This window comes from Choloepus didactylus, chromosome 19 (assembly GCF_015220235.1).
Source record: "Choloepus didactylus isolate mChoDid1 chromosome 19, mChoDid1.pri, whole genome shotgun sequence".
NCBI classification, from domain to species: Eukaryota; Metazoa; Chordata; class Mammalia; order Pilosa; family Megalonychidae; genus Choloepus; species Choloepus didactylus.
The window spans coordinates 31,088,623-31,376,980 of NC_051325.1; the positions used below are offsets into that span (position 1 = coordinate 31,088,623).

The window sequence follows — 288,358 nt, forward strand, 5'->3', positions numbered from 1 at the left end:
ATTTAACTCTGGATATTATACATAAAACAAACATAAGAAGACTCTGAAAGTGAAGAGGAGAAGGCAGACTAGTGAGGGACTTCTAGAGCCAAAGAACAACGGTGAGTTCTCTGGGTTTTCTTTTCACCTTAAACATCCCAGTCAAGTTGCTAGAGAAGACAGCAACTCAGAAAGGCCAGTGAGTACAGACAGATGAACAGATACACACACACACACACACACACACACACACACACACACACAGCCTCAAGGAAAGCCTGCTCTCTCTGGCCAAAGGACCAAGATAAGGGTCCTTCATCGCTGGCAGGAACACAAAATGGTACAGCCACTTTGGTAGACAGTTCGGCAGTATCTTACAAAGTTAAAGTTAGGTTTACCATATGATCCAGAAAGTATTTACCCAAAGGAGCTGAAAACGGATATCCACACAAGAACCTGCACACAAATGTTGATGGCAGCTTTTTTCCTAATTTCCAAAAGCTGGAAGCAACCAAGATGCCCTTCAATAGATGAATGGATAAATGGTGGCAAATCCAGACAATGGAATATTATTTGACAACAAAAAGAAAGGAGCTATCAAAACATGAGATGATATGGAGGAACCTTAAATGCATATTGCTAAGTGAAAGACGCCAAGTCTGAAAAGGCTACAGACTATATGATTCCAACTATATGACATTCTGGAAAAGGCAAAACTACAGAGATAGTAAAAAAGATAAGTGGTTTCCAGGGGTTCAGTGGGGGAGGAAAGAGGGATGAACAGGTGGAGCACATAGCGTTGTTAAGGCAGTGAAACTATTCTCTGTGATACCACAGCAGCGGATGGGTGACATTGTGCCTTTGTCAAAACCATAGAGTTCAACACAGAGTGAACCCTAATGTAAGCTATAGACTTTAGTTGCTAATAATGTATCAGTATAGGCTCACCACTTGTAACAAATGTATCACATGGATGCAAGGTGATAATAATAGGGGAATCCATGTGTGTGGAGGGGTATAGGAGCACTCTGTGCAATTTTTTTGTAAACCTATAACTGCGCTAACAACAAAGTTTATTACTTTAAATAATGCAAAAGAGAGTTTACATTACGTTAAAAAAAAAAAGTCTATATGTGGAAGCTCACAGTGGTCAGAGCCCTGGTTAGCTGGGGTTGGGTTTGGGTTTCTGGAATGGGGAAGCAGCAAGCACATTTTATTGGTGGCAGCTAGTGTTGGGGGAGGAGAATCAGGACAGATGTGGGTTTCCGCTGTGGCTTGCACTCCCTTCTTTCTTCTTGGTGGCAGGAAGTGGCAGGCAGGCTGCAAGGACATGGTGGCCAAAGGCTCCGAGGAAGGGCAGAGCTGGTGGTCCTGCTTTCACTGCAGTTCCTGGACCCTAGAGTGGTCCCCCGACCCATGACAGGGCTCTTCTCTATCAGAATGCAGCCAATCCCGCAGGACAGTGACACCCCAGAAACTGATCTGTGTTGGTCCTTGGCACATCTCTAGACCAACTTCTCCTTTGATCAATGGGTGGCTAAGGCTCAGAGACGGGCAGCAACCCCTCTCTGGATTTGATACTGTCCTGTATTGTATAAGATGGATTATTGCATCAGGTATATGAATATCTTGTCTTCTGAGTGCAGGTTGCAGGGGTGGGAATGAGGTGTGGGGAGCATAGTAAGAGAGGATTCAGGGAGACCAGTTAGGGCAGCTGAAATAGTCAAGGTGAGAGACAAGAGCTTTGTGGAGAAATCAAGTGGACTCAGGACTTGGAGATGGATTGTGGGGGGGCATGAAGGTAAGGGAGGCATCCAGACAGACCTCAGCCTTCTGGCTCGTGCAGTAGTTGGACGGGGGCACCGTTTTACCACAATGGAGGATACTGGAGAGAACCAGTTTTCAGAGGAGGCCCATGAGTCCCAGACAGGTTGTGCTCACCTTGAGGTCCCTGGAATATATCCAATGAGAGCTGTTTAAGAGACACCGGGCTACTTGGGTCTGGAACTCCAGGAAGAGGTCTGTCCTGCTCATTGGAATAACCATAGGACCAGGCTAGTGCAGGAAAACAATGCCAGATCCCATCAGGCTTTAACAGAATAGCTGGATCCAAGTGGTAAAGGAACATGAAAGAAGGGATGGTTTACAAAATTCCAAAGCAGGCGATTAAGTTGGAAAGTAGTCAAATAATTGAGTGGGTGGGGTGGGGTGGGGTTGGTGGTTAGCGACATCAGCGCCCACTGTTGCGTTTACGGATTGGAGATAGTCCAAGGCATCCCCTAATAAATGAACAATAGATTAAAATATATATATATATATATGTGGCTTCCAAGACAGTTCAGTGACCCTCCACAGATTCCCAGCCAGATTGCACTCCCCACCCCAGCCTCTTTATAGAAATTCTGGAGCTATAGCACATCTTCCTCATATCCAGCAGTGAGCCATGATTCAGGGCTGGGCAAACTGGCCTGAAAACCCTTCAGTTTATCCAAGTCCTGCCTCTGGGTCCCAAGTCTGCTTTTGCAGATCTATTTGCATGCTAATTTGCATGCTAATTTGCCCTGCTCTGCAAACGGCAGGCTTACCCTTTAAAGGGGCAGTGCCTCTCCTTCCCATACCCCTAAGAAACATGAGATTTGGTGACAAAAAGAGAGGGTTCTCTGTTCATGGGGTCCGTAAGTTTCTCTGTTTATTCAAAATCCACTTACTGAGGGTCTTCCAGGCTCTGTGCCTGGAAGCATGGGCTGCCTTCAAGGACGTCGAGGCTGTGCTTTGCTTTCCCGCCTCCATCCCCTAGCACAGCCCACCGAGATGGGGAGAGAGGGCACAGTCCCACCTGCCCATGGCTCCCAGACTGGAAGCTGAGCTGGTGGGGCAGGGGGAGAAGGACCAGAGTCTGAGGCTCCCCATGCTTAGTCCAGGACCCGGCTCCCTAAGAGGAGCCAAGCAATCAAAACTCCCCATGGGCCCAGTTGGGGTGAACTGTTTATGAAGCACATGGCCAGATAATCTACATCCTTAACAGGTGGATGGTGAGTTCTGCCCCTTGACCTTGAAGGCAGGAGAGGCCTCATGGGACTACGATTTGGGGACTGACACTGCCCAGGCCTCACGGCACAGAGGGTCCTCTTCATGCACTCTCTGCTCAGCCAGGGAGACTCCAGGATGAAGGGAAGGACAAGTTCTCAGGTCTGGAGATACCTCCTTGTCAAAAGGCTTCTACTTCCACTCTTCACTTGAACTTTGACACACCCAGCTGAGAAGCTGCCTTGAGGTCCTGGGCCCTTGTTTCAGGCGATGTAAAATGGAGACCACATGACCCATTTGGGAACTTCACCATTGAGGGAGGTCCCTGCCATCACAGGGAGCCTAGGTCTAATTAACTTCATACTTCAAACCAGGCCCGGCACCTGGGGCAACGCCATGTTCACCCAGGAGTGGGGGCACTCTTCCAGCCAGGCCCACTGCTGCTCGCTTGCTGGGCACAGAAGTCCTCTGCTGCATCCCTTGCATTTCCACTGGAACCGAAGCCCCCACACAGATGTTCTCAGGGGTTTGCAGGGCTCCACGCCCTAGAACCTCAAGCTTCCAAAGGTGTGTATTGTTCTGTGCATAGCACAGGAGGCATGGCTGCGTTTGTCTCTATGGTCCCCAGTCTCCAAGATGATCCCCCTCCCACCTGGCATTCACTGCCTCATGTAGTCCCCTCCCAACTGAATAGGGCTGGCCTGTGCAACCAACAGGATATTGTGGAAATGTCCATGCTTGACTTCCCAGGCTAGGTCATAAAAAGGCATTGCAGCCTTTGCCTTGCTCTCTTGCTTTGGGAGAAGGTCCATCCTTTACGGGTGGAGGGTGAGTTCTGTTTCCTGCCTTGAAGGCAGAAGAGCTTCCATGTCATAAGGTCACTCAAGCAGCCCTTTGGGGAGGTCCATGTGGAGAACTGGCGCCTCCCGTCAGCAGTCAGCACTAACTTGCCAGGTGTGTGGTGCACCATCTTGGAAGCAGACCTTCCCGATCCATCAGGTCTTCAGACAATATATCGACTGCAGCTCTATGAGAGACCTCTAGCCAGAACCACCCAATTACGCCATCCCTTGATTCCTGACCCACAGAAACTGTGAGGATAATAAATGTTTATTGTTTTAAGCAACTAAGTTTGGAGTGATTTGTTATACAGCATTAGATAGCTATGACAATATGCTTTTGTTTCTCTTGGGTAAACACCTAGGAGTAGAATTGCTGGGTCATGCGCTATCTGTATGTTTAACTTAATAAGAAACTGCCAAACTGTTTTCCAAAGTGGTTGTACCATGTTACATTCCCTTCTGCATGTGCATTCCAGCTGCTTTTAGGTAAAGCTCATCTCACTCAAGACAAATAGCATAGCCTTTGATTACAGGACATAGCAATATGCAGGACTCCGGCCATCCCCTCCTGCCTGACTCCCCTTCTTTATGAAACAGCCAAGAGGCCATGACCACAATTAGGGGTGAGTCTGTGGTCCTTCTCAACTGATCACCTACTTGGCCTTAATGGTCTCCCTATACTTGAGAGTTGACAAAGCCCTTTCCCAAATGGAAAGTGCCCAGCATTCCCCCAGGCCTCACCAGCACCATGGACACGAATGAAGTTGCATTCACAGGAATAACACACATTTCCTGGGCTTTGCACCCATCTGCAGACCACGGGTCCAGTGCCCTTTGACTTGTCCCAGTTACTTCTGACAAGCATGCGGTGGTCTTTCATGAGGTTGGCACCAATCCCTCCTAGAAATCCGAGTCCAGAGGAGCTACCTGGGGGCAGCACCTCACCACTGCCCCTGCAGAACAGCACTGGGGTCCCTCCTAGATTCCATCCACTCACCCCCCATGTCGTCACCCCCACACCACCGTGAGTCTGTGAATCACCCAGGAATGGGTGAAGGGCCCTTGTAGCAGATGTTGGTGGGGCCCTGTTCAGATCCCCTTTCCTGGCCCAGTGCACCCATCCACCAGCTACTATGAATGCCACCCCCTTCTCCCAAGTGCTGCCCTTGGTTGATGGGTGACTCCTGGAAAGTTATACTCCCCACACTCCTCCCAACAACTGATGGACACAGAGGTGCAAACCCCTTGCTCGCCTGCCTCAAGAGGGGAAAACTCTGGGGTCCATTCACACCCCACAGCTCCCCATGGGACTACGCTGAGGCTAGACTCCATCCGAGACCACATCTTCACCTAACTTCTTCCTCACTCTGTCCGGTTTCATTCACTCCCACTCGGTTTTTCCTGGGAACTCTCCTTTAAAATTAATCACGTGCACAAGAATCCTCATCCCAGGCTCTTACTCCAGGGAAGAGAGCACGCTCTCTTCCTAACTTTGTGTCCAGACACTGTCGCAGCCTTGCTTGGGCTCCAGAACCTCACCAAAACCCTCAGGAAATCAGCTCTTGCTCTGTCTATAACCCCTCTCTGCAAGCCTCAGGGGCAGTCCATGGGCCCGGGTCAGGATACAGATACCACACCACTCTCCACTTCACTCCTCCCATCCCACCCCATCTTCCCCAGGAATCCACCCACCAACCACCACGTGAGCCCTTTCTGCCGTGCACATCACCCTGCAAGGCGGCCTTCCTGCTAGGGCCCACTCACCATGACCACCATCATGTACCGTGTATTTCATTTGACCTTTAAAAAAGTCCTTTTGTTTGGTACTATTAACCCCTATTTTACTAGTGAGCAAGCAAGAGTCACATCTACCATGAAGCTAATGAAGTTTAAGTTCACTTGCATGGGTCCCTTCCAAGACCCTGCAATTTTGTAATAACAGGTTTTGGCATTCTTCTGCTTAAGCAGGGCTCCCAAATTGTGTCAGCTTCAGGCTCTGCAAAACCTAGGTCTGTCCTTGGAGGAAATTGAGACTCCAAATGGTGAGGGGACCTGCCTGGGACTCAGAGCTGGTGAGTGACAGAAGCGGGACACAACTCCAGGTCTGTTGATTCCCAATTTCTGTCCCTTTCCTCCAACCTATGAAGCAGCCCTGAAACCCCCAGGCACACAGAGGCAGGTCTCCAGGACCCAGTCCTTGACTTCCCCTCAACCCCCCAGCATGCAGCCTTCCTGGTTGACAGCCCTCAGCCCCTCCCCCTGGCTCTGCGGAGGGGGACTGCCAAGCCAGAGAGTGGTTTTGGGGCAGAGCTATAATTTAAATATCTAGATGGATGAGTTTCGGTCTACACGAGGGCCTTCCATGGATACTGACACCCACAGAGTCTTTATTACCACGTGAAATAGCCCCTCTGTTTGCCTGTGTCCATCAGCTAAGGTGGCAGGCTGATAGGGCACCTGTCCTGGGGACACTGCAGGGATTGGACTGTGTATCAGTTAGCTTTTGCTGTGTAACAAACCACTCCAAAAATTGGTAGCGTAAAACAGCTGTTTATTTAGCTCACAGTTCTGCAGGTCAGCAGTTTGGGTTAGGCTCTGCTGGGCAATTCTGATCTCAGCTGTGCTCCCTCCTGCACACACGGTCAGCTGCCAGGCTGGCCGGGAGCTGGCCTCAGCTGGCATGGCTCAGCTCTGTTCCACATGGCCTCTCACCCTCCAGTGCTAGCCCCAGATTGTTCACGTGGCAGCTGTGCAGGATTCCAAGACAGCAAGTGGAACGGAGCAAGGCATCTCAAGGCCTAGGTCAGGACCCACACACTATAATCACTTCCACCAGATTCCATGGCCCAAAGCAAGTCACAGTCCAGCCCAGGTTCAAGGGGTGGGGAAGACTCCGAATCCTGATGGCAGAAGCTGCAAAGACACACTGCAAAGGATGAGGGTCCAGGGATAAGAAGAACACAGCCGTCTTTGCAAACACTCTATGATTGGCTGGATTTGGGAATGGGGTGGGAGTGGGCAGGGGGTTGGATCCTGTGGCCCTTGATATCTATCCTCAAGTACTGAGCTTCTGCTGGGCTGGCTGCCCCCATTCCCTGTCAGATTTCAAAGACTTCGGGCACAAAAACTGTCTCCATGCCTCCCTGGATAGGGGAAGACTCCACAACTAGATTTGGGAATGTATCTCCCCCCTCAGACTGGGAGCCCTGACTCCCCAACCCATTCCCAGGCTGGGCCTCTAAGTCTGAGTCTGTGTTTCCCCTTCAGTCCTGGCTCCCTGAGGGCAGGCACCATGCCTCCTCCTTCAGACCTTACAGGATCCACTGGATTCTGATTCCCCCAGGTGTTCCCCAAGGTACTTGGCACAATGGCTGCTACATACTGGTCCCCATAAATAATCCCTGGATGGACAAACAACTGAGCAATTGATCGATGCTCAATTCTGAATACACACAGCCTTCGGTGCTGAGGTCTGGGACACCTCACAGCTATGCAAAGGACCCCAGGTCCTAGGTAACTGGGATGAGGGGGGGCTCAGGCCTGCCCTGCCTACCTTGCAGTCCTCTTGAGCACCCTTGGTGCTGACTGTCCCATCCTGTCTCTAACCCTGCCCTGCACACCCCTCCCCAGCATTGCCTGACCAGTTATCCACCTCCCAGCTCTGAGCCCTGCCCTGTTTGCTGCTGACTGCCTCTTCCCCAGGCTCTGTGAGCCCCAATAGCCTCTTGATGAGGAAGCCAGACCTTGCAACATGTGCATGCCCTTGCAGTCTTCCCTTTCTCCAGACTGGCCCTGGGTTCTAGGTAGACCTGGGGAGCAGGGATAGCCAGAGGACAGAACACAGCAAGTGGGCAGATGAGACACTGAGGCCAGGGCCTCTCATGAAAATTAGTGGGAGTCACTGGACCCAAAAGCTTGGAGCTCCAGCCTCCCTTTGTCCCATAATTGCTGTGGGATTTGAGGCTATCATTTTGCTTCTCATGTCCCCCATCTGTTGAGTGGGTCTTTAGCAGGTTCTAAGGGTGCCCAGACATCTCCTCTGGGCCTTACCACTTCAGGGAGCTCTGGCCACCTTCCAATTGTACGGAGCTGCACGAGTGCACCTGAGAACTTTCTCTCCCGAACGGCAGAAGGCCAGGGAGCAGGCTGGAAATGCCAGGAAACTGTGACACCCCTTGGGAGGAGCCCTCCTTCTGTTACTGACAGGAGTTGGTGGGTCAGTACCCCAGCTCCCTCGCCCCTCGGAAAGGATAACCCACTCTGTATTGGCTGTCTTCCCTTCCCTCTCTCACTTCCACACCTCCTACCACTGCAATGAATTACTTACACTCAAATCCTTGTCCTGGCTTTGCTTCTGGGGGAGCCCAGACTGAAACACCATCCCAGCCCTGTCTGTCACACAATTAACCCACAAGATATCAGAGGCCACCAGCAACAGAGCAGATGTCTGAGCCAGGACTGGGCAAGTTGCTTTCCAGCCCTCATCTCTCCTCTGGATCCAAACCCCACATGGTAGTGTTATAGGATGTTGGCGAGGCTTTTCCTGTTGTCCTAGAAATGGTAGCCAAGACCTGAAACTGAGGACAGGAGATGCTTGGACCTAATATTCTAGAATGAACCACCAGTGAGTCACTAAGAGCTGGGCCAGCCCCCCACTCCTCCCTTAATAAATGACAGCACGACTCACTCCTCCACCCCCCACCCCGCCTGCCGGGGAGGTTTGTGGCATGCAGGGAGAGGGTTCCCCTTTGCTCTTTGAAGCAAGGCTAGCCAGAGTTGCCTGTTAATCAGGGGATTTTTCACTGCGTCAGTTTACAAATCCTCCGAGGCCTGGCCCGGACCTTCTGTTCAGGTCAGCCGCTGAGTTCTGTCTGTTCTGCATCTCTAACCCTTCCCCTCCTCCCCACCATGGCCATCTCCTGCCTGGCTCCGTTCTGCCCTGCCTTTTCTTGCAGCCCCCTGCCGACTCCAAACCATCCTTCTAAAATGGATCTTTCTAAAACAAGTGGGCAAACTACAGCCCATGGGCCAAATGCTGCCCGTGGCCTATTTTGGTTCAGCCTGTGAGCTAAAAATGGTCTTTACATTGTTAAAGGCTGTAAAACAAAACAAAGAAGACTATACGACACAGATATGTGGACCACAGAGCCTAAAATATTTACTATCTGCCCCTTTAAAGAAAAGTTAGCCAACGCGTGTTCTCAAGCATGAATCTCGGCCTGCTTAAAATCTGCCGGTGGCCTCCCTGCCGGCCTCATCCCACACCACTCACTCCTACACAGCCTGTCCTGTTCTCTCTTCCTGGAATGCTCACCCTTCCTCCCTCATGCTCCTGGTCAACCTCTTACTCTTCAGGTCTCACTCCAAATACCCCTTTGGCTGGTCCTAGGCCCACTGGCCTTCGATCATGCCTCAACTTCCCCGGCTCTGTTCTCCATGACAAGGCTGGCCCCTGCAGACTGCGTCTCCCAGGCTCCCCTGTAGGCTGGATCACGGCCGGGATTTGGCCAATGGATGGGCGATGGCAGGGGCAAGAGAAAGGGAGAGTCCGGGGTGTCTGGCCACAGCTGGGTCTCCTTTGTGGCTGCATCTCCCAGAAGCAATGCCCACCAGGCCTCCAGTTTCCCCTGGCTGTCCTGAGCTCCAGCAATGCTACCTTCTCCTTCCTCCTTCCCAAGGGTGGTAACAACTTCCTGCCATTGCTAATATCTGGGTTGCCCTAGTAGACATCTCGGTTCTTCTATTACCCATGTAGCCAGTTCTCTGCTTTCAATCACCTCTGTTTAAATTCTGGTTTCGATTTTCCTGGTAGTACCCTGACTAATACAGCATTCCTCCAGGCATCCGCTGACCCCGAGATTCCGTCAGGCCCTCAGCTCTTCAACAAGTAGTTACTGGATGCCTATGGAGTTCTAGGCCAGGAGTCAGCAAACCATGGCTTGCAAACCAAATCCAGCCCACAGCCTATCTTGCAAATAAAGCTGTGGTGGAACACAGCCATGCCCATCCATTTACACATTGTCTTTGGCTGCTTTGCATGGCCAAGTGGAAAAAGTGTGACAGAGATCCTGTGGCCCACAAAGTCTAAAATATTTAGCATTGGCCTTTTACAGAAAACATTTGCAGACCGCTGTTCTGGACTCCTGCAACTCAGAATATAGCCCCGGGACCAGCAGCACCAGAGTCACCCCAGACCTATTGAGTCAGAATCTGCATTTTAGCAAAAGCTCCAGGGGATTATAGCACACAGTTACAGTTACAGTTACAGACACCGCATTCCAGGAACTGGGGAGCTCACTCTTAGCAGCATCACCTGGTTTTCATGGTCTGCTAATAAAACAGCTGCCTCATCCCCCCTAACTGGGGCTCCCTCCCGGTGAGACATCAGGGCCCAGGCTGTTTCCATTAAGGGGGAGGTTTTCGACAGCTCCTCCCAGGCCCTGCCTGGCTCTGAGCCCAGTGCCCTGGCCGGTCCCCAGCCAAGAAGACAGCTCACTTCCTCCTCCTGGAGCAGCTGGGACCATGCTGAACGGAAACATTCGAGTGCTGCACTCCCCCAGATGTAAGCTCTTTCCAACACGAATAAAGATGCAACTGTCTGGCCCAAGTTTATTCATAACTGGTATTCATTTATCCATCTCCCGGGGCCTCTGGAACCTCAGGTACCCCGATTCCATGGTGGAGGGGAAGGCAGGAAGGGTGGTATTGGGCAGGTCCCATTGGAGAAGGTGGAGGAGAAAAAGCCAGGAGCTTGGCTGCTGTGTCTGCATCCTCGATCCGCCTGGAAGGGCTCCCAGCCACATCTGGAGGCCACATCTCGGAGCAGTCCCAGAGCCTCTGGACTTTGCAGAGCAGCAGGGAGGGTGGGGGAGGGGGGGAGGGAGGCTGTGCAGACGTTGGTCCAGACCACCCAGGAATTTGTAGTCAGAAGACAAAGCTGGGAGACTAACTTCTCCCACTACACTCCCCCACCGACCCCCAACTCTCTGACCTCAACATCAGAGCCAGCACAGAGCCAGCCAACAGTGAATGTCCACCCCACCCCAAGCTGGAGGGACTCTGTAGGGGCCTAGCCCTCTCTCTCTCTTTCTAGATCCTTCTACTCCTCCCACCTCCTAACTACAGCCCCTGCCCCAGATAGAACCCTGAGTCCTCCTCTTCTCCCTTCACTTCTCTTCCAGGTCCCACATCTGTGTGGCTGATGTCTCTTAAATTAAAAACAAAACAAAACTACAAAACCACAACTAAGTGTACAGTCAGGAAGAATTTACAAAATATTCTATATTCTGTGACTTCTTTTGTTCTCTAACTGCCCTGCAAGGTCAGGATTTCTATCTTGCTCCACAGAGGGAAACGCCAACCCCAAGCCTCGGAAACATTAATGGGCTTGACAAGATCTCCCGATTTGTTAGTTGCTGATGCCTCAGGGCTCAAACACACAGCTGAGCCTCTCCATCTTCCAAGGCCTCAGGCCCTCCCGGGGCAGGGCTCCAAATCAGGGCGCCCTTCTGCCCCCAAAAGCCACCTGCTGACAACCCTAGCTCAGTGAATAGTTGTGTCCCTCACCTGGCTCCACCAGGCCCAAATTTGGAGGGTTCTTTCCTTACCATCTTCTCTATTGCCTACCCCCCCCCCACCCCATGCCCACCCAAGTGTACCCCACCTGAGCCCCTGAGTAAACAGCCTCTGTCTCTTTCTTCCCAGTCACTGTGACTACCGTGACTGGGTTCAGGCAAGTGGAGTCCCAGTCCCATCCTCCTGTCTCTAGGTCTCTTCCCCTGGTATCTCATGTTCATCAACGGCCCTCTGTGGTAGATTCGTTGCAAAAAATGGCCACAGTTATTCCCCTGCCTGTATTCCAAGCCATTTGCAACATGACTTTTCAGCTCCTTCCGTCAAGAGGTAGAGTCTAATTTCTCCACCCCTTGAATCTTGGCTGGCCTCATGCATTGCTTTGGCCAACAGAATGTGGTAGAAGTGATGACATGACAGTTCTGAGCCTTGATCCCAAGAGGTCACACGCATTCCCATGTATTTTGGAGTTCTGTCCAGTCACCATGTGACCAAGCCCAGGCAGGCCCTGTAAGCCATATGGGCCCAACCAGTAGCCACTCAAGTGCCAGCTGCATGATGAGGCCAACCTAGATCGATCAGACCCCAGCCCACCTATCCACTGACCACTGATGCAGGAGGGATCCACCAGGATCAAGCTAAGCCATTCCAGGCCACAAGAACCACCCAGCTGACCCAACCCAAAAATTAGCAAGAAATATTAACTGATTGTGGTTTAAGTCACTAAATTTTGGGGTGGTTTGTTACACAGCAAAAGCTAACTGATACACCTTTGTCTTCACTGACTCTCAGGAACTTCCCAAGCCAAACTCTTCAACCCAAGGATTCAAAGCCTTCCTAATGAGGTTGGGATCTCAGCTATACTTGCCACAACTTCTACAAAGCCTGGTCTCCCCAGTGTCCCCATTTCTTGATCTTTCCAACCTCAAACTCTTGGCATACACAGTCTTCCCTCCCACCCTTGCACCTGACCCTCACTCTGAATACCATTTCACTCTCCTCTCTCCATCTCTCAAAATTATAGCCTTCCTTCAATTCAAAACTCTAGGCCCACCTCACTCTAAACTCTTCCATGATAGTGTTTCTTGTTGTTCCAATTCCCCGGGCACTTTTAGTCCCAAACTTTGTTCTGATTTGCTGTGCTTGGCAAAACAACTCTTAATCATATTTTTACCCTGCCTTGCTATGTTCTACATTGGTTCATATATTTTATTACAGAGCAGGAAGGACAAATAAACTTGACCATAAATGTCTACACAGATCAATCAGTAGAAGAGGTCTGGAGAGCATCTGGGAGCTGCTGGAAAGACTGCCATGATTGATTAGTTCATGACTGATTAGCCCATTGGTTCAGGCAAGTGGAGTCCCAGCATATGGGCCAATATTGGCATTCCTGGTTTAGACCAGGATTCTTGAGCTTTTTGTCTGGTGAACCCTATAAAGTCCTTCTCGGAATATTTTTAAATGCACAAAATAAAATACATAGGACTACCAAGGAAACCAATAATACAGAAATACTTCTATAAAAAATATTTTAAAATGTGTAATATAGCACTATATGTGCTTCTTTGTTGATACACTATATATAACAAGATCTAGCTGGGGATGGTCTAATAATGACTATAATTTTGAAGTACAAACAACATTTAAAAATATCTATAACAACTACAATGTGATAGGAAAATATCTGTGGCCTCTGTTGAGGACAAAGACACAGCTGTGTGTTCTGTTGCCTCTATCCATAATTGAAGGTAGTGCTTGACTCAATTTAGATCCAAAAATATAATTTTCATGGACCCTCTAAATTGTATCCACAGGACCACAAATTAAGAACTGCTGGTCTAGTGTGTGATATACTTAAAAGGCAGGGGCTTCTTGCAGATTATTTCATGTTCCTGATGGGGACAGAGGCTGGGCCCACAGTGGGTGATCAGTTCTGACGTAAAGTAACACAGTTGTTGTGCAGGGCCTGTGGGGTGCCTGACACCTTGCTGTGCACAGTGAATGCAGGATTTTGCCTGTTTATTTGTTAGAGCAATTGTGGCCTTACAGACACATCATGCAGGAAGTGCAGCATTTCCGTATACTCCCCTCTCACACACACACAGTTTTCCCTATTATTAAAATTTTGCATTAGTGAGGTACCTATGTTACAATTCATGAAACAATATTATTATAATTATGCTATTAACTTTAGTGCATTGTTTACATTAGGGTTCACTCATTGTGTTGTACAGTTCTTGGGGTTTATGTGTGGTCATTTATACACAACCTAAAATTTCCCTTTTATTCCCTTTACAAATGTACAATTCAGTGGTGTTACATACACAAAGTTGTGCCTCCATCCCCATCATCCATTGCCAAACAGAAAGTCCACACCAATGAAACATTAACTCTCCGTTCCCCTCCGCTACCCAGTCCCTGGAAACCTTTTTTCTAGTCTCTGACTTTATGAAAGTGAATCACGTAAGTGAGATCATACAGTATTTGTCCTTTTAAGCTTGGCTTTATTTCACCAACATGATGGCTTCAAGGTTCATCCATGTTGAAACATGCAGCAGAAGTTCATTCGTTTTTACAGCCGATTAATATTCCACTGTATGGATATAACACATTTTGTTTATCCATTTCTCTTTGATAGACACTCGGTTTGCTTCTACCTTTTGGCCACTGTGAATAATGACACTACGAACATCAGTGTGCAAATGTCTGTTTCAGTCTCTGCTTTCAATTCTTTTGAGTTTGTACCTACAAGTGGGATTTCTGGGTCATATGATAATTCTATAGTTAACTTTTTGAGGAACCACTATACTCACCCTTTTACATTCCCACAAATAATGTATGAGTGTTCCTATTTCTCCACATCCTCTCTAATACGTGTTATTTTCCATTGTTTTAAGCAGTAACCATTCTAGTAGGTGTGAGATGCTATGTTATTATAGTTTTGATTTGCATTTCCTGATAGCTAATGATGCTGAGCATCTTTTCATGTGCTTATTGGCCATTTGTCTATCTTCTTTGGAGAAATGTCTATTTAAGTCTTTATCTCATTTTTAAATTGGGTCATGTGTCTTTTTGTTGTTGAGTTGTAGAAGTTCTTTATATATTCTGGATATTAGCCCCTTATTAGATACCTGTTACAGTGGTTTGAAGCTGTACGTACTCCTGAAGAACATGATCTTAACTCTAATCCATTCCTGTGGGTGTGAACCTACTCTAAGTAGGACTTCTTATGAGGTTACTTCAGCTAAGGTGTGGCCCAGCCCAATCAGGATGGGTCTTAATCCTATTACTGGAGTCTTTTTATAAGCAGGGTGAAATTCCAACAGAGAGAAAGAAAGCCAGAGGGATCAGCCAAAAGCTGAACATCAGTGGAACCCAGAATAGAAGGAAAAGGCCAGGAGAGGCCTCCATGTGCCTTGCCATGTGACAGAAGAGCCAAGACAAGGGTCACTGGCAACCAGACATAGACTACCAGTCCTCAGGAAGAAAGCATCACCTTGATGATGCCTTGACTTGAACTTTCTTTTAGCCTCAAAACTGTGAGCAAATAAATTTCTCATTGTTTAACTCAATTCATTTCATACTATTTGCTTGAGCTGCCTAGGAAATTAAAACATATGGTTTCCAAATATTTTTTCCCATTCTGTAGGTTGTCTTTTTACAAAGCTACAATAATCAAAACAGTGTGGTACTTGTGTAAGGATAGACATAGTCCAATGGAATAGAATTAAGAGTCCAGAAATAAATCCACACACCTACGGCCAAACAATTTTTGACTAGTGTGCCCACTCTAGTCAATGGGGGAAAGAATAGCCTGTTCAACAAATGGTGATAGGACAACTGAATATCCACATGCAAAAGAATGAAGTTGGACTCTTACCTCATAGCATATACAAAAATTAACTTAAAATAGATGAACAACCTAAATATAAGAGGTATAATCATAAAACTCTTAGAAGAAAATGTAAGGGAAAAACTTCAGGACCAGGCAATGGATTCTTAGATTTTACACCAAAAGCACAAGATAAAAAAAATAGATAAATTGGACTTGATGAATTTAAAAACTTGTGTGCATCAAAGGACATTTCCAAGCAAGTGAAAAGACAACCTACAGAATGAGAGAAAATAGTTGCAAATCATATATCTGATAAGTGCTTAATATCCAGACTGTATAAAGAACACCTACAACTCAGCAACAAAAAGACAAGCAACCCAATTAAAAAGTGTGCAAAGGACTTCAAAAGACATTTCTCCAGAGAAGATATTCAAATAGTCAATAGCTCATGAAAAGATGATCCAGGTCATTAGCCACTAAGAAAATGCAAATCAAAACCACCATAGATACCACTTCATACCCAGCATGATGGCTGTTATTTAAAAAAAAAAAATGTTGGTGAAAATGTAGAGAAACAGGAATGCTTGCACATTTTTGTTGGGAATGTAAAATGGTGCAGTCACTGTGGAAAACAGTTTGGTGGTTCCTCAAAAAGTTAAACATAGAATTACCATATGAAATGTCAATTCCATTCTAGGCATATAACCCCAAAGAATTGTACACCAATGTCCATAGCAATATTATTCACAATAGCCAAAAAGTGGAAACAACCCACATGTCTAACAACAGATGAATGGATAAACAAAATGCATACAATGTAATATTATTCAGCCATAAAAAGGAATGAAGTTCTGATGCATGCTACAATATAGATGAACCTTGAAAACATTATGCTAAATTTAATAAGTCAGGCACAAAAGGACAAATACTGTTTGATTCCACTTATATGAAATATCTAGAATATTCCTGTGGATTAGAAGTTGCCAGGGGCTGGAGTGAGGGGAGAATAGGGAGTTATTGTTTAATGGGTGGAGAGTTTCTGTTTGGGGTGACTGGAAAAGTTCTGGTAATGGATTAGGGGATAATAGCACAACATTGTAAAAGTAATTAATGGTAAAAATGGTTAAAACGGCAAATTTTAGGTTGTATGTATATTACCAAAATAACAATTTAAAAAAATTGAAAAGAAAACAATTGTTGGTGCTTGGCTCTATTTGGAGCAACCAGCTCTTTCTGACAGATCCAAAAAGAATGTAGTTGGGGGGTGGGGGCTGCCCAGCATCTAAAACCCCTTCCTATGTTTGGAGAAACCCAACATCGTGGCCTTGCTTTCTCCAGTGACAAGGGGGCAGCACCTAGCTCAGCCTCTCAACGTGCCTTCCAGAGCTCTGAGTCTGGAGCAAGGAACACAGAAAAAGTAGAGACCGTCGAAGATACAGCCCCGGCAGCGACTTGGTGCCTATAGCAGCCACGCCCGGCCGGGTTCCTCCTGAGGTCAGCCCTTCTGACCAATCCCACAAAACACCCTGTAATTTTCTAATAAATCTTCCTCTGCTTAGTCCACTTAGAGTCAGTGTCTGTGGTTTGTGACCAGATGCCCTGGCTGGGAAGAGGGTGTGGGGAGAGTCCAGGGCTGAGAGCCAGAGAGATCTGAGTGGTGTCCCAAGTCACTGGTCAGCAGATGAAGTCCTGCCACACGGCGATCGGACAGCCCGAGGGCTTTTCATCCCATGACCAGCCCAGTTCTCGAGGAAGAGCCACTGGTCACAGAGGACCCCTGGAAGGGTGGGTCAGGCAGCTCTGGAGCAAGTTGGTTGAGCCAGGGATATTTGTTTTTGCTCTGCATGTGGGGACTACGGCTCACCAGTCTTGCTGGACTTAGGGGCAGGGCCAGGAAGTTTATGGGACTAAATGGAACCCACAGGGCTGGATCCTCTCAACCTAGGCTGAGCATTAGGCACAAACAGCTTTCAAGAAGTGAGGAGTCCAGGTCCCTGCCTAGGGGATCCCTCCTGAGATAAAGCACAGCCTGGACTCTCAGCAAGAGGAGGAGGCTGAGCCCAAGATGTGAACTGCACCTTAGAGCACATGAATGCAACACACATGCACACACATCACGCAGATTAGCCTCCTTAAAAAGTAAAGCAGGTCTGTGTGACATCAAAGCCCCACACTGTATAATTTCATCGTAAAGGTCTTTAAACAAAGAGAGCAGCCCACCATTCCGCTTTCGTTGAGAGAAGCAGCCTTCTGCTGTCTGGGGTGCTCCCCACCTTTTGCTGTCTTCTCCCAGCCAGATGGAGCAGAAGGCTCTTTGGGGGACAGCCGGGGAACCCTGCCCCACCCCTCAACCACCCCCCAGCAATTCCCCTGCCCAGCCTTGGCCCCACCCTCTCTGGCTCAGACCCTATCATCCCCGCCTGGGACTGTTTGTTATCACTTATTTGCTGTCCTTGAGCGGCTGTTTCTTAGAGAGGGCTGGGAGTGAAATTCTAACTGGACCAGGCGTGACTGGGGCACTTCCAAACCTCCAAGTTATGGAAAAACCCAGCAGAGGCCTTCCCAGGGCTGTGACTCAGCATTCCCGCAGACAGGGGGCTGCTCACCGCCCGGACCACAGCCTCGGCCTGGAGCCTGCTGGGGTTTGGCTCCCACTCTGTCCCGAAAGAGCAGCTCAGGGCTTCTAGAATGAGTCCCAGGGCTGCACATCAGGATTCCTGATCCTGAAAGTGACAACTTCATGCTCTGAGAGGGGTGGGGATGGGGCTCGTAGACCTGTGGAGAGCAGCCCCCACTTCCCCACTCCCTGTCCCTGTGGAAGCTCCCAGCGGGGAGCCAGCTGCTGGTATTGTTTTGGGGGATGAGATGGAAGGAAAGGGTGAGCCAGCGAAGGAGGAGGGGAACGCATGGTGGCCCCACTCTCTCCTTCTCCTCAGGCAATGGTGGCCTCCCCCAAGGATGCGGATGTGTTCACTGATGCCAGCTTACTGCCCCCCGGCTGTGGACAACACAGGGTTCGGTGGGGCAACTTTGAAGGCAGTTAGATGTGGTTTGAAGCCCTCACTAACAGTGTCCCTGTCCCATTCCCTCGAAGCAGAGCCTGAGACGGGGAGCCGTGTGCCCGTGATTTACTGGGGAAAAGATCTCGGGAGAAAAGGAGGGAGGGAAGCAGACAGGGCAGGGGAAGATTCTAGACATTGTTTGGTCTAAGCTGGAGTCCAGCCTTGGCCTGATCCCATGGTGGGTAGGGGGCTCTGGGATGCAGGCAGGCGGGCCAGGCTTTTGTATCCCCGTGTCAGTCAGTCTTTGGCCACCTCTGAGGTAGTGGGGCTGGGAATGGAAGTTTACAGGAGGCTCCAGACAAGGCAGCTCCCACTGTAAAGAGAAAGTCTCAGACGTGAGCTTTCAGCCACTGCACTGGCAGCGGCCGGGGGAGGGGTGCACTGCCCGGCAAAAGGGATCCAGGTGGCGCAACAACGTCCTCTTTCACCCTGAGCTAGGTTTGTGTGACTCCTCTGCAATGAGCCTATGACTCACCACACAGGTGTGTGGGGAGCTTAAACTGTACGAGGCGGTGGCAGCACTAAGCACGGTGCCCCCAATGCAAGGCAGGTCCTTGGGCACTGGGAGCCACCGCTTCTATTGCTGGGTGAAGTTTTAGTTATGGAAGACAGAGAGGGAAAGGGGAGCAGGACTCAGGGGTGTTGGCCAACTGCATGTCCCTCTGCCCCTTCCAACCATGCTTGCAGGAAGTTCCTGACACCCCAAATCCTCACTTGTTCTGATCCCACCCTACTGACATCCACTGAGCCAGAACCCCAAGCAGCCCTTAGGAGGGCACTTCCTCCAAGCCCTGCCAGTTCTGTCCCCAGCTTCTCCACACCCTGCCCCTCCCTAGCCTAAGGTGGTAGGGACACGGTTGAAGGGGTGAGTACCTGGGGCAGGGTGGGGGTGGCTCCAACAGGGCATGCAGCTGCCAGAGGTCACTGCTCCCACTCACTCCTGCTGATCTCCCCAGGATGCTGAGGCCCCAGGGACATCTTGATAGCACAGGAGGGGCTGTGACGAACCCCAGATATTTCCTCAGTTAGCTCAGGTTCCATAAGTTTCCCTTTCTTCCTGCAACGGGGCTCCGAACTCTTCAATCTGCCCTCAGGACTGACAAATCCATTGATGTACCCCATCCTGGCCCCCAAGGAAAAATTATCATCATAGACAGGGGGCAATGGTGACCTGAAGAAGGACACACTTAGGATGGGACTCCGGGCAATAGTCAGCTTGTGGAGAATATATTCTTGGGCTGTGAGCTACCCCCAAAGTAGTTCTCAAATAGCTTTTCAGATACAAGTTGTTATGTATGTGACCTGAGAAACAAGTGAGAAGGTTCTCAGGAGTGTTTTGTCAACTCTTAGTGCTACCAGCAGAAGGCTGGGCATACAGAAAGTATAAAAATAAAAACTTGCCTGAGTCAGTTGTTGCAACCACAGACCCTGTGAGAGGAAGGGGTGACAGCATTTATTGAGGAGTTACCATGCATGGGGTTCTAAACTAATGAGCCCCATTTCAGAGATGAGGAAACTAGAGCATGGAGGAGGGGCAGGCAGTCATTTCCACAAGCACACAGATCCTGGAGTGAAGCTAGAACCTGCTTGCTAATGCAGAAAGGAGCATAATCGATCTGCAGCACCTCAGAAGAGGGTGTCCTGAGGACCTCACTGTACAGTTTGTCTTCAACTCTATCTAGGTGATGCAGGCACTGGGCCCTGGTTCATTAGAGTCCTGGTTAGGACTCATACAGACAGCCTTCCAGTTCATGCATCAAGCTCCTGTGACTTTGGCGAATGGGAGTCAAGCCCTGGAAGTCACTGACCTCTGAGCAAGCCAAAGACTGAATTTCTTTGTATTTAATTTTTTTAAATTGAGGAGTGATTTACATATCTTTTTTTCTTTATTAGAGAAATTATGCATTTACAGAACAATCATGCATAAAATACAGGATTCCCATATACCGTTCTGCTATTCACCCCTTGCCGTGGTATGGAACATTTGTTACAATTGATGATAGAACATTTTTATAACTGGACTATTAACTATAGTCCATGGTTTAACTTAGGGTTCACTGTGTAGTGTAGTTCCATGGATTTTTTTATTTTATTTTATTCTGTTACCATATATACAGTCTGACATTTCCCCTCTTAATTACATTCAGATAGATATTTCAGTGCTGTTGATTATGTTCACAATGTTGTGTTGCCATCACCACCATCCATTACCAAAACATTTCCATCATTGTGAGTGTACAGCTCCATCTCAATGTATTGTCACTTATGTATATACAGTTTGAATCCAAACCCTTTTTAATATACAGAGCATTCCCACCCCACGCCCACCCCCAGAAGGTTCCTCCTGCCCCTTCGCAGTTTGTATTTGTGTCATGTTCAGTTTGGGGCTATTAAAAATAAAGTTGCCAGGAATATTCCAGTAACAAAAACTTGTCTTTTCCATTGGTTATTTTCCTAGGAGTCGAATTATCAAGTCATCAGGGAAGTGGGGTTAGCGCTTTCTGTCCAACAGTTTTCCAAAGCGCTAACCACTAATTCCTGAGAGAAAATCTAAAGATTAGATTACAGAAGTTGATGGCCACACTCACATACTACCCCGGTCAGGGATCTGTCCCAGCAGACGGCTGCGCTTCTGCAGGCCAATCCTCTGCCTCTAAACCACCCCCATTGCCCTAAATGTAAATGGAGGCTCAGAGAGGGTTAGTAACTTACTCAAGGGCACACAGCTGACAAGTGGTGGGGCCAGGACTTGACCTCGGGCAGCCTGACTCTAAAGCCCAGGTTTTTTGTGACACTTGGGCCCCAAGAGTATCCTCACTTGACACCACACAGGCTGATTGCTGCCTGGCTCCTCCTCAGGAGCTCGGTGCCTGCTGGCTCACCTAACAATTTTCCTGCTGTGAGTCAGAGCAGCTGGAAAGTTTATGAGCCTTCTAATGGGGTAACTACCTGATATCCCAAGCATACAAAAAGCCACATGTGAAACTCCCGCCCTCATAACCACGTAATTTATAAGGAAATGAGTCCTGCCTTCTCCTGGGCCTTGGCTACCTGCCCTTCCTGGAGGCTCAGTGGAGCTTTGAAAGCCAAAGCAGGGAAGCAACAAAAAGGGGCTCAATCCCTCTTCCCTCTGGCTCCAGAGGGCCTCGTCTGCTCCGGGGCTCCTTCCTGTTTTGGCCTCTTCACAGTCCTCCATGCAGGAGGGGCTTAGGGAGGACAGGATGGTTGGAGAAGTTCTTGAAAGGGGGCATCAGGGGCAGGCAAAGGGAGAGGGGAGAGAGCACTAGTGGTGGAAGAAAGAGATGGATGGTCAGAAGGGGGCTGGGCCTTTCTGCTCTGCCCACTCCGGAGCTGGAGGCTGAGACAAAACCCACCAAATAAAATAGGAGGTCTGTCCTCTCTGTCCCAGAACACTGGAGCTGGACAATAGCCACTGCTGACGGGCCCACGAGGCAGCTGTCCACCCCACTGCCCCACCCCCACCCCACCCCATATTAATGCTCTTCTCCGCTGGTTTTCTGGGGATCTGGGGAGGACTCAATTTTTCTCTGATTATCTCTGACCTCGTCACTGCTTCTTTCTTCCTTCCTTCCTCCCCGTGCCCTGCTGGAGCATTTCTCAGGCACCAGCTGGGGGAGACACAGAAATGAGAGTGACAACGCAGTCCCTGTCTCACGGAGCCTACAGTCGAGTTTTTTATCTTCTTCTTCCTGCTGTCACCTAATGCTGGTGCTCCCCGAGTCCAGTCTGCAATAATTCTGTACACTCCCAGGACTTGAGGCTTCCGTCCCCTAGGAAGGCCTTTCCTCCCAGCTCCCGTCGTCCACTCTCTCTCTCTCCGGGACTAGCCAATTCCCACCCATCTCAAGAGCCATCTCCTGGAAACAAATATTTTGCCCTTTTTCTTTTTGTTTATGATCTTTAAAAAAAGAAGGAAAAACTATAGAGTTGAATCCCCCACCTTCCTCCCAGAGTTCATCCTTTTCCTGAGTAATAATGGAGGGGCTACTATGTGCCAGGCACTCCTCTAAGCCCTTCGCATGCAATAACTCATTTAATCCTCCAAACAACCCCAGGAGTAGGCACTGTGCTGCTATTACTTGCTCACAGCTCTTGCTTCTCTTATTTTTCTTACTTCTCTTCCTGCCCTGGTTCACTGTAGGTGGAGTAATCTTCCCCCACCCCACAGATTTCAGCCTTGGCCCTTGTGACTTGCCTTGGCCACGGAATGAAGGTGGAAGCAGCGTGCCAGTTCTGAGTCAAAGACTTGAGAGGCGTCATGTGTTTCTGCTTGCTACTCTTGGGCTTGTGAACCGTGCTATGAAAAGATCACACCCTGAGTTGTTGCTTTTGGAAACACACAAGGCAGACCTGAACCCATCCCACAGCCTGGAACCCAGCCCAGCCCAGCCCAGCCCAGCTCAGCAGAGCCACAGCCAACCCACAGATCTGTGAGTGGAAAATAAATGTTTGTGGCTGTAAGTCACTGAGCTTAGGGCTTATTTGTTACACAGCATTATTATAGCAATTGCTTTAATACAATTGTCATTGCCCATTTTACACATAAAAAACTGAGGCCTGTAGACATTGAGTACCTTTTCCAAGATTACACAATTAGAAAGAGATGGAGATAGGATGCAAATCCAAGCAATCAGGCTGCAAGTCCCACTCCTCTATATTGACTCTCATATTGAGTATTAACATTCCCATGCATGCTCTTACACACACTTTCTCTCTCTCTCTCTCTCTCTGTATATACACACACACACACACACAAACACTGCCTTGTATTGGTTTGCATTTTAAAAATGTTATATAAATGACATGTGTGTCATTCTGTAGCATGCTTTTTTTACACTCAACATTATGTTTTTAGAATTATCTCCGATGATACACACAACTCTTATTTATTTTACCTGCTGCATTCCATTATATGAATATATCTAACTTCTTATTCGATAGACATTTCATTCATTTCCCGTTTTTACTATTGCAAACTATGCTGCAATTAACATTCATGTACTCCTCGTGCACATGCATGTTTCTCTAGACTATATGATTAGAAGTGGAATTGCTGGCTCATGGGGCATGTGTGTCTTCTACTCTGTAGATATTACCAAATTGCTTTCCAAAGTTTTGTATTAATCTGTATTCCCTCCAAGGGGTGTGAGTGGAAGCAGCTGCACATCCTTGCTATAGCAGATACTGTTGGTGCCTCATACAGGTCCCCTATACCAGCTGGTGTACTCCAGGACCCAGAGGCCACCTTCACTGGAGAATTGTCCTTGGCCGTGGGAATCTCTCATCTTGTATGCATTGCATGATTCCAAGCTCAAAGTTGGCTTTCATTCATCTTTGTTGTTTTGAATTGGATCCAAAGGGTAAGAACAGAAGAGAGAAATAGGAGAAGGAAGCCACAGTCACTGTCTCCTCTAGTCTCGGTCCTCCCAAGCTCCAGGGAGAAGGAAGATGTAGGGAGAGGGTTTACCTTCAAGGAGAGGGGAGAGGAAGAGGAGGAAGGAAGAGAAGAGCAGAGAGTTTCAAAGAGGAGAGTGGGGGATATATGCTTCAAAGCCTCTCCCCAGGGCATGTGGGGTAGAAGGCAGGAGCTGGGCTAGCCTTCCTTGGCAGGTGAAAAGGAAACTGAAAACCCCACGCCATCCCCTGCCAAGAACAGAGCATTCTGTCTCCATCATCCATTCACCCACTCCCTGCATACTCTTGTCTTTCTCTTTCTATGATACCTGACTCTCTGGTTCCATTCACTCACCACATTTGTTCACCGTTTGTGAACCAGTTGCAGAGAGTTATCCAATGCCTATTTGTTGAATGTTTGTTGAATGAATTAATGGATGTATCTCATTCAATACACACAGAGGACTTTTAATAGGGGACAAGAGGCTTTATAGATGCTGCGATTGTCTCATTCTTTCCCAGCTTGTTACCAAACCCAACACTTAACACTCACACACAGGCACTTCCAAATATGAAATCATAGCCCCATTTCCTGTAAACAAACTTAGTTTCTCTTTCTTTTTCTCTTTCTCTTTCTGCTCTCAGAGCCCTGCCTTCTGCTACCTCACTGTAATCTTTGATGGCATGGGACAGCATCTGCCCACCCACTTGTCTGGCTGGAGCTCCAGGCCACACCCCTTCCTCTGTTTCCTCGTTATGTGCACATTCTGGCAACCCTCTCATCTTTATGGCTCGCCCTGTAAAGCCCACGGGCTCCACCCTCACCTTGCCTCTCTGCAGCCTCAGTCTCAGCCTCGGGCGTGGAAGTAGACTCACCCCACCTGGCTTCTCCCTGTTGTTCCCTGTTCCTCATTGCTGTTACCCTCATCTCTCTCTTCCCCCAACCCACCCCTCCTGTCACGTACACACGACATAACCACTGACATCTGTCATCTCTGTGTATTCCTCCGTTTTATATCATAGGCTCCTTTACCATCTTCCCCCTCCCTCACAGCGCTGGCCTCCTCTGGACAGGTGTTGCTAACTCAGAGCCCCTTTCATTCAGGACCCTTGACTGAAGAATCTGCGGTAGGCAGAATAATGGCCCCAAAGATGTCCACGTCCTCATCACCAGAACCTGTGACTATGTTACCTTACATGGCAAAGGGGACTTGGCAGATGCGGTTGAGTTAAGGATCTTGAGATGGGAAGAGGATCCTGGATTACCCAGGTGGGCCCAATGTAAGCACAAGGGTCCTTATAAGGGAAAGAGGGAGGCAGGAGGGTTAGAGAAGGAGATGTGAAGACAGAAGCAAACATGAGAGAGAGAGAGAGAGAGGGAGGGAGGGAGGGAAGGAGGGAGAGAGAGAGATGTTAAGCTACTGGATTTGAAGATGGATGAAGGGGCCACGAGCAGGCAGCCTCTAGAAGATGGGAAAGGCAAGGAAACAGAGCCTCCCCTAGGGCCTCCAGGAGCAACACAGACCTGCAGGCCCCATGATTTTAGCCCAGTGGAACCCATTTTGGACTTGCGACCTCCAGAACTGTAGGATAATAAATTTGTGTTGTTTTAAGCCACCAAGTTTGTACTAATTTGTTACAGCAAAAAATAGAGAATACAGACACCAATTTGTATATCTCCAGTAGTTGTGCAGTGCATAGCCTGAGCAGCTGTTCACGGCATCTCTGTTTGCTGACCATGCAGAGATGCCTTCACTGGTTGCAATCTCTCTGTGACTGAAGAAAATGGTGCCCTTCGGCAGTTATTTTAGCTTGAGCTCCCTCAGAAGTAGATTCTGTGGCAGGAATTGGATATAAGGAGTTGAATTGGGAGGTGATGCCAGGAAACACTGGTAAGAGAGTGGGAAAGTGAAACAGGGAAGAGAAGGCAGTCAATAAAAGGTGCATTATGAATCAAGTTACCAGTGAGGGCAACTACCCACAACTCAGTCCCACTGGGAGACTCTGGTAGCCAGTGTCATCCTACCAGAACACAAGGGCACTGGGGTATTTAGACACCTGCTTCCCTCAGTGATTGGTTGAGGGCTGCCTAGGGTGGTGGTGGGATTTTCAGTTCTCTGGCTAGCACAGACAGAACCACCTTCGTGCCTTGGAGAACAGGCAAAGGGATATGAATTCCAGCCATGGAGTCCACTGAAGTAGTGGGGGTGGCATGTCCAGTGGACAGTGCAGTCACATCCCCACCCCCACCCCCTGCAGAAGGCACTCACCATGTCCTTGGCCTCCATATCTCCTGACTAGAGTGGGAAGAATATGGGCTCTGGGTTCTAATCCTAGCACTTGCATTTAAAAACTGTGCGAGTTTAGGCCTATTATTTTGTGTTTTTTAACTTTTTATTTTGAAAACATTCTAGATTTACAGAAAAGTTGCACAATAATACAGAGTCCTCATATTCCCTTCAGCCAGCTTCCCCTAAAGTTATCATCTTGAATTCTTTCTTGGAATTTGTTTTGGGGAGAACCCAAACCAAAATCATTGGTAACTGCTGGTTAATATGCCAAGTGCATTGTGAGTTCTATGAAGGAGCCAGACCCAAGGCTTCATACTGTATGATTCCACTTACATGACATTCTGGAAAGGTTGAAACTACAGAGATGGAGGTTAGATTAGTGGTTGCCAAGGATTAAGAGTGGGGGAGAGGTTCACTACAAGAAGCAACGTGAGAGGACTTTTGAGGATGATGGAACTGTTCTGTAGCGTGGTTGTGGAGGTAGTTACACAACTCTATGCATTTGTGAAAACCCACAGAACTGTACACCATGAAGAATGAATTGTACAGAGACACAGATGGCTTTAAAGACACATGGAATTTGCCTCATTTATACCTGACATTTACAGAGGTTGATCCTGAAGTCCATGGAGGAAAAATGACATGCCCAGATCCCACAGCTATTTCCAGAGAGTGACAGGACTGGAGGCCAAGCCTCACCAGCACTAGGATAGTGCTCTTCCCAGAAATAAGTGGGGTCTCTATCTTTTAGCCAATTCACTCTAGAAACACAGGTTATAAAGATGGCACATGACAGTGGTTATCTTGGTGATGACAATCCTTATCATACTGTCTTGAGTCTCTCTGTTCCAATTCTAGGTTCACCCTCCATCGACCTCAGGGGGATCCCCCATAGCTCTCCCTTCTTCATGAATTCTGCCTTTCTCTTTGGTTTACTGCCTTGTTTTGGTAGAGCGCATTCTTAACTTACATCGTAGAATGGAAGCATGAGATTGGGCATATTTGGAGTTGTCTTAATTCTACTTCTTGATTGGCAGTTTGTCTAGTATAGAATTATAGATTGGAATTCTAGTTTGGAAGCAATTTTTCCTCAGAGTTTTGAAGACGTTACTCCATATTAGTCTATATCCCAGTGTTGCTAGAACAGTTCTAGTGAGGAGAAGTCTAAGCCATACTGGTTCTTGAAATTTCTATAACTTTCTTCTCTTTATTCAAGCTTGTGGAATCTTCTCTTTGTCCCCAGGGTTCTGAAATTTCACAATTATGTATCTTAGTTTGGCCTAATTTTAATCCATTGAGCTCGTCATTTGGTGGGCCCTTATTACCTGGAAGTTTACGTTTTATCAGTTTGGGAATTTTTTTCTTGAATTATCTCTTTTTTATTTTCTTCAAGTTATCAAATTTTTAATCACTTTTTTTAAATTATTCAAGTAATTCACATTCATTGTAGAGAAAAATATGGTAAATAGGAAAAGTCACCCTGTGTTACCCTTTAGAGACAATCACTAAGTTCTTCAGATCTTATAAAATATTGAATAATCTCTTAATGATTCTCCCCTTCCTTTCTGCAATGACTGTCACTCTGGACTATCCCTTCTACACTTTTCATTTCTTCTCTCCAATTTTTCATTGTTTTGTCTTTCGACTCTATTTTTTGGAAGATACCCCAGACTTTAGTTCCCAAACCATCTGAGTTTTTTCATTTCTGCTATCATGTGTTTTTTAATTAATACGGTTAATAGCATTATATTCTCATTTCATGGGTGTAATATGATCTCTTATCTTTAAGGATAAGTCTTGGTTTCTCCCAAGTTGCTTTCTTCTGTTTGTTTTGTTTTAATTATTGTTTGTTCTCTATCTTCCACGTCAGCAGCTTTCCTCAGACATCTGGTAACCTGGTCATCTGTAGTGCATGCTGTTGATGTTCTACCCACAGTTTACCAGCCAGAGCATTTATTTGCCTTTGGCTGGGAACTACCTTGCCTGGGAGGTTATGGCCCTCTCCCTGGCAGCCCACAGCCAATGGCTGATCAACCTGGAGTACAAAACACCAGCCCTGTTGCTTCAAGGTGGTGCAATTCATGCTCCAGAGCTCATGGGGGGTGGGTTGGGGGGTGGGATCATGGGGGAGGGGAATGGGAGGGGGTTCAGGCTAGAGCCCAAGTGAGACTGTATTTTCACTCTGCTCCTTCTCCTGCTTCTCTCACTTCCCTTCTTCTGAGATCCCACCCTCAATAAATCACATGCACTTGAACCCCCATCTCAGCCTCTTTGTGTGGGGAACCTAAGACATAATTGTTGGCTGTTTGCTCTTGGTTAAGAGTAAAGGCCCAGCTCTTTCATTTCAACCACCAACATGCCTTCCAGATTGAGAAAGACCCGGAAACTCCGGGGCCACATAAGCCACGGCCGCAGCCGTATCAGTAAACACTGGAAGCATCTGGGAGGCTGGGGTAATGCTGGTGGCATGCATCACCACAGGATCAACTTCGACAAATATCACCCGGATTACTTTGGGAAGATTGGTATGAGACATTATCACCTGAAGAGGAACCAGAGCTTCTGTCCAATTGTCAACCTTGATATATTAATTGTGGACCTCAGTCAATGAGCAGACACAGGTAAATGCTGCTAAAAACAAGACTAGAGTTGCTCCCATCATTGATGTGGTACAATTGGGCTACTACAAAGTTTTGGGGAAGGGAAAGCTCCCAAAGCAGCCTGTCGTCGTGAAAGCCAAATTCTTCAGCAGAAGAGCTGAGGAGAAGATCAAGGGTGTAGGGGGAGCCTGTGTCCTCATGGCTTGAAGCCATGTGGAGGGAGGTTCATTAAATGCTAACAAATGCTTTTCCCTTGTGGTCTGAGTGTAGACTCTTTGATTTGGATCTGAGTGTAGACTGAGCATAGTCAGCATCAGGAACCCACCTTAACAAGGTTCTAAGAAGAAATGTGGAGGTCTTAGCTAATTAGTAAACTTGAACCTTTCATTTATAAAATGAGAATGACACCTGTTGATAAAATTTTAGTTGAAAAAAAAAAGAGTAAAGGCCCAGAAAGCTTATTGAAAACCTTGAGTGCAAGAGTGACGCTTGTCGACTTAGAGATTCACTATAGAGAGACATGGATGGTCATTTATCGCAAACCCCAAAGCAAGTATCCTTAATTCTTTCCTTTTTGGCTGGTCAGCGTTCCCAGAGAGAGCAGTGGAGTGTGGCTGCCAGTGATTTGGGAAGCGTGCAGAGAAGAAAGCAGAGAATCTCAGCATGCAATGAATAAATATTTACTAATACCCCTGTTCTCCACTTGGTACCATGGTCCTCAGCTATGTCTGGTGCTCCAGTCCAGAGACCCTGTCCACAGATGAAGTCTCAGCCCTCTGCCTGTGGGGGAGCGGCCCTGCTGCACGAAGGGGTGGGAGAGGGGAACTAGGTCTTTAACTGCTTCCCTATCACCTTTCACCCAATTCTGGTTTTGGCTGGTTGCTTGGGTACCTAAGACTGCCAATTCCTTCTATTTATTTTTAGGATTTTGCCATCAAAGTAGGACTGTCCTTGGCTTTCCCTGGGTTTCAGCTTTCTTGGGGCCTGCTAAGTCAATTACCACTCATCCGTTTGTTTTCCCACCTCAAAAACAATTTTTGTTCTTGTCTCTTCTTCTGTTCTGTCTGTTCTCATGAACTTACGTCTTTATAAAAATCCCTTCAGAGTAATTTTAGTGGATTCGGGAGGGATCAAAAGTAGATGTGTGGGTTCACTTCACCATGTTAACTTGGAAACTGGTATTAGGAAGACGTTTCCTTCCAGCATTTCCCTCCTTGTGAGCCCCTTTGGATGACAGACAGGCAAGTATGCAAGCAAAGTTCTAGGGGTGAAGCTGTGTCCCCCAGTGCAGAATATCGCTTTGCTAGAGAGGTCAAGCTCCTTCCATCACAGCCCACGCCAGCCTCCAAGGGCATAAGAGGCTGAGTCAGATTATGAGCATGTAGGTAGGAAGGGTGTTGTGTAGTCAGGATAAACTAGGGAAGGCTACCAGGATGAAGCAACAGCGAGAGAAGCAAAGGATGCTGAGTCTTCTTATCTGTACAGTGTCCTTGTCTTTCTAATGAATGAATCCACCTCTTCTAGCTCTGCCTCTATGTCTCTGTAGTGCTACAAAAGTCATTCCAGGAAGCCTGCCTGCTTTCTTGCCCTGGGTCTCTTTTTCCTGTCCCTTACTTTGGGGTAACATGGTAGTGGTTGGGAGCTGTTTGCATAGATTGGATAAATTGAAAGTGGAGGAAGAAAAAAAACCACTATAGTTCCTTTTTCCTAAAATGAGTTGTGGGCAAAGAAAAGATGTCAACTCACTTTTCTTCTTCCTCCTTTAATTTCAGACCTATGAACCCTGCCAAGAGAAACGACAGTGATGCAATTGGGAAAGAGAAATCAGGAGAAGAAATTGTGGTGTTGGTGGTGTTAGAATACTGGTGGGGATATGTGAAAAAAATCAATGAGAAGGTCCTAGGGGCAGATATTATTATTATTATCATGTATTATATTTTCATGATAGCAACCCATCATTTTCTCCTTAATGTTTCTTGCCATTCCTACCTTTCCCTCAATGTGGACAGTTAGACACGTAGAATCCATTGACTCAGGGATCGGTGACAAAGTAGAAAGAGGAACTCACTATTTAACTTTGGGGTTTCAAAAGCCAAACCCTGGTTTTAGGGAGGTGGGAAGTTGGGAGAACACACAGAATACACTCTGAACATAAAAACACTCAATAAGGAAGGATACATGATGATAGGTTAACAAGGCTTTCCTAACCTGCCACCTTCCTAATCCTGCCAATTTCCAGGCTTTGACCAACCTTCAGGGAAAGCAGCAAGACCTCTGAGACGCTCTGTGCCCAGCAAGATGTGGGTGTAGAAGGAATGTCTGCACGTGGCAGTTGGGTGAATGGGCCCTTGAGCACCCCCACCTCACAGGGAATGTTTCCTCTGAGTATTGGGTGGCAAGAACATGGCACAAAATGCCAGCAGGCATGAAGGGCCTTGCAGCTGGGACAAAAAGGATATAACAGGGTCTGGTGTTGGCCTCATCAGGAGAGGTGGCAACAAGGACACCTTGGAGGATCCAGAGTGGCTGGACAATGACATTCTTGGTTGCAAGTGACAGAAACAAACTATGGCTATTTTAATAAAAAGTCTAATTTTTTAGAAGGTTATTGAGAACTTGCCAAATCAACAGAGGCTAACTACTAGACTTGGAAAACAGTGCAGTAGAAACAGCTCATTGTCTAGCCCGTGCACATTGTCCATTCTTTCTTGACAGTGCATCATAATCTGTTGGAGGCAGCAATGTGCCCAGAAAAAAAAAATTCCCAGCCTCTCCTCTTCCTTCTTCTACTCAAAGGTTGGTCTCTCTAAGCCATTCTTACAGTTATCTCACCACTCATGGAATTATATAAGTAGTAACTCCTTATGCTGGTCACTGATTTATGACTTCAATCCATCTTTATGGACTCAACTCCTTCCTATTGTCCAATCTCAAGAACCCCCTTTGTTCCTTCCTGAATCAGTGGAATCACAATCAACTGAGAGGAAGAGGGAGACCTTTCAACACTAACATAAACACAGATGATTCATTTTTCTCTCAAGTGTGTGAAACCCAGAAATAACCAGGCTAGGGCTAGCATAGAAGCTCCACAAAGTTATTATAGTCCAGACTCCTTTTATCTTTCTGCTCTGCCTTCTTATCACATGACTTCTATCTTTCAGTTCACCTCATGGGCACAGTATAGATGCTGGAGCTTCAACCATCACACTAACATTCTAGGCAGGAAGAAAGAGGAAGTTGGGAAGGACAGAAAAATCCAAGACAGCTGAGTTGGACTCCTTTTAAGAAGCTTCCCTGGAAGCTCCATCCAACAGCTTCTCATCCATCTTATGGGCCAGAGCATAGCCACATGTGTGACTTATATCAGCATAAGAGGCTCTCTTTTTCTCTCAGTTAAATAAGATTCCACTGATTCAGGCAGAAACCAAGGGATGTATCAAGATTGGATCACAGGAAGGAGGTGAGTCTAAAAAGACAGACCGAAGCCATAAATTGGTGGCCAGCATGAAGAGTTCACACTTGCTTACTTCCATGGGTGGTGAGATGACCAGAGGAGTGGCTTAGAGACGCCAACCTATGAGTAGAGTGGAAGGAGGAAGAAGAGCCTAGAGAGGCAGTTAAAGACAGTATTTCAGGGAGATGATCGTGAAGACCCTGAAAGGGCAGAGGAGGAGAGTTCCTGACCTTGTTCCTGGGCAAGCAGCTCAGAGGAAAGTACTCATCCTCTGCTGCGAACCCACACCTGAGTTTTCTGTGGGTGAGCTGCAGCTGCACGTGTGTGTAGGAGGACCAAGGCAACCATTCCTTTAAGACTTTTCCACCTTCTGGAAGAGAAATGACATCTAATTTTAAATCAACTGTCTGTGACTATTTTTGGAACAACTTCCTGGATGGTAACTGTGGTGGGAGCAGGGGCTGGTCTTAATCATCTTAGGATCTGCCATTCAATACAGGTTTGTTGAATGACTGCCTGCCTAGGTCCAGGCAAAATCAGTCTTGCAAACAGAAGTTAGAGATCTTTGGTTGTCCACAGCCCAACCCCTTTGCCAATCCTTCCTGCCTGGTGAGGCCTGTCCATCCATTGGGTGGTGGGCACTGTCCAGATAAATGTCCCTCCTGTTGTTCAATCACTTGACTGGCTAATTGTCCAGGCCCATGAATGACCGTTCAAAGGCCGCCCATGCAATGTTTTGACCCCTCGGACTGGGTCAGCAGGGGAGTCCCACTATTTCCATGAGAGCCTGAGATGTGCTACAGTGTTCCTGAGCCCCTTCATCCAGGAATTCTATCCAAGGACACCCCTCCTCCTTAGAACCCTCTGGAAGGTTCTCCCCTCCTCACCGCCCAGGTTGACCTCCAGCTGACCCCAGGATGACCCTGCCCATGGAGGGATGGAGGGAATTGCTTCTCAAGGCAGGATGTGCATGCACGACTGTGAAACAGTGAGAATGGGGGAGGAAGTGTAGACTCCCATCTACACAGGACCCCTGGATAGGGCTTAGTGTCCACTCTTAGGCCAGAGATGGAGGCAGGAGCCAGGAATTCTTTCCCTAGCCACGAACAAGCCATGTTGCCTTTCTAGCACACTGAGACCCAGTCACTCAAATGGAACTCAGAACTCCTGAAAATATCTATGTGCTCAGGATCCCATGAGGAGAAGTCCTAGCTGGGACCAGCCACCAACAGAGGACGGCATAGGCAACCACACATCAGCTCCGGAAGTTCTGCCTGGAGACGAGTCATGGCACTCTCACTTGCATTTTGTTGGCTAGAGCGTCATATAGCCAAGCATGATGTCGCTGGGGCAAGGAGGTATAAGCAACCATTTAGATTTCACCATTTTTTCCATTAATGTCTTTTTTCTATTCCAGGGTACAATCCAGGATCCCACATTGCAGTTTGTTGTCACGTCTCCTTGATCTCCTCCAATCTGTGACAGTTCTTTCCTTGTCTTCCTGACCTTGACACTTTTGAAGAATACTCGTTGGTTATTTTGTAGGCTGTTCCTCAATTTGAGTTTATCTGATGTTTTCTCACGATTAAATTGAAAGTGTGCATTTTTGGCAAGAGCACTCCAAAAGTGAAGCTGTGCCCTTCTCAGCACATCAAAACAAAGGGTACATGATGTCGATATGTCTGGTGATCATAATTTAGATCACTGGGCTATGTTTCTAACTCAGTAAGTCCAAGATTGTTGTTTCATAAAGATAAAAATGGAAATCGTGTATTAGGCAATCATGAGAGACTAGAGCATTCTATCTCTGAATGAAAATTAGCATTGTCCTGGTTTGCTAACGCTGCCGGAATGCAAAATACCAGAAATGGATCAGCTTTTATAAAAGGGGTTTATTTGGTTACAAAGTTACAGTCTTAAGGCCGTAAGTCTTAAGTCTTAAGTGTCCAAGGTAAGGCTTCAACAATAGGGTACCTTCATCGAAGGAAGGCCAGTGGTGTCTAGGAAAACCTCTATAAGCTGGGAAGGCACGTGGCAGGCATCTGCTGATCCCAGGTTGTGTTCTAGCTCCTCTCTCAGTTCCTATGGGTTCTTCAAAATGTTGCTCTTGGGGCATTTGTCCTCTCTTAGCTTCTCTGGAGCAAAAGTCCACTTTCAACAGCCGTCTTCAAAATGTCTCTAAGTCGAAGCAAGCTCCTTCTGTCTGAGCTCTTATATAGTGCTCTAATAAACTAATCAAGGCCCATGCTGAATGGATGGGGCCATGCCTCCATGGAAATTATCTAATCAGAGTTATCACCTACAGTTGGGTGGGTCACATCTCCATGGAAACAACCTAATCCAAAGGTTCCAACTTAATCAACACTAATGAGTCTGTCCACACAAGATTGTATCAAAGAACACGGAGTTTTGGGGGACAGAATACATCCAAACTGGCACAAGCACTTACATTGATGAGGCATATTTGTCCTTAAGTCATTCAGAAGGAACCTGTCTGCAGCCATTGCTGGTAGAGAGACCTACCTGGGACCACAGCTCTCTCACCTCGGAGCAGAGCTCTCCCCTCCCTTCTTCATTGCCTGGGCAGAGGAAAAACCCATAAGCCACCCAGATAACAGGCACAATATCAGGGTTTGCAAGACATGAGCAAAAAACATGGGCCTGCATGTCTTACCAGGTGGATAGGGACAATTTTCTGAGACATGGGTTGGGGATGAGGGAAATACTTAAAAGGAGATATAATATAGGAAGAAGATGGGAAAGGACTGGGGTAGAGGGGATAGAGAGGTAGATACCTTCTGAAGTCCTAAACAGTCCCCCTTTTGTGAAAAATAAAGCATGTTAGCTAAGAAAGTCACTAGTTCAAATCCTGGATGTCTGTTGCATTGGGGATACTCACCTAAACCCTATAGAGAAAGAACTGCCCACACCTCCCTTGCCATCCCTCACCCCCATGTGTATTGCGCCTGGAGAAGGTGGGTGGGTGAAAGGTGGAGGAGGAGGCAGAAACTTGTATATCACTAGGCAGACAGGATCATGGACTAGCCAGTGACTCTCCAGCTAGAGATACCACGAGGCCCCAAACTCTGATTTCCCCCACAAGGGGCAAGAGGGGCAGCCAGCCCCTGGGGGTAGAATAACAGGACCCTGCCAATATGTGTGGTGGAGACAGGGAGGCCAGGTTCTGCCATCCAGCCTAAGGGGGGGAGGTTTTTCTTGTACCCAAAGCTGGGCCAACGAACGCTTCCACAAAATTTTAATGAGGGGTCTCCCTGAAAATAGCAACTGAACATTCTCTCTCACCTCATTTTCACAAGGACAAAGGACATGAAGCTGGAGCCATTCCACCCTCTACAGTCCACTTGGACTGGCAAATTACTTCTCCCATTCTTCCCAAATGTAACAAACAACAAAAAACAGACTTCCCAGCATGGACAAGGGGAGGAAGATTCAAGAAGGGAGGAGAAAGCAAAGGGAGCCCAGTCTTTCTCTCCCATGTGAAGCTTTCCTGGCCCCCCAGGGAACATCACACCTCCAATAACAACATGTGACATGTGCATGGCAGTATGCGAGGACCTGAGGAGACGCTGCCCGTCGTAGAAGGGCTCACATTCTGACCATTCTGATGGGGGAGGAATGAATGTAAATGAGGAGGGACCCCAAAGCGTGCCTGGTGCTGGCAGGGAAGCCTGTGCAGGACACGGGTGAGGATTCCCAAGGAAAGTCTGCCAGCAAGGTGGGGTGGGAAGGAAGACTTCACAAATAAGTTTGGCTAGATATGTGTTGCTTTTGCAATAGAGGGAACGGCAGGAATGTAAACATGGGCACAGAGGGATGAAACACTGATACTTGACAAAAGCTGTGGATTCTCTGCCCAATGCACTCAAATGACCAATTCATGAGACGCCAGGGTTTCAAAGAGAGAAAGAGTTTATTATATTACTTGGTGCGAAACAGGAGAACAGATGGCCTATTGGCCTAAAATTCTGTCTCCCCAAGACTAGGGAGTTCAAGGTTTTTATGGATTTTAACAAGGGGAGAGGAAGTCATTACAATTTCAATAGTAAGTATAAGCAGAGTTATTAAGATAACTCTCTCTCCCTTTCTCCCAACTGCTATTGAGTTATCTCAATAGCAGATAATTCCCAGAGTTATCTCAATAGCAAGTATTAGAAGAGACAATTTACAAATGTAAAAGAGTGAAACTGTTCCGAAACCAGTTCATTGTTGGTTCTGAGCTGATTCAAGTTACCCCTCCACAGGGGAGTTGCCCTTTTGATTACAAGTTTCTAAAGTAAAAAACAAAAACAAAAACAAAACAACCGGATAAAGGGAGTACCAGCTTTTACAATCACAAAGGCACAAGATAAAGGCTTTTACAATCATTATCAGAGATCAGGGCAGCTGGATACTATGTTCAGAGATTTCAGGTATTTCCCTTTCTCTACTCCAATATATCAGAAAGAAAAAAGGAATATTTATATAATGGTTCAGTAGTCATAATCATATGTTAAATCCTAACTTCTCGGGTACAACACCATGAGCTGTTCTCGAAATGGCTGGGAATAAGGCTCAAGACGCCAGGTGGGGCAAGGAAAGAAGAAAAGACAGTAACGTGGACAGATTTGCTTATCATGACAGTGGATTAACATGAGAATGGATTGATACTTCTGCATTAGCCCAGGAGACAGCTGAGGAGCCCTAACGAATCAGCAAAGTGGAGTTGGGAAGGCCCAGCAATTTTAGGATTGAGAGCAGAGAGAAGGACCTGACACTAGGTCCCTGGCTTGGGTGGCAGGGAGGAGCGGGTGCCACAGCACTAGGACAAGCAGCTGTAGAGGAAGAATGGTTTTTTGCACCACCCCCTCTTTGCTACCCTCTACCTAGCACGTGCTTCCCAGCTCTCATTCACCTTGGGGAATTGTGACTGTTGGGTGTCAGGATACTTCTTAAGAGATTCGTTGATGCTTCTCTCTTTATTTCCCTCCCGCCTTTCAGGTTTTTGGTTTGCCAAAGCAAAGGGAACTTGCCTGCGGGCACTTTCCATACTGGCTTTTGCTTCCTAAAGTTAGCTACTGAGCTTTTATGGTTTATGTGAGGGGGCCTGGAGAGTAGGAGAGGGGAGAACCTCAGGCGACATGCAGACTGAGGAAAAGCAGCCAATCGTTTCTACAAGCCCTGAGCTGCAGGGCCCAAACACTCTGTTGCAGAGCCTCAGCAGGGGTGGCTGTGAGGGCTGCCACCAACTCCCAGGCTGGTCAAAGATTTCTGTGCTCAGGCAGGACAGAACAAAAGGGCTGAGAACAGAAGTGGGTGTCTGCACGTATTACAGTCCCTGTTAAGACTAGAGAGGACTCCCTAGTCCTTGGAGTTGCATGAGGCCCTAGGTCTTAGTATGACAGTTAAGGCAGAGCACGACACCCCAACCCCAAACCACGGTCGTCAATTTCCTGCCGGCCTTGTGGAATGGGAGTCGGGGGGGTAGTGTTGAAGGCACTAGATTGATGTAAATAAGTAAACGGACGTGTGGTTTGTTGCACACATTTCTCTCTACTCTCTGGGCAGAGTCTGGGTCTCATCCATCACCACGGGGCTGAGAGGACCTGCTGCAGTTGGAATAGATGGAGGATGAGGGGGGTGCACTGTCTCTCCCACCAAATTAATGGGCGCCCGGTGTCCATGTCTATGATCCCTGGAAAGTGGCAGGCTGGTTCCTATGAAGAAGGTGGCATTCTAAGCATTCACTTTTAAAATGCTTTTAGGACATGGGAAAATGCAGGTATACCTCGCAGTTATTGCTGGTTCGGTTCCAGATTACAGCAATAAAGCGAGTAACACAATAAAGGGAGTCACTCAAATTTTTTGCTTTCCCAATGCATATAAGTTATGTTTACAACATACTGTAACCTATTAAGTGTGCAATAGTATTGTCTAAAAAAACAATGTACACACCTTAATTAAAATGTGACAGACACGAAGTGAGCACATGCTGCTCGATAGATGGTGCTGACAGACTTGCCTGACGAAGCACTGCCACAAACCTTTAATTTGTGAAAATGCAGTATCTGCAAAGCACAATAAAACAAAGCGCAATAAATCAATGCAGGGTTGCCAGAAACCTTTAATTTGTGAAAACGCAGTATCTGCAAAGCGCAATACAACGAGGTACGCCCCTACTAAAGAAAGGAGGGAGCGGGCCTTTCCACAGCAGCACCGCCTGCAGTCAGGTACCCACCTACTTGGCTGGTCAAGTCGGTGGGACCCCGCCAGGCAGTCCTGCGGGGAAAGCCAAGCCAGGCCAAGGAGATCGCGCTTGCGCACTGCAGACTGTGAAGCCGATGGGCCCTCAGCAAAGTGGGCGGGGGCTGCCCGGGCATCCGGGTCCCTCACCCCGCCCCCGCCTCATGAATGAGAGGCGCGGTGTCTGCCCCTCCCCCGCCGGGCCCGCCCCTTGCCGGGGGCAGCCGCGCACAGTCGGCGGTTGCTCCCTCAGCCCCGCTCTGTCCCCACTGACGCTCACCGCCAGCTGCCCGCCGCTCGCGACTGACTGTCCTTCACGTCTGCCGCCGCCGCCTGCGCACCTGAGTAAGTGAGCGAGCGAGCGCGGGGGGCGCCGAGGGCCGCCGCCCCGGGCTGGGGTTTAGGGGAGGAGGTGGGTCCAGATCCGTGATGCTGAGGAGACCGCGGGCCCGCGCCAGGCTCCCCCATCCTCTTGGGCGCCTCGGCGGGCCAGCGGGAGCCGGAGGAAGAGTGGGGACATTGGCCCCGGGCTCGGAGGTAGGCGGAGGATGGTCCGGCGCGGCCCAGGGGCGGGAGGGCGATCCGTCACAAAGGGCGGCGCGGGGCTGTCACCGGGAGGTTATAGGGGGAGGTCCGCGACCCCCCGCGCGGGCTGGGGTCGCGAGGGGCGCATCCGGCGAGCGGCCGCGCCCTGCTAATCCGTTCCCCGGCGTCGGGTTCCCGGGCGTGGGAGGCGTCTGGGATGGGTAGGGAGACTACCAGGATGGCGAGGACAGCTGCCTCCGGGTCGGCGATGGGAACGCGCCTTGGGAACGCGCGGCGTGGCAGTGTTTTCCTGGTGCCTCTCTATTCCTCCCCTTTCTTTGTGGCGCTTGTCGTGTCCGTTTGTTACAGTCTGCGTGGCTATGGTCGGGGTTGAGACCTGCTTGCCTTGGCTCACTCATTAATGAAAGTCAGGTGGTGGCCTCATTATCTGAGGGTGGGGGGCGTTCGTGTGGTGCCACAGACCGGAGATTTAAGGACCCTCCTTTGTTTCCGGAGACCTAATGGGATGTGTGTGCGAGTGTGTGTGTGTTGGAGGCAAACTATGAAATGAGAATCGGAGATCGTCAAAGAGGGTATAAGGAAAAAGACATATTACTTCATCAGACCTTTACCAAGTGTATTTCTGATGTTATTTCAAACAGCACTGTTTTGCTCCTTACTGGTAAAACCAATGAGTTTTATTGATTGAAAATATGTCTGTATTATATATCTGCCCATCTAGAACACCGGCTTTGGGGGCTTACTTAATGGTAATACCCTCATAAAATATGTACATAGGAAGACTCCAGTACATAAAGGACACTGCTTTCTAGGTTTGGTTAATGATAATGTGTCTGTATGTTCACGTGTAAATAGGAATATTCCCATATATCTGGAACACTTTTCTCAGCTGAGAATACAGGCTGATTTTGTTTCTTCCTCCTGCCTGCCTGTGTTAATAAAAAGGTGGTCCAGCAGGTTCTCTGCACCCTCTTGGCTTTTTTTGTTTGTTTGTTTTGTTTTGTTTTGTTTTGTTTTCCCTTCTTAATGCTTTGACAAAAGGTTTTGTTGCATATTACCTTGGCATGCATCCTGGATGTGATCTGAATTTTCCTGAATTCTGTTGTCTGATTGTGCAGCCTAGCTCAGTGGCTCCGCTTACAGGACTACAGTAAAACAGAACACCTTTTTTTCATTGTCCTCATTTCTAGAGAGAGAAGGAACTTCTGCAGGTGCCTACAGACTTTGGCTCAGCTGGACTGACTGCCTGACTTTGCTATTTGTCTTTGTAAAGGTTTGAGGTGTTAGCTGATGTAGACCAATTAAAAAGAAGTGATTGTAATAAACCCGAGCTAGCTATTCCTTGTAATTTCTTTTGGACCTTTATTTTTTTTTTTAAACCAGATTGTATGTTTTAGAAGTTGTTACTTTTGGTTTCATAATGATTTTCAGTTTCTTTTTTACCCTTAAAATTTTGCAGAGAGATGGAAAATTAACTAAACCCTGTTACAAGAGACACACCTCCAAAATATTAGGATCTTTTGGTTAAAATAGTGGTGGTAAAGAAATTAAGAGGAGCTTATATTGGATGTTGAGATGTTTTCTTTAAGATTCTCTTTAAGATTATTTTTTAGTTCACATGTATTTTAATTTCTGGTAGTTCTGAGTGCAAAAATGAAATGTAAACTAAACAGTTTTTCACAGCGTCTGTTTATGTGTATTCCCTCCGTTTCAAACATTTGCTTTTAATTTGAAAGGGAAATTTTCCATTGGTTGGATCAGGATCCATTATTCTTGGCAAAACTCTTACCTTATGTTACCATGGTTAAATTCTTTTTTTGTTAAAGTTGGTAAAAATTGATTTCTTCAGTTCGAGAAGTTTTGGTTTTATGATGTAGGATTTAAATACATTTTTAATTTCAATGAATTTAACTCGGATTAGTTCATTTAAAAACTGAGAGCTTCATTAACTAGTTTCTCCAATATTGAAGCATTCCCAATACATTTATAAACTGCATGTCCTGACTGCCTAAGACATTTTTTAGGAATCCCTTGAAACAAACCATAAGGGGAACTCTTAGATAAACAAGAGCATAACTGGAATTATTGCTGAAATAGGCTTGCATAGTACTGTGCAATATTGTGGAACTTTAATTTTGCAAGAGTGACTTAGCTAATTTTTGTATCAACAAAAGGACCTAAATACAGCTTAGCCTTGTTATTCAGCCTTCTGTTAATCAAAATCTTTACCAACTTCCTGTAGTAGGATGAAGAAATATTCTGACATAATTTCTGTGTCATCAAAATAGATTAAATTATCTTAAATGCTCTTTTATCATTAAATATATTAATTATATTCATTGGAAACACTAATGTATATGTGTTAGTGATTGTAATAGCATATATGGTAACACCTTGTTAACCCAAACAAGATCTGATAACTAAAAGTAGAATTTTTTTCCATTGAACAGTCATATCAATGATTGTTTTCTGTATTAAATGGCAGCTCAATCTAAAATCAGTAGTATGGTATTGTTATAGTATATTAGTTTGAACCATTTGAAATTGCCATTTTTTAGATTAAGAAATGATCAAATACTAGCTGTTTCACGTGGTTTAACCTGATAGTAGTATGTTTAGAGGACAATTACACTGAGATTCTATGGTGCTAAGTGCTTTTTTTGTTTGTTGTTTTGTTTCCTTTTTATCTTTTGTAAATAAGAATAGAGGTATATTCTTTATTTACCAGATAGACAGAGAATGTGACTTATTTAAGGACATACTGCTTCAAATACTGATTCAAATTCTGCAGATTGAAATATTTGAAACAATATATAAAGTTGTTTTCTGTTTAAACAAAGATAAACATGTGCATAGAAGAAAAAGAACATTCTCTTGCCCCATCCCTCCCCATTCCTTTTTTCCATTCCCCTTGAAACTCTTAGCTGTTCCTTCTGGTATTTGCCTTCATATTTATTTTGTTTTTAATGCTTATACTGCTTTTTCTTGATTTTTCAACTTTAGATATTATCTGTGGTATTCTACTTTGGAAGTTGAGAGAACTTAGCTCTCCCGCACAACCATGCCTTCATGCCCCATTCATACCTACACTTTATAGTTTGCAATTAAGGCAGTATTCAGTATATATATGACTATTACCATATACTTATTCTTCACAAATGAACCATGTAGAGTACTATTATTACATTTTCTTTTACATTACTTTTGTTTCTTGTAAATTAAATAATTGCCTCTCTTGTTGGTTTTACATTTGCTTAGTTTTCTTTGTACCAGTCATTAATTCATCCTCAAACTCTATGACAGAAATGATAATCTTTCAATATATTCAAGTAATATCTCAGTTTCATTTCTTTTTCCTTGGAGATGGTCCTCCTAGAGCCTTGCCTCTCCTATTCTAATCTGGATTAGTTTGCTCTCTGGGCTGCTACACAGTTGTCATCCTGGGACTTCCCCTTGACATCATCTTGGGATTTTTTTTTTTTTTTTTTTTTTGCCTTCCTCCTTTGTTGGCTCCCCTATTTCCTGGATTCCATATCTTGTATATTCTTTAATAGCTTTCTGAGAAAGGGCAAACACAGAGTCTGAAATTCCATCCAGATTTCAGATGTTTCATGTCTGGGAATGTTTTCATTTTAGCCTCACACTTGATTGTGGTTCAGCTGGGTATTGAATTCTGGATTGAAAATTAGTTTCCCTCTTTTGAGGGCATTATTCCATTAGCTTCAGGCGTTGCTGTTGAGAAGTCTGATGTCATTCTAATCCCCATTCCCTTGCATATGAACATTTCCCCCTACTCTGGATCTTCTGTTTATCCCTGGTATTCTGACATTTCATGATTTGCCTTTGATATAGGTTCTTTTCTTTCATTTTACTAGTGTGGCAGATTTTATTTTCCCAAAATGGCCATCTGTTATTTTCATACAATACACTACCCCTTATCCCACCCAAATGCTCTTCTTTGTGGTGGTGACATGCCCCCATTGAGACGTGGAGTCTTTATTTCCTCCCCTTGCATACAGGTAGACCCACTCAGATAAGTTGGTCTCATCCTTCATCAAGGGTTTAGAAGTTCTCAGACAGAGACCCCCCATCTTCCCCTCACATCTAGAAATCCATCTTCCTTAGGATCCATGTGTTTCCTGTCTTCCTTTTCTTTACAATATAGAAGTGCATCTGCTCTTAATCACATGCCAGTTCCTCACTCCACCCCGTGTCCCTGCCTACTTTCTGAAGGACTCGGCTCCTGCATTAGTGCCCTCACACTTATACAAGCAGCACCCTTCCAAGGCACCATCCCTGTCAGCATACATACAAGCTTTGGTATTGCTCATTTAAAAAAAAGTAATAATGAAGAATTACAACAAATGACTTTCCCTGACCTCCCATCCACCCCCTTCTGTTTACCTTCCTGGTTAAATGTCTCCAAAGGGATGTCTACATTTCCTCCTTGCCTCTTCTGTAGTACCCTTCACTCTCTGAAATTTTGTTGTTGACTGATTTTTGTTTCTTGTTGCATCTGTCCTGTTCACCACTGTGTCCCTTGGGACAGCAGCTAGCATAAGTACCTACTCAATATACAAGCAAAAAAGGCACTACTGACATTTTTTAACCTGATAAAATAGCTCTTGCTTTAAAAAATTTCTAACAAGAAAATTCCTTTCCATTAATTTTTTTTGTCACCACTTTTTGCTACAAAGTTGAAAAAATTACAAAGGCTATGTTAAATGAATTTTTCTGTATGTTACATTATATTTCATTCTTTTGTAGATAGAATTTAATATTGGTGGTCCAGCATTTGAAATTTGGAGTCAAACTGCTTGGGCTTGAATTCTGTTTCCTTCCCTTTAGGTCATGTGACTTGGGCGTTTTCCTAACCTCTCTGTTTCCTCATCTATATCATGGAAATAATAATAATATTATTATGACCTCATGTGTTTGTTGGGTGGGTCAAATGATATATAAAATGCTAAACTCAGGTTTGGCTTGGGGGTAAACTCAGTAAAAAATAAGTATAGTTATTTGTGTAGACTTCTTTGTAATATTTGACTCTGGCTTAGTCACTGTAGTATTTTTGTTCAGACTGCTGATGTTTCGTAGGGTATATTGGCAATGAATGGGACACAGCTGTTTTTGGTTTTGTGGTTTTTTTTTCTGATTTTTTGTCTCTCTATTCCCCAGATCACCGAGGGATAGATTGATGAAATGATCTGCAGTTGACAGATGAGGACCCTATAGCACTTCCTAGCAATTTGGTCATTTGATATATCATTTTTATTACTTGATAAAATATTTTATATCAGGCCAAGTCCTGTTCTTTATTTATTGGCTTGCCTGGAGGTGAAGTGCCTTCTTCATGTATTCCAGATAAAGTTCTCTTATTTCTAGAAATGGAACTTTTAAAATACCCAATACATTATCATTAGATTTTTTTTTTCTTTAAGTGTCTGTAAGACCCTGTTCTCTTCACTTGCTAGCCATCTGGGAAGGTAAATCTGTGTAGGGGAAAAATAGCAATACAAAGTCCACTTTGAGGGCCACAGAGGGAGAAAGACAGTAGGCTCTGTAGAAGTTCAAAGGAGGCAGAGTCATGTCCTGCCAGGCTTAAGGGATTCTACAACTTTTCTGTATGTTAAATTGTTTATTTCAGCTTCTTCCCTTATTGTCTTTATAATCATAGGAATAATTTAGATTTTAAAATAAATATTAAAATTGAGAGCAATTTTTAATTTAAAAATTGTTTCTTGAAGTAAATGACTTAGGAATTACTTTGCCCCCCCCCCCCTTTCCTGTTTAAATAGATAGTGGGGGCTCCTCTAATTATCTGAGCATTTCAGATATCAGTGTGTAAGGATGGGTAAATTTAGGGTTCCAAAAGAATTCCAGATGGTTTGATAGGAATTCTGAGCACCCTAGCTAGTGCAGTCCATTAAAAGCCAGCTGGCTGTGCCTCATCTGCTCTGGAGGTAAGAACCAGAGACTCTGTTCCATGCCAGCTGGCCCAGGAGTCGCTGGCCAGTGGCCTTACTTTTAATTGGCCACTCTTGGATAAGCCAGCCTGGGCCCTCCATCTACGCTGAGGACAGTCTGTCACTGGAGAGTTGCACTGGGCCTCCGTGGTACTCCAAGGAGTTGGAGCAAGCCTGGAGCAAGGAATGGCAAGGGAAAGGAGGCCACTTTTTAAGTGGACATCACATTGAATTGTGACTTTGCTCTGGAAAAGTTTCACGCAACTTCAGTTTTTATGGATTCAGTGCTTACTACTAAAGAAACTAAGTGAATGTTTTTATATTATAAATAACTTCTAGTTTACCTGCTTTCAAAGTTCCTGTTTTTATAAACTTTTTTTAAAGGAGGCTCACCTGTTCTTTTCATCTTCTTCTCGAGTTTGGTCATTTGGATCAGTAGAATTTTTCATCTGATCACAGAGCTTGTTCCTATTTAGACTGTAGAAGGTTAATCATATATGTTGTCTTAAAATCTATCATGTTGTCTGTAATTTGTTTTCCTGGCTAATTAGATACAGTTCTTTACTTCCTTTGACAAACTTAATTTGAGAATAAAAGAAGTGCAGATATAGGACTACAGGTATAATGAGCATTCATTTAATTTGATTACAATATTTCTTGAATTCTAAAAATAAATAACTTCACCACAGTCTATCAATATGCTTTATGTTGCCTGTTTAAAAAAGAAAGTATTCAAATTTGAAGATTGAATGGTGCTGCATTTCCTCGGTGTTGTATTGAATTCATTTAGGCAAACCAAAAAATTATTAACTACCTATGTCTCTTTAATGTTCTCTCCCAATTTGAGCATATGAAATTAGGCTTAGTGTTATCAACTTGAAATGGAATCTAGGTATTATATCCAAATATTCTCTTCATCTTGGATTGAAAGAAAAAGCCTAACAGATAATAAAACACCAAAGTATGGGCTCATGTAGTTTATAGGAAATGGGTGGGAAGGGAAATCAAAGGTGTAGGTTTTCCATTCTTTTTCTTTAGTGCAAAAGAAATTGTGAAACCTCTTCAGAAATATGTTGGAAATCTCATGGTTGACCATAGTTGAGTTTTTACTCAAACTTGTTGATTATCTCTAAAAACAGGTCAGAAGGAATTTTTGCGGTAGTGAGGAATTTTTTTTTTTTTAATCATATAACAGTATATCAATAGCCATGGGCAATATTGCTCCCAGAAAATCATCTGTTCATATTAGCTAACCTAACTAAAAACTTCTTATGCCAGTAGCTTTACATGCATTGCTTATTTACTCCCTACAACCACCCGCAAAAGTTTTTTTATGGATGATAAAACTAAATACCAAAGAAGTAGTCTGTCCGGGTCTCCAAGATCAGGGGTCTAGGTTTAGAACCTAGGCCTTCAACTTCCATTTCCCACCACCTGTCCAAGTTGATGTCAACTTTCCCAAGAATACAGTCTCTTTGCGGTACAGATGCCATCCTGTGCTGGTACTTCTGGAATGCTGTTGATAAAGGAAGTTCAGAGACCTTTGCAGAGAAGAGCTGGAGAATCAGGAGACATGTAAGGGGAGCATTTTTTTAACTCTTCTGATGCTGTTGAAGTAACTAACCATTACAGAACTACTGCAGTAAATGAAAATTACTTGTTAGAATTAGAATGGGGCAAAGGGATTGTATAGGGCTACCATAACAAATTACCATAAACTTAGTGGCTTAAAGCAACAGAAATGTATTCTTTCACAGTTCTAGAGGCCAGAATTATGAAATCAAGGTGTCAGCAATGCCCCACTTCCTTTGAAGGCTCTAGGGGAGATCTTTTCTTGCCTCTTCCAGCTTCTGGTGACTCCAGGCATTCCTTGGTTTGTGTCTATGTAACTCCAATCTCTGCCTCATGCCCTTCTCTTTCTTGTATAAACTTACTTGTTGTTGGATTTAGGACCCACCCAGATAATCCAGTTTGATCTTATTTCAAGATCCTTAACTTAATTACATCTGCAAAGACCTTTTTTCCAAATAAGGTCACATTCACAGGTTATGACTTTTTGGGGACCACCGTTCATCCCACTATGGGAGATAGGAATTTTCAGTTTTACACATGGAATACTAGGTTAGACAAGTATTACTAGACCATGGTATAAAATGGGGAAGGTAGGCCCTATATTGGTATTCAAGGACAGATGGAAGACGAGTTCAGAGGAAGGTTTGGGGGCATCAAGGAAGGTTTCATAAAGGTGATATTGCTTGAGACAGTTCATAAAGGATGAATAGAATTTCATTCAATTTTTGGGGATAACCTGGGGTTTGCAGATAATGGAAGCTGCAAGAACCAAGATAGGGCGGCATCTTCAGGGAACCATAACTAATACATTTGTCTAAAGTATAGTATTTAGAGAAATAGTGGAGGTTGAAAAGTCCAGGCAAATTCATATGAGGCCTTTAGTGTTGAGCTGATGAATTTGTACTTGGTTTGGAGTTGTTTATCCATAATAATGATATATTACAAGGATTTCTAACCAGGGTCTTCAGAGCTACAATAAAACCCTTTGAAAATTTTTTTTTCCTGTGGAAATATTTCTAGAGGGGTCCATAACCCCCCCAAAAAAGGTTAAGAACTATTTTTCTTTTACAAATAAAATGTTTTATGCTTTGATGAGGTTTCTCAAAGACTATCGATTTTGTTTGGTTTACTCTGAACTACTTCGAAGATAATTTGAAAATTGATCTCCAAAGAACCTTAGTCAGCATCATCTGTGGAATACATTGTGAGTGCTACATAATAAAAATATGCTATTTCGGGAAAGATATGAAAGAGGCCCTGGATTCTTAGAAAGGATTAAAGTGATTGCACAAAAAGAAAATCTCATAGCATTCAGTTCAGAATGTAGCTATAACTTCTTGTTTTCTGTGTCACAGTTTTCTCTATTTCAATTCACTACCACCATCCATTTAGAACTCCAGAATTATATAAAAGCATGACACAGTTCTGAGGGGAGGAAGTGGACAGCTGCATTCCTAAAAGTTTGTTTTTTTAAGTGTGTTCTATATAACTTTCCGTACTGTGGAGTTTCAGTGAAATACTCTACTCTGGGAATAAAACAATACACATTATATAGCTGTCTGACCATATGCTGCAAAAAGAAAATATTTTCTATATAACTCATTCAACTTCTAAATAATCATCTGCCGTGTAATTTTTTTCATTTATTCCTTTATTTTCTATCCAAAATTAATATTACATAGTGGATTTATCTGCACTGTTTTAGGCTTCCCCACTGGTGAGCTTCTTTGAAATTTTTGATTGTGAATAGTTGTAAACAATTCAAAAGTAGAGAGATAATACATCATACTCTCATATATCTGTCACTCGGATTCAGCTGTTATCAAGATTTTGCCACATTTGTTTCATTTATCCTTTTTTTCTTCTACCTTTCTTTGCTGAAGTATTTTAAAGCAAATCCCAGACAGTTAACCCGTATGTACTTCTATATGCACCTCTAAAAAATAAGGACATTTTCTTATAGAACCACAATGCCATTCTCACACTAACAGAATTAACAGTTTCCACTTGGTATCATCTAATAGCTAGACCCTGTTCAGGTTTGCCCAGATGCTTCATGAATATCTGTTTTCGAGATGGTTTGTTCACATCGAGATTGAAGGTCCAAGATCACATTTGGTCATTTTGTGCCTTATGTCTGTTTTGATCTAGGGCAGTTCTTCTGCCTGCTCCCCACACCTTGTGTGTGTGTGTGTGTGTGTGTGTGTGTGTGTGATGGACTAGTTGCAGGAACTGGGTCACTTGTCTATTCTTTCTCACATTTGGGATTTGTCTGTTTGCTTCATCGTGTTGTCTGTTTGTTGCTCTGTTCTTTGTATTTCCTATAAATGAGAGTTAGTTCTAGAGACCTGATTAAAGTCAGACTTCAGGTTTTTGGCAAGACTGCTTTCTAGGTGCTTAATACTGTATCATATCCAGAGGCCCACTATGTCTGGCTACCCCACTTCTAGTGATGCTAAGAGATCCCACTGACACAGATGGTCATGTCAGTATCAGTTATTTCATTCCTGGTAGCAACATGGTGATTTTCTTGTTCTGTCATCTCTTCCATATTTATTGGCAGGAATTCTACAAAGAAGACTTTTTCCTTATCAACCAGGGCTTTTGGATTTACCCTGAAAGACAGCTTTATGAGAGGCCGCCAAGTAGTTTTGTACTATTCTGTTCTTGATAAAGATCATAAATTTGAATCAGAATAAAAGGAATTGAGTTAATCTTTTGTTGTAATAAGTGTTACAGTGAAGTTCTGAGTTCTGTAGCAAAACATGGAAGATTGCTTTTCTTTTACAGTTGAGATTGGTATTCCAGTTTCTCTGAAATTTGAAAGTGAAGATATATGAAAGCCTTTTATAGACTAGAGTCAAGCAATGGAAAAGAAAGAGTACTAGATTAGGGTAAAACGTCAGGGGATTTTCAGGGCCAATTTGGCCCAGCTCCTATTCCTTAAATGCAACTGAATGTCTAGTCCATTCATTCTTCATAGACTAGAGTCTCCGGCAGGATAGTACCACTAAATTCCTACAGAGGTCCTGAGTCTGAAATCAAAGACAAATAATAAAGAAATGCTGCAGAAAGACTCACTTTTTTTTTTTTTTTTTTTTTTTAGTTTATTTCCTTAGTAAGATGAAAATGAAAATAGTGATGATCCATATTGGAATATTCTTTGTTAGGCAAAATACTGTTTTGAGCAAGCTAATCCTTTGATCTGAAGTCTGTTTGGATTACAAACAGAACTCCCCTTCCACCCCATCCCTGCTCCCACCCTCTGGGGATAGTTGAAATTAGGAAAATGTGTCCTTTTACAGTCCTCAGGAAACTTACCTGCTCAACTTTTATGATTTCTCAGAAAAATTACCTAGTGATTACCAAATTGTTAATTATTCCAGGACTCATACTTTTGAGGTCTACTAATGTAAATACAATCTAATCTTTTAATTTCTCTTTAGTTGTTTCTTTCTCCATTTTAATTTGGCTTTAAATCCTTCCAGCAGAAGAGGCTTAAGTCTAGACAGATCTGTGGGGTATATATAGTCTGTAAAGACGGAAATGAAGACCACAGGACAAGCTCTGCTTTTTAAGTGTTTTCTTTTATACTAGTTCTTTCTCTCTGGCAGTTACTGGGCTTTTCTTCCATGTGTTTGTGCCCTAAAATATGGTCAGTGTTATGAAATTGTACTGTAGACTAAGGAAATGAAGGTTGTGTATTTTAAAAGTTAATGTTTAAATATTTTTAAAGCAGGGAGAATTCCTGCTGTATCTTTATTTTATTTTAATTGTACTTTAAGGGAGAGAGTCCCTTGATCACCATTTTTCATAATACCTCTTGTTTAACTTTACATTTCTTCACTTTCTAGGAGAGGATAGAAAGGAGAGCATATAAGCTTTGTGGCCTCCAAAGAGCAAAGCTTCAATCCCCTAATCACCATTTTCTAACCTTAAAAACATGTAAATTAACAGATAAAGAAGCAGGATAAAGACTGGATGGTGGGGCCAGTAGGTGTGTGGGCTTCTAGCCTTTCTATCTTCTGCCAGAAATCAGGGTGTTTTTGTTTTTGTTTTTGTTTTTTCCTTTCAAGAACATTTCCATTATTCCATCCAGGATGCTGCTTGTATTTACCATCTTGCCTCAATAAATATTTATTATTAGGTGTCAGGTATTGTTCAGACTGAATTTACAAAAACTGCCATTTTGTGATAAATACTCGATGTATAACAACTACATTTAAATAAGGTATAGTTTCACGTCTGAATTTATTAGATCTGAGGCTGTCATTTTATTATTTTTCTGACATTTTAAATGTCTGACTTACAGATTCCTATAAAGCTGAAGAAAACTGCCTCCTCCTGAGGAATTTCAATAGTACTTTCTTCTGGCTAACTTCCACAAATGGAATGAAATCAGTGGAGCCTACATTTAGATTTTTTTAAGACTAACTTCCAACTTTAAAAACCTAAGCATGTGTCTTTGCATAGTAAATTGCAAGTTTATTTTCATAAAGGCACAAAAGAAATAGGGTGATGTAGTGAAAAGCATGCAGAGTTTGAGTAAATAGTGGCCCTGCCATTTGTTGATTGTGACCATGGGTGAATCATTAACCTCTCTTAGCCTCAAATGGGGGTAATTATAATTGAATACCTCAGAATTATTATAATTTATCTCCTTTAATAAAGTGCTCGCCTAATGATTGTTTTTGTTAGGCAAGGGATGGGACAATGGAAAGCGTGAACACAAGAACAGTCTATGCTACATTTCAGTTCTTTCCTTTTCACAAATACGAGATCAGTCATGCTGCCAGCTTAACCTGACTGCCAAGCTGTACTGTTGAGGTTCCATTCTAGTGGTCTTCAGATGATCTGAAAAATTGCTACTTAAATGCACTATATACTTTCAAAACTTTTTAGGAGATTCTGAATCTCTCATTTCTGATGACTGTCTTAAGTCAGTTCTCTTGCCCTCTTATCAGCTTTATTGAGACATAATTTACATACCACACAGTCAGTTCATTTAAAGTATAATCCAGTGGCATTTAGTATATTCACAGAGTTATGCATCAGTTACCACATTCAATTTTTTAACATTTTCATTATCATTATCCCCCAAAGAAACTCCCCGCCCCTTAGCTGTCACTCTCCAATCCTCCCATTCCCTGCCCCACACCCCTACTCCCAGCCCCTGGCAAACACTTATCAATCTACTTTCTGTCTCTTGATTTGCCTCTTTTCTGGACATTTCATGTAAATGGAATCGTACAAGGTAGGGTCATTTGTGACTAGCTTCTTTTACTTAGCTTAATGTTTTCAAAGTCTATCCATGTTCTCTTTTTTTTTATATTAAGGTTCCTAGCAGCAAATCAACCTATCCTGTAGGAAGAAGAGATGAAGTGACTTTTTAAATAAAGTTGACTAGTGTCGCATGACTCACTGTCACTCACAAATGATGAGAAAAGTTCTGTAGTTATTGTAGCTGGAATTCAAAGAATGGTATTCCAGTATAAAATGTGGAAAAGATTCATGTCCTGCCTCTGTTTTCAGCTGCATTTCTGTACATGAATAAATGTTATGGTTGTTGGTACTTCTTTCAATAAGGATGATAATTAAAATTGTTGTACCACTGTTATTTTTATTTGCTGTTTTCTTCTTTTAAATAATTTTCCTGCTGGACTTTTCATTTACTCAGACATTATTGTATAATGTCTATGGCTACGTGCTACTTTTTTTTTTTTTTTTTTTTCCTGTATGTGAGCTTGATGAGCTAAATGCTAAGTATTTTATTTTGGGATGACCATTTATTGTATAATAGAGTAAATGAGTTGTTGGAAACAGGGTACATAAAAGTGCAACCCTCAGATCACATTTGTGGATGTAGTTTAAAAAAAAAAAAAAGGCCAGCCTCCTGACGTTGAACATACCAGCCACTCTGTGCCTTAGTTTCTTCCTCCATAAAGTGGGGAAGTTGGACCATGATAACTTAATTAGTGCTGGGTTTTGTGAAGATAATTGGTCAAAGTATTGCTGATGATCCCAGACTATTTCCTACATCACATCAAGATTAAATTGTAATGTCGGATTTCCTTTGTTCTAATTATTTATCTAATGTGGTATTATGACAGAAGGATGATGGTATTCATAGTCTTAGCAAAATCCATGTTTTTCTGAATTAGAATTAGAACCCATGGTCTGATATACTAAATGGTCTCACAATACAAAATAATTTAAAATAGTTTAAAATAGTACTTGTCCCGGTGTGCTAATGCTGCCATTTTGCTAAACACCAGAAATGGATTGGCTTTTATAAAGGGGGTTTATTTGGTTATAAAGCTACAGTCTTAAGGCAATAAAGTGTCCAAGGTAAGGCATCAACAATAGGGTACCTTCACTGGAGAAAGGCCATTGGCATTTGGGAAATCTCTGTTAGCTGGGAAGGCATGTGGCTAGCATCTGCTTGCTCCTAGGTTGCATTTCAAAATAGTGTTCTCCAAAGTGTCAGTTTCAGCCTTCAACAGCCGTCTTCAAAATGTCTCTTTAAGCTGCAGCACGCTCCTTCTGTCTGAGCTCTTATATAGGGCTCTAGTAAACTAATCAAGGCCCATGCTGAATGGGCGGGGCCGCACGTCCATGGAAATTATCTAATCAGAGTTATCACCCACAGTTGGGTGGTCACATCTCCATGGAAACGACTTAATCCAATGATTCCAACTTAATCAACACTAATACATCTGCCCCCACAAGATTGCATTAAAGAATATAGCTTTTTCTGCAGGACATAATATATACAAACTGGCACACTAACTGACCTAGAATATCAGTATATTTGTTTGCTGGTTTGGATATATTATGCCCCTCAGAAAAGCCATGTTCTTTAATGCAATCTTGTAGGGGCAGATTTATTAGTCTTTTGATTCTGGTGGAACCTTTTGATTGAGTGTTTCCATGGATATGTGACTCACCCAACTGTGGGTAATACTTTTGATTAAATTATTTCCATGGATGTGTGACTCTACCCATTTAGTGTGGGTCCTGATTAGTTCACTGGAGTATTTAACAGAGAAAAGAGCCAACACAGACCTAGATGCTTGGTGATGCTTGGAGATACAGACAGAAGTACGTTTGGAGATGCTAAGCTAAGAGATGAAGCCCCGAGTTTGCCCCGGATTAGCTAAGAGAGGACCCCCAGATGCTTAGAGAAAAATGCCTTGGGAGAAAGAAACAAGGATGCACAGGATCTGAGAGAGAGGAGCGAAGGCAAGAAGCCCAGAGACATTTTGGAGAAAGCCATTTTGAAACACAACCCAGGAGCAAAGGACCAGCAGACGCCAGCCATGTGCCTTGCCAGCTAACAGAGGTGTTCCAGGTGCTATTGGCCTTTCTCCAGTGAAGGTATCCTCTGTTGATGCCTTAGTTTAGACACTCTTACGGCTTTAGGACTGGAAATTTGTAACCAAATAAACCCCCTTTATAACCAGTCCATTTCTGGTGTTTTGCGTAATGACAGCTTTAGCAAGTTGGAACAATTAGATACAATTGGGTTCTGCTGTGAGTGACAGAAAACCCAAAACGGCTTTAAAAAGATTAAAGTTTATTTCTTACTCATGTAAAAGTTCACAAACTTCTGGTATGGAGTTGTGGCATCAGGGTCTTTTACCACTTACCAGCTTTTCTCTTTCACCACTCCACCCTCCTTTGATGTCAATAACATTTTTATGGACCAAGACGGTGGCACAACATTACAGGGAGCAAGATGGAGAAAGGGATGAAGTAGAGGTAGAAGGCATCTGTCAGTGCTCTGTTGAGCATGATTCTTGGACATTTGCATGTGCATCCATCATGTTGGCCACAAATGAGACACATGGCCCTACATAGCTACAAGGAAGGCTAGGAAGTGTAGCCATGTGCCTAGCTAAAAATTCTAATTATGGTAGAAGAAAGGGAGAACAGAATTGAGGGGTGGACTGCCACAAAAAGGAAGACCAAGGAGCACTTGCCATTGTATCTCTTCCACTAAGGAAGGAGGGTTTTTTGTTTCTGGTAGCTGATACTGGTTCTCCAAATGGAAATGTCCTTTTACAGGAAAAGTACTGACAGCTTGATAGGAACATCTCTTAAGAATATGTTTTCTCTTTTCTGTAACTGGGTCAGTGCAGGGGACCTTCCAAAAAAGACTTTCTGGATACATTTCTTGTTTTGAATTCATGAGTTGATTATTGTGGTTTATGAACCAACTGCTTGTAAGTTAAGTTATGTGAATTTTCCCCATAGCCCAGTAGCCTCTGGGAAGACTGATGAAGCAGACAATGGTCCAAACCCTGTATATGCAGTGACCTTACTGGGAACATAGATCCTATAAGGCTTCATCTGAGTTGAGCTTCCCATCTTTCATTCCTGATCTTGAAGGAAGGAAAAATGACTTTTTATTTTATTTTTTTGAGTTTTTAAGTATTCACCTATAAAATCAAAATAATGGTGCTTTGCATGATGATGATTAATAGTGGTCTTGTAAAATGTTTTTACAAAGGAAAGGGCTACCACGACTAATGATTTTGCAAGTTTTGACTCTTTAAAATCCATTTAGTGAGTAATTATTCACTGTTCTGGAATGACTGTGACTTTTTCAAAATATTTGAAAGTATGAAATCAGAAATCAGACTCACCCCCAGAATATTGAAATAATATGTTTCATCTGCCCCATTGTCTCACCTGTTTCATTGTTTGCTGAAATCCTTCTTGAATATAAAGCCTTCCTATATCTTTCTGCAAAAAAACAAGATGACCCCAGTAGACAAAGGAGAAACTTTGAGGCAGTATTTGTAGCAATAATATCTAGAAACTTAAGCTAATTATCACCAGTGCCGAACTACCAGGTAGCCTGTATACCTTGCGGGATTCCTGTTTGAGGATTGCTGAGTTAGTCATAAATGTGACTTTTCCTTCTATAAAATTAAGATCCCAAAACTGATAGTCTTTTAAATTTTCCGCAGATTGGCTACCTGGAAATTGTTGTTGAAGAAGATGTAGCTAAACTAATACCTGTTTCCCAAAATTCCATATGTTGTCTTTTGCTTTGCTAAGGCTGCCAAAATGCAATATACTAAAAATGGATTGGCTTTTACAATGGAGGTTTATTAGTTCACAAATTTATAGTTCTAAGGCCATGAAAATGTCCCAGTTAAGGCATCAACAGGACGATACCTTCTCTGAAGAAAGGCCGATGGCATCTGGGGTTCTTCTGTCACATGGGAAGGCCAGAGTCTGCTGGTCCTCTTCCGGATTTTGGTTCTGGTTTCCCTGGCTTTCTCCAAATGTCTTTGTTCTTCTGTCTTAACTTTTCTCTTAGCTTCTCCCAGGTGCAAGCTCTGGATTAAATATCTTGGCTTCTCTCTTAGCTTCTCCAGCAGCAAACTCTGGGCTTCATCTCATAGTTTAGCATCTCCAAACATCTTTTCTGTCTGCATCTCCAAGCATCTGAGTCTATGTCAGCTCTGAGCTCTCTTCCTTGAGCTGTATTTTTTTTTTTTTTTTGCCCCCATTTTTCTACTCATCCATCCATACACTGGACAAAGGGGAGTGTGGTCCACATGGCTTTCCCAATCACATTGTCACCCCTCATAAGTTACATTTTTATACAATCATATTCAAGATTCAGGGGTTCTGGGTTGTAGTTTGATAGTTTCAGATATTTACTGCTAGCTATTACAATGCATTAGAACCTAAAAAGGGTTGTCTATATTGTGCGTAAGAGTGCCCACTAGAGTGATCTCTCAGCACCTTTTGGAATCTCTCTGCCACTGAAGCTTATTTCATTTCCTTTCACATCCCCCTTTTGGTCAAGAAGATGTTCTCCATCCCACAATGTTGGGTCTAGATTCCTCCCCAGGAGTCATATTCCACATTGCCGGGGAGATTTACTCCCCTGGGTGTCAGATCCCACGTCGGGGGGGAGGGCAGTGATTTCACCTGCCAAGTTGGCTTAGCTAGAGAGAGAGGGCCACATCGAGCAACAAAGAGACACTCCTCCCAGGCACAATTATAGGCAGGCTCAGCCTCTGCTTTGCAGCAACAGTCTTACCAAGGGCAAGTCCCATGGTAGAGGGCTCAGCCCATCAAACCACCAGACCCCCATGTCTGTGAGCACACCAGCAACCATCGAGGTGGGGAAGCCCAACACCCCTGCATTCCCCACCAGCCTGAGCTGTCTTAAGGACTCCAGTAAACTAATTAAGACCCACCTTGAATTGGTGGGGTCACTTCTCCACGGAAATAATCTAATCAAAAGGTTCCACCCACAATAGGTCTGCCTCCACAAGATTGGATTAAAAGAAAATGCCCTTTTATGGGGTACATAACAGATCCAAACCAGCACACTGTCCCAGTCACTTCAGAGAGTAGTTCACTTGTGGCCCAGGCTCGAAGATGTGGGTCTGAACCAGAGTGACCCATGGAGATGTGGCCCAGGGCCAAATTATCCCTGACTCAGGACAATTCAGACCAAATCAAGGTAGGCCTCACACCAGAGAACCAAAAGAGACCTTGATGATGGTGGGTTCTCACTATGTGGCAGGCAAAACCGGTGGAGGCAGATTTTGTAACTCCTGCCTGCAGTCCTAGTGGGAGAGAATGACTGAACTTGCGTCTGCCACTGGTGGTGCCTCTACTATGGCATTTTCTGTGAAGTAAATTACAATGGTGATTTACTCTCATTTCTAAACCATCTGAGACTTTTTCTCTCATTTTTAAGGCTGTAAGGGGCAGAATCTTCAGCTTTTCATTGGTTAGTTTGTTCTTGTTTTACCACTCTAAAAGTGTGTATGCTTTGCTAAACTTCCTTGTTTCAGTATTAGTACATACAGTTTATGCCTTCTAATTTTTCCTCAGAGATCCTAAGCTCCTGTAGGAAGTCTGAAAAACTATTATCTTTTCTGGTAATTGGGGAGTTCACCAGTGAAGTCCTGGAATTAATGTACTCAACCTAGAACCCTTACAAATAGGAAGATCCCTCTCTACGTTTATAGAGAACCCTCTTTCCACTTCTCCCAGAGTAACTTCAGCAGGGAGTAGTCTGTGCATCTTCCCACGATTCAGGATTTGAGTTAGGGTCACCCACAGCTCAGCAACTTTTTTTTAAAATTCAGTTTTATTGAGCTATATTCACATATCATACAATCATCCGTGGTGTACAATCAGCTGTTCATAGTACCATCATATAGTTGTGCATTCATCACCCCAGTCTATTTTTTGAACATTTTCCTTATACCAGAAAAAGTAAAAATAAGAATAAAAAATAAAAGTAAAAAAGAACACCCAAATCATCCCCCCCCCATCCTATTTTTCATTTAGTTTTTGTCCCCATTTTTCTACTCATCCATCCATACAATGGCTGAAGGGAGTGTGATCCACAAGGCTTTCACAATCACACTGTCACCCTTTGTAAGGTACATTGTTATACAATCATCTTCAAGAATCAAGGCTACTGGGTTGCAGTTTGATAGTTTCAGGTATTTACTTCTAGGTAATCCAGTACATTAAAACCTAAAAAGGGTTATCTATATAGTGCATAAAATGTCCACCAGAGTAACCTCTCAACTTCATTTGAAATCTCTCAGCCACCAAAGCTTCACTTCATTTCATCTCGCATCCACCTTTTGGTCAAGAAGATGTTTTCAATCCCATCATGTCGGGTCCATATTCATTCTCAGTAGTCATATCATGCGCTGCCAGGGAGATTTGTATCCCTGGGAGTCAGATCCCACATGGGGGGAGGGCAGTGAGTTCACCTGCCGAGATGGCTTAGGTAGAAAGAGGCCACAGCTAAGCAACAAAGAGGTACTCAGGGGGAGATTCTTAGGCACAGTTATAAGGAGGTTTGGCCTCTCCTTTGAATAAGGAGCATCATTGGGGCAAGCCCCAAGATAGGGCTGGCATGCCAAACCACCAGTCCTCATTGTTTCTGAGAACATCAGCAACAATCTAGGTGAGGAAGTCCAACACTTCTGCATTTTCCTGCAGCTCCTCAGGGGTGCCCTGTATATATATTTTTATTTTTCATTCTCTGCCCAAATTACTTTGGGATGTGTTGTTATTTCACACCAACCTATACAAACTGACCAGGTCTCACTTCCTATTCAAAATTCTATGTAATTATGGTATTTGAACAAACTGTATGAGTTAAATTGTTTAGGAAATATAGATCCTGCATCAAAATAAACATCTCTTCTCTTGGTCTCACATGGAAGCTGAAGTTTTAAAACACAGTCAGTATTGTCCTTTACCCTTTGGCCCGATTTGCCCTAGTCCTAACCAGATCTGCTTCATTCATATCTCTAATTGAAGTCTGGGCTCTTTTTCAACTTTTTTCAACAGTTGCTATATGCACTAATACTGACATTCATATCTGCCAAGCTGTAGCTCTGAGTTTAAGGTGTCACACGGATACCCAAAGTTCCAGGGATCGATCAGGTTATACACAAAGGGATCAGCATCTCAGAATTTGGAGATAGCCATAACAATTCAGGAATAGATGTGGCTACTGTAAGAGCTTACAATCTAGGGACCATTACAGTAAGCGTTCCCTTGATAAGCTGCGCTCTAAGATTCAATTCTGAGTTTACACATTGTAGTTAGTCCATATTCGTGAGGCATTGTAGTGTTTGCCTTTGTTTCTGGTGTAGTTCACTCAAAATGCTGTCTACAAGATCCATTGACCTCTTTGCTCATCTCACAGCCTCACTCCTCACAGTTGCTCAATATTGCATTGTATGTTCACACCACAGTTCACCATTCTGTTCCTCAGTCAATGTACCCTTAGGCCACCTCCACCCATTGCAAATCATGCATACTCTCTCCAGTGTGCAAATGTCCGTTCGTGTCCCTGCTCTCAGATCTTCCAAGTATGTGCCCCCTAATGAGGTTGCGGGACCTTATGGCATCTACATACTTAGCTTCTTGTGGAACCACCAAACTGTCCTCCAGAAAGGCTACACCATTCTGCCTCCTAACCAACAGTAAATATGTACATCCCTTTCTCCATGTTTTCTCCAGCACTTTTATCCCTGTTTTTATTTTTTCCTACAATTTCACATACCATACAATTATCCACAGTGTACAATCAGTTGTTCATGGTATCATCATATTCTGCACTTGTCACCACCGTCAGCACTTGGACATATTGATTACTACGAAAGTTTTTTTTTAACGAATAATAAAAAAATAATAAAAAGAAAAATATCCTACAGTATAATATAATAGTAGGGTCAGACAACAACACTGCTACCAGGAATCCCATATCCCTCCCTTATGTCCCTCTCTCATACACATTTAGCTTTGGTATATTGCCTTTGTTACATTTAATGGAAGCATATTACAGTGTTACTGTTGACCATAGACTCCAGTTTGCTTTGATTATATTTTTTTCCCCAATACCATCCCCTTTTCAGCACTCTGCATGGTTGACATTCATTTGTTCTCCCACCTGCAAGAACATTTTTATATTTGTACATTTAGTCACAATCGTTGACCACTCCAGTTTTTGCTAAGTTAAACAGTCCCAGTCTTTATCTTCTATCTTTACCTCAGGTGTCATACATGCCCCTAGCCCACCTCTTTCAGCATTACTCAACAGACATCTTTGTTCAGTGTAGTTACAATATTGTGCTACCGTCACACAGTATTATAGTTTTCTCAATCTATATAGTCAATCCTGCTAAATATTCTGTAGTCCTTCAGCATCAAATGCCCGATATCTACCCTCTTTCTATCTCCTGATAGCCTGTGTTATCAGCTTTTAACTCTTAAAGTTTGCTCATTGATGTTAGTTCATATTAGTGAGACCGTACGGTATTTGTCTTTTTGTTTCTGGGTAACTTCATTCAACATAATGTCCTCAAGGTTCATCCACGTTATTATCTATTCTGTGTCTTTGTTCTGTCTTACAGCTGCATAATATTCCATCATGTGTATGTACCAGTTTGTTTATCCACTTGTCCGTTGATGGACATTTGGGCCGTTTCCATCTCTTGGCTATCGTGAATAATGCCCCAATAAACATCTGTTTACAAATGTCCATTCATGTCTTAACTTTCAGTTCCTCTGAGTATATACCTAGTAATGGAATAGCTGGGTCATATGGCAAATCCATACTTAGCTTCCTGAGGAACCGCCACACTGTCTTCCAGAGTGGTTGCACCATTCTATATTCCCATCAACAGTGAATAAGTGTGCCTCTTTCTCCACATCCTTGCCAGCACTTGTAATTTTCTGTTTTTTGGATAATGGCCGTTCTGGTAGGTGTCAGATGTTCTCTCATTATGGTTTTGATTTGCATTTCCCTAATACCCGGTGAAGTTGAGCATTTTTTCATGTTTTTGAGCCATTTGTATTTCATCTTCAGTAAGGTATCTGTCTATGTCTTTTGCTCATTTCTTAACTGGGTTGTTTGTCTTTCTGTTGTTGAGTTGTAGGATCACTTTATATATTCGGGATATTAAACCCTTATCTGATACGTGGTTTCCAAATGTTGTCTCCCATTACATTGGCTGCCCTTTTACCTTTCTGACAAAGTCCTTTGATATACAAAAGTGTTTAATTTTGAGGAAATCCCATTATTTGTTCTTTGGTTGCTCGCTCTTTAAGATACTGCCCTACAGTTTCTTCTAAGAGTCTTGTGGTCTTAGTGCTAATGTTTGGGTCTTTGATCCATTTCAAATTAATTTTTGTATAAGTTGTGAGAGAGAAGTCCTCTTTCATTCTTTTGGAAATGGATGTCCAGTTTGCCAAACACCATTTATTGAAGAGGCTGCTCTGTCCCAGTTGCTTCAGCTTGACCACCTTAGCAAAGATCAGTTGTCCATAGGGTCTTTTTCTGAACACTCAATTTGATTCCATTGGTCGATATATCTATCCTTATGCCAGTATAATGCTGTTTTTTTTAAATTCAGTTTTATTGAGATATATTCACATACCATACAATCCATGGTGTACAATCAACTGTTTACCATCATATAGTTAGTTTTGCATTCATCACTCCAATCTATTTTTGAACATTTTCCTTATACCAGAAAGAATCAGAATAAGAATAAAAAATAAAAGTGAAAAAGAACACCCAAACCATCTCCCCCATCCCACCCTATTTTTCATTTAGGTTTTGTCCCCAGTTTTCTACTCATCATTCCATACACTGGATAAAGGGAGTATGATCCACAATCACACTGTCACCCCTTGTAATCTGCATTGTTATACAGTCATCTTCAAGAGTCAAGGCTATTGGGTTGGAGTTTGATACTTTCAGGTATTTACTTCTAGCTATCTTAATACATTAAAACCTAAAAAGGGTTAATAGTGTGTAAGAATGTCCACTAGAGTGACCACTTGACTCCAATTGAAATCTCTCAGCTACTGAAGCTTTATTTCGTTTCATCTTGCATCCCCCCTTTTGGTCAAGAAGATGTTCTCAGTCCCACAATGCTGGCTCCAGATTCATCCCCAGGAGTCATATCCTGCATTGCCAGGGAGACTTACACCCCTGGGAGTCAGGTTCACGTAGGGGGAGTTCAGTGAGATCACCTGCCAAGGTGGCTTAGTTAGTTAGAGAGAGGGCCACATCTGAGCAACAAAGAGGCACTCGGGAGACTCTTAGACCCAATTATAAGTAGGTTTAGCCTCTTCTTTGCAGTAACATGCTTCATAGGGGCAAGCCCCAAGACCGAGGGCTTTTATTCTCTGCCCAGATTACTTTAGGATGAGTTGCTATTTCACTCTAACCTATACAGACATACCATATCTCATTTCCTATTCAAAGTTCCATTTAATTGTGGTGTTTGAACAAACTGACTGTAAAAGTTATATCATTTAGAAAATGTAGGTCCCACACCAAATAAACATCTCTTCCCTTGGTCTCGCATGGATGTTGAAAGTACCATGTTTTGAGCACTGTAGCTTTGTAATATGCTTCAATGTCAGGTAGTGTAAGAGTTCCCACTTCATTCCTCTTTCTCAAGACATTTTTGGCTATTTGGGGCACCTTGCCCTTCCAAATAAATTTGGTTATTGATTTTTCTATTTCTGCAAAGTAAATTATTGGGATTTTAATTGGCATTGCATTGAATCTATAAATCAGTATGGGTAGAATTGACATCTTAATTATATTTAGTCTTCCAATCCATGAACATGGTATGTTCTTCCATTTTTTTAGTTCCTGTTCGATTTATTTTATCATTTTCTTGTAGCTTTCTCTATATAGGTCTTTTGTGGCATTCGTTAAGTTTAATCCTAAATACATGATTGTTTTGGTTACTATTGTAAATGGAATTTTTTTCTTTATTTCTTACTCTCGTTGCACATTACTTGTGTATAAGAACACTACAGATTTTTGCGTGTTGATCTTGTAGCCTGCCACTTTGATGTATTCATTGATTAGTTCTAGTAGCTTTGCTGTGGATTTTTCTGGATTTTCTACATATAGAATCATATCATCTGCAAAGAGTGAAAGTTTTACTTCTTCCTCTCCAATTTGGATGCCTTTTATTTCTTTTTCTTGCCTGATTTCTCTAGCTAGAATTTCCAGTACAATGTTGAATAACAGTGGTGACAGTGAGCATCCCTGTCTTTTTCATAATGTTAGAGGGAAAGCTTTCAGTCTTTCCCCATTGAGTATGATGTTAGCTATGGGTTTTTCATATATTGCCTTTATCATATTGAGAAAGTTCCCTTCTATTCCTATCCTTTGAAGTGTTTTCATCAGGAAAGGATGTTGAATTTTGTCAGATGCCTTTTCTGCATTGATCAAGATGATCATGTGGTTCTTCTGCTTTGATTTATTGATGTGGTGTATTACATTAATTGATTTTCTTGTGTTGAACCAGCCTTGCATACTTGGAATAAACCCCCCCTGGTCGTGGTGTATAATTCTTTTAATGTGCTGCTGGATTCAATTTGCGAGTATTTTATTGAGGATTTTTGCATCTATATTCATTAAAGGGATTGGTGTATAGTTTTCTTTTTTTATAGTATCTTTGTCTGATTTTGGTATTAGGGTGATCTTGGCTTCGTAGAATGAGTTGGGTAGCTTTTCCTCCTCTTCAGTTTTTTTGAAGAGTTTGAGCGGGATTGGTACTAATTCTTTCTTGAATGCTTGGTTGAACTAATGTGTGAAGCAATCTGGTACTGGACTTTTCTTTTTTGGGAGCTTTTTGATGACTAATTCAATCTCTGTACTTGTGTTTCGTTTGTTGAGGTCATCTGTTTCTTTTCAAGTCAGTGTTGGTTGCTTATGCTTTCCTAGGAAGTTGTCCATTTTGTCTAAGTTGTCTAGTTTTTTAGCATATAGTTGCTCGTAGTATCTTCTCATTATCTCCTTTATTTCTGCAGTGTCAGTAGTTATGTCTCCTTTCCATTTTCTGGTTGCATTTATTTGCATCTGCTGTCTCTCTCTCTCTCTCTCTCTCTCTCTTTTTTTTTTTTTTTGTTAGCCTAGCTAGGGGTCCATCAATTTTGTTGATATTCTCAAATAACCAACTTTAGGTTTTGTTGATTCTCTGTATTGTTTTCCTGTTCTTGATTTCATTTATTTCTGCTCTAATCTTTGTTATTTCTTTCCTTCTGTTTGCTTTGGGGTTAGTTTGCTATTCTTACTCTAGTTTCTCCAGGTGAACAGTTAATTCCTCAATTTTTGCTCTCTCTTCTCTTTTTTTATCAGTGTTTAGGGCAATAAATTTCCCTCTCAGCACCGCCTTTGCTGCATCCCATGAGTTTTCATATGTTGTGTTTTCATTGTCATTTGCCTTGAGGTATTTACTAATTCTCTTGTAATTTCTTCCTTTACCCACTGGTTTTCTAAGAGTGTGTTGTTTAGCCTCAATATATTTGTGAATTTTATGACCTTCTGCCTGGTGTTTATTTCCAACTTCATTCCATTATGATCCAAGAAAATGTTTTTTATAATATCAATATTTTTAAATTTGTTGAGACTTGCTTTTTGACCCAACATGTAATCTATCCTAGAGAATGTTCCATGAGCAGTTGAGAAAAATGTGTATCCTGCTGTTGTAAGGTGTAGTGTTCTATAAGTGTCTGTCGAGTCTAGTTCATTTATTGTACAATTCAACATCTCCGTTTCCTTATTGTTCCTCTGTCTAGATGTTCTATCCAGTGATGAGAGTGGTGTATTGAAGTCTCCAGCTGTTATTGTAGGGGTATCTACTTCTCCTTTCGGTGTTCTCAGTGTTTGCCTCATGAATTTTGGGGCATTCTGGCTTAGTGCATAAATATTTATGATTGTTATGTTTTCTTGATGAATTGACCCTTTTATTAATATATAGTGTCCTTCTTTGTCTCTTTTAATTGTTTTACTTTTGAAGTCTACTTTGTCTGATAGTAATATAGCTACTCCTGCTTTTTACTGGTTGTTGTTTGCATGAAATATCTTTTTCCAAACTTCACTTTCAGCTTATTTTTGTCCTGGTGTCTAAAGTGAGTTTCTTTTAGACAGCATATAGATGGATCCTGTTTTTTAACCCATCCTGCCAGTCTGTGTCTTTTTATTCAGGGGTTTATTCCATTAACATTTAGTGTTATTACTGTAAGGGGAGTACTTTCTTCTACCATAATGTCTTGTCTTATTTTTTCTTCTCTCTCCTTTTACCTTTCCTGATAATCTTCATTTCTACACTCTTCTCCAAACCTCTCTCTCCTGTCTTTTCCTATCAACCTGTAGCACTCCCTTTAGTACTTCTTGTAGCACTGTTCTCTTACTCACAAACTCTCTCATTGTCTGTTTGTCTGAATATGTTTTAATTTCCTCCTCTTTTTTGAAGGACAGTTTTGCAGGATGTAGAATTCTTGGTTGGCAGTTTTTCTCTTGCAGTATCTTAAATGTATCATACCGCTGTCTTCTCACCTCCATGGTTTCTGCGGAGAAATCTATGCATAGTCTTTACCGAGCTTCCCTTGTATGAGATGGATTGATTTTCTCTTGCTGCTTTCAGAATTCTCTTTGTCTTTGACATTGGACACTCTGCTCAGTAAATGTCTTGGAGTAGGTCTTTTGGGATGTATTCTTTTGGGGTATACTGTACTTCTTTTTTTTTTATTTTAAGTCTTCATTTTATTGAGATATATTCACAAACCATGCAGTCATACAAAACAAATCGTACATTCGATTGTTCACAGTATCATTACATAGTTGTACATTCATCACCTAAACCAATCCCTGACACCTTCATTAGCACACACACAAAAATAACAAGAATAATAATTAAAGTGAAAAAGAGCAATTAAAGTAAAAAAGAACACTGGGTGCCTTTGTCTGTTTGTTTCCTTCCCCTATTCTACTCGTCCATCCATAAACTAGACAAAGGGGAGTGTGGTCCTTATGGCTTTCCCAATCCCATTGTCACCCCTCATAAGCTACATTTTTATACAATTGTCTTCAAGATTCATGGGTTCTGGGTTGTAGTTTGATAGTTTCAGGTATCTACCACCAGCTACCCCAATTCATTAGAACCTAAAAAGGGTTGTCTGTATTGTGCGTAAGAGCGCCCAACAGAGTGACCTCTCGGCTCCTTTTGGAATCTCTCTGCCACTGAAGCTTATTTCATTTCCTTTCACATCTCCCTTTTGGTCAAGATGTTCTCCATCCCACGATGCTGGGTCTACATTCCTCCCCAGGAGTCATATTCCACGTTGCCAGGGAGATTCACTCCCCTGGGTGCCAGATCCCATGTAGGGAGGCAGGCAGTGATTTCACCTTTCAAGTTGGCTTAGCTAGAGAGAGAGGGCCACATCTGAGCAACAAAGAGGCATTCGGGAGAAGGCTCTTAGGCACAATTATAGGGAGGCCTAGCCTCTCCTTTGCAGCAACAGTCTTCCCAAGGGTAAGTCCTGTGGTAGAGAGCTCAACCTATCAAACCACCAGTCCCCTATATCTGTGGTCATGTTAGCAACCATCGAGGTGGGGTAGGCCAATACCCCTGCATTCTTCACAGGCTCCTCAAGGGGGCTCTACATATTTTTTTCCTTGTTTTTTTTTTTTTAACTTTTTTTTTTAAATCAACTGTATGAAAAATAAAAAATTAAAAAAATAATTAAAAAAAAACATACAATAAAAGAACATTTCAAAGAGACCAAAACAAGGGAGTAAGAAAAAGACAACTAACCTAAGATAACTACTTTACTTCCAACATATTCCTACTATACCCATCAGAAATGAACAGACCATAGTCATTCCTGGGCATTCCCAGAACGTTAAATTTACCCACGATAGCTTATCTGTTCTTCCTGGATTATTGTTCCCCCTTCCTTAATTGCTCTCTATTGCTAGTTCCCCTACATTCTACATTATAAACCATTTGTTTTACATTTTTCAAAGTTCACATTAGTGGTAGCATATATTTCTCTTTTTGTGCCTGGCTTATTTCGCCCAGCATTATGTCTTCAAGGTTCATCCATGTTGTCATATGTTTCACGACATCGTTCTTTCTTACTGCCGTGTAGTATTCCATCGTGTGTATATACCACATTTTATTTATCCACTCATCTGTTGAAGGACATTTGGGTTGTTTCCATCTCTTGGGAATTGTGAATAATGCTGCCATGAACATTGGCGTGCAGATATCTGTTCGTGTCACTGTTTTCCGATCTTCCGGATATATACCGAGAAGTGCAATCGCTGGATCGAACGGTAACTCTATATCTAGTTTTCTAAGAAACTGCCAGACTGAGTTCCAGAGTGGCTGAACCATTATACAGTCCCACCAACAATGAATAAGCGTTCCAATTTCTCCACATCCCCTCCAGCATTTGTAGTTTCCTGTTTGTTTAATGGCAGCCATTCTAATTGGTGTGAGACGGTATCTCATTGTGGTCTTAATTTGCATCTCTCTAATAGCTAGTGAAGCTGAACATTTTTTCATGTGTTTCTTGGCCATTTGTATTTCCTCTTCAGAGAACTGTCTTTTCATATCTTTTGCCCATTTTATAATTGGGCTGTCTGTACTGTTGTCATTGAGTTGTAGGATTTCTTTATATATGCAAGATATCAGTCTTTTGTCAGATACATGGTTTCCAAAATTTTTTTCCCATTGAGTTGGCTGCCTCTTTACCTTTTTGACAAATTCCTTTGAGGTATAGAAACTTCTAAGTTTGAGGAGTTCCCATTTATCTATTTTCTCTTTTGTTGCTTGTGCTTTGGGTGTAAAGTCTAGGAAGTGGCCGCCTAATACAAGGTCTTGAAGATGTTTTCCTACATTATCTTCTAGGAGTTTTATGGTACTTTCTTTTATATTGAGATCTTTGGTCCATTTTGAGTTAATTTTTGTGTAGGGGGTGAGGTAGGGGTCCTCTTTCATTCTTTTGGATAAGGATATCCAACTCTCCCAGCCCCATTTGTTGAAAAGACCATTATGACCCAGTTCAGTGACTTTGGGGGCCTTATCAAAGATCAGTCGGCCATAGATCTGAGGGTCTATCTCCGAATTCTCAATTTGATTCCATTGATCTATATGTCTATCTTTGTGCCAGTACCATGCTGTTTTGACAACTGTGGCTTTATAATAAGCTTCAAAGTCAGGGAGTGTAAGTCCTCCCACTTCGTTTTTCTTTTTTAGAGTGTCTTTAGCAATTCGAGGCATCTTCCCTTTCCAAATAAATTTGACAACTAGCTTTTCCAAGTCGCAAAGTAGGTTGTTGGAATTTTGATTGGGATTGCATTGAATCTGTAGATGAGTTTGGGTAGAATTGACATCTTAATGACATTTAGCCTTCCTATCCATGAACATGGAATATTTTTCCATCTTTTAAGGTCCACTTCTGTTTCTTTTAGTAGAGTTCTGTAGTTTTCTTTGCATAGGTCTTTTACGTCTTTGGTTAAGTTTATTCCTAGGTACTTGATTTTTTTAGTTGCTATTGAAAATGGTATCTTTTTCCTGAGTGTCTCTTCAGTTTGTTCATTTCTAGCATATAGAAACATTACTGACTTATGTGCATTAATCTTGTATCCTGCTACTTTGCTAAATTTGTTTATTAGCTCTAGTAGCTGTATCATTGATTTCTCAGGGTTTTCCAGATATAAGATCATATCATCTGCAAACAATGACAGTTTTACTTCTTCTTTTCCAATTTAGATGCCTTTTATTTCTTTGTCTTGCTGGATTGCCTTGGCCAGTACTTCCAGCCCAATGTTGAATAACAGTGGTGATAGCGGGCATCCTTGTCTTGTTCCTGATCTTAAAGGGAAAGCTTTCAGTGTCTCACCATTGAGTACTATGCTGGCTGTGGGTTTTTCATATATGCTCTTTATCATATTGAGGAAGTTTCCTTCAATTCCTACCTTTTGAAGTGTTTTTATCAAAAACGGATGTTGTATTTTGTCAAATGCTTTTTCAGCATCTATTGAGATGATCATTTGATTTTTCCCTTTCGAATTGTTAATGTATTGTAATACATTGATTGATTTTCTTATGTTGAACCATCCTTGCATGCCTGGAATGAACCCCACTTGGTCATGGTGTATGATTTTTTTAATGTGTCTTTGGATTCGATTTGCAAGTATTTTGTTGAGGATTTTTGCATCTATATTCATTAAGGAGATTGGCCGGTAGTTTTCCTTTCTTGTAGCATCTTTGCCTGGTTTTGGTATTAGATTGATGTTAGCTTCATAAAATGAGTTAGGTAGTGTTCCATTTTCTCCGATGTTTTGAAAGAGTTTAAGTAAGATTGGTATCAGTTCTTTTTGGAAAGTTTGGTAGAATTCTCCTGTGAGGCCATCTGGCCCTGGGCATTTATTTGTGGGAAGATTTTTGATGACTGATTGGATCTCTTTGCTTGTGATGGGTTGGTTGAGGTCTTCTATTTCTTCTCTGGTCAGTCTAGGTTGTTCATATGTTTCCAGGAAATTGTCCATTTCCTCTACATTATCCAGTTTGTTGCCATACAGTTGTTCATAGTATCGTCTTATAATTTTTTAAATTTCTTCGGGATCTGCAGTTATGTCACCTTTTTCATTCATTATTTTGTTTATATGGGTCTTCTCTCTTTTTGATTTTGTCAGTCTAGCTAGGGGCTTGTCAATCTTGTTGATCTTCTCAAAGAACCAACTTTTGGTGATATTTATCCTCTCTATTGTTTTTTTGTTCTCTGTGTCATTTATTTCTGCTTTAATCCTTGTTATTTCTTTTCTTCTACTTGGTATAGGATTGGTTTACTGTTCATTTTCTAGCTTCTACAGTTGATCCATTAGTTCTTTGATTTTGGCTCTTTCTTCCTTTTTAATATATGTGTTTAGTGCTATAAATTTCCCCCTCAGTACTGCTTTTGCTGTATCCTATAGGTTTTGGTATGTTGTGTTCTCATTTTCATTCGTCTCTATATATTTAGCAATTTCTCTTGCTATTTCTTCTTTAACCCACTGATCGTTTAGGAATGTGGTTGTTTAACCTCCAGGTATTTGTGAATTGTCTAAGTCTCTGATGGTTATTGACTTCTAATTGTATTCCATTGTGGTCAGAGAATGTGCTTTGAATAATTTCAATCTTTTTAAATTTATTGAGCCTTGTTTTATGTCCCAGCATATGATCTATTCTGGAGAAAGTTCTGTGAGCACTAGAGAAGTATGTGTATCCTGGTGATTTGGGATGTAATGTTCTATATATGTCTGTTAAATCTAATTCATTTATCAGATTGTTTAGGTTTTCAATTTCTTTATTGGTCTTCTGTCTGGTTGATCTATCTATAGGAGAGAGTGATGTGTTGAAGTCTCCCACAATTATTGTGGAAACATCCATTGCTTCCTTTAGTTTTGCCAGTGTTTCTCTCATGTATTTTGTGGCACCTTGATTGGGTGCATAAACATTTATGATTGTTGTTTCTTCTTGTTGAATTGCCCCTGTTATTAGTATGTAGTGGCCTTCTTTGTCTCTCAAAACATCCCTGCATTTAAAGTCTATTTGATCTGAGATTAATATTGCTACACCTGCTTTCTTTTGGCTGTAGCTTGCATGAAATATTTTTTTCCATCCTTTCACTTTCAGTTTCTTTGTGTCCCTGTGTCTAAGATGAGTCTCTTGTGTGCAACATATTGATGGTTCTTTTTTTTTAATCCATTCTGCAAATCTATATCTTTTAATTGGGGAGTTTAATCCATTTATATTCAGCGTTATAACCGTGAAGGCATTTCTTGAATCAGCCATCTTATCCTTGGTTTATGTTTGTTATATATATTTTTCCCCCTCTCTATTAATATTCTTTAATGTACCCATACCGAATCTCCTTAGTACTGAACCTTTCTCCAAGTCTCTCTCTCCTTTCTTTGTTTCTCTGTCTGTAGGGCTCCCTTTAGTATCTCCAGTAGGGCAGGTCTCTTGTTAGCAAATTCTCTCAGCATTTGTTTGTCTGTGAAAAATTTAAGCTCTCCCTCAAATTTGAAGGAAAGCTTTGCTGGATAAAGAATTCTTAGTTGGAAATTTTTCTCACTCAGAATTTTAAATGTATCGTGCCACTGCCTTCTTGCCTCCATGGTGGCTGCTGAGTAGTCACTACTTAGTCTTATGCTGTTTCCTTTGTATGTGGTCAATTGCTTTTCTCTTGCTGCTTTCAGAACTTGCTCCTTCTCTTCTGTGTTTGACAGTGTGATCAGAATATGTCTTGGAGTGGGTTTATTTGGATTTATTCTATTTGGAGTTCGCTGGGCATTTATGATTTGTGTATTTATGGTGTTTAGAAGATTTGGGAAGTTTTCCCCAACAATTTCTTTGAATACTCTTCCTAGACCTTTACCCTTTTCTTCCCCTTCTGGAACACCAATGACTCTTATATTCGGATGCTTTATATTATCTATCATATCCCTGAGGTCCATTTCGATTTTTTCGATTTTTTTCCCCATTTTTTCTTTTGTTCTTTCATTTTCCATTCTGTCTTCTTCCAGGTCAGTGATTCGTTGTTCAACTTCCTCTAGTATTGTACTATGAGTATCCAGAATCTTTTTAATTTGGTCAACAGTTTCTTTAATTTCCATAAGATCTTTTTTTTTTAATTTAGTCTTACAATGTCTTCTTTATGCTCTTCTAGAGTCTTCTTGATATCCTTTGTATCCCGTACTGTGGTCTCATTGTTCATCTTTAGTTCTTTGAGTAGCTGCTCTAGGGACTGTGTCTCTTCTGAACTTTTGATTTGGGTGCTTGGGCTTAGGTTATCCATATCGTCTGTTTTTTTCATATGCTTTAGAATTTTCTGTTGTTTTTGGCCTCTTGGCATTTGCTTAACTTGATAAGGTTCTTTTAGGATTTGTAGACCAATTGAAGTCCTTATCTCTAATTTATGAGATCTACAGCTTCGTGGCGTACGCTTTCTCTAACCAGCAGGTGGCATCCATGAGCCATCTGTTCTCCACAAGTCAGTTCTCCCCTGCTTTGCCTTTGTGGTGAGTGGGGGAGTGAGTCTTGTGGGGTCCAATTGGTGTACCAAGCTTGTGTGTGTAGTTGGTGTTGCCCACCCTGTATATGGGGCGTGTGTCTGGGTGGTCAGGGAGGGGGTGTGGCTCTAACAATCAAATCTCCCTGGTGTTCCTGGAGTTTTAAGGCTGCTGCAATAGTCTAATTCTTCAGTTCAGTCCTGCTGCAGTTTGTCTCTGCCACTGACCCACAAGTCCTTGGTATTGGCGTATGGCCCCTGAGACTTGCGAGTGGGTCCCTATTCCAGGCTTTGCACCCCCTGGTCCTCTGTTGAGGGGTGAATGTGCTATGTCACAGGTGAGCGATGTTCCCCCAGGGCGGTTCTGGGCTGCTGGGCTGTGTAGGGAGGCTCCCAGTCTGCTGAAATGATAGCTGGATGGGTCTTTGTTAATTCACACTGCTCCACCTTCCCAACTCTGGGACAACCAGCTGAGGGTGCAGGGAAGGCTAATGTCCACGCCCAGTTTTGTGGTGTGTGCATGTTATTTGAAGCACTTCCGTCACACTGGGTTGTCTGGGGCAGCTCTGGGCTATGGGGCTGGCGATGGGTAGAAGTGTTTCCTGTCCACCAGGATGATGGCTGTGAGCGGACACCCCCCTTTTCTTGGGAAGTTGTGGTGTTTAGTGAATTTTCTCAGCTACTGGATTATTGCCTTTTGTCTCAGAGCTCTCTTAGTTCTGCTCTTGTCTTGACCTGCCCAAATGGCAAGTCTTTGAGGCTTTCTGTATTGGGCTTCTTAGAGTAATTGTTTTAGAAACAGAAAAAAAAAGATTAAAAAAAAAAAAAAAGCCCTCCTCACAGATCTAATGGGTTATTAAAATGCTAAGAGACAAAGGAATTAGGGCCATTAAGGAAGGATCTGAGGGCAGAGAGATCAGTTTCTCTTTGGGATTTGCATATGAGCCTCAGGGCCTGAGCTCTGCCCTTCCTCTTTCTATGTTCACCAGAACTCCAAAAAGCCTCTGCTTTTATTTTGGAGTTTTTCTTGCTGTTTTTTGCTATGCCTATCTCCTCTCTGCTGGGCTGGCTGCTCTCAGATTCTCTGGTGTCTGGTCTCAGTCTATCTGTGGTTGGAGTTTGGATCAGTAGAATGAGTTTCCGATAAGAGCTGCCACTGCAGTTCTCCCTTCTCCTTCCCAGCACTGACGGCCCCTCCTCCCACGGGACTTAGCCTGGGAGGGAGGGGTGCGGGTCCCCTGGCCACAAAAACTTACAGATTTTGCTGATCTCAGCAGTTCGACATGTTCATGAGTGTTGTATGAAGTACGCCAAAAGATTGCTCTGTGGTGTCCAGTCCACGCAGTTCCTGGCTTTCTACCTACTTTCCTGGAGGAGTAACTAAAACATACAGCTCACCAATCCGCCATCTTGCCCCGCCTCTCAAGTTGTCTACTGTACTTCTTGAATCTATAATTTTCTGTCTTTCATAAGAGTTGGGAAATTTTCAGTGAATATTTCTTGTATTATTCTTTCTGCCCCCTTTTCCTTCTCTTCTCCTTCTGGGACAACCATAAAACGTACATCTGTGTGCTTCATGTTGTCACTCAGCTCCCAAGACTCTACTCGTATTTTTCCATTCTTTTCTGCATCTGTTCTTTTGTGTATCTGAATTCAAATGTCTTGTCTTCCAATTCACTGATCCTTTCTTCTGCCTGTTCAAATCTACTGTTGTATCCCCCATTGTCTTTTTCATCTCCTTCATTATGCCCTTCATTCCCATAAATTCTGCCATTTGTTTTTTCAAGTTTACGAATTCTTCTTTATTGTCATCCATTGTTTCCCTGTATCATGCTCACCCCCAACTCCAGAAACCTGTTTTTGTTGTTGTTGTTTTTTGTTTTTTGTTTTTTGCTGTTTTTGCTAGCCCTGTCTCCTCTCTGTCAGGCTGACTGCTCCCAGATTCTCCAGTGTCTGGCCTCAGTTTGTCTGTAGTTGGAGTTTTTGTTCAGCAGTTTGTGTTTGTTCATCAGTTCTGCAACTGGGGCTGGGTTGAGCCTCCCTCCTGGTTCCCAGCACTGACGGCTCTCTCATCCCTTGGGATACCAGACACAAAACGGTCTGCCATGCCTGTCGGGGAGTGTTGCAGGTCCCTTTGCTGCGGGAACTTACAGGTTTCACTGATCTCAGCTGCTCCACGTGTTCCAAACTGTTGTATGATGCTTGACTGATCACAGATTTCCCTGAGGTGTCTGTTCCACACAGTTTCTGGCTATCTACCCACTGTTCCAGAGGAGTAACTAAAACCCACACCTCACCATTCTGCCATCTTGCCCTGCCTCCTCCTCAGCAGCTTTTATACTACAGTTAGAAAGGGAGTCCATATGTAGGGAAAATTTAGTATCTTCTAATAACCTTTGTTTTGTTTAATTTGCTTATAAGTTACTGTTCCAGTTTGCTAATGCTGCCATTATGCAAAATACCAGAAATGGATTGCTTTTATAAAGGGGTTTTATTTGGTTACAAATTTACAATCTGAGGGTCATGAAAATGTCCAGATTAAGGCATCAGCACAAGTATACCTTCACTGAAGGACGGCCGATGGTGTTTGGAAAACCTCTGTTAGTTGGGAAGGCTTGTGGCTGGCATCTGCTGATCCCGGGTTGTGTTCCAGCTCCTTTTCAGCTCCTGTGCTTTCTTCAAATGTTTCTCTTAGCTGCTCTCCAAAATGGCACTCTTAGCTGCACTGAGTTCCTTCTGTTTGTCAGGTTTTGTATGGTTCCAGTGATTTAATTAAGACCCATCCTGAATACATGGGGTAACACTTCCATGGAAATTTTCCAATTAAAGGTCTTGTCCACAGTTGATTGAGTCACTTCTCCATGGAAACTCAGTAGGTTCCAACCTAATCACCACTAATACATTTCCTCCTACAAGATTGCATTAAAGAATACGGCTATTTCTGGGGGACATAATATATACAAACCAGCATAGTAACCCTCTCTGTAGGCTGAACAAACTCAAGTCCTTTAATTTAAAAGTAAATTAAATGAGTCTTTCATGACAGCCCCATTAAACAGTTGCATTGATTTCTCTCAGGTACCCCAGTGCTTTCCCAGGGAATTACAACTGATTGATTCATTTTCTTATGGACAGGTGTCTTAAATACAATTGAGATTATCAGGAGCAATCCTTCCCTTTATTTAGAGACTGGACCTATTTTCTGATTTTAAGCCACTCTGGCTCTTTATTTCAGAATGTTTTCTTAGTTATTGCATAGACCCGGCTATTTCCAAGGCAGGCTTTCAATATTCAGTGCTGTTTTCAGAAATGCTACAGCAATTTCAGAATACAATGAATCTTGATTAAATTGAAGTACATACTTTAAGAGAGACTAAAGAGACATAACTAGCTGTGATATGGGATCCTGGATTAGAGTCTAGAGCAGAAAAAAGAATATTGGTGGAAAAATGTTGAAATTTGAATAAAGTCTATATTTTAGTTACTAGTATTTTACCAATGTCAGTTTCTTGTAATAGTACTGCTTATGTAAGATGTTAACAGAAGATTCTAGCTAAGCAAAAGGTAAATAGGAATTCTTGCAACTTTTCTGTGAATCTAAAATTATTTCAAAGTGAAAAGTTAAAAAAAAAATACATTGTTCCAAATTGTTTGGGAATTGTGGCTTTGGTCCTTCTTGAAGCTTCCTGAGATGATGATAATGATATCGTATACATCAGCATACTAATTGCCTGCAGGAATCAGTCATGGAAATCATGTTGTGTTTCAATTCTAATATTGCCAGTCTGGTGTAAGCTAGTAAGGTCCATGGAAGGCAGCAGGGTCTCATGAGAAGAGGAAGGAAATTGGGTACAGATGTGGGTTTCAGTGCCTCTTATACCACTTACTAGTGTTTTCAATTTGGGCAGCCAACTTGACCTTTCAGAGTCTCTATTTCTTCATCTGAATATTGGGGAACGTAATACCCTACCCCACAGGTGATTGTAAGGATTAAATGTGAATGCGAGTCAAAACTCTAAAGTGCTAGACAGAATGTTGAGTTTGATTAATATGTTAAAGAATTACTTGGAGAAAAATGATTCCCCGGTTTCAGGGATTATATATTAGGCTGCTTCTCCTTAGGTGATTTTTCACTAGATTAATTGATTGCTGCATTAAGCACAGTCAGATCCATAGGTGAGGTAATTACAATCGTGTTTGTAACATTTTGAATCTTTTATCATTAATAATCAGTTTGAATCTGAGCCGGTATGACAAAAAAAACCGCACAAAGCATTAAGCTGGACGTAATAGTCTTTTTTCTTTTCTTTTTTTTTTTTTTTTTTAATAGACACTTTATTTTGTTAAGGTCAAGCAGGATGATCTGTTGATGGATATGTGTTAAGTCTCAAGCATGAAATCTGTACACACTTTCCACACGGACTGCAGAATGAAGCCACAGGCAAAACCCCTGATGGAAATGTGGCAACTCGGAGAATCCACAGCTGAGCTATGATGGAAGGGGAGGACCAGGCCACCATTTAAAGAAGGCTGAGGGCAGAACATTAGCACCAGATTGTTTTTTATATGCAATAATATAACTATATCCAAAGTATGTACATCGACTCACTGGAATCTTTGGGTCGCTGCCGAGCAGATATTTAAGGGACAAACAGGGGAAGGGACAGAACAGCTGTGATTAAATGTGCTTTGCTAAAAGGATACTATATATTGCTATGTAAAAGAGAAGCCCTAAAAATAATAATAATTAAGAGGTTAAATACAGACACACAGATTTCTATTATTCACATTTTACATACATATACAATACTGGTATTCAAAGGGGGAAAAAAATCACAGGTAAGAGAATATAAGCTTTGTCTACCTTAAAAACAGAATCCCCTGCAATTACATGGTTTGTCTCTGCTATGGAGAAAGATGGAGCTGCTAGGATGGTCAGCCTCACCTTTTCTGACATGACCAGTTTAACAGCACGGGACAGTTAAGTGGGAAGGAGGAGGGCATTTCAATGGAAGTACAGGCTTTTTCAAATTAGGCATGGTTTAGCTCAAGAGGCATATAAACTTTTGAAGATATCTTTATCTTTTTGGCAAGGGTAGCCTGCTAAGAATGCTCTTGACTAAACTCACCATAGAAGGTGGCTGATCTGTGTTCTCTGCTCAGAGTGGGCGCTGACAGTGACACTGGCCCCAGAGCCCCAGCTCAACTCCAGCTCAGGCAGAGCCGTCACCAGCCACGACCACCTGCCCGACTTCCAGCCAGGCTGTGGGCACTGCCAACATGGGGAAACTGCCCCACCTGCTGGAAACTTCCTTTAGGGAAATAAGAGGAAAAAAGCAATCCCTTCATATGACAAGTGTCCTGACAATACCTAAATGTGAAGTCATCCAAGAGATTCTCTCACCATTATCCATGCATTTAATTAGATGAAAATTTTTGAAGAAACATGCCTAGTCTACAATTATTAGATAAAACTAAGTAATTATAACCAAGCTATTGGAGGTTGAGCGTCTTTTTATGTGCTTATTTGCCATGCATATATCCTCTGTGGTGAAGTGTCTGTTCAAGTCTTTTGCCCACTTTTTAATTGTGCTGTTTGTTTTCTTATTGTTGAGTTTTGAGTGTTCTTCATACATTCTGGATACAAGTCCTTTGCCAGACATGTGATTTGCAAATATTTTCTCCTGGTCTGTGGCTTGTCAGTTGGAAAGTGCCGGCACACTACTGTTCTTTAATGAATAGACGCTTTAGAACCTTGCTGTTTCAACTGCTGTAAAGGACACAGACTATTTAAACTCCATAGCAGAAAACATCATGTTGAGTTCACCGGACCTCTGAGAAAGCAGAGGATGGGTTCTTATAATAAACAGACCATGGCTTGTGGCACAGTAACCAATTTAAGGAGGCAAAAAGAGAAAAGTAGTCAATTATCATCGATGACCACAAGCACAGAAAATAAATGTGCTGGGGAAAAAGTAATCTAAAGAACATTAAGTTGGTCTTATAAAGTATCTAACAAGCATATTACTACTGGACACACCTTTTAATTCAAAGAATTTACTTTGCAAGAAAACATCATTTGAACTGTGATGTCATGTGAGGAGTACTCAAGCTATGTGTTCGCTTTATGCATGAGTGAGCTTTAAAGCATGCATGCTATTTAAGTGACAACTGTCATCTTAGAACAAGCAAACCCAATACTTTAGGTCATTCATTTCACAGTTGGTTTTTAACCACTAGGAAACGATTCACTTTTCTAAAATGTTAATAAGTTATTAATGATATCATCATCATCATGGTTTTTGCTTCAGTGGACACCATTATATGATGGAGACAATGAATGCTCACACTGTTGAATGAGTAGAGACAAAAACAACACGGCAGCCAATATCCAGGATGAAACCCACGACACAATGGGTGCCAGTGCCACCTCTGCAGACAAGAAGGAGACCAGCAGAATCAGCACTTATCTTGCCCACTGCATGCACCCTTGGATCGCAGCCCCCGCCTCATCTGCATTCATCAGAGCTTAGGGTCAGCTGTCCTCACTTTTACAGGAAAAAAGCTAAAGGTGACACAAGGGACACAAAAAATTAAACAAATCATCCCAAACAAACAAGGAAGTTATTGGTTTTCTAATAGCCTTCTTGCTATGGAAGGATTCTCTCCCCAGGACATGAAGACGGGCTGGGGGCTCCTGCGGGCACCCCAGGAAAAGGGCCTCATAGGCCCAGCCTCTGGCCCCCGAATAGTCCTGTTAATACAGAGATTTTTACATGCATTTTTAAAAATTTATGTAAGCTGTGTATCCTTTTGCTTGGGAAGTCATAACACTAGGAAGAGAATTTCAAATATGACAGCCCCAAATTTGTTACTTTTCCTGAAACTTAAAGCCAAAGACATGAATGGAATCTGGGCAACTCATTTCAGGAGAGACCCTAGAGAGGTGCAATGTCCAGTCTTCTGTAGTCCAAACCACAGTGATAACACTGTAGTTTGTTTCCAAAAGTAAATTATCCTATAACTAATCTAAAACATAGAGCTCAGTCAAAATATTTATTAATTAGTGTTACCAACTGTCTTTGAAGAAATGATATTTTCCTTTTTTACATCTGTGGAATCTAAAGTTGATCCTAAGCTCCATGTTTCAGATAGTTAAATGCTCTAATTCTGTGCCTGGTAAACGGCTGTTCTGTGACTTCAACCAGACGTTAATTTTTCTTCTGCTGTGTCTAACTGTCTACTGATTTAGCCACTTCACTAAAGCAGCCTCACATTGATCAATCAGGGTCTTTTTCAGAAATCCCAGTATAAAACCAAGATCACAAAAGGGCAAAGAGATCAAAGATTTTCTGGTGAAGTCAGAGCTGCTTATCAGTAGTCCTCAGTGCTTACCTTTGAATAAAGAGAAATACTCAAACAAACTAATTGTTATTAATTTGGTAAAATGCATGAGTAAAATCTCTATCCTCAAGGAATGCATTTTCCAACTCAATAAAAAGTAGTTTGTACTGTAAACAATCGAAAGTACAATTTGTTTTATATGACTGCGTGGTATGTGAATATATCTCAATAAAATGATGATTAAAAAAAAAAAAAAAGTAGTTTGTTAGTAGGAATAGATGGAAACTCCCTTAGTATGGTAACTGTGTGTGTGTGTGTCTCAAACCACACATATCCTATTTCCTAATGAAACAAGAATCTCAGAGTTAGGAATAAGATAAGAACATCCATTATTAATGTTATTTTTAACATTGTTCTAGAGATACTAGACAACTCAATCAGAGAAGAGAAGAATTAATTTAAATATAGTTGTAAGGAAGAATTAAAATTATCATTAGATAATTACCTTATCTAAGTAGATGCTTGTTTTAGATAGCTACAGGATACTTATGAAATATCTAATAACTGTTATGGTCATTTTTCATCACTAATTCAACACTATTCATAGAAAGCCAAGATTTTCAATCAATGGTTTCAAATAAGAGTCAAATTTGAAAAATCATTATGCATCTTTACAAATAACGCAAGAAGTTTCTTCCTAAGAATAGTTAATTTCTTTTCCATTTAAAAGTAAAATTATTGTATTCTCTTAATAAGTAATATGTGCACATATTATAAAATACAAAGTATTATAAACAGGTATTCAGTGAAAAGTAAATCTGCTTCCATACCTGTCAGAGGCAGTCACTGGTATGTATTCTTCCAGAGACTTTTTAGGCATATAAAAAGCTAGATGAACCAGTTACATACGGTTGCTTTCAATCTTTTGCTATTTCAAACAAGTCTGCCACAGAAAGCCTGGTACATATATGTATTTGACTACACATGCAAGCACATAGGAAAAATAAATTCCTAAATGTGGAATTGCTGGGTCAATGTGTAACTCAATTATAATTTTGCTAAGTTGCTATCATGGCGGCTGACAATTGTACTAAATGACAATTTCACTAATAAAGTATAAGAGTGTGATCTTCCCTGAAGCAGGAAGTTTTGTTTTTACCTAGTTGAATTTTCATCAGTCAGTTTTGTTGGCCTCTGGATTACACTTAGAAAAGGCCTTTCCCACTTTGAGATTATATTTTAAATTCTTTGATGTCTTGTTTTAATGCTTTTATAATTTCTTTTTTTCACATTTAAATCTGGGATATAATTTGGTACAAGGAGGAAGCCTATCTTAATTTTTTTCCCAATTGGCTACTCAGTTATCCTACTATCATTACTGAACAATCTCTCTTTCTCCCATAGATGGGAAATGTCAGCTTTATGACATAATAGATTCCTATACGAATTTAGACTGTTCATCTCTCTTATATCCATCAGGATAGGCTAGGTTATGCTATGGTGACAAACAACCTCAAAATCTTGGTGGCTTATAAGAACAAGGATTTTTCTTTCTTTTGGTAATTATCCCTTCAAGGTTGACTGGGGTCTCTTTTCTGTGTCTCCTCACTTAGGAACTTAGGCTAATGGAGCTGCCACCATCTTGAACATTGCCAGTTGCCTTTGCTGAGGGAAAGAGGGCCCTGGAGTGTCTTACACAATCTATCAGATGTTCAGCCTGAAAGTCCTGTGTAATTCTCTTCACAACTCACTGACGAATATTAGTTGGTTGGCCCTACCCACTACATGGAGACCAGAAAGTGCAGACATACGTGTGCTCAGAAGACAGAATGCTGAAAATATTTGGCAAATGGCTGCTGTTACTACCACATCTCTATTCTGTAGGGTTAATCTGTCAATTAATGTGTCAGAACCCATATGTTTCTTTTTGGAATATTTCTAGCTGTTCACTTGTTTTCATTTTCCCTATTGAATTAGAAATTAGCTTCTTCAATCCACTCTCCCTCACTCCCCCCTCCCCCCAGAAAAAAGACAATCCCTGTTGCTATTTTTTATTGTGTCTGCATTAAATAGATTTAAGGAAAACTGACATCTGTATAGTATTGAGTCTTCACAAGCAAGTAGAGATTGTATCTTTTCAGTTATTCGTGCCTTCTTTTGTATCTTTCATATTGTTTTCTTAACATCGATTGTGTATTAGTATTCTCTTTTGTTCTTCTAAATGGGATTCTTTGTTTTACTATCATTGCAAGGAGATAATTTTAATTCCTCCTTGAAGGAGCAGAAAAGACATACCCATTTCCCAATTAACATATCTATTATTCAATCAAAAGATTTCTTTAAAAGTTTTATACTGAAGATTTTTCTTCTCATTATCTGTCTTTATATTAATCTCAGTAAATAAGTAGATTTGCATTAAAGCGTCAGTGAGTACTAGTTACTATTACAACTGGAAGCACTTACCAGATTTTTAAGAATTGGGTTTGTTTTGTGTTCTGCAGGTGTCTTTTATGCCCACCGGTACAACAACCAGGAGATGATGAGCTGTTAATGCAGAATAAGATCTGGTTCTAAAGAAACAGGCTCACTGGCCCATTCACCAAACTTCAGAGATGTTGAGAATTCAACATCTGCAGGTAGAGTATGGTTTTAAGTGACATAGATATTGGTTTTTTGTTGCATTTTGACTTCCTTCTTGTGAGGAAAAAAAAAATGTTTTCTTGGGGGAAAAGATCAGCTTTTCTCAAATTAAGCAGGTATTATATTATAACTACAGTTTATTTCATGTTGAGGATGGTAACCGCCCATTGCTTTCTATTTCTTTCCACTGCCTTTTTGTAATTATGAGATGAAGTTCAACCTAAGATTATTTTCCTTCTCTGTAATTTGTTTTCCGTATCATCCTCCTTCCATCTCAGCATCAGTCCCTGCTCTTTTTCCTACAACCCATCCTCAGAGTTCTGCTGCCCTCAGTTATTTGTAAGACTGTGAATTAAATAATTAGAAGTCAGTAGTTGTAAGCAGACTCTTTATAAAATTGTAAAACATGCCAGCTCATGCCTGGGATAGAAGGAAATTCAAATCCCTCACCATCCATAGAAAGTCTCAAAAGAGCAATGGAATGATTTAAATTGAAAACGGAGACAACTTCAGTACACAAAAATGAGAAAAAGTCTTTATGAAGCTAACACGTATAATAATTACTAGAAGTTGGCAGAGTAAAAACAGATCCACTAAAATAGCAAATATCTGAAATAAAAAATGATCAAGAAGACAAACTTCAATTATGGCAAATTAATTAAAATTAGCACTTTAGGCTTGATTTTAAACTTTGGCAACACTAGCAAAGAGAAAAGCTGTGCACAAACCCAGGAAAAACAATGGTAACAGAAGAAATGGGGAAAAAAACTCCAAACTGCAGAAGGAATGGAATTGTCAATAATGAAACTGGAAAGGATAAAAGACGCAAAGACTATTAAAAGAAGCTGGTTAGAATTTAAAACAAAACAAAACAAAAACCTGAAGCACAGTGATAAAAAGTATCTAAAAATGTACAATGTCCCTTAAGGAAAAAACGGAATCAAAGTAATGGACATTCAGCAAAATTAAGGCTAAATGGAAAAATCAAGATGAAAATGTAGATGGAACAAATAGCAATTTATAACAATTCCAATAGACCTAGTGTTTTGCTCCTGCAATTTTCCTCTGAATAATGGTCCAAAGGGGGGTGAGGTAAAACAGTTACAAATAAGAGGAAGGCTTCAGTAAAGGAAAAAAATGGAAGACATTATTGTAAAGAAAAATAAACCTTTGCCTATAGACTTTGAGAGCTTATGGAGTACTTATTTCTCAGATTTGGCACTTATCAGTTTCTCAAAGCTGGAAAGAAGAAAGAACTTGTTTCGAGAATAAAGTATGAGAATGTCCTCAGACTTTGAAACCCAAATGATAGAAGATGCATGTAGAGATACATTTACAGAATACAGGCCAATATCTTGCCTAGCTGTCTGCCTTTTGAAGTGAAAAGACTTGCTATCTTAGAAGATTCCAATAGCCAAGTACCCGAGAAGATTATAAAAGACTGGAAATGCAGAGGAAGACTTTTGAAATATAAAGTGCAGCACTTTGAAGGAGGAAAGGCAGTGGTATCGTCAGTAGTGCCAGCTTAGCTGGGGAAGCACAAAACCTCTCAGCGCAGGATCTCTACTTGAGGTGCTGCATTCCTGGGTCTGGGCGCCTGTACAGCCAGAAATGCAACCTTGCCTTTTACTCACGAATTACAAGGTCATAGAAAATCTTACTAACCAGAGCTCACAAGACTCCCAATTTATAGATTTATGATGAGAAATAGAATTCTCATATGAACTTGAATGTCAACTAAGCATGAGTAAAATTTTCTCATTCTTTCCCTTAGGTGAGTCACATGGGAAAAGCAGAATTTACAAGTCAGTGTATAACTTGGGTGAATTTAGAGTTAGAGTAAAGGAATGTAAGTGTTCTTACATTATATTGTGTAATGTGTTTGTAAACAAACAAGTGTTTCTCCACTAAACTTGGGGTATTCTTCCCTGGCATATGAATGCTTTCTAAGTGCTCAGTGATCACTGGCTCACTCTGGATGTGGCAGGAAATATGTGCTTAATTCTATCCATGTAATCTATACTCCCATACAAATGGACTTCTAATACCTTCTCCTGTTAAATCCTTTAATATCGTTGTCTCAACCAGCTTTTATGTGCAGATGTAGATTGTCACTTTATTTTTTGTATTTAAAATATTGTATTTTGAAATAATGATACATTCATGGCGTTCAAAATTCAAAAGATAAAAAAGAATATATAAAGTGAAAAGACTGTCCTCCCTAGATTCCTTGTCCCCCCACCAAAAGCAGCTCTTGTTCAGTTTCTAGGGTATCCTTCCACAGGTAGTTTATGCATAATCAAGCAAATTCCTGTACTCTACTAGCAAAATCTACTAAATCAATCCATCTAGTAATAAGATGTGTTTGCAGTTTTATTGGCCTCTGACTTGGTGGAGGTTTGGGCCGTGCTGCCGAAGCTCCACATCTACCCTTGACCATTAATGCAGATACAGAGCCTGCCATCTAATTCTCCCAGGCCCAGGCTACTGACCCATATTGTGGCATATCAGCTGTACCTCTGAGAGAATGGTCTTTTCTACAATTGGTTCCTAAACTCTAGCTGAGTAAAACAAGGATGAATCCTAGTTCCTCTTATTTATGATTTCCTGAGACCACCGGTGGTTATGACAGTGTGCTTTCACCTCTCCATTTGGGTAAGGTCTTGAGAGACAACCTACCAGTTTGTTGTCAGAACGATGAGCTAGAGATCAGCTAATCTGAAACAGAAGTTACTATATTTGGTGATATGTATTTTTCAATAATTATTTTAGGTGATATATATAAATAAATAAGCCCATACAGAAAGTCACTTTGTTTAGTTACTTTTGTGTATATTTTGCAACTAGTGTTTCTTGGAGTGCTTGCTGCTCAGAGCTTGGTGGTGTATGGGTGCTTTATTAAGATTTATTTTCATGTCAGGCAGTTAGTTGCGTCTGCCCTAAAATTTTTTCCAGGTCAGACTGCAAAATAAATATACAAAAAGCAGGAGATTTTCTGTGTGCCAGGAATAACTAGTTTAGAAATTAAAATGGAAAAAAGATCCCATTCATAATAGCAACAAAAAATATATATAGTAACTGGGAATAAACTGAAGAAAAGTACAAAAACTATTTGAATAAAGCTATACAAATCTACTGAAAGGCATAAAATAAGGTGAGAATAAATGAAGAGACATATCATGTACCTGGATATATAAAATCCAAAAGGATTTTTTTAAACTTGTTAATCTGAAAAAAGATTGTATAAGGGTAACCATGAAAATATTTTAAAAGAGTAATGGTAGAAATAATGTCCTACCATGTATGAATTATAGGTATGCTAAAGTTTTATTAAAACAAAACATTGAGGTGCTGATACAGGACCTAATAGAGTGGAAAAGGGAACAGAGTACAGAATCCAGAATCAGACCCAGGTATATGTAAGGAATTGCTCTCTGAAAAAGTAGCATTTTAAGACAGTGGAGAAAGAATTCATGAGTGCTGTTGGAATAAATGGCTGACCATTTGGAAAAATGATTTTAGGTCTTTTTTCCATCTCATAAATTCAAAGTAGATTAAACATTTAAATGTGAGAAGCAAAACTATATTAAGTATTAAAAGGGAGCATAAGTGGATATTGTTAAAATCTGGTGTGGGGAAACCAAAAGTAGAAACCTTAAAGCCAGGGCACAAACTCAGGTGCTAAAAGAGGCCAGGCAAGAAATTAATGAGTCATATACACTGGGTAGAAGACAAAATCATGCAACCCTGAATTTCTTTTATTTATTTGTTTGTTTTTAAATAAGGGAACAAATACTTACCTACTCATGAGGGGTAAAGTAAAACATAAGCCTAACAATGAACGTATGGTTCGGGAGTGCTAGGGAATGGTAGAAATTGTAGCAAACTGGGGGAAGCTGACCTAGGCCCAGAGGGCACACTCGCAGTGTAGTCAGTAACCCACCCCTAGTTGTGCAGCCTAAGGGACGCTAAGACCACTCAGTTCCAACCAGTTGTTGCCATACAGTAATGAAGCGCAGGGCTATCAGATCTTACCTTTTTTCTAAGGAAGGCTGGAAGTTGCAAATTTTATGTTAAGTCTCTCAAACTGTTATCCCAATTTTCAAAACATTGTATAGGGCTCCCATTTGTGGATGCCACTGTATAGTTTTGGTTTTGGTTTTGGTTTCAGGATTATGCCTACCTCTTTAAATAGATTTGGATGCTTTCCATAATTTTCTATGCAGTGGATCCATTTATGTAGAAGAATTTTATCTGTGCTAGTTTAGTGAGCTCCACCTCTATAGCCATCAGCATCTGGGGCCTTTTTGTGAAACCCGATTTCTCTATTTTCAGATTTTCTAAGTGAGCCAGTTTTAGTTCTTTACTGTCCAACAAATATTTAATATAGGTTTTAAAATTAATACTTGAATTCTCTTATGAATTTTTAAAAATCTCCATATCAATAGTTGTCATTTCTCATTCTTAACATTTGTTTGTTTGGTTCATTGATTTCAGTTCCCCTATGGGTTTTTTTTTGTTTGTTTTTTGTTTTTATAGTGTTTATTTTCCTTTTGACCTTTATTAATTCCTTCTTCTGACTTATTTTGTTTGGTTTGTTTTATTGCTAGCTTCTAAAGTTGAATGCTTTTGTTTATTTTCATTCTTTTTATAATATTAAAGATTATGAATTTTCTTCTCAGTACAATATGATTAATTTCTAGTCTATGGTTTGTTTTGATTACTTCATAGTCAACTATTTCAAAGGTTGTTTTTTGAATTTCCAAGTAGTCAGTTTCTTTTGTATATCTGTTTATTGTTGAGTTAGTTTTATTGCATTGTAGTAACAGAACCTGGCCTATCAAATTTCTACTCTTCAGAACATTCTTTATGGCCTAATAAACAGTTTATCTAAATGTAGATGTTTACATTCATTTGAAAAGAATGTTTTCTCTGTAAGATACAGCTCTAAATATATATTCTTTAATTAAAATTTGTTGATGGTGTTGCTTATGTACCTACTCCTCCCCCCCTTTTCTTTTTTTACTATTGATCTATTAAATTCTGACAGGTACGTTAGACTCTCACCATGATTATGTTTCTATAAAATTTCATTTGCTTCTGAATTTTGATGTTACGTTAAGTAAAAGTTTGTGGCTGTTATATCTTCTTTGGTAATTACTTTATCACTGTAAGATATTGTTCCACATCACTTTTTTTGCCTTGATTTCTACTTTTTTTTCTTAATTGGCACTCCTGCTTTCTCTCTGATATTTGCCTTCTTTATGTTCGTTATTTTCTTATCCTCACTCCTATTTAAATTTTTTTTTAGAATCATTTTAAGTGTTTTCTTATAAACAGCATTTAGCTGGATATTGCTTTTATGTTGTCTTAGAGTCTCTTTTTTTTTTAATTAAATTCAGTTTTATTGAGATATATTCACATACCATACAGTCATCCCTGGTGTACAATCAGCTGTTCACAGTGCCATCCTATAGTTGTACATTCATCACCCGAATCTATTTTTGAACATTTTCCTTACACCAGAAAGAATAAGAATAAAAAGAACACCCAAATCATTCCATCTCCCATCCCACCCTATTTTTCATTTAGTTTTTGTCTCCATTTTTCTACTCATCCATCCATACACTGGATAAAGGGAGTGCGAGCCACAAGGTTTTGACAATCACACTGTCAGCTTCTGTAAGCTACATTTTATACAATGTTCTTCAAGAGTCAAGGCTACTGGGTTGCAGTTTGATGGTTTCAGGTATTTACTTCTAGCTATTCCAGTACATTAAAACCTAAAAAGGATTATCTATATAGTACGTAATAATGTCCACCAGAGTGACCTCTCGACTCCATTTGAAATCTCTCAGCCAGTGAAACTTTATTTCGTTTCATTTCGCATCCCCTTTTGGTCAAGAAGATGTTCTCGATCCCACGATGCTGGGTCCAGATTCATCCCTGGGAGTCCTATCCTGTGTTGCCAGGGAGATTTACACCCCTGGGAGTCAGGTCCCACATAGGGGGAGGGCAGTGAGTCCACCTGCCGAGTTGGGTTAGCTTGAGAGAGAGGGCTACATCTGAGCAACACAGGGGTACTCAGAGGGAAACTTAGACTCTTTTAATAGGAGCATTTAAACATCCATTTTTCTCATAATTAATTTTTTTATTTTGTTCCTACATTTTATTATATATTTCTTTCATTTGATTTCTTATGATTTCCTTTATAAATTTTGCTTAAATGATCCAGTTTTCTGTTTCTTCCCCCCCACTAGTGATGAAAGTTATTATCCCATTTGTTTCTCCCTACATTTTTTTTTCAAAAAATATTTTAATGTAGGAAAAAAAAAGCACACACACACATTTTGTTCTACAGTAATCATGGTATTACCTCTCATCAGGAAAAATAAAGCTATGTTTTAGCCTAAGCAAATAACTCTCCACTGGTACCAGTTCAGGCAGTATGAATCAGGTAGCGGAAAAGACAGTGGGTTAAGGAACCTTCCATCTCATATCACACCATGTCACAGCCCAAGAGGGCTTTTGTAGCCAAAGGACTAAGGAAAGCACCGGACGGGTTCTGGGACATGAGCTTTTATTATGGGGCTTACCTACAGGGTGGGGAAGTCAAGTCACATTGCCCTGAAATCAGGAGCTTCTCTGAATAGATTCAGGAGCTGCTGTGAATGGTGGTGAGTTCAGAGCACAACGTGGAAATAGTCCACACTTTGGGGTGCTGAATACGCTGGTTATAAGGGCTCGACATTCCAACAGGTATGAGAGCATAAGGCAGGGAGCAGGGTCGTGGGAGGTGGGGAGGGATTGATTGTAATCAACAGGGAGGAGGGAGGATTATAGATTATCTTGTAGATAACAATATCTCAGAGTCTCAGGGAGGAGGTAGTTTCGGGTATAGATTACATTTAACACCTGATATTACAAGGAGAATAGGTCAAACGTTAACTGTCCTAGGTCAAGCAAACTGCTGAATGCAGTCTTCAAGACACTTGGGGGGTCAGGGCTCCCACAGTCCACCCCCACGCAGCAATTTGCATTGACTATAGGACAGACATTGCATCCATAATTCACAACAACAATACAGTGAACCGCAGAATACAAGTAAACCAGTATATATGGATAGTAATCCTATGAACAGGTGGCACCATGGCCAAGTTAAAGAATTAAACCATTTGGACAAAGGATTATCAGATAAATGTTCAATATTTTGTATGTGATCTGGCATGTGATCAAGAGCTTGCGTTACATTTTGTGAGTTATCGGTATGTATACACAACATTGAATATTAATTAAAGCACAGGTACACCTGGGGCTAAAATAGCTAAAGGATAAAAACTACCAGGCAGTCTGCTTTATTCTGTATCTAGTTGTTGTTGTTGTTGTTTTACCATTGTTTTCTACCATTTCCTAACTTTGTCCACAGAAATAAATTTCCCTTTCCACAGACTTTCTGCAACTTTCTATATCCATCCAGGTTTTTGTCCTACATTTTCTCTTTTCCATTCTGAAACAACCAGTCATTTAGGACAAAACTACTCTCCTTTTCCTTTTCATACAAAACATTCTTTATACCTCTTATACTTAAGTATAAGTAGACATGCTGCAGCATACAATTACCACTAAAACTAAAACTTGTTAGAATAATGCTAAATACAACACTTTAGTTAATGCGTTATTGAAACAGTAATATACAGTTTTTTTAATTAATAAGAATTAATAGCAAATGTGGGAACAATATGTAAGCTCAGTTTTCATTAGTGGATAGAAGAGTTCCAGGTGAGGGGGTTTTTTAAATGCCATACTCTTTCCTCCTGCGGGGAGCCCTTCGGGATCAGGTATACAGTTAATTTGGGGTTGCAGAGTTACACATACAGTTCTGTGGGGGATGGGGGTCCCAGATGGGGAATACAAGTAATCTTTGGCACAATACCTCATGGGTTTAGGATTCTCAGCCAGCGTGGCTGCATGGGCCAGAACCAGAGCCAATTGACCTTATTTTCCCAATTTCTAGTGTTTGTGCCACAGGCAAGAGCAGATTATTATCGCTGCCTCGCTGTGGCTTGGAGGCAGCGGGCCCCCTTATTTGAATTCGTAAGGCCTGCATGGGCCTCGCGGTTACCATTTCCACAGGAGCGGGAGCTGCTGCTTTGAGTCTGGAGTTAGTGCTGGTATGGTCATCGAGTCCATTGTTGTAAGGAATTTCTGTCAACCTTTAAGTGTTCCTTTAAAAGGCCATTCATTCTTCCAGTTAACCCAGCTGCTGTGAGATTATATGGCAAGTGAAATGTCCAAAGGACATTATGTTCTATAGCCCAGGCCTGGGTTAATTGCTCGGTGAAGGGGGTCCCTCTATTGCTGTCCACATGTGTGGGGACCCTGAAAAAGGCACTTAATTTTTCTAAGCTATGGTAGCTCGTTAGTTGGCCTTGCCCCCTGGGAAGGCCAACAGCAGTCCTGTAGCTGTATCTACCATGGTGAAGGTATATTTTGCCCCTTTGGGCAGAGGAAGGGGGCCAATATAGTCTACCTGCCGCCAGGTGGGAGGAATCTAGTCTCGGCTGTTGGGTCCAAGTTGGTGAGGAAGCATTCTGGGCCGTTGCAGCAAGCAGGAGGGGCTAGCGTCCTCTACTCCTTTTAACCCTTGTTGGATGATAGGCACAGGGTCTGGTACCCTCGGTGCCCAGTTTTCTGATGCAGCCATTCAGTTGCCTCATGCAACATTGGTGTTAGGCTGTGGAATTTCGCTAGGGCATGCACTTCTGTATTACCTGGCAGTGAGTTAACATTATGGGCAGAAATATGGAAAGCAGTTACCTTACATTTGTGGCAGACCATCCAGATGTCTTCCCACAGTTTCTTCCCCCATAGGGGGTGATGGACCACCATCCATTGCTACTGCTTCCATGTGGCCATCCATACTGTTAAGCCTCAATATATGGCCCAAATATCTGGGCAGTCAAGGTGTCTCCTAGTTCACGGACAGTTACCATCCATACCACCTGCAGCTCAGCCCAGTGGCTGCTTTGCAAAGTTCCAGTCTCCCACCGGATCATGTCAGTACTTGGCTGAACAGTGACAGCCATCCAGTTTGCATGTTGCCCAAGTGCCAATGCATCAGTTTACCATGCAGAGTCATGTATACTCCCTTGTCCATTAACTGTGGGCATGGGAGGAACTACCTTGGGAGGATCAACAGGAGGCAAGGCATCCTGCTCTTCCACATGGGAGAACGGTCCTAAAATTTTATGCGTCTCTGTACTCAAAGGGCTATCGTTAAAAGTTCAGCATTGTAGGATGTAGGGTTTCCATTTCGTCAGCGTGCTTAGCTGAGCACTCCCCCGAATGGGGCTTATTTATAGTCTCCTGTGTCTACCCCTGAATGGGTGTGGCTACCTATAAGGTCACTGGGCACCTCTGAGTTAGACCTTCCGCTTGTAACAGAGCATTATAAGCTGCACACAATTGCTTTTCCAACAGGCTATATCTGAGTTCTGTGCCCTTCCAAAGTTGGGACCAGAATCTAATAGTTACACATTTAGCCTGTTGCCTTTGCCACAAACCCCACCCAAAGCCAATATTGGCACTGGCCACATCCAATTCACAGGATATATCAGCGTCCACCCCTCTTAAAGCCTGTGCTTGTGCTTTTATAAACACAGCCTGCCATGGAAAATCCCATTCACATGCTTTTCCTTTTCTAATTAGGGTGTACAAAGGTTTTAAAATTTTTAAATCAAGTATAAATAGTTTCCAATAACCTAAAAAAAACAAGGAAAGCTATTAATTGTTTAGGAGTTAGCAGTATAGGGTAACTTTGTATTTTGACAACAGCTAAAGGAATAGCTTTAATTTTACCCAACCAGACAATACCCAAGAATTTGATAGAATGGCCAGGCTCTTGTAATTCGCTTTGATTTATTGTCCATCCTTAATTTTCAAGGTGGGTCACCACTGTGCTAGCAGTGATTGCTAGTTCTGGAAAAGAATTATTGGTTAGCATGGTATCATCATTATAGTGAAACACAAGGGGTGTCGTTTTCTTTAAATCTTGTGCTACCAGCCCATGGCAGATGGTGGGACTGTGGAGGTATCCTTGTGAGAGTACAGCAAAATGTCCATTGTTGGTTTTCCCACGTGAAAGTGGACACAGTCTGGCTGGAGGGATCTAAAATACTGAAATAAGCTTTAGCGAGGTTTAACACTAACTGAAATTGGCTTAATTGGGTACTCATATGCTGCAACAAGGGAGCTATATTTGACACAGCTGCAAACAAAGAAGTTATTAAATTAAATTCGATATAATTAATAGTCATTTGCCAGGTACCATTAGTTTTTTTTCATTGGCCAGACAGGGCTATTAAATGACCCTGGTAATTTTTACTGATATATTGCCACAGTACATCTGGGGGAAGGCACCTTTTGTTGGACCAGAGGACGTGTATGCTTAGTTTCCTCAGTTTTAATTTCCCAGTCAGACAAGGGCTCATTATCATTTGATGAGGAATCAACAGGGTCCCACACCTTAGGGTCCCAGTCAGGGGAAGCCAGGGTATGCCTAACTTGCCCTTTGGGCAGCTTATGCCCTCTTACTCTAGTGTACTGGCTTGCCAGTATTTCTAAACTTTTATCCAGAGCAGCTTTCAATTCTCCTTGGGTCAATTGCATATCCTTTTCTAACTTCAATTCTTCTAAGTAGCAGACTACCACATTGGCCTTTAAGGCCTTTTCTGTAGCTGCACACACAGCGTCCAAGAATGGACAGGTTATTGCTGCAGCAGCCTGGCGGCTTTCCTTTTTCTCATGAAATCCTACTAGTCCTGCAGCCTGTTGCAGGAGGGCTGTTAGTCCAGCCAGGGAATTATATGCATCTCCATACCGCCTCAGCAGAACCCATTCATCTAGGAGGGTAGCTACCCCTCCCCATATAGACATCACAGGCCACTCAACAGCCTGGCATCTATCCTTTTTCTCATGAAATCCTACTAGACCTGCAGCCTGTTGTAGGAGGGCTATTAGTCCAGCCTGGGAGTCATACGTGTCTCCATACTCCCTCAACCCGTTCATCTAGGAGGGTAGCTACGCCTCCCCACATAGGTGTCACAGGCCACCCTGGTATCCTGCCCGGGGATGTCCCCTTTTCATTCCCCAAGTTCATGTCATCAGTGGCTGGGATTTCTTTAGTCTCCTGGCTGGCTCACCAATTGTCACGGCCCAGCAGGGCTTTTGTAGCCAAAGGACTAGAGAAAGCACTGGACACCTTCTGAGACATGAGCATTTATTATGGGGCTTACCTACAGGGTGAGGAAGTCGAGTCACTTTGCCCTGAAATCTGGAGCTCCTCTGAATGGATTCAAGAGCTGCTCTGAATGGCAGTGAGTTCAGGGCACAGCGTGGAAATAGTCTGCACTTTGGGGTGCTGAATAAGCTGGTTATAAGGGCTCAACATTCCAACGGGTATGAGAGCATAAGGTAGGGAGCTGGGTCCTGGGAGGTGGGGAGGGATTGATTGTAATCAACAGGGAGGAGGGGAGGATTATTGATTATCTTGTAGATAACAATATCTCAGTCTCAGGGAGGAGGTAGTTTCGAGTATAGATTACATTTAGCACCTGGTATTACAAGGAGAATAGGTCAAACCTTAACTGTCCTAGGACAACCAAACTGCTGTGTACATTCTTCAAGACACTTGGGGGCCCAGGGCTCCCACAGGTATGTATACACAACATTGAATATTAATTAAAGAACAGGTACACCTGGGGCTAAAATAGTCAAAAGATAAAACTATCAGGCAGTCTGCTTTATTCTATATGTATTTTTTTAACCATTTCCTAACTTTGTCCACAGAAATAAATTTACCTTTCCGCAGACTTTCTGCAACTTTCTATATCCATACAGGTTTTTGTCCTACATTTTCTCTTTTTCATTCTGAAACAGTCATTGAGGACAAAACTACTTTCCTTTTCCTTTTAATAGAAAACATCCTTTATACCTCTTAATGTTTTTTATGTAGTTGATAGTTAATTAAAAAAAAAACAATGAAAAAAGTATGCAGAGCCCCCCTGAGGAGCTGGGGAAAATGCAGGGATGTTGGGCTCCCCTACCTCGATGGTTCCTGCTGTGCTCATAGACATTGGGGACTGGTGGTTTGATGGGCTGAGCCCTCAATCACGGGACTTTCCCTTGGAAAGACTGTTATTGCAAAGGAGAGGCGAGGCCTGCTTATAATTGTGCCTAAGTGTCTCTTCCTGAATGCCTCTTTGTTGCTCAGATGTGGCTAAGCCAACTTGGCAGGTAAAATCACTGCCCTCCCCCTTACATGGGATCTGACACCCAGAGGTGTAAATCTCCCTGGCGATGTGGAATATGACTCCTGGAGAGGAATCTAGACCCAGCACTGTGGGATGGAGAACATCTTCTTGACCAAAAGGGTGATGTGAAAGGAAATGAAATAAGTTTCAATGGCTGAGAGATTCCAAAAGGAGCCGAGAAGTCACTCTGGTGGGCCCTCTTACGCACAATATAGACAACCCTTTTTAGGTTCTAATGAATTGGAATAGCTAGCAGTAAATACCTGAAACTATCAAACTACAATCCAGAACCCTTGAATCTTGAAGATGATTATATAACAATGTAGCTTATAAGGGAGTGACATTGTGATTGGGAAAGTCATGTGGATCATACTCTCCTTTGTCCAGTGTATGCATGGATGAGTAGAAAAATGGGGGGGGGGGAGGCACCCAGCGTTCTTTTTTACTTTAATTGTTCTTTTTCACTTTAATTTTTATTCTTATTAATTTTGTGTGAGTGGTAATGTTCAAAAATTAATTTTGGTGATGAACGCAGTTCTGTCAGTCTTTGTTTTGTATATTTTGCATCTCTTTTGTACACACAAATTTAGGAGTGCTGCGTGTTCTTGGTGGGTTGAACATTTTATTATTATATAATGCCCCTCTCTGTTTCTGGTATGTGTTCTGAAATGTGCTTTATCTGATATTAATATGGTCACCTATGCCTCCTTCATTCCTGAAGGATATTTTCACCAGATATAACATTCTGGGTTTACAACTCTTTTCTTTCAGCACTAAAAATATCTTGTACTGCTTCTTTTTGTTCTTTGTTGTTTCTGATGAGAAGTCCATGGTCTTTGAAATTGTTTTCCCCCATAGGTAATATACATTTCTCTCTGGTTGCTGTCAAGACATTTTTTTCTTTGTCGTCTTTAGTTTCTGAAGTTTAGACTAGGATGTGTCTTGATATAGATTTCTTTGTATTTATCCTGTTTGATGTTTGCTCAGCTTCTCGAATCTGTACGTGTTTTGTCAAATTTGCAGAGTTTACAACCATTGTTTCTTCAAGTACTTTTTTTTAAAAATTCAGTTTATTGAGATATATTCAAGTACTTTTTCAGCCCTTCCTGCTTTCTCTTCTTCTAGGAATTCAAAGACACAAATATTAAATTTTCTAGTTTAGTCCCACATGTCCCTGTGGCTCTGTTAATTTTTTTTTCTGTCCTCTCTCTGCTGTTCAGATGGAGTAATTTCTATTATTCTTTGAATTCACTGATGTTCTTCTCTGTTCCTTTCATTCTGTATTGAATCCATCCATTGAGTTATTATTTTTATTTTGATATTGTATTTTTCAGTCCTAAATTTCCCTTTTGTTCTTCTTTATATCTTCTATTTCTTTGCTGAGTCTTTCAATGTTTCATTTGTTTCTAGCATGTTTATAATTGCTTGTTGAAGCATTTTTATGATGGCTGCTGAGCAGGGGTGTGGGAGGTTCCTATTTCCCACTAGACTTTCACTGATATATCCTTGGTTGGGAGAGTTAAGAGTGCTAGTTACTGCTCCCCATGAGTCCTCCACTAACACCATGTGGGTAAAGGAGCAGCCTTGTTACTGCTGGATAGTTTACAAATCCTGATTCTCCACTAGACCTCCTGTTACTACCCAAGCAGGGAAGGGAACGGTCACCTCACTACTGCCAGATGGGTGTAGAAGTCAGTGGTCGCCACTGATTTCGTGGAGGTGCAGCCTCATTACCACCTGGTGGGATAAAAGTCCCAGCTTCCTACTCAGCTCTATATGACCCTGTCCCAGCAAGGGTCTGGGGTACCCTGTTGTATCTTGGCATGTGTGGAGGTGGGGCCAATTTTTTCTGTGGTATTTGGCTGTGGTAGAGCAGTTATTATCTAAAAGTTTTCTGTCTTGCTAGGCTACTCCTTTGGACCTTCTGTGGTCCTTTGTGTTTTTTGTTTGTTCGTTTGTTTGTTTTTGCCTTTGCCCATTGGTGTTTTCCATTTACCAGCTTCTTCAGCTCCAAGTCTAAGATATATAAGACAAAAAGAAATTCAGGGAACTCGCCAGCATATTGTTCCATGAATCCTGAGGCCCTAACTGTTGTGCCTTCTCCTTTCAACCTTTCAAAGTCTACTCAAGTTTGTTTTATATATAATGTCTAAGGTTTTTAGTTATGCAGAGCTGGAGAAAAAGGGAAAGTATATTTATTCCCTCTTTTTGGAAGCAGATGTCTACCTCTTTTTTTTTTTTTCCTTTTTATTGTGCTTGTTTCACTAAGCATAATTTTTTTTGTTTTGATGGTTTATTTTTTTAAATTCAATTTTATTGAGATATATTCACATACTATGCAGTCATACAAAGCATACAATCAGTTGTTCACAGTACCATTATATAGTTGTGTGTTCATCACCAAAATTAATTTTTGAACATTTTTATTACCACACTCACAAAAGTAATAAGAATAAAAATTAAAGTGAAAAAGAACAATTCAAGTAAAAAAGAATACTGGGTGTTTGTTTTTGTTTTTGTTTTTGTTTTTTGCCCCCGTTTTTCTACTCATCCATCCATATACTGGACAAAGAGGAGTGTGATCCATATGGTTGTCTTTTGATGGCGGTATTCACAGTAATCTCGATTGTCTTTTTTTATTCAGTGTTTCAGTTAATAATAATGATAGATAACATTTCTTAAGCACACACTTGGTGTAATCCCTTTCAAAGTTTCAGTGACCTTTTTTGCAGAAATGGAAAAGCCAGTCCTCAAATTCATATGGAATTGCAAGGGTCCCAAATAGCCAAAACAATCCTGACATAGAAGAACAAGGTTGGAGGTTGGAGGACTCATACTTTCCAATGTCAAAACTTACTACAAAGTTAAACTAATCAAGACAGTGCAGCACTCACATAAGGATAGACATATAGATCAATGGAATAGAATTGAGAATTGAAAAATGAACATACACATATATTGATTTTTTTCACCAAGGGTGCCAAGGCCATTCAATGAGGAGTGATTAATTTCTTCAACAGTTGGTTCTGAGACAACCAGATATTCACATGCAAAAGAATGAAGGTGTTATGTGCTCCAGAAAAAACAATGTTCTTTTAATCCATTTCTGTGTGTGCAGACATTGTGGGGGGATCTTTTGGTTAGGTTATTGATAAATGACCCACCCTACTCAAGGTGGATCTTAATCCTTTTACTGGAGTTCTCTATGAAGAGAATAAAAGACAAAAAAGCCAAGAGAGCTCAGAGAGGAAAACACCCAGAGAAGCTTAGAGAAAAGCCCCCTGAGCAGCTGAGAGAGCAACTCAAGCCAGGAGCTGAAAGCAATGAAACCCAAGAGAGAGGCACCAGCAGATGCTGACCATGTGCCTTGCCACCTGACAGAGGAACCCTGGATGCCAACAGCCTTTCTTCAGAGAAGGTATCATCCTGTTCATACCTTAATTAGGACATTTTCATGGCCTTAGAACTGTAAATTTATAAAGTAATAAATCCCAATTGTAAACGCCACCCTATTTCTGGTATATTGCATTCCGGCAGCTTTAACAAACTGAAACACCCTACCACACATCATATACAAAAAATTAATTCAAAACGGGTTAGTGATCTAAAACTATAAAACTCTTAACAGAAAACACAGCAATAACTCTTCATGATCTTTAATTTGGCAGTGGATTCCTAGATATAACACCAAAAGCATGACCAACAAAAGAAAAAATAGGTAAATTGGACTTCATCAAAATTAAAAACTTCTGTGAATCAAAGAACATATTAACAGGAGTTTAAAAAGACAGCCTACATAATGGGATTTGCAAATCATATATCCAATAAGGGTCTAGTATTCAGAATATATAAAGAACTCTTATACCTGAACAGCAAAAAGACAAACAATCCAAATTAAAAATGGGCAAAGGACTTGAATAGACATTTCTCCAAAGAAGATATACAGATGGCAGATAAGCACATGAAAAGATGCTCAATATCAATAGTCATTAGGTTAATGCAAATTAAAACCACAAGATACCACTTCACACCCACTAGGATGGCTGTGATTAAAAAAAAAAAAAAAAAACTGGTACGTAACAACTATCGGTGAGGATATGGAAAAATTGGAACACTCGTGCTTTGTTGGTAGAAAAACTGTGGAAACCAGTATGGTAGGTCCTCAAAAAGTTAAACGTAGAATTATCATATCACTCAGCAAATCTCCTTCTAGGCATATACCCAAAAGAACCAAAAACAGATACTCAACTCCCTGTACAAAAATGTTTATAACAGCCCTTTTCACAATAGCCAAAAGGTGGAAATAAGCCAAATGTCCGTCAGTGGTTGAATGCGTAAACTAATTGTTGTATTTCATGAAATAGAATGTTATTCAGCCATAAAAAAGGAATTAAGTACTGATACATGCTACAATGTGGATGAATTCTAAAAACGTTATGCTAAGTGAAATAAGCCAGACACAAAAAGGTCACATATTGTATGATTCCATTCGTATAAAACATCCAGAATAGGTAAATAAATCCATGGAAACAGAATGCAGATTGATATTGCCAAGACCTGAGGCCTGGGAGAAGGAGGGATGAAGAGTAACTGTTGAATGGGTACAAGGTTTGATTTTAGAGTGATGAAAATGTTTGGAACTAGATAGAGGTTTTGGTTGTGCAATATTGTGAATGCACTAAATGAATGTTCACTTTTAAAATAGTTAATTTAATGCTATGTGAATTTCATCTTAATTCTAAAAAGAACATATGCAGTATATTCTTAAGTGCAGTATGTTGAATTTCTGAAAATTACATTCAAAGGCGTTACTTTTGTCTAATCATTTCCTACTTTATTTTCATAAATTTGCTTTTTAACAAATTATTTTTATTAGTTTTGAAAAATTAGATTATTGTTTAACATATAGAATATAGCTAAAGCAGTGGTTAAAGGGAAATTTATAGCTGTAAATATCTATATTAGAAAATAATAAATATTTCAGATCAGTAACCTAAGCTTCTACCATTCAAAACTAGAAAAATAAGAGCAAACTAAACCCAAAGCAAGTGTAAGGCAGGAAACAATAAAGATTAAAGAAGAAATCAGTGAAACAGGAAACAGGAAAACCAATGAAACCAAAAGTTGATTCTTTGAAAAGATCAACAAAATTGTTAAACCTTTAGCTAGATGAGGGGTTGGCAAACATTTCCTGTAAAGGGCCAGATAATAAATTTTTGGGGACTTGAGGGCCACATATGGTTTCTAGCACATATTCTTTATTTTTTCCACACACCTTTAAAAATGTAAAAACCATTCCTTGCTTGTAGAACATATGAAAGCAGGTTGTGGGCAATAGTTTGCCAATTCCTCAGCTAGCCAGACCAAGAAAAAGGAGAGACACAAATTACTAAAGTTAGGAATAAAAGCAAAGAGTATCACCACTGACCTTATAGAAATTAAACGGGTTGTAAGGGAATATTATGAACAACTTTTTGCCAACAAATTAGAAAATGTGGATAAAATAGACAAATTCCTAGAAAGACAAATTACCAAAAATCTGAATAGATGTATAACTGGTAAAGAAGTTGAATTAGAAATCAAAAAGCCTTCCCACAAAAAAAAAAAAACAGACCAATCCCAGATGACTTCAATGGTAAATTCTACCAAACATTGTTATAAAGAAGAAAAATACCAATTCTTCACAAACTCTTCCACAAAATGGAGGTGGAGAGACAATTCTCAATTCACCCTGGGAGACCAATATTACCCAGATAGCAAAGACAAACAGAGACATCAAAAGAAAACTACAGACCAATATTCCTAATGAATATAGTTGCAAAACACCTCCCCCAAATGTTAAACTGACTCCAACAACATATAAAAACCATTATGACCAAATGATATTTTTATCAGAAATACAAGATTGGTTTAAAATCCAAAAACCAATTAATGTAGTAGATTAATGTGATAAGAACTTTCAACAAACTATGAATAAAAGGGAACTCCTCAACTTCTAAAAAACCTTGCAGCTCACTTCATACTTGATGTTGAAAAACTGAACACTCCCTCTAAGATTGGGAAAAAAGCAAAGATGTCCATGCTCATCACTTTTCAAACTACACAGTAAATTCTGGCCAATGCAATCAGAGGAAAAAGAAATAAAAGGCATTCAGATTGGAAAGGAAGAAGTAAAATTGTCGTTACAGACATGATCCTGCCTGTAGAGAATGCTAAGGAATCCACACAACAAAAAATTACCAGAACTAATAAATGAGTTCAGGAAGGTCACAGGACACAAGATCACTATACAAAAAATCAATTGTATTCCTATATGTTACCAATGGACAATCCCAAACTAAAGTTTTGAAAACAGAACCATTCCCAATAGCATAAGAAAGAATAAAATACTTAGGAATAAATTTAACAAAAAAGTGCAGGACTTGTACATGAAATCCTACAAAACAGTGCTAAAAGAAATTAACATCTAAATAAATGGAGAAACCTTCCGTGTTTATTGACTTGAAGTCAACATTAACATCGCAATTCTTTCCAAATTTATCTATAGATTCAAAGCAATCTCCGTCAAAATCCCAGCTGATTCTTTTTGCAGAAATTAAAAGCTGATCATAAAATTTATATAATATAAAGAGGATACAAAATGGCAGAAATAATCTTGGAAAAGAACAAAGTTGGAGGACTTCCACATCTCGATTTCACACCTTACTACAAAGCTACAGTAATAAAGACAGTGTGATACTGGCCTAAGGATAGACATACAGATCAATGTGACAGAATTAAGAGTCCGGAAATAAATCCTTGTATTTGTGGGCAACTTATTTTTTTAAATTCATTTTTATTGAGATATATTTACATACCATACAGTCATCCAAAGTGTACAATCAGTTGTTCACAGTACCATCATATAGTTGTGCATTCATCACCCCTCTATTTTTTGAACATTTTCCTTGTACCAGAAAAAGTGGAAAAAAAGAATAAAATATAAAAGTGAAAAAGAACACCCAAATCATCCACCCCCACCCAATTTTTTCATTTAGTTTTTGTCACCATTTTTCTACTCATCCATCCATACACTGGATAAAATGACTGCGATCCATAAGGCTTTCACAATCACACTGTCACTCCTTGTAAGCTGCATTGCTATACAATCATCTTCAAGAATCAAGCTACTGTGTTGTAGTTTCATAGTTTCAGGTATTTATTTCTAGCTATTTCACTGCTCTAAAACCTAAAAAGGATTATCTATGTAATGTGTTAGAGTATCCACCAGAGTGACCTCTCGACTCCATTTGGAAACTCTCAACCACTGAAACTGTTTCATTTCATTTCGCATCCCCCTTTTGGTCAAGAAGATGTTGTCAATCCCACAATGTCAGGTCCAGATTCATCCCCGGGAGTCATATCCCACGTTGCCGGGGAGATTTACACTCCTGGGAGTCAGATCCTACGTAGGGGTGTGGGCAGTGAGTTCACCAGCCAAGCTGGCTTAGCTAGAGAAAGAGAGAGGGCCACATCTGAGCAACAAAGAGGTACTTACAGGAAGACTCTTAGGCACAATTATAAGCAGTCTTAGCCTTTCCTTTGCAGTAATGAGCCTCATAAGGGCAAGTCCTGTGACAGAGGGCTCGGCACATCAAACCGTCAGTCCTCAATATTTGTAAGAACATCAGCAACAATCCAGGTGACGAAGCCCGACACCTCTGCATTTTCCCTGGCTCCTCAGGGGGGCCCTGCATATATATTTTTATTCTATGCCCAAATTGTGTCGCTGTTTGACACTAACCTGTGCAAACCTACCAGGTCTCACTTCCTATTAAAAGTTCCATGTAATTATGTTACGAGTTAAATTGTTTAGGAAATATAGCTCTTGCACCAACTAACCATCTCTTCCCTTGGTCTCACATGGAATTTGAGGTTTTAAAACGCAGTCAGTATTGTCCTTAATCCTTTGGCCTGATTTGCCCTAGTCCAAACCATATCTGCTTCATTCATATCTCTAGTTGAAGTCTGGACTCTTTTTCAGCTTTTTAAACAGTTGTTATGTGTTCTAATACTGACATTCATATCTGCCGAGCTCTAGCTGAGTTTCAGGTGTCACACAGATACCCAATCTTCTAGAGACCAATCAGGTTATACACAAAGGGATCAACATCTCAAGAGTTTGGAGATAGCCATTACAATTCAGGAATAGATGTGACTGCTGTAAGAGCTTACAATCTAGGGACCATTACAATAAGCGTTCCCCTGATAAGCTGTGCTCTAAGATTCAATTCTGAGTTTACACATTGTAGTTAGTCCATACTGGTGAGGCATTATAGTGTTTGCCTTGGTTTCTAGCATACTTCACTCAAAATGTTGTGTACAGGTTCTATTCAGCTTGCTGCGTGTCTCACAGCTTCACTCCTTCTTGCAGTTGCTCAATATTCCATTGTATGCACACAACAGTTCACCATTCTGTTCCTCAGTTGATGTACTTTTAGGCCACCTCCACCCATTGCAAATCATGCATACTCTCTCCATAAACACCAGTGTGCAAATGTCCATTCATGTCCCTGCTCTCAGATCCTCCAAGTAAATGCCCCCTAATGAGGTTGTGGGACCTTATGGCCCCCACATACTTGGCTTCATGTGGACCCACTCCACTGTCCTCCAGAAAGGCTGTAACATTCTACCTCCTAACCGACAGTAAATACGTACATCCTTGTCTCTGTTTTCTCCAGCACTTTTATCCCTGTTTATATTTTTCCACACAATTTTATAGAGCTATATTCACAAACCATATAATTATCCACAATGTACCATCAGTTGTTCATGGTATCATCATACTGTTGTGCATTTATCACCACAGCATTTGAACATATTGATTACTATGAAAAAAGTTTTTTTAATGAATAATAAAAAAGATGATAAGAAAAGAAAATATTATACAATACAATGTAATAGTAGGGTCAGACAACACACTAGCAAGAATCCCATATCCCTCCCTTATATCCCCCTCTCATACACATTTAACTTTGGTATATTGCCTTTGTTACATTTAATGGACGCATATTACATTGTTACTTTTGACTCCAGTTTGCTTTGATTATATTTTTTCCCCAATACCATCCTCTTTCCAACACTCTGCATGGTTAACATTCATTTGTTCTCCCACATGCAAGAACATTTTTATATTTGTACATTTAGTCACAATCATTGACCACTCCAGTTTTTTGCTAAGTTAAATAGTCCCAGTCTTTATCTTCTATCTATACCTCAGATGTCATTCATGCCCTTAGCCCACCTCTTTCAGCTTTACTCATGGGCATCTTTGCTCAGTGTAGTTACAATATTGTCCTACCATCACACAGTATTATGCTATGTATTTCTGGATCTATACAACCAATCCTACTGAACATTCTGTAGTCCTTCAGCATCAAATGTCCAATCTCTACCTTCTATCTATCTCCTAGTAGCCTGTGTTATCAGCTTTTAACTCTTTTAATAAGTTTGCTTATTAATTTTAGTTCATATTAGTGAGACCATACAGTATTTGTCTTTTTGTTTCTGGCTAACTTCACTCAACATGATGTCCTCAAGTTTCATCCACATTATTTGTTATATGTTCCATGTCTTTTTTCTGTCTTCCAGCTGCATAATATTCCGTCATGTGTACGTACCACAGTTTGTTTATCCACTCACCTGTTGACAGACATTTCAGCTGTTTCCATCTCTTGGCTATTGTGAATAATGCCGCGATAAACATCAGTTTACAAATGTCCATTCATGTCTTAACTTTTAGTTCCTCTTAGTATATACATAGGAATGGAATAGCTGGGTTATATGGTATATCTATACTTAGAGGAATGGAATAGCTGGGTTATATGGCATATTTATACTTAGCTTCCTGAGGAATTGCCACACTGTCTTCCAAAGTGGTTGCACCATTCTATGTTCCCACCAACGGTGAGTAAGTGTGCCTCTTTCTCTACATCCTCTCTACCACTTGCAGTTTTCTGTTTTTTGGATAATGGCCATTCTGGTAGGTGAGAGATGATATCTCATTGTGGCTTTGATTTGCATTTCCCTAATAGCCAATGAAGTTGAGCATTTTTTCATGTTTTTGAGCCATTTGTATTTCCTCTTCAGAAAACTGTCTGTCCATGTCTTTTGCCCATTTTTTAATTGGGTTGTTTGTCTTTCTGTTGTTGAGTTGTAGGGTCACTTTATATATTTGGAATATTAAACCCTTATCTGACATGTGGTTTGCAAATATTGCCTCCCATTGTGTAGGCTGCCTTTTTACCTTTCTGACAAAGTTCCTTTGATGTACAAAAGTATTTAATTTTGAGGAGGTCTCATTTGTCTATTTGTTCTTTGGTTGCTTGCATTTTGGGTGTAAGGTCTAGGAAACTACCTCCTATCACAAGATCTTTAAGAAATTGCCCTACATTTTCTTCTAAGAGTCTTATGGTCTTAGCACTAATGTTTAGGTCTTTGATCCATTTCAAATTAATTTTTGTATAAGGTGTGAGAAAGAAGTCATCTTTCATTCTTTTGGAAACGGATATCCAGTTCTTCAAACACCATTTATTGAAGAGGCTGCTCTGTCCCAGTTGCTTTGGCTTGACTGCCTTATCAAAGATCGATTGTCCATAGATGTGAGAGTCTATTTCCGAACAATCAGTTTGATTCCATTGATCAGTATACCTTAATGGCAGTACATGCTGTTTTGAGCACTGTAGCTTTGTAATATGCTTCAAAGTCAGGTATTGTGACTTCCCAGTTCGTTCCTCTTTTTCAAGATATTTTTGGCTAATTGGGGCACTTTGCCTTTCCAGATGAATTTCGTTATTGGTTTTTCTATTTCTGCAAAGTAAGTTGTTGGGATTTTAATTGGCATTGCATTGAATCTATAAATCAATGTGGGTAGAATTGACTTCTTAATTATATTTAGTCTTCCAATCCATGAACATGGTATGTTCTTCCGTTTTTTTAGTTCCTGTTCGGTTTCTTTTATCATTTTCTTGTAGTTTTCTCTGTATAGGTCTTTTGTGGCCTTCGTTAAGTTTATTCCTAAATACTTGATTCTTTTGGTTGCTATTGTAAATGGAATTTTTTTCTTTATTTCTTCCTCTTGTTGCACATTACTTGTGTATAAAAACACTGCAGATTTTTGCGTGTTGATCTTGTAGCCTGCCACTTTGCTGTATTCACTGATTAGTTCTAATAGCTTTGCTATGGTTTTTTCTGGATTTTTCTACAGATAGAATCATATCATCTACAAAGAGTGAAAATTTTAGTTCTTTCTCTCCAATTTGGATGCCTTTTATTTCTTTTTCTTGCCTAAATGCTCTGGCTAGAACTTCCAGCACAATGTTGAATAACAGTGGTGACAGTGGGCATCCCTGTCTTTTTCCTGATCATAGAGGGAAAGGTTTCAGTCTTTCCCTATTGAGTACAATGTTAGCTGTGTGTTTTTCATATGTTGCTTTTATCATATTGAGAAAGTTCCCTTCTATTCCTATTCTTTGAAGTATTTTCATCAAGAAAATATGTTGAATTTTGTCAAATGCCTTTTCTGCATCAATCGAGATGATCATGTGGTTCTTCTGCTTTGATTTATTGATATATTACATTAATTGATTTTCTTGTGTTGCCTTGCATTCTTGGAATAAACCCTGCCTGGTCGTGGTGTATAATTCTTTTAATGTGCTACTGGATTTGATTTCTGAGTGTTTTGTTGAGGATTTTTGCATCTATATTCATTAAAGAGATTGGTCTATAATTTTCTTTCTTTGTAGTATCTTTGTCTGATTTTGGTATTAGGATGATGTTGGCTTCATAGAATGAGTTGGGTAGCTTTCCCTCCTCTTCAATTTTTTTGGAGGGTTTGAGCAGGATTGCTACTAATTGATTCTTGAATGCTTGATAGAATTCACATGTGAAGCCATCTGGTCCTGGGCTTTTCTTTTTGGGGAGCTTTTTGATGATTGACTCAATCTATTTACTTGTGATTGGTTTGTTGAGGTCGTCTATTTCTTCTCAAGTCAGTGTTGGTTGTTTATGTTTTCCTAGGAAGTAGTCCATTTTGTCTAGGTTGTCTAGTTTATTAGCATATAGTTGCTCATAGTATCTTCTCATTATATCCTTTATTCTGTGGGTCAGTAGTTATGTTTTGTTTCCCGTTTCTGATTGCATTTATTTGCATCCTCTCTCTCTCACTCTCTCTCTCTCTCCCTATATATATATATATATATTTTTTTTTTTTTTTTTTTTGTTAGCCTTGCTAGGAGTCCATCAATTTTGTTGGTTTTCTCAAAGAACCAACTTCTGGTTTTGTTGATTGTCTCTATTGTTTTCCTATTCTCAATTTCATTTATTTCTGCTCTAATCTTTGTTATTTCTTTCCTTCTGCTTGTTTTGGGGTTAGTTTGCTATTTTTTTCTCTAGTTCCGCCAGGGTAAAGAGTTAATTCCTCAATTTTGCTCTCTCTTCTCTTTTAATATAGGCATTTAGAGGCAATAAATTTTCCCTCTCCAGCACTGCCTTTGCTGCATCCCATGAGTTTTTGATTATGTTGTGTTTTCATTGTCATTTGCCTTGAGGTATTTCCTCATTTCTTCTTGTAATTTTCTTCCTTTACCCACTGGTTTTCTAAAAGTGTGTTGTTAAGTCTCCATATATTTGTGAATTTTACAGTCTTCTGCCTGTTATTTATTTCCAACTTCATTCCATCATGATCTGAGAAAGTGTTTTTTATAATATCAATGTTTTTAAATTTGTTGAGACTTGCTTTGTGACCCAACATGTAGTCTGTCCTAGAGAATGTTCCATGAGCACTTGAGAAAAATGTGTATCCTGCTGTTGTGAGGTGTAGTGTTCTATAAATGTCTGTCAAGTCTAGTTCATTTATTGTACAATTCAACATCTCCGTTTCCTTATTGATCCTCAGTCTAGATGTTCTGTACGTTGATGAGAGTGGTGTATTGAAGTCTCCAACTATTATTGTAGGTTTATCTACTTCTTCCAGTGTTCTCAGTGTTTGCCTCATGAATTTTGGGGCACTCTGCCTTGGTGCATAAATATTTAATGATTGTTATGTTTTGCTTGATGAATTGACCCTTTTATTAATATATAGCATCCTTCTTTGTCTCATTTAATTGTTTTACTTTTGAAGTCTACTTTGATATTTAATATAGCTACTCCCACTTTTTTTTTCTGGTTGCTGTTTGCATGAAACATCTTTTTCCAACCTTTCACTTTCAGCCTATTTTTTCTCTTTGTGTCTAAAGTGAGTTTCTTATAGACAGCATGTAGATGGGTCCTCTGTTTTTTTAACCCATCCTGCCAGTCTGTGTCTTTTTATTCAGGAGTTTATTCCATTAATATTTAGTGTTATTACTGTAAGGGGAGTATTTTCTTCTACCATTTCGTCTTTTAAATGTCTTGTCTTATTTTCTTTCTCTATCCTTTTACCCTTCCTGATAATCTTCATTTCTACACTCTTCTCCAAACTTCTCTCTCTTTTCTTTTCCTATCAGCCTGTAGCACTCCCTTTAGTATTTCTTGTGACACCGGTCTCTTACTCACAAACTCTCTCAGTGTCCGTTTGTCTGAAAATATTTTAATCTCCCCCTCATTTCTGAAGGACAGTTTTGCCAGACACAGAATTCTTCGTTGGCAGTTCTTTTCTTTCAGTATCTTAAATATATCATACCACTCCACTGTCTTCTTGCCTCCATGGTTTCTGTGGAGAAATCTGTACATAGTCTTATCGAGTTTCCCTTGTATGTGATGTATTGCTTTTCTCTTGCTGCTTTCAGAATTCTCTCTGCCTTTGATATTGGACAATCTGATCATAAGTGTCTTGCAGTAGGTCTATTGGGATCTGTTCTGTTTGGGTACTCTGTACTTCTTGAATCTATAATTTTCTGTCTTTCTTAAGAGTTGGGAATTTCAGTGAGTTTTCTTTTATTATTCTTTCTGTCCCTTTTCCCCTCTCTTCTCCCTCTGGGATACACATAATGTGTATTTGTGTGCTTCATGTTGTCACTCAGCTCCCTAAGACCCTGCTCATATTTTTCCATTCTTTTCACCATCTGTTCTTTTTTGTGTGTGAATTCAGATGTCTGGCCTTCCAATTCACTGATTCTTTCTTCTTCTGCCTGTTCAAATCTACTGTTTTATCCCTCCATTGTCTTTTTTATCTCCTCCATTATGCCCTTCATTCCCATAAGTTCTGCCATTTGTTTTTTTCAAGTTTATGAATTCTTCCTTATGGTCATCCACTGTCCTTCACATATCCTTCATCTCTTTTGCTATGTCTTCCCTTAGTTCATTGACTTGATTTTTTAATTGATTTAGATTTGTTTGAACATCTCCAATTAGTTCTTCCTTCAGTTCACTGAATTGATTTAGCAATAATTGCTCCAACTCCTGTATCTCAGTTGAACTATTAGTTTGTTCCTTTGGCTGGTCCATATTTTTGTGTTTCCTAGTATGACTAGTTATCTTAAGCTGACTAGGCATCTGACTTTCTTGATTAGTTTATTCTTGAGCTCATTTTCACTCTTCTACCTAGGGTTTTCTTCTTGGTTGGCTTTGTTCTCTAACCTTTGGTGTTCAGTTCAGCTTATGCTAGACCTCTAACTTAGATTCTGTATAGCTGATCCGAGTTTTTTTCACCTCTTGTCTTTTTTCTGTTTCTTGCCCCTGCCTAGTATGTAGCTGTTCTAGTTTGCTAATGCTGCTGGAATGCAAAACACCAGAGATGGATTGGCTTTTATTAAAGAGGGTTTTTATTTGGGTACACAGTTACAGTCTTAAGGGCATAAAGCTGTCCAATGGTAATACATATCAGCAATTGGGTACCTCCACTGGAGGATGGCCAGTGGTATCCGGAAGAACCTCTGTTAGCTGGGAAGACACGTGGCTGGCGTCTGCTTCAAAGTTCTGGTTTCAAAATGGCTCTTTTCCCAGGACGTTCCTCTCTAGGCTGCAGTTCCTCAAAAATGTCACTCTTAGTTGCACTTGGGACATTTGTCCTCTCTCAGCTTCTCCAGAGCCAGAGTCTGCGTTCAATGGCCGTCTTCAAAATGTCTCTCATATGCAGCTCCTGTGCTTTCTTCAAATGTTGTCCCTCTTGGCTGTAGCTCACTCTTCAGAGTTGTTTCATCTCAAGGTGCGCTGAGTTCCCTCTGCCCATCAGCTCATTTATATGGCTCCACTGATCAAGGCCCACCCAGTGGGCGGGCCAAAACTCCATGGAAATTATCCAATTAGAGTCATCACCCACAGTTGGGTGGGGCACCTCTCCAAAGAAAACACTCAAAGAATTACAATCTAATCAACACTGATTATAACGTCTGCCCCACACAAGATTACATCAAAGATAATGGTGTTTGGGGGACACAATATATTCAAAATGGCGCAGTAGCTTTTTTGTGAGAGGGTCTCCTCAGATATGGTTCAACCCCAGTCAGGTTTTTTCCCAGTCCAGAGAGGCCATATGGTCTCAGGTAGTAGCGATATCGAGTTTCCTTGAGAATGAGACCTTCCTGTGAGAACCTTGAGACTCTTGTGCTCTTCCCTATGCTGTCCAGCAGGTGGCACTTGCCAGCTCGCGGCTCCCCCACCAGTGTGAGGAGGTGCAGTGCCTTTAGTTTTCCTGGTGACCCTGACCCTGTTGGGGATGTGGCTGTCTGAAGCTGGTTTCAGAATTCCAGGCCCCAGGGTCTGAATTCTCCAAAGGAGGGCTGCTACTGGAGCTGGGCCATGGGCACCCCTTTTCTTGGAAAGTTACGGTCCTTAGCGAATTTTCTTCTCCACTGGACTTATTTGCTTTGTCTCTCAGAGCTATCTTAGCTCTGCTCTTGCTTGGGCCCAAAATGCAAGTCTTTGAGGCTCTCTGTAATGGGCTTCTTAGAATAGTTATTTTTTAAAAAAAGGAGAAAAAGATTAAAAAAAAAAAAAAAAAAAAAAAGAAAAGAAAAAAGAAAAAGAAGGGCCCAGTATAGACTATTTAAAGACAAGCCCTTAATTTCGCCCTTGCAGTTCTGATTGGCTATTGAAATGCAAAAAGACAAGGCAATTGAGTGGCAAAACATGAAACCAGAAAAACCCAGCTTTTCACAGAAGGGCCCTGGTTTTCCCCTGTTTGCAAATGTGCCAGGTTCTGTTTGAGTGTATTATGTTCACCCCCAACTCCAAAAGTCTCTGTTTCTGTTTTTCTTTTTTCTGCTATTTTTGCTAGCTCTATCTCCTCTCTGCTGGGCTGACTGCTCCCAGATTCCATGGTTGGATTTTTTGTTCAGCAATCTGAGTTTGTTAATCAGTGCTGCAATTGCAGTTCTCCCTCCTGGTTCCCAGCACTGATGGCCCCTCCTCCCTCAGGAGACTAACCACAAAACAGTCTGTTGTGTTTGTCAGGGAAAGGAACGGGCCTCCTGGCTGTGAGAACTTACAGATGTCACTGATCTCAGCTGGCCCATGCTCTGGAGAGTGTTGTGTGCTGTGTGTCTAAACTCATAGTCCTCTGCAGTGTCCTTTTCACATAGTTCCTGGCTATCTAGCAGCTGCCCCAGAGGAGTAACTAAAACCCACACCTCACCATTCCACCATCTCGCCCCGCCCTAGGCAATTGATTTTTGATACAGGCAGTTCGCTAGGGAAAGGAAAGTACTTTCAACAAATTGTGCAGGGACAAATGGATATCTACATGCAAAATGATGAATTTAGACCTTTACCTCACACCATATACAAAAAATAAGTGAAATAGGTTGTAGACGGATTTAGCCGCTGCACATTGTGATGGTGACGTCTGCAGTTGTGGGAACCCTCAGCTCACCATTAGGGCCGGTGACCTCTTGATCATCCTTCCTTGGTGGCTCAGGTGGCTGAGACAAAAAATCAATGCAAAAACCAATGAGGGCTGCTTCTGCTTCTTCTCCATGGCCTTCTGCTCCAGCTGCCTTCTGGAGAGCCTGAACCAGCTGGAGCTCAGGGTTGAACCTTTGAAAAAACAGAGCAACTGTTGTTGAGCAAGAGAAAGAAATCCTCTTGGAGGTGATCCACAGTACCCAAAATAGCCAGGACACCGGCAGATCAGTAATGGAGAAAGAGAAGAATTAGATCTAACTGCAGATCCTTTGATGGGATGAACTGTCACCGTTCAAGTTTCAGTAGAAACAATTAGAAACTCCCAGCAGCAACAGTTTCTAAAGCATGCCACCAGGATTATCAATGAGGTGGTCAGTAAGTTTCTGGATGATCTGAGAAATGCTAAGAGTTGTTTAATGTCACTGTACAGTACATGTTCATTTGCAGTACCACCTGGGCCAATTGATCAGAAATTTCAATCCATAGTAACTGGCTGTGCTCTTGAAGATTAGAAGAAAAGTAAGAGAAGATTAGAGACTCTACTTAGAAATATTGAAAACTCTGACAAGGCCATCAATCTGTTAAGACCATTCTAAAGGAGCTAGTTCCAAAATTCTGCAACAAAATGCTGAAAGCAGATTTAATTAGTTTTCAACCCTAAAGAGCACCAACGTGATGTAAAAATCACAAAATACTATTTTAAGTGATAACCAGTTCTTTTTATTATTATTGTTGTTAATGCAATTCTATTGACATATATTCACATACTGTACAAACATCCAAAGTGTAATATCAGTTGTTCACCATATCATTATATAGTTGTGCATTCATCACCACAATCAATTTTTGAACATTTTATTACTCCAAAAATTAAGAATAAAAATAAAAGTAAAAAAGAACACCCAAAACATCCCATACCCCATCTCCCCCCTATTATTCATTTACTTTTTGTTCCCATTGTTCTGCTCATCTGTTCATACACTGGGTAAAGGAAGTGTGAGCCACAAAGTTTTCACAATCACACAGTCACATGATATAAGCTATATTAACCAGTTCTTGATGTTAGGCATAGCCGCTCATTTGATAGGGAAAGTTGTTTGAGATGAGGAAAATATTCCAGGGTCATAAGTTTTGTGAATAACACAGTTAAAACCAGAAAAAATGTAATCATTTCAAGTTCTAGTTTTTAGGCTGAATTGCCTTGTACAAATATCTAGCACCTAATATATATATTTTTACTACTGTGTAGATGAATACATGGTTTGTGGGGAAAAATGAGTGCTCCATTAGGAGCAAAAGGCTTCCCTGCTCTTTCCTCTGCTTTGCCTGGCAAGGCAACAAATGGGCACCTGGAATATTTAGTTGACTAGGAATTTCTTTACCTTATGTAGCGCACACGGTGCATGTACTGTTAGCATATCACTGTGTTTAAAAGGATAAAAGGATTGCCAAACAACATTGTTTCAATATGTCTTTTAATTCAACAAAAAAATGGGGGGCATCTTTTTTTTAATCTTTTGATATACATGAAAACATGATATAAAATCTCAAGAAAAACCACCTATAATTTTACCACTGTGAACAATTATATAGTCACTTTATCTTTTGTAAATGCACTATTTCTATAAGATTTTAATAGTTACAAAAATAAAAAAAGATCATATAGCTAAAACTATAAAGCTGTTAAAATAAAACGTAGTTGTAAATCTTTGTGACCTAAAGTTAGACCAAAGTTTTCTTAGATACAAACACTAACACTATAAGCAATAAAGGGAAAAATTGGTAAATTGAACTTCATGAAAATTAAAAACTTCTGTGCTTCAAAAGATACCTTTAAGAAAGCAAAAAAGACAAACCTCAGACTGGGAGAAAAATATCCAGAATATATAAAGAGCAAACAATAAGAAGTCAAATAACCCAGTCTTAAAATGAGCAAGTGATTTGAGTAAACAAAGAAGATATATGAATGACCAAATAAGCACATGAAGAGCTGCTCAACCTCATTAGTCATTAAGGGAAATACAAAATGAATACAACAATAAGAGACCACTTCATACCTTACCAGGATAGCTAAAACCAAAAAGACAGATAACAACACAAGTGTTGACAAGGATGTGGAGAAATTGGAAACTGTCATATATTACTGGTGAGATTGTAAAAATGATGCAGCCACTTTGGAAAACAGTCTGGCAATTCCTCAAAAGGTTAAACATTAGACATACCATATGACCCCAGCAGTTTCCCTCCAAGATATATACACAAGAGGAAATGAAGGCATATGTTCCACACAGAAACTTTGTACTCAAATGCTGATAGCGGCATTATTAATAATAGCCAAAAAGTAGAAATAATCCAAATGTCTGTCAGCTGGTGAAAGAATAAAGAAAAGGTGGCTTATCCATAAAATAGAATACTACATTGGCAATAAAAAGAGCGAAGTACTATTATATACTATATCATTGACAAAATTTAAAAAAAAAAGCTAATTGTTTTTTTTAGTGTTTGTGATTTGCGGAAGCTAAACAACAAAAGGACAACATATTATATGATCCCTCATACATGAAATGTCCAGAGAAAAAGCAAGATGTTCAAGAGATTAGAAAGTGGGTTAGTGGTTGGTCGGGCTGTGGAGTGGGAATCAGGAGTAAGGAGTGGAGACTAATGGGTACAAGGTATCTTTTTGAGATGGTGATGATGAACGTGTTCTAAAATTGGCATTATGGTGCCTGATGGTTATGCAAAATTACTTCCCTGCAAAAAAAGCTGAAAAGGATAACCCATAGAAGAAATATATCAAAGGATTAATTAACCACTTACAAATCAGTATTATTCAAAGATGATATTAATGATCTTTAAGAGGCTGCAGTTGTAGGTAACAGGATAATTAGGACAAACTAGGAATATAATGTGAATTATTTTACATAACTATTTAAGATTAAGAGTCTTTCATAGACCTACTAAGCAACTAGAAGCTGAACACAGAACAATTCATACTGTGTGATATCATTTATATGAAACTCCAGAATAAGAAAAACTAATCTGTAATGATAGAAGTTCATTTCAGTGGTTGGGGGTGATTAACTACAAAAGGGTGTAAGGGAGCTTCCTGGAGATGGAAATTTATGTATCTTGATTGGGGTGATGGGAACATGGATGTATTTGTTTGTAAAACTGTTTGACTTATACACTTAACTTGGGTGCATATGTAAGATATATCAATTTTTAAAAATAGCTTAACAGAACCTAAAGTAATATTCCTTAAAACGTATTTCTTGAACTTATCTTTATAAGAAGCAAATAAGAGGTATTTTCTTGGTTTGTGGAACATAAATTGTAAAATATAGCAAGATAACTCCTGGTATCTCCCTTTCTGAGCATTTTGAAGCAACAGTAGAATACTAACTACTGGGATGGTGATAATGGTACTTACCGTCTAGGGAACAGGAGCTGGTCGAAGAAGAATGCGGCCATCAAACACACTTTGAGAAACTCTGCTGCAGCCCATCTAGCTGTGGTGTATTGTATTAAACTCAGGTCCTCTATGGATCCAAACCTCAGGTAATCTGCCCTTTTACATCTTTTTGGTGACTAATACCATTGTTGATAACATACTCAGATCTTCCTGTCTGGTTTTGTTTTGTTTTGTTTTGTTTATAAACTGATCAGATGGTTTGAAATTTAGGCTGGGACTGGAGATTTCAGGATACAGGAATTCCATAATGGAAAAAAGGGGTTTCATATGAATGAAGGGCTCCTCCTCAGAAATGCCAGTAAGATCCAGCAGTACACTCACTGTATGTTCTGTATCTCCTCTTCACTCCCACAAGGAGCAATTACTAAATAACCTTCATGTTTGTAACATCTAAGTAGCAAAGAGTTTATTAGCAGGATGAAGAATATGAAGCTCTCTCTTTTTAAAGATTGTTATTTTAAAAGATTAATACTCATGCTGAAATGACACCATGATGAAAATTTTATAAAACTAAATGTATCACTAGACCCAGGATTGACATCTTCAAAAAATCTACCATCTACTTGGACTGTTAGACTAACATATCATTTGTAGCTAAGCCATTTCATTTACCAAAAGATAGAGGATAAATACCTAAATTTTTTTCTGCCTGGACATGTCTGTCTGGTAATCAGTGTTAATTTAAAGCCCCTCCAGGAAGTGAGGACTCAGCGGAAAGTGTTTGCATCAAGGAGGATGTCTCTTTCCTCTGAGGACAGCGCTACCTCTAATGCTCTGAGTGTGCGTGTGTCTCTGTTCAGAATTCTCCAGGAATTGCTTGGTGGTGCCTCCCAGTGCAAGGAGCCCTGTCAGGCAACCTTCTCACACCACTAACCTCACTCCCAGCCAGCCTGTATTGATCTGGCCAAGATACAGTTTCCAGTTCCTGCCTGTGGGGGCCAGGTTGGCAGGCCACTTGGCATAAAGCATGGCTTGAGAAAGGGGCACTTGCTTTAGTGGGATCCTCTCCAAAGACTTGAACTTTCTGGGACTTTCTTTTATGTTTTTTACTAGTTTTATTTAATGTCACACACACACACATTAAAGCCTTAATCTTCTTACCCCAACTCTTACGAGTTTGAAGACACTTCAGTGTCTCTTATCTCATTTTATACTTACAGGAATCCCTTGAAGTAGATAGGGTAGGCATATCCCATTCAAAAGCTGAGAAAATTGAGGCAAGAGGGAGTCAAGTTCTGACATCTAGAGAGTGACATCCTAGAAACAAGCATCTAGATCTTCTGACTGCAAACATGTCACTTTCTCCAGCACACCACTTCTGCCTGTTTGCTTATTTCCTCCTACCAGCCTGCCTGGCATGGATGCTTAATCTCTTATTACCTAAGATGAGAGGTCTTTTACCAAGCCCAGTTTGTCTGGTGAGAGATATTTCTGAAGGTGTGAAGGACAGTCACCTTAGTCTTGACTATAGCAAGTATCATTGAGTTAAGGTCCTGTCAGAGCAATTTGAAAGTTAAGAGCTAAGTTTTGTGCTCTGTAATTTTCTTATAGCTCCGAAGTATATATGCGCTAAATATTTTTGGTACTTTTTTTTAAATTTTATTTTGAAATAAATTCAAACTTACAGGAACAGTTGCAAAAACAATACAAACCCCAAACACAGAACTTCAGCATACCCCAATCCCCCTCCCCCGATACTCCAATCCACCAACTTTAACATCCTGTCATGCCACCATTTCTTTCTTTTTTTTTTCATTTTTTTCATTTTATTTTGAAATAAATTCAAAGTTATAGGAACAGTTGCAAAAACAATACAAACCCCATACATAGCACTCCAGCATACCCTGACCCCCCTCCCCCAATACCCCGAATCCACCAACTTTAACATGCTGTCACACCGCCATTTCTTCTTCCCTCCCTCCCTCCCTCACTATTATCCATCATCTATTGCTCTGTGTTCTGAACATGAGAGCAAGCTGCACACATCCTTGAACAAACAATATAATTCACATATACGTTTCCCGTGAACAAGAACATTCTTTTATGCAATCCCATTAAGCACAGCTAAGAAGTTCAAGAAATTCAACATTGATACAAAGTTTAGATTCTATATTTCCTTTTTTTTTTTTTTTTCTTTTTATGTCCCAGCTGTGTCCCTTTGAGCTTCCTCTCCTCCATCCTCAGATCCCATCCAGGATCATCCTTGGCATTTATTTGTCATTATCTATTTAGACTTTTTTTTTTTCCAATTGTGGAAACATTTACAGCCTTAATCTTCCCATTCCAACCCCTCCCTAGCATTCCATTAGTGGGATTAATTACATTTAGAATGTTGCAATGCTATCACCTTCCACTGTCCATTACTAGAAATTTCCCTTCACCCCAAACAGAAACCCTACACTCATTTCTTAACTCCCCATTGCCCCTTTCCCCACTTCTCATAACCCATACTCTGCTTTTCATCTCTATGGTCATATTCTCTGATACTTTCTTTGGGCTTAAATTTAACCTCTTAAATCTATAACAATCTTGTTTTTCTTTGATACCAACCTAACTTCAATAGGGCACGTAAACTATGTTCCTAAACCCCTCCATTCCCCCATCTTTTTGTAGTTCTTGTCAAAAATTACATATTTTACATTGAGTCCAAAACCACTGATTTATCATTACAGTTTATGTATTTTAGATCCTGTAGGAAGTAAATAGTGGAGTTACAAATCAAAAATACAGTAGAATTGGTATTAATATTTACCATGTGATTTTTACTGGAAATCTTTATTTCTTCATGTGGTTTCAGTCAATTGTTTAGTGTCCCTTCCTTTCAGCCTGCTCAATTCCCTTTAGCATTTCTTATAGGACTGATCTACTGGTGATGAAGTCCCCTCAGCTTTTGATTATCCGGGAATGTTTTCATCTCCCCCTCATTTTTACCCTCCAGGTGTTTGTGAATTTTCTAAGTCTCTGATGGTTATTGGCTTCTATTTGTATTCCATTGTGGTCAGAGAATGTGCTTTGAATATATTCAATTCTTTTTTTTTTTTTAATTTATTAGGCTTGTTTTATGTCCCAGTATATGGTCTATTCTGGAGAAAGTTCCGTGCTCACTAGAGAAGAATGTTTGTCCTGGTGATTTGGGATGTAATGTTCTATATATGTCTGTTGAATTTCTCTCTATCTCTCTCTCCTTCTTTTGTTTCTCTGTTGGTAGGGCTCTCTTTAGTATCTGAAGTAGGGCAGGTCTTTTTTATTAGGAAAATCTCTCAGCATTTGTTTGTCTGTGAAAAATTTAAGCTCTCCTTTGAATTTGAGGGAGAGTTTTGCTGCATAAAGTATTCTTGGTTGGAAATTTTTTCTCTCACAATTTTAAATATGTCATGCCACTGCCTTCTCGCCTCCATGGTGGCCGCTGAGTAGTCACTATTTAGTCTTATGATGTTTCCTTTGTATGTGGTGAACTGCTTTTCTCTTGCTGCTTTCAGAATTTGCTCCTTCTCTTCAGTATTTGACAGTGTGATCAGAATATGTCTTGGAGTGGGTTTATTTGGATTTATTTTATTTGGAGTTCACTGGGCATTTATGCTTTGTGTGTTTATATTGTGTAGAAGGTTTGGGAAGTTTTCCCCAACAATTTATTTGAATACTCTTTCTAGACCTTTACCCTTCTCTTCCCCTTCTGGGACATCAATGAGTCTTCTTTTTGGATGTTTTATTTTATCTATCATATCCCTGAGATCCATTTCAATTTTTTTGATTTTTTCCCCATTCTTTCTTTTGTTCTTTCATTTTCCGTTCTGTGATCCTCGAAGACACTGAGTCGTTGTTCAGCTTCCTCTAATCTTGTATTATGAGTATCCAGAGTCTTTTTAATTGGGCCAACAGTTTCTTTTATTTCCATAAGATCTTCTATTTTTTTATTTACTCTTGCAGTTTCTTCTTTATGCTCTTCTAGGGTCTTCTTTATGTTCTTTATATCCTGTGCCATGCTCTTCTTCATGTCCTTTATATCCTGTGCCATGCTCTCATTGTTTGACTTTAGTTCTTTGATTAATTGCACTAAGTACTGTGTCTCTTCTGGTCTTTTGATTTGGGTGTTTGGGTTTGGGTTCTCCATATCATCTGGTTTTATCGTATGCTTTAAGATTTTCTGTTGTTTTTGGCCTCTTGGCATTTCCTTTACTTGATAGGGTTCTTTCTGGATATAAAAAACACCGATCTCTAATTTGTCAGATCTACAGCTTGGTGGCGTACACTTTCTCTAACTAGCCAGCAGACGGCGTCCATGAGTCACCTACTGCCCTCAAGTCAGTTCTCCCCAACTTTGTCTTTGTGGTGTGTGGGGTCTGGTTCTTGTGGGGTTCAATTGGTGCACTAAGTTTGGGTGTGGTATTGGTGCTGTCCACCCTGAATGTGGGGCGTGTGTCTGGGTGGTTAGGGAGGCAGGGCAGCTTTAATAATCAAACCTCCCAGGTGTTGCCGGAGATTTAAGGCTGTTACAAGAATCCAAGCCTTCACCTCAGTCCTGCCACAGATCGTCTCTGCCGCTGACCCATAAGTCCTTGGTATTGGCGTAGGGTCCCTGGGATTTCCAAGCGAGTCCCCCTTCTCAGCTGTGCTCTTCCAGGAACTCTGCTGAGGGAAGGCTATGCTACATCACAAGTGCGCGCTGTCCCTCCAGGGAAGCCCTGGGCCGCCAGGCCATGCAGGGGCGTTCCCAGCCTGCTGTAAAGATGGCTGAATGGGGTGTGTTAATTTCCCCCTTTTCACACAGCTCCGGGACAGTTAGCTGTGGGTGCACTAAAGGCCACTGTCCACAGCCGATATTGTGGCATGTACACAGTGCTGTGGGAGACACTCCCTGTCACACTGGGTTTCTTGGCGCGGCTCTGGGCTATAGCTCCGGCCCTGGGCGGGAGCGTCCCCAGCCCGCAGGGGAGATGGCTGCAAGGGATGCATTTCCTTTCTCCTTTTGGCTCCCCTCTGTCCTCCTGGCCCTGAGGCAATCAGCAGCGGGCTGTCCTCCACGCCAGACACTGAGAGGTTGGCACAGCCCGCTCCTGCCTTGCTTCACTGTGCAGTTCTCACCGTCGTAACTGCAGCTGCTCCTGGGTTGTTTTTTTTTTTTTTTCTTTTTAAAGAACTAGTCCATCTCCAAATGCCAACCCACAGTTTCCCCGCACTGCAGCATGGCTGCCAGACTTTCAGCTGGCTCACTCCCTTGTTTTAGAATGCAGACTCCTGGTTTCACCAAATGCACGGTCCCTGTGGATTTAGCAGACCTTGTCCGGCTGGTGCATCACTGGAACTGGTGTTCTGGGTCACTTTCTGGCTTTTATCTAGTATTTTTCACGGAGGTGTTTTTTTGCCCTGTCTCACGTAGCTGCCATCTTAGATTCTGTTGGTAAAGTACTTTTTAACTTCTCTCTCTTACTGAAAAGATCTGAGTGTAGGAAAAAGGAAATTATATATTTGAATAAAAGCACTTACTCTAATTGAGCCAACTCAGAAATGGCTGAAGTGTCCAAAGTAATTAAATATTGCCCAGTATTTAAATTTGGAAGTTCTCAGAAAGGAATTTCTATGGAATGAAGTTACTCTATGCAGCTATTGACTTTCTGGTATAAATTATTAGAAGCTGGAGATTAAAGTGATAGTAAGACTTAGGTTTCCTATGCAGCCAGTCAGCATCTCAGTGGTAGCTATATTGTGCTATACAGTGTACTCTTTCAGGAACCAACAGAACTTTAAAGATCTGTGGACCTGTTTTTAATTTTTTGTGCATAAATAAAAGTAGAAGTGTTGTGTTGTTTGGTAAATTTTTGTTTTGTTTTGATTTGGGCAGTACGCATAGTTATAATTCAGTTATAAGTCTGTAGTCTTGGTACGTAGGGCTGGCAGGAGCTGTTTATTTTATAAGGAATCAAAATGACAAGGAAAGCTCTCTAGTGAGAAGGTGATGAGTCACATAATCTAAAAGAGGGGGCAACCTCCATTCCTGGAACTGTAACTGTGTAGTAATCATTAGGTAATAGCAAACAAATCGACAGAGATAGACCCCTTTTTAATGTTTAAACAACATTTATGGTTTTCTGATTATAAAAGTTAACACATGAGAAAAGCAGTAGAGCATCCAGGCTGAGAGCGTTGCCTTTGGAGTCATAGAGATCCAGCTCCTAGACCTTCATGGCCAATCATTACTGTGTGACTGGAACTCTCTGAGCTTCAGTTTCCCTACTTCTGTAATAGTATCTACCTATAGAAGTTTGATGTGAGGATTAAATAAAATAATGCCAACAAATGCTTTGAACAGGGTCTGTTCTAAAGGGATTTAAAAAAAAAATACACTGGCCACTGCTGCTTTTATCATCATTTTGATTGTAGAAAATAATATAAAAAATATAAAGAAGAAAATCACAATGACTAGTAAACCTCAAGCTGCTGTTAACATTTTGATATGCTGTCTTTCAGACTTTTTTCCTGCCGTATATCTATGTATATGTATACATGTATACATGCACAACAAACACACACACACACATACATGTATACCAGTATTTTTTACCTTACAAAATTGACATCATACTTTATATACAATTTATATCCTGCTTAATTTTCTCCATTTATCTTTATATTTCCTTTGACATTAAAATTATTTGAAATTATACATATTCATGACCTCATATTATACCATATGATTACAGAATTTTTATTCATTACCTCATGAGATATACACATTGTTACTGTAAAAGTCGAGTTAAAGGTTAAGGATTTGAAAAATCTTAAGACTTGTCTTTTTTTCTCCCTCTCTTCTTTAAGATGGAACTTTTTCATGTGTGTATTGATTACTGGAATTGGTTCAGTGAAATGCCTTTTAGAGAATGAATACAACTTGTAAAATTTTTTACATAGCATCTCCAGCCCCTGGAATAGTGCCAAATGCATAGGAAGCACTCAGGAAATAATTGTGGCGTGATTAATGAATAAATGAATGGCAAGCATATTAGCACTTTGTCTATCATATTTGTTTTTCAAATGAGGCCAGGCCTTAGAAATCTTTTACCTCTATACATTTACAAAAATAATGCTGTCTTGATTCCTAGTCATTATACCTTTTTTTTTTTATTTTTTTCTTCACCCACAGTTCATCCATGAGTGCGGATTTCCCACATTACAACTTCAGGATGCCTAACATCGGATTCCAGAATCTGCCTCTCAACATATATATTGTGGTTTTTGGCACTGCTATATTTGTCTTCATCCTTAGTTTACTCTTCTGTTGCTACTTGATTAGGTAATCAATTTTCATTCTATGTTACTTCAAAATATTTTAAACAATCAATTTAAAAAATCAACTCTTTTCCCTCAGGTTAAAAAATATAAATATAAGCAAGTTTTCTGAAATTAAGGGTGGCTTAATATTTTAATCTCCTGTTAATCTCAGTAACTAACACTTTAATACGATTTTTGGTCCTATCTGCTGATGAGTTTTACTATACTTTAAGGGAAAAGTGTCCTCATTTATTTTCCCACCATATTAGCTCCTGGTCCAAATGGGTTTTTGTCAGTCTTTCCCCAAGATTTTTTTCTGCTTTCACAGAGATTTCAGTTTTCAGGAGAGTTCTGTATTACTGTTAGCTGCAGTTATTAAAGGTCAGAAAACAATGTCCACGACCAGGTCCAAGCCTTAAAAAGGTTCTTGTGGTCTCTTGAGAAGATTTTAAGCTCCTGTTTGTTGTCAAACTAGTCAGGTGTTCAGATTATTATCCACATAAAATACTAAATATCCCACATTCCCTGCAGCACATCTACAGATGAGTGACAAAGAATAACATGTCACTTGGGGTAATAATGAATTAAGCTGGTAAAGAGTCACAGTTGACTGATTCATAATAGTTTAAGTAAGGATATCTCAATTTTAAGTTTTAAATAGGTCCTAATATTTCTTATATTGAGATTTCATTGTAATAAGTTTTGACTAGGAATAATATTTGTAACTTACCTTTGGGTAACATTTCTTGGTTCACTAAGCACTTTCTTATTCCATGGTAGGAAATATATCATTTGGGTGTGTTCCAAGATAAAGAAGTCTGGATTTTAAACCATGAATCATATAAATTAATACCGAAAATCAACAGGTTTTTGTGTGTTTTTTTAGTTATGTTGGAAATCTCAATATTGCGTTACTCATTTCTTTTAGGCTCAGACATCAAGCACACAAAGAATTTTATGCATACAAACAGGTGAGAAATTTACCTTAATCATATTTTTCTCTAAAAAAAAGAACTCAGATTTCCATTCATATTTTAAACGGGGACTGAATTTACTCATGTTCATTTTTTGATATCATTTGCTAATTTACAATACAAAATAGATCAAGTTCACTTTCTTAACTATTTTTCTTAATTATTATTTGAAGCTATAGAAGGTTCAGATGATATAATTTAACAAGCAACTTCAGCCAACATTTTGCTGAGAGATATGCTATACCTTGTATGTCTTAATGGAGTTCAGGGATTCCATTAAATGAATTTTTTTTACCTCCTTCTCCATTAGAAGAGATAACCAGTTCTAAATTAGTACATTCCTAAATAGCTGGATGGTATCCTATGATTGTAACTTCTAAAAAAGGGATTTACCCTAAAAGCTCTTTTCATTTAGGAATGTAAGATGCCCCAAATTTGGAGATTTCCCCCAAGTTTCACTTGCTTGGTTTTTGTTTTTGTTTTTGTTTTCGCTTTAAGATGAAATATAAACCTAGTAAGTTTAGTTTATTCTCAGAAAATTTCCCTTTGAATAGTAACCTGCCTTTTTATCACTTAGCATTCCTTTTAATTGATAGCTGCTTACTACAGAGTCAGGTTAGAGGCAACATCTGGATCAATTTTAAACCCATTAACAGAACTCAGTGAGCTAAAGTTTACTGAGGACAGTGATGTATTATAATAAGCCAGAACACCCAAAATGAAGATTGGCTTTTCTTTTTAATATTTTATGAATTACTAATCAGTCAATCCCATTAGCCAATAGGTGAGGCAAATGACCTTGTTTATTTTCTTACCAAATTAGCAGTTAGTCCTGATGGTCATGTGTTAATGTCATTTCTCAAAACTTAATTACCATCAAAGAGATTTCAAAATTGCTTTTCAGCAGAATATTACATCATTGCTAAAATTAAAAGAATGTTCTTAAAATGTCTTTCTCTCTTAAACTGTAAAAGAGATTCTCTCCAATATTGAATATGAGAGAAAATGAGCTACACACAGGAAAAAAATTGTGAGTATAATGAGAAATTTTTTAAGTCACAGGTACAAATGGGTATAAGACCATACTTTTTTGTCTTACAGGTTATATTAAAGGAAAAAGTAAAAGAATTGAATTTACATGAGGTAAGTTGCCTGTACATATTTTAACTTATTTCCTGAGCCATTTTCTAATAAAGGTGTGTGCTCTGGTATGTTTAAACATTTTTATTTTCAGATGTCAAAAAAATTAGGCTTATTTTGATCAGCTTAATAGTATATTTGAAGGTGAAGAATCAATTGTGTGATGCCTTTAAGAAAATAACATAACTCATGTTTTTAATAGGGATTGTGCTAGTGTAAGATTTTATAGCAGCCGGGACGTTGGTTGCTGACCATGGTAATATGAATAGGAGATAAATATAAATTTCTTTTTCTACTCAAGATGAATTTGCACCAGTTTCCCCTTTGAAAATGTTCCCAGTATTCTCATCCATAACACGAACAATGTAGTGATAACTTCATGGTGCTGGTATAGGTGAGGGAGTGACGCAGAGGAATGAAAAAGGAAAGGACACACAGGTAGAGCTATGAATCCCTGGGATTGTCTTGTTTTTAGATTGTGTGGTTAGTTCATAGGTGTTTGTAATGTTATTCTTTGCAACTTAAATACAAAAATGTGTGTGTGAACATTTATCCTTAATTTTAACCATCCTTTCTTGTATGTCCTTTCTGAGTTTTTGATTTGGTCTTTAAAACAAAGATTTGGAAAGCAGCACATTATAATATCTGTTTTATTTAGCCTAAGTATGGTAAAGCTACATTGACAGTCTCTTCAGAGAGTTAATTTATGAAATTATTTGAACAATATTAAAATAATTTATATTACTGTTAAACCCTTCTTCTGCTGTTTTGCTCTTTACATTTTCCACATATTTTTTCATTAACAACTTGATGTATTTCTGTTTAATGGTACTGTAGACCTAACCTTGGATTAAGCTATGTAAACAAGCACTGATTGTGATTTTTAACTTTTTCCAAAAGTCAACTTTAGCCCATGGCCAAAATTAACATGACACAGTAGAAGATGACCCATTTTCTATTAGATGTCTTTTTGATGACCATAAATGAAAAGATTAAATTCTGACATGCATTAACAATGCTGAATAATCAGGTTCTCCAAGAACAGAAGTCTTCCTTATTGGATTGACCCCCATTAGTTTAGAATCGTCATCCTGAATAAGTGCATTTGTGTTGCATCATTATATATCATAATTAGTATCCCAGTTGCACCCACCAATTTCAGTTTTGTTGAGTCTGGCCAAGCTACTGCCCCTCCCAACCCCCAACTGACTTGAAGCTGTAGCAAAGAAAACCGAGCCTTGCTCTACAGCTCGTTTCTAGAGGCCATAATGCATTTGCCTCACTTTCTTGGTGATGAAACTGTTTTGTCAGACTTGTTCTTTTTGCATTCCTGTAGCTTAACCATACACTGTTAAGTAGTTTGTTCCTATGTAAGCACATGAATGTTAATATGGATACTTTTATCAGTGAATAATTGTAACTGAAAAATCAGAAACAGCTAAGTGTCTGTCAAGAGTGGAACAAAGAAAACATGATAGTGATTCATACAATGAAACACTATACAGCAGGCAAAATTAAGGAATGAGCTCATCTATAAATACATCAACTTGGATAGATCTCAAATGGGATCTTGAAAAAAGGAAGTTAAAGGCTGATGAATATATCACATATGTAAACTAAAATACACACCACATTGTTTATGGGTATATATGCATATGCAAAGTGTTGTACTAGGTCTTAGAAAGATACATAGTGATCACACTGAGAAGGAGAGAAGACAAAAGACTGGGAAAAATTGGTCAAAAGGGACATTCATTTTATATATAATGTTCTTTTAAAGAAGGAAAATAAGTTAATCACTTTTTTTAAATGTAATTTTATTGAGATTGTTCACATACCATACATACAACTACCCAAAGATCCAAAGTGTACAATCAATTGTCCATGGTACCATCATATAGCTGTGCCTCCATCACCAGTTTTTAGAACATTTTCAGTATCCCAGAAAAGAAATAAAGACAAAAAAAGAAAACTCAAATCCTCCCATACCCCTAACCACTTCCCCCTCCATTATTGACTCATAATATTGGTATAGTACATTTGTTACTGTTGATGAAAGAATGTTAAAATACTACTACCTGTAGTACATAGTTTGCAATAGGTATATTTTTTCCCTATATATCCTTCTATTATTAACTTCTGGTTATGTCATACATTTGTTCTACTTCATGAAAGAGATTTCTCATATTTGTACAATTAATCATGGAGATTGTCCACCGTAAGATTCACTGTTTTATACATTCCCATCTTTTAACCTCCAACTTTCCTTCTGGTGACATACATGACTCTGAGCTTCCCTTTCCACACGTTCACACATCATTCAGCACTGTTAGTTATTCTCACAATAACATGCTACCATCACCTCTGTCCACTTCCAAACACTTAAGTTCAACCTAGTTGAATATTCTGCTCTGCTCATAAGCAACCGCTCCCCATTCTTAGCCTTGTTCTATATCCTTATAACTTACATTTCATGTCTGTGAGTTTACATATTATAATTACTTCATATCAGTGAGACCCTGCAATATTTGTCCTTATGTGTCTGACTTATTTCACCCAATTTAGTGCCCTCATGGTTTCTTCATCAACCCTTTTTTTAAGATGTTTTTGTTCATCCACCATACATTCTGTCCTAAGTAAACAATCCATGGTTCCCTGTATAGTGAAGTATTTATGTATTCACCACCACCGCCACTATGTATATAAGGACATCTCCATTTCTTCCACAAAGGAGGAGGAAGAGTCAAAGAAGGTAGAGAGACAGAAGAAAAAGAAAGAAAAAAAATGACAGATAAAAAGCAACAAAAGGAAAGACAGAATTAGACTAAAGTAGAATAAAAGAGCCAGACAGAATCACCAAAGCCAAGAGTTTCATACCCCTCCCCTTATGTTGCCCTCTTACAGGCATTTAGCTTTGGTATATTGCCTTTGTTACGTTAAAGGAAGCATAATACAATGTTTCTATTAACTATAGTCTCTAGTTTACATTGATTGTATTTTTCCCCCAATACCACCCTATTTTTAACACCTTGCAAGGTTGACATTCATTTGTTCTCCCTCATGTAAAAACATATTTGTACATTTTATCACAATTGTTGAGCACTCTAGGTTTCACTGAGTTATACAGTCTCAGTCTTTATTGTTCTTCTTTCCTTCTGTTTTCCCACATGCTCCTAGCCTTCATCTTGCAACCATACTCAGAGTTATCTTTGTTCAATATACTTACATTGTTGTGCTATCGTCACCCAAAATTGTGTTCCAAACCTCTCACTCCTGTCTTTTCCTATCTGCCTGTAGTGCTCCCTTTAGTATTTCCTTTAGAGAAGGTATGTTGTTCACAAACTCTCTCATTGTCTGTTTGTCAGAGAATATTTTAAACTCTCCCTCATATTTGAAGGACATTTTTGCTGGATATCGGATTCTTGGTTGGTGGTTTTTCTCTTTCAGTATCTTAAGTATATCATACCACTTCCTTCTTGCCTCTATGGTTTCTACTGAGAAATCCACACATAGTCTTTTCAAGCTTCCTTTGTATGTGATGGATCGCTTTTCTCTTGCTGCTTTCAGTATTCTTTGTCTTTGATGCTTCATAATCTGATTATTAAGTGTCTTGTTGTAGATCTCTTCAGATCTGTTCTGTTTGGAGTATGCTGCACTTCTTGGATCTGTAATTTTATGTCTTTCTTAAGAGATGGGAAATTTTCATTGATTATTTCCTCTATTATTGCTTCTGCCCCTTTTCCCTTCTCTTCTTCTTCTGGGACACCCATGAACACATACATTCATGAGCTTCATGTTGTCATTCAATTCCCTGAAATGTTTCTCCTATTTTTCCATTCTTTTCCCTATATGTTCTTTTGTGTGTAGAATTTCGGGTGTCTTGTTCTCCAGTTCCTGAGTGTTTTCTTCTGCCTCTTGAGATCTGCTGTTGTATGTCTCCACTGTGGTTTTCATCTCTTGTGTTGTGCCTTTCATTTCCATAGATTCTGCCAGCTGTTTTTTCAAACTTTTGATTTCTGTCTTATGTCCACCCGGTGTTTTCTTTATATCCTTCATCTCTTTTGCCATATCTTCCCTGAACTCATTGATTTGGTTTTTTATTTGATTTAGCATATTTCTTTGAAAGTCTTTAATAAATTGTTTCATTAAAGTGAAACAGTATTTCAACTGTATCTTGATTGAGGTGTAAGTTTGTTCCTTTGGGCTGTATCTTCCTTTTTCTTAGTGTAGACTGTAGTTTTCCATTGTCTAGGCATCTGGTTTCCTTGGTTACCCCAATCAGATTTTCCCAGACCAGAATGGGGTTCAGATCTCAGAATGGGTTTATATTCAGTTTCAGGTCTCCCTGCAGTGTGCCTTAGAGATTGACCGTCTTTCCTTGAGGTTTCTATCTGCTGTGCTTTTCCTAACTTGCCCCAGCAGGTGGCACCTGTCGGCCCATCGCTCCCAACTGGTGTAAGGAGTTGTGGCCCCTTTAGTTCCTGTTTTGGCTGTTTTCCCCCAGGTTCTGGGGTTTGGTTCTGAAGGGAAGGTGGGTAGTAGAGCTGGGGCCCACCTCCTTCCTCTTAGGGAAGATACACCCCCTAGGGAGTTACCATTTGCTTTTAAATAGCTCCTTTGTCTCTCTGACTCTGCTATCTCCACCCCTGTCTGAATCAGAGAGCTGCAAACTGAAAATGGCTGAGGCTTTCTCCACTGAGCCGCTCAGGCTGAGAGAGAGAAAAAGGGACCGAAAGCCCCCTTTAAAAGCCAGTCCATGGCCTCCCAGTTTCACCCGTTGCCCAAAGGTAACAGCTGGTCTTCTGGGCTCCCCCTCCCAGGACAGAGGAGTCTTCTGGCTCTTTAAAGTCAGTCATCAGTAAAAGTCTCTATCTGCTTGTTAGGGGTTTGTAGCTTGTATTCAGCAGTCCACAATTGTTCATTAAAATCCCAGTTGGAGCTGGGCTGAGCTATATTAGCTTGCCCAGAGAGTGCTGCTTTCTACCACAGTGAGGTTTTGCAGCTCAGCCTGCTGTGGGGGGTGGGGGCTCCCGGCACGGTTCTGCAGTTTTTACTTACATATTTTATGCTGCTATCTCAGGCATTCCTCCCAAAGCAAGTTATTGTACAATGTGTGGACAGTCACAGTTGTCCCCCAGCAGTTATTCCAGGCTATTTACTAATTTTTCCTTGTTGTTTATTAGTTGTTCTAGGGGACCAATTAAGTTCCCCTCGTCTCTATGCCATCATCTTGCCTAATCAATTACTTTTAAAATAATTTAAAAGTTATTGAATAAATATTTCAGTCACTGAACTAGACCATGGAGACACCAAGAAAAAATATGATCTAGTTTCTGCTTTTAAGAAGTTAACAGTCTAGTAGGGAAGACTCTAACCCAGAAAGTCATGCTAGAGAGTGCAGAAAGGTGCTGTGTGTGTTAAGGGGTCCAGTCAGTATTGCCTGGCTTTCCCTTGACTTTTGCTCCTCTAAGGGAGCCTTCCTAGGACTTTGCTACCCCTCCTCCCCAAAATATTCAAAATTTCATTCATCTCTGCGGGTGTGACTGCATCTTTTTTTTTTTTTTTTTAATCTTTTCTTCCAGTCTAGGAGTCAAGCAACACATAAATAAGTAAAGCTAAGAAGGCGATGTTACATATTCAGAACACAAGAGTATGTTGTGCTTTTACAAAGAAGAACATCCTTTCTTAGGACTTATAGTTTTCCCTATCTTTTAATAGGTACAGAAAACCATATCTCTACTTCTAAGTGAAACAACAAAATAACAGTGCAAGTGAGATAAAAAAAATGATACCTGGTAGAGTGTTTGTGTCAAGAGAGACAGGAAAGTGCGGTGGCAAGCGCGACACAGTAGGCCATGTAGACCCTGTGTCGCCAAAGCTAACTGTTGCCATGAGGGAAGCTAGTTGTTGCAAGATCCTCTGGGTTCTTTCAAGTGAAGCCTGAAAGTCTCTTATTTGTGGCCTCTGCATTAGCCTGTGATTTATTTTCCATTTGCATTTAGTCTCCAATTTGTTCACCACAGTATCCCCAGCTCTGGTTATGGTGAGTACTTCTCCATTGTACTTCTTTTGCACTTTTGTCAGAAATCTAATAGCCATATTTGTGTAGGTCTATTTCTGGATTTTCTATTCTGTCCCATTCCATTGATTTGTGTGCCTATCCCTTCACTAGCTTGTTTACTTTATAGAAAGGCTTAAAATCAGGTAGTGCAATTCCTCCAACATTATTCTTCTTTTCTAAAATTGTTTTAGCTATTCTTATTTCTTTACCTTTTCATGTAAATTTTAGGATCTGCTTGTCTATATCTACAAAAAACTCCTTCTGGGGCTTCGATGGAATTGACTTCTTGACCATGTTAAGTCTAATATTCTATGACACTGTGTCTTCCCATTCATTTGAAACTGCTGTTTGGTGTATACACCTTTAGGATTGTTATTTCTTCTTGGTGGATTGACCCATTTATCAATTTTTAATATCCCTCTCATCCCTGGTAATTTTCTTTGCTCTGAAGTATACTTTGTCGAATAGTAATATAGCCACTTGAGCTTTCTTTTGATTAATGTTTGTAGAGTATGTCTTTTTCTATCCTTTTATTTTCAGCCTATCTATATCATTATATTTGAAGTAAGTTCTTGTAGACAGTGTATAATTGAGTCTTTTTTTAATCCACTCTGCCAGTCTTGGTCTTTTAATTGATGTGGTTGGATCATTTACATTTAACACACTTATTGATACATTTGGGGTTAGGTATATCATTTTTATTATCTGTTCCCTGCTTGTTCCCTCTCTTTTTTCATTCTATTTTCCTTTTCCTGCCTTCTTTTGTGTTATTTGAACATTTTTTAATATTTCATTTTCATTTATCATGATTTTGGCTTTATCTCTTTGTATAATTTTTTAGTGGTTGCTCTAGAGATTACAAAACATATGTTTAACTTAGAATCAATATTTTACCACTTTAGTTGGAATGTAGAAAATTTACCACCATATGGGTCTCCTTACCTTCCCTCCTTTATTTAATAGCTGTCTTGTACTACATGCATATACACCGGAAATCCCATAAGACAATGTCTGTCTTTTTTTCATCTTTTGATAGACATAGACGTAGAGAACCATATCCCTATGAGAAATAATAGAACAGTGCAATTGCGATAATAATAAATGTTATATACTTTTTTGCTTTTAACCATCAGACATGTTTTAAAGACCTCAAGAGGAAAAGTCTGTTGAATGTATCCAGATATTTACTATTTCTATTGTCCTTCATTCCTGATGTTCCAAGTTTCCACTGATATTTTCTTTCCATCTGATGAACTTCCTTTAGCAATTCTTTTATAGCAAGTTTGCTGGCTGAATTCTATTAATTTATCTTCATCTGAGAATGTTATTTCACCCTTATTCCTGAAGAATGTTTTTGCTGAAGATAGAACTCCGTTTGACATTTGTTTTCTTTCAGCATTTTAAAAATGTTTTGCCACTTGCTTCTGGTCTCCATGGTCTCTAGTGAGAAACTCACAGTCATTTGAATCATTGATTACCCTATGCATTGTTTTTCTCTGATTGCTTTCAGGAGTTGTTCTTTGTCTTAATTTTGATTATGTTATGTCTGAGTATGATTTTATCCTGTTTGAGATTTGCTCAGCTACATGAAACTGATCTTCCACATCTCATTAGAAATGTTTTAAAGTTTTCTCATCACTAATGTTTCAATTCCATTCAGTACTGTTATCTTTCCAGAATTGATCAGGGAAGGCAATGGTCCATGCCATAGAAAAGAAGGAAGGCCAGTGCATCTATTGACATCTGAGAGTCCATCTGGAAACTAGCGTGTGGTCTAATTGTAATGTTACCAGAAGCCAGAGTTGCTTCCCTGCTGGAGTCAGCCTTATCCTCTTTGTCTTTGTACATTCCTGAACATTCCTAGATTGTCTCTTCTTTCTCCCCTTTCCCCTCCTCCCCAGATGTTTCTGCTTTGAGCTTTTATGTTGGAGACTGATGAAGAGAAGGGACGAGAAGGGGGAAGTGCCTAGGCTAGGGCTGGGGATACATCCAGGGAGTCAGGAAAAGCAGTCCTGCAGTGGCAGTGTGCCAGAAAGGGCATGGGGAAGTACTAGTAAAGTACCAAAGTTGTTTGCAAATCACTCTGGCAACTGGGTTGGTTTGTTTGCCATACCACCACTAAGACCAGACTGTGTAGATCTCACTCAGTTCAGTTTATTCCAACAGTTGAAGTAGATTGGCATGTCACCTAGGCAGATAGGCAGCCTCAGCTCTGCTGCCCCACCTGCTGTGACCATATGGGCCAATCAGAATATGCCTAGCCTTGCAGATCCTTGAGCTTGTATCCATAGTATAGTGGGTTCAGCCAGCCAGCTTCCGAATTTGAACAAGTTGAGTTCCATACCATCTTCCATCAGGGTGGAATTGCCCATATGTACAGATAAGAAAGGAGAACCTGCTCCTCTCTGCGTCTCAGCAGCACCTGGGATTTTAGTTACACAGTGATCAGGAAGAGCCATCTATGGTCAGGTTTCCGGGATCAGGCAGGGAGTGCTGAGGAGTTGTGTGGCAGAGGTACTGTGACTCTGCTCTGTCCTGCTTTCTACAGGAAGAGACTGCAGAGAGGTAACCCACTGGAGTCTCCCACCTGTGTGGATGTGGAGTTAAAGACATCTTTTCCCTATTCTCACCTCCCCACAGGCTTATCCCCGCCCCCCTCCTTGGCTCCATGAGAAGGTGGCCCTGAGCCTGGCTCTGTGGTTGTGCATGCCAAATCCCTGTCCGATGTAGGAGGAGATTTAAGTTCACTCGGTCTTACTAGGATTATTGATCAGTCTTATAATCACATTCCTGAATTTTATTTTTAAATCTGAATATCAGAATATTTGGAACCCAGCAGAGATTTGTCACAGGTTTAAATTGTTAAAATATAAAGAGGAAAAAAAGCCAAAACGGGTATAGGGAGCCAGCAGTGTGCAGGACCCTGGAGATTGGGTGGGCAGAGTGTAATCCCTCCCTTCCCTTGAGGAGCACCAGCCCCATGGGAGAGAAGGTCCGTCCCACACAGGTCAGTGAGGCAAGTGCAGCAATGGGCCAGAGCACAAGGGAGGGCCTTGGGGCCATGGAAGGGGCTGCCCACTGCACTTAAGTTTGAAACAAGAAAGCTGGATCCACCTGTATTAGCTTGACCATCTTTAAGTTGCTTTAATAGTTCTCCAAAATTTCAGTTTTAAATGATATCTCAGAACCAGAAATGCTCCCTTTGCAGAAGATATGATGTCATCATAACCATTCCAAGGAGAGGTATGAATTCCCACCACCACCACCATAGAATGATTACTCTTATAAAAGAAAATCATTTTGAATAATGAGATGGACATCTGTGATTAAAATTTCAGATGGGGAATTTGTTCATGTGATCCACCCAGCTCTTTACTAGAGATTCATTTTGATGACATGATTGTCTTTTCTAATTCCTTGTCAAGCTTGTGTTTATAGGAACTATTAAGCTTTTTTTTTTTTTCTTACTCTGAAATAGGTAGCCAGGTTACCTGAGTAAATAGTTTGAGATCATTTTCATTGTGTGACAGAACGTGTGTTTGTGTATGTGTGTATAAAGAGATTTATTATAAAGAACTGAGTCACGTGACTGTGGGGGCTGGCAAGTCCAAATTCCATATGGCAGGTTGGAGGCTGGAAATTCCAGAAGGACTGATATTGAAGTCTTTAATCTGACTCTTTATGGAAGGCCAGGGAGGAGTGGAGGGTGTTGTGCCCAAACAGAATTCCTTCTCATTGTTTTTTTTTATTTTTTAAGCAGTTTTTATTTAGATAAATCCACATACCATATAGTCCAGCTAAAGTATACAATCCCTGTCTTCTAGTATATTCACAGAGTTGTGCCTTCATCACCACAATCAATTCTAGATTTTCACCCTGAAAAAGGTTCACTGTGTTATACACTTCCATGTTTCATCTTCCAGCTTTCCTTCTAGTGACATTCCTTTCCCTTTTAACCACAATTGCACCCACATAGCATCGCTGTTAGTTATACTCACTTAATTCCCATCATATCCATCCATTTCCAAACATTTGTATTCAACTTTGTTACATATTCTGCACAAATTAAGCATCAGCTCCCCATTCTCTGCCCTCATTCTATTTTTCTGGTGACATATATGTTCTAGATCTTAACACCATGAGTTTGCTAGTTATATTTAGCTCATATTAGTAAGGTCATACAGTATTCGTCCGGGTATCTAGGACTCAAGATGGGCAATTAATGGGTCTTTTAGATCAGCAGGTACCTGGAAAGGACTTTGTAAGCAGCTAGTACTCAATATAGCCATCAACGGATAGTGTGATTTATTTTTATGCCAATACTATGCTGTTTTTATCACTGTAGCTTTGTAATATGCTTTAAAGTCAGGAAGTGAGTGTCCTCCAACTTCGTTCCTCTTTTTCAAAATGTTTTTGGCTATTTGGGACCCCTTACTGTCCAAATAAATTTGGTAACTGGCTTTTCCAATTCTGCAAAGTAGGCTGTTGGAATTTTGATTAGCATTGCATTGGATCCATAAATCTTTGGGTATAGAATTGACATCTTAACAATAGTCTTCCAATCAATGAGTACAGAATGTCCCTCCATTTACTTAGGTCTTCTTTTATTTCTGTTAGCAATGCTTTGTAGTTTTTTGAATGGAGGTCCTTTACATCCTGGGTTAAGTATATTCCTAGGTATTTGATTCTTTTAGTTGCTATTGTAAATGAATTTTTTTTTCTGGATTTCCTCCTCAGATTGCTCCTTGCAAATCTATAGAAACACTACTGTTTTATGTATTAATCTTGTATCCTGCCACATTGCTGGACTCATTTATTAGGTCTAGTAGCTTTGTTGTAGATTTATCAGGATTTTCTAGGTACAGGATCATATCATCTGCAGATAGGGAAAATTTTACTTCTTCCTTCCAATTTTGATGCCTTTTCTTTTTTTTTGTCTTGATTGCACTAGCTAGAACTTCGAGTACAATGTTGAATAACAATGGTGACAGTGGGCATCCTTACCTTGTTCCCAATTTTAGTAGGAAAGCTTTTAGTCTTTTGCTATTGAGTATGATGTTTGCTGTGGAGTTTTCATACTTGCTCTTTATTATGTTGAGAAAGTTTCCTTCTGTTCCTATCTTTTGAAGTGTTTTTTTATCAAAAAGGAATTCTAGATTTTCTCAAATGCCATTTCTGGGTCAATCAAGATGATCCTGTGGTTCTTTTTCGATTTGTTAATGTGGTGTATTACATTGATTGATTTCTTGTGTTGAACCATCCTTGCATTCCTGGGATATACCCCACTTCATCATGGTGTATAATTCTTTAATGTGCCAGTGGTTTCAATTTGCAAGTATTTTGTTGAGGATTTTTGCTTCTATATTCATTAGCGATTGGTCTGTGATTTTCCTTTCTTGTAGTATATTTATCTGGTTTGGGTATTAAGGTGATGTTGACTTCATAGAATGAGTCCTCTTCAGTTTTCTGGAAGAGTTTGAGCAGGATTGGCATTAATCCTTCCCAGAATGATTGTTAGAATTCCACCTGTGAAGCCATGCAGTCCTGGGCTTTTCTTTGTTGGAAGGTTTTTGATGACTATTTCAGTCTCTTTACTTGTGATTGGTTTGTTGAGGTCTTCTGTTCCTTCTGGAGTCAGTGTGTGTTGTTCATATGTTTCTAGAAAATTATCCTTTTCATCTAAGTTGCCTAGTTTCTTGGCATACAATCTTCGTAGTATCCTCTTATAATCTCTGTTACTTCTGTGGTAATGTAGTAATGTCTCCAGTCTTATTTCTGATTTTATTTATTTGCATCTTCTCTCTTTTGTCCTTGGTCTAGCTAAGGGCTTCCCAATTTTGTTGATATTCTCAGAGAACCAACTTTTGGTTTTGTTGATTCTATTATTTTTTTGTTCTCAATTTCATTTACTTCTCTAATCTTTGTTACTTCTTTCTTTCTGCCTGCTTTGGGATTAGTTTGCTGTTCTTTTTCAAGTTTTTCCAGGTGTATAGTTGGTGTTTGATTTTAGCTCTTTCTTCCTTCTTATTATAGGCATTTAGGGCTGCAAAATTTTTCTCAATGCTGCTTTCACTCCATCCATAAGATTTTTATGTTGTGTTCTTGTTTTTATTCGTCTCAAGATATTTAGTGACTTCTCTTATAATTTCTTCTTTGACCCACTGATTGTTGACAGTGTCTTAAAAACCAAAATTGTACATTTTCCAATCCTCTGCCTGTTTTTGACTCCCAGCTTCATTTCATTATGATCAGAAAAAGTGCTTTGTATGATTTCAGTCTTTTAATTTATTAAATTAAAAGCTGGAAAAGAACTGTTGTGTGACCAACATGTGGTCTATCCTGGAGAATGATCCGTGGGCACTTGAGAAGAATGTATATCCAGATGTTTTGGGGTACATTGTTCTGTATATGTCTGTTAGATCTAATTCATGTATCACATTGCTCAGGTTCTCTATTTCCTTATTGATCTTCTGTCTAAATGTTCTATCTATTGATGTGAGTGTTGTGTTGAAGTCTCCAACTATAGAGGCAGGCAGTCTAGGACAAAGGCCTACCAGCGTCAGATATCTGGGAGAGGGCAGTCTGCCTCCTGGGAAACAGAGGGGACAATCAAACTCCTGTAAACAGGGAAACTCCAAAACTACTAACAAGCAAAAGCCCAGGACAAGACAGAAGCCCAGAAAGACAGGGAAAACCCTGTACGGTGCATTTACCTTAGGCAGACCTTCCTTATAAGAGGGCTAAAGCTCAAGAAAATTTCTTTCTATGAGCAGCTGGTTACAAAACCAAGAAACAGACATTCCAGGGAGTAAGTCCCAGAGTTAACATTTTAAAATACTAAAATGTACAGTGTGCAACAAGAGAGTACAAGAAACAGGAAATGATGGCCCATCCAAAGGAAGAGGATAAAAATTCAGAAAACACCAGTGAAGAAAATGAGAATGCTGACATACCAAACAAAACCTTTAAAAAAATGATCTTAAAAATGCTCAAGGAGATAAAGGAAGGTACAGAGGAAAGAACTAAAGGATATCAGGAAAACAATGAATGAACAATGTAAGTGTCCACGTAAAGAGAGAGAATTTTTAAAAGGAACCAAACACAACTACTGGAGTTGAAGACCACAATAACTGAAATGAAAAATGCCCAGAAGTGTTTCAAGAGCAGATTAGAGCTGGCAGAAGAAAGAATCAGTGAACTTGAAGACAAGACACTTGAAATGAGTCTGGACAAGTTGTAGAAAGAAAAAGAAAAATTATAAGTGAAAATAGCCTAATACAGCTATGGGACAACATCAAGTGCACCAGTATACACACTATGGAAGTCCTGGAAGGAGAAGAAAGAGAGAAAGGAGCAGAAGGAAAACTTCCCAAACTTAGCAAAAAATATGAATATGTATATCCAAGAAGCTCAGAGAACAACAAACAGGATAAACATGAAGAAAAATACACCCTGTCATATATTGGTTACACTGTCAAATGCAGAGGACAAGGAAAGAATTCTGAAAGCTGCAAGAGAAAAGCAACATGTTATGTACAAGGGAGTCCCAATTAGATCAAGTGCTGATTTCTTATCAGAAACCATGGAGGCAAGAAGGTGATGGACTGAAATACTTCAAATACTGATGAAAAACAACTGCTAGTCAAGAATTTATATCTGATAAGTCTCTTTCAAATATGAGGGAGAGAATAAGACATTCTCAGATAAACAAGAGCTGAGGGAGTTCATCACCACTAGACCTGCCCTACAAGCAATGCTAAAGGAAGTTCTTCAGACTGAAAGGAAAGGACACTAGATGGTGGTTCAAAGCATCATAAAGAAATAAAGTGCTACGATAAAGGTAACCATTTGGGCAATTATAAACTGTTAGTATTTGTACCAGTTTGTATATATTATGTCCCCCAGAAAAAGCTATGTTCTTTGATGCAATCTTGTGGGGGCAGACATATTAGTGGGGATTAACTTGGAACCTTTGGATTTGGTTGTTTGAATGGAAATGCGCCCCACCCAACTGTGGGTGATGACTGATCGGATAATTTCCATGGAGGTGTTACCCCACCCATTGAGGGTGGGTCTAAATTAAATCACTGGAGCCATATAAATGAGCTGACAAACAGAAGGAACTCAGTGCAGCTGAGAGTGACATTTTGAAGAGGAGCTACAGCCAAGGGGGACACTGAAGAATGCACAGAAGATGAGAGAGTGGCTGCAAATGAGAGACAGTTTGAAGATGGCCTTTGAAAGCAGACTTTTGCTTCGGAGAAGCTAAGAGAGGACAAACGCCCCAAGAGCAACTAAGAGTGACATTTTTGAGGAGCTGAAGCCTAGAGAGGAATGTCCTGGGAGAAAGCCATTTTGAAACCAGAACTTGGAGTAGATGCTGGCCACGTGCCTTCCCAGCTAACAGAGGTTTTCTGGATGCCATTGGCCATCCTCCAGTGAAGGTACCCAATTGCTGATGTGTTACCTTGGACACTTTATGGCCTTAAGACTGTAACTTTGTAACCAAATAAACCCCATTTATAAAAGCCAATCCATTTCTGGTGATTTGCATCCCGGCAGCATTAGCAAACTAGAACCATATTATTGTATTATATTGTTTGGTATGTAACTCCACTTCTTACTTCCTACAGGTGCTAAGATACAAAAGCATAAACAATGGTAAATTTAGATTTCTGGACATACCATATAAGTGGTAAAAAGTACAAAAAGAAATGTTGGGGGACAGAGGGGTATAGAAGAAGTATATGTGCATGCTCTTGAAGTTAAGTTGCTATCAAACCAGATATGATTGTTATATATTTAGGATGTTAAATTTTAACCCTATGGTAACCACAGTGAAAATAGATGAAAAATATATCCAGGTATAAGTGAGAAGGTACTCAAAAGAGCAAATAAATATAAAAGTAGGTATTAACAGAAGTGAGGGAAAAAAAGGTATGATTTACAAAGGCTAAATAGCAAAATGGCAGAGGAAAGCCCTGTATTATCAGTAGTGACTTTAAATGTAAATGTAGAAGGCAGAGATTGGCAGAATGGATAAAAGAGCATTATCTGACTATAAGCTGTCTGTAAGAGACTCATCGTAAAGTCAAAGATACAAGTAAGGTAGATTGACGCTGAAAGGATGGAAAATATATACCATGCAAGTAGTAACCAAAAGAAAACTAGGGTGGCTATTCTAATATCAGATAAAATAGACCTTAAGTCAAAAATAGTTATGAGGGACAAAGATGTCATTAAATACTGGTAAAGGGGACAATTCAACATGAAGATGTAACAATTATATATGTACTTAACAGCAGAGCCCCAAAATATTTGAAACAAATACTGACAGATTTGAAGGGAGAAATTAACAGTTGTACATTAATAGTAGGAGACTTTAACACACCACTCTGAATAATGGATAGAACATCTGATTAGAAAATAAATAAATAAATACAGGGCTTGAATGATACACTGAATCAACAAGACCTAACAGACATATATACAGCACTGCACCCAGTGAAAACAGATATGCCTTCTTGAGTATACATGGGTCATTTTCCAGGATAGACCATATGCTGGGTCACAAAACAAGTCTCAATAAATTTAAAAATATTGAAATCATACAATGTATATTCTCCAACCACAAGAGAATGAAGCTAGAAATCAATAACAGAGAAATGGAAAATTCACAAATATGTGGAAATTAAACAATATACTCTTGAACAACCAATGGATTAAAGATGAAATCAGAAGCAAAATTAAAAAATATCTTGAGACAAATGAAAATGAAAATACAACATACCAAAACTTATGGGATGCAGCAAAGGCAGTGTTAAGGAAATTTGTAGCTCTAAGTGCTTACATTAAAAAAGAAGACAGACTTCAAATCAGAGACCTAACCTCAAAACTAGAAAAACTAAAACAGGAAATGAATCCCAAAGCGAGCAGAAGGAAGGAATTAACAAATATTAGTGTGGAGATAAATGAAATAGAAAACAAAACAAAACAAACAAAAAATGATAGAATCATCAAAACCAAAAGTTGGTTCTTTGGAAAGATCAATAAAATAGACAAACTTTTAGCTAGACTGACAAAAAGAGAGGATACAAATAATGAAAATCAGAACTTAACATAAAAAGGACTATAAGAGTTCGATAACCTAGATGAAATACAGAAATTCTTAGAAACACGCAAACTACCTACATTCACTCAAGAAGAAACACAAGATCTCAAGGAACCAATTACCACTAAGAGTACTCAAAAACTTCCCAACAGGGCCGCCAAGGTATCGGTGATATACTGCAGGGAGTGGCAAGGTGAGGGAGAGCCCAAATCATCAACAACAGGTGCAAAAGACCTGGTAGGCACACAGACGAGTGCAAGGGCCAAGGCACCGTAACTCCTTGCCACCACTCTCGTGGGCCCAGCTCCGCACCTTATGCCCTGCTGTCTGTCTGCAGGGATATCTTAGCAACTGAACTTGAACACGCACGTGCCAACTGCCTGCCTTGATGCTACTGGTAGTGTCCACTCTCCTCCTACCAACATGGCAATGTCCTCACAGTACTTCTACCTGCTGAATGACGGCCACCATCCCTTGGCTATAGCCAGGGAACTGGGAACAGCCAGGTACCCCAAAGCAAATATGCTGAACTGTTGGCCATCATCAAAGAATTGGGAAAAGAGATCAGACCCACTTACACGGGAGCAGGAGTACAGCAGAGAGACTAAAACAAGGCGTCCTTCACGCTAGAGAACTGGTTTGGGAGTGCTTGGCTGAAACAGAATGGAATGCCAGATCCTAGCTGCCTTGTTAGCTTTGAAGGCTTTCCGTCTTTTTACAAGATGAGGAGTTACAATTAATCTCCCCTGTTCAGATGAAACCCTTGTTTTCAAGATGCTGTTTGTTTTTATTTCTCCCTGTTTCCCTCCCATGGTTCCCTAGGCTCTGAACCTATAGTCTTTAAGCTTGAGGAAAGATTTTGCAATTAATTAGGATTTGTGTTTTGAATAGTTAGGAAGTACCCAGGTTTTAAATTTTTTTCCTTAAACATTGATAAACAAAACAAAACAAACAAACAAAAATAGATACCAGTATCTCACTTTAATCTTCTCTTTTGAGTATATTTATGTTACCTAAATTGTTCCTTGTTCCTTTTCATAAGCTAATTCAACTCTAAGGATTCTATTTCTAGTAAATACTGACAGCATGCTTTATTAGTAGCTGGATCTAGTTTAGCATACAGTGTTGATTCTGCTTAATATAATTTCTTTTGTGCTTAAGCATTTATTAGTGCTTCGAAGTTAATTAAAAAGTGCACAAATTATAAATACAGAAGAGCAACCTATCATACCTAGCAAGGACCCCAGAAAATTTTCATACTGAGACTGTGTGATGGTTGGGTTCATGTGTCAACTTGGCTAGGTGGCCTAGCTGTCTGGTCAAGCGGGCACTGGCCTGACGATTGCTGTGAGGATATTTGAGGCTGGTTAATAAACCAACGGGCTGGTTTGTCGGATTATCAGTCAATTGACTGCAGCTGACTAATGACTCATCAAGGGGCGTGCTTCCACAGTGGAGAATGCAATTAGCTGGATTTGGTCCGGGTGATCAGTTGGAGGCTTATAAGCCAGACGGTTAGAGAACCTTCACTTCTTCTTCAGCTGCTCAGTGAAGCATTTCCTGGGGAGCTCGTCGAAGTTGCCAGTTCGTTTCCTGAGGAGTTCGTCAAAGTTGCCGGTTCATTTCCTGAGGAGTTCGTCAAAGTTGTTGGTTCGTTTCCCGAGGAGTTCGTCGGACGTCTTCCTTGGAGTTGACAGCTTGTTGACAGCTCTGCAGAATTTGGACTCGTGCACTCCCACAGTTGCGTGAGTCACTTTTACAATTTGATAATAAGAGACATCTTTCATTGATTCTGTATCCAAGGAGAACCCTAACTAATACAGACTGTATGTAGATTTCAGTTCTGTGTTTCCTGTAAGTTGATAAAAATATCTGGAAAAAAATGACTGAAACTGTTTCCATATTTGTATGTATTTATTACTTTATGTAATAAAGCTTATTTTCATTGACAACAACAACAACAAACTTAGAGAAAAGCCCAGGACCAAATGGCTTCACAGGTGAATTCTACCAAACATTACAAGAAGACTTAACTCCAATTCTGTTGAAATGTTCCCCAAAAACTGAAGATCAGGGAATACTACCTAACTCATTCTACAAGGCCAACATCACCCTCATACCAAGCTGGATAAAGATACCACAAGAAATGAAAAACAAAGACAAATATCTCTTTGAATATAGATGCAAAAATCCTGAACAAAATACTAGCAAACCGAACCCAACACCAAATTTATTCCATTTTGCTAATGCTGCCATTATGCAAATTCCCAGAAATGGATTGGCTTTTATAAAGGGGATTTATTAGGTTACAAATTTACAGTTCAAGGCCATAAAAGTGTCCAAACTAAGGCATCAACAAGAGGATACCTTCACTGAAGAAAGGCTGATGGTGTCCAAAACAGCTCTGTCAGCTGGGAGGCAACATGGCTGGTGTCTGTTGGTCCTTTCTTCCCAGGTTGCTTTTCAAAATGGCTTTCTTCAAAATATCTATGGGATTCTGTCTCTCTTAGCTTCTCTCAGCTGTCTGCTTGGATCTCCTGGGGCATTTCTGTCTAAGCATCTGGGAGTCCTCTCTTAGCTTCTCAAGGGCAAACTCTGTGCTTCGTTTCTTAGCTTAGCATCTCCAAACATCCTTCTGTCTGCATCTCCCAGCATCTCCAAGTGTCTGTGTCTATATCAGCTCTTAACTTCTCTCCAAAATGTCTCTCTCAGCTTCTCCTCTCCATGAGCTCTCTTGAGGACTCCACTGATCTCATTAAGACCCACCTGAAATGGATGGGGTTACAGCTCCATGAAAATAATTCAGAGGTCTTGCCCACATTTGGGTGAATCACATCTCCATAGAAATACTCAATCAAAAGGCTACACCCAGTAAAATTGATTAAAAGATCATGGCTCTTTTGAGGTCCATAACAGTTTCAAGCCGGCATAATATTAAAAGAATTATACACCATAAACAAGTGGGATTTATCCCTGGTATGCAGGTTGGTTCAACGTAAGAAAATCAATGTAATACACCACATTAACAAATTGAAGGTGAAGAACCACATGATCATTTCAATATGCAGAAAAGGCATTTGACAAAATACAGCACCATTTCTTGATAAAAAACACATAGAACACTAGGAATAGAAGGAAACTGCCTCAGCATAATAAAGGTCATATATCAAAGCCCATAATTAACATCTTACTCAATGGTGAGAGACAGAAAGCTTTCCCTCTGGGATCAGGAACAAAACAAAGATGGCACCGTCACCACTGTTATTCAACATTATACTGGAAGTTCTTGCCAGAGCAATTAGACAGGAAAAAGAAATAAAGGGCATCCAAATTGGAAAGGAAGAAGTAAAACTTCCCTAGTTGCAGATGATATGATCCTATATGCAGGAAATCCTGAAAAACCCACAACAAAGTTCCTAGAGCTAATGAATGAATTCAGCAAAGTGGTGGGGTCCAATATCAACACCCAAAATTCAGAAGTGTTTCTGTACACAAGCAATGAACAATTGGAAGAAGAAATAAACAAAAAAATTCCATTCACAATAGCAACTGAAAGAATCAAATATCTAGGAATAAATCTAACTAAAGTTGTAAAGGACTTGTGTACAGAAAACTACAAAACATCACTAAAAGAAATTAAAGAAGACTTAATAAATGGAAGGATATTCCATGTTCATGGACTGGAAGACAAAATATAATTAAGATATCAGCACTACCCAAAGCAATTTTATAGATTCAAGGAACTCCCAGTCAGAATCCCAATTCCAACAACCTTTGCATAAATGGAAAAGCCACTCATCAAATTTACATAGACAGGTAAGGAACCCCAAATAGCTAAAGCCATGTTGAAAAAGAATGAGGTTGTAAGACTTGCACTTCCCTATCTTACAACTTACTACAAAGCCACAGAAATCAAAACAGCATTGTACTGGCACAAGGACAGACATATAGACCAATGGAATAGATTTGGGAGCTCAGAAATCAACCCTCACATTTATGGCCAACTGATTTTTGACACGGGAGCAAAAACCACGCAATTGGGAAAGAATGGTGATCTCTTCAACAAATGGTGCTGGAAAAACTGGATCTATACTTGCAAAAAAATAATAAGGAAGATCCCCTACCTCATACGATATGCAAAAATCAACTCAAAATGGATCAAAGACCTTAATTTAAGAAAAATGTAAGGAAGCATTTTCAGAACCTTGTGTTAGGCAATGGTTTCTTAGACTTGACACCCAAAGCACAAGCAAGAAAAGAAAAAAATAAATGGGATCTTATCAAAATTAAAAACTTTTCTTCCCCAAATGACAGCCTACACAATGGGAGAAAATATTTGGTTACCACATATCTGATAAAAGTTTAATAATCAAATATATAATGAAATTCTTCTATTTAACAACTAAAAGACAACCCAATTAAAAAAATTTTCAAAAGACTTGATTCAGTTTGCTAAAGCTGCCAGAATGCAATATACCAGAAATGGGTTGGCTTTTACAATGGGGACTTACTAGTTTACAAATTTATAGTTTTAAGGCCATGAAAATGTCCCAATTAAGGCATCAACAGGATGATATGCAGACTCTGAAGACAGGCTGCTGCCATCTGGGGTTCTTCTGTCAGACAGCAAGGCACATGGCCAGCATCTGCTGCTCCTTTGCTCCTAGGTCCCATTGCTTTCAGTCTCTGTTCCAGTGGGCTCCTCTCTGAGCTTCTGTGGGTCCTGTCTTAGCACCTCTGGGGCCTTTCTCTCCAGTCTCTGTGGGTGTTTCTCTTTCTGCTCTCTTGGCTTTTTTTTTTTCTGTCTTTTATTCTCTTCATAGAGGTCTCCAGTAAAAGGATTTAAGACCCAACTTGAATGGGCTGGGTCACTTCTCAACTGAAATAATCTAACCAAAAGGTCCCACCCATAATAGGTCTGCATCCACAGGAATGGATTAAAAGAACATGGCCTTTTCTGGGGTACATAACAGCTTCAAACCAGCACAAGATGTGAACAGACATCTCTCCAAAGAAGATATACAAATGGCTAGAAAGCAATATGAAAAGATGCTCAACATCGTTAGCCATTAGGGAAATCCAAATCAAAACCACAATGAGATACCATTTCACAGCCATTAGAATTGCTGCTATTAAATAGAAAATAACAATGTTGGAAAGGATACGGAGAAATAGGAACATTTATTCGTTGCTGGTGGGAATCTAAAATGGTGCAACCACTGTGGAAGACAATTGGGTGGTTCCACAGAAAGCCAAGTATAGAAGTACCATATGACCCAGCAATCCTACTACTAGATATTTACCCAAAAAAACTGAAAGCAGGAACTCAAAGAGATAGTTGCATTCCTGTGTTCATAGCAGCATTATTCACGATAGCCAAAAGATGGAAGCAACCCAAGTGTCCATCAAGAGATGAAATGGATAAATAAAATGTGGTATATACATACAGTGGATTATTATTCAGTCTTAAACAGGAATGAAGTCCTGATTATTGTGGCAACATGGATGAACCTTGAAGACATACTGTTGAGTGAAATAAGCCAGACATAAAAGGACAAATATTGCATGATTTCACTGTTTTTAAACAATTAGAATAAGCCAACTCATAGAGTCAGAATCTTGAATATAGGTTACCAGGGGATGGGATGGAGATAGGGAATGAGAAGTTAAGGCTTAAAATGTATAGAGTTCATGTTTGGAATGATGGAAATGTTTTGGTAATAGACAGTGGTGATGGTAGCACAACATTTTGAACACAACAGCCCTGAAATATTTATCTGAATATGATTTAAAAGGGAAATGTTTGATTATATATATGATAGCAGAATAAAAAAATTTTTAAAAATCCATGAGTCCTAAGTTAAATCATGGACTTTAATAGTGCAGTTGTAAACATGTGCTGTCATCAATTGTAATGAATTTTCCACACCAATGGAGGGTGTTGGTGGTGAGGTGGTATGTGGGAATCTTGTATTTTATGCATGACTGTTCTGTAAACCCACATTTTCTCTAATAAAAGGGAAAAATTAATGAAAAATAAAACTTATGACCGCATAAAAACTTCTGTGCGAGTGTTCATGGCAGCATTATTCATAATCAAAAGTGGAAACAATCCACATATCCACTCAACTGATGATGAATGGATAAGTAAAATGTGGTATATTCATACAATGGAATATTGTTCAGTCATAAAAAGGAATGAAGCACTGATACATGCTACATCATAGATGAAGCTTGGAAACATTACGCTAATGAAAGGAGACAGATACAAAAGGACCACATTGTACAGTTCCATTTATATGAGATGTCCTGAATAGGCAAATCCATAGAGACAGAAATGGTTTCCAGAGACTGAGGAGAGGAGGAAATAAGTGAATGCTAATAGTTAAGGTTTTTGAAGAGAGAGTGATGAAAATGTTCTGGAATTAGATAGTGGTGATGGTTAACACAACTCTGAATATACTAAAAACCACTTAATTATACACTTTAAAAGAGTGAATATTATGGTATGTGAATTCCATCTTAATTTTTTAAAAGAAGTCACACTGGAGAAATAATGTCTGTCCTTGAAATACTGGAAAATGAGTTTGGCCCCACGGAGAACTACTAACAAGTTAGGTCTGAGCTTTTTTCTTTTCACAGTTGCTCTTGGCTTTTGGTCACCTTTAACAGAACATGTTGAACTTATCTTGTGTTTTTTTCAGATGGCTATGGTTTTAGAATTTGAGAACAGTACATTATAACTATTAATAGTAACTCCATTTTGAAAGAGCTACAAATCAACTTTGGTTCCTAGAAAAATAAGTGAATAAAAACGAGTGACTTACCCAATTTCTTGCCTTTCGATTGGATCAGTCTCCAGAGGCAGAGGCAGCAGTCCTGCCCCTGCTGAAGCAGAAGTCTGCTGGGAGGAAAGCTGGGTATAAGGGCAGAAGGCCTGTTCACATAGCCTAGGAGATGGGTGCTCCATTCCCCCTTTACAGATAGGAAACTGAGGCCCATGAAAGATCAGTCCAAGGTTGGAACTTGTAGTTTCTCATCTTTATCCACAACTTGTTCTCAGCCTGCCTCTAGAAAATGAGTTTGAAAATAGTGATGTTTCCATCACAAAATTTAAACTTGAATAAAAACATCTGTTATTGGTAGCCTGACTGACTGCTTCCTCAACCTGCCACCCAACCTGAGCTCATGACAGTCCTGGGAGGGGGGAGGGTGCAGGCGGTGTACTCATTTTACAAGTGGAGGAGCAGAGCTCAGAGGCGTCACAATGCAGAGGTCAGGCAGCTAGTGGGTTGGAACCCACAGTAGTGGTTGGAACCCAGTTTCTGGATTGAAGACATTGTTACCTGCTCTCTTGGAGGCCTCCTTCAAAGCAGTGGAAGCCAGCCACCTGTTAGAGAGCAGTCCTCCCCCACGTGCACATTTTCGTAAGTTGTAGTTCTATGACTCTAACTTTTTATATGACAAAGACAGACACTGACAGAAGGGTGCCGAAGTGGGAGGCCCCAGGAACTATAAATAGCATGTTACCACAAGCTCCATGCTGTTGTTTATAGTTGCCACATCACAGAAACCACAGAAAGAACAACCCTAGTCCATGCCTTCCAGCGAGCATTCCATGCCCTCCTTACGGTGTGGAAGACGGCTGCACTGATACCCTTGTTTGCTCTACTGTATGATATGCAGCAAGCTAGAAGAATCACATTTCTGATTTTGTAGATGAGGTTAGTGTGGCGTGAACTGACTCACCTGGGATGACTCCCACCCTTCTTCACCCTGAGCCCAGCCTCTTGGTCTGACACCAGGTGTGGGTCCTGGAGTCAGGGGCTGTGTGGCTGAACAGGCAGAGCATTCACTGGGAAAAGTGCAGTCCCTCTGCACACCACAGGGAAATTGAACCATGTTAAACCCACATAGGTGAGAATAAACCTAAAGCAGACTCTTCTGATGCACTTGCTTTTTGTTTCCTCCCTTCTGTCTACCCTATTTAAGATGTGAGATGGAAAAAACATAAGACTCTTCAGAAGAACTTGTTCATCAGAGTCCTGCTGCTTTTTTTGCGGATGTGGGACATTTAAATCCCTTCCCCTGGTTGAGTCTCAGGGGTCTGCAGTTTACTGTGGACCAGGAGAGTACTTACACTGTCCCTCATTCCTGAATTTGTCTTTCAGCTCTGTGCAGTGTGTCTAGAAGACTTCAAGCCTCGAGATGAGTTGGGGATTTGTCCATGTAAGCACGCCTTCCACAGAAAGTGAGTATTGGTGTGGAATTATTTAATGGCACCCGAGTTTGAAGCATGTAGACCAACTTACTTGTAGGCTTTGAACAATGCCAAACTTGATGGCTTCATGGTTGGTCTGTAATATAGAAAGCTGAAAGGACCTTTCTCAGCCCTACAGGCGGGGCACGTATGTGCATGTGACAGCAGGAGGGATGAGGGTAGCATAACAGGACCACCTTGCTGGGCTGGGGGCAGAGGGCCAGGCAAGCCCACACCTCTTTGGAGCCCAGGCCATAAACAGCTATTTAGCTGGAACTTTGAAATGAGAACTTCCTTCTCTTTAAAACTTACTTAATCAAAACCATAGTTATTTTTTAAACAAAATAAGTCAAGTCTGGATGTAAATGGTTGCGTGCGGCTGTTTCCTTCTTCCTACAGAGAAATTAATACAGGCCCCTCTCTTGAAATCTTAATGTGCTTTGTATTTCTATTGGGAAATTTTATTTCTTCTTATTTCCCACCTTCCTCCTCAGTGTACTTCACTCTTCTAAAAGAAGCTGTGGATGCCTTAGGGCAGAGCATACTAACTGTCGTGTCTTAGCATCACCTCAGGGCAGGTAGCTGTAGATCCTCCCAAGGGTACAGTGGATTCTGCACCTGGTAGTGGCACTTCTCAGGACCAGACAGCACAGCCCTGAGCATTTTGGTTGTTCAGAGCCCAATGTGCTCATGCAGCAACACGTGTATTTAGTACACATACAGTAGCCACAGAGTGGGCTGTGGGTGGCCATGGGCACAGGACTGATGCCTTCCCTCCTGGGTGTCTCATTCTGCAGGTGCCTTATTAAGTGGCTGGAGGTTCGGAAAGTGTGTCCACTGTGCAACATGCCAGTTCTGCAGCTGGCCCAGCTGCACAGTAAGCAGGACCGTGGACCCCCACAGGGGCCCCTCCCCGGGGCAGAGAATATTATATAAGATCCCCAGACTGTTGCTGGATACAATGTCCACGTGGAGCCTGGAAGAACCAAGGAGTCTCTGGGTTGGCTGCTTTCTACCTGGGGCATCAGTTGCCACTTCCTTTGCCTCATGAAGAACTCGTGGGCTAGCTAAGCTGGGAGCCCAGACATTGGTTTTTGTGACAACCAAAGCACTCTGACATTACCCTGTGCTCAGAGAAGACGAGTGGATGAGCTTGTGGGATTGGTTCAAGAAACTTCATGAGAGTCTTTTGCTACCTTCACTACGCTGTCTCCTAGACTCTCCATGTCAAGGTGAATCTTTATCAAACACAAGGGAAGATAAACACAAGTGTTAGAGAAGGGAACTGAGGGCAGGCCTTCAAAGCCCCACACCCCCACCCTGTGAACAGATGAGCTTCTGTGCAGACCGTGCATGCCTTTGCAGCAGCAACCCCACCCCACTCCTGCCTGGGCAGTCCCCAAGCCAAGTAAAACAAGGGGTTACCTCAGTCAAAGCATGACCAGTTGCCAGTGGTTGGTGAGGCTGTACCAACGCAAGGCTTTTCACATTAGGTCCCTTTAATGTGGCCAAGGGCTTTAGTTACTCTTGTAACCAGCCCCTTCTCCCTCAATTTCACAGCACCTTCTATCAAATCATCTAAGCTAAAAGCATTAGATGCGCTTGGAAAGGCTTGGTCAGAAGCCATTTACTCCTACCATTTCCCCTTCCTACTCACCAGTGAGGCATGGCCAGACTGCCCAGTCAGGAGCCCCAGCAGCGGGCGGTGGGGTGAGGGGCTGAGCTCACCCTGTCCCTGTGCCCACTGCCTCCCTAGGGAGACACCACAAGCCCCCCAGCGCACTGAGGAGTGTCTTCTGAACATGGCCAATCCCTCTGGCCGGTTGCAATGAGAGTAAGGTGCCAACCCCCTGGCCTCTCAATGTTTCCTGCCCTCTTTCTCCCCTGAGGCTTGGGCTCTGCCTTCTTCCTTCCCTCTCTTGCGCTCTGTTTCTACTTAAAGATAAATGCCTGTCACTGACTTTTTAACAATGTAAAGAATCCCAAATAGGATCCCTACATAATTCTGAAGCCAGTGATCCACTTGAAATTGTAAATAGTTTCAGGAAGTTCCTGCAGGGCCGTTCGCCCTTTTGGTGGTGTGCCTCCTCAGTATTTGAACGTTTGGTAACTAATTGAAAGTGTCTTTCCAGGAAAAGTGCATGGTGTTCTTAGAATCTTTCTGTCCAACTTTTCTAGAAATGATTCAATATCCTGAATATTGTAGAAATTAGCTGTGTAAAGGCGGTAGTGGGTCTGATAAGAAAGTTCTTTTCCACAGGCCCACCCCCCACTTCCTTCCACAAGAGGACAGCTTTGCTTCACTCTAGCCAAGGGGGGGGGGTAGGGAAGGTAGTTTTCACTTGGAAATGCAGTCTGTGTAATATGGAGAAGATGGAGGGAGCTTTGTGACTCTGCTCATAGCATGTCTCCAGGAATTTTTTCTAGAATCCAACCTCTACCAACTTAGAATGGGAAAGGGAACCTGTCCTTGGGTCACATGGCTGGGGTCAGATGAGGAGGAAAATTCCCATTAGCCTAGAAAAGCACTGGGCAGAATCCATTTTGGAAAATTACAATTCCAGTTGGTCAGAATCAGCAGTTTCCCATGGGTGACCTATTTGTGGTGTGCTAACAATGACTGCTTGCTAAGGGGGCCAGGAAGTGTGGAGTATTGCATATGAAAGCCCTAGCCTGTGGGGCATCCAGGAAGAGAACTCCTTGTTCACACCTACTCTCATTCCTTGTCCTCTACTTGTAGGACAATAGAGTTTGAATGCTGGGAAACTCAGTTTACAGTGAAATGTTTTCAGTGATCAATGTCAAAAGTAGGCTTGCTTTTGCACTAGGCTCATTATTGGCCAACAACCTTCATTTTCCATGGAATGGCCTTGGGACAAATCTTGTCTCCCTTGTAAGGCTTCAATAAGAAAGGATTTTTGCCCTTAAAGGAGGAATTCTTTATGCTCTATACTGCAAGTTATTTCAGCTCACAGCTTTTGTAGGATTGTAGCCATTCAGTTGCAGCTGTTCTCTCTGCACCTCAGTACTAGATAGACCATCTCACTAAGCCCCTGTATTTGTAGGGGGGCAAATTCATCTGACTGGGTCTAAGAGCTAAAGGAAGGCTCAGGTGGTTGATGCCTAACACTGGACCAGAGGAGCAATGGCAGAATGACAGCTGTCCGAGAAAAGCTCAAAAATGTGCTGCCTCCCTACTGGGCACCAGCTTAGATCTGCTTCACCCCGAGGCGCCACTATGACCTCAATGCTGGTGAATGTAGAGTCCTTTTTAAAAGTGCATTCCTGCTGCTAGAATTAGGCTGGAGGCTGGAGTTGTAAAAGTGCTCATTCTGCTATTAATCCTCTCCCTTTCCTGGCCTGACATCCTTCGATTGCAGGATGTCCAATATCACTCTCACTAGTTCCTGAGACTCTTAGCAGCACCTGGATCCTCCACCAAGACTTTCCTGGACCTCTGCATCGACATGCATTTGAAGGGCAGGGTGATCCTGACTAAAATCACCGAGTTTTGTATGTGAAGGACGAGGTTAAATCTCTTATCAAAATGTTTTTAAGGAATGGGTTTAGGACCCCTTCATGCTTGTGGCTCAGGTTCAAACCCCAAAGTAAAACTAATGTGGCTGCCCCTTTCCACATTATCTCAGTGAGCTGCTGGTGTCCTTTTGTTAATGTGTAAAATAACTGGGGACTCTTGTATGCTTTCGGGCCACTGGCTGGTGACATGGTGATTTTTTTTGCACTTTCTCTTAATGAGATTTAAGCAGCTTCAAGATTGGCTGTTACTTATGCACTGTGGGCTAGTGAAGCATAACTCAGCCCCAGCTGGATGCTACGGGTGACTAAGGAAATGACTGCATTCACCTTGCTTTAGGAACAGGTAACAAAACCAGCCTGATTTGTTCCTGGTTGGGTAGGCAGAAGACATCAGGAGTTGTCATCCATCACTTTTCTTTTGCCATAATTTGATTTAGATGGCCTGTCCCTGGCAGATAAAAGTCCTTGTAGACTGTTATTGCCTAACCAGAGATTAGGACAAGACAGATATGGCCAGATGAGGATGGATGTCCCAAGGGGAAGGTCTCAGTTGAGGGATACAGGAGATCTCCCACCATTTTCCAAGATTACTTGACAGGTCTTGACCAATCAAGATCATTTCCACAACGCCACACCCCTCAGATCCATCAGAGAAATGGCCTGAGGCCTTGTCCCTTTCTACAGCCCCACTCCAAAAGCATGTGGGTGGACTCCATGACTCCACCCTGACCTTGCCCTCCTATGCCACTCTGAACAACTGTAGTAGTTCCTTTCTGGAGAGGGTCTCTTGAGCACTGCTTTTCTGAAATGCATACAGGGAGGCCTCTCCAGAGCTCTGAGCAGAAAAGGTGCCAAATGGTTTGTTAATGTGATATATTACGTTAATTGATTTTCTTGTGTTGAACCACCCTTACACACCTGGAATAAAACCCACCCCCTCATGCTGTTTAATTCTTACTGGCAGAACTCCCCTGTGACACTATCTGGTCCTGGACTTTTCTTTATTGGGAGGTTTTTGGTGACTGATTCAATGTCTTTACTTGTGACTGGCTTGTTGAGGTCTTCTATTTTTTTTTCTCGAGTCAGTGTAAGTTGGTTTCTAGGAAGTTGTCCATTTCCTCTAAGTTGTCTAATTTATTGGCATAGTTCATAGTATCTTCGTATGATCTTTTATTGTTTGCATCTTCTCTCTTTTTGTCTTTGTCTAGCTTGTTAACTTTGTTCTTCTCCAAGAACCAACTTTTGGTTTTGTTGATCCTATTTGTTGTTGTTGTTCTTGATTTCACTTATTTCTGCTCTGATCTTTTTCTTTCTTCCTGCTTGCTTTGGGATTAGTTTGCTGTTCTTTTTCTAGTTCCTCCAGGTGTGCAGTTTGGCCTTTGATTTCAGCTTTCTTCCTTCTTAATGTAGACATTTAAGAGCTATATAAATTTCCCTCTCAACACTGCCTCTCCTGCAGCCCATAAGTTTTACATGTGTTTTCATTTTCATTCATCTCGACATATTTACTGATTTCTCTTGCAATTTCTTCTTTGACCCACTGATTAATAATCTCTTGTTTAACCTCCATAAATTTGTGCATTTCCCAATCCTCCACCTGTTACTGACATCCGGCTTCATTCCATTATGATCAGAGAAAGTGCTTTGTATAACTTTAACCTTTTTAAATTTATTAAGACCTGTTTTGTGACCCAACATGTGGCCTATCCTTGAGAATAATCCATGAGCACTTAAGAATGTATATCCTGCTATTTGGGGGTACAATGTTCTGTATGTGTATGTGTAAGTTTTCTGTCTCCTTATTGATCCTTTAGATGTTCTATCTATTGATGACAGTGGTGTATTGCAGTCTCCAACTATTATTGTAGACATGTCTATTACTCCCTTCAGTTTTGCCAGTTTGCCTCATGAATTTTGGGGCACTTCTGGTTAGGTGATTGTTTTTTCTTCTTGGTGGGTTGCCCCTTTTACTGATGTATGACTTTCTTTTGTCTCTTATATTAGCTTTGCATTTAAAGTCTATTTTGATCAATATATAGCTAACCCAGGTCTTTTCTTTTTGGTATGTGTGGGGTATCTTTTTCCAGCCTTTCACTTTCAACCTGTTTTATCCATGGATCTGAGGTGAGTCTTTTGTAAACAGCATATAGATAGCTCATATTTTTTTAATCTTTTCCACCAGATTTTGTCTTTTGATTGAGGAGTTTAGTCAATTTACATTAATGTTATTACTGTAAAGGTAGTACTTCAACCATTTTGTCCTTTGGCTTCTATATATATATGTCTTTTACCTTTTTAGTTACCCTTACTGATAATCTTCATTTCTACTCTTTCCCTTCTTTTCCTTTCAGTCTGCAGGACTCCCTTTAGTATTTCTTATAGGGCAGATCTCTCAACAAACAAACAGCTTTCGCTGATCTGTGAATATCTTAAACTCTCCCTCATTTTTGAAGGACAGTTTTGCCAGGTAGAGAAATCTTGGCTGCTAGTTTTTCTCTTTCAGTATCTTGAATATATCATATCACTGCCTACTCACCTCCATGATGATTGAGAAATTGTTTTTTATGAGACATCGGTGCTTGGTCTTAGCAGGCATCCTTTGTCAATAATGAATTGCTTTTCTCTTGCTTTCAGAATTCTTTCTCTCGCACTTGACATTCTGATTAACATGTGTCTTAAGAGTATGTCTATTTGGATTTATTCAGTTTGGGGTATGCTGTGCTTCTTTAACCTGTATATCATTGCCTTTCTTACGAGTTGGGAAGTTCTTGGCCATTATTTCCTCAAATATTCCTTCTGCACCTTTTCCCTTCCCTTCTCCTTTTGGGATATCCATGATGTGAATGTTTGTGCACTACATGTTGTCAGTCAGTTTTCAGAGACCCTGCTCCATTTTCTCCATTCTTTTTTCTGTTTGAATTCATATGCTGTTTCCTAGCTCACTGATCCTTCCTTCTGCCTGTTCAAATCTGCTGTTGCTGTTGCATATTTTTAAGTTCATCTCTTGTGCCTTTCATTCCTATAAGATGTTATTTTTCATTGCATGTTTTTAAATTCTCCTTCATGCTAACCTAGTGTCTTCTTACTATCCTTTTTCTTTAGCTATCTTGTTGAATTTGTTTAGGAGATTTGCTTGAAAATTTTTTGGTTAGTTCCAGATTCTGTCTCTCTTTTTTTATTTGTTCTTTTGAGCCATTTTTCTGTTTCTTAATACAGCTTATAGTTTTTCTACTGCTATGTGGGCATCTGATCTTGAGATTATTTTGAAGGTGAATTTCTCATTCTATTCATTCTATTCTCATCTCTATTTTATTGTGGATTGGGTTTGCTTTTATGCTATTCTTTGACCCTTGGTTTGTCAGTATTTGCCAGCCAAAACAGGGCCAGGGACTTATACTGGGGAGCACAGGCCAGTTCAAAGGGACCTGGGGAGAGGGTCAGTAAAGACGCCAAAAGCTCCCCAGAGGTGTGCTTTTCTGGCCTGCCAAGCAGATGTTGCTCTTCAGCCCCTTCAGCCCTAAGAAGGCAGGGTATTTTTAGCCCTCTGGGGACTCCACCATTGACCTGGGTGGAAACAACAGCAGGCCAGCCCCTGTCCAGGATGGGCTAAAGCAGTGGGATCCACCAATAGCTGGATCAGTACTGGGCTAAGTCCCCTTGTTTTGGGGGAAGAGGACTTATGCATAAGTCCACAGCAGCCCACCAGGCAGGGACTGGGCTAACCTGAAGCTGCTTGCCTCAAGGGTGGGGTTGGAGCGCCAGGACCCTTGGCTATACAAGCTACTTTGATTTTCACCCGTTTCTCAGTCTCTTAGTCCCATTCTTCTGTGGACCCCACACCAGTTGTTTTAGACAGTTTCTGCCTGTCCAATAACTGTTTTTGGAAGAGGAGTGAGCCCTGCAACTCCCTATTCTGTCATCTTCCTGGAAGTCCTGTGCTGTGTGATTTGAGGCACACACACCACCACCCCCTCCCCCACCATCCCACCTCCCCACTAGGAACCAGCCATGTGCCTTTATGCAGGTCAGCCTCACAAAGCCCCCTGCCAAACCCCAGGGATTGTGTTTACCAAGGCCCTCATGGACTCTCATAAGGATTAGCCACAGTACATGTCCAGAGCCTGGCAGGCTGCAGGTCTGGGACTGTGGGAGCAGCTGACATTATGTATCATCATCCAGCGCACATGGGGCTCCTCTCTTCACTGTAGAAATACTACCGCAGCCTGAGAACCCCCTGAGGTAGGGACTTTCTCTGGGGCTCAGGATTGCCTGGCTTCCTTCCTTTTCCTCTCAACTTCCTCCCTGGTCACATCCACCCACCCTGGCCCACCGTGCACCCTAACTTGATCACCCATAATGAGTTTTCCTTCAAGTGGTTCACAGATCATAAAAACATCTGCATCCCTGACCCCCAGTATACTATTAATTTGTTTCCTGTGTATCCTTCCCAGATGAGATTATTTATACAAATACAAGCAAGTTTTTCTCCTTTGACAAGCATATTCAGGGGAGTGTTCATACTCACCCAGAGGTCAGAATATCTGTAAAAGGTGACCCCATAAGTGGGAGAAGTTTTTACAATCAATCACATTCCTTTTGAATAAGGCATATTTTTACTTGATTGCAACAGACTGGAATTGTTTTCTGTAGAAACCAGAAACTACAAATCATTCCTCCCTGACCCTCACCATAAATGCCCAGCTAATAGGAGCACACAACCAGATTTTTCAGCCCATCTCACCTGTGACAGGAGGCTCATGCCTGCTCTGTGGCTGAAAACAGCAAGCACAGGGCTCTCATCCAGATCCAAGCAGCCCTTGCAAGTGCCTGGACAAGCTGCTGGACCTGCCCCTCATCTTGGCCAGTTCCAAGGGGAGGCCAGGAGCCTCCAGCGGTGTCTGTTACAGCTATCATGGTCTCTTGGACCAGCTCCTGTGTTTTGAGGCAGGAGATTGAGAAACAGCAGCAAAAGAGTGAGGCATCCTTCTCTTTAGTGGGACAGCTCTCTTAGCTGCTGGGCAAGTGGATGGGAAGTCTTCTCAAAATGTAACTGTAGATCAGTCTCAGTGTCCATGCGAGTTCATGGATTAACTTTCTTTCCCTTAGCACACTTTTTATGCACGAACGCTTTTAAAATGCTTCCTACAGGAATCTCTCCTTACCCAGCTATTTTTGCATTTGACAAGAGAAATTACCCCGTCTTTTCTTAAGAAGGGAAAAAAAAATTTCATTTTTGTTTCTGCAGCAGATGAAAGTTGTTTCCTCCAAGTAGCCATGGGGATGGGGGAACACAGGCTCATGCTAACAGCTGTCCAGTGCCTCACGTAACCCTCTCCTTACCTCTGAGGCTCACCCACCTCCCCAGGATACCTGCCACCCAGAGTAGCAAACCAAGCTATCCCCTGGATCAGGAGGATTTTTAAAATCTCACTTGTTGAATCTTTATCCCTGCGTTAACATCTTTCACTTTAACTGTTAGGAGTTTCTTGAGTAAAGGAAATGAATGTGTGTTCAGATGCCTAAATTCTGGTGAACTAACTTTGTAGTTGATGACTGGAAACTGCTGATTCATGGTTCTTTAGTAAATACGATTGAAAGATCCCATGTGCCACAGAAGGTGCTTCCATTTTTTTGAATGAGATGATCAGGAGAAAAATAGAGGGCTTGTACAGTAAGTTTGTTACTTTGCAATTCAGTTTTGGACCCCAAATTGCTGCAAGATGCAAATAGTTTTATTCTGCTTCCAGACCAAGTATCAACACAGTTGGTTTACCAATCCAGTCCTCACGTCTGTGGAGTGGGGTCAGGGAAAACACCCTCCCTGCTCCAGGGACATGTGATATCTAAAATATAGGCCGCATCAGCATCAGGGTACTTGTTTGTACTTGTTAGTACTTTTGCTGAAGCTCTTCTCAGCACCTTTTGCCAATGCAAGCCTGGCCAGGAGCTGCGTCTCCAGCCACGAGTGCCCTGCTCAGCCTCCTCTGCCCACACCCACCCCCACCCCCAGGCCAGACCAGGGCTAGAGCTAGAGCAGCAGGGGTGGTCAGTGTTACGAAGGCCCTCCTGGCGGCAGCAGGTCTTCCCAGAGAGAGACAGAATGTTCCTGATAACTCTACAGTCTTTAGGTCTTGACAGACTGTTGTCAGGAAGGGGGCAGGAGGGGGGTACTTCAGTCTTGTAGTTTAGCCCTTTGGGGTTTATTCACTAGATATTGTATAACTCCCTCAACAAAGGTTTATGAAATCTGAGTCTCAGGTTTCATAGACGTGTTTGTACACTTAAGAATTCTGCAGCAGAAGATTTTTAAACATTCGCTGTTTTTTGTAAGCTATATTTTTGTATATTTAATTGCCATTTAAAATTCTAATGCATTTTTTGCCTAATCACTCCTGTTTAAAAAATAAAACATGCATGTAATTGACTTAAACAAATGTAAATAAAAAGCAGTTTTGAAGCTACTTCATGTCAAGAATGTGCCTTCAACTCAGGCCTCTGGCCACCTACACCTACTTAAACATGTGTAGCAGGAGTTGGAAACTCAAGGTGAGTGGTTCTGGGCAAACAGGGCTGGTTACCAGTAACAGGCCTGTGCCAGAACAGCCTCTGGACTGTCCCTGCCCACCCACCCCCCACCCCTGTGATGTGTGGGGATGTGGAGAGGTGTGGAACTGGGGCTGAGAGAACTCACACACTCAGGAGGGCCACACAGCACCCAATCCTCTGGCCTCAGTGCTGCAGCCAAAATACAGATATTACTCTCAGGTTTTATATCTCCAACTGTAACATCCAACTGCCTACTTGGTATCAAAATCAAGAGGTCCACAACCACCACCCCCTCTAAGCACAGGAGCCCTCTGGACACCCTCCCTTCCTTATCCCCTTGACACTTCATATCCCATCCTCTTCCCATTCTCTACTTCCCATCTACTTCTTCAGGCCACCTTCCTTTCTCCCCGAGACCAGGACCACCACAACCTCACTGGACTCCCTGCCTCTACTAAGGGGAGTATGGGGCATGACTACTAGCTGGGGAGCAGACTGGAAGGAACAACTGCTAACGTGAGGCAGTGGTTTAGGCTGAGATGGTGGCAAAAGTGACGAGATTTGCTTTACATTCATCCCATAAGCTAAAGATGGGGAAATGACAATGAATTGGGAAACAATGCCATGGAGGTTTAGGGGAGCTTGTGGGCATTTCTGTGTTGAGATGGCCTTGCAGATACACAAGTGAAGAAACAAGAAGGGAATGTCTTGGGACCCAAGCTCAGAGGCAAGGGCTGGGCATGCTGCCTTGGAAATTAGGGTGAATTCTAAGAGGATCCAGCACTGAGCCCAAAGGAGTGGCAATATCTCATTGTCTTCAGTGGAGAATGAGCTGGCCTAGAAGACAGAAGTGCCTGGGAGGCAGAAGGAAAAGCAGGAAGGGTCTGCAGTGCTGGAAAGAATTGGGATTCATAGATGACTTATCCAGAACCCTACCATGGAGCAACAAGAAATGGAGGCAGTTTCTCAAGAGAAGTAAGTGATGGGTCCATGGAGGAGGAAAGTGAATGCAAGACAGGAGAAAAGGGGAGTTGTGAGCGTCAGGTAGACTCAGAACTCAAGGTCTGAGGTCAGTTTCAGTTAGGTTCTGCCTGTTTGCAGCTTTTACCGGGCAGGTTTGCTCCTCTGGGTTCCAGTTTACTTCTCTGTTCAACTGTGGGACTCAAAAGCACCTATTTTAGGATTGTTTCTAGGGTTGAACGAGCTGTACCAGGTAAGGAAAACTGGTTACAGCACCCTGAACAGAATAAGCTCAGGGAGAGGTAGGTCTACAGCAGAGGTGCCCTGGAAAGGCAGGCCTGGGTCTCCACAGCAGGAAGCAAGCAAGCTCCCTATGCATGTCTGTTCCTATGTTCTCGGGAAGCATGGGCCTCCACTGCTCAGTGAGAGGGGAGGAGATCCTGAAGCATGAAGGACTGGAAGAGCACAGAGATACAAAAGTGAGTGGTGTGGTAATAGTCTTTGGCGGTCCTGTAGAGGAGAGAGAGGAATGTAGGATTGGGGTGTCCCAAGTGGCTCAGGCTGAGGCCCCGAGCTGAGGCATAAGAAAGCTGCAAGGGGCTACAGCCGTGAAAAAAAGGAAACAGTTTCTATTCAGTGTCCCTCCAGCTCTACAGCCCCGCGAAGCCCCAACCCAGCAGCGCCCACAGCCCACGTGTGCCAAGGAAGCTACGCGGTGACGGCCGCCCCTGAGAAGATCGACGTAGTACGGCCCTACCCCGATATCCCCAGGGCTGCTTTCCTACCTCCAGGCAAGCGCTCTCGCAAACGCGGCTCACCTCCACGCCCCACCTGGCAGCACGCACGCGCCTCTGCTGCCCCCACGTGGCCGCCATGAGCCAGAGCACGGGCCGCAGCAACGTGCACCCGGGACGGACGCGGCGCGCATGCCCACCCCCGCTGACGGAAGACACCCGAGATGGCCAGGGAGGCAGCGCCCGCTGGAGCCAGCAGCAAGGAACCCTTCACCCCATTCGCCCCCTGCGGGCACAAAGGAGGGCCAAGAATCCGGCCCAAGCTCCTCCTCCCAACCACCGCGACCCAGCCCCGCCCCCTGCGCCCTTTCGGTCCCTTCGGACCATCTGGCCAGTCCCCCCCTGCCAGTCCTACCCCCAGCTGTTCTCGTTCTCGGAGGGTGCGACGCTGGGCCCGCCCCTGGACCACCCGGCTTAAATGGAGAGGGGGAGCAGAGGTCGCAGGGCCAAGCCTAGGGTTTTCCATCATAGGCTGCTTTATACAGGTCCTTCCTTGCCAACAGCGGCAATGCAAGTACCAACTAATACATAACACAAGATTTGGAAGTTTCATTACCTGCAAGGGAAAGGTTTTAAATTATTCTGCGCAGCAGAAAAGAAAGCATTCAAAGTAAATCCCTACCCACACTCCTTCTTGAAACCTGTCACCTTCTCAACCCATCTTCTGAGCAGGGCAAGTGCAGTTTCCAGCAGTTTCTACCAAGCTATTTCTGCAGATGCTGGAGGCCCAGGAGTGCCAGAGAGCAGGGCAGAAGAAACCAAAGCTGAGGGAACTGAAAAAACACCCACCTTCTGCACCCATGGTTTAATCGCAGCTCAATTCCAGCTCAATTCGTTTTCTAGTCAACCTGAAAGAATGACCAGATTTTCCTTAGACCCCTGAAAAGATGTCAGTTCTAGCCAACATTGGGATCTGGTTTTTGTCAAGTCTTCCAAATTGTCCTTTTTCTACTAGCTTACTCCTCTCATACATCGGGTCAATAATTCCCCCACTGCACAAGGCAGTTCTGCCCAGGGAAGAAGTCCTGTCTTCCCCAACATACCTTTCCAGGACTTACAGTGTAACAAACATAACCTGGAACCACCCTTCCAAAAACTGCTTAACTGTCAAGTTTCAAGTACAGACTTAACCTGCCCCAATTAAATTTGAGGAACCTTGAAATAAAACATGTTTTTCAATACATTCACATGAAGGCAGAAAGCAAACCTGTAATGCACAGATGATTATCTCCAAGGCCATAATGACAAAATTGTGATTATGTTGTAACAGAGTAGCTTGCCTTACACAGCAAGTTCATAGGACACAAAACCACAGTCTGCTGCTGAACACAGAACTCTCCCCTGAAGTGTCTCCAGTGAGTGAGGCTGAGATTTCAAAAATACAGTGAGTAAACAGTGCTATACTGTAGTGAAGAGAAACTTAAATACAGCAAATCCTCACTGTCATGGATATGGTCCACTTTTTTTGTTTAATGTATCTTTCCCTTACTGGTTACTAGTTTAGGCTGAATTATCAAGGATTTATCTTGATGACTTCAAAAAACACACTTGTCCTTTCTCACTTTGATTTGGGTAGTACACAATCATAAAACTGAGTCTCTTAAAAAACAAAAGTCCATAGGTCCCACTGTGGAAGGTTCCAGGAACCCCTCCCCAGGTAACGGTCAGGGTATCTTCAACAGCTCCAGGAGTGCCCCAACTGCTCCAAAATAACCCTGGAAAAAAAAATACACCAAAAATAAGAGCAATTTTCCTTGGACTTACTTAAATGACCATACATATGATTACTATTAAAGCCAATCCTACCTTAATTGCTGACCCCCATTTCCTGAGCACCCATGGGAGGCCCCAGGCCACCCTGGAGCACAGAAGCCCCAAGGCCTCCCAGGCTGGGGAAGGGGGCCAGGTTACACAAAAACAACATGGGCATGTCAGACAAACATGGTAAGAGAAAAAAACAGAGTCCACATTGGAACTAAGAGACCAGGAGCAGCCCAGTAACTCTGGTAAAAGATGGTATCTGGGCTGTCTCCTTGGGAAACAAGGATGTGACAACCGGCGGAGGCCTGGAATATTTCCAGATAACCAAGGAATGAAGGTGAGATGGGGTATGAAGCCAAGGGGAAGGTCACAGCTGTAAGCACCTGCCTGGGCTGGGGGGAATGGATTCAAGACCCACCTGAAGATGATGAGGACTCAGGGGAAGGTTCAGGTCCCTCTCAACCTTCTGGTGATACCATGCCAGGAATGGGGACATAGGAGCAAGAGATTTGGAGAACAAGAAGGGTGGGTTCTATACAGGAGGTGGACAGACGCAGAACTCTTCAGCTAGTAACTGGCTGGCTGGATCCAGGGCTGGGGCGGGGCAGGGCAGCACTGACACAGAGGCAGGTGGCAGAAGAGGAGTAGACAATTGTTCCCTAACACAACATGAAGAGACAGGGACAGAGACAAAAGAGGACTCTCTGCGGAACAAGAGGCTCCTGAGACAGAGAAACAGCAGCTGGGGGTAGACAGGTGCCATGCCATCTCCAGAAGTAGGTAGTCAAGGTCAAACATCCAAAAACACAGAAATAAAGAAGAGGAGACAAACCCACATTGACAAAAAAAGAATGCCAGCAGAAATCAGGGAAGAATCCTACAATGATACAAAATCCATCAAGGTTTCCACAGCATGAGATCAAGTATTAAAGTACTTCAAAAAAGACAAAAATGACTGAAAAATATGGGAAGATCCTGAAAGACTTGCATGTGGGGCTGTTAGCGTACACTAAAAGTCTCTGAAATCTTTTAAGAAAGGTTTAGTCTATCTTTCAAGAAACCCCTGACTATGACCAAACAACTGAGAGGCTGAGGCCTGCCCGCCCCTCTACCTGTTGTAAATTTTTCAGGCGGCCTAACGGATACGTTAATGACAGAAGGCCAGAAACTGCACGAGACACAACTGAGCCTGGCTCTGCAGCATCAGGAATCCCCAATCACAGCCAGACTGCATGAACTCAAGGGAATTTGTTTTATAATAGTTAGCTATACATTTTGTTTTATGTGGTTTTCTGTATCTGTGTTTTATTTTACAATTGAAGAGAGTTAACCATTATATCGAGTTCCACTTGATAAGTTCCACCTATTTATCAAGGAAAAGATAAAAATGGGTCATTATAAGCTACAAAGTATTGTGTTAATATGAGAACAGCAAAGAAAGAAACAGAAAAGGCTTGAGCTTTCAAAACAATAGTTCCACTGACTTCAGTATGAGGGCAGTTCTGAGACTATTTCCTGACTAAAATAATCAGTTCTACAAGTGCAGAGATCAACACCACAGAGGCCTGAGTGCAAATGGAGAACCCAAGGCAAAAGGACCGGCAATGCTAACCAGAGGGAAAACTCAAGTCAGCAGGCAATAAAAACGACAAAATACAAAACCGGAATTTCATGAAGAGTTCATGGCTATTATAATATGAAGATATAAATGCAAGTTAAAAAAAAAGGTTAACCTAAGAAATCATGTTCTACCCAGGAAAACATTTGACAAGAAGGAGAAATTAAGCAAAGGATACTTATACTAAAAGATAGCAATTATTTTCAAAATCAGATTAGCAGGGTTTCTTTTTATTCTAATATAAAGCAAAATAGATCAAAGATCACTAAAAGCAAGATATATAGAGAAAGATTTTAAACTGTAAGAAACTGATAATTTAGTACCATTAGAAGTAAAAAAAAAAAAAGTTAAACGACTTAAAATTCAACCTCCATAACACATGAATATGCACATACAATTCTGGAAAATGTTCATGACAGCACTAATTAAAATCCAACAACATTTGAAATCGTTCAGCTGCCCAACAACCAAGGGAATGGAAGAGCCCCTTCCATAGCTCTGGTCCTATTTTTTCCCCAAAAAAAGAAAAGGGGACCTCCCAATATAGGATATCAAGTCAAGCAATTTGATGATCGTTTTCCATTTGTTGTTTCTAGTCTGTCTACATGATAGTGTGGATAGTGTGGTTCTATTCCTGATGATCTATTTGCTTTTATAATATTTAAATAAATGGCACACGCACTATACCAATACATAAAAACTGATATCAAAAACTGAAGGGAAAAAAAAAGCAAAATCTAGGAGTAAATGCAAACAGGAAAAACAAAGGATTCAGGAAAGATAATGGCATCAGAAAGAGTTAAATATTTGTCACAATTTTTTTTCTTTAAAATTACTTAACCTCACAATTGAATTAACCAAGCATTTACCTTGCATTAAGTCAGATAAGAAACAGCTTTTTGAACATTACAATCAAAGTTAAACTCCACATCACACATTTTCAAAAAGAAGTACTGCAGTTCACTTCACTTCTACTTCAAACCAAATTCCACAATGCCCTTTGTGAACATATCACAAGAAATAAGTCAGCTTACCTCATGCTCCGAAAAAAGTGCTTTCAACTGCCCCTTGGACCAATAATCCAAAGCATATGCCAAAAGTCGCATGGCGATCGTGTTAATTCTCAAGAAATTTCCAACAAATACCACCTGGTTAATGTTCTGAGCACATCAAAAAGAGGCAGTTAGTTTCCATCCTAATTTCTGTTCTCTCCTAAAAGCTACACCGAACAGAGCACCATGTGAACAGTTTTTAGCAGCAACTTGACTGCTGATCAAATTAAAAATATTTACATTTAATACAAGTGGTCCAGGGCTCCTTAGATCCCCAGACAACTCTGGCCCCAATTCAAAGCATGCCAGGAAATGTCACAGAAGAAAACAGACTAGGAAAAACATTTGTATTAAATATGACAGTTACTATTAAATCAAAAGTTTAATACAGATTAGTAAGAAAAATAGTGAAACCCCAATTCAAGAGTTTTGAAAAGTGATATAAATCAACGAACTATACAAGAAACATAAAAGGTAGAAAACAAATTCAACCTCAGTGACCAAAAAAGGCAAAATTTTACACCAATTAAAATTAGCAAAACTTAAAATTTAACCCGTTAACACTGGTAAAATTGAGGTAAAACTGAACATTCATGCATTGCTAAAGATGATGCAAATTAGCGCAACCCTTCTGCAAAGCATCATGATACCAAGAATCATAAGCACAGACCAGAGATCTCACTCCTGGGTAAGTCCTATGTCAAAAATAAAATTCAACCAAAAAATAGCTTCATGATTAAAAATGCTCACTGCAAAGTTATCATCAGCAAGCAACCAAATGCCCAGAATTAGGTGAATGGGTTATGACATTAAAAAAATACTCAATCAAATATACAGCCATGAAATATACACTTTGTTAAATAAAAAATATAAAATGGTATGTTCATCAATTAAAATTTAAATATCTTAAAATACATAAGCATAGGAATGGAAACATACAATAAAGATAAAAGTAGTAGTTAAGATATTTGAAGATTTTTTAATTACTTGATGTTATACGGTATTTTTTTTAATTGAAAATGAGATAAACCCTTCTGCACCTTTTGAAGATTTCCTTTTTTTCTTAAAGCCACAAGTCTACATTATTTATTTAAACGAACAACTTTAAATGAAAATTAATAGGGATAAGCTCTAAAGCTGCACCATCTGGATCCTAGATCCTCTTTCCCCAAAGGAAGCCCATTCTTGGTTCTTTCATAGCCCTGTACAATGCTGCTTGACCTGAATGCTACAAGGCAGCACTGTAAAGAAGCTGAAAGCACAAAGAAGCAGCTCTGCTGAGGCTGGAGTGGGGAGCAAGGGTGGGTATTCACTCCTCCGCCTGCTCAATCTTCCCCCAGCTTCAATAACTTCCTCTGGATTCCTTCCCAGAGACTCTCAGAGCTCAACAACAAGCACTGAGTCTCAATTCAGCATCATTATCCATCATCACCACCTAATGGTCCCTTTCATCTAAAACACTGGCTACCTCTGCTCTTCAAAAGATAGAATTTTACTTCTACATCACAGCAGTGGTTTATCTTCAGTACGACCAAAAAAAACATCAGTTAAGGTTAATCCACATTTTAACTTCACATTGAAACAAACTCCACCCAATATGACTTCATTTAGGCACAGTTCTGAGAAGGGGAAAACAGACATAGTACACAAGTGGAAACCACTTAAGTTCTGTATTTTCCTCAGAGCAACTAAAGAAATCCATGTCCCCTTACTTCATTAAGGGCACACATTCTTGCTATTGAGCCAATGTTGTTGGTGATGGTAACCAAAGTTGCTCTGGCGAGGTCTTCTTTACTGACAGCCTCTCGCTTCTCCTTGCTCATCATGTTTCCAAAGCTGTGATTGGAAAAAAAAAAAATCCCATTGCTAAACCAAAGAAAACACAACCAAACAGAACTTCAATGTTACTTTAATGAGATAAAACTGACTTCAGATTTCAAACTTTTTATTATAAAACAATGAAGCATCTGCTCAAGGAGAAATGCAGCTTCCAGAGCCTCTGAGTGTTCTGAATAAGCATAAGTTGTTCCCTGTGGTTTCCACTGAAGTCTAGCTTTGGTACCAGATATTCGCACCTTCAGCTGGGATCTCACCAGATTCAGTGTAAGGCAACATCACTGCTCCCTGTGTGACCAGGGATGGTTCCAGAAAGACACCTCTATTAGCAACTCATTCCCAACTGCACAGTTGTTCCACTCAGGTGATCATGTTAACTACTTTATTAGAGCAAAGCAAAATGCCAACAGCTGAGTCCCAGAATGAGCAGGTAAAAAGTTTCTGAATTCCTTAGAAAATAATTGCTTCAAAGTACTTGACTGGCAGCATTGCTACAATAACAACAACCATGACCAGAATACAAACCCAATCAACAGAAAAGGAAGTGACTGGTTACCAATAAACGAATGGTACAAACAGAGAAAATAAAATCTACAGCATTTAAAAAGTACCTAAAATTTGTAAACAAGATGTAAATATAAATGCCCTATTACTAGAAGTCATGTACTAGATCAAAGTAAACAAGATTGATACAGATTTTAAATGTTAAATTTAAGCCCTAAACTTAACTACCTGGTAACTATAAAAAAAATATCAAAGAATATGCAAGCTCATAGAGACGAATTAAGAGTACAGGTTGCAGAGGACAGGGGAATGGGAAGTTAATGCAAAGTGAGTGTCGAGTTTCTGTTTGGAGAGATGGGAAAGTTTTAGAAATGGAAGGTGGTGAGGGCACCACAACATAGTGAATATGATTAATCCCACTGAATGGTATGCTTGGGAGGAGTTGAGATGTGGAAAAAATTTATGCTGTATATATGTATATGTGCCCACAATTAAAAAAAAAAAAAAAAGAGCAACTAAATGACAAATAAAGGCAATACATGATCTTGGATGGGATCTAACAAGGGAGGAGAAAAGGCTCAAAATGACATTAATGGGATATATGAACAAGAAATGGAAATCTAAACCATAAGGTTTATATCAATGGTAAATTTCTTGAACTTGGTAACTGCACTTAAGGTTATGTAAGTGAATATCCTTGTTCTTAGGAAATGTACATGGCAGTATTAAGGGGGAAGAGAAATGAAACAAAATAAAGCTTCAGTGGCTGAGAAATTTCAAATGGAGTCAAGAGATCATGCTGGAGGTTAGTTATGCATTATACAGATGTCCCTTTTTAGTTTTTAGTGTATCGGAATAGCTAGATGGAAATACCTGAAACTACTGAACTACAAAAACCAGTAGCCTTGATTTTTGAAGATGATTGTATAACTATATAGCTTACACAGTGTGACTGTGAAAACCCTGTGGCTTACATTCTCTTTATCCAATGTATGGACAGATGAGTAGAAAAATGGGGACAAAAATTAAATGAATCATAGGAGGGGATGGGGGGATGGGATACTCTGGCTGTTCTATTTTACTTGTATTTTTATTCTTTTTATTTTTTGAGTAATGAAAATGTTCAAAAATTGGTGATAAATGCACAACTATATGATGGTACTGTGAACAACTAACTGTACACTGTGAATGACTGTATGGTATGTGAATATATCTCAATACAACTGAAAAAAAAAAGTGTTGGCAAGGACATGGAGAAACTGAAACCCTCATTATTGCTGGTAGAATTATAAAATGGTACAGCCACTTTGGGAAACAGCTTGGTAGATCCTCAAATGAAGAAACATAGGAGTTACCGCATGATCTAGCAAGAAAAATGAAAACATGTCCACACAAAGACTTGTGCACAAATGTTCACAGCAGCATTATTCATAATATAACCAAAAAGTGGAAACAACCTAAGTGTCCACTAACTAGATGAATGGATAAATAGTGTGTAATACCCACACAGTGGAGTATTATTTGGCAATATTAAGGGATAAAGTACTCATTCATGCTACATCATAAATGAACCTTGAGAACCTTATGCTAAGTTAAAGAAGGCAGACACAAAACACCACATCTTATATGATTCCATTTAGATGAAATGTCCAGAATAAGCAAATCTATAGAGACAGAAAGTAGATAAGGGTTTGCGAGAGGCTGGGGAATGGGGAGTGATAGTTAATGGGGACAAAGTTTCTTTCTGGTATGATAAAAAGGTTCTGAAATTGGATTGTGGTGATGGCTGCACAATTCCGTAAATATACTAGAAACTACTAAATTGTACACTTTAAACAGGTGACCTTTTTATTTAAAGTATGTAAATTATATCTCAATAAAGCCATTAAAAAGGGTGTGCCCAATATTTAATATTTTATTCCTATATTTCTTAGAACATACACATACACCCTTTACCTCGAAGCCACAGCCCATCCTGGTAGTCCAAACCTCTCATAGTCCCCTCCATAAATGTCTCGCACTAGTTTATCCACTTTGGTACTATCTCCACGAGATGCCATTTCGAGAGCTTCTTCAAAAGTGGTACAGCCAGTAAGAAGACAGCAGAGACCAAAGAAAGTTCCTCCTCCAAGACTGTGATTAAAAACATAGTAGTATAACATTTTTTCAAAATGCCCATCAGGAGAACAGAAAAGTAACATTTATGAACCCCCAAACCATTCAAATATCAACCCAGTCTTTCCCTGACTAAATCATGCAGATGCCACTAAGGGCAAAAAGTCTGCAAAAAGATAAAAGCAAGGTGCCTAATGTCTGCCTTGAAGACACATTCATGTGAACCAATTGCAAAGTGGCAAAGTGTCAGGCCCACCTCACCACCCACGTCCCCAGTGCAGTCTGGTGTCTGCTGAACGAAGAACCTCAAGTGCACATCAGCCTACCCCACGTAGGCTCGTGCTGGCACATCCTCCTTTATTATCTCCAAGCTCATCCAAGGACCTTTTTCCTCTGGCTCATCAGACCCCTTACCCCACCACAACCCCTCAATATAATGTGTTTTCTCCTCCAAAATTACTCCTCACATTCTTTAACTCATATATGTTTAAAAATGTGTTTATCCCAATCCCCTGTCCCTTGTTTTTCCTCAACTGACCTGATCCTTGAACCAAAATAGATTCCTTCTCATCTTCCATCTATTCCTCCCTTTCAGCCTATATTCCCCCAATCATTTTTCTGTTGATTAGTACCTCAACTTCTAGATCTCACAACACCCCTGACAAGCGTGTGTGTACATGAATGTGTACTGGGACCTTATCTTCTCTTTATAGACACTACTTAGTAACTTTAGATATTTTGTATACATGCATCATAAACTATCTGAGGGCAGGGACTATGGGGTTCAAGAAGTCTGTTGATGAGATATTTTATGAAACTATGGTAAAATCTTGAGCACTAGAGATGAACGAAAAGCATGTCAGGAAATCAGAATTTTCAAAGAAAAACATCTGTTGGCAAAATCCCAGAAAAACTTAAATTGTTCACATAATTTTAACAGGTTCTTGAAGCTGTAATTATTTGCAATCCCTGAAAATTCAGTTTTAACCCACTGTGATATTAAGAATAAACAATGACTTAAAAAGACTTACCTGGTACCTGTGACCCGCTTGTAATTATCTTTAGAATATACTGCTAAGATGCTAACCCCTGAGCCAATGTTCACCAGAAGCAGAGGGTAGGGATTTTTCAAATCAAATGGTAACTTCTGACATTTTTCAGAATCAGCAGGGTTTTCGAAGTAATAGCACTGTGATCGTCCATTGAATCCAACTGAGTCAATGTATAAAATTCCTTTTATTAAGCAATCTAGTTCATCAAGTTTGCAAAGCTGAAGATCACCTATCTGTAATGAAATAAGAATGTATTCAGACTTTTTAAAAGCCAAATAAAAATCAAAATTCCATTTAACAAGGCATCCCTCTCTACATTAAAAAGGCCAAGAAACACTCCCAGATGTGTACTAGTTGTACATGCTTTACAGAACAGATTGTGGAACAATGAACATAGGACAGACTGAAGACACTCCTATTCCCAGAGACCCAAATACACTGTATGTACAAACCACTGCACAGCTATAGAAATGTGTCAAAAAACACAAATGAATTGTTATCAACTGGTGAAGCAGAAAATACAATCTCTACTCTTGGGGAAATGAGGCAGGTGCACAGATGAGGACACATCCCTGTCAGAAAGCAGATTCCAAAAAAATTCCAAGTGACTGTGAGCACCTGGTGACACATGGCAGGCACTGCAAGCCTCTGACATCTGCCTTACAAAAGACCATCTTCAAGGCTATGGAACAGTACCAAAATAGGCCATACTTTATTATTTAATACCTTGAAGCCTACAGGCTGAAAGGATCCGATTAAAAGAAGATTTTCTGCTATCTAAAGCCGTAGTATCAAAATTTAAATCATTTTTATGAACTTAATTCTATTCAAATAATTAATAACAGAATAGTTCAATTATTATCCATATTATAGAACACAGCACAGCAATTAAGAATGAAGATCTGTAAGTACTGAAATGGGAAGAACTCCAAGACATGTTAGTCAAAACAGCAAGCTGACAAACATTTTATAAAACAGAATCCAATTTGCCTATTATTAAAACTGTATTTTATATGCAAATGTGTCAAACAATCATGCACAGGAAAGACATTAAAAAAATACATAAACTTTTAACAATGGTAACCTAGAGAGATGGTATAAAGGAATTTCCACATTTCACCCTATGAACTTCTAACCCGTTTGAAAGTTTACAAGGATATATATACATATGATAAATGTAAAGAAGTCTCAATCCCCTAAAGGCACCTGCTACTTCTACCCCTTACTGCAAAATTCAACTACCATTTAATTACATTTATACTTAGTTTATTCTGATCCATTGCAGAGGTGTTAACAGATAACATCACTTAATCCTTAATAAATACAATCCCTAGTTAGGAATATTAAGTCATCTCTCTAGTGACCAAGCCCAAGGCCTTTAAATAGTGTGCATCACTGTCCTTATTTCATCTCATCTTGCCCTTCATGCCAAGATGAATTTATTATTGATTTCCTGACTACTGAATCTCAAGCTGTCAGCATTTTAATTTAATTTCTGAACCAAATCATTTTCCACCGGTAGCCTACTGGAATCCAATTCACTGTATGTCAAACCAATTTCACCTTTTATCCTTCCCTGCTGTGCTCTTGTTCCTAATGAATCTCAGCTTGGTTGATACATTGAGATGACTGAGTTTATACATAATTTCACTAACTCGAGTTACTCATAATGTAAGTGTACACCAAGCAAACTCAATATAATATGAAGAAATCTGATTCACATTAAAAAAAGAAACAGAATAAACTCAATTATTTTAAAAAATACTTCTTTGTGGTTTATTATCAGTCACTCCTAATGTACAAATAGGATTTGATAGACATTTCATTTTCATACAGTTTTAAAAGGTAGAGCTGACCACATAAAACGGAAACTCCAACTGCCTAAGAACTAATTCTTAATATGCTAAATCCACTTTGAACCCTCTCTCTTTGGGTGACCACACACTCTAAACCTCTGGTAACAGCCTGAATGGTATTCAAAAGTGTTTCAAAGGGTACCTCTACAGGGTCCTGGAAACAGAGGTTCTCTCTTTGACCTATCCCTTATGATCCAGAATCCATTAACTTATGAGGCTTCCACAAAGGAGAATCTTCTCTCCTGCAACCTTTCCTTTTACTCACAGGTAGAAAAGAAACCTCTGAAAACCAACAACCAAGAAAAACTAAAGTACGGAATATAAAACTTTGTTAAGTAACACATTTCAATTCTGTATTATGATTATTATGGCCAGTTTCAGGAGAAAATCAGAGGGCAGAGAACAAGGGAAGAAGGGACAATGTCACAAACCATGCAATGACATGCAAGGAAAGAAAGATTTAGAATAAAACAAAGGGAGAATCTTCTTTGGACTAATATTTTCATTTGGTAGCATTAAAAATATGTTCACTGAAGACATTTTAAATCTGTATTGCAGTCTGAAGGTCAAGACCTTGTCTAATTCACTTGTCAATCCTCCTACCTACCGCCACATCCACCCCCAAGGACCTACCCCAAAGCCTTGCCGATGGGTGTTCAGTGAATGAAAACAAAATCAAGTGCCTCCGGGCACTCTCCTTAGGAGCCAGAAATGATCTGGAGACTTCTGTTAACAAGTGTGTAGTACAGAACTCATAAAAAGAAATTAGGTAGAGGAGGGCCCTGCTGTCAGCCGTTTCAGACTAGCCCTGATGCTTGAAAACCACCGCTTTTAACCCAAGTCCCTTATTTCTTCATTTAGTGAACTTGACAGAAATAATTGAGGGTGGGGAAGAAAAATAAGGTAGACAAGAGATTGAAAAAAAATTTTATGATATGAAATGATGTGCTTTAAAAGTTATTTTTCAATCAAATTCAAGATTTAATGACTATGTTCTTCATTAAGGTAGCTCCTTACTCAGCTTATCCCAGATTCATTTTTTTTAATACTAAAGGAAAAACAAAATGCTATGTGTTTAGTAGTTATGATTCTCATCAATAAATTTGAACTGGGCAAAAAATAAACTTATACAATGATTTTCAGATGGCTAACTCCTGACTATTGCTAATTTATATTTAATCTTAATTTGACTCAAAAGAATTCAAGCTCCATTAGAGATGGAAATGATTCCACTGCTTGCTATAGGTTTTATTTTTAACAATCAGATTACCATAAATTGTATATAAGCTAAAAAATGCATACTGTGAGAAAATCCTGCTCAAATTTGTACGCTCCACCTCCAGTGGCACAAAAGACAGTGTGGAGACTCGAGAAGTTTTTATCTCTGCCCATTTGAATAAAAGCAGGCATGTCATGAGTGGGAAAGCGTATAAAGTGCAGATTGCCTTTGCGTCCACACAGAGTCAGGTCCTTCAGCTCAAGATGCACGTCCCGAATGCCCATGGACCCATAAGCCACGTTGGAGGTCAGGTACTTCCGAATGCTTTTAAGACTTTCTACTTCTTCTTCTTCTTCTTCAGCTGTGATGTCTTTGGGTTCAAAATAAACCAGCTTGACCAGAGTTCCACCAATATCCAAGCCAAACCATGGAAAAACTAAACAGGAAAGAAAAAAAAAAGGGGGAACAGCTTTTTTTCTAAAACCCATAAATTTATACTTAATAGATTAGCAACTTATTTCACACTCTGTGATATAATTACAAACAAAAAAAATGTTTCTGGGAGAAGATATATAATTCCGTCAGATTTGCAAGCATGTCTTAAAAAAAAAAAGGAACAAAGATAAAGAAGAAAAATATCAAAATATTGAGCCAACCTAACCCTCTTGTACACAAAAGCCCAAACTGTACTATGAAATAAAATCTTCATCCTTTCCATCAGCTTGAGGAATTGCTGAGGCCTTTCAGAGTTCTGGTTTAGTACATGAACTAGGGATAGAGGAAACTCCCAACCCTACATAACATGCAAGCTCCAGGGGTCAATTTCTCCCTCAAAATCTGAAGTCCTAAAAGGTTTCAAAGGATTTCAAGTTAACACCTGTTACCAAAAAAAAAAAAAAAACTTGAGATCAGAACAAGGACTATAGAGACATAATACATGCCTCCTCCTCCTTATATCCTAGAAATGACTAATGATACAGAGTTACTGATATATTATTTTTTAAAATAATTCTGGGAAACAAGAAGTGATACTGTCAGCAGAACTATATTAAAAAAGGGGGGGGGGGGGACAAAGAGACAATATCCGTCCAGAACCATCCAAAGAAAAATGCTATAAAAACTGGAAGCAGCTCTGAAGGTAGAGGGAGTGAGTAGAGGGAGGGTGCTCCATCCAAACAGTAGATGGGGGATGAGGCCCGGCCACGGGAAAAAGGAGCAGGCTCTGGTGCAGCGGCAGGCAGATAGATCTGGTGGGTAATTGGACACGTCAGTTCACTTCCCTTTACTGCAAACCACTTCCCACCTCCCACCCCTATAGAAGCAAATTCTGCTGAGCATAGGCACTTGAGCTCAAAAATCAGGATGGCACGCAGGTGGCTTTGAAATTACCCAGAAGGCATAGGGAGCCCCCACCTGGTTATACATCCCATCTCTTTCCTCCAATCCATCCTGACAAGACTTGTAAACAGAAACTGCACCCACTGACAGGAGAATAGCAATTCTCAAATTAGAGATGATCACTTTACAAACCAGTATCACCAAAAGGGAAATCAGCACTACAAAAAACAAGGAACCAAACATCTGAAGAAAGAGTTGTGAAAGCAAACAAGAGACTAAAAAAGAATCATATAAGATGGTGGTGGTGATTGGAGTCTCCTTGAGGCACTGGTTCCCAGTAGCCACCCCTGGCGGAGCCTGCCTGCAGGTGAGCCTGGAGGTCTGCGGAAGAGGGAAAGCATGAAGGTCACGGAGACTGCCTGGAGCTCAAAGAGCCATGAGGAGACTGAGTATGGGGCGAGTCCTCTGGAGGGTAGGAACCCCTCACATCCGCGCAGTGATCTGGTTTTGACTTGGAGCATGCCTGTCCTTTAGGCTTCAGAGGCAAGTAACCTGCCTGCCGTGGGGCCAGACAGCTGCAGCCACAACTCCCTGCATCAAGAAATTTGCCATCTACCGATGGGATCCAGATGAGGCTGGAGATAAACCTCACATGTAGACTTTTGAAATTGATCTGAATAAATGTGGCCCTATGGTACTGGATGCTTTAATCAAGATAAAAAATGAAACGGATGCTTCCTTGACCTTCCGAAGATAGTGCAGAGAAGGTATCTGTGGCTCTTGTGCAATGAACATCAATGGACACAACACTCTAGCTTGCACCCAAAGGACTGACACCAACCTCAATAAAGTCTCAAAAATCTACCCCTTCCGCACATGTATGTGATAAAGGATCTTGTTCCTGATTTGAGCAAATTCTTTGCTCAGTACAAATCCATTGAATCTTATCTGAAGAAAAAGGATGAGTCCCAGAAAGGCAAGCCGTATACACAGTCCTTAGAAGATTGTGAGAAACTGGATGGTCTGTACAAGTACATTCTCTGTGCCTGCTGAGCACCAGCTGCCCCAGCTACTGGTGGAACGGAGATAAATATTTGGGACTGGCAGTTCTTATGCAGGCTTATCACTGGATGATCAACCCCAGAGATGACTTCAGGGCAGAGCACCTGGCCAAGCTGCAGGACCCATTCTCTATGTACCACTGCCACACCATCATGAACTGCACCTTGACCTGTCCCAAGGGTCTAAATCCAGCGAAAGCTATTGCTGAAATCAAGAAAATGATGGTAACCTATACGGAGAAGAAGGCTTCAGCCTTACTGTTTCCATGCTACTCATAAGTTGTAACCAGCTCAGAGCTGAACATAATTTATACCTAACTTGAGTTCCTTCAAGGTCTTGATTTTCCATGAAGCAAGCATGTATAATAAAACATTTCAAGAAACAAATAAATAAATGTTATTCTACGAAAAGCGAACAGGCTACCATACCGTAAAGAAAACTGAGAAAGTAAAAAATTATTTCCAACTGTAGCTGAGGTCATATGAGTAAAATTAAATACAAACACAGGAACAAGTTTATGTAAAACTAGCGAAATCTAAATAAGGTTTGTAAATTGTACCAATGTTAATTTCCTGGTTGTGGAAAAGAATGCTTACAAAGCCAAAAGAGAGAGAGAGAAAGAGACAGAGTGAGAGAGAACAAACTACTTATACACTAAAAATGGATGAATCTCAAACACACGCTGAGTGAAAGAAGCCTTGCACAAAAGACTACATACTATAAGATTCCCTTTATATGAAATTCTAGAAGATGCAAACCAATCATTTCTGCATCTGACAGAAAACAGATCTGAGTTGGGGGAAAGAGAAACAGATGGACTGCACAGGGGCAGGAAAAAGTTTCAGTGGTAACCCAAATATTGATGTTGGAAGATGGGATGGGGGTGGGTGGGTCATGGGTGTATAAATCTGTCAACACAAATGGAACTGTACACTTAAAATGCATGCATTTTATGTAAATTATGCCTGAATAAAGACTCTTATAAAAGAAAAAAAGGACTGCCAAAATAAAGCTCAAAAGATACATTTAACAGCAAAGAGGGCACAGAAAGAATAAATGAAAAACAAAGAAATTCTCCCAAAATGCCTCTCAAGAACTCCCAAAGAAATATTAAAGAAGACGAGAAGGTAGACATATAGACTATAGAACCAGAAAGTTCAACATCCATCTAATGTGAGTTCTACAAATTTCCCGCAAGCACAGAGCACAGGTTGAAAGGACCATTAAATATCAATCAATCAACTGCTGGAAAGAGGGAGACTTAGACACCCTATTAAAAGTTCAGGGAATGCTAAAACTTTCCCAGAAAAAAAAAAACAAAACTGAATTCTTACAAAGATACATAAATCACATTAAGGTTAATATTAGACTTCTCATCAGAAATACAGATGCTAGAGAAAAATGGAGCACCGGCTTCAAAGTTGTAAGGGGAAAAAAGATTATGGAACTTATATTCAATCAAACCACTTTTCAAGTGGGAGTGCAAAATAAAGACATTTTCACACAAGATGGCTCAAGGTTTACTACTCAAAGACCATCTCTGAGATAATTAGCAGATGTACTCCAATATGATTTTAAAAGAATCCAAGAAGATACAAGATGTAAGAAACAATGATAAACAAAGGAACCAGTACATGCTGACTTTAAGAAAAATCAGCAATCTAGAACTAAAATACTTAAGATGATTTCAACATAAGAAGCAGAAGAGGGAAGGGATAAGAAAGGGAAGTGAAAGCAAGCGGCTGTTCTGTCTTGGGGGAAAGGAAAAAATATATACACAAGACTTTGATAAGTTCTAAACAATAACAGAGAAATCACTATTTAAATGTGTTACAAATTACAGGTAACCCCAGAGGAGAAGAACAATGTATGACTTTCAAACCATGAGAAAAAAAATTAATCAGCTCAAAAACAAAGAATAGGAAGGGGAAAAAAAAAGCAACTACGGTAAATACAAAACAAAAATGAAAGGAATGAATGCACACATGTTGGTAATCACAAATAGGTTAAATTTCTTTTCCAGATTGAAGGGGGAAATTTAACACATGCTGCTATAAAAAGACACACCTAAAACAAGATAATACAAATAAATTGAAAGTAAACAGTAAAATTGAAGGTAAATAAATGGTAAAACACCCACAATGGAGTCATATCACAAGGAGTCAGACGCTTACTATTAAGTTGAATTTGTGTGGCCTGGAAAAATGTATGGACAATCCTACTCCCACTATTTCAAGGAAATGTTAAAAGAGAAAAAATACAATACTAGTAGACCAGACAGAATTCAAAGGAAAAAAGCATTAAAAGGGAATAGAAAAAGGAATATGTCATGTACATTAAAAAGTATAACATAAATATGTCATAACCCTCACACACCTCACACTTCAAAAACATTAAAAATAAGGAGAAATTGACAAATCTACAAATCACTGTAAGAATGACAGAGGTCTCAGAAATGTGTAGATCGATTACATGCATACAAAAAAGTATACAGAATGCGGTCACATAAGTGAATATCTCTATTCTTAACAAAATATATATAGCGTATTAAGTGCTCAAGGAGCATGATGTATAACCTACACTCAAGTGTATAAAATGGATTGATAAAAAAACAGATACACAGACAAACAGATAGATACACGGACTAACAATGATATGGCAAATGTGGCAAAATGTTTAAATTGGTGAATCTGTGTAACTGGGATATGTTTGAGTTCTCTTGTATGGGGTCTGTATTATTTTTGTAACTGTCCTCTAAGTTTGCAAATAAAAAGTTAAAAAAAAAGTACAGAGAAGATTTGATTATCATACCTAATGAGCTAGATCTACTGAACAAAAACACAATTTTGTATCAAAAAAAAAAAAACACTTTCACAAAATTTAACTGCACTAGTTTAAAGAACCTCAAATTCCAAAAAATATAAACATACCCAAGTTCACTTACCAAATGCCTTAAAATCAGAAATTAATCTAACAAAGAACTAAATCTAACCACCTGAGAATTTTTAGGTCCACTTCTATTAACTCTGGGATTAAAGAGGAAATCAGAAATCAAAACAAAATTAATTTTTAAATGAAAGACAATGAAGACACTGTATTTCAAAACCAAAGACGAGAGGATTGTGGGATGATTGTGTAGTAGGAAGCTCCAGGAATCAGTCCCTCTACCCAAACAACTACTGAACTGCCAGGAAATGTCTGCATCAACTATTCTGAAACTCTGGCATCTAGTGGAACACTGCAGCATCCAGGAAAGAGTTGGAGGAAAAGTCTGGTAAACTGGGGTAAATATGAATGAATTTCACCCTCTGTACAGCAGCTACCACCCCCCATCCATCAGTTACGTGGCAGGCAGCAGTGGGGTCTGCCGCCCAGACTTCTAGAGCAGCTTGCTAGTGATATGGTGGACTATAAGCCTAGTCCTCCAAACTGAAGATGTGTGGTTTGATCACTGACCCCTGCTTTGGATCAGCTACTTCAGATCACTGAGGAGGCCAGCTCTGAGGGAGAGGGCTGGCTATGAAGGTACCTACTGTTCAAAACCCCTCAGGGGAAACTGGCAGAGGAGTCTTGGACAGGCAGTACCTCCTTTTGTTTAAAAAAAAAAAAAACAAAAAAACAAAAAAAACTCTTCTTGTTTCACTCCCCATTTGGGAGCAAAATTAATTTAGAAAAGTCACAAATTGATGGCTCCAGCCCTCAACAACGACAACAACAAAATCCAGCAATCCCAGAGGAGTGGGAGAACTAGATAACATAACAGAATGTCCACTTATCAACAAATAAATTATAAAACACTACAAAGAAACAGAAAGTATGGCCCATTCACAGGAAACAGAATTTGCCAGAAATCATCCTTAAGGAAGCTTATATACTGGAAGTACTAGTCAAAGACTTTAAATCAACTATCTTAAATGTCAAGAACTAAAGGAAATTCAGAAAATAATGTCTGAACAAAATTAAAAGATAGAAATTATAAAAAAGAAACAAATTTTGGAGCGGCAAAGTACAGTAATTGATATGGAAAACAGAAAATTAAACAGCAGATTTGAACAGGCAGAAGAAAATATCAGTAGAGTAAAAGACAATTTAAATTATTCAGTGTGAGGAACAGAAAGAGAAAATGAAGAAAAACGAACAGAACCTGAGGGACCTGAAGGACACCATCAACCATGCCAACATATGCGTCAGTGGACTCCCAGAAGGACAAGACAAAGAGAGAAAGAGGCAAAAAAATGTATTGAAAAAATAGCGGCTGAAGATATATCTGGAGAAGATGGCGGCACAGAGAGGAGTGGAAGCTAGTTAGTCCCCTGGAATAACTAATAAACAACCAGAACAACTAGTAAATAATCTGCAAACACTGCAGGAGGACAAACATGACCGTCCACTCATCATACACCAACCTGAATTGGGAGGAATGCCCAAGATCACAGCATAAAATCTTTAAGTAAAATCTGCAGACCAGAGTCAGGAGCCCCTCCCCCCACAGTCAGAACTGCAAAGCCTCGCTGTCTAGAGTGCGGCACTCTCCCAGCAAGCGAATATAGCTCAGCTGAGCTCCAACTGGGGTTTTAATTAACAAATGTGAACTGCTCAATACAAGCTACAAATCCCCAACAAGCAGACAGAGGCTTTTGGTGACAACTGACCTTGGAGAGCCGGAGGACCTCTCTGGGAAGGAGGGGAAGCCCAGAGGACCTGGCGCTATCTCCGGCCAACAGGTGAAACTGAGGGGGGCTGCGGACCAGCTCTGAAAGGGGGCCTTTTGTCCCTTTTTCCGCTCAGTGGAGAAAGCCTCAGCCATTTTCAGTTCCCAGCACTCTGACCCAGGCAAGGGTGGAAATAGCAGAGAGACTATTCAAATGCTAACGACCTCTCCCTAGTGGGTGTATCTTCCCTAAGAGGAAGATGGGGCCAAGCTCTGCTACCCGCCTTCCATTTAGAACCAGACCCCAGAGCCTGGGGAAAAACAGCCATGGGCCGCACCTCCTTACACCAGTCTGACAGGCACCACCCGCTGGGCAGAAAAGCACAGTGATGTGAGGCCTCACAGGGTATACCAATCTACTAAGACACCCTCAGGGAAACCGATACTATTGCCTCCTTCCAACACCTGAGCCCGTTCTGGTCTGGGAAAACCTGATTGGGGTAACCAACGAAACCAGATACCTAGACAACAGAAAACTACAACTTACATTAAGAAAAACGAAGTTTTGGCCCAATCAAAGGAACAAACTTACTCAACTGAGATACAGGAATTGAAACAACTAATGCTGAATCAATTCAAAAAGTTTAGGGAAGATATGGCAAAAGAGATGAAGCATATAATGGAAACACTGGGCATACATAAACAGAAACCAAAAGTTGAAAAAAACAACTGGCAGAATCTATGGAAATGAAGGGCACAACACAACAGAAGAAAGACACAATGGAGACATACAACAGCAGACCTCAAAGGCAGAAGAAAACACTCAGGAACTGGAGAACAAGGCACCTGAAAGCCTACACACAAAAGAACAGATACAGAAAAGAATGGAAAAATATGAGCAATGTCTCCGGGAATCGAAAGACAATATGAAATGCAGGAATGTACGTGTCATGGGTGTCCCAGAAGGAGAAGAGAAGGGAAAGGGGGCAGAAGCAATAACAGAGAAAATAATCAATGAAAATTTCCCATCTCTTAAGAAAGACATAAAATTATGGATCCAAAAACCGCAGCATACCCCAAAAAGAATAGATCTGAATAGGCCTATGCCAAGACACTTAATAAGCAGATTACCAAACATCAAAGATAAAGACAGAATCCTGAAAGCAGCAAGAGAAAAGCGATTCATCCCATACAAAGGAAGCTTGATAAGACTATATGCAGATTTCTCAACAGAAACCATGGAGGCAAGAAGGAAGTGGGGTGATATACTTAAGATACTGAAAGAGAAAAACCACCAACCAAGAACCCTGTATCTGGTAAAACTGTCCTTCAAATATGAGGGAAAGCTTAAAATATTCTCTGACAAACAGACAATGAGAGAGTTTGTGAACAAGATACCTGCTCTACAGGAAACACTAAAGGGAGCACGACAGACAGAAAGGAAATTACAGGAATGAGAAGTTTGGGACACAATTTTGGGAGATAGTAGCACAGCAATGTAAGTACACTGAACAAAGAGGACTGTGAGTATGGTTGAAAGAGGAAGGTTAGGAGCATCTGGGACACCAGAAGGAAAGAGGAAAGATAAAAGACTGAACTGTATAACTCAGTGAAACCTAGGGTGCTCAACAATTGTGATAAAATGTACAAATATGTTTTTACATGAGGGAGAACAAATGAATGTCAACCTTGCAAGGTTTTGTTAAAAATAGGGTGGTATTGGGGGAAAAATACAATCAATGCAAACTGGAGACTATAATTAGCAGAAACACTGTATCATGCTTCCTTTAATGTAACAAAGGCAATATACCAAAGCTTTCATTGCTTTTTAGCTGTCTTTTTTTTTCTTTCTTTTGTCTCTCTACCTTCTTTGACTCTTTCTCATTCTTTGTGGAAGAAATGGAGATCTCCTTATATAGATAGTGGTGATGGTGGTGAATGCATAAATACATGATTATACAGGGAACCAGTGATTGTTTACTTAGGCCAGAATGTATGATGTGTGAACAAACCCATCTAAAGAAAGGAAAAAAAAAGAGTTGAAGAAGAAAGCTTGAGGGCACTATATTGAGTGAAATAAGTCAGACACAAAAGGACAAATATTGTATGGTCTCACTGATATGAACTAATTATAATATGTAAACTTATAGACATGAAATATAGATTACCAGGATATAGAACAAGGCTAAAGAATGGGGAGCAGTTGCTTATTAGGAACAGAATGTTTAACTAGGTTGAACTTACGTGTTTGGAAATGGACAGAGGTGACGGTAGCACGTTATTGTGAGAATAACTAATAGTGCTGAATGGTGTGTGAATGTGGTGTAAAGGGGAAGCTTAGAGTCACATATGTCACCAGAAGGAAAGTTGGAGGTTAAAAGATGGGAATGTATAAAACAGTGAATCTTGTGGTGGACAATCTCCGTGATTAACTGTACAAATATTAAAAATCTCTCTCAAGAACTAGAACAATGTATGACACTATAACTAGAAGTTAATAATAGAGGGGCATATAGGAAAAAATATATACCTATTGCAAACTATATAGTACAGTTAGTAGTATTTTAACATTCTTTCATCAACAGTAACAAATATACTATACCAATAATATGAATCAATAATGGAGGGGGGTGGCTAGGGGTATGGGAGGATTTGAGTTTCCTTTTTTTTGTCTTTATTTCTTTTCTGGAGTAATGAAAATGTTCTAAAAATTGAAAAAAAAATTAATTGTGGTGATGGATGCACAGTTGTATGATGGTACCATGGGCAACTAATTGCACACTTTGGATCTTTGGATAATTGCATGGTTTGTGAACAATCTCAATAAAAAAATAATAAAAATAATAAAAACAGACCAAAAAAGAGGATTAGAATCTAAAGGTCAGGAAACATCTAAGACCAATGGAAGATTTTGCGAGGCTTAATGCAAATTGAGCCTTCCTAAGTCTCCTTAGCTAAAAATGCCTTAAATATGCTTTAAATGATCACCTTTTAACAGCCAACCACAATCTTAGGCACTTTACTCACATGAATTTACTTAATGTTTACAATACCCATATAAGTACCACAATCATCTCACTTTACAGATTTAAAAACTGAGGTGCAAAGAGCTTACATAACTTGCACAAGATCAGTCAAGAAATGGTAGATGAGGGACATCAAACCCTTTTGACAAATACTTTTTGACAAGTACTTACACAAACCTAAAAGCACAAAACACATGCACTTGCCAATTGAAAAAAATAAAATACAAAAGTTGCTTAATAAAATTCACATATTCCAAATAATTGAGGAAGATCAACAATATATAAGGAAAAAAAAAGAGCTTTAAGGCAAGAGATTAGTTCAGCTTCATGTCATTATAGTTTTTAAATGACCAAACCATTTGCATATCCAAGAGTTGAGAGGAACTGAGAGGCATGGGAGGGCCATTAGATGTTATGTTCTCTGCTGTCTGAGGGAACTGTTTCAGGCCATACAATTCTGTTATTTCTAAACACTCAGCCTGCCCAAAGGGGTTTAGATTCCTGGGAGACTGCCCCAAATATTGTAGTATTAGGAACACTGGAATCCATTACAATTCTTTTTAAAACACTATGTGGTCCTTCAAAAATGAGGGAGTTTCCCAGGGGCGTAAATCTCCCTGGCAACACGGCGTATGACTCCCAGGGATGAATCTGGACCCGATATCGTGGGATTGAGAACATCTTCTTGACCAAAAGGGGGATGCAAAATGAAACGAAATAAAGTTTCAGTGGCTGAGAGATTACAGATGGAGTCAAGAGGTCACTATGGTGGGCATTCTTAAGCACTATACAGATAACTGTTCTAGTTTGCCAATGCTGCTGGGATGCATAACAGCAGAGATATAAAGGGGGTTTATTTGGTTACACAATTACAGTCTTAAGCCATAAAATGTCCAAGGTAATGCATCAACAATCAGGTACCTTCACTGGAAGATGGCCTATGGCATCCGGAAAACCTCTGTTAGTTGGAAAGGCACATGGCTGGTGCTGCTCAAAGTTCTCATTTCAAAATGGCTTTCTCCCAGGACATTCCTCTCTAGGCTTCAGCTCCTCAAAAATGTCATTCTTAGTTGCTCTTGGGGTGTTTGTCCTCTCTTAGCTTCTCCGGAGCAAGAGTCTGCTTTCAAGAGCCATCTTCAAACTGTCTCTCATCTGCAGCTACTCTCTCAGCTTCTGTGCATTCTTCAAAGTGTCCCTCTTGGCTGTAGCAAGCTCGCTCCTTCCATATGAGCTTATACAGTGCTCCAGGAAACTAATCAAGGCCCATTCTGAATGGGCGGGCCACACCTCCATGGAAATTATCCAATGAAAGATCTCGCCCACAGTTCAGTGATCACATCTCCATGGAAACATCCAACCAAAAGTCTGCAATCCAATCAACACCAATACGTTTCCTGCCCACACAAGACTGCATCAAAGATAATGGCGTTTTGGGGGACAGAATACATCCAAACCAGCACAATAACTCTTTTTAGGTTTTAATGCATTGGAATAGCTAGAAGTAAACCTGAAACTATCAAACTTGACTCTTGAAGACGACTGTATAGTAATGTAGCTTACAAGAGGTGACAGTGTGATTGGGAAAGCCTTACAGATCACACTCCCTTTATCCAATGTATGGATGGATGAATAGAAAAATGGGGACAAAAAACTAAATGAAAAATGGGGAGGGGGGGTGTTTCAGGTGTTCTTTACTTTTATTTTTTTATTCTTATTTTCAATTTTTCTGGACAAGGAAAATGTTCAAAAAATAGACTGGGGTGATGATGAATGCATAACTATTTGATGGTACTGTGAACAACTGTACACTTTGGATGACTGTATGATATGTGAAAATATCTCAATAAAATTGAATTTTAAAAAACGAGGGAGATTAAAATATTCAGACAAACAGAAGCTGAGAGAGTTTGTTAACATGAGTCTTGCCCTACAAGAAGCACTAAAGGGAGTTCTGCAGGCTGAACAGATAACAGTGTAGAAATGAAGATCAGTAAGTGTGGGAGGGAGCAGCTTTCCACACACCCTTGGTCTCAGCATTTGGCTGAGGAGATACCCTTCACAGCCACAAGGCCGGGAGGTCCCATCAGGAAACTCAGGATTTAGTGGACTCGTGGTGACCGCATTTGCTCTTCCTCCACAGAAGCCTGAGGCGTGCACAGGCAAGAGACTGAGACAGGCAAGGGGGCCCCACCCCAACCCTAGAGGCTCACGGACATACGGTAGACAAGGACTGGGGAGCATCCAAGCTGGAGGGTGAGACATGCAACCCCACAGCACCAGAGTGGTCCCAGAGTCCCGGGAACCACAACACCCACTATGCCCTGGAGTGGACTCCCTCACAAACTGCGCAGGGAATGCCCTCCACCCAAAGGGCTGGCAGAAGTCAGTGCACATGGAGAACATGTGCGCTGACTGGATTTCCACCCAGTTTGGATCCTGCCAAGTACACAGGCGAAGTTGGGGGGGAGCAGGCTTGAGGGTGACTGGTGGCTCAAGAGCACCATCTCCTGGGAAGACAGGCCAAGTGCACTCCAGCAAGCTATGGCTCTGCCAAAAGAAATACATATATTTACAAATGTTCAAATAATACTGCATTTTCCAAAATAACCTTATCAAGATAAGCAAATGCCCCAAAGCCAAAAGAAATTATAAAGCACATGAAGAAACAAGAAGATATGAACAAGCCAAACGACCAAATTAAAAAACCAAAGACCTAACTGAACAACAGAAGAGGCTAGAAAATGATCAGCAAACTAACCCTAAAACAAGTAGAAGGGAAGAAATAACAAAGTTTAAAGCAGAAATAAATGAGATGGAGAACAAAAAACAATAAAGAGAATAAATAAAACCAAAAGTTTGTTCAGTTGGTTCTCTGAGAAGATCAACAAGATTGAGAGACCCTCAGCTAGACTGACAAAGTCAAAAAGAGAGAAGACACAAATAAACAGAATCAGAAATAAAAGTGGGATAATTACTACAAATCCTGAAAGGGAAAAAAAAAAATCATAAAAGGACACTATGAACAACTCTATGGCAACAAGCTAGACAATTTAGAGGAAATGGATAATTTCCTGGAAACACATGAACAACCTAGAATGACTCAAGAAGAAATACAAGACCTCAACAAACCAATCACAAGCAAAGAGATCCAATCAGTCATCAAAAATCTACCTACAAATAAAAGCCCAGGGCCAGACGGCTTCACAGCAGAATTTTACCAAACTTTCCAAAAAGCACTGACACCACTCCTGCTCAAACTTTTTCAAAAAACTGAAGTAAAAGAAACACTACCTAACTCACTTTATAAAGCTAATATCACTCTGATACCAAAACCAGATAAAGTTACTGCAAAAAAGGAAAACTATAGGCCACTCTCCCTCATGAACACAGATGGAAAAATCTTTAAAAAAATACTTGCAAATCGAATCCAAAGGCACATTAAAAGAAATATACACCACGAACAAGTGGGGTTCATTACTGGCATGCAAGGGTGGTTCAACATAAGAAAATCAATGTAATTCAACATATTAACAAATCAAAAGAGAAAAATCAAATGATCATCTCGATAGATGCTGAAAAAGCATTAGACAAAACTCAAACTCCCTTTTTGATAAAAACACTTCAAAAGGTAGGAATTGAAGGAAACTTCCTCAATATAATAAAAGGCACATATGAAAAACCCACAGCCAGCATAGTATTCAACAGTGAGAGGCTGAAAGCCTTCCCCCTAAGATCGGGTACCAGACAAGGATGCCCACTGTCACCTCTATTATTCAACATTGTGCTAGAAGTTCTAGCCAGAGCAATTTGCCAAGATAAAGAAAGACATTAAACATATCCAAATTGGAAAGGAAGAAGTAAAACTGTCATTATTTGCAGATAATATGATCTTATATTTGGAATATCCTGACAATTAGACCACAAAGGTACTTGAGCTAATAAACAAATTCAGCAGAGTGGCGGGATACAAGATTAATGCACTTAAGTCAGTAATGTTCACAGACACTAGCAATGAGCTAACTGAAGATGCAATCAAAAAAAAAAAAAAAAAAATTCCATTCACAATAGCAACTAAAAAAAAAATCAAGAACCTAGGAGTAAACTTAACCAAGGATGTAAAAGACCTGCACACAGAAAACTACAAAATTTTAATAAAATAAAAAAGGACCTAAATAGGTAGAATAATATTCCATGCTCATGGATAGGAATATTGTTGGGATATCAGTTCTGCCCAGGCTGATGTGCAGATTCGATGCAATTCCAATCCAGATTCCAGCAACCTACTTTACAGACTTGGAAAAGCTAGTTACCAAAATTATTTTGGAGGAGAGAGGGGCCTTGAATTGCCAAAAACATCCTAAAAAAGAAAAATGAACTGGGAGGACTTGCACTTCCAGACTTTGACGCCTGCTATAAAGCTACAGTGGTCAGGAGAGCATGGTATTGGAGTCGGGCAAGATGGCGGCATAGAGAGGAGCGGAAGCTAAGTAGTCCCCCTGGAACAACTACAAAAAACCAGAAACAACTAGTAAATAATCCAGAATAACTGCGGGGGGACAAACGAGACCATCCACTCATCATACCCCAACCTGAATTGGGAGGAATGCCCGAGAACACAGCATAAAATCTGTAAGTAAAACCTGCAGAACCAGGTCGGGAGACCCCCTCCCCCATAGCCCAAGCTGCGGAGCCGCGTGGTGCCAGAGAGAAGCTCTCTCCCAGCAAGCGAATACGGCTCAGCTGAGCTCCAACTGGGGTTTTAAGTAGCGAGTGTGAACTGCTCACTACAGGTACGCATCCCCAAAAAACAGACAGAGGCTTTGGGTGACGACTGACCTTGGAGAGCCTTGGACTGGGTCTGAAGGGGACTATCTGTTTCTTTTTCGGCTCAGTGGAGAAAGCCCCAGTCATTTTCAGTTTCCAGGGCCGTGAAGCGGAGAAGGGTGGAGACAGCACAAGCAGAGAGAGAGAGAGAGAGACCACTGAAATGCTAATGACCTCCACCTGGGAGGTCTATCTTCTCTAGGAGGAAAGGGGTGGGACCCTTTCCATTCAGAACCAGACCCCAGAGCCTGGGGGAACACGGCCACACCTCCTCACACCAGTCAAGAATTATAGGCTAACAGGCATCACCTGCTGGGCAGAAAAGCACAGTGACCCGAGGCATCAAAGGGTGGAGCAATTTTCTAAGACACACCCACAGGGAAACCAGATACTGAATATTTCTTCCCTCTGGGACCTGAGCCTGTTCTGGTCTGGGAAAACCTGATTTGGATAACCAAGGAAACCATGCCTAGACAACAGAAAATTACAACCTACACTAAGAAAAACAAAGTTATGGCCCAGTCAAAGGAACAAACGTACACTTCAACTGAGATACAGGAATTTAAACAACTAATGCTAAATCAATTCAAAAAGTTTAGAGAAGATATTGCAAAAGAGATAGAGGCTGTAAAGGAAGAACTGGACATGTATATGGCAGAAATCAAAAGTTCAAAAAACCTACTAGCAGAATCTATGGAAATGAAAGGCACAACACAAGAGATGAAAGACACAATGGAAACATACAACAGCAGATCTCAAGAGGCAGAAGAAAACACTCAGGAACTGGAGAACAAAACACCTGAAAGCCTACACGCAAAGGAGCAGATGGAGAAAAGAATGAAAAAATATGAGCAACGTCTCCGGGAACTTAAGGATGAAACAAAGTGCAATAATGTACGTATCATTGGTATCCCAGAAGGAGAAGAGAAGGGAAAGGGGGCAGAAGCAATAATACAGGATATAATTAATGAAAATTTCCCATCTCTTATGAAAGACATAAAATTACAGATCCAAGAAGCGCAGCGTACTCCAAACAGAAGAGATATGAATAGGCCTACGCCAAGACACTTAATAATCAGATTATCAAATGTCAAAGACAAAGAGAGAATCCTGAAAGCAGCAAGAGAAAAGCAATCCATTACATACAAAGGAAGCTTAGTAAGACTATGTGCGGATCTCTCAACAGAAACCATGGAGGCAAGAAGGAAGTGGTGTGATACATTTAAGATACTGAAAGAGAAAAACCACCAACCAAGAATCCTGTATTCAGCAAAGCTGTCCTTCAAATATGAGGGAGAGCTCAAAATATTTTCTGACAAACAGACAATGAGAGACTTTGTGAACAAGACACCTGCCCTACAGGAAATACTAAAGGGAGCACTACAGGGTGATAGAAGACAGGAGTGTGTGGTTTGGAACACAATTTTGGGAGATGGTAGCACAACAATGTAAGTACACTGAACAAAGGTAACTATGAATACGGTTGAGAGAGGAAGGTGGGGAGCATGTGAGACATCACAAGAAAGGAGGAAAGATAACGACTGGGACTGTGTAACTTGGTGAAATCTAGAGTATTCAACAACTGTGATAAAATGTACAAATATGTTCTTTTACGAGGGAGAACAAGCAAATGTCAACCTTGCAAGGTGTTAAAAATGGGGAGGCATTGGGGGAGGGATGCAATCAGCATAAACTAGAGACTGTAACTAATAGAATCATTGTATTAAGCTTCCTTTAATGTAACAAAGGTGATATACCAAGGTGAATGCAGATAAGAGGGGGGGATAGGGGAGGCATGTTAGACACTTGACATTGGTGGTATTGTCTGATTCTTTATTCTACTTTGATTTAAGGTTATTTTTCCTTTAGCTGCTTCCTAGCTGTCATTTTTTTTTGTTTCCTCTTTCTTTTGCCTCTCTACCTTCTTTGACTCTCCCTCCTGCCTTGTGGAAGAAATGTAGATGCTCTTGCTTAGTATGAGCAGAATGTTCAATTAGGATGAACTTAAATGTTTGGAAATGAACAGGGGTGTTGGTAGCAAGATGTGAGAATAACTAACAGCGCCGAATGGTGTGTGAATGAGGTGGAAAGGGGAAGCTCAGAGTCATATATGTCACCAGAAGGAAAGTTGGAGGTCAAAAGATGGAAACGTATAAAACTGAATCCTATGGTGGGCAATGTCCATGATCAACTGTACAAATACTAGAAATCACTTCATGAACCAGAACAAATGTATGACAATACAATTAGAAGTTAATAATAGAGGGGCATATAGGGAAGAACTATATGCCTATTACAAACTATATACTACAGTTAGTAGTATTTCAACATTTTTTCATAAACAGTAACAAACGTACTATATCAATACTAGAAGTCAACAATTGAGGGGGGTTGGTTAGGGATAGGGGAGGTTTAGAGTTTCCTTTTCTTTTTTTATTTTTTCATCTTTCACTTTATTTCTTGTCTGGAGTAATGGAAAGTTTCTAAAAATTGAACAAAAATTAAGTGTGATGGATGCACAGCTGTATGAGGGTACCCAGGGGCAAGTGACTGTACACTTTGGATCTTTGGATAATTGTATGGTATCTGAACAATCTCAATAAAAATGGAAAAAAAAAAAAAAAGAGAGAGCATGGTACTGGCGTAAAGACAGACATATTGATCAACGGAATAGAATTGAGAGTTTGGAGGTGGGCCCCCAGATACATGGTCAACTGATTTCTGATGGGGCCCCTGGGTCTGCTGGGCTGAGACCGCTGGGCTGGGACCGAGAGGTCTCTTCAGTGGGTGGGGTTTTTGTTAACTGGATAACCATAACAAAGGGAGTGGGGAAGGGCCCCTACCTCACACCCTATACAAAGATTAACTCAGGGTGGATCAAGAACCTTAGTATAGGAGACAGTACCATGGAACACCTGGAGGATAATGTAGGGAAACTTCTTCAAGACCTTCAAGTATTAGGAGGTCACTTCTTAGACTTTACACCCAAACCACAAGCAAAAGAAAAAATAGATAAATGGGAACTCTTCAAAATCAAAAGCTTCTGTACCTCAAAGGAATGTGTCAAAAAGGTGAAGAGGCAGCCAACTCAATGGGAGAAAATATTAGGAAACCAAGTATCTGATAAGAGACTAATATCTTGCATACATCAAGAAATCCTACAACTCAATAACAATAGTACAAACAGCCCAATTATAAAATTGGCAAAAGATATATTTCTCTGAAGAGGAAATACAAATGGCTAAAAAACACATGAAAAAATGTTCATCTTCATCACTAGCTATTAGGGAGATGCAAAATCAAGACCACAATGAGTTATCATCTCACACCAATAAGAATGGCTACCATCAAATAAACAGGAAACTACAAATGCTGGAGAAGATGTGGAGAAATTGGAACTCTTTATTCATTGCTGGTGGGACTGTATAATGGTACAGCCACTCTGGAAGACAGTTTGCTGGTTTCTCAGAAAACTAGATATTGAATTACCCTACAATTCATCAATTCCACTTCTCGGTATATACCCAGAAGATTTGAAAGCAGTGACATGATCAGACATTTGTACACCAATGTTCATAGCAGCGTTGCTCACAACTGCCAAGAAATGGACACAATCCAAGTGTCCTCCAACAGAAGAGAGGATAAACAAAATGTGGTATATACATACGATGGAAGCCTATGCAAGCAGCAAGAACAAGGTCTTGAAACATAAGGCAACATGGATGAACCCTGAAGATACAATTCTGACTGAAATAACTCAGACACAAAAGGAGAGAGACTGTATGTTACCACTTCTGTGAACTCCCTGAACAATGTGAAATCAATGTCTTATGTAAAAATATTGGGAACTAGTGACAGAAGCTAGTGGAGGTGAAAGATAATCTAATATGCTCAGATATGTTAATGATGGTGAATTCAAAGGTATGGGAATGGATAGGAGTGATGATTGTTAATGGGATTATAAGTATCATAGCTATATTGAAGGTAAAAGGAGTTATTTAAAGGTATGTATCCCACAGATCAGCACTGCAAATATAGACAGGTGCTTGCATGATATACTTCTAAGGTATAATAACACTAGTACAGAGAGTTGACAACAGAATGGTTTATGGGAAAAATCTGCCTATTGCATATTAGGGATTATAATTAATAGGAATACCATACTAATACCACACAAATACTAGGGACAAATAATTAAGGGCTGAAAAGAGTTACGAGGTGTTTGGGGTCACGAGAATTGTTCAAAATGCAGAGAGTGATGAGGGATGTACAACTAAGTGATGATAATGTGAGATATGGATGAATTATTGTGGACATTAACATACGCTATGTGAACTTAGGAACCTCCTAACTTCATACATCAAGCTCTCGATCTCGAAGCTTGCTCTTGTGAAACGTATGGTTGTAAAGGAGAAGCTAAGCCCACCTATAATTATGCCCAGGAGTCACCTCCAGAGATCCTTTTCTGTTGCTCAAATGTGGATTTTCTCTCTCTAAGCCTAACTATGCAAATAAATTCATCACTCTCCCCACAACGTGGGACAGGACCCCCCAGGCAAATAAGTCTCCCTGGCGACATGGGGTACAGATTCCGGGAATGAGCCTGACCCTGGCATTGAGGTGTTGAGAATGCCTTTTTGACCAAAAGGGGGAAAAGAAAGGCAATAAAATAAGGTTTCAGTGGCTAAGAGAACTCAAATAGAGTCAAGAGGCTGTCCTGGAGGTTGCTCTTTGCAAGCTTCAGCTAGATACGCCAAATGTCCACAATGTGATAAGCCCAAGTCAACAGTAGTTGTCAAAACCCTAAAGAATACCAAGATCCCTATCTGAGACTCTATAAAAGTTTCACTCACTAACTTTATTCTTCAGAAACTTAAATCCTTCAGAGAACTTCTGTGCCAGATAAGTCCAAAACCCAGAGGCAATAGCCTCTTCAAGAACATCAACCAGATGTGTCCCCTTTGCCCATAATGTAAACACCCCTTTTCAACATGAACAAGATCGGGTGGTCACTGCCTAGACATCCGTGAAGATGGGGAAAGTGATTAAACTATAGGAAGGGGTAGCAGCAGACAAGATGGACTTTAACAAAGGATTATGAATACTAAATCTCTATAATTTTCTTCTTCTTAGTTGCTATGGTGTTAGAATAGCTAGAAGTAAAGAAATGAAATGGTGGAACTGTAACCCACAGCATCCTTTGAAATTTGTTCTATAGCTACTTGTTAAATTGTAATTTGAAAGTTATCACCTTTTTGTATGTATGTTGTATTTCACACTAAGGAAATAACCGAAACTTTGGAACTGTAACCCATAACATTCTTTGAAATTTGCTCTCTAACTACTTGTTAAATTGCACTTGGAAAATTATCACTTCTATGTATATGTTATATTCCACAATAAAAAAAAAGATTTAAAAAAAGAAGTAACAAGGTCCTGAAATATATGGCAACATGAATGAACCTTGAAGATATAATGTCAGACACAAAAGGAGAGATAGTCTATGTTACCATTAATATGAACTCACTGAACAATGCAAAATCAGTATCTTTTAATATAGACTATTCGGGACCTAGTGATAGACAGAAGCTAGTGAAGAGGGAATGATAATCTAATACGTTCAGATATGTTAATGAGGGTGAATTCAAGGGTATGGGAATGGATAGGGGTGATGACTGTTAATAATGACTGTTTGTTAAAAGGGGAAAGAGAAATGAAACAAAATAAAGTTTGAATGGCTAGGAGATTTAAAATGGAGTCAAGAGGTCATTTTGGAGGTTATTCTGATGCATTATATAGATATCCCTTTTTAGTCTTTAGTGTATTAGAATAGCTAGAAGGAAATACCTGAAACTGCTGAACTGCAATCTAGTAGCCTTAATTCTCAAAGATGATTGTATAGCTTATACAGTGTGACCGTGTGATTGTAAAAACCTTGTAGCTCACACTCCTTTTATCCAGGGTATGGACAGATGAGTAGAAAAATGGAGACAAAAAGTAAATGAATAATAGGAGAGGATGGGGGGATGCAATGTTTGGAGTGTTCTCTTTTAGTTTTATTTTTATCCTTATTTTATTTATTTATTTATTTATTTATTTATGGAGTAATGAATGTGTTCAAGGGCTGACTGTGGTGATGAATGCACAACTATATGATGATACTGTGAACAAGTGATGGTACACTGTGAATGATTGTATAGTATGTGAACATATCTGAATAGAACTGCAGTGGGGGGGGGGGGCTCCCAACAAAGAAAAGCCCAGGACTAGATAGCTTCACAGGTGAATTCTACCAGTCACTCCAAGAAGAATTAATACCAATCCTCCCAAAAATTAATACCAAACTCTTCCAAAAGTTCCAAAAAATTGAAGAGGAGGGAACACTACCTAACTCATTCTATGAAACTAACATCAGCCTAATATCAAAACCAGATAAATATACTACAAGAAAAGAAAATTACAGATCAACCTCTCTAATGAATACAAATGCAAAAATCCTCAACAAAATACTGCAAATCAAATCCAACAGCACATTAAAAGTGGGATTCATTCCAGGTATGCAAGGGTAGTTCACACAAGAAAATTAATTAATGTAATACACCACATCAACAAATTGAAGTGGAAAACCCACACGATCATTCTGATTGACACAAAAAAAGGCATTTGACAAAATCTGGCATTCTTTCTTGATAAAAACACTTCGAAAGACAGGAACAGAAGACAACTTCCTCAACATGATAAAGGGCATATACGAAAAACCCACAGTTAACATCGTACTCAGTGGTGAAAGATCAAAAATTTTCCTTTTAAGATTGGAAAAAAGACAAGGATGCCCACCATCGCTACTTATTCAACAAAGTGCTGTAAGTTCTAGCTACAGCAATTAGGCATGCAAAAGAAATAAAACACATCCAAATAGAAAAGGAAGAAGTAAAACTTTCACCATGTACAGATGACACGATCCTATACTTAGAATGTCCCTAAAAATCTACAACAAAGCTATTAAAGCCAATAAATGAGTTCAGCAAAGTGGCAAGATACAAGATCAACAAACAAAAATCAGTAGTGTTCCTATACACTAGTAATGAGCAATTTCAGGAGGAAATTAGGGAAAAAAGTTTCATTTAAAATAGTAACTAAAAGAACTAAATATCTAGGCTTAAATTTTACCAAGTATGTAAAGGACTTCTATTCAGAAACTACAAAGCATTGCTAAAAGAAATCAAAGAAGACCCAAATAAATGGAGGGACAGTCCGTGTTCATGGATTAAAAAATTAAATATAGTTAATATGTCAATTCTACCCAAGTTGATTTACAGATTCAATGCAATCCCAATCAAAATTCCAATGGCCTACTCTGAAGAAATGGAAAAGCCAATCATCATAGTTATATGGAAGGGCAAGTGACTTCTGAATAGCAAAAAACGTCTTGAAAAAGAACAAAGTTGGAAGACTCATACTCCCTGATTTTAAAGCAAATTACAACGCAGCAGTGGTCAAAACAGCGTACTACTGGCTTAAAGATAGATATATTCATCAAAGGAATCAAACTAAGAGTTAAGATATAGACTCTCACATCCATGGTCAACTGATTTTTGACAAGGCTCCCAAGTCTACTCAACCGGGACAGAAGAATCTCTTCAATACTCGGAGAACTCGATATTCACTTCCAAAAGAATGGAAGAGGACCCTATCTCACACCCTATATACAAATTAACTCAAAATAGGTCAATGACCTAAATATAAGTACCATAAAACTCCTAGAAGAAAATATACGGAAGTATCTTCAATATCTAGTGAAAGGTGGTCATTTCCTAACCTTACACCTCAAAGCATAAGCAACAAAAGAAAAAATAGATAAATATTACCTCCCCAAAAGTGAATATTTCTGTGCTTCAAAGGACTTTGTCAAAAGGATAAAAAGGCAGCCTACTCAGTGAGAGAAAATATCAGGAAACCACATATCTGGTAAGGGTTTGATATCCAGAAATATACAAAGTCCTTCAGGTCAACAATAAGCAACCCAATTAAACAATATAAATATTATTAAATATTTATGAAATAAAACACCCAATTTAAAAATGGGCAAAGGGCATAAACAGACATTTTTCCAAAGAGGAAACACAAGTGGCTAAAATGCACATAAAAAGAAGCCCATCTTCACAAGCTATTAAGGAAATGCAAATCAAAACCACAATGAGATACCATCTCACACCCATTAGAACGGTGGCTATTATACAGGAAACTACAAGTGCTGGAGAAGATATGGAGAAATAGAACACTTATTCACTGTTGGTAGGAATGTAAAACGGCACAGCCGCTGTGGAAGATGGTTTGGCGGTTCCTCAGAAAGCTAACTACAGAGTTGCCCTATGATCTGGCAATCCCACTACTCAGTTTTATACCTAGAAGAACTGAAAGGAGGGATGCAAACAGATTTGCACACTAATGTTCAGAGTGGCATTATTCACAATTGCCAAAAGATGGAAACAACCCAAGTGTCCATTAACCAATGAATGGATGAACAAAACGTGGTATATACGTAATATGGAATATTATTCAGCAGTAGGAAGCCCTGAAACATGCAACAACATGGATGAACCTTAAGAACATTATGTTGCGTGAAAAAAGTCAGACACAAAAGGACAAATATTTTATGATCTCAGTAATATGATCTAATTATAATACATAAACTCACAGACACAGAATCCAGAATACAGGTTACCAGGAGACAGAATGAGGCTAGAGAATAGGGAGTGGCTGTTTAGGATGTGCAGAATTTTTAACTAGGCTGAATTTAAATGTGTAAAAACGGATCAAGGAGTGGGCAGCACATTATTCTGAGTATGATTAACAGCAATGAATGGTGTGTGAATGTGGTTGATAAGGGAAGTTTATAGTCATATATGTCACCAGAAGGAAAGCGAGAGGTTAAAGCACAGGACTGTGTAACACAGTAAATTATGTGGTGGATGATGACTGTGACTCACAGGCACAAGTATAAAAAATTTCTTCCATGCACTAGAACAAATGTACAAAACTCTTAAAATGAATTAATAATACAGAAGTATATGGGAAGGAATGCACCTATTGCAAACTACGGACTATAGTAAACTGTAATATCTTAATATTCTTTCATCAACAATAACAAATATACCACATCAATGCTAGGGGTCAACGATGGGGGGGATAAGGAGCATGTAGGATGTTTGGGGTTTTCTCTTTATTTTTCTGGAGTAAAGAAAATGTTCTAAAATTCTGGTGATGAATACACAACTCCTTGATGATTTTGGAAGCCACTGACTTTATACTTTGGATGCATTATATGGTGTGTGACTGCATCTCAATAAGCCTGCTTTAAAAAAAAAAAAAGAGAGAAAAGAAACACTGTGCTCCCGGTGGAAAGTCATGGAAAAAAGGAACTCTTGCTATACAAATACACTCCTCATTCTCATAGCTAATACCTATTTATTTTATCACTTCTGGTTTGTGAGTCCTTCTATTAATTTTCACAGGTATTTCAGTCTGTCTGCAGGCCCTTAAGTATACTTTCTGATACTGAGAATTATTTTATTCAGTCTAGACAAGCTATACTTTACTTAGGTCACATTTCTAGCATTTAGACTCTCCTTCACAGATCATGTTCATCACCATAACAGGTCTCAATGACTGAAATGTTTTTCAACAAGAAATACAAGGTTTATAAAAAGCATGTTCAATTTTCAAACATTTCAAACTGCATCTATACCAGACCACATGTGGTTAAGATACTGCAAACCCAAATCCCTAGGCTGGTATGTACAGCAACATCTTAGCCTCTCATTAATATACATGAATAATGAGGATTATTTTTATATCCAAAATAGTTTTAACTCAGAGACTAGATATTTATATCCCACTATATCATAAAACCTAACATCCAGTAAATATAAACACACAAAAGGTAACAGACTACTAAAAAACTGCAAGATGGCTTTCACTTTAGAAAAGTCATTATTTAGAAGAGGGTTTTCACATCCAAGTTGTTCCAATGACTCATATAAATTTATGTAAGTCCTGCTGACATAAATTATGAAAGAACAGTGACTGAAGATAAGGATACTCTAAATTAAGAACCTGAAAAATGCTCATTAGATTACAAACTTAAGCCCAAGGAACATCACCAATGCTCTTTAAATGACCAGTTAAAATAGTCATTCTTTCACTGCCTGGTAAAGTCCTCTCCAACAGCCTGCACTCTGTTATCTTGTTCCTTCTCTTTCCTATACATGTGTTTAACCAAAATATTTTTAGTAACAAATTTTTCTTGCTTGTGGTCTTCCCAGACAGAGGGCAGAGATGCCAACACTGAGCAATTCTATAATCCAAATGCATGAGTCATACCAACGGCCCACTGTAGCCCCTAAAATTAACAAACTGTACCATTTTATACTGCCACATAATTGGACTATTTTTAAGCCCTGCTTAATGCTTTAGATGTTATATATCTGAGATGAGAGGCCATGTTTACTTTGGTTTCATTTAGATTTAAAGTTGACTAAACATCCTTATCCATTCTGTCTCTCAAGAATAGGCCACAAGGCATCAGGAATGTTAACTTTTTTCCTGAGCCCCCAATGCAGAGCCCTTCTGAATTCCCTGACCAAGAATGAAAGTCTACCCCTGTTAAAGACAGTCTCACAGGGCCCAAGCACCATTTTTATTCTACCACATTGATGCCCCCCAAAAAGCTAAGGAAAAGCAATCTATTCTCTAGGTTTTGTTTGTTGTCAAGCAACAAACAAAAGCTTTATTTTCTAGACTAATGTATACTATATTCCACACTGGCATAAAAGTCCGAAATTAGCAAGTCCTGAAAATATCTCTAATGTGATACAACATGTTTGGGAGTCATCTTCAAAGATCCAGCTCATTTGCTGCACATCTGGGGCATAAAATGCATGATAAAAAGGCATGTCCTATTGTAATATACAAGGAGTGTATAATTTGTCCAAATTGTGCATTTTATTGTACTTAGTTACGTCTCAATAAAATTTTAAAAATAAAAAGGTACATGTTCTTCCCTTTGCAGTCCTGTGAGAGGAAGAGGGAAGAGTTTAAAAATCTCCCAGGTGATTCCATTTGAGAACTACTGCTCTGGATGACATCACATGTACCTTCCCCCTCACCCCAAAATGGGAAAGTCAAAAACACTGAGTTTGAATTCAGAGAAACAGAATCAAAACCCAGCTCTACCAGTTACTTATTATATGCTCTTGGACAAAGACAATTCCACTGAGCCTGTTCCTTATCTGGGAATTCAGGATTAAAAAATGCCTACCTCACAGGGTAATTGGTAAGACTTAAATGAAATGTTTATAAAATATTTGGCATAGCATCTAATGCAAAGAGGCACTCAGAAAATGGTAGCTATGTTACCATCAATAGCAGCTTTGCTTCCATCATTTTAAATCAATCTTTAGGTGGCATTTCTCAGTTCTGTGAGACACACTCCAACTAATCTATAACTTTTGAAGAACTTCTTAGACCTACACATGCCAAGCCTCATCCCTAATGATTCTCATGCACTCTGGGGTGGGAGCAGGTTTGGGAACCATGCTGCTCTAGGGCATTTGTATGTGAGTGTGTAGAGGGGAAGTGTGGGAGCAGATTTAGGAAACATGCTGCTCTGGGGTATTTGTGTGTGTGTAGCTGTAGAGGGGAAGTGTGTCAGACCATGACTATAACCAGGGCCCTACAAGAATTCCTAAAATGAATCGCATGGCTCCTTGTAGTTCCAAATGACTACTAGTCTCTGCTATCTTTAAGCAAGGAGTGTCACGACATCAGAATGAGGTTTTCTAACCCCAAAAGAAAGGTGGCACCATCCCATACCCAACCCTCCCAAAAATACATATATGAAGAGATGTAGTCTTTATTAAATTCTCTCAAAGTTAAGAGTCAAGTATGATCTTGTTCAGCATCAACAAGCGACCCTTCCATCTAAAAGCAACACTCCTGGATAGTACAGAAAAAGCAAATGGAAGGAAGAAAACTATTCTGTTTATTTCTTTAATAGGTCTCATTACCTGAGAGATGGCTTTTCATGATTTATCAGGGAAAGCAATGAAGAATATGACAGCCAACAAAACAAACAAAAACATAAATCCTACCACATGAATATCTGTCTACTTGGTTCCTTTAAAAAAGCTTCAAAACCGCCTTACTATAACCCCCTGGCAATCTAAACCAATGTTTTCAGAGTGGTCTTTGAGTCACCCTTAACTGAATGATATGAGAAGCTTGTTAAAAAGGGCAGCTTCTTAGAACCCTCTCCACATTCTGGCTGAAAAAAACAGAAAACTGAGCACAGAGAATCTGCATTTTTATCTCACCAACTCATTGCTGCGCTTAAAATTTGGGCCTACTTCCTCAGTAGCTAGAAATTTTCACATCAAGTGAAAGAGCATTGAACACAAAAGACAATGTTCATGCTTGGTCTTAGAACAATGAAGAAATAGCTATAGAACATAAACAGTTCAGTAAAACACAGTAATTAGGAGCAGGTGCTCTGAAGCTGTCTTCCTGAGTTTACATTCCTATTCCCCCACTCACTATCCATCTGACACTGAGCAAACGCACCCCAGTTTCCTCATCTGTAAAATGGAATACTACCACCTACCTCAGAGTTGTCAGGGCAAATGAGTTACTGAAGCTCTTAGAAGAGTGCCTGACACACACAAACATTCAAACTACAATATCTATTAAAGTCCTTGTGGCCAATGGCTGGCTACAAGGCTGTATGATTCTTACTTACTGAATCCCTGGAATTTGCAGCCATCTCCAATGATCTGTACAAAAACCATTAAAAAAATGTTTTGCATCACTTAAAAATCAGGTGCTTCTCATAAAACAAAAGCCAGGTACCTGATTCTAAAAAGGACAACGATTGAGAATGGATAATCTGTTCTCCAAATCTCTTTCAAGACAGGAAAACACAAAACAATTGAAAACTCCCAAACTTTTCTTAGCAAAATCGAGCTACATTTAATCATCCAAATCATATAAAAAAAAGAAATTGGGTTTTTGGGTAAGGCACAAGACCATTCAACAAAAACCTCACATATATCCTGCCACCTTCTCCTCATTTTCAAAATCTGCACTTAAACAAGCTAATTTTGTGAAACAGGAATTTGGCAAAAAAAAATTTTTAAGTCTAACCATATGTAAATGCCACTGTACTGTAACGCTCTTAAAAGTAATAGGCCAGCCTCTCTCTCTCTAACTGAGCCATCTCGGCAGGTGAACTCGCTGCCCTCCCCACTACGTGGGACCTGACTCCCAGGGGTGTAAATCTCCCTGGCAACGCAGATTATGACTCCCGGGGATGAATGCAGACCCGGCATCGTGGGACTGAGAGTATCTTCTTGACCAAAAGGGGGATGCAAAATGAGATGAAATAGTTTCAGTGGCTGAGAGATTCCAAATGGAGTCGAGAGGTCACTCTGGTGGACATTCTTATGCACTATATAGATAACACCTCTTAGGCTTTAATGTATTGGAATAGCTAGAAGTAAATACCTGAAACTACCAAACTCCAACCCAGCAGTCTGGACTCCTGAAGACGATTATATAATAATGTAGAGTACAAGGGGTGACAGTGTGATTGTGAAGACCTTGTGGATCACACCCCCTTTATCTAGTGTATGGATGAGTGGAGGAATGGGGACAAAAACTAAAGGACAAATGGGGTGGGATGGGGGGATGATTTGGGTGTTTTTTTTTCACTTTTATTTTTTATTCTTGTTCTGGTTCTTTCTGATGTAAGGAAAATGTTCAGAGATAGATTGTGGTGATGAACGCATAACTATGTTATCATACTGTGGACAGTGGATTGTATATCATGGATGATTGTATGGTGTGTGAATGTATTTCAATAAAACTGAATTTAATTAAAAAAAAATAAAATAAAATAAAAAGAAACAACAACAACAACAAAAAAAAAAAAAAAGTAATAGGCCAGTTGATACTTTCAACAGTAGCAATGGCTGCAAAATAGAGATCCTGAATTAAAGACCTGTAAAACGGGAAAAAATATTTGGGCTGAATTACAACGAAGAAAAAGAAACCTGACAGTAAAAAAAGGAGAAACCCATTCTCTGGGAACACCGTGTGCAACTCACAATGAGAGATTTTGGAAGATGTCATTTTCCCTCAAAAGAAAAAATCTTAACACCCAGAATGCTACAGTACTGAATCGGAAGGGTCTGCAAACAGACAGAAGGAAAAGAGAAAAAACTGGGAAGAGATGACCCGACTTTTCATGGGAAGGAAAGCAGCCAAGGCTTAGAACTGCACGAACACACAATCCAGTTTCAGGCCTAGAATAACTTAGACGGCAATTAACCATTTTACAGTAGGTCCGAAATATTCCGATAAGGATTTTAACATCTTGGAGAGCAGCTCTTTGGAAACCCGCGGAAGACAGACATTGCAGACTCAAAGGATTTGGGGGGGGGGGGGGCTGGGGGCTGGGATACTAGGCGGTGGAAATGAGTTTAAAAAAAAGCCTTCTCCAAGATAAAATCATGTGACTCTCGGAAAAAGAATGCCCAAGGAGCGACAAAGAGAAAGAAAAGATCCCGGGGAAAGGCCCTCCACTCCAACAAGTCGGATGCGCGGACCAATGGGGGGTAGGGCCGGGGCCCCGAGGCCTCCAGCCGAGTGTTCGGCTCACGCACCGACATGGGACCACCGTGAGGGGGCACTGTCCCCCTGCGGGCGCGCGGGAAAAACGGCGGCCTGACTAGGCAGGAACAGAGAAGGCGGGGAGGCCGCCCCGCGGAACACTTACGCGGCCGCTTTTTTCTGAGACTATCGACGCGCTGGCGGGAGACAGAGGTGGCGCCACTGTAGGAGCCGGGTCGGTCCCGCCTCACGCCCTCCGCGGAGGCCGAGGCCGAGGCCGAGGCCGCGGCCGCGACCGCTCCCGCGGACGCCGACGCGCTGCTCGTCCGCCGCCGCCCCTCGAGCCCTCCGGGCGCTGGCTCCTCGGCCGACCAGGTGGAAGTGGAGGAAGCCCTGCCGTGGCGTTCCATGGGCGCGCCAAGCCGGTCTGCTCCCATCCGCAGCAGCTACCGCTGCCGCCCGAGCCAACCCCCCAGGGCCGAATTCCTCGTCGCCTTCGCCGCGGCAGCCCAGCCCAACCAGAGGCGCACCCTCAGCCAGCCGCCTCTTCCGTTGCGCCAACCCGCAGCAGGCCAATCCGAGCAAGGAGGGGGCGGCCTGAGGGCCTCGCGTCCACTCAGCTTCCTGACTCGAGGCTGATCGACCGCGCCTCCGTCCAATGGAAGACTCCCAGGACGGGGCGGGGCGGAAGATGGCGAGGGAGGGGATGCGGCTCCCGCCGTGAAAAAAAAGGTGGTGGTGCTGATGCGAGAGTGATGGCGGCGCCGCCCAATGGACGCATGGGTGGAGGGGCCCGCTCCCCCTTCCCCGCCCCCACGGGTGGACAGGTCGGGGCCACCCGGCCTGGAACTCCCCCGGGATGCCGCCGCGAGCCACCGAGTTCTCGCCGCTGCTGGGTCCCGTTCTCCCCCGCCCTGCGCCCTCCTCCAGCTCAGCATGAGCGGCAGCTGACCTTAGCCTTTGTCACGCGGCCTGGTTCCGCAGCGGCCGTGGAGGCCGCCAGCCCCTCCGCGCTATTTTGCCAACAACCTCTCCCTCAGCCATCTTCGAAGTACGGCCACGAGTATGTCTGGGCTAAATCCCCTTCATTCCGCCTCCGTTGGAGGAATGTTCCCAGTACCAGAAGGAATGAAAGGATTGGGGTTGGTCTCCATGGCAACTGGAAGAAAGAGATGGGTTATAAATCCATCGCCACCTTCCTGTGGGCGTTTTGAAGGAGAGTCTGGACCTCCCTGTGCACTGGGGTGGCAGGGGGTGGAGACTAGAAAGATTTGATGGCCGCCTGGGGCCTGGGTTTTGTTTGTTGTTTTGTGCTTTTTTTTTTTTTAAATCATATTCCTTTCCCTTTTTAAGAGAAAATGACCACCCCTGAAATTCTGACCCCCTCACACCTACTAAAGACCCTTTTTCTAAGGATTCCTTCAACCAGGGGGCTACCCAAGCCTGGAATGATACTCCCCCCCCCCCAAACACACACACCCCTCTCTACCCCAAGCCACTCCCTCATTATGTCAAGTTTAATTGGACTGGGCTTATCTTGCTTGCTAATTATTTCCTAAGTGCTTTTCCTGGGAGACTATAATATCCCTTGGGCAGGGCCCTTATTTTCTTCCTCTCTCCTGTAATGAACAAGAAGGATAAGCTGCTCCTGTGCTTGTTGAATAGAATTCCCATGCTCACTCCAAACAAGGCCCCCTCCCCCGGTTTACAGAATAACTCTGGAAACCTATCTCTTGCTGGAAGGCACCCCAGATGAACCCTGCAAGAACCAAAAACCTATAGCTAGTCTTCTAAATCTCAGTGCCCAACATCGCCTACCCATCTGCATCCTCCTCCCAAAACAATGTGATCCTCCTTAACCTGAGGGAGTTCACCTCTATGCCCTGATAGATCATCCTGAAGAATCAAAAAATCATCTTCATCCTCCCTTGGCTGCCAAGATAAACTGTAACATCAAAACTACACCTGCAATACATGTAGAGTTTTTACAGTGTACAGAGTGTCTTTACATCTCAATTCTCACAGCAACATTCGGATGATGAGGCATCTTATCCAAAGGCACAGCTAAAAACTGACAAAGCCTGACACCTGAGAAGTTCAGCCACTCTCAGCCTTATGATAACAAAAAGAAGGCACAGATTAAATGAAATTCTAGTAAATTATTGGAAGGCATCTTCATCTAGTGAACTTGCTGATAATCTGTGAACTGTCATTAAGTTTATCTAAAATAACAGGTGAAGCATATACTAACAAGACAGGATGTACATAATCCCACAACTAAATTGCACATAAATTGAGCAAAGGAAACCAGACACAGAAAATCACATACTGTATGATTCCATGTATATTAAGTTCACAATTAATAAGATGATATTAGAAGCTAGGATGCTGGTTACTTTTGGGGAAGAGGGAGAGAGTAGTGTGAGAGGGGGCATTGGATAGGTTCTTGGAGGTTGGTGATAGTGTTCTGTTTCTTTGATCTGACTGGTAGTTGCATGAGTATGTTCACTTTGTGATATTTCCTTAAGATATTCACTTATGATTTGTGCACTTTTCTGTATGTATATTATACTTAAATAAAAACATTTCTAAAAAAGAAAAATTGATGATTTGCCTTGGAACAAATTTAGATAAACCCATGATCAAGCTTTGTTTTTTTCAAAAAGTGAAATGAAAGCAATTAAGAGGTTTCTTTTCTCCGTGGTTATTATAGTAGTTTATTTCATAGGGAGAGCATTATTAAGTTCTTTATCTCTTCTCTCAATTATTCAGTCTTGGGGAGAAGCCAGTTTTCTGGTATAAACCAGAAGCAGCACAGGAGGTATGGTAAGCATAGTGTTTCAGAGGAACTACACCAGATTCTAAAGGAATGAGTTGCCAGTCTAAAGCCTCTTGAGTGACATCATCAAAACATGTATCTACCATATTAGGTACCTGTTGTTAGGTTTAAAAAAAAAATTTAGTGACTTACAAATAAATATTTACATATTAGCTTAGTTTTGGGGGATCAGGAATTCAGGAGTGGCTTAGCTGGTTGGTTCTAATACAGGGGATCTCATGAGGTTGCAGTTATTTGAAGACATACAGGCTAGAGGATCCGTTTCCACACAGATCATTCACACAGCTCATTCACTGAATCATTCATCCTTCACCCAGCTAGCAAGTTGGTGCAAGCTGTTGACAAGAGATCTCAATTCCTCATAACGTGGGTCTTTGCATAGCATTGCTTGAGTGTCACAAAATGGTAGCTGGCTTCCCCCAGAAATAGTGATCATAGAGAGTACAAGGCGGAAGATGCTGTATCTTATAATCTAACACGAGAGGTCTCACTCCGTCATTTCTGTGATATTGTATTATACACTGGATAGCCCTGTTCAATGTGGGAGGGTAATACAACAGGATGAGAATACCAGGAGGGAGAGAATCATGGGGGGCCATCTTGGAAAATGGCTGTTACAGTCTGCCCTCTGGCTGCCCTGATTCACATTCTCATCTTTTTCCTACACTCTAAGACTGATTCTCTCTGAGTTTCCACTGAGTTTTCTTGCGGCTAAAATAGAGCAGCATTGGAGAGGAAACATAAAGTGCCAGCTCACAGTGGTGCACAGGCCAAGTTCTTTCTCCTTTTATAGGGCTCCATTGGTGCCAGGGAACATGGGAGGTGTAGATCAGGACCCCTTCAAGCATAAGTCCTCTTTTTCCTGAGTGTAATGGTATGGAAAACTTGCCAACTGTCTATCCCAAAGGACAAAGGTTTGAAGAACATGAAAGTATTAAGCCCCTAGACATTCTTCCAAGGCCTAGCCTTTGGCCCAGAGTCTTTTACTGGAGAAAAGGGTAGAGATGTGTGTCATACATGTGCGTGCACATGCACACACACAGTATATTGCTAGCCTAAGTGGCCTCTCCATAGCTCACAGGCAAAGTGAAAACATTGCCTATTTTCACAAATAAGTCTCAACTTGTCTCAGGATAGTAGAGAAAGAAAATTTGAGATGAAATATGATGAGTGTAGAACAGCACAGAGTTTTTCCTAAGTCTGAAAGATCCTGTCCCTTTCCAAATATTGAAAGAATTGAAAATTTCCCTTAGTTTTCAAACTCAAGGCCTATCTCACGTTTGACTAAATATCCCTGATTTAGGTGCCAGAATTCTAGATAACCACTAGTGTGTGCACTGTAATAGTTGTTACTCAGAAAGCAATCTGTGCTCAATAAGTTTGGGAAAATGAGGTAAAGTTAAGTGCAACTTTTCAAAGCTATCTTCCAAATGTATTTGACCATATGTTCCGGTTTGCTGGTGCTGCCATTTTGCAAAACACCAGAAATGGATTGGCTTTTACAAAGGGGGGTTATTTGGTTACAAAGTTACAGTCTTAAGGCCATAAAGTTTCCAAGGTAAGGCATCAACAGTGGGTACCTTCACAGGAGAAAGGCCATTGGCATCCAGAAAACCTCTGTTAGCTGGGAAGGCACATGGCTGAAATCTGCTGATCCCAGGTTGCATTTCAAAATGGCATTCTCCAAAATGTCAGTGTCAGCTTCCAATGGCTGTCTTCAAAATGTGTCTCTCAGCTGCAGCTCTTCCTGTCTGTGAACACTTTTATAGGACTCCAGTTATTCAATTAAGACCCACCCTGAATGGGTGGGGTAACACCTCCATGGAAATTACCGAATCAGAGGTCTCACCCACAGTTGACTGAGTCACATCTCCATGGGAACACTCAAAGGATTCCAACCTAATCAACACTAATACATCTGCCCCCACAAGATTGCATCAAAGAACATGGCATTTTGGGGGACATAATACATCCAAACCGGCACACCATGGAACTCTTTTTTTTGTTTTTTTCCCCACAGAACTTCCTATTCCTCAAAACACACTTTGAGACATTTATCTCTGGATATTAAAAAGTACTTGCAACTCTGTCATATTGTAGGCAATGAAGATCTGGTTCTTTCCATGTCGAAAGCTTGATAACTAGTATTAATTTTCACTTCCCAGAAAACCTATTTGAGAAACCATCTGTTTTCTGAAAACTAGTTTGTCCTCATTGCTCTAAAACAACTCCACTTTCCTTAGTTCTTGTAGTGGTTGGCCATTTCTGTGGTTCTAAGTAACTTGATTCTCCCCTCTCATTTACCCCTTTCCTTGAATACAACACTGACCAATAGGTCTATAATGCCAACCACATGTGTAATTTTAAATTTTCTAGTAGCCACATTAAAAACGTAAAAAGAAACAGGTGAGATTAATTTTAATAATATATTTTAATTAACCTGATATATTCAAATGTTAGCATTTCAACTTGTGGCACTGGTTACATTTCAAGTGCTCAGTAACCACATGGGTCTATTATATTGGACAAAGATGCTCTAATCATTTCAATTGCCTCCTAAATATTTGCCCTGCCTCCAGTTTTTCTACTCCCCAGGCCTACTTCTTCCAGGGGGTTAATCTTACTAAACCCTTCTTCTGTTCATATCCCTCCTCTCTTTAGAAGGTTTTGGTGGTTTCTTTGCCTACAGAATAACAAATAACTTAACATTCAAGGAGCCCCATTTGACATCTTCACACTTTTTCTCATTGTTTCCCACATGCTTGCATAGCTTGTTCTAGCAAAACAAGTCTCAGGATTCTCCAAATAGGCCTTGTTCTCTAAGCTTTGGCTCATCCTTGGTCTCTGCCTGAAATTCCCTCCTACCACATTTCTGCTTGTCAAAACCCAACCCATCCTTCATGGTTTAACCAATGATACCTCCTCCATAAAGTCCTCATGATTACCACAGTTAGCCATGACCCCTCTGATCTTTTATAATAAGTCACTCTTACTGGCATTTATCACATACTTATTTGTCTTAAAATTAAGAGCTTGCCTCTTCACATCCCCCACAATGCTTTTCAAAGCATAAGCAAACACACACATACACAATGTATTGACAAATTATCACAATGGCAATAGCAACTTTAAGAACCTTTAAGACACCAACATCTTTGTAGTAGACAACATTTAGTGTCTGACCAGCTCACTGCCATTCCCCCTTCTCCAAGAAATCCCCCTACTCATCTATAAATTAGTCCCTAACAGCCATGCTTGTGCCTTATAACCCCATCCCCTTGGAATGGGGACTTCCTTTTTAAGGTACATCCCCCATGCGGGCAAAGAAGTAGAGAAACCTGGTCTATAGGAGAGACCCAAGAATGAACAGATGCACAGGACAAAACAGAAAAACAGAGTGCTTTTTCAGCTCTCCCAGTCTTGGTTCCATCCTTTCAGGGGCTGAATTCATTCCTATATTTGGAGTCCGTGACAGTCCCCTGCAACCTTATAATAAATAATACCTCTCTCTCTTTCTTTCTCTCTCTCTCTCTCTCTCTGCCTTAATCAAGTTTACATTGGCTTCTGTTACTTGGAACCAAAGAGTCTTATTCAAAACAATCATGATGGGGACCAAAGTCTCATCATCAAGGCCACTTATCCTGTCCTCTCCCGAAATCCAGCCCCTAGAATTATAACTTCCCATGAGGGCTCAGAGCCCATTTCTCAGAGAGCCTCAAATTTCAGGCATCTAAAGAGGCTAAAGTACCATAGAACTGTACAACACAAACAGTGAACCCTAATGGAAAGTGTGGATTTTAATAAATAGTAAATTATAAAAATGTTCTTTCATCAATTGTAACAAATATACCACACTAATTCAATAATGTTTGTTTTACTATCAAATATCCTCATCCATTGACTTAAATAAATGACTTATAAAGTGTCGTCAAGGGTGGATAAATAAAATGTGGTACATACACACGATGGAATTCTACATGGCAGTAAGCAGGAACGATGTCGTGAAACATATGACAACATGGATGAACCTTGAAGACATAATGCTGAGTGAAATAAGCCAGGCACGAAAAGAGAAATATTATATGCTACCACTAATGTGAACTTTGAAAAATGTAAAACAAATGGTTTATAATGTAGAATGTAGGGGAACTAGTGATAGAGAGCAATTAAGGAAGGGGGAGCAATAATCCAATAAGAACAGATAAGCTATCGTGGGTAAGTTTAACGTTCTGGGAATGCCCAGGAATGACTATGGTCTGTTAATTTCTGATGGGTATGGTAGGAACAAGTTCACGGAAATGTTGCTATATTAGGTTAATTTCTTGGGGTAGAGTAGGAACATGTTGGAAGTAAAGTAGTTAGCTTAGGTTAATTGTCTTTTTCTTACTCCCTTGTTATGGTCTCTTTGAAATGGTCTTTTATTGTATGTTTTTTAAATTTTTTTTAATTTTTTTAAATTTTCATACAGTTTTAAATCAAAAAAAAAAAAAAGTTTAAAAAAAAAAACAAGGAAAAAAATATGCAGAGCCCCCTTGAGGAGCTGGTGGAGAATGCAGGGGTATTGGCCTGCCCCACCTTGATGGTTGCTAACATGCCCACAGACATAGGGGACTGGTGGTTTGATGGGTTGAGCCCTCTACCACAGGACTTGCCCTTGGGAAGACTGTTGCTGCAAAGGAGAGGCTAGGCCTCCCTATAATTGTGCCTAAGAGCCTCCTCCCGAATGCCTCTTTGTTGCTCAGATGTGGCCCTGTCTCTCTAGCTAAGCCAACTTGAAAGGTGAAATCACTGCCTGCCCCCCTACGTGGGATCTGGCACCCAGGGGAGTGAATCTCCCTGGCAACGTGGAATATGACTCCTGGGGAGGAATGCAGACCCGGCATCGTGGGATGGAGAACATCTCCTTGACCAAAAGGGAGATGTGAAAGGAAATGAAATAAGCTTCAGTGGCAGAGAGATTCCAAAAGGAGCCGAGAGGTCACTCTGGTGGGCACTCTTACGCGCAATATAGACAACCCTTTTTAGGTTCTAATGAATTGGGGTAGCTGGTGGTAGATACATGAAACTATCAAACTACAACTCAGAACCCATGAATCTGGAAGACAATTGTATAAAAATGTAGCTTATGAGGGGTGACAATGGGATTGGGAAAGCCATAAGGACCACACTCCCCTTTGTCTAGTTTATGGATGGATGAGTAGAAAAATAGGGGAAGGAAACAAACAAACAAACAGACAGACAAAGGCACCCAGTGCTCTTTTTTACTTTAATTGCTCTTTTTCACTTTAATTATTATTCTTGTTATTTTTGTGTGTGTGGTAATGAAGGTGTCAGGGATTGATTTTGGTGATGAATGTACAACTGTGTAATGAATGTACAACTGTAAACAATTGAATGTATGATTTGTTTTGTATGACTGCATGATATGTGAATATATCTCAATAAAATGAATATTAAAAAAATAGAAGAAAAAAATAAAAAAATAAAGTGTCATCGAGAGGACTTTATAGGACCTGTACCAATGGACAGATGAAGATGTTTAGATATTAGACATCTATTTGTGGGTTAGTGGAGTGTTAGTCAAATTTTCAAAGGTATTTTGTTACAGTAAGTAGGCCCAACATTCCCCACCAAGCTATTTCATCCAATTTTTTATCACAGCAAAAGCAATTTTCCTTGGCTCTTCTCTGCCTCAAGGCCTTCATATCTGTTATCCTCCTGCCTGGAGAAATCCTTCCCCAATCCCAGACCAACTATCTTCACCCGTCACTACTTTGGCCCTTTTCATGCTTAAGTCTCAGCTTACATGTTCTCTTCGTTGGCGAATCCCCTGATCACCACCCTCTCTAAGTTGGTGTAGCTTCCTCTCCCTGCCCATTCCCCGTTTATTCTTTTTTTTTTTTTTAACTTCCTTCTCTACTCCAATTGCATTTTTAATGAACTTGATTGAGGTATAATTTACTATATATAATAAAATGCATCCACTTTAGGTATCCAGTTTGATGAGTTTTGATAAATATATACTGACCATGTAGCTGCCACCACCACAATCAAAAACTTTTCCATGACCCAGAAGTTTCCTTTGTGCCTCTTCCCAGTCATTCCCCACCCCTAGTCCCAGGCAAACCCTGATCTGCTTTCTATCTCTACAAGCTATATTTATTTTTTCCAGGGTTTCGTATGAATAGAATTATTCAGTATTTACTCTTTTGTGTTGGCTTCCTCCTCTCAGCACAATGTTTTTGAGATATACTCGTGTTGTTGGTATATCAGTAGTTGGTTCCTTTTTATTGCTGGGTACCAGTCCATTATATGGAAATCCCCACTTTGTTTATCCATTCACCAGTGGATGGACATCTGGGTTCTTTCCAGTTTTAATCAACTGTTAATAAAGTTTCTATGAAATATGTGCACAAGTCTCTCTGTAGACATATGATTTCATTTCATTCACCTAGGAGTGAACCATATGGTAAGCATATGTTTAACTTTATAAGAAACTTCCCCATTTATTCTTTGTTTTTTCTCTTTTGGACTCACACTACCAGATATCAACATTTACCATAAATCTTCAGTAATTAATACAGTGTGGTATTGGCTGAGGATAGAAAAACAAACCAATAGAAGAGAATAGAGAGTCCAAAAACAGATCCACACACACACAGATACTTAATCTATGAGCCTTGAAATGTGCTGGAGAAGTAAGTCTTTTTTATAAATGATGCTGAGTCCATTGTTTTCCCAATACTGGTTCTTCATACAAGTGCAGCAGAATGATACAAATAACACATCACTGGTAGACCGGACCCAGTGGTTATGCCTCCATTAGACTGCACACGGAGGCACAGCGACAGCCACCAAACACCTCTAGTCTGTTTTTTGTCTTTTTTCAACTCATTTTATTGAGATATATTTTACATACAATAAAGTACACAAAAATTTGGGTTATGACAAATGTATATACCCTGTAACCAATGCCTGCTGAAGGTATTGAACACTCACTTTACCTCAGAAATTTCCCTCATGTGCCTTTCCATTGATTTCTTCCCCCAAAAGGGTAAAAACCACTCTTCTGATTTCCATCACCATAGATTAGTTTTGCCTATTCTTGAACTTCATTTAAATGAAATCACACTGTATTTATTCTTTTATGCTTGGCTTTCTTCCATGCAACAATAATGTTTTTAAGTTCATTTCTGTTCTTGTATTTATTGGTAGTTCTTTTTTATTTAAAAGTAGCCATGAAATCACCACCATTTGTTTATCCATTCTCTTGTCAGTAAACATTTATTTGTGTTGTTTCCAGGTTTTGGCTATGTTGAATAAAGCTGCTAAAGACATTCTTGTATAGTCTTTTTGCAAACATATGCTTTGATTTCTCTTGGCTAAGTTTCTAGGAGTGGAATTGTTGTCATTGGGGTTAAAGTTCATGAAGAATTGCTGTCCCCCATTTATTCCTTTTGTTTGCTTGTTTTTGTGTGTTTTTTTGTTTTAGACCCTCAAGAAATTCATTTATTAGGGATACTAGATCCCCATTGATTCTTAATTGTGGTTCCCCTCAAGGAATTCAAAACCCTTTTCCATTGTGTACAGGTTTATGTTCCCGTTTCACACCCATCTCTCCACTAGACGGCAATCCCAGGAGGCAGGAACACCGTGTCATCCGTTTAGCACTGTCCTCATAGTAAATACCTTTGATCGAGTATGTGAATAGAAGAAAAATCAAACTGGCCCTTGCCTGAAATAAGTTCTTGAATTTGGAATCAAAGGGCCCCAAATGAGGGAGGCTTTAAGTATAAACCCCAAAGGAACCTAATGTTGGTAAAAATCTCTTCCAAAAACACCTACCAGCAATGAAGGATTAGGTATTCTGAGCAACCTAACTCTCTTGGACACTGCAAAGACTGGAGCAGCTGGAGTTTTGAGAAGCTGAGGAATAAACCTGACAGAGCCAATGAGCCACTGCACTCGTATCACGTGCACACCTATCACATGGCCCTGGGGCTGGCCCTAAAAGGGGCCAGAGAAGGCAGGGCCTATGTGGAACACTCCCCGAGGAAGAGGAATATATTATCTGATTGGTATATTTGAGAGAAGGAACCGAGCATGTGTGACTGGGCCCTAAAACCCTCTTCTGGGGGAGTCAGCTGGCCCTGGGGTGTGTGCCTTCTGGTCTGTTTAGCTGCCACCTGGTAAGAGGCCTGGCCCTATAGAGGTCAGAGAGAGGCCTGAGGTGTCTAGAGACACCTGTGACCAGGTGGGCAAGACTGTCTAATTCAAAGCTTGAGCATTTAGCCAAAGATCTAACCCCGTATTCTCCAACCAGCTTCATATGTTTAAAAAGACGGCATTTCGGGATATGACTCCCGGGGATGAATCTGGACCCGGCATCGTGGGACTGAGGGTATCTTCTTGACCAAAAGGGGGATGCAAAATGAGATGAAATAGTTTCAGTGGCTGAGAGATTTCAAATGGAGTCGAGAGGTCACTCTGGTGGACATTCTTATGCACTATATAGATAACGCCTCTTAGGTTTTAATGTATTGGAATAGCTAGAAGTAAATACCTGAAACTACCAAACTCCAACCCAGCAGTCTGGACTCCTGAAGACAATTATATAATAATGTAGATTACAAGGGGTGACAGTGTGATTGTGAAGACCTTGTGGATCACACCCCCTTTATCTAGTGTACAGATGGATGAGTAGAAAAATGGGGATAAAAACTAAAGGACAAATTTGGTGCGATGGGGGGGATGGTTTGGGTGTTCTTTTTTCCCTTTTATTTTTTATTCTTGTTCTGGTTCTTTCTGATGTAAGGAAAATGTTCAGAGATAGATTGTGGTGATGAACACATAACTATGTGATCATACTGTGGACGGTTGATTGTATACCATGGATGATTGTATGGTGTGTGAATGTATTCCAATAAAACTGAATTTAAAAAAAAAAAAAAAAAAAAAAAGATGGCATTTCGATCACAGCCTGACTGCTGTCTTTCAGAAACACAGAAAGAAGTGTGGTTCTTTGGGCCCATAAACCTCAACACTCACTATTCTTCTTCCTATTTCTGGGGGTTCCCTCAAGGAGAAAAACAGCTAGGTTATAAGCACCTGGAGAGAAGGAGCTATGACTTTCTCATCTTGATACGCTCTACGCCAGCTCAGTCTACATGTGCTTGGCACACAATGGGCCCTCCAATGTAAAAGTAGAACTAACTCCAGACAAGGTCATTGGAGCGGGAATGTAATGTTGCAGCAGGTACTCTAATAAATTAGAAGTCACCTGATGCTAATCAGCTCCCACCCAGGAGCCAGCTTGATAAAGAGCTGGTTAGTGATGGTGGAAAGATTCCACGGAACAAGCAGGCTTCTGGGATAGTAGTTCCCAGCCCAGGTTGCAATGAGAATCAGCTGGGGAGCGTTGAAAAAAAAAAAAAAAAGATGTATTAAGTCAGAGTCTCTTGGGGGGGTGGGAACCAGGCATCAGATGAGTCCAATGTGCAGTCAGGGTTACGGACCAGTGTTCTAGGCCTGCCTTGCTTTGGCATATAGTGGTTTGTAAAAAATGCAGACTCTCAGGCCCCACCCCAGACCCAGTCCCAGGTGACTGATACATATGCATTAAACTTTGGAAAGCCCTGGTTCAGAATACAGGCTTTGGAGTCTGACAAACTTCAGTTCTAATCCTGGCTGCACCAGCTGAGTGACTTTGGGCCAGCTGCTTAACTTAGCCAAATCTCAGGTGAATAAATTATGGCAGATCCATGCAATCAAATATTATGCTGCCATAAAAAGGAATTTGGAGTATCTTATCTTTTATATACCATGGAGTGATCTCTACAATATTTTAAGTGAAAAAAAGTGGAAGACATAGTCTGTTTTAATAGAAAGATCAAAAACTAAAAATAGGGGATTTGGGGGGAAAATTAATAAGATAATAGATATAGAGTAGTTAACATGTGTCTGCACATATTAAGTGCTTAACAAATATCAGCTATTGTTATGCCTTGGTTGATGCAGTTATCATTTGGTAGCTCAGAGAAATGACGTCGGTGCCATGGCTCTCTGAGTTCAGCAAAGCACTTAGGAAAGTCTTATGTTAACTGGACACAAAAGAAAAATAAGAGTCACTTAAATTCTTATTATAGAAAATTTCAAAAACACACAAAAGTGGAGTTTCATGAACCCCTACATACTGATCATCCACTTTCAACAATAATCAACTCACAGCCCTTCTCATTTCATCTTTTCCCCCAACCCTTCCCTGCCCCAGTGACTATTTTGAAGTAAATCCCAGACATCGTTCCATCCATATGAGTTTTATTTCTTTTGTCTTTGTTTTAATTAAACATGAAAAGGTTAATATACAGATATAGTTCAGAATTACTAGGTTGGTATTATAACATCTATTAAAATAATGCTATGGGTTAATAGAAAGAGCAAAGAACCAAAGAATTAAAATGCAAGCTTCCATAGATTCTTTACTATGTTCCTCTAAAGGATGAGGACGTGCTTTTTCAAAAAAAAAAGTATTCCCATAGAATCCTTATAATACCAGCAAAATTTAATAATAAGTTCCAAATATCATTAAATAGTAGTCAGTGCTACATTTCCCTGATTGTCCATCTTTGTTTTACAATTACTTTGTTCAAAGTAGTTTCCAAACAAGGTCTACATATTGCATGGAATTGCTTTGCCTCTCAAGTCTTTTCTCAACTACAGGTTCCCTCCCCCATTTTTTATTTTTTCTTCTTGCAATTTATTTCCACATTGTTTGTCCTGAAGAATTTCCCACATTCGGGATTTTGATGACTGCATTTGTGCAGTTTAGCCTGTTCTGTCCCCTGTATTTCTTCCAAAGTTGGATCTGGAGGCTTGATTATATTCCAGTTTGATGTCTTTAAAAGAATTCTTTATAGGTGGTGCTATTTATTCCCTATTCATCTCATTGGGAGAGCAGGACCTTTCAAGTTCATAACATTAACTACTTATTAACTTCACCATATCTTTTTAAAAATATTTTTATTGTGAAATATAAAATATATACATAAAAGTGATGATTTTCAAAGTACAATTTAACAAGTAGTTAGCAAATTTCGAAGAATGTTATTGGTTACAGTTCCACAATTTTAATTATTTCCTTATTGTGAAATATAACATATATAAAGAAAACTGATAACTTTCCAAGTACGATTTAACAACTAGTTATAGAGCACCTTTCAAAGAATGTTATGGGTTACTGTTAACTCTTTTTGAGATGCCAAGATTGATCAGTTGGTTCAAGGTTTATCATACTGTTCCATCCATTAGAAAATTCCCCATCAGCTTTTCACCTACTAATTTTTAAATTTTTTATTCAGTTTTATTGAGATATATTCACATACGATACAGTCATCCATGGTGTACAATCAACTGTTCACAGTGCCATCGTATAGTTGTTCATCCATCACCCCAATCCATTTTTTTTGAACATTTTCTTTATACCAGAAAAAGTAAAAATAAGAATAAAAAATAAAAGTAAAAAAGAACACCCAAGTCATCCCCTCCTCCCACCCTATTTTTCATTTAGTTTTTGTCCCCATTTTTCTACTCATCCATCCACACACTGGATAAAGGGAGTATGAGCCACAAGGCTTTCACAATCACACTGTCAACTCTTGTAAGCTACATTGTTATACAGTCATCTTCAGGAATCAAGGCTACTGGGTTGCAGTTTGATAGTCTCAGGTATTTACTTCTAGCTATTCCAATACATTAAAACCTAAAAAGGGTTATCTATATAGTGCATGAGAGTGCCCACCCAAGGTACCTCTTGACTCCATTTGAAATCTCTCAACCACTGAAACTTTATTTTGTTTCATTTTGCATCCCCTTTTTGGTCAAGAAGATATTCTCAATCTCATGATGCCAGGTCCAGATTCATCTCTGGGAGTCATATCCTGCATTGCCAGGGAGATTTACACCCCTGGGAGTCGGGTCCCATGTAGGGGGGAGGGCAGTGAGTTCACCTGCCATGTTGGGTTAGCTAGAGAGAGAGGGCCACATCTGAGCAACAAAGAGTTACTCAGGGGGAGACTCACCTACTAATTTTTAACAGCCCGTGGTGATTAGTACTTAGAATTGTGAAATTCTGATTCTATTGTTCCTTCTGCACTTAATTAACTGGAATCATTTTATAAAGAAAAACCTTCCCTCATGACTCTGGTACTTGGCAGAACAACTCATACAGAAAAGGCGCTAGTGGTGATTGATTCTTTTCCCTCATTCACCAGCTTTCAGAATGAGTTGCTTAACCAGCGTCCTCGAGAGATGACCAATGAATTGTTTTCTTTTTAGTATTATTGTGAATTCATGGATTTTGAAAACATTTAATGAATTTCAATCCATTGGAGTTACTGTTCTTTTTAAGTTCAAATTGTCCCACATTAGTCCAGCAGAAGCCCTTTGGCTGGACCCTGAGTCTCTTAAAAGATAAGTCCAGCAGTCTTCAATAGCATCCTTGTTTTCTGAAATAACAAGAGGTTCAGGCCTCAACTCTGTAGATTTCCTGTCCAGATCTTGAATCAGCCATTTCTCTAAGGAGGAAGGGTTCTTGTCAGTGAGAAATGATATTTAAGGGCATACGATTTGGACACCAAGGGTGCTCATGGCTACTGGGTTGTTCGTTGTCCCCAGGTCTTTTTGGTGGAAAAAGCTAGAAAATCCATTTTTTAAGAGACAAACATATGAATTTATCCTAATCTTTTCAATTCATTTTTAGGCTTACAGAGTTTTTACTGTACTTCTTTAGTGTTATATTTCTTTCTCTTTTACCCTGAAAATCCAAGTTCTTAACCACATTAACTACTTATCTGTTTTATCATTCAATACACAGAGTATAGTTTCAGAATAAAAATATCAATATTACCAACAACGCCATTTCTGAATACTGTTTAAGATTTCTTACAGTTTTGTTTTGTTTTGTTTTGTTTGTCTTTAGGCTATATTGAACTAGGGATAAAAAAATCAAATTGTGTGCTCTATTTTTTCATTTTGATTAATTTTTAGGGCTTAAACACTTTAATTAAAATTTTTAAATAATTGTATAAAATATTAATATGGGCCCCAGGTCACATCTATAAAGCAAAGTAGGTTTAGACAAGTCTAGTTTCCATCTCTGAGCCCTCCATTCTATTCCCTCCCTCCCTCCCTCCATAGGTAATTAATTTTTTATTTATCCTCCCATAAAAAATGCACATGAGGTTCCAGTCTCAACTCTTAAATAAAAGATTTATTTATTCTTTCTTAAATAAAAGATTATATATTGTATACATTTTTCCTTTTCATTTTTTCACTTAGCAAAACTTCACGGAGTTTGCGCCATAGCAGTATATAGATATCCCTCTTTCCTGTTTATAGCTGCATAGTACTCCAATGTGGATATTCCCAGCTTATTTAGCCAATGTCCCATCAATGGACACCTGAATTGTTTCCAGTCTTTTGCTATTTAGAAAGTGTGCTGTAATGAAGAGCCTTGCACATATATCTTTGTGTGTTTTTGCCAATGTATTTTTGGCTTAGATTCTAGAAATGGAGTTGCTAGGTCAAATAATAAATGCCTATGTTATTTTGCAGGACAGTGCCAAATTCCTCTCTGGTGGTAGTCAGCTTCTAAAATAGATCCCAATGATCCCCACTTCCTGGTAAACTGCTCCTCCAGGACAATTTACAAAAGTGATGGGATGTCACTTCCAAAATTAAGTAACAAAAGACTGACTCTTGTTTTGCTCACACACTTTCTCTTCTAGATTGCTCTCTCTGATGAAGTCACTACCATATTAAGAGCTGCCCTATGGAGAGGCCCACGTAGCCAGCAACTGGGGTCAGCCAACAGCCCATGAGGACCGTGTGAGTGAGCTTGGAAGTAAATCCTCCCCAAGTCAGGCTTTGAGGTGCTGCAGCCCTGGACGACACTGTGAACGTAGAACGTGAGAGGCCCTGAGCCAGAGGACCCGTTAGCCTGCAGCCAGAACCTTGACCCAGAAAAACTGCAAAATATTAAATGTGTTCTTTTTAAGCCACTGAATTCTGGCACAATTTGTCATGCAGCAATATAATTAATATACCTCCATAGGTTGTGTTAGGTTGTGTTACAGGGCTATAGGGAGTGTGCTGATTAATTGATGGAGGTCAGTGGGCCAAGGATCTTAAGTGGCTCTGAGTGGGCCTCTGGCTCTGCTCTGTTCTCCATCTCACCGGAAGTTCAGATGCCCAACCTCCACATGATGGAAAAATCTGGGACTAGAGGGGTTCTCAACCAACTTATACAATGGCCACATAGAAGGACTGTTGTGTGAACTAAATTCAATAAAGAACCATTTACCTTGGCAACCGTACTTTGTGGGTGCTACAGGGAGCTGTAGAAGAGGCTGGAGTTCAGAAGGCCCTCTGTGCCTCTGCTTTGGACAGGCCCTTGGAGAGCCCCCAGCAGCCAGCCCGGGATGGGATTAAGTCAGGGCTACAATGTGGCCCAGAAGTATACAGAGAAAAGGTGGGAATGATGTCCATCAGGCCTCCTGGAAAGAGAACAGGATTGCAGGGGAGCCAAGGGCACTTTCAATTGTTGCTCTTTGTCTTTACTCAAAAAGGGCTCCTTAAAAATGCAGTCTCAGGTCCCACTTCAGACTTAATAAGTCAGAACCTGCATTTTAACAGATCCCCAGAGGACTGTATGTAGAGGGGAGTTTCAGAAGCTCTGCTCTCTTTTATTCTGTATAGTTTGGAAGGTTTTTGTTTTTGTTTTTTATAGCAAGCACATGTTCATGCATTACCAGTGTAATTAAGAAATGTTTCGAAGAGACTAGATTATAAGGAAGGTGAAAATTCAGTGGGGACACTGACGCCCTGGACTGGGTGGGAAGGCAGACATCCACTGAGCCAGCCCTGGAGACAGCGTACCATGCCCCCTGAGAGCTGGGAGCTTGTCTCCGGGTAGAAAAGCCCCAAGAGAGAAAGCAGGTAGGAAAAGGGGGAGGTCCTGTACAAGCCACCTCATACTGAAAGTTCTGTTTATGTTCACTGAGTAGCTTCGCTGTGTGCAGGTGTCTGGCCATCAGTACACCCTCATTAACTGCAGGGTGAATGAAGGAAGAGCTGAAGCATTCAAGTTCTAGAAGCAATAATGGCAGAATTAAAAGAGGGGCCTGCATACTGCAAATGAGTGTCCATGGGCTCATGATTCTAAGGATGTCATCAAGACAGCAAGTCGGAAAAATAATTAAAGCAATTCTTTGAGCAATTACCAGTTTCTCTATTTCCCAATTCCTTTGGATAAGCCTCCTGCAAGCAGCTGATTTCCAGCTGTATGTGATAATGAAAGGATTATTTTTCTTCTTTCTTCTTATGTTAAATACAAGTGAATTGATTAAATAAAAGACAGCCTTGATTGCTAGGAAATCAGTGGATTCCTGCACCTAGAAGGTGCAGCCATGGCACCTGGGGCTGGAGTGGGTGAGGTGGAGGAAGCTGGTGAAGCCAGCCCCGGACCAAGGAAACCCAAGGACTGATGGCTCTGACTCTAGAAGAGGAAGGATTTGTCATCACCTGGCCTGGTCCTCACGAATTACAAGTCCTGGAGGGTAAGGGACACCAGGAGTTGGCAACAGACAGAGAATTAAATGCTGAGGCTCCCCCTTTTACTTTTCTCACCACTTCCGCTTTCCTTTCCCCATTTCCATCCTTCTCTCTCCTGCATTTCCTTTCTGGGTCTGAGGACCTTTTTCAGTACATATATCATACTTCAATAGAAAGATATATATGTGTGTGTGTGTATATATATATATATATATATATATTAATCAGCCTTGAGGAGACAAAAGGAAGATATTCAGTGCAGGTTTTAAAAATGTAGACAAGGAGGCTAGAATTTGCACATAAAAGCATGGTTGAGGTAGGTCCTGGGAATATGGTCCTGGGAATATGGGATGTCTTATAAATCAGAGGGGTCTAATCAAAGAAGGCTTCCGCAAGAGCTGGGCTGTAAGCAGGCCCTAAAGTAGAAAAGGAACCTTGGCGGATGGAGCAGCTGACCAAAGTCTCCTTGCAGAGCCCTCCAGCAGTTGGCCTCACTTCACAGGCAGACTCAGATGGGGAGCTGAGTGTATGTGCCGCCCCCCACCTCCCATTCTCGCAACAGAGGTCCCTCTCGGACCCCACACTCTTCGCTCAGAGAGCCAAATATACAAACGGACAATGGCCAGACGTAAATGACAATAGAACGCGGGTCGGAAACCTCTGCAGCTGGCAGCCTGGGAAGCGGAAGAAGCCAGACCCAATCCCCTTCCTGCTCCTCCCACCCCCTGTTACTCGAGACCAACCAGAGAAAGCCAAATATGCCCAAACCAACCAACCGGGTGCTCTTCCTCCAGTTAGCCCGCCTCCGCTTCCCGGTGCTGCAACCTCCAATCAGAGCGCACTGAAGCCGCCTTTTTTTTCCCTCTTACTCTTCCTTTATAAAGCTTTCCCACAACCTTCACTGCCTTTCAGTCCCTGCCAAATGCCAGTAATGGCGGCGAAGTCCTTGCTATAGCAAGCTTTGAATAAAATAGCCTCTGTTTGTCCAATATGGGTGGTCTTCATTTATTTCCACATCTCCAACAGGGAATGTGGATGCAAGCTCCCACAGGGTCGTGAAACCAGTGCCTCAGAATGTCTTTCAAGGTTCTACCAATCCCTGAAGTAATCATTCCCCTGACTTCTAATGCCATGGATTAGTTGTTCTTATTTCTGTACTTTCTATATGAGTAGAATCATACGGTGTGTACTCTTCTGTGAGTACTTCTTTTGTGCAAGGTCCCCCCTATGAGATTTAGCCACGCTGTGTATTGCAATAATTATCGCCATACACTAGTATTCTACTCGGGAACTGGACCACAATTGATATAGCCATTCTATCATGCATAGATATATAGGTTCTTTACAGTTTGGGGCTATGATGAACAGTGCTGTTAGAAATATTCTTGGACTTGCCTTTGGTGGACATAAGCTCTCATTTCAAAGTGTACATATCCAAGAGTGGAACTGCTTGGTAATAGGGTAGACATATGTTTAGCTTTAGTAAATGCTGCCAGTTTTCAAAGGGGTTATACCCATTTACATTCCTCCAAAAGCTTGAGTTGCAGTTTTTCCCTGTCTTTGAAAACACTTGATCTTGTCAGATTTTTTCATTTTATCATTTCTGATAGTTGTCTTTGTATTTTATCTTTTTATTTTGAAATAATTTCAAACTTTCAAAACAGTTACAAAAATAATACAAACCCTATACAGAGAACTACAACAACCCACCCCTCTCCCATACCCAGATGCACCAATTTTGGCAATTTTGCCATATCGTTCTATCTATATTTATCTATCTATCATCATAATCATCTTGAAACATTTGAGAGCAGTTTGCACATATCATACTCCTTGAATACAGAATACTTTCATGTACATTTCCTATGAACAAGGATATTCACTTATGTAATCACCTTAAGTGATGTTATTAAGCTCAAGAAATTTGACATTGAATAAAGCTTACTTTCTATATTCCAGATTCTTCTTAAGTCCCAGTAATGTCCTTTTGAGCCTTTTCTCCTCTCTTCTTAGATCCCATCCAGTATCACATACTGTATTTAAATGTCGTTATCTCTTTAGTTCCTCCCCTTAGCTTTCTGAACACTTCATTCTCTGACATAAAAAGAACCTATACCAAAAAAGGGGAGGTGGGCAGGATGAAGCAAGACTGGCCCTGAATCAATCTCTATAGAACCTGGGTGATGGGCATGTGGGGGTTCCTTATCCTACTCTCTGCTTTTGTGTGTTCAAAATGTTTCCTTCAGTGTTTTTTTGTTTGTTTGTTTGTTTTTTGTTTGTTTAAAGAAGCAATTACTTTGAGGCCTGGCAGGGTAAAAGGACCCAATCATCCAGCAAGGGAAACAAGGCGAGGGTGTGGCATTGGTCCAGCTTTAGAGGTGTCAAGCAGGTCCATCGGTGTTTTCCTGGGATACAGAAGCAGTGGAGGTGCTTGTGCCTTGTGGGAGATGTTGTTTCAGCAGGAGAAAGGTGAAGAAGGTTTATATACAGGTACCTTTGCTGCAGGTGAGTCTGCCCCAAGCACTCAGAATGGCACTGGGCCCTGTGGCCTCACCCCAGCCTTCACCCCAAGGTGAAGTGTGCTGTCCCAAGTCTCCAGGCATGGGTGGCCACCCTCACAGAGGGCAGACGTCCTCCCTCCCTTCCTTGGGTTTTGGCTTCCACATGGTCCAGGCAGTGGCTGTCAGGGTGACCCACCTGTCTCCCCATACACATTCCCTCCTGCAGCAGAAAGCCACACCCCAAATCCAGACCTGAGATAGTATCAACCACCCCGAGCCCTCTCCTGGCCACAGCCCTTGATATGTTGTCCAATTCCCAAACTTTCTTGAAGTTGGCACTTCAGAGGCCTCAGGTTGGCAACAGCTGAAAACGGGGTGGTGGCCAAGTCAGGGCTTCTGTGCCACATAATGTGAGGAGTGCAGGGAAGGCTCCTCCACACCCAACGCAAAGGCATCTCCCACAGCAGTTGGCCGCTATGCTCAAAATTCCACCACTGGAGCTACACCTTGTCTTCTCTTCTCCTCCCTCTTCTCTCCCCTCCCAGTGTGTTTCTGGTGTAAATACAGCTCCTGTTCGGCCCATGGGTGAGCTGAGCAGGGGAAAGGGGGTCCCCTGGCTGCTGAGGGGTGGGGAGAATACCCTAGCCCTCACCGTGCACAGCTGCCCTGGTGGACACTCCTTCCCAAACAATTCTCCAATGTGCACAGTAAAATGAGGGGCAACTGTAGAGTGGGGAGACAGCAGGGTCTGCCTCTGCCTCCAGAGATAGAGCCAAGGGAACCAGTCCTCCATACCCAACAGTGACCCCACTACCACACATTTACCCTTAGTAAACGGCAGGCACCAGTCTAAGCTTCATACAGAAAACTCATTTAATCCCCACAATGTGATGAGAAGGATAGATACACACACTAGTATGCAGCTCCATTTTGCAGGTGAGAAAACTGAGGCACAGAGAGGTTAATACCTTTCCCAAGATCACAGAGCTGGTGAGAAGCAGAGCGGGGTTCAGGCCTTGTCCTCTGGCTCCCTGCCTTTCATGCCCTCATCTCTACCAGGTTGAGCAAGGGAGGTGGGACAACCACTTAGTGGCATCCTCTTTGGGTCAGGCACTTGGCAAGCGTGTGTATGTGTCAAACTCAGAAGAACCCAGTGAAGGAAGAGCCATGACACTCACTGACCCCATTGGGATAAGAGAAGTGGGATGACTGGCTGAGGATGCAGAGCCCAGGAAGGTGTGGAGCTGAAATCCAAACCTCTGCCTGAGCTCTGTCCCAGGGCAGGCACTCCTTCCCCAGCCGTGCAGGCAGCTGGAGAGGAGGATGGAAACCAGGAGAAGGCCCAAGGAGAAGGAGGGGGAGAAGAACCTGGAGATGGAGTTGAGGGCTGGAGCCAGCTCCGGGAGGTGGTCCTCAGACCTGGCATCTGCCTCAAGTTCCCCTCTATCTAAGGTACCTCCTGGACCCCCCCGAGTCACCTGGTGGGGGAGGGAAACAGGAGGCACATGTCCGAGACCAAAGCAACCTGGTCCTTGGAAACGGGTTGCCCTGTGCCTCCTGCCCACTCCAATATTACAGCCTCAGGCTGCTGGGGGTGGGGGCGAGGTCCTGTGGTGTTCCCCAGTGGACACAACTGCCCTCAGGCCTCCCATCTGCCAGCTCTGGGCAGGATGAGGGAGGAACTGCTAACCCCCATGCACTCTTCAACAGCACCTCCTGACTCTCCAGGGATAAGGCCTGGAAGGGGTACTTCCTCTGAATGACAGGGGGCAGGATCCAGATTGCTGGGCGGGCAAGCTCTGGAGTCCACAAGGCAGCCCAGGGCCCAGAAAGCTGAGATGGTAAGAGACTTGCAAAGGGCATGAGCTGGGACCCATATGCTGCCTCCCAGGACTCGGTCCAGCACCTGCACTGCTTCCCACCACGCCCACGGTCCTGGGTACAGGCAAATGGCCTGTCTTCCCCTCAGACCTAGCCCCTGCCAGCCCCGTGAAAGTGACAAGAGGGAGGGCTGGGGGCATGGCTGCAGAGGGAGCAAATATGGGGTGGAGGGCCCGAGGGGCTTCACTGGAGCTGGTGCCGCCGGTACAGCACAGTCAGGGCAGTGGCTAGAAATGCCCCGGCCACCGCCACCCCGAGCCACGCAGGGAGGAAGGTAGTCCTGCTGCATGGCACCTCCTCCTCTGCGATCTGCATGGTGGGGCCCGGCCGGGGGTTGTCCCCCAGGAGGTCGGCACTGGGGGTCTCAGCCATGTGGTTCCCAAAGGTGCCTGGGGGCACCTCAGGGGCGTTGTTGGGCCCCACGTCCAGGGAGTTGCTGCGGCTGATGGCAAGGTCCTCAGAGCAGACTGATAATGGCTGGCTGTCCATCCGAGACACCAGCACTCCAGGCTTGCTCAGCTCTGACCCCAGCCCAGAGGTACAGATCTCCGACCTGCCTCTGGCGCCTGCAGGTGCTGGAGCAGCTGGGGTCTCCTGGGAAAGAAAGGAGGCACTGGAAGAGACTGGGATGGTGGGGAGACAAGCCATGTTGGGCGGCCCCATTCCCATAAAGCCCCTGGGCCACCGGCTCTTGGGAACCCACTTTTGGCAGTGCAGGGAGGAGGGGCCAAGGTCCTGCAGCAGAACCAATGGTGACCCCCCCAGGGCAGATCCTTTCCCTGCTTCCTGGCCTGCCTGGGAGCCACCACCACCCCGTATGACGTTCTGCCTGGGCCTGACTTGGTTCCTCGGATGGACACCAGCAGGGGGGTTAGATGCAAGGACTGGGAAGGGCCGCAGTGGGGGCTGCTGGGCCGGAGTGGCTGCTCACCCTGGTCACAGAGGGGCAGGCAGATATCCTGGCAGTGAAGGGCAAGCATTGCCAGGCAGGCCGCCTAGCTCCACCCCTCACTAGCTGCTCCCAAGAAACCTTGCTTCCTCATTTACAAAACAGAGTTGCTAAGCTTGATGAGGAGCTGCTAGCTCCAAATGAATTAATGCAGGTGACTATGATCAAGCCTGCTGTCCCGAGGCACCCACAATTAGGAGCTACAGTGACCGCTGGAGAATACAGCGTAGGACCTCAGTGAGGCAGGTTCTCAGCTGACCAGCCCAGGAAGGGGACAGAATGAGGACTGGGGAAGGACACAAGGATGGGGCCAGGTGGGCAAGCCTATCCTAGGAGGAAGGGGCCTAGATCACTGCCGGGAGGGGTGAGGACTCACCTCCTCCAATCTGCTGCTGCTCCTGCCAGTGGGCACCGTGTTGGCGAGCCCTGCGTTGGGCCCCACGCCGGTGGTCATCCTGTGGTCAGACCCCACGCCAGTGGGCACTCTGAATGGCACCGTGCCAGCACGCGAGTGGGTGGGCAACCTGGACGGTGCTGGGCTAGTGGGCACATTAGAGGGCTTTGTACCAGGGGGCTTCGAGCTGGCGGGCACCCTGGAGGGCACTGTGCTGGCCAATGCTGAGTTGACAGGCAATCTGGAGGGTGCTGTGTTCCCAGGCATCAAGCTGGTGGGCACCTTGGAGGGTGCCAGGCTGGCGGTCACAGAGCTGGCGAGAGCCCCTGCCTCACTGGGGTAGAGGGTAGCCTCGGCCTGGTCACCAGCACCCTCTGCAGGAGCCAAGCTGGCAGAAGCCAAGCTGGCAGGAGTGGAGGAGGAGGTGCCAGTGGATGGAGTGGACCCTGGAGGTCCAGGCAAGCGGCTTGCCCTGGGGGTGGAGCGGGCCAGAGGCTGGAAGGAGACAGATGGAGACACAGGCCCACGGGGTGACGGTGATGGAAGACTGGAGACCATGCCTGCAGGTGGCGAAACAAAAGAGGAAAACACAAACCCACACAATCACTACCCTAAAATCACAGGCGCCCTGGGATCAAGGGCTGGAGAAGGGTCCCTCTGCCCTAAGCCACAGTATACCTACTGCATCCGGTCTTCCCACTCTCCTGCTCAGGGAGGAGAACCCAGAACCCCATGGTCTGCTCCAAAGCTGAAGGCCCAATGGCTGCAGTACATCCTTGGGTCCTGCCAGCCCTTAATCCTTGACCTGGAGCCCCAAGGCTGTTCTTGCACAAGAGTGAAATGGGTCCTTGCTCTAACAGCACCTACGAGCTTGGAGAGTGTGATTCATTATCCTCTCTGCCTCTTCTTCTCCTGCCTGGAACACCCTCTGTGGTAGGCTGAATCAGGTACCCCAGAAAAAAACAAACTTAATCTTAACCCATCCCTGTGAGAATGAACCCATTGTAAATAAACCTTTTAAAGATGTTATTTTTAGTTAAGGTGACCCAACCGAATGAGTTGGGCCTTAATCCTATTACTGGAGGCTTTATGAAGACAAAACCAGGTAGAAAAGTAAAAGGTGGAAGTCAATGGAACCTGGAAGAGAAAGGAGAAGCCGCCATGTGCCTGGCCATGTGACAGAAAAGCCAAGGACCCAAAGATCAGCAGCAGCCAGCCCCAGAACACGTCTTCAGGGAGAAAGCATCGCCTTGTTGATGCCTTGATTTTGGACTTCTCCAAGCCTCCCACCATGAACCAATAAAGTCCCATTGTTTAAACTGACCCATTGTAAGGATTTGTTTTAGCAGTCAAGAAACTAAGACATCTCCCCCCTTTCCTCTTGTGTCTGCCTTTTCTACCTTCTTTTTTAATTTTTATTTTGAAATAATTTCAAACATATAGGACAGTTGCAAACACAATACAAACCCCATACAGAGAACTCCAACACCCTCCACCCCCAGATATCCGTATCTACCAACTTTACATTTTGCTACCTTTGCAGTATCTTTCTTTCTCTTTCCTTCCTTCCTCTCTTCCTCCCTCCCCCCTCTCTTTCTTTCAACTATATCTATTATCATTCTATCAATTATCTATCTACCCATTTATCATCTTCTGAACATTTGAGAGCAGGTTGCATATATCATACTCCTTGAACTCAACACTTCCATGTACATTTCCTATGAACAAGGATATTCACTTATGTCATTAACTTAACTGCAGTTAATTCAAGAAAAGTAATATGGATATAAAGCTTAAATTCTATGTTCCAATTTTTCCTTATGCCCCCTTTGAGCTTTTCTCCTCCATTCTTAGATCCACTCCAGTATCACATATTGCATTGATTATCATTAACTCTTAATTAACTTTTTTTTAAATTAACTATATCAAAAAAAATTTTTTAAATGTATACAATAAAAAAATTTCAAACAAACTGTAACAAGGGAATAAGAAAAAGACAACCAACCTAAAATAATTACTTTACTTCCAACATGTTCCTACTCTACCCCAAGAAAATGACCTAATACAGCAACATTTCTGTGAACTTGTTCCTACCATGCCCATCAGAAATTAACAAACCAAAGTCATTCCTGGGCATTACCAGAACATTAAAGTTACCCACAATAGCTTATCTGTTCTTACTGGGCTATTGTTCCCCCTTCATTAATTGCTCTCTATCGCTAGTTCCCCTACATTCTACATGGTAAACCATTTATTTTAGGAGTGTGTTGTTTAACATCCAGGTATTTGTGAATTTTCTAAGTCTCTGATGGTTATTGACTTCTAAATGTATTCTAAATGTGCTTTGAATAATTTCAATTTTTTAAATTTATTGAGGCTTTTTTTATGTCCCAGCATATGATCTATTCTGGAGAAAATTCCGTCATCACTAGAGAAGAATGTGTATCCTGTTAATCTGGGATGTGATGTTCTATACATGTCTGTTAAATCAAATTCATTTATCAGATTGTTCAGGTTTTCATTTCCTTATTGGTCTTCTGTCTGGTTGATCTATCTATAGGAGAGAGTGATGTGTTGAAATCTCCTACAATTATTGTGGAAACATCCATTGCATCCTTTAGTTTTGCTAGTGTTTGTCTCATGTATTTTGTGGCACCATGATTGGGTGCATAAACATTTATGATTGTTATTTCTTCTGTTGAATTGCCCCTTTTATTAGTATGTAGTGGCCTTCTTTGTTTCTCCTAACATCCTTGCATTTAAAGTCCATTTTATCCGAGATTAATATTGCTACTCCTGCTTTTCTTTTGGCTGTAGCTTGCATGAAATATTTTTTCTATCCTTTCACTTTCAATTTCTTTGTGTCCCTGTGTCTAAGATGAGTCTCTTGTATGCAACATATTGATGGTTCATATTTTTTGATCCATTCTACCAATGTATATCTTTTAATTGGGGAGTTTAATCCATTTACATTCAATGTTATTACTGTGAAGGCATTTCTTGAATCAGCCATCTTATCCTTGGTTTATGTTTGTCAGATATATTTTTCCCCTCTCTCTCTTAATGTCCTTTATTGAACCAATATTGAATATCTTTAGTACTGAACCTTTCTCCATATCTCTCTCTCCTTTCTTTGTTTCTCTGTAGGGCTCCCTTTAGTATCTGAAGTAGGGCAGGACTTTTATTAGCAAAATCTCTCAGCATTTGTTTGTGAAAAATATAAGCACTCCTTCAAATTTGAAGGAGAGCTTTGCTGGATAAAGTATTCTTGGTTGGAAATTTTTCTGTCTCAGGATTTTAAATATGTCATGCCACGGCCTTCTCGCCTCCATGGTGGCCGCTGAGTAGTCACTACTTAGTCTTATGATGTTTCCTTTGTATGTGGTGAATTGCTTTTCTCTTGCTGCTTTCAGAACTTGCTCCTTCTCTTCAGTATTTGACGGTCTGATCAGAATATGTCTTGGAGTGGGTTTATTTGGATTTATTCTATTTGGAGTTCACTGGACATTTATGCTTTGTGTATTTATATTGTGTAGAAGGTTTGGGAAGTTTTCCCCAACAATTTCTTTGAATACACTTTCTAGACCTTTACCCTTCTCTTCCCCTTCTGGGACACTAATGAGTCTTAAGTTTGGACGTTTTATTTTAGCTATCATATCCCTGAGGTCCATTTAGATTTTTTCGATTTTTTCCCCATTCTTTCTTTTGTTCATTTTCTGTTCCATGATCCTCGAGGTTGATGATTCGTTGTTCAGCTTCCTCTAGTCTTGTACTATGAGTATCCAGAATCTTTTAAATTTGGTTAACAGTTTCTTTTATTTCCATAAGACCATCTATTTTTTTTTATTTACTCTTGCATTTTCCTCTTTTTGCTCTTCTAGCATCTTCTTCATGTCCTTTATATCCTGTGCCATGCTCTTCTTCATGTCCTTTATATGCTCTGATTGTTTGACTTTAGTTCTTTGATTAACTGCTCCAAGTACTATGTCTCCTCTGATCTTATGATTTGGGTGTTTGGGTTTGGGTTCTCCATATCATCTGGTTTTATCATATGCTTTAAAATTTTCTGTTGTTTTTGGCCTCTTGGCATTTGCTTTACTTGATAGGGTTCTTTTAGGATACGTAGGATTATTCAAAGACAAATCTCTAATTTGTCAGATCTACAGCTTGGTGGCGTACACTTTCTCTAACCAGCAGATGGCATCTGTGAGTCACCTATTCTGATCAAGTCAGTTCTCCCCAACTTTATCTTTGTGGTGTGTGGGGGTCTGATTCTTGTGGGGTCCAACTAGTGCACCAAGTTTGGGTGTGTTGTTGGTGCTGTCCACCCTGAACATGGGGCGTGTGTCTGAGCGGTTAGGGAGGGAGGGCAGCTTTAATAATCAAACCTCCCAGGTGTTCCTGGAGATTTAAGGCTGTTGCAAGAGTCTAAACCTTCATTTCAATCTCGCCACAGATTGTCTCTGCCACTGACCCACAAGTCCTTCATATTGGCGTACGGTCCCTGGGATTTCTGACTGGGTCCATCTTCCAATCCGTGCCCTTCTAGGGCCTCTGCTGAGGGAAGGTTGTGCTATGTCACAAGTGTGCGCCATCCCTCAAGGGAAGTTCTGGGCCACCAGGCTGTGTAGGTGCATTCCCAGCCTTCTGTAAGGATGGCTGTATGCGGCGTGCCCATTTCCCCCTTTTCGCACAGCTCCACCTTCCCAGCTCCAGGACAATTAGCTGAGGGTGCACAAAAGGCTATTGTCCACACCTGACACTGTGGTATGCGTGCATGCTGCCGGAAACACCCTTAGCACCCTGGGTTTCTTGGCGCGGCTCTGGGCTGAGGCCCTGGCACCGGGCAGGAGAATTCCCAGCCTGCCAGGAAGATGGCTGCAAGGGGTATGGTTTTTCTCCCCCTTTTGGCTAACCTCTGCCTTCCTTGCTCCAAGACAATTAGCAGCGGATACGCAAAAGGCTATCTTTCATGCCAGATATTGAGGCGTTTGCACAACCCATTCCTGCTGTGCTTCACTGCGTCGTTCTCACTGCCGTATCTGTAGCCGCTTTTGGGTTTTTTAAAAAAGAACTAGTTTGCCTCCAAATCCAACCCTTGGTTTCCCCACACTGCAGAGTGGCTGCCGGATATTCAGCGGCTTACTCACTCGTTTCAGAACGCAGACTCCCGGTTTCACCAAGTGCACAGTCCCTGTGGATTTAGCAGACCTTGTCCAGCTGGTGCATCACTCGAACTGGTGTTCTGGGTCACTTTCTGGCTTTTATCTAGTATTTTTCATGGAGGTGTTTTTTTGCCCTGTCTCACCTAGCCACCACCTTATGTTCTCCCCTCTACCTTCTCTTTATCTTGGTGGGATTCTGGAAGCTCCTCATCACCACCATCCTTCTTTCCCCCACCAACAGCAGCTGGAGCAATCCTGGATCAGGGCAAGGGGCAGCCAGGTGGCCAAGCAGAGCAGCTCACACCAGTCATGGGCTGAGCCAGCGTCCAGTGTGTGCAAATATCCTAAGAGGCCTAAGGGGGTGGGGGTGGGCAAGGCCAGGACAAAGCCACCTCTGGGAGGAGGGCCTGCCCCGGGGGAAGCAGGAGGTAGCAGATGGTGGGAGTTCATTTTAAAGGCAGTTTAAAAGGACTTTGTCAGTCCAGGACTCCCCCTGGACTAACAAAGGTGGGAAGGGGTGCTGGTGATTCTGACGTGCTCCCCAAATCTAAAACCACAGATTCTCATAGGACCTGTGTCCTTGAACATACTGAAATCTAAGTGCCCTCTGCCTCCCTGAAAGGGGTTCCATGGCAAACTGACATTGTAAAGTGCAAATGGGTGCTTGGGGAAGTGTTTTGGGGTGATGTGAGTATGGAGCATTAAGATGGCTTCTCTGAGCTTTTAACTGCTCATATGCCTTATGGCTGGCTGTGAACCAGCACTGCATGGAACAGTTTGGAAAGTGGTGGTGCAGACAGGTGCCAGCCTGGGGCTCAGGTTGGACAACTATATATTCCTGAAGGGGAGATCAGACTTCCCCTGGGGGTGGAGAAATTTTAGTGATCTGCTGGCAGCTGGGGACCCCACTGGGGTGGGGCAGTGTCTGAAGTGCTCCCCTGCCCATAGTTGGCCCAGCTCTGTACTCCTCCTCGCCCAGGATCCCCCAGATCTGGCTAATCCCTGCGGTCCCTTTGGTACAGTTGATAACCCTAATTATCCTCCCCCATCCATGTCAGTCCTCCCATCTAGGGATGGAGTCTATTTCCCCACTCCTTGAATCTGTGCTGCCCTCGTAACGTGCTTTGGCCCACAGAATGAGGCAGGGGTGACCCTTTGCTCAACCTTAGGTTGAGCCTAAGCCTCAGGAGACCCCTCCCCCGCCCCACAGACCTCTCTGCCCAGCTGCCATGAGACTGGCTTGTCTGTGAAGGATGAGAGACTACATGGAAGAGAACAAAGGGATGTCCCAGTCAACCGCCAGAAGCTCAGCAACCTAGCTGACAACGGAAAGAGGGGAAACCCAGCCAAGACCAGAAGAACTGCCCAGCTGAGCCAGCCCAAACTGCTGACCCACAAAACCATGAGCTAAAGAAATGGTTGTAACACATAAATAAATAAACAGTATATATACAAATTTTTTAAAATGGCTGCCTTTTAAACTACTAAATTTTGAGGTTGTTTGTTACATAGCCAATGTTGACCAATACATCTTCTAAAGAAGTGGGTGCTCCCTGGAGCAAACTGTCTTTATTCCCACCCTTGATGCCTGTCCAAGGAAGCCAGAAGAGCAACTCTAATCCTCAACCTCACTTGGGAGGTCAGAGAAGCCCTATAACTCCTGGCTCCATGCATACCTGTTGCGTGGGTACTGCCCGGGTCTGTGTCTTGCTCCTGATGCTTGCTGGAGGGCTCAGGGCTGAGGGCTGCCAGGTCAGAGGAGGGACTGTGGGGAGAGGGCAGTCCAGCCCCAGAGCTGTGGGTCTGCAGGGCCTGTTCTGAGCTCTGCAAGAAGGAAAATGTGAATAAGGCAGCTGCTTTTCCCAGGAACTGGCAAATGGTCTTATTCTTGTGGGGCAGCTCCCACAGGCCTCAGCCCACACCATGGAGCTCAGGAACCGATGGAATCTTCTCCTGGGCCCTGATCATTGGCAGACCCTGTCCACAGCAGACTTGCACCGCCTTCAGAGAAAACACATGTACCACCCCCCACTCCCCATTCACCTGGGGAAAAGACCCTCTTCTCTTGGGCTTCAGGGCCACAGCTCAGTGTCTCCTGGACACCCCACTGCTCACTTATGTCCCAGTGGAATCAGTCATCTTCCCCCAAACTTGACTTTGCTGGCAAGAGGAAGAGCCAAGTCACCCACCTCCTCCTCCCTTACCCTCCTCTTCTGGTCATTGCCCAGGTCCCTCGACCCAGCCCAACATCTCATGTGGACCAATGCGGCCCCATAGCTGGGTGATGGCAAGGAGTGGAGGCTGCCCAAGGTGAAGACCTGGGCAGCGGCCGGGGACAGATGCACAGCAGGGGAGCACTGGGGCTTCTCGGCAAAGATTAGGCATGATTGGGTTGGGGGTAGAGGGCTTCTGGAAGGCTGGGTGGGGAGGTACATGCCAACAGCAATGTAAAAGCCAGCAGCCCAAGATGGACTGTAAGGCCCCACCTTTCCCAGGGACTCTGGTGGCCAGGTGTCTTGGACAGGCATGGGGTAACTTGGCTCTTCCTCTCTGCAGCCATTGTAGGGAGTGCTGGGGGCCGTGGAGGGTGTGGAGGGCCCTGGAACCTCAGCAAGGTCGGACGGCGGCTCTGGTGGGGATGGAGGATGGTTTGAGACCCCTGGAGGACGGTTTGCGACCCCTGGAGGACAAAGATACAGCAATGTCATGGAGGAGTGAGGCATGTTCTCCACCCCCTAACCCCTATCCTGGATCCCTGGTTATCGACCCCCCACAGCTCCAGAAGCTGTCGTGATGTAGGATGCAATCCTTAGAGGCAACACGCATTGCTGAGGGTATGTGGTAAGTAACATGGGGAGTGGGAAGGAGAGAGGAGGAGGGGAGCCCCAAGGCTCTCTGGCCACCCAGACCATGCCAGCAGCTACCCCATTCGGGGACCCAGTGGCTTTCTCCTCCCATGGCTGCCACGACTAAGGGATACCTGCCCTGGCACAGCCTCTTCTCCCCTCCCTGTTACCCACTACCTCATAGCCCCTTCTATTTGGGGGGTTTTATTGTTAATCCCCACAAGAGAAGCATTAAGAAAAGGGGGTGAAGGGGGATGTGGGAATGCTCCAGGGCTGTGCGCCCGGCCAGGGCCTCTCAGGGTTGCCTTAACTGCTCAGAACGCTGCTGAGTCACAGCTTCTTCCTTCCTGTCTTGCCCCCTCAGACCTGGCACTCAGACTGAAAGAGGAAACTGGGAGGGAGTCAAAGGGTTAGAGTGGTCCCAGGCAGGGCACTAGAAGGCTCCAGGGGAAACCAGGGTGAGGGGAATCAAAGGGGTGAGAAGAAGGAAGGCACCATGAGGGAGAAAGAGGAGAAAGTGAGGGGAGAAAAAGAGAAGATATGAGTAGAAAGAGAGAGGGGGAACTGGGGCAGAGGGGATGGGGAGAAAATAATAAAGGGTGAGAGGCGCATATTGCACCATGAAAATTAGAGAAGGTCCCCTGTGCTGAGCACATCCGAGTCCCAGCTAAGTACTCAACATGTGGTTATCACATGGTATCCATCGAAGCCCCATGAGGCGGGTGCTGTCACTGGCTCCATTTTACAAGTGAGGAGACTGAGGCTCAGGGAAATGCAAGGATTTGGCCAAAGGGCCCGGCCAATAAGTGGGTCAGCCTGGATCCACACCCAGAAGTGACGAGGAGGAGGGTGACAAAAGCAGGAGGCACAGGGGCAAGGGTGGGAGAGAGTGGAGGACAAACAGAGGTACACAGGAGTTCCAGGAGGGCCAGGGCAGGGAGCTCACGGGGCAGGTTGCTCTGGTAGACAGTGGCTACTTCGTCGGCGAGACTGGCCAGCTCGCAGTCCCTCAGTGCCCTGATGAGGGAGTCCACCCAGCCACTGCGCCGTCGAAGGCTGTTGAAGAGCTCCCATAGCGTGTCCCGGTTGCCCAGGCGTGTGTAGGAGGCCCGCAGACGATCCTGGAAGACACGGCCCCACAGTGCCACTCCCGCCAGCTGCCTCCAGCCCTTCCCCACCTGGAAGGGGCACCCAGAAGGCTCCAAGAGGGAGGCACCCATGTGAAACTGGATCAAAGCCCAGGACAGGGATGAGGAAGGAGACAGAAATAGCAAGACAACAATAACAGGAGAGGCAGCAAACAGAAAAGAGGCTCATACTCTGTCCCAGGCTCTCCGTTAAGGAATACGAATGAACCATCTCACTGAACTGCTATTAGTCCCACTTTACTGATAAGGAAGCTTAGCAGGAGTAATGCAGCAAAGATCCTACAGTTAAGCCCAGTTCATCAGACACAAAAGTCTCAGGACTAAATAGCCTCAAAGGCAAAAAAAAAAAAAAAAAAAAAAAAGGTTTTAGGATTAGCAAAGGAAGAAAGGTGTGCGTTAGAACGATAATAGGGGGCAGAAGAGAAAAAGAGAGGGGACCAACAACAAGAAACAGGGGGAACAAGAATACTGGGTAGATTCTGGGAAGACGACAGCACTGCAGAATTTTAAAATCTCCCTGAATTCCCACAGAGAAACAGAGCAACCAGACAGCAGAAGCAAAAACCCACAGAAAACATTTCCCACAAAACTAAGTGATAAGGTCATCCCTGTGAACCCCAAAATACAAGAAGGAGCCAAACCCCATCAGTCACAAAAACCTGCGTATTAAATGGATCTGCGTGGGAGGAGGCAGAGGAAAGTAATGGGGATTCTGAGAAAACAGAGGACAGGAGACCCCAAAATAACCAACAGGCACACACTGGGAGGCCCAGGGTCCAACTGGAGAACAGTAGGTAAAGGCTGGGAGGGGTTTTGCCCCACTTCATCAGTAAGTGGGTGCATGGGTCCCACGGCAAGTCCTGAAGGGGTTAGAGCAGCCTGGCTCCTATGAACTCTCCAAACTGAACCCCAGAACATGGTTTCACAACAAGGAGAACAGAAGCAAAATTGAAGAGTCCACTCAACAACAAAAGGATGAAGAATCCAATTAAAGAAATGGGCAAAGGTCTTGAATAGACATTTCTCCAAAGAAGATAACAGGAATGGACAATAAGCGTATGAAAAGATGCTCAACATCATTAGCCATTAGAGAAATGCAAATCAAAATTACAATGAGAAACCACTTCACCCCTACTAGGATGATGAGGATGTGAGAAACAGGAACCTTGGTACATTGTTGGTGGGAATGTGAGCGGTGCAGCCACTGTGGCAAACAGTTTGGCGGTTCCTCAGAAAGTTAAACATAGAATTATCATATGACTGGCAATTTTACTCCTAGGTATATACCCCAAAGAATTGAAAGCAGGGTCTCAGACAGGTATTTGTACACCAATGTTCATCATAGCATCGTTCACAACAGCCAAAATGTGCAGACAACCCAAGTGTCCATCAACAGACGAATGGATAAACGCGGAATATCCACAAATGGAATATTACTCAGCCATAAAAAGAAATGAAGTGCTAACAGATGCTAAAAGATGGACGAACCTTGAAGACATTGTGTCGAGTGAAGTAAGTCAAACACAAAAGGCAAAATATTCTATGATTTCTCGTATATGAGGTACTTAGACTAAGCAAAATCACAGAGACAAAAAGCAGAAGAGTGGTTACCAGGGGTGGAGGGAGGGGGAATGGGAGTCATGGCTTAATGAGTATGAGTTTTGGTATGGGATGATGAAAATATTCTGGAAACAGATAGTACTGAAAGTTACACAACATTGTCAATGTACTTAATGTCACAGAAATGTCCACTTAAAATGGTTAAAGTGATTTTGATGTTAGGTATATTTTACCACAGTTAAAAATAAACAACAAGGAAAAAGAAAAGGACAAGGACAACAGAGATAAGGAAAGAGAGGTTCAGATAAAAGTGGGAGAGGAGACTAAGGGCAGGAAATCTCAAAAGCCAGCCACTATTACTTTTGAGCACTACACCAAAACAACACAAGAGGGAGCTCAGTGAAATTTGAAAAGACACCCTGACCACACTTCCTTCTAAAAGTTAAGGAAAACGAATTTGTGATAAATGAGCAACAGAAAAGTATCAAGGACAAAAAGCGGGAGGCAGGATGACCAACAAGGTGGAGGTGGCCGTGGCTTGGCAGGTAACGGGGATGGGGCGGAATTCCACAGCTCTGCCCAACCCAGTGGCCAGCGGCCATGTCCCAGGCTCACCTGGTCATTTGCTGTAAGGCAGGACAAGTAAGGTAGAATCTCCAGAACATCAATATGGCAAAAGTTGCCGTGATGGTCGCGGATATACTTATAGGTCTTGTCCTCGGCAAACGTCATCGCTGCTCAGGTGCTGAAGAGAGAGAGAGGTGGCGGGGGCTTTGCCACCGGGAAGGGTGGGTGGACTGAGGGAGAGGAAAATAAGACTGGAAGAAAAATCACATGGGGCAACGGGGCTGGGAGTAGGGTGGGACAAAAAGCAATTCTTTCTCTCTCAACTTTTTAGAATTTTTGCTTCTTTCTTTAATCTGCACATTTTGTTATTGCCTGGGTTCCAGAGGCCCTCAATGCATTTGTCTAAAAACAAATGGATTGTTGGTGGGACTGTAAAATGGTGCAGCTGCAGAAATCAGTCTGGCAGTTCCTCACAAAGTTGAACATAGAATTAGAATTGGCATATGACTCAGCAATCCCACAAATAGGTATATACCCAAAGGACTGAAAGCAGGGACTTTATATTTGTACATCAATGTTCACAGCAGCATTATTCACAATTGCCAAAAGCTGAAGAAACCCAAGTGTCCAACAACAGATCGACAGATACAAACAAAATCTGATATATACATACAATGGAATATTACTCAGCTATAAAAAGGAATGGCGTGCTGAAACATGCTACAACATGGATGAACCTTAAAGACATCATGCTGGTGGAAATAAGCCAGACACAAAAGAACAAATATTGTATGATCTCATGACCTCATTTATATGAAAGACCTAGAATAAGGAAATTCTTAGAAGACGGAAAGTAGATTACAAGTTACCAGGGGTCATGGGAACAAAAGTGGTTAAAATGGGAAGTTCTGAGTTGTATAAACATCACTAAACTAAAAAGTAAAAATTAGAAACAAAACTAATTGATGACCCAAAAGAATCAGATCCAGAAGATCTAGGGCCCATTTCTGCCCTGTAGGTCAATCAGCGTTGGGGAGGCCTCTGGCTCCCCCATCATTCCCAGCTCTACATGTGCCTCTAACTGCCATGCCTAGGAGTGGACTGGCTCCCCTCCTGGCACCAAGGCCCTCAGGCTGATAACAAGAGGGCTGCACCTAGAAGTGCTGCTTCTTTTGGGCATATTAAAAAAAAAAAAAAAGAAAGAAAGCCAACATGATTATAATAGGCTCAATCATGCTACTTCAGAGATGAAGAAAATGAGGTGCCATGAATTTAGGGGGCTTACTGGTTAGTTGAAGGGCAAAGAACTGAGATCTTCAGGCTCCAGGATCAGGTTCTTCCCAGCAAGAGACTGCAGGCCCACCATGAAAGCTTGCTTGGCATACGGTGGAAGATCACGTTCCCCTGTCCCAAATTCACTGTGTGACCCGGGGTACGTGACCAGGCTTTTCCAGACTTTTCCTCACCCCTAAAACAGAGAATTGTTTTGACAAAACAATCCTTTGGTCTTAGAAACTTGAAATTAGAAGTGCCTCAAATACAAGCAAATGCTTTTTGCTGATAGAACTCTTACCACCATGGGCAATTACAGTGTGGGTTTGCCTGTTTCTTATCTGCCCCTTTGATCAGAGAGTGCTGCAGGGAATAAGAGTGACAAGGCCTCTGCCAAAATCTAATTTATAGTCTAATTTATAGTCAGTAAACACATACATAAATAAGAATTCCAGATACTAAAATATTAGGCTAGTGAGAAAACAAAGCAGGGAAACACGACTGGAATGAGCCCCTGGAGAAGAGGGTGCTACTTGAACTTGAAGCCTTTTGGAGGTAATATTTGAGCTGAGCCCATCTAAGCTGTGAGAAGATGGGAGTTTCGGGCAGGGGGTACAGCTAGTGCTAAAGTCCAAAGATGGGCATGAGAGAGCAGGTAAGTGCAGTCACTTAGTTTAGTAAACTACAGGAAAGGGCAGAGATCAAGTCCCAGAAGGTTCCAGCGGCCACTTGTGTAGGGAGTTGTAGTCAAGGGCTTTGGGTTTTAATGGGAGTCAAATGGGGAGTGATTGGAGGGTTTCTGAGCAGTGAAGGGAAAGATCTAACTTATGTTAAAGACCTCTCTAGCTGTTCAACTGCCAAGGGGCCAAGATGGAAGCAGAGAATCCAGTCAGGAGGCCACAGCAGTGGACAGATGATGGGTATGGCCAGGATGGCAAGGGGTGGTTGGATGCCTGGTGTTTTTCAGATGTTGAAGGTAAGGGAAAAAGAAGATTCGAGAATGACTCCTTGGGTGCTAGGTGGATGGGTGGAGTCGTTTACCAAGGTAGAGAAGCCAGGCAAGGGGGAGCGGCACAGAGGGAACTCCAGAGCTCAGTTTTGAACAAGTGAAGCTTGAGATGCTACTGGGTGTCAGGAAGGGAAGGGGGTAGAGGACAGAGGGCCAGGCTGGAGTAGAAAGGTGGGTGTCAGGCTTGGGTGAGACCTCTTGGGAGACAGTGTTGAGAGCAGAGAAGACCTAAAAGCTGCTGAGGCAGCCAGCCCCTTGCCACGTGGGAAATGGGGCAGTGGTTTTGTCTACCAGTCCACAGCCTCACATTAGAGGACCTTCTTTGACAATCATCCTGTGCTACATACATTCTAGTGAGGTGAGTGCTGGTGATAGAAGGTCAGGAGGCACAGGTAGATGGGGTGCTGGGTGGGGAGCCCCTGAACCTTCAGGAGATGAGCAAACTCTGTGATGGCTAATCCACCCCTCTCTCCTTCCCTCCCATGGCACTCCTGCTGCATCCCAGCTTCATCTTTAAGGGCGAGTGGGAGGAAGTGATGTGGTCCAACCAAAAAGAAATGAAGTTCATATTTATGTATCTTTATTGAGGAACCACTATAAGAAGGCACCTCCCGAGTTTCTTCCATTAATTCTCCCTATAATTCCAAAAGAGGGGAGGCAATGCCAAGTTCCACAGCGGGCCAGTGGAGGAGACAGAATTTGAACTCTGGTATTGTCGCTTCATTGTAGCACACACCATGCCTTGCTGGCAGTGTCCACACGCCGCTCCCCCCGCCCCCCCATATTCAAGCCCAGGAAGGGTCCAAGGCCACTGCAGTGGGGGAGGGGAGTCACTGGGTGGCAGCGCGCCCGGGAGGATACTCCAGTTATTCTTTTCTCTTGTAAGTTTTTGGACGCGGCTGAAGACATCTAACCCTGCCCTCCAAGGAAGCCGCGGTTCACAATTCACAGACTGTCCTTCCAGATGCTTATGAGGCTTTCGCAGCATCATACAGAGAAGGTCGTTTTTGTTTTATTCAGTGTTTTTCTGGAACCTCCTTCCCGTCTCAGAGAGGGGGAAGAGGTGGCTTTTTGTTCCGGTTGAGGCAAGGAGGATTTCCAACCTAACTGCCCAGAGCGCATTCCGGAAAAAAATAATCACCCTCTCGGAAGGGGGGAGAGGCCTCAGAGCCTTGGCTCGGGTTCCTGGGCCAGACCCAGATGGGCAGAGGAGGGGCGAGGGGGAGGCTATTTTTCCGAACAGGTCTCACTACCAAGAACTGCCAAGACCCAGGCGCGGACGCCGCCTTCCCGGACCCGCGCGCCAGGGCTCGGGCTCGCGCTAGGCCTTGCCCGGAGGTCACCCGGGCCTGCGAACAGCAGGAGGAGCTCAGGGCCCGTCTCCTTCCGGTCCAATCTCTCCTCTAGTCCGAGCGGACGCCCCGCGCCACACGCGTGGAGCCCCCGATATCCCGAGTCCCATGTGCTGCAAGGCCGGCTCTCCCCGAGCCCCGCGCGCCCCGAACCCCGCGCGCCACAAAGTCCGTGCATGCAGCGGACTCCGGCTCCCACTCGGCTCCTGCCGCTGCGGCCCACCTCCACGAAAGGCGTCAGTGCGCCCTGTGTCGACAAGACCGGGCGCCCTGGACAGCGGCCTTACCTCAGATTGCCGCGACCCGCGACCTGCAACGGCCTCCAGCCCCGAACCCTCCTGGGCGGGGCGGAGGGGAGCCGAGATGGACACGGGGCAACGCGCCCATTGGCCGGACAGCGAGAGGCGGGGCTTCGCGGGCCCGCGTGGGAGGCTGTGGGAGGGGGCGGGGACTTGGCTCGGGCTGGGGGTTCCAGGACGCTCCCGAGTCGTGGTGGACCTAGGTTCCTGCCAGTGGGGCAAGTTATTTTCTTCCCTTGTCCCTCTGAACAACTTCCAGGGGAAGTTCGCGGTCCCGCCAGAAAGCAGGCGGGTGGCCGGCCTCGGAGTCTTTGGATCGTTTGGAATTGCGTGCCCACACTTCGTAGGTGAAGCGCCTCCTCCTCCCGCCCAGTGCTCCGAGGGGTAAAGGACTTTATGTCGTTTGCTCCTGAGCCCCCCAGTCCTGGCACACACTTGGTGCTCAATAAATGTTCAGATGACACTCAAGTATCACAGGGGTGTGTGCCCAACCAGGCAACTGCACACGCTGGGCGGGAGGAAGTAAGATCAAGGTGGGAGGCAGGGGGCAGCCTGGCCGGTGGGCATGGCACTTGGTGGGAAATCCTCTTCCGCCCAAGGGTAAAGGGCCAGGTGGGTCCCTTCCACGCTCATCACCTTTCACCTCTAGGGCAGAGGCCGGGAATTGTTGCACGTCCATTGTTTCAGTTATAGGTCTTAAAGCCGTAGGTCCCATGAAATACACGCACAACCACACATAGAGTGGGTTTATTTTTCCTGTTTTAACGAGAGATTTGGAGAAAAGCTTGTCAGTTTTTACTGAAGTTAAAACATGCCACAGAGAATTTGGGCAGAGGATTAAAAAAAGTATTTAAAATGCCCTCTTGAGGGACTGGGGAAAATGTGGAGATGTTAAATTTACCCACCTGGGGAATTCCTTATATTCTCACAAACATTGGGGACTACCTATTTAGTAGGCTGGGCCCTCGATCTTGGGGCTTGCCCTTATGAAGCCACTTACTGCAAAGGAGAGGTGTTCCAGTTTGCCAATACTGCTGTTATGCAAAATACCAGAAACGGATTGGCTTTTATAATGGGGGTTTATTTGGTTAGGAAGTTACAGTCTTAAGGCCATAAAGTGTCCAAGGTAAGGCATCAACAACAGGGTACCTTCACTGGAGAAAGGCCGTTGGTATCTGGAAAACCTCTGTTTGCTGGGAAGGGATGTGGCTGGCCTCTGCTTGCTCCCAGTTTGCCTTTCAAAATGGCATTCTCCAAAATGTCAGTGTTGGCTTTCGATGGTGTCTTCAAAATGTCTCTCTAAGCTACAGCAGCAAGCTCCTTCTGTCTGAGCTCTTATAGGCCTCCAGTGATTAAATTAAGACCTATGCTGAATGGGTGGAGCCACACCTCCATGGAAATAATCTAATCAAAGTTATTACCCACAGTTGGGTGGATTACATCTCCATGGAAACAACCTATTCCAAAGATTCCAAGATTGCATTGAAGAACATGGCATTTTGGGGGACATGATACATCCAAACCAGCACAAGAGGCTACGCCTACTTAAAACTGTGCCTATGAGTCTCCCCCAGAGAACCACTTTTGTTGCTCAGATGTGGCCTCTCTCTCTAAGCCAACACAGCAGGTAAGCTCACTGCCCTCTCCCCTAAGTGGGACAGGACTCCCAGGGGTGTAAATCTCCCTGGCAATGTGGGACATGACTCCTGGGGATGAGCCTGGATTAAGAAAGTCTCCTTGACCAAAAGGGGGAAGAGAAATGAAACAAAGTGATGTTTCAGTGGCTGAGAGATTCCAAGTGGAGTAGAGAGGTCATTCTGGAGTCATTCTTATGCATTATATAGATATTCCCTTTTAGTTTTTAGTGTGTTAGAATAGCTAGAAGGAAAAATCTGAAATGAACTGCAATTCAGTAGCCTTGATTCTTGAATATGAGTATATAACTATATGGCTTATACAATGTGATTGTGTGATTGTGAAAACCTTGTGGCTCCCACTCCCTTTATCCAGTGTATAGACAGATAAGTAGAGAAATGGGGACAAAAAAGTAAATGAGTAATGGGGGGAAGGGATGTTTTGGGGGTTCTTTTTTACTTCTATTTTTATTCTTGTTTTTATTTTTACTTTTTTGGAGTAATGAAAATGTTCAAAAATTGATTGTGGTGATGAATGCACAACTATATGACGATATTGTGAACAACTGATTGTACACTCTGGATGACTGTATGGTATGTGACTATACCTCAATAAAATTGCAAGGGAAAAAAAAAAACCATATGCCAACCCAATGATTCACCAATTCCACTCCTGGGTATATGTCCAGCTAGAAACATGTACAGCAGATAATGTTCATAGCAGCTTTACTCACAATAGTCAAATACTGGAAATAATCCAAATATGCACCAGCAGGAGAACAGACAGACAAACGGTGGTACATTTATAAAATGGAATAGTACAGACCATAATGAAAAACTATTGATACTTAAACATGGATGAACCTCACCACATGATGCCCAGCTGATGAAAGCAAACACAAAAGAGTACATCCCACCTGTTACCATTCGCCTGTTAAAAAACAGGCAAAACTAATCTACATAAATAGAACTCCTTACTAGTTATCTCTGGGGTGATACTGTTCTGTGGGAGCACAAAGGTGCGTTCCAGGGTAATAAAAATGTCTTGTATCTTGACATGGGTGGTAACTACCTGGGGTTGCGCATATGTATAAATGCATCAACTGTACACTTAAGTTTGTTACACTTTCCTGTGTACTACAATTTTAAAAAGAAAGATTAAGAGATTTGATGGAGATAGCTTGCAAATGACTATGTGCAGACCTGACTCCAAAGCCAGTGCTCCCAAACTCAGTCATAGGAAAAGGCCTGAACGCTTTTCAGATTATATTTTATTACTTTACTCAGTAACTCTGTGGCTATTTCACAATCTTAAGCATATAGAAAATGTTCTTAATATCAAGTCTGAACCCAACCAACTGTAATAAAGCCAGCTCTGCCTTGGTTAGCCAAAAAATGGGATAAACTTTGGTTGGAGAACTAATCCCAGCCCACCCACCCACCTCAACTCCAGTGGCCTCACATCTAATCCTCGTTGACAGGCTTCCAAATGTGGTTATGAACCCTGTCTTTAATGGACCTCACAGGACATCTGAAAAATCCAGCTTGCTGGCCTAAGGGGTTTCATGTCACCTGTTGGCAGCTTTTAAAAAATGTAGACAAAGGAGGGCACAAAAGCACATCTGTGGTATTACTGCTGAAAATTTATAACCTGAAGCTAATTGTGAGGAAACATCAAACAAACCCAACATGAGGGACATTCTCCTGCTGTGCTGTTTAATACAATAGCTTCTAGTCACATGTAGCTATTTTTTTTTAAATTAAATAAAATTTAAAATTCAATTCCTCAGCCCTACCAGCCACATTTCAAATGCTATTCTGAGCACTTGAAATGCGGCTAGTGGCTGCCTCATTGGACAGCACAGATAGAGGCATTTCTATCATTGTGAAATGTGCTATTTGACAGTAAAAACAGAGTTCTATTGGACAGCACAGAATAACTCTTCAAAAATGTCAAGGTCATGATGTACAAGGGAAAACTGAGGAAATGTTCCAGACTAAAGGAGACTAAAGAGATAGACAACTAAATGCAATGTGGGATCCTGGGTTGAATCCTGAACCAGATAAAGGACATCAGTGGGACAACTGATGAAATTTGAATGAGGCTTGGAACCCCCCCGTTCCCCCATAAAGGTCACCCCAGGCAGGTGACTCACATGAGCCAGTGCTCACGGGCTGGGGCCCATAGGAGATGACTCAGCAACAGCTCACGTGTCCCCCAGAGAGCAGAGGTAAGGCCCAAAGATAGCACCAGAGGGCCCCAAAAAGGGACATGTTCTCACGTCTGAGTCCCTTCAGAGAACTTTCCTGAGACTGAAAAACAAAACCTAACCCCAACCTTTACAACCTCATTTCAAATACCTTTTTCAAAATTGTTATTCTTTCAACTATTTTTTTCACACTTTCAAATTTACAAAAAAAAAATTAATATATGCTTATACAGCTCATGTGGGAAAAACAGAAATGTACAATGAAGAAAACCAAAATCCACAGTCATGATGCCACCTCTCAGGGGTAAATGTGCTGCTACTCTGATGTCTTTCCTTCTAGCATTTTCTTCCTTACAATACAGGGTCTCCAAGTCCTCTGACTTCCTGGGTCACCCTTTCCTTGACCAGCCACATGAGATGATTCAAACCATGACCTGGGACATCAGAGATCTGGTGTGAGCCCTCCTTGCCTCTCAAGGGTCTCAGGAGAAAGAGGGGGCTTGACCCACGGTAGCTCCTGGGTCAGTCCCTACTGCAGCCCACTGCTCCTCAGAGGCTGTCCAGCCCCAATAGCGTGGCCTCCCCATCAGGCCTCAGGGCATAGTGGTTGGTCCCCACCTGCCAATCAGACTCAGGGGCTCCCACCCCTCCCTTCCTTCCCAAGTGACAGGCTGCTTGGCAACAGTCTGGAAGTGGGGGGCAATCCAGGGAAAGAGAACACGGGCAGGACATGCCTTCAAAGGTAGGTCTCAGGGCTCCTAAAATTCACTGGCCACCCCCAACACAGGGGATTTCTCCCTGGCTGCACCCATCCCCGGCCCTGGCTTCCTGCCACTTGCAGGTGCTCGACTTGCTCTCAGCCCTTCCTCCTGTCTCCTGTCCTAGCTCCCCACCCCCACCCCCTGAAGTCAGGTGTTCAGTGCAGAAAACAGAAACTACTCTAAGCACTTTGCACAGGAAAGGTTTTATTTTTTGAAAAATAACCTATATTATTCAATAAAGTACATAAATCTTAAGTGTACAACTTGAAACCTGTGTAACCAGCATCCAGATCATAATACAGAACATTTCCAATTCCCCAGAACGTTCCCTCATACTCTTTCCTTATCAATTTCCTCCCCCGCCCCCAGACAATCATTATTTCAATTCCATCACCAGAGTTTAGTTTTGCCTGTTACTGAGTTTAATATAAACGGAATCACATAGTATAGATTGTTTAGAGTCTGTCATCTTTCATGCAACATGTTTTGGACATCCATGTCATTGGATGTGTCAGGAAACTGTTCTCTATCAATACCGAGGAGTACTCCATTACATGAATATATAACAATGTGTTTTGTTAATGAAACATTTGGGCTTTTCTAGGTTTGGGCTATTAGGAATAAAACTGCTATGAACATTCATGTATAAGTCTTTTTGTGGCATTATGCACTCATTTCTCTGGGTATATACTTGGGAGTAAATTGCTGGATGGTAGGGTGTGTTTAACTCTATTAGAAGCTTTCACTCACTCTTCCAAAGTGGCTGTACCATTTTACACTTCCTCCAGCAGTATAAAGAGAGTTCCAGTTGCTCCAGTCCAGTCTACTCCCTCATCAACACTTGATGTGGTCAGTTTTCTCACAGGAAGGGATTTAATACAGGGAATTAGTTGGCTGAAAAATTTTAAGAGGGGTTGGGGGAGTGGGAGTCAGGGGATGCCATCTAAGTGACAGAGTCTAAGAGCACATCACCATCACTATGATCAGCAGTGAAGAGGCCACTGCTGCCACCTTCAACTTCATAAGGCACCTCAACATCCATGACACTGGAGACCAGATCCAGGAAGGCAAAGTCCCACTGCCGAGACTTGCTCTCAATACTCATGTCTTTGTGTCCTTGCTGTCAGCAGAAGTGCCAGCAGGGATGTGGCCTCTGCCCCCCAAATTTATGCTAGGGCATCTAATTGACAGAATTTATTTTATATTCACAACTCTATGTCAAAGGAGTCTGGGAAACGTACTTTTTTGCTTTTCAGCCCCTGCAAAATATAGGAAAACACCCTATAATGAGGAGGAGTGAGCCAACTGTATCAGTTAACTTTTGCTAAAAAAAGCAAAAACAAACAAAAAACAAAGAAGCAAAAAAAACACCCCCCTCCCCAAACTTAATGGATTGAAACAGCAACCACTATTTAGCCCACAATTCTGTGGGTTGGCGATTTGAGGCTGGGCTCAGCTGGGCTCAGCTGGGCTGTCCTTCTAGTCTCATCTGGACCTGCTCACGAGTTTGCAGTCATTTGCTAGCTCGATCAGGAACTAAATGGTCCGGTATGGGCTTCGCTGGGACAGATCACCTCTGCATCACCTGGTCTCACCCTCCAGCAGGTAGCCCTTGCTTGTTCTCACTCTGGCAGGGCAGGGTTCTGAGAGCAATTGCAAAATGCTCTTGGGGCCTAGGCTCCAAACTGGCACACTCTGTTGGCCAAAGCAAGTCACAAGGTCAACCCAGGTTCAAGGGAAGTAGAAATAGACTCCACCTCTTCAAGGGAGATGATGTAAAGCACACTGCAGGGGTATTAATACAAGGAGGGGTGAGACACTGGAGCAGTCTACCACACCTGCCCATAGCACCCACCATACTTCCCACACCCGGCACTCCCAAGTCCCTGTTTCTTTTTTGTGCAAAGCAATTTCTCCCCTGGACTAATTCCCTGTATCTCATCTTTTCTGTTCCTTTATTTTGTCCTGTTTTGTGGGCTCCTCAACTTTATTTTCCAAATCTTCTAATTCTTAATGTAAGCAATAATATTTTTATCTTCTGAGAACTCATCCTTGTTCTCTGTTGTTCCTGTCCTTGCTTCATGGATGTGATATCTTCTAGAATCTGCTGACAACAGTAATTAGAGGACTTTTTAGTTTTTTGTGCTTTTTTTATTACCCATTTTAACCACTTTCAAGTGTACTATTCAGTGATATCAATTATGTTCACAACATTGTGCTACCATCGCCACCATCTGTTACCAAAACTTTTTCATCACCCAAACATAAACTCTGTACACATTAAATAATAACTCCCCATTACCCCTCAGCCCATGGTAACCTATAATCTGTTTTCTATCTCCATGAATTTGTTTATTCTAGGTATTTCATATATATGAAATCACACAAAATTTATTCTTTTGTGTCTGGTTTATTTCATCCAACATGATGAGGGCTTTTAATTTTAAGTACTCTTCTGTTGCCTGCATGGCTTTCCTCTGAAGCCATTTTTTTGTTCTTTCCTTACCTTGGTTCCTCTTTTGTGTTGCAGGCTTTCCTAAAATGTTTGGTGAATCTTGTCTGTTCACATTAAGAATGAGGCAATCAAAAGCATGTGGGGAGTTCTGTGTACATCTACTTGCTGGCTTGTTTTAGGACCAGGTGGGGGCTGCCTGTAGGAGAGCCCCCAGCAGGTCCAAACCCTTTAGGACATGGGTGCTTAACCTTGTTGAGTCAGTGACTCCTTGGGCTGTCTGGTGAAATCCACAGGTCAGAACAATGTTTTACAAGTATTTAAAAACACATTGCATTGGAACGTGATGTCAAGCAAAATTATGGAGAAGGAAGCTCTAGGGTCAGCCCATCCACCAAAACAAGCAAAGTGGAAAAAAAGAAGAAGAATCAACTATTTCAGAACTCTGGAACCTGACTGGACACTTGTCTACACCAGGGTAGTGGATGACGAAGGGAGAGGCTGCTGACCTTTGGTAAGAGAACAATGTACACAAACCAGATACTCTCCTCCATTCCTCAGCTCTGCCAAGGCTGTAGGGATAGTGGCCCACATTCTTGAAGTGGCTGGCTGCTGCCAGGGTGGGCAGTGGGGACTTCATCCTCAAAAAATTGGGGGTTGTGTGTTTTGGATGGTCTGTTAGATCCCAGAGGGACAGGTGCACATGCGTGCCCTGATATCCGCCCTCTCAGGCTGCAGCAGCTTCCTCCAGCAGCATTGCTCAGAAGATTTAAAGGGACAGGAGCACCTTTTAATCTCCCTCCCCCTCTCTTTGGAGCCAGACATTTAAGGAAATCTTTGCCACTGGCTAACTGTAGAGGTAACAGAAACTTCAGTGACTACACACAAGGAATATACACTTTGCAAAAACTGTGTTGAAAAGTCACAAATAGTTAGCTACAGCCTACAACAGAAAATAGCAATCCCTGAGAAGTGAGAGAATCTGATTTCCAGAGCTATCACTTTATAATACTTAGAATGTCCACTTCTCGACAAAAAACAGCAAAGAATATAAAGAATCAAGAACATATGGTCCATCTACACACACACACACAAAAGGAATTTGACAGAATGAATCCCTAAGGAAGCCCAGACATTGGAATTACTAGTAAAAGACATAAAGTCAACTATCCTACATATGCTCAATGAGCTAAAGGAAACTGAAGGAAATCAAGAAACAAGGTATGAACAGAATGAGAATGCCAATAAAGAGATAGAAATTATAAAACAGAACCAAATTAATTCTGGGGCTGAAAGTACAGTGACCAATATGAAAATTTCACTAGAATGGTCCAAAAGCAGATATGAGCAGGCAGAAGAAAGGATCAGTGAATTTGAACAAAATTATTCAATATGAGGAGCAGAAAGAAAAACGGATGAAGGTGAAATGAACAGAACCTGAAGGATCTGCGGGACATCACTAAGCATACCAACATACACATCATCGGAGTCCCAGAAGGAGAAGAAAGAATAAAAGGGGGAAGAAAAAATATTTGAAGATAATGATCACAAACTTCTCCATTCTGATCTCAAAACGCATCCAAGAAGCTCAATGATCTCCAAGCAGAATAAACTCAAAGAGGTCCACACTGAGACACACTATGTTTAAAACACCAAAGGACAAAGAGAGAATCCTGAAAGCAGCAAGAGAGAAGTGAGTCATCGAGTACAAGAGATCCTCAGTAAGTTTAACTATTTCTCACAGAAACCATGAAGGCAGTAGGGTGTCATATTTAAAGTCCTGAAAGAAAATAAATGTCAACCAAGAATTCTATATCCAGCAAAGCTACCCTTCAAGAATGAAGGAGAAATTGAGACATTTTCAGATAAACAGTAATTATGGACATTTATTAATAGTATACCTGTCTTATAAGAAATGCTAAAGGGAGTCCATCAGATTGAAATGAAAATATACTAGTCAGTAACCTGAAGCTATAAGAAGAAATAAAGAACACTGTCAAAGATAAATACATATGTAAATATAAAAGCCAGTATTACTGTACTTTTGGTTTTAACTCTTTTTTTCTATATGATTTAAAAGACAAATGTATAAAGCAATGACTATAAATCTATGTTACTGGACACAAAATATATAAAGATGTAATCTGTGACAACAACGATATAAAGGGAGATGGATGGAGATATAGAGAAGCTGTTGAAACTAAGTTGGATGTTATAACTATGTCAAACTAGGATTTTATAAGTTTGAGATGTTGATGTAATCCCCAAAGTAATCACTAAGAAAATAACTAAAATATATACAGAAAAAGAAAGAAGAAAGGAATCAAAACAATACCACATAAAAAAATCAACTTTATACCAAAAAAGGCAAAAATGGGAGAGTTGAGGACTAAAAAACATATGACATAGAGAAAACATACAGCTAAATGACAGAACAAGTCCTTCCTTATCAGTAATTACCTTAAATGTAAATGAATTATATCCCCCCATCAAAAAGCAGAGATTGGAAGAATAGATTTTACAAAAACAACAACAATAACAACAGCACAACATGATCCATTTATGTTGTGTCTACCAGAGACTCACCTTATACAAAGATACAAAGAGGTTGAAAATAAAAGGATGGAAAATGATACTCCACGCAAATTGTAACCAAAAGAGAACTGGATGGCTATTGTCAGATAAAATAGAGTATACTTTAAAAAGGTTACACAGGATAAAGAAGGACATTATATATTGATAAAAGATGCAATCCATCAAGAAGATATAACAATTATAAACATACACACACCTATCAACAGACTCCCAAATATGAAGCAAACATTGACAGAACTGAAGGGATAAATAAACAGTTTTACAATAATAATTGGAGACTTCAAAACCCCACTTCCAATAATGAATAGAACAACCAGACAGAATATCATGAAGAAACTGAGGACTTGAATAACACTATAAAACAATTAGACCATCAGATATATACAGAACACTCCACCCTATAACACCACAATACACATTCTTCTCAAATGCACATGGAACTTTCTCAGGATAGACCATATGTTAGGCCATAAAAACAGTCTTAATAAATTTAAAAATACTGAAATAATACAAAATATCTTTTCAATTCACAATGGAATGATACTAGAAATCAATAACAGAAGGAAAATTGGAAAATTTGCAAATACGTGAAATTAAACATTACACTCTTAAATAACCAAGGACTCAAAGAAGAAATCATAAGGGAAATTAGAAAACTCCTTGAGATGAATGAAAATGAACATACAACATACTCAGACTTATTGGATGCAAGCAAAGCAGTGTCCAGAGGGAAATTTATAGCTGCAAAGGCCTACATTAAAAATGAAGAGCACAAATCAACAAATTAACTTTATATCTTGAGGAACCAGAAGATGAAACTAAACTCAAAACTAGCAAAAGGAAAGAAACAATAAATAAAGATAAATGAAACAGAATAGAAAAACAATTGAGAAAATCCATAAAACCAAAATTTCATTCTTTGAAAAGATCAACAAAATTGACAAACCTTTAGAGAAAGAGAGAGAGAAAGAGAGATGGAGGGAGGGAAGATGGAAGTAACTAAAATCAGAAATGAAAGTAGGGACATTATTGTGATTATATCAAAATAAAAAAGATTCTCTGAGAAACCATGAACAATTGTACCCCAACAAATTGGATAACTTAGATAAAATAGAAAAATTCCTAGAAACACACCAACTATAAAAACTGACTCAAGAAGATACGGAAAACAGAGGAGCTAAGATGGAGGCACAGAAAAGAGTGGAAGACTGTTAGTGCCCCCTGGAAAAATCCATAAATGACGAAAAAATTAGTAAATAGCCTGGAATAACTGTGAGGAGACAAACGTGACTGTCCACTCATCATCCACCAACCTGAATTGGGAGGAATGACCAAGATTGCAGCATAAAATCTGTAAGTAAAACTGCGGACCCGTGCTGAGAGCCGAGAGCCAAGAGCCCCTCCCTCACAGAAGCCACGCGGTGCTAGAGAGCAGCACTCTCTCAGCCCAGCTCCAACTGGGGTTTTAATATTAACCGCTCAATACAGACAGCGAATCCCCAACAAGCACACAGAGGCTTTTGGTGACAACTGACCTTGGGAGTGTCAGGGGACATATCTGTCTCAGAACAGGGAGCCCAGAGGATCGGGTGCTATCTCTGGCTGACGGGTGAATCTGGGAGCTTTCTGTCCCTTTTGCCCTCTGTGGAGAAAGCTTCAGCCATTTTCAGTCTGCAGCACTTTGCAGTAAAGAAAGCCTCAGCCATTTTAAAATCGCAGCACTTTGACCAGCAGAGTCAGAGAAACAAAGAACTTATTGATGTGTGCAGAGGACCTCTCTGGAGGGGGCATAGCTTCCCAAGAGGAAAGGGTAGGGCCCAGCTCTACTGCCTGCCTTACCAGAACCAGACCCCAAAGCCTGGGGGAAGAGAGCCACAGGCCACACCCCCTTACACCAGCCGGTGACAGGCTGACAGGTGACCTGCCAGGCAGAAAAGCGCAAGGTGTGTCAATCCTCTAAGAAAAACCATCAGGGAAACCGAATACCGAATATTTCCTCCTTCTGTGACCTCAGCCTGTTCTCATCTGGGAAAACCTGATTGGGGTGGCCTAGGAGGTCAGATGCCTAGACAACAGAAAACTACAACCTACACTAAGAAAAACAAAGTTATGGCCCAGTCAAAGAACAAATGTACACTTCAACTGAGATACAAGAATTTAAACAACTAATGCTAAATCAATTCAAAAAGTTTAGAGAAGATTTGGCAAAAGAGATAAAGGCTATAAAGAAAACCCTGGGCATACATAAGGCAGAAATCAAAAGTTCAAAAAAACAACTAGCAGAATCTATGGAAATGAAAGGCACAACACAAGAGACAAAAGACACAATGGAAACATACAACAGCAGATCTCAAGAGGCAGAAGAAAACACTCAGGAACTGGAGAACAAAACACCTGAAAGCCTACATGCAAAGGAGCAGATGGAGAAAAGAATGAAAAAATATGAGCAATGTCTCTGAGAACTTAAGGACAAAACAAAGTACAAGAATGTAGACATCATTGGTGTCCCAGAAGGAGAAGAGAAGGGAAAAGGTGCAGAAGCACTAATAGAGGAAATAATCAATGAAAATTTCCCATCTCTTATGAAAGACATAAAATTACAGATCCAAGAAGCGCAGCATACTCCAAACAGAATAGATCTGAATAGGCCTACGCCAAGACACTTAATAATGAGATTATCTAACATCAAAGACAAAGAGCGAATCCTGAAAGCAGCAAGAGAAAAGCAATCCATCACATACAAAGGAAGCTTAATAAGACTATGTGCAGATCTCTCAGCAGAAACCATGGAGGCAAGAAAGTGGTGTGACATATTTAAGATACTGAAAGAGAAAAACCGCCAACCAAGAATCCTATATCCAGCAAAGCTGTCCTTCAAATATGAGGGAGAGCTCAAAATATTTTCCGACAAACAGACAATGAGAGACTTTGTGAACAAGAAACCTGCCCTACAGGAAATACTAAAGGGAGTACTACAGAGTGATAGAAGACAGGAGTGCGTGGTTTGGAACACAATTTTGGGAGATGGTAGCACAACAATGTAAATACACTGAACAAAGATAACTATGAATACGGTTGAGAGAGGAAGGTTGGGAGCATGTGAGACACCAGAAGAAAGGAGGAAAGATAAAGACTGGGACTGTGTAACTTGGTGAAATCTAGAGTGTTCAACAATTGTGATAAAATGTACAAATATGTTCTTTCACGAGAGAGGACAAGCAAATGTCAACCTTGCAAGGTGTTAAAAATGGGGAGGCATTGGGGGTGGAATGCAATCAACATAAACTAGAGGCTGTAACTAACAGAACCATTGTATTATGCTTCCTTTAATGTAACAAAGGCGATATACCAAAGTAAATGCAGATAAGAGGCGGGGAGAGGGGAGGTGTGTTAGACACTTGACATTGGTGGTGTTGTCTGACTCTTTACTTTGACTTCAGGTTATCGTTCCTTTTGCTGCTTCCTAGCTGCCATTTTTTTCCTCTTTCTTTTGCCTCTCCACCTTCTTTGACTCTCCCTCCTGCCTTGTGAAAGAAATGTATTTGCCCTTATATAGATAGTGGTGAAGGTGGTGAACACATAAATATGTGACCATACAGAGAACCATCGATTGTTTACTTAGGATGGAATGTTTACTTAGGATGGAATGTATGGTGTGTGAACAAAACCATCTTAAAAAAAAAAAAATGGGTTGATGACAAAACCTCGAGGGCAATATACTGAGTGAAATAAGCCAGACACCACACAAGGACAAATATTGCAGGGTCTCACTAATAGGAACTAATTATAATATGTAAACTCATAGACATGAAATATAAGGTACCAAGATATAGGACGAGGCTTAAGAATGGGGAGTGGTTGCTTAGTATGAGCAGAATGTTCAACTAGGATGAACTTAAATGTTTGGAAATGAACAGAGGTGTCAGTAGCAAGATGTGAGAATAACTAACAGTGCCGAATGGTGCGTAAATGAGGTGGAAAGGGGAAGCTCAGAGTCATATATGTCACCAGAAGGAAAGTTGGAGGTCAAAGGTGGGAATGTATAAAACTGAATCCTATGGTGGGCAATGTCCATGATCAACTGTACAAATACTAGAAATCGCTTCCGTGAACCAGAACAAATGTATGAAAATACAATTAGAAGTTAATAATAGAGGGGCATATAAGGAAGAAATATATAACTATTGCAAACTATGTACTACAGTTAGTAGTATTTCAATGTTCTTTCATAAACAGTAACAAATGTATATACAAACACTACGAGTCAACAATTGAGGGGGGGTTGGTTAGGGATATGGGAGGATTCGAGTTTCCTTTTCTTTTTTTTTTTTTCATCTTTCACTTTATTTCTTGTCTGGAGTAATGAAAAGGTTCTAAAAATTGAACAAAAATTAAGTGTGGTGATGGATGCACAGCTGTATGAGGGTACCAGGGGCAACCGACTGTATACTTTGGATCTTTGGATAATTGTATGGTATCTGAACAATCCCAATAAAAATTAAAAAGGAAAAAAAACAAACTTGCAAAGAAGAGGCTGAGCCTACTTATGATTGTGCCTAGGAGTCTCCCCCAGGGAGCCTCTTTGTTGCTCAGATGCGGCCAATCTCTCTAGGCCCATGTGGCAGGTGAACCCACTGCCCTCTCCACTATGTGGGACATGACTCCCAGGGCTGTGGATCTGCCTGGCAATGTGGGACATGGCATCCAGGGATGAGCCTGGACCCAGCATCATGGGATTGAGAAAATTTTGACCAAAAGGGGGAGGCGAAAAGAAACAAAATGGAGTTTCAGTGGCTGAGAGACTTCAGGTGGAGTTGACAGATCACTTTGGAGGGCATTCTTATGCACTACATAGATACCCTTTTTGGTTTTTGGTGTATTGGAGTGGCTGGAGGGAGGTGCCTGGGGCTACTGAGCTGTGACCCAGTGGCCTCGATTCTTGAAGACAATTGCATAGTTATGTAGCTTACATGGTGTGACTATGTGATTGTGGGGGCCTTGTGGCTGGTGCTCCCTTTGTCCAGTGTGTGGACAGATAGGTGGAAAACTGGGACCAGAAACTAAATGAAAAATGGTGTGGGATGGGGGGGGATGAGATGCTTTGGGTGTTCTTTTTTACTTCTATTTTTATTTTTTTGGAGTGGGGAGGACGTTCAAGGATTGATTCTGGTAATGAGTGCACGGCTATGTGACGGTACTATGAATAGCTGAATGTGCACTGTGGATGACTGTGGGGTATGTGAATGTATCTCAATAGAACTGTATTAAAAAAAAAAAAAAAACTAGCAAACTGAATTCAGCAGCATATTAAGAGGATTACATACCATGACCAAGTATGATTTATCCCTGGATACAAGGTGGTTTAACATAAGAAAAGCAATCAATATAATACACTTTATTAATAGAAAAAAGGAAAAATTCATATGATCACCTCAATTGATCAAATGATGCAGAAATGGCATTTGACAAAATCCAACACCTTTTTGTGATTAAAAAAAAAATGCTCAGTAACAAACTAGGAATAGAAGGGAAATTGCTCAACATGATAAAGGCTATCTATGAAAACCCCACAGCTAACATCACACTCAATGGTGAAAGACTGAAAGTTTTATCCTAAAACTAGGATTGACAAAGATACCCACTCTTACCACTAGGAATAAAATACTAGGAAGTAAGTTTAACCAATAATGCACAAGACTTGTAGACTGGAAACTACAAAATGTTGCTGAAAGAAATTTTAAAAGATCTAAATAAATGGAAGATGTTCTAGTTTCCTAATGCTGCCGAAGTGCAAAACACCAGAAATGGATAGGCTTTAATAAAAGGGGGTTTATTTGGTTCCACAGTTACAGTCTTAAGGTCATAAAGTGTCCAAGGTAACGCATCAACAGTCGGGTACCTTCACTGGAGGATGGCCAATGGTGTCCGGAAAACCTCTGTTAGCTGGGAAGGCACGTGGCTGGCGTCTGCTCTGGAGTTCTGGTTTCAAAATGGCTTTCTCCCAGGACATTCCTCTCTAGGCTTCAGCTTCTCTCCAAAATGTCACTTTCAGTTGCTCTTGGGGCGTTTATCCTCTCTTAGCTTCTCCGGAGCAAGAGTCTGCTTTCAACGGCCATCTTCAAACTGTCTCTCATCTGCATTTACTCTCTCAGCTTTCTGTGCATTCTTCAAAGTGTCCTTCTTGGCTGTAGCAAGTTAACTCCTTCTGTCTGAGCTTATATAGTGCTCCAGTAAACTCATCAAGGCCCATGCTGAATGGGTGGGGCCACACCTCCACAGAAACTATCCAATCAGAGTCATCACCCACATTTGGGTGGGGTGCATCTCAATGGAAACACTCAAAGAATTACAATCTAATCAACACTGATACGTCTGCCCACACAAGATTACATCAAAGATAATGGTGTTTTGGGGGACATAATATATTCAAACCGGCACAGAAGATGTCCTGTATTCATGGACTGCAAGGATTAACACTGTTAAGATGGCAATATTTACCCAAAAAGATATACAGATTCAGTGCAATTCCTATCAAAACACCAGTGTTGTGTGTCTATGTTTTGAGGGTTTTTTTTTGTTTGTTTTTACAGAGGTAGAAAAACCCATCCTAAATTTTATATGAAATTTCAAGGGACCCCAAATAGCCAAAATAATCTTGAAAGAGAAGGACAAAGTTGGAGGACTCACACTTCCTGTCTCTTCAACAAATAGTGCTGGGAAAACAGGATATCCACATGAAAAAGAATGAAGCTGGGCCTCTACTTCATACCATATGCAAAAATTAATTCAAAATGGAGAAAAGACCTAAATGTAAGAGATACAACTGTAAAACTCTTAGAATAAAACATAGGAGAAAATCTTCATGACCCGGGATTTGGCAGTGGTTTCTTAAATATGACACCAAAACTATAGGCAACAAAAGAAAAAAAAAACAGATAAACAGGACTTCAACAAAATTAAAAATTGTTGTACATCAAAGGATAATATCAAGAGACTGAAAAAACAACCCACAGAATGTGAGAAAATATTTGCAAATCATACATCTGGCTAAGGTTTAATGTAGAGAATATGTAAACAAACAAACAAACTCCTACTGCTTAACAACAAAAAACAAACATCCTGTTAAAAAATAGTCCAAGAACCTGAATACCCATTTCTCCAAAGAAGATATACAAATGGCCAATAAGCCTGTGAAAAAATGCTCAAGGTCATTAGCCATTAGGGAAATGCAAATCAGAACCACAATGAGATACCACTTCAAACCCACTACAGGATGTCTATTATTTATAAAAACAGGAAAACAAAAACAAAAAAAAAGCAAGCATTGGCAAAGATATGGAGAAATTGGAATTCTCATGCACTGCTGGTAGGAATGTAAAATGGGGCAGTTACTGTGGAAATCAGTTTGACAGTTCCTCAAAAACTTCAACATAGATTTACCATATGACCCAGCAATTCCCCACCACAAGAACTGAAAACAGATATTCAAACAGATACTTGTATACCAATATTCATCAAACCATTATTCACAATAGCCAAAATGTGGAAACAACCCAAGTGTCCATCAAGAGATGAATGGATAAACAAAATGTGGCATATACATTCAAAAGAATATTATTCAGTCATAAAAAGGAACGATGTTCTGATACATGCTACAACATGGATGGACCTTGGAAACATTATGCTCAGTGAAATAAACCAGACATAAATGGACAAATATTGTATTTCACTCATATTAAATATCTAGAAAAGGCTAATTCATAAAGACAGAAAGAAGAATAAAGGTTATGAGGAACTCGGGGTGGAGGGAATGGGAAGTTATTGCCTAATGCATATAGTGTTTCAGTTTTGGGTGATGAAAAAATTATGGAAATAAACAGTGGTGATGGTTACATAACATTTTTTCTTTGTTAGAGAAGTTGTGGGTTTACAGAACTATCATGCATAAAATACAGGATTCCCATATACCACCCCACCACCACCACCTTGCATTGGTGTGGAATATCTGTTACAGTTGATTATGGCACAATTTAATAATTGTACTATTAAAGTCCATCATTTAACTTAGGGTTCACTGTGTAGTGTGGTTCCATGGATTTTTTTGAAAAATTTATTCTTTTACCATATATACAATCTAACATTTCCCCTTTTAATCATATTCGGTTAAATATTTCAGTACTATTAATTTCGTTAACAATGTTGACCTACTATCATGACCATCCATTACCAAAACATTTCCATCATTCCAGATAGGAACCCTGTACATTTTAAGACTTAACTTCTCATTCCTTATCCCCATCCTGTCTTCTGGTTACCCATGTTCTAGATTCTGACTCTATGAGCTTGCTTATTTTAATTGTTTCAAATCAGTGAAACCATACAATAGTTTTACTTTTGTGTCTTGCTTACTTCACTCTACATAATGTCTTCAAGGTTATTCCATGTTGTCACATGTATCAGGACTTCGTTCCTTTTATGGCTGAAAAATATTCCATTGTATATAGCTACCACATTTTATTTATCCATTCATTGGTTGATGGACACTAAGTTGCTTCCATCTTTTGGCAATTGTGAATAATGCAACTATACATACCAGTGTGCAAATATCTGTTTGAGGCCCTGCTTTCAATTCTTTTGGGTATATATCTGGTAGTGATATGGTAATCCTATACTTAACTTTCTGAGGAATCGCCAAATTGTCTTCCACAGCAGCTACACCATTTTACATTGCCACCAGCAATAAGTGAGTGTTCCTATTTCTCTACATTTCTCCAAAAATTGTTATTTTCCTTTTTTTTTTTTTTTTACTAGTAGCCATTCTAATGGGCATGAAATGGAATCTAATTGTGGTTTTGGTTTGCATTTCCCTGATGGCTAATGATGGTGAGCATCCTTTCATGTGCTTATTGCCATTTGTTTGTCTTCTTTGGAGAGCTGTCTGCTCAAGTCTTTTGCCCATTTTTTTAATTGGGTTTGTCTTTTTGATAAGTTGAAGGATTTCTTTATATATTCTGAATATTAAACCTTTATTGGATACGTGGTTTCCAAATATTTTCTCCCATTGTGCAGGTCATCATTTCACTTTCATGATAAAGTCCTTTGGGAAACAAAAGTTTTTAATTTTGTTGAAGTCTCATTTATCAATTTTTTCATTGTTGCTTGTGCTTTGGGTGTAAAATCTAAGAAACCACTGCATAACCGAATTCCTGAAGATGCTTGAATACATTTTCTTCTAGGAGTTTAATAGTTCTAGCTCTTATATTATGGTCTTTGATAGGTTTTGAGTTGATTTTTGTATATGGTGTGAGGTAGGGGTCCTCCTTCTTTTCTGGAAATGGACATCCAGTTTTCCCAGCACCAATATTCAAGACACTATTCTTTCCCAATTGAGTAGTCTTTGCCTCCTTGTCAAAAATCAGTTGGCCACAAAAATGAGAGTTGATTTCTGAGCTCTCAATTCTATTCCACTGGTCTGTATGTCTGTCCTTGTGCCAGCACCATGCTGTTTTGATTACTGTGGATTTGTAATACGTTTTAACATCGGGAAGTCTGAGTTCTCCAAGTTCATTATTCTTTTTCACATTGGCTTTAGCTATTCAGGGCCCCTTACCATTCCATATAAATTTGGTGATTGCTTTTTCCATTTCTGCAGAGAAGGTTGCTGAAATTTTGACTGGGATTGCATTGAATCTATACATCGCTTTGGGCAATGTTGACATCATAACAATATTTAGCTTTCCAATCCATGAACACTGAGTATCCTTCCATTTATTTAGGTCTTCACTGATTTCTTTTAGCAATGTTTTGTATTTTTCTGTGTACATGTCCTTTACATCCATGGTTAGATTTATTCCTAGATATTTGAGTATTTTAGTTGCTATTGTGAATGAAATTTTTTTCTTGATTTCTTCTCCCAATTATTCATTACTTGTGTATAGAAACACTACTGATTTTTGGGTGTTGATCTCATGTCCTGCCACTTAGCTGAATTCATTTATTAGTGCTAGGAGATCTGTTATGGATTTTTCAGGATTTTCTGTATATAGGATCATATCATCTGCAAATAGGGAAAGCTTTACTTCTATCTTTCCAATCTGAATGCCTTTTATTTCTTTTCCTTGCCTAATTATTCTGGCAAGAACTTCTGGTACAATGTTGAATAACAGAGATGACAGTGGGCATCCTTGTCTTGTTCCTAATCTTAGAGGGAAAGCTCTCAGTCTTTCACCATTAAACAGAGTGTTAGCTGTGGGCTTTTCATAAATGCCCTTTATCAAGTTGAAGAAGTTTCCTTCTATTACTTAGTGTTCTAAGTGTTTTTATCAAGAAACGGTGCTGTATTTTGTCAAATGCCTCTTCTGCACCAACTAAGATGATCATATGGTTTTTTTTCCCCTTCATTCTGTTAATGTGGTATATTACATTAATTGATTTCTGTTGAATAACATTTTGAATGTACATAATGCAACTTAACTGCACAGTTAAAAATGGTTAAAATAGTAAATTTTATATGCATATTGTACCACAATAAAAAAATTGGGAAAAGATATATTATGCAAAAAACCTCAGTTATATTAAAATATTGGCATCAGGAGAGGAAGAAGATGGTGGCATAGAGAGGAGTGGAAGTTAGTTAGTCCCCCTGGAACAACTAATAAACAATGAGGAACAACTAGTAAATAATCTGGAATAACTGCTGGGGGACAACTGTGACTGTCTATACATCATACGCCAACCTGGATTGGGAGGAATTCCTGAGATTGCAGTATAAAATCTGTAAGTAAAAACTGCAGACCTGAGCTGGGAGCCCCACCCCCCACCCCCGCCATGGCAGCCTGAACTGCAAAACCTCACTGTAGTAGAAAGCAGCACTCTCTGAACAAGTGAATCTACCTCAGTCCAGCTTAAACTGGGGTTTTAATTAACAAATGTTGACTGCTCAATACAAGCTACAAATCCCCAACAAGCACACAGAGGCTTTTAGTGATGACTGACCTTAAAGAGACAGAAGACTTCTCTGGCCCAAGAGGGGGAGCCCAGAGGACCACGTGCTATCTCTGGCCAACAGGTGAAACTGGCAGGGCCATGGACTTGCCCTTAAAAGGGGCTTTCTGTCCCGTTTTCTCTCTCTCAGCCTGAGCGGCTCAGTGGAGAATGCCTCAGCCATTTTCAATTTGCAGCACTCTGACCCAGACAAGGGTGGAGACAGCACAGTAGGAGAGACAAAGAACATATTTAAATGCAGATGATAACTCCCTAGGGAGGGTGTATCTTCCCTAAGAAGAAGGAGGTTGGGCCCAGCTCTACGACCGGCCTTCCATTCAGAACCAGACCCCAGAGCCCTGGGGGAAAACAGCCAAAACAGAAACTAAGCTGGCCACACCTCCTTACGCCAGTCAGGAGTGACAGACTGACAGGCGTCACCTGCTGGGCAGGTTAGGAAAAGCACAGGAGCTTGAGGCTTCACAGGGTGTGTCAATCTTCTAAGACACACCCTCAGGGAAACCTGATACTGAATATTGCCTCCTTCTGAGACCTGAGACCATTCTGGTCTAGGAAAACCTGATTGGGGTAACCAAGGAAACCAGATGCCTAGACAACAGAAAACTATAACTTACACTAAGAAAAATGAAGTTATGGCCCAGTCAAAGGAACAAATTTACACTTCAACTGAGATACAGGAATTGAAACAACTAATGCTAAATCAATTCAAAAGGCTTAGGGAAGATATGGAAAAAAGAGATGAAGCATATAATAAAAACACTGGGCATACATAAGGCAGAAATCAAAAGTTCAAAAAAAACAACTGGCAGAATCTATCGAAATGAAAAGCACAACAAAAGAGATGAAAAACACAATGGAGACATACAAAAGCAGATCTCAAGAGGCAGAAGAAAACACTCAGGAACTGGAGAGCAAGACACCTGAAATCCTACACACAAAAGAACAGATAGGGAAAAGAATGGAAAAATATGAGCAACATCTCAGGGAAATGAATGCCAACATGAAACAAATGAATGTACATGTCATGGATGTCCCAGAAGGAGAAGAGAAGGGAAAAGGAGCAGAAGCAATAATAGAGGAAATAATCAATGAAAATTTCCCATCTCTTATAAAAGACATAAAATTACAGATCCAAGAAATGCAGCATACCCCAAACAGAATAGATCTGAATAGGCCTACACCAAGACACTTAATAATCAGAATATCAAATGTAAAAGACAAAGAGAGAATCCTGAAAGCAGCAAGAGAAAAGTGATCCATCACATACAAAGGAAGCTTGATAAGACTATGTGCGGATTTCTCAGCAGAAACCATGGAGGCAAGAAGGAAGTGGTGTGATATATTTAAGATACTGTAAGAGAAAATTCACCAACCAAGAATCCTGTATCTGGCAAAACTGTCCTTCAAATATGAGGGAGAGTTTAAAATATTCTCTGACAAGCAGACAGTGAGAGAGTTTGTGAACAAGACACCTGCTCTACAGGAAATACTAAAGGGAGCACTACAGACAGATAGGAAAAGACAGGAGTGAAAGGTTTGGAACACAACTTTGGGTGATGGTAGTACAGCAATGTAGTACACTGAACAAAGACGACTGTAAGTATGGTTGAAAGAGGAAGGTTAGGAGCATGTGGGACACCAGAAGGAAAGAAGAAAGATAAAGACTGGGACTATACAACTCAGTGAAGTCTGAAGTGCTCAACAATGGAGTGATAAAATGTACAAATATGTTTTTACATGAGGGAGAACAAATGAATGTCAACCTTACAAGGTGTTAAAAATACGGTGGTATTGGGGGAAAAATACAATCAATGTAGACTGGAGACTATAATTAGCAGAAACATTGTATTATGCTTCCTTTAATGTAACAAAGGCAATATACCAAAGCTAAATGCCTATAAGAGGGGGATATAAGTGAGGGATATGGGACTCTTGGCATTGGTGATGTTGTTTGACTCTTTTATTGTACTTTAGTTTAATTCTGTCTTTCCTTTTGTTGCTTTTTAGCTGCCATTTTTTTCTTCCTTTTTCTTTTTCTTTTGTTTCTCTACCTTCTTTGACTCATCCACCTTTTTTTGTGGAAGAAACGGAGATGTCCTTATATAGATAGTGGTGATAGTGGTGAATGCATAAATATGTGATTATACAGGGAACTGTTGATTGTTTACTTAGGACAGAATGTATGCTGGGTGAACAAAACAGTCTTCAAAAAAAAAATCGGGTTGATGAAGAAACCTTGAGGGCACTATTCTAGTTTGCTAATGCTGCCGGGATGCAAAACACCAGAAATGGATTGGCTTTTATAAAGGGGGTTTATTTGGTTACAAAGTTACAGTCTTAAGGCCATAAAGTGTTCAAGGTAACACATCAACAATCAGGTACCTTCACCAGAGGATGGCCAATAGTGTCTGGAAAACCTCTGTTAGCTGGGAAGGCATGTGGCTGGCATCTGCTCCGTAGTTCTGGTTTCAAAATTGCTTTCTCCCAGGATGTTCCTCTCTAGGTTGCAGCTCCTCTTCAAAATATCACAGTTGCTCTTGGGGCATCTACCCTCTCTTAGCTTCTCCGGAGCAAGAGTCTGCTTTCAACAGCCGTCTTCAAAATGCATCTCATCTGTAGCTCCTTTCTCAGCTCCTGTGCATTCTTCAAAGTGTCCCTCTTGGCTATAGCAAAACTTGCTCCTTCTGTCTACTCTTATATAGTGCTCTAGTAAACTAATCAAGGCCCATGCTGAATGGGCAGGGCCACACCTCCATGGAAATTATCCAATCAGAGTTATTACCCACAGTGGGGTGCATCTCCATGGAAACAACCTAATCCAAATGCTCCAACTTAATCAACACCAATATGTCTGCCCCCACAAGACTGCATCAAAGAACATGGTTTTTTTGGGGGGACATAATACATACAAACCAGCACAGGCACTATATTGAGTGAAATAAGTCAGACACAAAAGGACACATATTGTATGGTCTCACTGATATGAACTAATTATAATATGTACACTCATAGACATGAAATATAGATTACCAGGATACAGAACAAGGCTAAAGAATGGGGAGCGGCTGCTTATTACGAGCAGAATGTTTAACTAGGTTGAACTTAACGTGTTTGGAAATGGACAGAGGTGACGGTAGCACATTATTGTGAGAATAACAGTGCTGAATGGTGTGTGACTGTGATGAAAGGGGAAGCTTAGAGTCATGTATGTCACCAGAAGGAAAGTTGGAGGTTAAAATATGGGAATATATAAAACAGTGAATCATGTGGTGGACAATGTCGGTGATTAACTGTACAAATATTAGAAATCTCCTTCATGAACTAGAACAAATATATGACACTATATTAATAATAGAGGGGCATACAGGAAAAAATATACTTATTGCAAACTATGTACTACAGTTAGCAGTATTTTAACATTCTTTCATCAACAGTATCAAATGTACTACACCAATACTATGAGTCAATAATGATGAGGGTGGTTAGGGGTTTGAGAGGATTTGAGTTTTATTTTTATTCTTATTTCTTTTCTGGAGTAATGAAAATGTTCTAAAAATTGAAAAAAAAATTAATTGTGGTGATGAATGCACAACTATATAATGTTACTGTGAACAACTGTACCCTTTGGATGATTGTATAGTCAGTGAACAATCTCAATAAAATTGAAGTTAAAAAAAAAAAAGTGATGCTGCGGCCATGCTTCGCATCAGGAGACCCGTGGTGCCAATTTGTCCCATTACTGGTAGGAGCTTTGATCAGTTGCTAAAGGTAACTTCCTCCAGGTTTCTCCACTGTAGGTTCACTACTTTCCCATTTTCAATTCCTAGAAAGCTACTTTGAGACCAGGTAAACATCAAGCTTTCACCCACTAGTTTAGTTTTTTCTTTTTTCCTTTCCCCAATTCATTCTTTTCTTTAAAAATCAAGTTTTATCATGGCAACATATATAAAATTTGACACTTTAACCATTTTTAAGAGTACAATTCAGTGGCATTAATTACATTCACAATGTTATGTAACCGTCACCACTATCCATTCCCAAAGCTTTTTCATCACCCCAAAAGAAAGTCTTTACTCATTAAGCTACACCCCATTTTCCCCTCCCCTCAGTCCTTGGAAACATCGAATCTACTTTCTATATATGAGTTCACTTATTCCAGATATTTCGTATAAGTAGAATCAAACAATATTTGCTCTTTTGTGTCTGGCTTATTCCACTGAACATAATGTTTTCAAAGTTCATCTATGTTGTAGGATGTATCAGAACTTCATCCCTTTTTATAGCTGAATAATATTCCATTGTGTGTATATACCACAATTTGTTTACACATTCATCTATTGATGGACACTTGGGTTGCCTCCACCTTTAGGCTATTGTGAATAATGCTGCTATGAACACTGGTATACAAGTTTTTAATATCTGTTTTCAATTATTTTGGGTATATACCTAGATGTGGAATTGCTGGTCATATAGTAATCCTAATGTTTAACTTTTTGAGGAACTGCCAAACTGTTTTCCACAGCAGTTGCACCATTTTACATTCCCATAAGTAATGTACAAGGGTTCCAATTTCTCTACAACCTCACCAACACTTTTTCTCCATTTTCTTGATAACAGTCATCCCAGTGGTGTGAAGTGGTATCTCATTGTGTCACCCACCAGTTTTAACATCTCAGTAATATTCTTAAGTATTTTGTGTGTAGATCCTATGTATTGCAATCATGTCTGATCCTAGGTATTTTACATATTTTTAAATCATGAATGGAATATTTTCTCTCATTATATTTATTAACTCATTAATCATGTACATAGGAAAATTACTGATTTTGCCCATCAATTTTGTGATCAGCCACCTACCCTGGGCCCTCTCTATGTCCAAGCCTTCTCTGTTGACCAGGCCTCATTTTGCTGTCATCACAATGAGGCAGACATAACAGATCCACATGAGTAAGACCAGTCAAAGGGTTTTTATGTTCTTTTATTTCCAATAAAGTATCAATCCCAAGTGATGTCCACGTATTCAGTGCTCTCCTTCCGTCTCTCAAGGTGGAGTCTTTCCTGATCTAAAGTGGCTGGGTTATATCTGGGATGGGCAAAGATGGTGTCACTGTAAGCCCAGGGGACTATTTCACGGAGAAGAGGACTTCTGACCCCATTTTTAGTGGCTTTCCATTGAGAGAGAAATCATGGCCCTCTAATATCTAACCCAATTATAACCCTACCCTCTTTCAGGACACCAAGGGGCAAGATCATTCCTGTTCTAGTTTGCTTATGCTGCAGAATGCAAAACACCAGAGATGGATAGGCTTTTATAAAACGGGGGTTTATTTCGCTACACGGTTACAGTCTTAAGGCCACAAAGCGTCCAAGGTAACACATCAGCAATCGGGTACCTTCACCGGAGGATGGCCAATGGCGTCCGGAAAACCTCTGCTAGCTAGAAAGGCAGCCGGCATCCGCTCCAAAGCTCTGGCCTCAAAATGGCTTTCTCCCAGGACGTTCCTCTCTAGCAAGCTTGCTCCTCTTCAAAACATCACTCACAGCTGCACTCACTGAGTTCCCTCTCTCTGAGTCAGCTCATTTATATGGCTCCACTGATCAAGGCCCATCCTGAATGGGCGGGGCCACGCCTCCATGGGAACATCTCATCAAAATCATCACCCACAGCTGAGTGGGGCACATTCCAAGCAAATCTAACCAGCACCAAAAACGTCTGCCCCACAAGACCACAAAGATAATGGCATTTGGGGGACACAATACATTCAAACTGGCACAATTCCTATTCACTGACAGTCAGTGTGGAAAAAGCAAGCCACCATTTCTGAACACAGGGGGACTTGTAGGAGGAAGCTTACAGATGCTACATGATTGCCTTCTTTGCTGGAACATGCAGCTTTTCTTCCAGGAAAGGGGCATGCTCTCCTGGCAGTACCACATCTGCGAGACAAGAGTCTATTGTTTCTATTTGCTTCCCAAGATAAAGAAAACATTATACAGTGATACTGCAGAGTCCCTGGCCCCAAAAGTCTCCTATAAATCATCTATTCATTCACTCATTCATTCATTTATACTATATTAGGTGCCTACTATGTGCCAGGTGTGCGCCAGGTGTGGGGTATGATATAGAAAATAAAGGAGACACAATATAAACCACCTGGAGGTTATAACCTGATGGGAAAAAAATAAATGCACAAATAAATGTAAAACAGGAAAAAAAAAAGCTGTTGAAAAATCAGCATAGCTCCTTCCGCCTCTTAAGTGGGATACATAATTAGAATCTGGTAAGATACATCTTTCTATGATCTCCTTCAGCTTACAGACATTAGAGGGGAAGGAAGTATTGCCTAAGAATTTAATCATGCTGGATGAGTCTGTAATTTCACAAGAGAGTTGAAAATGCGTTAATGTGCTTTAAGCTGCTATAGTTGGAGACCCAGAACAGTCTTTTACTTCCTCCTTTTTAAGCTAGTACACCTATGAGTCTTAGGATAGCAAAAGGTAGGCCTGGAACCAAGTTGAGTAGAAGATGGAGCCTAAACTGCTCAGTGTGAAAGGAAATGAAATGAGGGTGCTGGAGACCACAGAGAAAAGAAGGGAGCAGCCTGGAAGCTGATGGGAGGCCGAGGCCCCAGGTGGGGACCAGCAGTGAGAAAATCCTGTTGGGGGCAATGGTCAAGAGACTCAGAGGAATGGGGGTGTCTAACAGTCAATTTTAAGTTTTGTGCTCATTATATAAGATAACTCTCCCTATCCCCCTGAACTTTAGTAAAAGTCTGCTGTAAACAATGCCTGATTCATTGGGGCCATCAGGGAAGGAGTGTGTACTCCACATTTAGACAGACACAGTAGGGCAGAGAGAAGAACAGCCACATGCCCTGAGACACGAGTGAGACCGACAATGCAATGGAAGCAGAAAATTAGAGCAAATGAGGCCTAGGAGACAAAAAAGTCCCATGTGAACCACTGAGATGCTGGGGAAAATTGTGTTTCCCACTACAAGTGGGATGGGGCTCAAGCAACTTGCATTTGAATAGTAAGGGACAGACCAACCCCAGGACTTGGAACTGCCCAGAAGGCAGAGGTTGAGGTTACAGAGGCAAGCTTCATAAACTACACAGCCTGAAAGCTCCCTCCCGTTTAACTGGATCCAGCAGGGCCTTTGCCCCTATCTTGCTCTTTGAAGTTCCTACTCATTGCAAATAAGAAATATCCCTTCAGAAAGTGATTTTTTTCTTTTCTGGTGCTTCCTGGGACGTTTCACATTAAAAGGATGGGGGAGGGGGGAGATACCTATGGAAGAGAGGCAAAGGAGAGCCAACTGACGCATAATTGGAATCACTGAAGAGAACAAAAACAATGAAATACAGTAGCTATTTAAAGATATAATTTAGGAAAATGTTTCTGAAATAAAAAAGGACTTGAATCTACATTTGGGAAAAATATACCATTCTTACTGGAATTTAAAAATAAAGAATCTTTGGGGAACCCAGGCAAAAAGTTCAAGTACAAAGGAACCAAAAAACACTGCTTTTGAACATACAAGAACTCAGGAATATTCTTCTTATGAGGTTGTGTAAAAATAGGGAATCAACCGGGGAGGAATGTAGACCCGGCATCATGGGATGGAGGACATCTTCTTGACCAAAAGGGGGATGTGAAAGGAAATGAAATAAGCTTCAGTGGCAGAGAGATTCCAAAAGGAGCCGAGAGGTCACTCTGGTGGGCACTCTTATGCACAATATAGACAACCCTTTTTAGGTTCTAATGAATTGGGGTAGCTGGTGGTAGATACCTGAAACTATCAAACTACAACCCAAAACCCATGAATCTTGAAGACAATTGTATAAAATGTGGCTTATGAGGGGGGACAGTGGGATGGGGGGGGCCATGGAGATCACACTCCCCTTTGTCTAGTTTGTGGATGGATGAGTGGAAAGGTGGGGGAAGGAAACAAACAAACAGACAAGGGCACCCAGTGTTCTTTTTTACTTTAGTTGCTCTTTTTCACTTTAATTATTATTCAGGTTATTTTTGTGTGTGTGGTAATGAGGGTGTCGGGGATTAATTTTGGTGATCAATGTACAACTATGTAATGGTACTGTGAACAATCGAATGTACGATTTGTTTTGTATGACTGCATGGTATGTGAATATATCTCAATAAAATGAAGATTAAAAAAATAGGGAATCAAAGAGGAAAAAACTGAAACTGCGAAATTTCTAGAAAACATCAATAGTGAAAACATTATGTCTGAACCTATAGGATACAGCTAAAGCAGTGGTCAGAAGAAATAAAAAAGAATGAAAACAAAAGAAATAAGCACTCTTAAAGAGTCAGAGATAAACTGAAAGAGAGGGAAGGAGTTAATGAGAAAAAAATTAGAAATTACTGCATTAACACTGGCTTTTAACTCTTAAGTTACATGATCAGCACTTGGATAATCATTATATAATTAATTCTAAACACCTTTTTATAAGCCTGAAATGTTTCATGATAATATTTAGTTTTGTTAAATAAACTACAGTATATCCACACAATGGATAACAATAAAAAATAATAAGGATTCCATCTACGTATTGCTATGAAAAGATCACCAAGATGCACTGTTAAGTGAAAAAAACAAGTGCAGAATCTTATTTATAGTAGCCTGTCCATTGTGTAAGAAAACGGCATGGGACAGGAGTAAAATAAGAACATGCGTTCATATTTGCTGGTATTTGTATAAAGAGAGACTGGAAAAATATGTAGGAAATCTAGAAAGCTGTTGTCCCTGGGGACAGTGGGGGAACAGGGATGGAGCAAGGTTTCTCAGTGAAAACTTTTTTTTATCATTTTGATTTCTAAACTATGTGAATGTATTACCTATTTGGAAAATAAAATTTAATTTAAAAAATTAACATTTTTAAAAGTCAAGGCCATATCTCTCTCAGCCAAACTTTGCAAATAAACTCATTACCCTCCCCGCTGTGTGGGGCATGACTTCCAGGGGTGTCAGTCACCCTGGCAATGTGGGACATGACTCCCAGGGATGACCCTGGCCCTGGCATCGTGGGATTGACAATGGTTTCTTGACCAAAATGGGGAAAAGAAATGTAACAAAATAAGGTTTCAGTGGCTAAGAGATTTCAAGTAGAGTCGAGAGGTCATTCTGGAGGTAACTCTTACACAAGCTTCAGCCAGATATTACGAATTGCCATACCACGTCAAGCCCCAAACCACAGTATTCCTGAAAACCCTAAAGAAAACCCAGGGGTCCATCTAAGACTCTATACAAGTTTTACTTATCAATCTTACTTTCCAGAAACTTAAAACCTCCAGGTTGCTCCTATGCCAGATAAGCCCTGAAACTTAGAGGTGCCAGTCTCTCCTAGAACATCAACAGGTTACATTCCCCTACTCCATAATGTCACCACCCCTTTTCAACATGAAGAGATTAGAATGGTCATTGCCCAAATATCCCTGAAGACTGAAAAAAGGATCAAATGAAAAGGAGGAGTTGTAACAGAGAAGTTAGGATTTAACAAATGATTATGACTACTGAATCATTATATATTTGTTTTTAGTTTCTAGTGTATTAAAACAGCCAGAAGGAAATACCTGAAATTGTGGAAATGTAACCCATACTATACTTTGAAATTTGCTCTATAACTACCTGTTAAACTGTATTTTAAAATTTACATTTCTGTATATACATTTAACAATAAAAAAAATGTTTAAAAAATAAGTGGGGAAAAAAAAAGCTTTCAAAGGGGAATGTCCTTTATACCATCTCTGCATTTTGCTTTTTTCTCTAATAAAACATCGGCTTCTAAAAAAAAAGTCAAGACCATGGTAATTGCTGTAATAAATGTACAGAGCATTGATTAAGGGGTCACTGAGTATTGCATCTGACAATCAGGATTTGTTAATCATGTCTGCAATAAAGCATATAAATAATTTTTAAAAAGAACCATTTTGAACCCTGGGGAATGCTGGGCAGCAACCTGTAGTGCCACAAGGTTAGAAAACCCACCCTGCTAAAGGAGCCCTCCACCCCGCATCCAGTAACCACACCTGGTCTATGACCTGTGACTTCCTCCTCCCTCCAGGTGAGCTCTTGTCCTCTGGGCTCCACCCCCTTCTGCCATCTTCCTGTTCCAGGGGTGTTCAGTGAGGTGTCCTGGTATTGTGGCTAGTTGCTTAAAGTCTCCAGTTCCCCAGAAGGCTTGGCCAAGGTTCACAGGAAGGGGCCAGGGACAACCTGGAGATGGAAGCGAGTTTCCTTCTGTAGCGATCCTAATTCTCATCCTAATCCTGGCTAAACAACCCCCGTTCACTGGGCCTCCTTCCTCACTAAGGTGCCCCCATCCATTCTTTTGGCTTTGAAAGCACTTTGCATCAATTCACTAACATTCAGCCCCCGCGGCTTTGCAGCCTTCTGCGCCTAGCTCTCTCTCTTCTAATTCTACTTTAGGATCCTTGGGACATCTCTGTGCCCTGCAAAGTGACCTGGCAAAGTGTCATGCCCATAGTGGGCTCAATGGATGTTTGGGAAGTTGTGGAAATCAGGCTCAGAGGTGCTGGGGCAAAAGCAGGAATGTCTGTAAAGGGTGCTGGGCCAGCTCATGGGGTAAAGGACACCCTACTACTCACTGGGCCTCTGGAACCACAGGAACCAGGGCTCATGGCCCCCGAGTGTGGTCTCTGTCACTCCCATTCTCTGTGTATCAGTTTCCTCCACCTGATGGGAACCAAGGCCACCAGCCACACCTAACCCCAGCTTCTGTCAGCTTCCATGGGAGCAGGATTTCACCCTCTTCCTCAAGTTCAGTTTGAAAAACAGCCAGAAGGATTCAGATCAGCCAAGTTGGGCCCTTCAACTGAGGCCAGAGGGATCTGCTCTTGTGAGAACCACCAGCCTGGGAAGGAAAACTCCAGAAAAGCAGACTGCATAGGGCAGGAATGGCCCTACCAGTGACCTGTGGGGCACTTCCAGTGGTGTGGCTTAGTCACACATGCAGACCGAGACAGCTTTAGGTCTCCAAGGCCAGAGGGTAACTGGTGTCACCCAACGACAGAGAAGGTAGCCTCATCTCAATGAGGATGATGAGGGTGGTGGTGGCGGAAGGCAGGTTGGTGGCCTTGATTGCACACTTTGAAGGGAAAACCTGGTCATTGGTGCTGCCTCCTAAGTCAGTAGGCCACTCATGCAAGGCTGGCACACCTTGGGGCTCTCACCTGACACCCTGACTACCTAGGAGGAAGCTCGTTGTGCCCATGCCAAGAAAGCCACGCCTCACAGCTTACAGGAAGATCATGAAAATGCAAGTAAATCAAGGCATTTTTTCCAATAGAATTTTTTAATTAACAAATCATTTTTAATTCAGTTTTATTGAGATATATTCACATACCATACAATCATCCACAGTGTACAATCAATTGTTCAGAGGATCGTCATATAGTTGTGCATCACCATAATCAATTTCTACACATTTTCATTGCTCAAAAAAAAAGATAAATAAAAATAAAAGTATAAAAGAACACCCAAAACATTCCATCTCCCCCATCCCACACTATTTTTCATTTAATTTTTGTCCCCATTTTTCCACTCTTCTGTCCATTGACTGGATAAAGGTAGTGTGAGCCACAAGGTTTTCACAATCACAAAGTCACACTGTGGAAGCTACATAGTTACACAATCGTCTTCAAGAATCAAGCCTACTGGGTTGCAGTTCGCCAGCTTCAGGTATTTCCTTCTAGCTATTCCAATACACTAAAGACTAAAAAAGGGTATCTATATAGCGCATAAGAATGCCCTCCAGAGTGACCTCTTGACTCCATTTGCCAATAGAATAATTTTAAACCACAACTAGAAGCTGCTGATTAAAAGCCCCCTAACAGTTGTTGCTGAGGGTCCCACACATATCCCTTTGGGTCTTTCTGCTGTGTAGGCAGCCACGGGCCAGACTGCCTTCAAGATTTTACAGCAGCAGAGAAGAGCAAGCCGGGGGAATCAGCCCACGAACCACTGACTGATGGGACTAAGACCCCCAGCCCTCATGTGGGATAATTCAGAGCTGAATGTTGAGCACTAGCTCCCAGAAGTCCCCAGAGGGATGAAGCCCCCTTTCTCACAGTGGTAACTGGCTAACACACCTGTACTGGCTACAGCCTCTTCCAGTGCTGTGTGGGGTCACCTCCCACATAAACCGCTTGCATCCAGTCCTTGTCTCAGGCTCTGCTTCTCAGGGACCCACACCAACCTACCACCTGTAATGCATGTTTTAGTAGAGGATGCAAGAGCTACCATCCAGAGGCGGCACACAAGGAGACAGAGGTGATTTGGGGAAGAGAGAGGAGGCCTCCCAAGAAAATTATTAAGGGGGCAGTGACAAAGAAATTTGCCCCCATCCTTAATCACAAAGGCACAGCAGTCAGTTCACTCACAGAGGCAGATATGCCCAAAACCAAACTCATAGAAATGGAGGGTAAAATTGCGCAGCCAGAATTTTTATTCAAAATGCGTAACATGATATCCTTGAGGCCAAGCCTCTCACATCCACCTATCAGCCACCTTCTCACCCTGCAGATGAGGAAAGCCCAGGATTCCAAGGAGGCTGAAAGAGGAACATGGGAACAGGACATAAGAAGTTACAGAATCCCCTGTTGAACTGTTGAAGCATTTCTGAACAGTGGTGGGGTGTGACACTGAGCAGACCCTCACTGACAAAATCTCTGTTGATGGTGTTGCCAAAGCAGCCCTAAGGCAGAGGGGCCAGGGCCTGCCCAGGGTTGGGGGACACCTTCCCAATGCAAGAGTCTCAGGGACTAGCGAATGCTGCAATGACTATGGGCTTGTCTTGCGGCCGGGGAGAAGTGCTGAGGGGCAGACATGGGGCTGGTGCAACGCAGCAGTCTAAGTCACATAGCAGCTTCTGGCACAGGAGTTCATGATTTGGTTAAAGCTGAGGCCAGGCACAGCCCTCCCTCCGCCCTCTACCGTGGCCCCTTTTCTATCTCTTGTCCCATCAACCAGAGCTGGGAGCAGGTGGGTAGGAGGCAGAGGGCAAGCTTCCTCTGGCTGGGAACATCCTCCATCCGCCAGGTGCACCCGTGAGGGGCTTAGCGGGGCCAGGCAGCACTAAGCTCCTTCTCCAGCCCCTGGACGAACTGATCGTTGAGGAAGAGCAGCTGGCCGTGGGGCAGGAAGCGGGAGAGAATGCTCTCGATGCGGTCGGCCCGCAGCAAGAGACTGGCCCCAGGCGCCAAGAGCCGGAGGTGATCCAGGAGGAGGCGAGCCAACAGCCGGAGTGTGCCCTCGGCCAGCAGCAGGTTCTCGTGGGTGTCCAGCACTAGCGCGAAGCCCAGTGAGAGCACACCCAGCCACACCACCGTCCGTGACTCCTGGAAAGGGTCCCCTGCCGCCAGGCGAAAGGCCCCACGTGGAGCCTCATGCAGAGGCACCGGCTCATCTGAGGACTGGGGCAGCAGGTCTGTGGGGGACCGTCCGGACGCCTGCTGCTGCAACCGGCACATGGACTCCACCTGCCTGGAGGACGGTGGGTGGGTCAGGCCAGCCATGAGGGCCTGGTGAGGCCACTGTGCAGCCCACATGCTGACTTCTGTCATCCTCATAACTGCCCTGAAGCTGTGAGCTGCTATTATCCTCATATCTTAGATGAGAAAACTAAGGCCAGAGAGACCAAGTGCCCTGCTTAGGACCATGCAGCCAGGAGGAGTGAGACTCTGTGGGAATCGAGGCTCCAGGCCCCAAACTACTGCACTTTGTGTGTACAAGAGAAGGGAGGTTTTGAACGCAGCTCCTTGGCTCCACTTTCTAGCTGCATAAACTTAGAGCTCCTTGAACTCTCTATGCCTCATTTTACTCATCTATAAAGTGGGGTTAATAACTGTACTTACCTCACAAGACTGTTACGAGGATTAAATAAGTTAATAAACATGAAATGCTCTGAAAAGGACTTAGCAAATAAATACAGGCCCAATAAAAGCTAACTATAATATATCATAATGACGACACCATAATTATTTCTTTAACCCTTTTTCGTGTAACAGTGATGAGCAACTGTGCAAGACCCTTTGGGAAGTCTGCCATGGCCTGGGGCTGGGTGTGCGGTTACTTACCTGGCCACAGCCAAGATCTGCTCCTTGCGGAGGAGCCTGTCCCTCTCAGCACCATGTGGCCGTGGGTCATCAGGCAAGGTCTCCGCACCAAAGACGCAGGAGTAGAGCACTCGGCAAAGGCCTGTGTCCTCGGCATGTGGGGCCCGCAAAGTGTGGATGAGGAAGGCATGGACCATGGCTCCGGGGTGGGTGCTATAGGAAAGCCAGTTTGGTGAGGTGACATGAAACCCCAGAAGGGAGGCACTCACAGAAAGCGTCCAGCCTAGCAGGGTCTGCGAGCACTCCTGACCCACCAAGACACACCCCGGCCTCTGAGTAATGTCCTCTGGTTAAACACCACCTCCAGCGAACATGCCAATAGCTCAGTTTAATGGTGAAGAAACCTCAGATAAGCCCAAACCTAGTTTCTACAAGACAACTGGCCAGGAATCTTCAAAAGTCAGTAAAAGAGTCACAGAAAGACTGCAAAATTGCTCGGGATTGAAGAAAACTATGGAGACATGACAGCTGAACGCAACCTGTGCTCCTAGACTGGATCCTGGACCAAGAAAAAGGTAATTTCAATAAAGGACATTATTAGACAACTGGAAAAAGTTGAATGTGAACTATGATTTAGATAATAGTCGTGATCAATGTTAATATCCTGATTTTTATGTAGGAGATTTTTTATGTTTATTTTTTATGTTCTTAGAAATTACACATTGATGTATTTAGGGGTAAAGAGACATCATCTCTGCAATTACCTCCCAAATGACACAGGATAAAAAGTAGAGAAGACAGATAAAGTAAACGGAGCAAAGTGTTAACAACAGGTGAATCTTATCAAAGGGTATATGGGCGTTGTTTGTAAGGACATTCTTACAGTTTTAAGTTCGAAATTATTTCAAAATAAAGATTACTAAGTAATAACAATAATAACGTTTGGCTCCCTCAGTGGCCGGCCCGGGGTTGAAAGGCAGCGGGTACACAGTAATCAGATACCTGTAGTTAAGGCTAACTCAATCTTCAGTTAAAAGGGAATATGCTTTGAGAATCCGGGCCCAGTGACCCGGAGCTGACCTCCAATGACCCTCCAGCCGCAGGAAGGGTGCGTCATCAGACCTCGCCACGGCGTCCCCCCCCCCCCCCCAACAGAGGAATGGTAGCGACCGAGACCCCTTACGTCACTGCATCGCGCAACACTGTGACACAATGCAGTCTCGGGGTTGTAGTTCCTTACTCCAGCGAGCCAAGCCTAAGCGGGACACCCTGCCATGACTGAGTGTACTGTCCCTACCCCGTTCCGGGTCGCTGTCCTAGAGGCGTCGCACTCACCTTTCCTTCTGAGCCCGCGGATTTCTAACAGGCCACTCCTCTTAGCAGCCGGAGAGCAATGGCGGCTACGTGGCCCGTCGGCGCCTGCGCACGCCGCGGCGGGCGCGCGCACGCGGCTGGCGCTGTCGGACGGGGCAGGGTTGTCTGTCCGGTGGATGGTTTGGGATTGCGTTTTCTGGCCGCTGGACCCAAAGATCCATGAAACCAAATAGACCGGCGCCCCAAGCCCCGTGGGGCAGGAACCGTTCCTCGGTCACTCTCGATCGGGTACGCAGGGTCCCCACTCGAAGCCGGGGACCCGCGGAGCCCCAGGCCATTAACCCTAGCGGCCGCGAGGGGGCGCAGCGGCCCGACGGCGGCCGCGCAGGGACTTTCCGAAAGAGGCCGGGTGGTGGGGTTGTCTCCAGCGGGCGAGGTTCGTAACCACGGAGGGGTCCTCCCAGCCTTAAGAGGCTCCTGCGGCCTCGGGAGGACCCAAGGTCCGGGAGGAATAACCACGCTGTGGCCTGAAGGTGCAGGGCCGTTTCTCAAACTGGACCGTATGCATGAGAATCACTGTGCGCCTGTTAAAATGCAGTCCTGTATGATCCAGCAGTAAGAAGGAATGATGTCCTAAAGAATGTAACAACATGGATGAATCTTCACGACATTCTGTTGAATGAAATAAGTCACATGCAAAAAGGACAGATATTGTATGATCTTACTAATATGAGCTAACTTATTAAGTAAACTCACAAAGTAGAGTTAAAATCTAGAATTTAGGTTACCAGTAAATAGAATATGGGTAGAGAATGGGGAGTGGATACTTAATGTATACAAAAGGTGAACTTAAATGTTTGGAAATGGGTAGAGGTGAAGGTAGCACAATATGGTAAGTGTAATTAACAGCACTGAATGATGTGTGTGATTATGGTGGAAAGGGGAGATTAGAGTATGTCAGTAGAAGGAAAGCTAGAGGTTACAACAGGGGACTGTATAACAGTGAATCCTGTGGTGGACAATGACTGTGATTAATAGTACAAATATAAGAATGTTCTTTCATGAACTAGAACAAATAAATGTCATTAACAAATTGTTAATAATAGAGTGGTATATGGGGAAAATGCACACATACTGCAAACATGGACTGTCGTTAACTAATATTTTAATGTGCTTTCATCAACAGTAACAAATGTACCACACCAATGCTAAGCATCAGTAACGGATGGGAGGGTAGATAATGGGTATGGACTGTGTTGGTTTTTTTGTTTGTTTTTGAGTAATTAAAATGTTCTAAAATTAATTATGGTGAGGCATACAAACTATGTGATGATACTGTGAACCATCGATTGTATGCTTTGGATGAATTATATGATATGTGGATATATTTCCAAAAAAAACTGCTGAAAATGCAATTCCTGGGCTTTGCCCCCTGGAAATTGATTCTGGAGGGAAATTTGCATATTTAGGCAATTTTCTGGGGGTGGGGTGGGTTGGATTCTGGGTTGTTGGTTCCTCCAATCCCACTTTGATAGCCGTTGCAGTGGATTAAGGCTGGAGCTGGGTTTGGAGTAGAAAGATTCAAACTCTGGTCCCAACCCTGTCACCAGCTGTGTGTGCCTGGCAGATGATTCAACCTAGCTAGGGGTCAACCAGCGCAAGCTCTCAGTACTGCTGCTATTGTCTTCCTTTCATACTCTCAACTCCGACAAACTCCTTCCTAGACCCCTCTTCAGGGAAGGCCACTCAAAATATAGTAACAAGGCCAAAAAGGCACACAGCCAGAGCCGTGCAGTGGGGTAAAGCCCCGGCTTGGAGGCTTGGCCTAGAGGGGTCTGGGCCTCAGTGCCTACCCTGCGTCCTCCCTCATCTCCCCACACTCTCCTTTACCTCATGGCTGTGAACCTCTTGCCCCTCTCCACGTGTGTCCCAGTGTGCTGTGCCTCAGAGCCCCCCACCTGGGCTGTTCCCTTTGCCTGGAATGCCCTTTACTTCCTTTTTTTTTTTTCCTTTAACGTATACTCAGACCAAAACTTCGGGGAAGCCTTCCTGCCTGTTCTGCCCACAGGCATTCGGCTCCCACCTTCGCACCCATGGTAAGGGTCTGCCTGCGGTGATGAGGTCTCCTGTGGGCTACACCTGGGGCATCGTGCCCATCTTCACCCCCCAGGGCCATGCACGGGGTAGGACTGGAATCAGCCAGAACACACTCCTTGGTGACTGAAGAAATGAATGACAGGGCAATGTAGCCCAAAGGCAGGACTCTAGGAGTCAAGGCCTCCCAAAGGAGTGCATTCTGGGCCTCAGGACCTGGAAGGGGGGTACTGAAGTGGGAGGAGGTGGCCAGGGGATGCAGGCATTCTAACCACAGGTATCACACACAAAAATATTGATAGGTGGAGGAGTGGGCCCCAGAAATAGGGTGGGGCTTCAGCCACAAGGCCGGGGAGTGATGTTGGCCCGGTAGGAACAGTTCCTGGTCCTTGGTCGTTATCTCTCTCCTCCAGGGCTCCTGTCTGCCAGCTGATCACAGTGGTGTGCTGACACAGAGCTCTGGTGGTTGGGGCCACAGAGGGGCGCCCAACCAGGCCCACCTGGCATTAGGGAACAGAGCATCTGGGTCTCAGTTCACTGCTGAGTAAACTCCGAGTCCCAGGCCACTTGGGGACCAGCCTTGGGAGGGATGTATGGAGGAGAGAGCTGTGAGAGGCAAGCCTGAGCCACCAGTCAGGAAGAAAGTGGGGGACCCAAATGGAGGTGGTATCCTGGAGGGCTTCTTCAGCCTGGTGGGCAGCGGGAGGGCAGGGAAGGGTCAGGCAGCAGGGTCGAGGTCTTGCTTAAAGGTTTTGCTGATTGTGAATTGGGAGATCCCTCCTTGGCCACTGGCCTCTCCTGGGCCAGGCCAACTTCCTGTGGATCTTTGTGTGCTGGGTACCACGTGGGCACCACCCATGCCAGCTCAGACATCATTTAAAACAGCCAGCCCTGGAGCATCTATTCATGCTAATCACATTTGCCCGTGACCTCACAATTCCATCCATCCCTTGTATATACCTAAAGACGTATACTAGAATATTCATAGTTTTATCCTTAATTGCCCCAAACTGGAAACTGCCTAAACACCCATGGATAAATAAATAATGGCGTACTCACAATGGAATACTGTATGGCAATGGAAAAGAAAAAAACTAAGGTTGAATAAAAACCAGACCCAAAAGTATACACACCATGTGATTCCCTCACAGGTGGGGCACTACGTGGGCCGTGTCTGACACGGGAAGTGGAAGCCACCCGGGTGGGGCCTCAGGAAAACAATAGTTTTCTGGATAACGGGGGCAGACTCAGATGCCATTCCCTGAGTTTGCCCCCCTTAGCCGTCTTGTGCCCCTGAGGTCAAAAGCCATGTGTTGAGGACTGAGGCAGGAAGGTGCCTGGGCCCGCAGAGATGCTGCAGAAGCACCCACCACTGCTGCAGCTGCCAACCCAAAGCTTCTGAGGACTACGCATTTATTTGGTTCATCTGCCGTGTAAGGTTTCTGTTACATGCAACCTAATGCTTCCCTAGGAAAGGCAGCATGTGGAGTGGGCATGGTGAGGCAGTTCTGGAAGGCAGGGCAGAGCCCAGTACATAGTAGATCCTCAGATCAACAAATGTTGATAGCCGTTGGTCAGTCCAGTCAGGACAGGAAAGAGTGTTGATCAGCTCTGGAAGGATAGGTGGGACCTTCTGGGTCTGGTGGCAGCTTGGAGGTTGGACCTCCTGTTTCCTCCTGGGGTCACAAGCCCTGCTTTGAAGACAGAACTGTCTGAGTATGTTTGGGGCAATGTACCGGTTTGTATATATTATGTCCCCCAGAAAAAGCCATGTTCTTTGATGCAGTCTTGTGGGGACAGACGTATTAGTGTTGATTAAGTTGGAAACTTTGGATTAGATTGTTTCCATGGAGATGTGACCCACCCAAATGTAGGTGATAACTCCAATTAGATAATTTCCATGGAGGTGTGGTCCCGCCCATTCAGTGTGGGCTTTGATTAGTTTACTAGAGCACTATGTAAGAGCTCAGACAGAAAGAGCTTGCTGCTGCAGCTTACAGAGACATTTTGGAGACGACCTTTGAAAGCAGACTTTTGCTCTGGAGAAGCTAGGAGAGGACAAATGCCCCAAGAGCAACATTTTGAAGAACGCACAGGAGCTGAGAGAAGAGGTGGAGCACAACCCAGGATCAGCCGATGCCAGCCACATGCCTTCCCAGCTAACAGAGGTTTTTCAGATGCCAAAGGCCTTTCTCCAGTGAAGGTATCCTTTGTTGATGGGTTACCTTGGACACTTTATGGCCTTAAGACTGTAACTTTGTAACCAAATAACCCCCCTTTAAAAAAGCCAATCCATTTCTGGTGCTTTGCAAAACTGCAGCATTAGCAAACTAGAAGAGGCAACGTGTGTGCGTGTGCATGTGTGTGAGGCTTTGATAGTGGTAATCCCAGAGCTTGGGTGGAGCACGGGCCAGGCACTGTGGCTGTGGGGTTGTGGGATATGAGTAGAGTGGGCTTGTGTGTCAGAGACAGAGACGGAGTGAAGGAAGAAATAAAGCTCTACCAAAAAAAACCAAAGGAGCTTGGAGGAAGCAGGGGGCTGGGTGTGGTCTGCCCAACACATGGATGGGGTCTGGGGCCTCACCACCCTGTCCTTGCCCCTCTCCTCCCTTCCTCAGGCTGTGGGCAGGGGCACCCATTGCCCTACTCTCCAGCCTTGCTCTTCTCATGGTCTTCCGAGCTTGGGGTGGGGGGGTGTACCTGTAGCCCTTCCCTGCCCCCCCTCATTGACTCCTTCCCGGCGCTCCCGTCCTCCACTGCTCTGTACCCACAGTGGGGTGAGGCCTGCCCCACAATGGCAGGAGACCTAGTGCTTGCCTTCTGATTCCCCCTGCAGCCTACTGGGCCCACCGAGATGCACCCACAGTGACTGATAATGATTCAAATTGGAAAGCGAGTTCCCATTTCCCCACCTGCCCAAGCCACACCTGGGTCCCGAATCGCTAATGGGCAGCTGGTCTTGGGAAGCAACGCCCCAGTCCTCAGCCATCTCTTGGGCCACTCCTCCCACCCATCAGTACCAGCTGACCCTCTAGTTTCTGCCTACACCCCTCCAGGCTCACCCCCTTGGCTTTTGACAGCTGAACACCCTTGTTGATGATCTTTACAGAACCAGAGGTCTCAGGCCAGACCAGTCCAGCCACCACCCATTTCTGGATGAGGGAGAGACAATCAGGTGGAACTGACAAGCACCAGGCAGTGAATTTTTTGAACCACTTCCTGATCAGGGTGTTTCTCCATTTCTCAAAGAGCAGAGCAGGGAATGAAAAGGAAGAGGGGGTTTACTTTTACTGAGAATCCAGGCAGGCTAAAATGGGATGGATTCTGGGTGCCCTGGAATAAAGGGGACTAAAGTCAGGCAATTTTTGTCCCTCTCTCCCACCCCACGCCCTGCATCCCTGGACCATCTTAAGGATGACATATCCCTGGGCTGGGACCCTCCTGCAGACCACCCAGCTGCTTCCCCGTACTCTGTCTCCAGCAGACCCCCACCTACAGCTTCCTAACGGCCACCTCGACCAGCGCAGAAGGCGCCCAGCTCCTTACACACTGCCTGATGTCTCTACTGTTACTCATCACCTGGTGGCTCGTCCATGTGCAGAGACAAGAAATCCACAGGCCACCCTCCAGCTTTTTTGAAAAATTTTATTGTGTAACACAAAATTTCCCACTTTATCCATTTTTAAGTGTACAATTCAGTGGCATTAATTATATTCACCATGTTGTGCTACCATCACCACCATCCATTACCAAAACTTTTTCATCACCCTAAACAGAAACTCTGGACCCATTAAACAATCACCTATCCTTGCCCCTCCCCTTAGCTTCTGGTCACCTCTAATCTACCTTCTGTCTCTATGACTTTCCCTCTTCTAGATATTTCATGTAAGTGGAATCATATAGTATTTGTCCTTTTGTGTCTAGTTTATTTCACTTAGCATGTTTTCAAGATTCATCCATATTATAGCATGTATCAGAACTTCATTCCTTTTAATGACTGAATAATATTCAATTTTATATATATGCCACATTTTGTTTATCTAGTAATCTGTTGATGGATAATTTGGTTGTTTCTTCCTTTTAGCAATTGTGAATAATGCTGCTATGAACACTAATGCACAAGTATCTGTTTGAGTCCCTGTTTTCATTTCTTTTGGTGTACAATTGCCAAATCATAGAGTAATTCTAAGTTTAACTTTTGAGGAACCACCAAACTGTTTCCCACACCACTGCACCACTTTACATTCCCATAAGCAATGTTTGAGGGTTCCAGTTTCTCTATAGCTTCATCAACTCTTGTTATTTTCAGTTTTATAAATAATAGCCAACCTAGTGGGTGTGAAGTGGTGTCTCATTGTGGCTTTGATTTGCATTTCCCTAGTGACTAATGATATTGAGCATCTTTTCATCTGTTTGTTGGCCATTTGTAGATCTTTTTTTGGAAAAATGGCTATTCAAGTCCTCTGTCCACTTTTTAATTGAGTTTTTTGTCTTTTTGTTGTTGAGTTGTACGAGTTCTCTCCCTTTCTTTCAATTACATGCTTTTAGGCTCATCCTGATTTCCCTTTAACCCCCACCAGACACTACATAATAACAAGCATAGGGAACTCTTGTATGGCACTTGCTGTGTGCAGGCCCTGTCTTGAGTGCTTTACATAAACCAAATCATTTTATGCAATCCACAACCCTTTGAAGTAGGGGCTTTGTTATCTCCATTTTATAGATGAGGAAATGGAGGCACAGAGAGATTAAGTAACTTGCCTGATGTCACACATGTGTTGGAATTCTGACGGAAGTGCACATGTGGACAGAATTCAGCCTGCCCCTTCTATTCCCCATGTGTTGCCCCTTTTCCCCCCTGTCCCCTCATGACTGCCCCAGAGGCTGGCCCAGCATGGCCCTGCACCCCCCAGCCCTGAGAAGTCACAAGCCTCCTTGCAACCCCAGCCCTGCTTACTCTCTATAACCCAACCCTGAGAGCTCCCTTCCGATCCCTGATTCGATGACCTCCTTCCCTAGTACTCCGGATCCCAACCCAGGAGGCCCCCTCCCCCTCCAGCCCTCCCCTCTTGGGAGCCCCAGGCTCCATGGCAGTCATCTTGGCAGGGTCCCAGGAGGACAAGGCCATGTGTGATTCGTCCTTTCAAACCGAGCATTTCCTGTGGGCTGGGAGCCAGGAGGACCTACGAGGCGGCTCAGGCTGAGCCACGTGAGGCTCAGTCTCTTTCCCTCTTGCTGCCCCGGCCGCTGACTCAGAGCCCAGCAGCTGTAAGTGCCACCCCTCCCAGGGGCGAGTGTGCCAGGGCAGGCTGGGCGGGGCTCAGGCAATCCTGCAATCCTAACCGCACTCTTTGGCACCTACACAGACTTCCCCTGTGTGGGCAGGGTGGGAATGCTTCCCCACCTTTTGTCCCAGGACCAACTGTCTTCTTTGAACACGAGATCGTGAATAGTTTCACATCATCGAATATTCTCTTAAGGCATGATTTTCATGGCTGCAGAACAGCAACTTCATCATTACTCAACTGCCCTCTCCTAACTGTTTCCAGATTCCACATTGCCATGATCCTCCTCGTCTAAGCATCTTTTCTTTCTCCACCACCAATTGGTTTGTTGCCTCTGGGGCATATGGTGTTTATGTGTTCAAGTCCATGGATTTTAGAAATTATAAGTTATCTAGATGGTTGTGGGTTGTTATCAGCAGGACTCAAGTCAGTGATTCACAACTGATTAACTCCAGAGTCGCTTTAATTCTTTTAAGAATCTGACTCAAAAAAAAAAATGAAGACGAATGTTGCCTCATTTTTCTGTACAAAAGTCAGAAAACGTGCTGGGCTATGACACTTGAACGCTTGCTGCCTCCAAGTCATGGCTTATCAGTTCAGCAGTCGACAGTAACACAGCCCTTTGCTAGACACAGCAGACAAATGTTCTGTTTAGGAAAGAGAAATTAAGTGTATTTACCAGTTTAGGCAAAAATATAGAGCAACAAGAACCCTCAGATGCTGCTGGTGAGAAACTGATATAACCACCTTGAAGAACTGTGTGGAAAGTACTACGGCTGAACATACACACAAGGACCCAGCAGTTCCCATCCTGGTATATTTCTAGCACAACCTGCAATAGTCCCACACAGGCCACCAAGAGTAGAATGAACATGTTCTGTATCTTGATTGTAGTGGTGGTTACGCAATTGTGTGCAAAACTCAGAACTGTATACTTTGAATCTGACTGCATATAGATTATACCTTAATTTTTTAAAGTCTTCAAAACTAACAAAGGAACAGAAGTAAAAAGAGTAAAATGAATCGTTCCATTTTGTGCTATGTCCCTACTGGGGAATCGTATACAGTGATGAAAAAGAACAAACTGCTGCTGCATGCATCAACGTGGGTGAATGTCAAAATCATTGTACATTTCACATTTTGTGAAAGGAGCCAGTCACAAAAACAGGTGAGCTGTATGATCCCAGTTACATGAAGGCTGAGAACAGGCAAAATGAATCTCCCATCATGGAGGTCAGAATAGTGGTTCCCTCTGGCATGGGGGTGCTGTGAGCCAGCACGAGGGAGCCTCCTGGGGTGCTAGAAATGGCCTACATCTTGAGCTGGGTGGTTCCCCAGGTCTGTGTTCTGTGTGCCCTGGAGGGAATGCTGACTAGTCTTCACTATAAAAAGAAAAGATCTTTAAAAATTTTTCATTGCAAAAGTTAACCGGGAGCAATTCAGAAGAGCGTTCCTCCCTGCTCCCTGCCCTGGGCACCAGCCAACTGGGCCAGGAGGGCTCCAGCCATCTCCCGGCGCCTTGCCCAGCCTGGTGCAGCTCTTTAACCATGTGAGCCAGCAACACTTGGCTGGCTCTGGCCTCCTCGCCGGGTGGAGCTCCTGCCCTGCCCTGGCCTGAGCAAAACAACCCATGAAACTGGCGGGCAGCCCAGGATTTTAAACTGCCTCCCTGCCTGACCCACTTCTCTTTATGAGCATCCAGGGAGAATGTTGTAGCTTCCCTAGTTGGGGGTTAGGAATGGAGGCCGGGGCATCTCCGCCCCCCTCCTCTGAAGTTTTGAAAGGCAGAGCAGATCCTGCCCTGAACCCAAAGCCGGAAGAAAACCCAGGGCACGCCATATAGCAGGGCCAGGCACCTCAGGGTAAATGCCATTATCAGGGACTTCTCACTGGGGAAGACCTTTGGGCTCCTGGCTCAACCAAGCCCCGTTTCCCCTGCAAAATGAGCACAATACTTCCTGGTGGGCAGACAAGCCAATAAAGGAAAAGTATCTGGAGCTCACTAAATGCCCAGTAATTCAGCTATGACCTGGTGGGGGCTGTGAGGACAGACTGCTACAGATATCAGCCCCTGGCACACAGCCCGCGCATTGCAAACACTCAGCACCCATTGTCCCCCCCCTACATGTGACCCAATCCCAAGGGAACTATCTGTGGGAAGACGCCACTCCCAGCAGAAGTGAGAGGCAACCCAGCCACACACCCATGGTGGCTGCTCAGAGGGAGTCCTGGGCTGCCCTGCTGTGTGATCTGGGACAAGCGAGTCCTGTCTCTGAGCACCCCGCCTGCCTTCCTCCACGGTGAAGCTGGGAGCAGGGGCTCTTATGAGGCCATCTGAGCACTCAATGTGGAGCAGGCAAGTCTCACATGACAGTGTCCAGGGTGCTCTCTCCCTCCCCTTCTTGGGTCTGCCCAGCTATTTTCCCTTTTCTATGCCAAATCCCCCTACCCAAATAAAAGCTGGACACGGAAACATCAACTGCCTGCCCAGTGGAGGGGGCTTCTGGAGCCTTCCAGGCCCCTCTCTCATGACCTGACACTCCCTACCATGGTACCCTGGTGGGGGTGGGGGGAGGTAGGCTCTGGACCAGAATTAAACACCAAGCCTGAGGGCGTGAGGGACTTGAGGGACAAGCTGCAGACAGTGCATTCCTTTAAACTCAACCTGGGAACTGGAGTCGCCTCTGCTGCTGTGGTAGAAAATAGCCTCCATTTTCCCATCTGCAAAATGGGATGAATAACTGTACCACCTCCTTAAGAATACAGATGAGCTCATGTTTGGGGGAGGGAGGTGTCATCTGCAGTGGTATTTCCACAGACACAGGGAAAGGGTCTGTGTCTGGGAATGGTTCCTCCACATCAGCCCTT

At 41.7% G+C, this 288,358-nt stretch overlaps 4 protein-coding genes and 4 pseudogenes across 11 annotated transcripts; 5 read left to right on the top strand and 3 right to left on the bottom strand.

The window, feature by feature from the left end:
- The first annotated feature begins 28,382 nt into the window (after positions 1-28,382).
- On the top strand, positions 28,383-28,833 carry LOC119515880 (annotated as a pseudogene).
- Positions 28,834-81,640: 52,807 nt separating this feature from the next.
- RNF24 (ring finger protein 24) lies at positions 81,641-153,062 on the top strand. 2 transcript variants are annotated; one of them, XM_037811922.1, is made up of 7 exons: positions 81,641-81,773; positions 114,386-114,506; positions 121,559-121,708; positions 122,615-122,657; positions 123,762-123,803; positions 148,144-148,223; positions 149,030-153,062. In XM_037811922.1, the coding sequence occupies exons 2-7, from the start codon at positions 114,490-114,492 to the stop codon at positions 149,166-149,168; spliced, it is 471 nt and encodes a 156-aa protein (XP_037667850.1). In that variant the 5' UTR covers positions 81,641-81,773; positions 114,386-114,489; the 3' UTR covers positions 149,169-153,062. The 2 variants fall into 2 exon arrangements, with proteins under 2 accessions (XP_037667850.1, XP_037667851.1); XM_037811923.1 differs by lacking the exon at positions 114,386-114,506 and having other exon boundaries at positions 81,651-81,773.
- Positions 110,040-111,686, top strand: LOC119515764 (annotated as a pseudogene).
- Positions 139,952-141,363, top strand: LOC119515766 (annotated as a pseudogene).
- Positions 153,063-161,248: 8,186 nt separating the features above from the next.
- On the bottom strand, positions 161,249-203,797 carry PANK2 (pantothenate kinase 2). Of its 3 annotated transcripts, none has more exons than XM_037811921.1 (7): positions 203,603-203,797; positions 173,166-173,518; positions 169,987-170,240; positions 168,797-168,973; positions 166,213-166,336; positions 164,483-164,608; positions 161,249-161,784 (listed from the first exon to the last, which is right to left on the bottom strand). In XM_037811921.1, exons 2-7 carry the CDS (start codon positions 173,364-173,366, stop codon positions 161,734-161,736), a joined length of 933 nt encoding a protein of 310 aa, XP_037667849.1. In that variant the 5' UTR covers positions 173,367-173,518; positions 203,603-203,797; the 3' UTR covers positions 161,249-161,733. The 3 variants fall into 3 exon arrangements, with proteins under 3 accessions (XP_037667849.1, XP_037667847.1, XP_037667848.1); XM_037811919.1 differs by lacking the exon at positions 203,603-203,797 and adding an exon at positions 202,817-203,182; XM_037811920.1 differs by lacking the exons at positions 164,483-164,608; positions 203,603-203,797 and adding an exon at positions 202,817-203,182.
- On the top strand, positions 174,331-175,906 carry LOC119515767 (annotated as a pseudogene).
- A 20,657-nt stretch (positions 203,798-224,454) lies between the features above and the next one.
- Positions 224,455-242,740, bottom strand: MAVS (mitochondrial antiviral signaling protein). Of its 4 annotated transcripts, none has more exons than XM_037811702.1 (8): positions 242,030-242,740; positions 239,395-239,577; positions 238,158-238,287; positions 235,781-235,955; positions 234,475-234,617; positions 233,665-233,812; positions 226,806-227,383; positions 224,455-226,074 (listed from the first exon to the last, which is right to left on the bottom strand). In XM_037811702.1, exons 3-8 carry the CDS (start codon positions 238,272-238,274, stop codon positions 225,664-225,666), a joined length of 1,572 nt encoding a protein of 523 aa, XP_037667630.1. In that variant the 5' UTR covers positions 238,275-238,287; positions 239,395-239,577; positions 242,030-242,740; the 3' UTR covers positions 224,455-225,663. The 4 variants fall into 4 exon arrangements, with proteins under 4 accessions (XP_037667630.1, XP_037667629.1, XP_037667628.1 ...); XM_037811701.1 differs by having other exon boundaries at positions 234,475-234,668; positions 238,158-238,313; positions 242,030-242,735; XM_037811700.1 differs by having other exon boundaries at positions 234,475-234,668; positions 238,158-238,339; positions 242,030-242,735.
- A 32,425-nt stretch (positions 242,741-275,165) lies between these two features.
- Positions 275,166-278,243, bottom strand: AP5S1 (adaptor related protein complex 5 subunit sigma 1). 2 transcript variants are annotated; one of them, XM_037811503.1, is made up of 3 exons: positions 278,133-278,243; positions 276,819-277,010; positions 275,166-276,225 (listed from the first exon to the last, which is right to left on the bottom strand). In XM_037811503.1, the coding sequence occupies exons 2-3, from the start codon at positions 276,992-276,994 to the stop codon at positions 275,799-275,801; spliced, it is 603 nt and encodes a 200-aa protein (XP_037667431.1). In that variant the 5' UTR covers positions 276,995-277,010; positions 278,133-278,243; the 3' UTR covers positions 275,166-275,798. The 2 variants fall into 2 exon arrangements, with proteins under 2 accessions (XP_037667431.1, XP_037667432.1); XM_037811504.1 differs by lacking the exon at positions 278,133-278,243 and adding an exon at positions 277,800-278,101.
- Between the last annotated feature and the right edge of the window lie 10,115 nt (positions 278,244-288,358).

Excerpts from the sequence above, each read along its gene's own strand:
- RNF24 (XM_037811922.1), top strand. Across the intron at positions 121,709-122,614 it reads TTCTGTTGCTACTTGATTAG|GCTCAGACATCAAGCACACA; the intron begins GTAATCAATTTT and ends CATTTCTTTTAG. Across the intron at positions 123,804-148,143 it reads AAGAATTGAATTTACATGAG|CTCTGTGCAGTGTGTCTAGA; the intron begins GTAAGTTGCCTG and ends TTTGTCTTTCAG.
- PANK2 (XM_037811919.1), bottom strand. The coding sequence starts at position 203,087 with ATGGGAGCAGACCGGCTTGGCGCGCCCATGGAACGCCACGGCAGGGCT. Across the intron at positions 173,519-202,816 it reads TCTCAGAAAAAAGCGGCCGC|TTTTTCCATGGTTTGGCTTG; the intron begins GTAAGTGTTCCG and ends TTTCCTGTTTAG. Across the intron at positions 166,337-168,796 it reads GGATGGGCTGTGGCTTCGAG|CTTTGGAAACATGATGAGCA; the intron begins GTAAAGGGTGTA and ends TTCCAATCACAG.
- MAVS (XM_037811701.1), bottom strand. The coding sequence starts at position 238,274 with ATGACGTTTGCCGAGGACAAGACCTATAAGTATATCCGCGACCATCAC. Across the intron at positions 235,956-238,157 it reads GCCTTACAGCAAATGACCAG|GATCGTCTGCGGGCCTCCTA; the intron begins GTGAGCCTGGGA and ends CGTGTCTTCCAG. Across the intron at positions 233,813-234,474 it reads CACCAGAGTCCCTGGGAAAG|AGCTCAGAACAGGCCCTGCA; the intron begins GTGGGGCCTTAC and ends TCCTTCTTGCAG.
- AP5S1 (XM_037811503.1), bottom strand. The coding sequence starts at position 276,994 with ATGGTCCATGCCTTCCTCATCCACACTTTGCGGGCCCCACATGCCGAG. Across the intron at positions 276,226-276,818 it reads CAGATCTTGGCTGTGGCCAG|GCAGGTGGAGTCCATGTGCC; the intron begins GTAAGTAACCGC and ends ACCGTCCTCCAG.